The sequence below is a fragment of the Oncorhynchus gorbuscha genome, linkage group LG10, assembly GCF_021184085.1.
Source record: "Oncorhynchus gorbuscha isolate QuinsamMale2020 ecotype Even-year linkage group LG10, OgorEven_v1.0, whole genome shotgun sequence".
NCBI classification, from domain to species: Eukaryota; Metazoa; Chordata; class Actinopteri; order Salmoniformes; family Salmonidae; genus Oncorhynchus; species Oncorhynchus gorbuscha.
This window is the reverse complement of record NC_060182.1, coordinates 39,159,527-39,421,716: the sequence shown is the minus strand read 5'-3', so window position 1 is coordinate 39,421,716 and position 262,190 is coordinate 39,159,527. Positions and strand designations below refer to the sequence as shown.

At 43.2% G+C, this 262,190-nt stretch overlaps 9 protein-coding genes across 18 annotated transcripts; 5 read left to right on the top strand and 4 right to left on the bottom strand.

The window, feature by feature from the left end:
- Positions 1-24,732: 24,732 nt before the first annotated feature.
- On the bottom strand, positions 24,733-31,784 carry LOC124046066 (chromobox protein homolog 5-like). Its single transcript, XM_046366040.1, has 6 exons — positions 31,460-31,784; positions 30,646-30,863; positions 28,774-28,996; positions 27,866-27,966; positions 27,553-27,690; positions 24,733-27,164 (listed from the first exon to the last, which is right to left on the bottom strand). Exons 2-6 carry the CDS (start codon positions 30,786-30,788, stop codon positions 27,140-27,142), a joined length of 630 nt encoding a protein of 209 aa, XP_046221996.1. The 5' UTR covers positions 30,789-30,863; positions 31,460-31,784; the 3' UTR covers positions 24,733-27,139.
- Positions 31,785-31,899: 115 nt separating this feature from the next.
- Positions 31,900-35,752, top strand: LOC124046065 (heterogeneous nuclear ribonucleoprotein A1-like). The gene is given in 11 exon segments (XM_046366039.1): positions 31,900-32,056; positions 32,585-32,701; positions 32,845-33,202; positions 33,300-33,395; positions 33,599-33,685; positions 33,788-33,853; positions 34,220-34,271; positions 34,273-34,370; positions 34,747-34,947; positions 35,121-35,203; positions 35,454-35,752. Coding segments are annotated over 10 exon segments (1,161 nt in total). The 5' UTR covers positions 31,900-32,044; the 3' UTR covers positions 35,195-35,203; positions 35,454-35,752.
- Positions 35,753-36,113: 361 nt separating this feature from the next.
- nfe2 (nuclear factor, erythroid 2) lies at positions 36,114-44,169 on the bottom strand. 3 transcript variants are annotated; one of them, XM_046366037.1, is made up of 5 exons: positions 44,107-44,169; positions 43,925-44,002; positions 41,265-41,343; positions 40,805-40,948; positions 36,114-40,573 (listed from the first exon to the last, which is right to left on the bottom strand). In XM_046366037.1, exons 3-5 carry the CDS (start codon positions 41,310-41,312, stop codon positions 39,260-39,262), a joined length of 1,506 nt encoding a protein of 501 aa, XP_046221993.1. In that variant the 5' UTR covers positions 41,313-41,343; positions 43,925-44,002; positions 44,107-44,169; the 3' UTR covers positions 36,114-39,259. The 3 variants fall into 3 exon arrangements, with proteins under 3 accessions (XP_046221993.1, XP_046221992.1, XP_046221994.1); XM_046366036.1 differs by having other exon boundaries at positions 43,925-44,165; XM_046366038.1 differs by lacking the exons at positions 43,925-44,002; positions 44,107-44,169 and adding an exon at positions 41,570-42,090.
- A 7,687-nt stretch (positions 44,170-51,856) lies between these two features.
- On the top strand, positions 51,857-61,468 carry LOC124046063 (coatomer subunit zeta-1-like). Of its 2 annotated transcripts, none has more exons than XM_046366034.1 (9): positions 51,857-51,956; positions 53,511-53,579; positions 55,125-55,206; positions 56,091-56,182; positions 56,321-56,376; positions 56,468-56,545; positions 57,788-57,839; positions 58,726-58,764; positions 60,884-61,468. In XM_046366034.1, exons 1-9 carry the CDS (start codon positions 51,939-51,941, stop codon positions 60,929-60,931), a joined length of 534 nt encoding a protein of 177 aa, XP_046221990.1. In that variant the 5' UTR covers positions 51,857-51,938; the 3' UTR covers positions 60,932-61,468. The 2 variants fall into 2 exon arrangements, with proteins under 2 accessions (XP_046221990.1, XP_046221991.1); XM_046366035.1 differs by lacking the exon at positions 51,857-51,956 and adding an exon at positions 52,166-52,432.
- Positions 61,469-89,039: 27,571 nt separating this feature from the next.
- zgc:174906 (uncharacterized protein LOC571548 homolog) lies at positions 89,040-108,445 on the bottom strand. 2 transcript variants are annotated; one of them, XM_046366032.1, is made up of 4 exons: positions 108,424-108,445; positions 91,223-91,579; positions 91,014-91,094; positions 89,040-90,891 (listed from the first exon to the last, which is right to left on the bottom strand). In XM_046366032.1, exons 2-4 carry the CDS (start codon positions 91,545-91,547, stop codon positions 90,599-90,601), a joined length of 699 nt encoding a protein of 232 aa, XP_046221988.1. In that variant the 5' UTR covers positions 91,548-91,579; positions 108,424-108,445; the 3' UTR covers positions 89,040-90,598. The 2 variants fall into 2 exon arrangements, with proteins under 2 accessions (XP_046221988.1, XP_046221987.1); XM_046366031.1 differs by lacking the exon at positions 108,424-108,445 and adding an exon at positions 93,169-93,593.
- LOC124046061 (LIM domain and actin-binding protein 1-like) lies at positions 105,834-120,562 on the top strand. 4 transcript variants are annotated; one of them, XM_046366030.1, is made up of 12 exons: positions 107,750-107,808; positions 108,794-108,839; positions 109,068-109,259; positions 109,673-109,797; positions 110,411-110,788; positions 116,737-116,806; positions 117,370-117,464; positions 117,973-118,041; positions 118,127-118,178; positions 118,349-118,422; positions 118,527-118,660; positions 118,862-120,562. In XM_046366030.1, the coding sequence occupies exons 5-12, from the start codon at positions 110,645-110,647 to the stop codon at positions 119,979-119,981; spliced, it is 1,758 nt and encodes a 585-aa protein (XP_046221986.1). In that variant the 5' UTR covers positions 107,750-107,808; positions 108,794-108,839; positions 109,068-109,259; positions 109,673-109,797; positions 110,411-110,644; the 3' UTR covers positions 119,982-120,562. The 4 variants fall into 4 exon arrangements, with proteins under 4 accessions (XP_046221984.1, XP_046221983.1, XP_046221986.1 ...); XM_046366028.1 differs by lacking the exons at positions 109,068-109,259; positions 109,673-109,797 and adding an exon at positions 105,834-106,092 and having other exon boundaries at positions 107,652-107,808; positions 118,352-118,422; XM_046366027.1 differs by lacking the exons at positions 109,068-109,259; positions 109,673-109,797 and adding an exon at positions 105,834-106,092 and having other exon boundaries at positions 107,652-107,808.
- A 2,883-nt stretch (positions 120,563-123,445) lies between these two features.
- spryd3 (SPRY domain containing 3) lies at positions 123,446-222,342 on the bottom strand. Of its 2 annotated transcripts, none has more exons than XM_046366022.1 (11): positions 222,229-222,342; positions 218,847-219,066; positions 203,470-203,545; positions 187,937-188,061; positions 187,499-187,634; positions 181,397-181,585; positions 157,598-157,750; positions 136,427-136,484; positions 132,464-132,583; positions 126,589-126,737; positions 123,446-125,303 (listed from the first exon to the last, which is right to left on the bottom strand). In XM_046366022.1, exons 2-11 carry the CDS (start codon positions 218,963-218,965, stop codon positions 125,169-125,171), a joined length of 1,260 nt encoding a protein of 419 aa, XP_046221978.1. In that variant the 5' UTR covers positions 218,966-219,066; positions 222,229-222,342; the 3' UTR covers positions 123,446-125,168. The 2 variants fall into 2 exon arrangements, with proteins under 2 accessions (XP_046221978.1, XP_046221979.1); XM_046366023.1 differs by having other exon boundaries at positions 157,598-157,747.
- Positions 139,086-228,319, top strand: igfbp6b (insulin-like growth factor binding protein 6b). Of its 2 annotated transcripts, XM_046366026.1 has the most exons (5): positions 139,086-139,425; positions 225,098-225,629; positions 226,713-226,747; positions 227,535-227,654; positions 228,145-228,319. In XM_046366026.1, exons 2-5 carry the CDS (start codon positions 225,290-225,292, stop codon positions 228,256-228,258), a joined length of 609 nt encoding a protein of 202 aa, XP_046221982.1. In that variant the 5' UTR covers positions 139,086-139,425; positions 225,098-225,289; the 3' UTR covers positions 228,259-228,319. The 2 variants fall into 2 exon arrangements, with proteins under 2 accessions (XP_046221982.1, XP_046221980.1); XM_046366024.1 differs by lacking the exon at positions 139,086-139,425 and having other exon boundaries at positions 224,997-225,629.
- A 3,466-nt stretch (positions 228,320-231,785) lies between these two features.
- On the top strand, positions 231,786-244,838 carry pip4k2ca (phosphatidylinositol-5-phosphate 4-kinase, type II, gamma a). The gene is made up of 10 exons (XM_046366021.1): positions 231,786-232,215; positions 232,789-232,886; positions 233,196-233,292; positions 233,530-233,679; positions 236,866-237,012; positions 237,365-237,403; positions 242,169-242,282; positions 242,470-242,734; positions 242,925-243,028; positions 243,414-244,838. Exons 1-10 carry the CDS (start codon positions 232,063-232,065, stop codon positions 243,492-243,494), a joined length of 1,248 nt encoding a protein of 415 aa, XP_046221977.1. The 5' UTR covers positions 231,786-232,062; the 3' UTR covers positions 243,495-244,838.
- Positions 244,839-262,190: the final 17,352 nt, after the last annotated feature.

Genomic DNA, 262,190 nt, shown 5'->3' with positions numbered 1-262,190 from the left:
TGTGCCTGCCTCCATGCTTGCGTTTTGTATGTGTGTGTGTCTGCCACGTGAATGCGTTCTACGTGTATGTGTTCCATGTGTTTACTTCCTTGCGTGCGCCCAGGTGTCGGTTTGTGTGTTTTGCGAGAGTGAAGTGAAACGCAGTGTGGACATTGACAGATCACACAGGGTTGCACTATTGCAGGTTGCTGCGCCCTGCTGTCACTGGGCTCATCTGTCACTGGGCTCATCTGTCACCGAGGCAGGCCTAACTGGGAGGAAGGAGCCTACTCCTCCTCTTCTCCTCCTCCCCTTGTCTGTCTGTCTGTGTGTGTGTGTGTATGTCTGTGTGTGTGTGTGTGTGTGTGTGTGTGTGTGTGTGTGTGTGTGTGTGTGTGTGTGTGTGTGTGTGTGTGTGTGTGTGTGTGTGTGTGTGTGTGTGTGTGTGTGTGTGTGTGTGTGTGTGTGTGTGTGTGTGTGTGTGTGTGTGTGTGTGTGTGTGTGCGTGTGTGCGTGCGTGTGTGCGTGTGTGCGTGTGTGCGTGTGCGCCATTGCCAGGGACCAGGCCTGGTCTTGCTCCCATGGTACCTTTGAATTGTGATCTTTCTCAGTCACTTCTTCAGGGGAATAACACTGTTTCATTGATGAAAGGGAATAGAGAATAATTGGCAGATGTGTAAGAGGAAGGAGACAATATATGTTATTGTCTTGGCCATGGTGTTGTACTGACTGGGGGATCTTTCTGGAGCTGAACTTGGCACACAGGAGACTGACAGACAGTGAGCTGGATCATCTTCAGACAACTGCTTCATCCACCAGCACGTCCTCACAGACACACACACACACACACACACACACACACACACACACACACACACACACACACACACACACACACACACACACACACACACACACACACACACACACACACACACACAGACATCACAACAGACCCTCTTTAGAAACACAACAGTCCCCTCCTCTCCTTCCTCCTCCGTCCTCTCTCCCTCTCCATTTATCTCTCCCTCGCTCTGCACCCCACCCCCCCTCTCTCAACCCCTCTGAGAACGATTTGACACTTGGCCAAGCTACTTTAGCAACGTCGCCCTCTGCAGGTAGCTCCAGGTTTTGTTGATCAGCTGAGGACAGAAACAGGAAAAGTCAATTACACCAGACATAGTAATTCATCTCTCACAGTCTGACAGCAACACAGCACCAGAGAATGAATATATGACAATATCATCAATTAAAATGTCTCACTATAACTAGGCCGCCACCTGTTATGATAAATCAGAAGTATAAATGGAAAGTATTTGAACATCTGTAAAGAATTAGATAATTTAGCACTTAATTGATCTATTTAAAAAAAAGTTTTACTTTATTGACTCTCTAGTTTAAAGAACAAAAATATGACAAAACTTGAAACGTGAAAAATAATCTGTATGTAATTTGACTTAAGTGTCAAACACAATTTAACAAAATTGAACAAAAAAATGAACGCAAAATGTAAAGTATTGGTCCCATGTTTCATGTCCTGAAGATCCCAGAAATGGTCCATACGCACAAAAAGCTTATTTATCTCAAATGTATTTACATCCCTGTTAGTGAGCATTTCTCCTTTGCAAAGATAGTGCATAATCCATAATCTGTGGTGTATCAAGAATCTGATTAAACAGCATGATCATTACACAGGTGTACCTTGTGCTGGGGACAATAAAAGGCCACTCTAAAATGTGCAGTTTTGTCACACAACACAATGCCTCAGATGTCTCAAGTTTTGAGGGGGCGTGCAATTGGCATGCTGACTGTAGGAATGTCCACCAGAGCTGTTACCAGAGAATTTTATGTTCATTTCTTTACCATAAACCGCCTACAACATTGTTTTAGAGAAGTTGGCAGTACATCCAACCGGCCTCACAAACCGCAGACAATGTGGATGGCGTCATGCGGGCGAGCAGTTTCCGATGTCAACGTTGTGAACAGAGGGCCCCATGGTGGCGGTGGGGTTATGGTATGGTGTTTGCCGATGTCAACGTTGTGAACAGAGGGCCCCATGGTGGCGGTGGGGTTATGGTATGGTGTTTGCCGATGTCAACGTTGTGAACAGAGGGCCCCATGGTGGCGCTGGGGTTATGGTATGGTGTTTGCCGATGTCAACGTTGTGAACAGAGGGCCCCATGGTGGCGCTGGGGTTATGGTATGGTGTTTACTGATGTCAATGTTGTGAACAGAGGGCCCCATGGTGGCGCTGGGGTTATGGTATGGGCAGGCATGAGCTACGGACATCGAACACAATTGCATTTTACCGGGAAGGAAATACCATGACGAGATCCTGAGACCCATTGAAAGGCCCATTTTTAAAAAGGTATCTGTGACCAACCCGATGCATATCTGTATTCCCAGTCACGTGAAATCCATAGATTATAGGGCCTGATTCATTTCTTTCAATTGACTGATTTCCTCATATGAACTGTGACTCGCATGTTGCGTTTATATTTATCCATTATAAATCAATGCTCTACAATGAAAAATATTAGTTGATAAACCTTTGTATACCAGCTCAACAACATCTCTACAAGACTCTACAATGACGACAACTCCTTGCTCCCTATAGGTTAGCAGCAGCTGTCTCACCCTGAGGGCTCCATTGCTATTGCAGATGCTTTATGACCGGCAATTTAGCCTCAGCTGCTATCTGAGCCATCTCTGGAATGGACACGCTAGAATCAAATGCAATAAAGCACAGAGTGCCACAGACTGCAGAGAAAGAAGGGGGGGGGGCAAGCTTGTCTGGACAGCCATTGACAAAAGGAGGGAGCTTGAAGGGGGGGCGGGGTTCCCCCTATTGACCTTTACACTGACCACTGACAGAAATTCTCTCACTCACACACACACACACAGAGAGAGAGAGATGGAGAGAGAGAGAGAGAGAGAGAGAGAGGAGAGAGAGAGAGAGAGAGAGAGAGAGAGAGAGAGAGAGAGAGAGAGAGAGAGAGAGAGAGAGAGAGAGAAAGAAATGAAAACAGACAAACACACCACCCTTGCCCCCCAGCCAATTTTCTCAGGCTCCAGGCAAGACAGGCGCCCCGGTTCCAGTATCGCAGAAACGTCCGGCCTCCTGGGCTTTTTACGCATGACAGTGTCTAGGGTTAACAGAGAATGGGGAGACAAAAAAACATCCAGTCAGCGGCAGTCCTGTGGGGGAAAACGGCTCGTTGATGAGAGGTTGAAGGAGAATGGCAAGAATTGTGCAAGCTAACAGGCGGGGCCACAAACAGGCAAATAATGGCGCAGTACGACAGTGGTGTGCAGAACGGCATCTCTTGAAAGCACAACTTGTCGGTCCTTGTCTCGGATGAGCGAATGCAGCAGACGACCACACCGGGTTCCACTCCTATCAGCTAAAAACAAGAAGAGTCTCCAAACGGGCACGTGATCACCAACACTGGACAACTGAGGAGTGGGAAAATCATTGCCTGGACCGACGAATCCCGCTTCCTGTTGCATCATGCTGAAGTCCGTGTCAGGATTTGGCTTAGCAGCAAGAATCTATGGCCCTATCCTGCCTAGTGTCAACGCTATGGGCTGGTGGCGGTGGTGTAAGGGTGTGGGGAATGTTTTTCTGGCCTCTTGATACCAATTGAGCAATGTTTGAACGCCACACCTTGCAGAATGCATGCCACGGAGAATTCAAGCTGTTCTGGAGGCAAAGGTGTGTCTGACCCCGTACTAGATTGGCGTACTTAATAAACTGGCCACTGAGTGTATATACAGTGCCTTCGGGAAAGTATTATTTTTACACATTTTGTTACGTTACGGCCTTATTCTAAAATGGATTACATCGCTTTTTCCCCTCGTCAGTCTACACAATGACAAAGGAGAAAATGTTTTTTTTAATTTTGGCACATTTATTCAAAATAAAAAAACGGAGATATTACAATTACATAAGTATTCAGACCCTTTACTCAGTAGTACGCTGAAGCCCCTTTGGCAGCGATTACAGCATTGAGTCTTCTTGGGTATGACGCTGCAAGCTTGGAACACATGTATTTGGGGAGTTTCTCACATTCTTCACTGCAGATCCTCTCAAGCAGATCCTGTCAGCTTGGATGGGGAGCGTTGCTGCACAGGTATTTCTGGGTCTCTCCAGAGATGTTTGATCGGGTTCAAGTCCGGGCTCTCGCTGAGCCACTCAAGGACATTCAGAGACTTGTCCTGAAGCCAATTCTATGTTGTCTTGGCTCTGTGCATCGTTGTCCTGTTTGAAGTTGAACCTTCGCCCCAGTCTGAGGTCCTGAGCGATCTGGAGCAGGTTTTCATCAAGGATCTCTCTATACTTTTCTCTGTTCATCTTTACCTTGATACTGACTAGACTCCCAGTCACTGGCACTGAAAATCATCCCCACAGCATGATGCTGCCACCACCATGCTTCACCGTAGGGATGGTGCCAGACGTGACGCTTGGCATTCAGGCCAAATAGTTCAATCTTGGTTTCACCAGACCAGAGAAACTTGTTTCTCATGATTGGTGAAGTGCTGCAGATTGGTTGTACTTCTGGAAGGTTCTCCCATCTCCACAGAGGAACTCTAAAGCTCTGTCAGAGTGACCATCGGGTTCTTGGTCACCTCCCTGACCAAGGCCCTTCTCCCCCAATTGCTCAGTTTGGCCAGGTGGTCAGCTCTAGGAAGAGTCTTGGTGGTTCCAAATTTCTTCCATTTAAGAATGATGGAGGCCACTGTGTTCTTGTGGACCTAGTGGCAACTGTAAAGTTTGGTGGAGGAGGAATAATGGTCTAGGGCTGTTTTTCATGGTTCAGGTTAGGCCCCTTAGTTCCAGTGAAGGGACATCTTAATGCTACAGCATACAATGACATTCTAGACGATTATGTGCTTCCAACTTCGTGGCAACAGTTTGGGGAAGCCCTTTCCTGTTTCAGCATGACAATACCCCATTGCACAAAGCAAGGTCCATACAGAAACGATTTGTCGAGATCGGTGTGGAAGAACTTGACAAGCCTGCACATAGCCTTGACCTCAATCCCATCGAACACCTTTAGGGTGAATTGGAACGCCGACTGCGAGCCAGTCCTAATCGCCTAACGTCAGTGCCAACCTCACAAATGCTTGTGGTTGAATGGAAGCAAGTCCCCGCAGAAATGTTTCAACATCTAGTCGAAAGCCTTCCCAGATAAGTGGAGGCTGTTAAAGCAGCATAATGGGGACCAGCTTCATGTTAATGTCATGATTTTGGTAATGTAGTGTATATTTATATTCCCGAAATCTGACATCGCTCCTTCTGATATTTCTTAAATGATTTATTTTTTACTTTTTGGATTATGTGTGTATTGTTTGTATTGCTATGCATTACTGCTCTTTTGGAGCTAGAAACACAAGCATTTCACTACACTTGCGATAATATCTGCAAATCTGTATACGCGACTAATTAACGTTGATTTGATTTGACATGATATGGTTGCATCGTTCTCCCCCTTGTCTCCGCGCCCCTCTCCCATCTCTCCTTTTCTCCCCCTTCTCTCTGCCCCCTCTCTCTCATCTCTCTCTTGCTCCCCCTGTCTCTGCCCCCTCTCCCATCTCTCTCTTTCTCTCTCCCCCTTCTCTCTGCCCCCTCTCCCATCTCTCTCTTTCTCTCTCCCCCTTCTCTCTGCCCCCTCTCCCATCTCTCTCTTTCTCTCTCCCCCTTCTCTCTGCCCCCTCTCCCATCTCTATCTTTCTCTCTCCCCCTTCTCTCTGCCCCCTCTCCCATGTCTCTTTTTCTCCCCCTTCTCTTTGCCCATCTCTCTTTTTCTCCCCCTTCTCTCTGCCCATCTCTCTTTCTCTCCCCCTTCTCTCTGCCCATCTCTCTTTTTCTCCCCCTTCTCTCTGCCCATCTCTCTTTTTCTCCCCCTTCTCTATGCCCATCTCTCTTTTTCTCCCCCTTCTCTCTGCCCATCTCTCTTTTTCTCCCCCTTCTCTCTGCCCATCTCTCTCTTTATCTCCCCCTTCTCTCTGCCCATCTCTCTTTTTCTCCCCCTTCTCTCTGCCCATCTCTCTTTTTCCCCCTTCTCTCTGCCCATCTCTCTCTTTCTCTCCCCCTTCTCTCTGCCCATCTCTCTTTTTCTCCCCCCTTCTCCCTGCCCATCTCTCTCTTTCTCTCCCCCTTTTCTCTGCCCATCTCTCTTTTTCTCCCCCTTCTCTCTGCCCATCTCTCTTTTTCTCCCCCTTCTCTCTGCCCATCTCTCTTTTTCTCCCCCTTCTCTCTGCCCATCTCTCTTTTTCTCCCCCTTCTCCCTGCCCATCTCTCTCTTTCTCTCCCCCTTCTCCCTGCCCATCTCTCTCTTTCTCTCCCCCTTTTCTCTGCCCCCCCCATGTCTTTCTCTTCATATACACAAAATCATAGTATCTCTGCCAGTGGTAGGTAGCTGCTGGGACAGAAACACATCAGACCCCAGACAGACAGCCCAGAGCTCTGCTGTGTTTGGAGACAGAGCAGATGTACCACTACCTGCCTCCAGCACAACAGATAAGGGCCAAGATTCCCCCTCTCGCTCTTTCCTTCTCTCTCTCTTTTTTCCGTGTCCCTTTTACCTCCCACTCTACCTCTCTTCTCTTTCCCTCTCCCTCTCCCTCCTTTTTTTGACTTCACTTCTGCTCTCTCTCTATCTTCCCTCCTGCTCTCCTCTCTCTCACCAAGGCCCTGCAACTCACCCACTTAAGGGAACAAAACAATACACCAGAGACACACTCATTGTTGAGCAGGACAGAGACAGCTAGGGGGAGAAAGAACAGACAAGGGTAGATAGAGAAAAAGAAGACAACACACACTACAGACGGGGAAAACAGTAGTAACAAATACAGGGAGTATGTAACCTTTTTGCAATCAATCACACCATGACAGGTCTGAAAGCCTGCCAACTCATACCTGAAGACCTGTCTTGAAGCGGCCTCGATGCAGTACAAGTCTCTGTATAACTCAATTGCAAAGCTTGCCTGAAGTGTCAGATAGGTGGGTTTGCACTTATGTGACAGTTGTATTGGTTCCATTGTACCAGGCAAGCTCAATCAAGTCCAGATGAAGTATTCGGGTACGGTGTTGCAAGTCGGTTTCCTGTCGACTTCCTAGGCTCTGTTTACACAGACAGACCAATTCTGATCTTTTTCCCACTAATGGGTCTTTTGACCAATCACATCAGATCTTTTCGCATCAGATCTTTACCAGAGCTAATTTGATTGGTCAAATGGCCAAATAGTGAAAAAACATCACAACTGGGCTTCCTGTGTAAACACAGACCTAGAGAGGCAGCTGTAAATATAGCTTTTAAGTGGGGCGTATTGAAACATGTTTATGATTCTATTGTTATGTCTGTAGCAATGGACTAGACTCAACCATGCTGTCTCTAGATCTGTGTTGGTGGCCTCACCCCGGACCCTCAGTGTTAGCCTGCACACACACACACACACACACACACACACACACACACACACACACACACACACACACACACACACACACACACACACACACACACACACACACTCACTCGCACGCACGCACACACACACACACTCACACACACACACACACACACACACTCACACACACACACTCACTCACTCACTCACACACACACACACACACACACACACACACACACACACACACACACACACACACACACACACACACACACACACACACACACACACACTCATATCTTATATCTTGCATTCACTTTTGTGTGTTTTATTTTGATCAGACCTACTATTGATTCTGTGCTTTTTGTAAAATATCTATACTGGACCTTCTTGATATTGAACACTGCATTGTTGACGTTGAGCTTGTAAGTAAGCATTTCACTCCTCTTCCTGGGGTCCACACAGGTTGTGTCCTGTGAACGTGACTAATAAACGTTGATTTGACTTGCCGCGCGCACCACATGCCACACCACTTAGCCAAACAAGCTCGCACACATTACACAACAGTCGCACGCACATGCAAACACACACTCTACCCGCCACCTTTCTCAGAGTGGCTCTGCGTACTTCTGATTTACTGCAGAGTAAAGGGCTTTAGTTGCTCGTGTCGCTCCAACACCTAAACAACTGACAGGCTACTCATAAATAAAGCTTAGCCTGAGTCTGCTGCATGGGTTATCTACACCTGCACTATCTCTTAAACTAACATGTTACATGTCTCCACTCTATGTTTCATCACTCAGGAGAGAGGAGGGAAGATGAAGGAGCCAGATGGGGGAGAGGGGATGGGGGTTGGAGCGGGGACTTCAAAGTTCCAAGGCCCAGAGAGAGGGTTGAGGGTCTTGGGAGTGATTTTGGGGCCCGCAGGGGAGTTGGCTCGTCACGGACGGGGCCCACAGAGGGGCGGGGCAGGCCTGGGTTGTTCTCTTCGGGACTGTGGGAGCCAGTGGTGTGGTCCTGGCCTGGGGCTGGGAGCGTCCCTAGCCTTTGGCCACAGTCATGTACAGACACAAACCTGGCCACAGAACCAGGCAGCAGTAAACCAAGCAGCTGGAAAAAATCAAGGGAGGAACCCAGCCTCAAGCTCTTCTCCCCCACTTCTCCCCTCCATCATAAATCGCGCTTCTTTGTCTCTTATCTCTTTCACTGGGTGAAAACTTATCCTCTTCCATTAAGAATGATGGATCTCAGGCTCTCAGTGCTGTAAGAGCCTCTGGGGTTACTGGTCGTTCAGTTAGATATCCTTTCTATGGAAAGCAAGAGTTAAATAGCCTCCAAAAATGTTGCCTCCAAAATCCTACAGAGCCCAGGCATCTATTTCTGTCCACTTCAAGCACTGCCTTCACAGAGAGCAGGAGGGAAAATGGCCTACACTTGACCTTTTAATTTTTTTTATTTAACCTTTATTTAACTAGGTTAGTCAGTTACGAACTAATTCTTATTTACAATGACAGCCTACCGGGGAACAGTGGGTTAACTGCCTTGTTCAGGGGCAGAAGGCAGATTTATTCACATTCAAGCAAAAAAACGAGAAAAAAATGAATAATTGCAATGATTTGGCTTGGACTATTTGTAAAGTTTGCATAGCTTGTTGTTGCATATAAAAACGAATTTACATAACCTTGGCTTCGTGTTTCCAACTGTAAGTAAACATGATGCCGAATACAGGAGATATATCTCAATCTAACAAGATTTGATAGCATCTTGCTCCCTCTGGTGGTCTTTTTTAGAATATTTCTAAATATGATTTATTAGCTCTTCTAACAAGTCTATCCAGTAGCCTACAGTTGCACTGCATGAAGAAGAAAAAATAATTTTGAAGACACAGCTGTGAACACAAACACATCATTCAACATTATGTCTGAATACTCGTTTTAAATGCTAAGAAGAGTGAAGTACTGCAGTTAACTGGCTCTCGTCTGTTTGAAATGAATGGGAGAAGAACAAAGTCTGGTGGAAGATGTTAAGAGTTCCTTTGCACATGTTACAACAGCTACCTGAGTGGGCTACAACACATGTGACTAGGAGTGCCTGTGTGTTGTAATGGGGCGGTGCAGCTGAAGGAGATGGGTGGCTTTGCTTGTAGCGTGACACTCAAAAGGTAACGTCAGTGCGTTGCGTTCTGGCACTAATTTCACCAATCAAGGCTGAGGAATCTCGAGGAATCTAGCCCAAACATTGGTGCGCCAACCTCCAAAACAGTCCACTGAGGGTTGACGCCCTCTAGTGGTGATATCGTGATATAACAATGGCCAGAGCCCTCGTGCAGCAGCCTTGCAGGGTGAGCCAATCCTTTGAATTATTTGAAAAGTGACACAATCCGCATTGTGTTAATACCCACTTCAACCTGAACCAGTTTGAATAAATTATAAATGTGCGTGTGTGTGTGCGCAGGTATGAGTGCATGCAAGTTTAGACCATACATGCATGGTTTCAGTCAGTGTTGGGGATGCTTATCTGAAAATATAGTTTACCAAACTACCAATTAGTTCAAACTGGAAGAAATTAAGCTAAACTAAAGCTACCAGTGAAAACCTTTTAGATATAAAGTCCCCTGTTTTGGGGACCTACGTGTTTGTGGACCCCTTAGATCGAAATGCCTTGTTGTTGATCGGTAGCCCTGATTCCCACGGACACATGACAATGTCTCTTCTGCCTGTGTGACGCAGATGTCAAATCAAATCAAATGGAATTAGTCATATGCACAACAGGTGTTACAGTGAAACGCTTACTTACGAGCCCCTAACCAACAATGCAGTTGGGAAAAAAGTATAAATAAGAATAAGACACTAAAGTAACAAGTAATTAAAGAGCAGCAGTAAAATAACAATAGCGAGACTATATACAAGGGGGTGCCTGGTAATATGTACATGTACAAGTAGGTAGAGTTATTAAAGTGACAATGCATAGATGATAACAACAGAGAATAGCAGCTGTGTAAATGGGGGGGGGGGCAATGCAAATAGTCCGGGAAGCCATTTGATTAGATGTTCAGGAGTCTTATGGCTTGGGGGTAGAAGCTGTTTAGAAGCCTTTGTTCCTCTGACACCACTTGAAGCTGGGACATCGCTCCTACCATTTATTTTTCTCTTCTGGCTGTCCATCAACTCCTACGTCACAGCCACTAACAGCGCATATGCCTGGATTACTACAACTCAGCAATTTATTTAAAAAAATTTAACCAAAAGGTGAGATTGGAACCTTTCTTGGAGTATACAGCATTACTAGTTGTTGTTCATGGCCCTCATGATAAATAATTACTTTTGGGGATTACATAGATTACATTTACGATTACATTTAGTTACATTTAAGAGGTTAAAGAGGCAATCTATAGTTGCTACATCCACTTATAAATGAATTATATATGCCCATTGATTCTTGAAGAATATAACTTATAAATGCCTCATGAGCTTAGTTCAACTGTTGTACCCCATCAGAACACAAAAGATTTGCTTGTTTTACGTCAAAGTTTGAAAGGAAAGTAAAGTAAACAAATGCCATACAGCCTCAAAACATGGCTAAAACTATACTTTTGGTATCATGGATGGTACCATGATTCAATCCATAGTCCCGTTTATGATTTTGAAAGTGGTTACATTTTTCGCAGCCCGTTCCCTCAGCTTTTTACCGGTGGGGAGTCCTCTTTTGTTATTGTTTCAACTACTTATTGTCCCTTTAAAAAACATATTGTTTACTTAACTTTACTTTGAAAGTAGTTTGCTACATCCTACATCCATTGAAAAATGATATGTAAATCCAAAATGGCGGACTACAAATCGCAAGTACAGATCACGTTGAGGTCACATTTTAAGAGTGTGTAAATTAGCCTATAAAACACAAAACATGATATTTCAGTGAGAATTAAGGCAGGTCTGGTGCTAAAAAAAGAAAGGAAATGATTGCCTACTTCACCTATATTTTATTTTAGCAAAAAAAAGAAGTGGGGTGTAGATCCAGCAGTTGGCTGCACAGCTATATGGCAATAACAACAACACAAACTACTGAAAACACTACCTAGATTCCAATTGATTTCAAATACCACTGGGAAATGTGGCGAAATTACTAGTTGAACAGCATGTAGTTCACTACACACCAATACTGGTTACAGTGCACTTCTGCTGTGGGCACACCTATAGCTCCAATGCGCTCGTGCTGTGCTCCACCCACTCGGCAGTAAAGGCACAGAAAGCCTAGTAAATTGCAGGAGGGTGATAAAACAGCCATAAAACGCCAAACATAGTACATTAATCAATCAGCAAAGAGCGCCGGGTGTACTGTGTTGAGCTGGAGGAGCTGCTGAGAGGGAAATCATTTCTAGGGTTTAGCAGCTCAGTAGTTGCAAATCCCATACTAAGGGCCAGGGGGCAGTGTGGGGCCAAGAGGTTAGGGCTGTTCCCACCTCACCACACCCGAACCTCAGCAGGCAGGATGTGATCAGCCCCACCGCCACTGTTATATTTTTAACGCTATGAAACAAATGGGTTGATACACCCATTTTCAGTGTACACTCTAATCTCACAATTTACAGTTAAACAAGCAAATAAAGTGATTGAGTGGTAAGGCTATAGGCCTACTCTCAGTGGTGGGAATAGGGATCCCCAGCTTTCAAAACGTAGGCTTTTTCTCCCTGCAGAACGCTAACTGGGGCATTTTAAGAACTCATAGCATGTTGATTAAGGGGGTTGGGTTAAATGCGGAAGACACATTTCAGTTGAATGCATTCAGTTGTAGAACTGACTAGGTTTCCCCCTTTCCTTTCTTAGCCTTTGCCTTCTAGCCCGTCCCTCTCCTCCTGCCTCCTTCCCTCCCTCTTCCATCCTTCAGCCTCCCTGTGGTGGCTGCAGAAAGAGACGCCTGCTCAGTAGCACCTGGATTTATGTAGGGGAACCAGGCACAGCAGGTGTTGTAAACTCAAGGCCCAGTGGGTCGGCAGTCAGTAGAATGGAGCAGCTTCAGGAGGGCTGTAAGTGTACCCAGTGGTCAGACTTTATTACAGACAGAAATACACCTCAGCCCCCCCTTCAGTCTTTCACATCTCTCTCCCTCTCTCTTTCACTTCTCTCTCATTCCCCCTCTTTCTCACTCTCTCCTACTCTCTCTCCCCCTCTCTCAATATCTCTCTCTCCTAGTCTCCCTTTCTCCTCTCTCACAATCTCTCCCTCTTTCTCTCGCTACCTTTCTCCCCCCCTCCCCCAGCCAATAGGAAACAGATGAGACACTTAGTCCGAGGCGGCCCTCCTTTGCCCTTCCTGTTGTCAAGGCAACACATCTGACATACATTTTCACATAGTTTGGAGTAAAGTCTCCTTTTTTTCTTTTCGAGCCGATCGTTTGAAAGTAACAACACACTCAGGAGAGGAAGTCTTTTCCAAGTTGAAAGTAACACGTTTATTTAATACAGTTGGGATTAGGATAACGTTCTTGAACCTAGATATACTGTCCAGTAGCTCTGAGATGTGAAAGAGGTCAATACTTCATCTCAGGGAAATAAAGACTATACCCTCCATGTAGTTTCCCTGACCAGATAAAAGATGACACCTTAGTCTAGCGCCATCATGGAGGAAATGTAGTCAGGGTCATTATGAGGTGACAATAACGCGTTATAAGAGGGTAATAGGCCTGCATGCTTATGACAAGCGTTACATTATAACAGCATCATAATGCACCGTGCCGGCAAGCTTCAAGTGTTACAGATCAATTCAATTTCCCTTCCTACTCTAGTTCAAACTGATCCCTTCCAAAAGTGCATGATATACTGTACCTTTCCGACACGGCGTCAGACTTTTCTTTTTACAACAGCTCACTGAAGCAAACCAGGTGGAGGCATGCCATCGTGGAGAGGCCAGTAGTGGAAACACAGGAAACACGTGATGCTGTCTCTCCTCTCTCTGCTCTCATCGTGTCTAGTAAATGGTCAAATGCTACGTGGTAAAACAGACCATTAAACCTTTGCCGTATCAATATTGTAACATGTATGTCAGGCTGAGTCAGGAAACCAGGGCAGGGTGCCACGCTGGTTCAAAGGACTAGATACAGAGGGTAGTGAGAGAGAAGGGGAGAGGGAGATTTCATTTTGTATTATATCCGAATTATTTTGTGTCTTGTATTGCTTTGGCAACATTTGATCATTCCTGTCATGCCAATAAAGTATATTTGAATTTGAGAGAGAGGAGGTAAAGTTGGTGAGGAAAGATGAGGGGAGGGTAGTGGAGGGGGAGGAGGTGTCTGGTGGTGGAGAGCCCATCTGTTCTGTCTGCTCCCCAAATTCACTGACATTTCCTGGATACCTGCAACGCGAATCTGGGCTACTTTGAGAGATTGGCTTTATTTCTGGCCAACAGAGTTGAGACGAGATGGACTTGATGTGAAATGTTAGTATGGTGGCCTGTGTGGTCCAGCGGTGAGAGCCACTGACTCTGGCATACATGTCTGAGTCGGCATGTTTCAAATCCATCCCACTGCCCTTTGACTCACACTTCCCCGTTTTGTCCGAACACAATCTCTTCAATAAAGAAAAAAAAAAGTACAAGAAAATACCGTCAACATTTTTGTTGATGTATTATGGTCATGTGGCTCTTCTCAACCACTAGAAATGAAGGATCTGATGATGACACTGTCTATTATCAAATACATTCTCAACATAATCAAAGAAACTTCCTACTTCTATCCTCTTCTGATATAAAGGGCTTGGGGCTGTTGTGAATGCATTACGCATGCGGGTCATTCTATGAGAATGGTGGCTTTTTGAACAGCCAACTTTTAAACATTTGAAATCTATATTTTTAATCAAAACGTATAGTCAGATAATAGATAACCCCTTAACATTATAAATCAACTTAAATGACAGCTTAACATATTTTTACTACATTACATGAAAAATAAATGCTGGTGCTGCCTTTTTGTCACTGGTGTTACCTATATTTTAGATGACAATTCAGGCTTTCCAGAATGTAATTTCAGTCTTTAATTTGCATATATAATCAAAGACAGAAAAGGTTCATGATAATACTAAGAAATTGGCACCAAATAGGGAATATAGGGTGCCATTTGAGGCTCAAGCGAGGTGTTAAAAGAAAATGGAGGTCGCCAGCCGGGAATTGTGGGATCTTGGCTTGGATTAGTCGGTTGGATTAGTAATAATTGACTTTAAACATGTAACGTTCTATTGTCTGACATTTTTCCATTTGTACTATAGTTTTTCTTTTTTGTAACATTAGAAATAATTGAGGTCGAGTCGTCAAAATTGAATGATCACATCCTTAAAACGTTTACTAATGAATGTAGCAACAGTTAGGTAGATACAAAAAACGTATTCAATTCAATTGGGCAACTCTGTTGCCAGAACACCAATATCCCATACAGTATTACCAGTGGAACCAATGACAAACACAAGATCATTTCAAACACACTTTGTCAATTTATTAGCAATATTTTTATTTACAAATCATTTCAGATTTCATGAGATGGATTGATTTAATATGAACAACAAAAGGAGGGTTATTGGTCAAAGATTAAGACCGAAAGAAGAAGCCTATTGACTAAAAATGTGTCTTTCATAACACAACATTGTCCACTAGAACATAAGACGCACTAACATTGAACATAAACTGAAACTGGTCTCCTAAACCACACTGACACCAACATTTAGTTTGCAGTACAACATGTTCATGGAATTTCTCCTGTATTGTTCTTCACTTTTACTTCAGATATGTCTGTCTTTGCCATGTTATTGTGTCGCGTCAGATCACTTATCATCTCGGAGCCAATCTCCATTGCTTTCTAGCTACTGACGGCGTCTTCACCAGTAGCCAGTTCACGTCTGCCACCTGTCATGCAGTCAGGAGCTCCTCCAAGTACTTCCAGATACTGTGGCAAATTTGATCTGATATTTTGTTCACTGGCAACGGCTCTGGCATCAGACAAACAATCTGGTCATCCCCATACCAGATATCATCTCTTGGGCTCAGCCAGTAGAACTTGTCGACACCATTCCTGTGCTTGCACTTAACTTTGACATTATGTTCTTCAACCTCCAGTATAATGCCAGGGTTGTTGGTCGTAGGTCACGATACACCACTGTCCACTGTGGTGAGACTCGATGACATCTGGACGAAGTGGAGCTGAGGTATCCAGGTCGATGACATCTGGTTGTTGTGGAGGTGAGAGATCACGGCCATTAGCCGGCATTGTCGGGAGGGTGACTTCTTGGGAGCCCATAACATGGGCAATCCCACATGCCTTCCGTTGCTTGGCAGAGACAACTTCTCTCTATATTTTAGGATGCCCGGTGTGATACTTACAACCTGGTGCATTCGCATGGTTCCTTTTATGGTAACCAGAGATACCTCAGACATCCTCTGTGCCTTTCTTTCCACCTCGGGCCGACCTCTTTAATGACCCCCTTCCCCCACTTCCCCCCACTCCATCCGGAGCACCTTTTCCTTGACTGGCCGTTAAAAGGTTCCACGTAGTCCCCTGGAAGCCCTTCTTGTAAGGTTCTGTGCAAACCATGTAGAAGTTGCCCTTCTATTTATATTGTGTGGCAGGGACAACACTAAAGAAATGAAGGTGTTGCACGGCAGGGTGCTGGTGTTTTATCATGTCCAGGGTGGGGTCCAGGTGAGCCCATATGGCTGCTGGATCCAGCCTTCTGCTGGGTGAGATGGTGCAGAAGGAGATAGGGGGCTCCTCTGCCACATAGAGGACACCAGTGTGGAAATTCAAATTGTTAACATATGAAGAAGGAGTGCACACTCACCGTGTTCTTTTCAAAATAGTCCCATCTCCAATGAACCTTTGACCCAGGAAGAATTTGGCAAGGATGTTGCATTTTTTTTCAAAGTGGTGTTTTTGATACATTTTCATGCACGCGAGTGACATGAAATTGAGGGACATCTATTACTCGTAAATGATTTGTCATATTTATTTGATGTTTTTTAAGTAGTCCACTAAATAACTGTAATACTTTCCTTTGTATTATGGCATTTAAAGAGGGAGACAAATATATTTTTTAACTTCTAAATATGTCACTAAACCATGACTCCTGATCCGAGGCACATGCAAATTTCATGGTACTGACCGTGCTCTACAATGTACACAAAAAATAGTTTGCAATATAACTCTTACATATGTTTTGTTAAAACAAAAAAAAAATAGTTTTGTGGTCATTATCTCACATTTTTAAGTGTTTTTCCTGGTGAATAAGGCCGGGACAGGAAAGCCACCATTTTCGTAGAATTACCCAGGCATACAATCCGGTGCATGCAAATATCCAGAGTAAGAAGGATTGATCATCTACACCACACTTAAACTACGTAAAACTAATCCTATGAACATCAAAAGTCCACTGTGCTTCGTAAACCTGTTTCCTCTTGTGGAAAGGATTATTTTCTGAGTCAAAGGCACTTAAACATTTTTGCCAGATCCGACTCCTTGCTGAATCAATGAATATGAGAACCACATTTTGTGATGAAAGAAATATCACAGTTGGAAATCCAGAGGATTCCATAGGCTCTTAGAATACTAAGCCCCCATGAAAAGAGTGCGTTTCCTTCTAATGGCCAGGGTTCAAATAGTATTTGAAATCTTTACACATTCGATTGAGCCTGCCTGGTGTGCAAGATGAGCATTGTTTGCACTTTTGGAACTTCTCCACTTTTCCAGCTGAGTCAAGCACAGTTAAATTATTTGAAAGTAAAATCAAATCCTATTTGAACCCAAGTCTGGTGCATAGGTTAACATTAGACAGATTAGACAGTGGCCATTTCTTTTTTCTCTCCATTGCCAAATGTGGCTTCAAAGTTCTATAGTCACAGCTGTTTAAAAAAAAAACTTGATCCCCCATATTGAAACCTCAAGTGTATAACACCATTCATTGAGAGGGTGTAACGTTAGATACTTCATGGCGAAGCATTATGCTCGGATAGAGGGCAAGCAGAAACGGTTCTTCGGCTTGGCTCAAGGACGCCTTGATCAGTGGTGGGCGGTGGACATGCAGCACCCAGTCAGGTTTGGGCAGGGCTAAGAGCCAGAGACCAGAACGTGTCTAGGCTAAATGTGAGCGGATTAGTGCTCACCACACATTCGACCTCTTTAGGAAATACAAGCCGATTTTTCAACGTAAAAGGGCGCCATTAAGTCTCTGTAGTAAAATGCAGGGTCACATGATGTCTGAAACAGCCCAATAGTCAGGCAGCCGTGATTCCTTTGGGCCAAGGGAGGACAGGGGGCACAAAGCTGAGGGGAGAGGCAGGGGGCCTGAGGCTGGGTGATGGAGGATTGGCAGCCGTGATTATTTTGGGCCAAGGGAGGACAGGGGGCGCAAAGGGGCTAGGTGGTGATGAAGAAGAAGATAGGGCCGAGGAGGAGGTGAGTACTCTTGACTGTCCTTCCGCTTATCTTTTAAGCCTCAGAATATCTACACTGGGCATCTGTGTGTGTGTGTGTGTGTGTGTGTGTGTGTGTGTGTGTGTGTGTGTGTGTGTGTGTGTGTGTGTGTGTGTGTGTGTGTGTGTGTGTGTGTGTGTGTGTGTGTGTGTGTGTGTGTGTGTGTGTGTGTGTGTGTGTGTGTGTGTGTGTGTGTGTGTGTGTGTGTGTGTGTGTGTCCTCCCCGGTGAGGACATCATGGGATGCAGGTATCTGTTGAGTTTTTCCACCGAGATCTAATGGTGACTGCCTGCATATCATTATCCTCCCTGTAAGCATATCTGTATCTTCACTCTGGCTGAGGCTCTGTTCCAACATCCATCCTAGCACACAACTTAGAACGTAGCTATGTATTGGCCATGTATTCTAACTGCTGTTCTAGGGTAGATATTAGACAATGACAACCTCCAAAAGGATCCCGTTTAAATGGCTGATCTACATAGCCTGTTTGTGGTACTTCAAAGTCAATCCCTGCTGAGAATGCATTTTCCAACACAAGAGAAGCTCATTATATTCCTTAATGAGCCTCTGAATCACATTGTGCAGCTGCCTGGTAACTTAGGCTTGTCTAATAGGATTTTACACATGGCATCCCATAAAAAAAAAACTTCTTTGAACTGTTGTTAAAATGTTCAGGAAATGCATTGCGACAGTCCCTATCTCCATGTGTAATTTAGCAACATGGACGATAAAATGAATCAGGATTCATTTGGGTTTTAGAGCTCTCCTCTTAGCTGCTGCACTGTAAATAAGGAGGACCTGGATCGTATTCATTAGTGCACAATGGAATACGAAAGCGTCTTATTGGACAAGGTCGGGTAAATCTAGTTGTCTCTCCCTCTCTGTTTTAGTCCATTTTCTTCCATTTGGAGCCTGATGAATACTATCCATTGTTCAGTCGCTGCACGGTGGTCAAGAAGAAAAACGAATTGGTTAATACATAGTAGTGGTTACAGTCCAAAGAGTCACACTATTTAATTGGATGGACCCCATACTTTTGCTTCTAGCAACGTATTACGTTCTTATAATGTATTGCTACGGAGAAACACTTTTAGTTTATAACAACGTAATAACAATTGTTAGAACTATGAGCTAATTCCAGCTATTTGTGCCTCTTATTTAACTACTCACCAAATTACTAATGTAATAATCTCAAAATTGCAGGAATATAAACTTCTGTTGTATTGGAATATATTCAGCAGAATATTCTATTATACAATTACTAAAACATTGGAACCGTTGTGTATGTGACTGCATTGCATATTAATTAATCCCCCCCCCCCACCAATCATGAATGGCATACTTAATGCTTTCAATCTTCTTTCTCTCCCTTTCTTAGGTGCAAATGAATTGATGATGTCATTACAGGACAAGCCAGATCACCATCCTCAACAGATGGCAGAGAAACAGAGCTGGGTCGTTGAAATCTAGAAGGAGATCAATATTCAGAAGCCCATGGTAACACTGAGTATGACACCGGCTGTATTAACATGGAAATATCATGCAGTATCACCAGTAACTCGGCTTTCCTTCTTTGTTGGTTTCATTTGGTGAGGAGAACTCGAATGACCCCTGTCCCACCACATGGCGGTTCCTCAACAACAACATAACAAAGACATGCCCATAAGAATCTGGCGCTGCTATCAATTTAATCTCCCCCTCTCCCCTTTCCTCCCCTTCCCTCCCCCTCTCCCCTTTCCTCCCCTTCCCTCCCCCTCTCCCCTTCCCTCCCCCTCTCCCCTTTCCTCCCCTTCCCTCCCCCTCTCCCCTTTCCTCCCCTTCCCTCCCCCTCTCCCCTTCCCTCCCCCTCTCCCCTTTCCTCCCCTTCCCTCCCCTTCTCCCCTTTCCTCCCCCTCTCTCCTTTCCTCCTCTTCTCCCCTTTCCTCTCCTTCTCCCCTTTCCTCCCCCTCTCCCCTTTCCTCCCCCTCTCCCCTTTCCTCCTCTTTCCTCCCCCTCTCTCCTTTCCTCCTCTTCTCCCCTTTCCTCCCCCTCTCCCCTTTCCTCCCCTTCCCTCCCCCTCTCCCCTTTCCTCCCCTTCCCTCCCCCTCTCCCCTTTCCTCCCCCTCTCTCCTTTCCTCCTCTTCTCCCCTTTCCTCTCCTTCTCCCCTTTCCTCCCCCTCTCCCCTTTCCTCCCCCTCTCCCCTTTCCTCCTCTTTCCTCCCCCTCTCTCCTTTCCTCCTCTTCTCCCCTTTCCTCCCCCTCTCCCCTTTCCTCCCCCTCTCTCCTTTCCTCCTCTTCTCCCCTTTCCTCTCCTTCTCCCCTTTCCTCCCCCTTTCCTCCCCCTCTCCCCTTTCCTCCCTCTCTCCCCTTTCCTCCCCTTCTCCCCTTTCCTCCCTCTCTCCCCTTTCCTCCCCTTCTCCCCTTTCCTCCCCCTCTCCCCTTTCCTCCCCCTCTCCCCTTTCCTCCTCATCTCTCCTTTACTGGATTCTTCCTCTTCTCTCAGGGCTAGTCAGTCGGTTCACACTCTTGCCTCCGGCATGTAACTCTAGCTCGCCTGTTTAAATTATATCTGCTCGTAGGGGCCAAGAATTAGCATTTACATTTTATTGGAAGCACTGAGATTTAGAGCGAGGGGTATATCAGCTCTGAGCAGACAGAATTAGTTAACAATGCATTACCTGCCTTTTATGGCAGCTATAACTCTCTGCCCTGGTCAGCGGAAGAGATGAAGGGAGGAAAAGAAGGAAGGGAGTCGGCGGACCGGGTTGGTCCCAATCCCGCCAGGGGAGGGGGAGACAACGGGAGTGTCCTAATTGGAACACTATTCTCTATACAGTGCAAAAACACTACACACTGAGATTGGAGAAGCTCTCTCTGTGGCCTTCTCACTGCACATTAACCAATGATGGTGAGTCAAATTAGCCGCATCACTCTGCAATCACCACATGGATCAGTGATACTGCACTGTGCTGTGAGAAGCTGATGCCAGAGAATAGGTTCAAATACTATTCAAAGTCTTTCAAATACTAAGTGCTTGCTCTAGCCTGCCTGGAGTGCCAGATGGGTGGGGTTTGCCATTTTGGAACTATTTATTTGGTCCATTTAAGCCCGGGAAAGAACAATCAAACACAGATAAGGTATTTGAAATTATTTCAAATAGTAATTGAACCCAGGTCTGGTTCTGTGCTGTGAGAGGCTGAAGCAGAAGCCGTCACTCACCCACAGAACAACAGCTGGAGGACAGCTATGCAGACCTGATCAGAATACCAGAAGGACCACATGACATGGCATTGGTCTCAGAGATATTCCGACACACAGCCCCCTATTGAAATACAGTATCGTTATTACTCAACATTTAACAGCAAAATACAATAATAGATGCTGTATAAATTCAGTGGCCATGTGTGTGTGTGCTGTTGTTGAACAGGCCATGTAATATTGATCAAGCCCACTGCAGCCATCCTTCCCTTCCCGACTAACAACCCCAGCTGCACAGTAGCCCCCTCAACACTCATTTGTGATGATGTGCAGCAAGACAACCAACCGCTTCCACAGGCAATGCCCTCTGGAACTCATTTACACTGAAAGTTACACAAACACACGATATACGGCACGGGCTGTGCTTGGGGAGGCTGGCGCGCACGCTTTTAATGACAGAAAGCAACCCACACACGCTTAATGGTACATGTGCTCAGTCAATTTGTCATGTCTGCTTACACTCCATGACATCACTGCAACAATCCTCACCTGAAATCCATGTACTGTATTTTAACAGTACACAACAGATACACACAATACCGGGGTGTAATATTAGTGCCTGATCTAGCTAGACAGCAGATTCTCGTCCGTAGTCCCTGGCTGGTTTGATTCAACCTTCTCTGTAAGACTGCTCATATCTTTCCAGAGATGCCTCAGCCTTATTCACCACACACATCATGGACAGAGAAAGCGGCCCTGGTCCTGACTAAGGATGCATTATGATTCTGTACCCTTCTCCAGAAGTGTGTACTTCCTTCACCCCCCCCCCCCCCCCCATGCATTGGATTGGCGCAAGCACGGTTGGAGTGAGTTTCCACTTTATTCCTTACACCAGACAGTCCAGTCCTTTTAAATCCATAAAGGCAGGTGTACAAGTGCACACTTTGGGAGAATAGTCCATCTGACCATGGGGAGTACTACAGCTCTCCTCTCCCACTGCACCACTCCAAGTTCTTCAGCAGAGTGAGCAGACAACTCCAGGTTCCATAAAACCCCCCTTCTGGACTTAATGGTCCCACAGGCTGGATCATTTACTGGTGACCTTTGCATTCCATTTGGAGTGGAAGAACTTTTTCATGTTTTTTTTATTTTTAATTCTACCGCCATAAATGTAGCTAGCTAGCGATATATATATACAATATGGAGAGAGAGAGAGAGACAGACAGACAGAGAGAGAGAGACAGTGAGACCATTGCATCAACGGATTGGCCGTCTGGCAATTACTTAGAACGATAATCTTTTATTGGGGTGGGATGGGCCAAAAATGGACACGGCCGGCGGCCCATGAGCCTGTTTTTTTCTGCCCTTTGCTCTATTTCTCTGTTGTCATTTTGATTCCATATTGAGGATTTGGCTGACCATCAAACGCACCAAAGGGAGTGAGACGTGCTCTGACTCTCAGTAAAAACAGAAAAACGGAAGGATGGTGCAGGAAAAAGTTCAACCAAAAAATGGTTTGAGGCTGACGCTGCCGAACGTGTGAAATTAGCCTATTTATTTTCTAAAAGTTCTGGTTCTGCTGGTCCGAGTGCTGTGTCTGTGATGTCATGACAGATCACATGCTGTGGGTGCAGTCGAGGTGGGAAGAAAACAGAACGACACAAATCACTCAGAAATTCATCTGCATTCACATAAACTAGTCCCGGCATCATTCTTCTACAAACACAGGTTTTATATTGAATTTTAAAAAACAGAGAAAGGGAGAGACCAACAGTTCCTTAATGTATCCATTGGCTACAGCCAAAACATGAAGGACCTGGCAGTCACCCTCTCCCCTTCTATTGAATTACATGTTGCCTAATATTTAAACACTTCTAAAGTGGACGGACGGTGGGGGGCACTTGAAATATGTAGTTACGTTGTTATATGGTAGTACATGAGCCAATGGTTATCTAGTAGGTGTTCAGTGATTTTCTTTGTCGAATATACAGTATGTGCTTAAAATAAAGTGTTACCCATTCTGGTAGTGAATGAATAAAGGTCTTTAATAAACCATTTAGAAAAGGCATTAATAAATTGTGTTCACCATTTATTTATAATTACGCCCACATTTAACCATTTGCTAATCATTAGTAAAGTATTTTTGCAGTCCCTAAAGGGAGTGCTATTTTACACTATATAAATACTTGGAGCGACCAGTGTAATTTCTCACAAAAAGATAGACACACCCTTGATAGACATTCCTGCAGTACCTGGTAAAAGAACGAGCACAACACAGGACGTTAAAAGCACTATATAGACGTGTGAATAACTAGCTTACTAACGTTTACAAATGTGGGAGTAATTATTATTAAATGGTGAACAAATGGTTTGCAAATATCAAACTGGCAGTACATGTCAATGTCTCTCCCCACATCCATTACGACTGCAGCAGCAGAGACGCCTGTGCTGCTCGGCATGACTGGGACCAGAAGACCACACTGCCTGTGCTGCTCGGCATCACTGGGACCAGAAGACCACACTGCCTGTGCTGCTCGGCATCACTGGGACCAGAAGACCACACTGCCTGTGCTGCTCGGCATGACTGGGACCAGAAGACCACACTGCCTGTGCTGCTCGGCATCACTGGGACCAGAAGACCACACTGCCTGTGCTGCTCGACATCACTGGGACCAGAAGACCACACTGCCTGTGCTGCTCGGCATGACTGGGACCAGAAGACCACACTGCCTGTGCTGCTCGGCATCACTGGGACCAGAAGACCACACTGCCTGTGCTGCTCGGCATCACTGGGACCAGAAGACCACACTGCCTGTGCTGCTCGGCATCACTGGGACCAGAAGACCACACTGCCTGTGCTGCTCGGGCATCACTGGGACCAGAAGACCACACTGCCTGTGCTGGGCCAAGCAACATCCTAGTACCTATACCTGTAATTAAAGCTTAGGATGGCGGGGGACATATGACAGCCAGGCACTTATAGTTGCAATAAGAAGTTTTTAAAGGCTTTTAAAGGTATGAGCCAATGGTCATCTATTAGGCATTTATTCAGTAGTCATTATCTAAAAAGTGTTTATTTATTCACAACTTGGATGTTGCTGGGCCCAGCACAGAAAGACAGATGTACTGCCTGTTCCTTAATGTTGGCACTATATGTAACAGCAATCAACCTATAGTTGTGAGTTGTATCTCCAGTGGTGCGTTTACATTTCGTCTCAAATACGAGCTGGTTAAAAAGAGGACTAAATGTCACAGGTAGTGATAAACGCTGTACTATAGTTGCCTATGTATACGTGTGTCTGTGTGAGGGTGTTTTCCTGACCACCATGTGATCAAAGCAGGAATTACTCTAGGGCCTGGTTGTAGCCTCTTCATACAGACCAGGTGGAAGAGAATATTCCATTGAATTAGCTCAATATTCAGAGTTGGACTAATGGAGGCAATATTCCCATCTGTCATCTAGATGGTACTCTTGAATTCAAGTTTTTTGAATGTCTAAAATAGTCTAGGCGATGTATAAATCAACTATAAGTATATCAATCATTGACTGATATAAATGCATATTCTCTGTAATGTGGGGAAATGAGATTAGTTTATGAGCAATAAATACTCAATTTGGTCCATTTCAGGATTTCCTTTGACATGTCAAATGGCTCCATCTGGTGGTTAAATATGACTAGTGCACGGCAGTCTAGCAGAAACGTCACAAGTCCGTTGAATGTTGAAAACAGTTTACTACAATACATATAAAACCCAAATTTCAGAGCATTAAAAAAATAAAATAAAAATTGGTGAGATACACCAAAACGTGAAACACTTTGAAAAAAAGAAAAGGGTCAAAAATGGACTACAAATGAAAATCTTTTGAGTAATTATAAATAAAAATGAATAACAGACAACCGTTACATTTGTCCTAAACAGAGATGGTTCTGAAGAGAGAAGGATATCCAAGTTATCTTCCACTTGTTTCTATTACTACAGTGACAAGACAACTCAGGACTCAGTTGCTCCTTAAATTGTAATTTTTTTTGAGTGGGAAAACATCACAAATTGAATACGAGAATATTTGATCACAATACATAGCAATAGCACTCTGTCCATCATCAACTCAATGGTATAGGCTACAAATATACTGGAATACTTTGCCTCTATTCTGTGACTAAACAACCTTGCTCTTTTACCACACATTTGGATATATCATTGAACACAAACTCAATGCTCTCATTACTACATTCAACACAAGGGGTGGAAAGCCAAAATGGACAGAATAGGTAGTTAAAACAAACCTGTAATATGAAGTCAATGATGTGGATAACATCATCCCAACATTCAGTATTTAGCATTAACAGGGATGATAAAACTAGATATCCAGGTCAGGACAAATGATCTTTCTACAAGTGGAACAAATACTCAGTAGGTGGTGTGGATTTAACCACTTAATACTCAAAATAAATCAAAAATCATTGACGGGGGATTTTAAAAATGTTCAAATAGATAAGCATTCCCAAGAAGGAACACTGTCTGGAGGTAAGCCCCGATCTGCCTTATCCTATTCTCTCATGCAGGGGACTGGGCAGGACACGTCGGCCCGAGCCATTTAGCCCCAGGGTGGCATACCTTGATCAAATCAATCAGTATGCTTGTATGGTGTCACTTTCTACTGCAGAGCATGTGGCATGCTGATTGTCAACTGACTTCTGATCTAAGGGCCGGGTTCCAATTCAGCACTGCTGTGATAATATCATTCACATTTACAAATAAAGATGGCTTGAAACATTTGGGTACAACTTTTGAAGTGGCCCGTCTGTGCATCTGTAATATTTGCTCCATTGTGCTTGTTGTGGTGATAAAATTGTCTGATAAAAAAAAAAAAAGGGTAATCGGAAGAATCCAATTTCAAGTTAGGAAAAAGCAGCTACTCCGACTAAATATGTTCATGATCTTAGCAATGGAATCAGAGCTACATGATTACTTGACCTACAGAACAGCTACATAACAGAAGCCGATGGACAAAAGAGTTCAAATTTTAAAATGTAGGTCATTCAAAAAAAACTTATTCCAGCCACAGTACTAGTGATGAATTGGAGAAATAAAACATGTCATGAAGTACTTGGAGGGGACAATATTGACCTTAAAACATCAAGAAGGTGGACTAAAACTACTGAACAAAAAAATAAGCAGATTTTCTACCAAGGTGATCAGAGTACGATAAAACTATTTTATCTACGGCATAACTACTGTTATTGTCGAGGTTTGATAAGACTTGGAAGACTGTCATCTTCCCAGGGCAAACATGTCGAGGGCTCGTATTCAAAGTTTCCACCAGAGTGCCCGATCTAGGATCATTTTATTTTTTGGACCTTTTAGATAACAATGAATAAGAATATACGGACAGGTGGATCAACTCTCCTACTCTGAGATGCTCGATTTGTGAATGCTCTATGAAAGTCCCCCCTACTTCCGCTATGGATCATGTCCCATGCCGTTTTTGAATGGGATTCCCGAGTACATCAAATACATGAAAAAGGGCTTAAAGATACATGTAAAATCATATTAGTAGATTCATTTACGCCGAACTGATGGCTTTCATGAAGGTAGAAGTAAATTAATCCACGTAAACAAATATATGCGTAGGATGGCGGCGCACAATTGGCCCAACGTCGTCCGTGTTAGGGTTTGGCCGGGGTAGGCCGTCATTGTAAATAAGAATTTGTTCGTAACAGACTTGCCTCGTAAAATAAAAATATACCTTTCTTTTTTTTAACCTTTTCATGATTTACTCTTGAATCGCATTCAAAAACTGCAAGTACATGATTCAGGAAGTAGGCGGGAATTTCATACAGGGCACTGGACCATGCTTTGATAGATGTGGCCACATTAACGTTACCTATTAGTTAAGACGGCTACCTTCAAGTCACCTTAAGATGGCTGCCAGTACCTAGACAGGGTACCACAGAATCAAGAATCGTACTTAAAAAAATATAGAAAGGGAATAAAGCAAGAGGAAAGACAAGCCGTCCCCAGAAGCGAGCGCAGCCAGCCTGTTTCACCACCTCCAAAACCCGCAGTCTTCCCTCATCCTTCTCAGTTTGTGTGTAAAATGGCTAGATTGGGCTCTTTGTTATTCAGGGACATTAACCTGTACACTGGGGCACAGAGGGAGGTATCATGAAGAAGTGGGCAGTGTCGTCCATCGTTGGTTTGTGTGGTTTTTGTTATGGTCATTAGCAGGGGGGGGGGGGGGGGGGGGGGCTTTCAGTCCCAAATCGCACTCAAATCCTCCATGTTGCCTTAACTCTTCACTGTTGTCAGAGCTGTAAAGGTAGAAGAAATGTGGTGGAAAATATACCACTACACTACTTACACCTCCCCAAGCCATAGAAGAGAGAGAGAGAAAAAAAAGGCTATCATAAAAAAAGTGTTAAGGCCAAGGAGAGGAATAGGGTGCGATTAGGTACTGGCTATACGAGTGTCTCCAGGTCATCCCTGCGGGGGGGGTAGGTGACCATTCCTGTGACAACACTTCCTGCTTACATGCTCACAGCGCCCTTCTCCTTCTTATCCCCGTCTTCATGCCAGGTGAGGCGCTCTTCGTAGAAAGCTATGACGATCTGCGGGCACTTGTGATTGGCCTCCTTGGCCAGCACCAGATCTGCCTCATCAGAGTCCTTCCTGTAGCGAGAGGAAATAAAAAGCTCTTAGACCCACTGTCTTGAAGAGGAATAGTTGACAAAAATCAACTTTAAGTGAGCAGCCACTTCAGTTAATCAGTTTCCGGCCACACGTTTGAAGACATTCTTAGTGGCGTAATCTAGTGGACGACATTGTCTAAGTACTCAACGCTCACCACTTCATGAGGAACATGAGGTCTCCACAGGAGTCTGTGGCTCCAATAATCTTCTCTGGTTCCAGACCTCTCTCAAAGCCTCTCGCAATCAGGACGTCATCCTGGAAGAGAGGAGAAATTACCAATTATACTGCTGATCATCATGTTTTACATTAGAAGTGAAATTTAGGCACCACCGCAGGAAACAAGCACAGACAGTTGTATTTCACAAAGCCTTTGTCATTCTAGTGACGGTAAGCAACACCCAAAAGCTAAACTATTTCAGTTTGAAATGAGGCATCTTCAGTTGGTTATAAATATGCAAATGGTAGTTCTCCAGGAAGATCAAGCTTTTGTTCTAGCCAACAATAACAATGCTGCAGCACTTGGTTGGACACTTAAAGAGGTCATTTAAAAATAAAAGTTGAATGTCCTATCAGTGAGCTGCAAAAGCTGGAGGTAATGAATCTCAATAAAGTCACCCCCTTTCATAAAGTGATGATCTGTTTTGTAGATTTGCATGTGGCAGGCAAATCACATAGCTCTTATCTAGTGTTAAGAACCAAGCCTGGTCTATGTCTCTACCCCCCCCCTATTTTTGCACTCACACACGCTGCTTCTACTGTTTATTATCCTGTTTGCCTCTTTTACCCCACCTACATATTTCCGCAACTACCTCGTACCGGTACTCCTCGTATATAATCTCATTATTGTTATAGTGTGTTACCGTTTCCCATTCTCAAATGTCTTAATTTCTAACTCCACATTGTTGGGAAAAGTCTTGTAAGTATGCATTTCACAGTAAAGTCGTTGTAGTCGGCACACGTGACAAATACATTTCTATTGGATTACAAACAACTCATTCTTGCAGGTTTTTTTTTGGCGGGGAGAGACTTTGTCCACACCAATTCACGAGGTAGGTTACGCACCTCTTTTTTCCGTTTGGGCTTATTGCTGCTCCCCTCCTCATCATCGTCAGAGTTTCTCCTCTTGCTGCTGCCTTCCTTGCTACGGCCTGATGATCCCGCACTGGACTTGGCTCCTCCGCCGCTGGGGGTGGCACCGCCGCTAGGCTTCTTGTAAGTCTTCATAAACTCAGCAATGAGCTCGGGGCAACCGAGATTCTTCTCTGGCTCCCATGTGTTGTGTTTTCTGCAAACAATAAATGCATGGTCATAGCAAGAACAAAATATATTCAATTGGTGAAACCATTCCCATCACCTAAGCCCCATGTAGAGTCAGAAAAACACCTGCACTGGCCGTCTCACATGGTCCCCAATTCATTTCGTTACACCCAACCCTCGGTGTGCACGAGTTAAAGCATTGTGCAGAGCATGGAGGTAACTAAAACATTTCAGCACTGGAAGCCACGAAAAATCAATACCAATATGAATGGTTAGGGGTAGAAATTAGCTAGCTACTGGAAACATCGTAAAATAATAAAGATTTTTCTTCTGGGGATTTTCATCTAAATGTTATCAATGGAAGGGTCCTTTAAAGTTCTGTTGACATTTGTTTCTTAAAGCACCATTTTTGCCGTACCCAGGCCTCCATTAAGACGCCATAATGTTTTGTCTGCAGGTGCTACAAAGCAAAAGTTAGTGTCATTTGAAGTTTTATGGCTTGTAAACGTGAATATTGAAAATATACTATTTTTGATATATCAATACAGCTGCATTCCCAACATGTAAAAGACCCAACCTCCTCTGCATCAGCCCTTGGGGAATAACCATGGCCATCTTTGCCGTTGGTCCAAACAATTAGCCAAGCAAGGGAAGTTGGCAACGTAAGCACGTCAGCCCCTGTTTGTGATAAGTGTGCAATTCTGTTCACGCCGGGGCCTGAAATGTCCCATAAAAAAATTTGGGATGATTGTACATCCGCTAAGAAAGGCCTACCAAAATGTAAAAACCAACATCAATATGGAGAAGTCAGCATACAAGTGTAAGCAAAAATGAATGAAGACAGCCCAAACATCTCGGAAGTGTTTAGTTGGCTTAGGAAACCTTAGCTAACGCATACAACTTTCCCTGACATCACACTTACCCATCATTTTTGATTGACCTGATACCATCAGATGCCTAGTATCTGACATCTACAGATGAGTGGTCTCCTAGCCAAGACAATAGTCACAATCATAGTCGACTGTAGCTCTTACAAAGCACACCATGATGACTAAAAACAACCATAGGATGTGTGTGGCGATTTCCAGACAAGGGCGGTCCAATTAAGTGTACACTTAATTTGAGGGTCTGTCCTTGACATGTTTGGAATGCAGCTATTGACATAATATACAAGTTCCAGGGTGGGATCTCTGATAGTTTTAAAGTTATGGCCCATAACTTCTGAGGGTGTCTCAGGGGGAGTTGGATATGTAAAAAAAAAAAAACATTTCCCACCCACACATGCGTAGGTAAACACTTTTCAGGGCTCTGCAGCGTGACCATTTTACTCACATATGCACCTAAATATTTTGCTTTGTGACCTGAAATTGTGGATTCTGGCTTTATTGCTTCAAATGTTTCTCTTTGTGCGCATTTCTAGTTTGGCGCACACATGCTCCTTGTGTACAGTCCTGCTTGTACATGTGTGAAATCGTACACACGCAAAGTTATTTTATGTTCAACAATATTGAAAAGCGAGCCAAATCAAAATACTACACACATTACAGAGCAAGCAGTAATGATTTATATGACAACAAATGCTTTGTAGCACCTACTGAAGTCCAACATTTTTACAAATACTTGAACTTAAATATTTTTTTATTCTAGTTTGGTGAAGAACCACCCAGATGGACTTACTCTGAATAACCTTTCCACTTAAGGAAGAATTCAACCCGGCCCTTCACCGTCCTTCTGTCCAGCACCTTCTCCACAATAAATTCTTCCTCTTCTGAAGATGAGCCCGAGGCGTCATCATCATTTTCACGAGTCTTCTTTCCCATGATTTGGTAGCGGTACCTCAAATGAGTTAACAAGGGGCACGTCCCAACTTGGAAATGGAAAGTTTGAAATAAAACCTAGAAAACGTAGAAACAAAGTTAAGAAATGCGTGCAATGGAATACATTGGTCAGCTGTTCATTGCTACTAGCTAGCTACAGCAGATAACTAAACCTAACTAGTATAAAACCATGATACACCTGATCGTCCGTTTAAAGGGAATCAATCGAATTAAAAAACCACGCTAACGCTAGTAGGTTAACGTTTGCTATAAATTAGCCAACACGGCTAGCTGGCAAGCAGATGTTTTGCTTCCTTGATACAACACATGGCCTGTTCCCTAAAATAAAAAGGGTGCATTACCTAGTTAACCAATTGTCGTTTTAATCCGTTCCAGTTTGCCAACGATAATGTAACATTTACAGTACATAGAGTCAATGCAATCTAGCTAAATAGCCCTAAGCGCATGTAGACTTGTGTTTGTCCCAACCCCCGCCTGGCTAGCATGAGAATGAGCTAGCTAGCTGTTCGCCACCGGCTAACGTTAACAATGTATCAAGCGTTATCCTCAATACTTTTTGCTTGAGATGGATTGAAATGGGGGAAGGGGGGGGTTGTAAAAACTAGCGAATTATTAGATAAGTAGCTAAGAAATTGCTATATGTATTTACTCACCCGTGCTAGCTTTAGCGGTTTACTGATTCGTTTTCTTGACGCTGTTGCTGGGCTTTTCGCTTCCCCTCCCCAAACGACTTGCTTGTTTGCCTCGCCGTACGAGAAAGCGAGCGCCAAAATGCACAATGGCAGACCGTGCACGATCACGAAGCCGTCAAAGCCAAATAACTAGGAGTTAATCAGTAAATGTTGTAGCTATGTTCACTTAGGAAATATGCGGACGTATTTTTGGTATTACTTCTATCAAATAGCCTATTTGCTTAAATTTACACAGACTAGCCTGGGAATGGAATGGAATTGAAGTGACGTCTACATAACGTTTTGATAAAACGTAAGCCCACACCCACCACCGGCTGGTATCGTTTTGTTATTGGACATTCCTGATAATTGACTGTAAAATACCCAATCGGAGGTGCAGCGGAAGTGAGAAATCGAATGCAGCGGCAATAGATAACCAATCGCTGAATCCAAGAGGCGTAACCTCCCTACATATTGTACTCTTTGTTCCATTTGCAGGATCGTTGCATTCTGTCGCAGATCGTCTTTCTTCGAATAAGGCAAAGGAATCGTAAGCTACCATCCACAATGTCGAAGGAGGTAAGTTTCTCTAACGAATATCTACATACAATTTTGTTATGTGTGTGTAATTTAACATGTACGTTGACCAATTTAACCAAAAGAGTTTCCCACTCGCGCGTATCTATTAATACAGCCATAGCTCATGTGGGGACGCCGCCATCTTAAAGGCCTCATGGCCTTATTGTTCGTGCGTTTAGCTCAGCCATTTTGCAAGAAAGGACGTACCGTTTTTTTCCCATTGCGTTTAATGTTAGTCCGATCATTTAATCCATGTTTCACCCATCGCGCATTTCATAGTTTTGGTTCACATTTGTCAAACATTTGCCTCGCCATGTTGACGCCATCTTTGCCAAACATTTGCCTCGCCATCTTGACGCCATCTGATATAATTGTTTGACCCCCCCCTCCCAAAGTGTTTGTTTTTTGAGAAACTCATCTGCAGGAATATTGACGAACTGTTGGTAATGAACATTTCGAGTTCGCTAGAGTGTAGCGCTTGCTTGCTGATCTGCGTCTTTTGTTCTAAATTCATTGTTTTTTGCCCAGGCCCCACGTGAACCCGAGCAGCTCCGCAAACTGTTCATCGGAGGTCTGAGCTTCGAAACCACGGATGAGAGTTTGCGGGAACACTTCGAACAATGGGGATCTCTTACAGATTGTGTGGTGAGTGTAATGTAAAAAATATAGCAAGCAACATTATCAGCTGCAGAGAGAACTGTACCCAAATTGACTACAGCGGCACACGTGTTTAATTTCATTGTTAATGTTTGATTAGTAATCCTAAATATCGGTGAATCTGTCAACAGGTCATGAGAGATCCAGCCAACAAACGCTCTAGAGGTTTTGGGTTTGTCACCTACTCCGGTGTGAACGAGGTCGATGCTGCCATGGAAGCACGCCCCCATAAGGTTGATGGTAGGCTGGTAGAGCCCAAGAGGGCTGTTTCCAGAGAGGACTCTAGCCGTCCAGGTGCTCATGTCACAGTGAAAAAGATATTTGTTGGAGGTATCAAGGAAGACACTGAAGACTCCCACCTACGAGACTACTTTGAGCAATTTGGCAAGATTGAAGTAATAGACATTATGACCGACCGCACCAGTGGCAAGAAGAGGGGCTTTGCCTTTGTCACGTTTGATGACCATGATGCAGTGGACAGGATTGTCAGTAAGTAGTTGTCTGAACACAATCTCTTTGTATTCATGAAAAGGGCTGACTTTAATGAGTTGTCTGTTGTATTTTAACACCACCATTGTATTTTCAGTCCAGAAATACCACACTTTGAACGGTCACAATTGCGAAGTGAGGAAAGCATTGTCCAGACAGGAGATGCAGACAACAGGAGTGGGTATGAGGGGTGGTAAGTACATTTGCACATGTTATGGTCTGGGAAGGAGTCCACATCCTTGCTATAAGCAGTATCCCTGTGTAACACACAATCATATGTTTTATTTGAGTACTGATCAGTCACTTTTTATAATTGCCGAGATTGACTCATAGTTCAATCATGGGTTGCTTCTTTTATGTTGCGTTGGTACTAATAGTTTGCGTTTTCTTTTCCAGGCCGCGGAGGTGGCGGTAACTATGGCAGAGGTGGGGGATATGGAGGTAATGATTTTGACCGTGATGGTGGATGCTTCGATGGCCGTGGTATGTTGTGGTCCTGCACCACTCTCTCCGCTTAAACCTGTATGCTTAACCTCTTGTGATTGTTTCAATATACTTTAGGTGACGCTGACTCGTCTGTTTCAGGAGGCAGGGGGGGTGGATACGGAGGAGGAGATGGCGGTTACAACAATGGTTATGGGGGAGGTGACGGTAAGATTTGGATTCTAGAAAAGTGGCAATTTTAGCTGCTATACAAGTAAATATGTCATTACAGTAGGAAGAACTTAACACAACATGCATTATTTATATGGGGTGGCAGGGTAGCCTAGTGGTTAGAGCGGTTACTAGTCCAACGCAAGGTTGCAAGTTCAAACCCCTGAGCTGACAAGGTACAAATCTGTCGTTCTGCCCCTGAACAGGCAGTTAACCCACTTCCTAGGCCGTCAATGAAAATAAGAATTTGTTCTTAACTGACTTGCCTAGTTTAAAAAAAAAAAAAAAACGAGAAGCCACACGGATATTACGTTTTTTTTATTGGATGGTCGTGTATTTAGATTCAGACTTACCTTTTTATAGGTGGCTATGGTGGAGGCCCTGGTGGTTATGGCGGCGGTAACCGCGGCTATGGCGGGGGGGCAAGGTTATGGCGGAGGACAGGGTGGCGGCTACGGTGGTGGAAATGGCTATAACGACTACAACAATGGCAATGGTGGAAACTTTGGCGGCGGTAAGTCCATGGCTTCCCCACAAGAAGCAGCCCCAGTTGGTGGTAAGTGGATGGCATCATAGGCTGTGACTTAATTCTCACACTACATTCTGTTTGGTGAAAAGTATTCATCTACTAAATACTGTTTACAAAAATTAGGCAACAAATGTTACCATACTACACCTGAGATTTCATGTGCTACAAAATCATATTGTAAACTCAAATAGCCTACTAAATGGGAAGTAGTATGAGAACTATGTCATGGCTGACTACGTGAATGTGACGTACAAAATTCTGTTATCGCAGCTGTTTTAAACATTCTAAATATCCTTGGGCCGGTGTAAAATGTACAGAACCAATTTCATCAAGTAATGTGGCTGTTCAAATTGTGTTGCAGGGAACTTTGGCGGTGGTGGTGGCGGCGGCGGCGGCAACAACTACAATGACTTTGGCAACTACAACAACCAGGCTTCCAACTACGGCCCAATGAAGGGTAACAACTTTGGAGGCAGCGGTGGAGGTGGTGGGGGTAGCGGTGGTGGCAGCAGTGGTGGAAGCGGTGGTGGCGGTGGTGGCAGGAGTAGCGGTCCATATGGAGGTAGGTGGCACGGACTAGCTTTAGACCAGGCACCGGTTGAGCTGTTAACTCACGTTGGTTTGGCACGCCTTCAGGTGACTTCGGTTGTGTAAGAATTATTTGGCTGACTTGAAACACAGTGTGCTTCCTGGTTTTGTTCAACCTTTTGACTTTTTTCTTGTTTTTCATTTCAGGTGGATATGGCGGTAACTCTGGAGGTGGCGGCGGCGGTGGATATGGCGGGGGCTCCGGTGGACGACGATTCTAAATGTTTGAGGTATGCCTTTTTGTTACGTGACAGTTTGAAACCATAACCGAAGTGTGTAGATGAGACGGGCATATTGTCAGGATTTGTCTTTAAAATGTAGTGTTCAGAAACTAGCTCCATTCTTGTACCCTTTGATACATACAATCCTAGTAGTTGTTTGATCCAAGTGTTACTAATGCTGGATCTCATGTAGTAGGTTCTGGTTAATCCAACAGTCAGTGCACAGTTTAACTTAACGTTGTTCCGTATTGTTCAACAGGACTCAGTACTTAGGAGAGGAGAGCGAGACAAATGACAGGGCAGCTGCAGGTTTACACCCTAGATCTGCTCAGCCAAACAGTTGTGGCAGGTTACAGCTGCTACAAGAAGAGATGTGTACAATAGAGAAATCATGGAGGGGCTTCATACATTTTTCTGTACTGTCAAACAGGTTTCTTATGTTTCTGGAAAGCAAGCATTCCGATGAGGTTTTATGTAGATTTTGCATCTATGGTTTTTATTTGTGTAACTGCAACAATCAAGTTGAAATAAACCACCTTTCAGTTTTTTAAAACTGTCGTTCAGTCTTGTTAGCCTCTCTTTTAGGGGATTGGGTGGGAGGGGGAGGTTCTCTTCTGGTTTGTTTTAATGCATTTGCCTGTATACAAATCCACACTTGGATGATGGATGCTGTCAATGGCCATTCTTTAGAAGATAAGCACCACCTGTCAATGGAGACTTTTTGCCTAGTCCAATATGCTTTATTCCTTTCTTACACGAGACATTCCAATGCACATGCTACAGAATGTAGACAATCTCATATCCCAGCACATCAATGGAAGGTTTGACAATGTAGTGTTACAATAGCGTTGACGTCCTTGATGAACTCCAATGGGTGAAGCTATGGTAGTACAAATACTCGGTCCACGCAGAGAGCCCATCTCTTTGAGAACTGCTCCAGAGACGTGAGTTGGATGGCTAGATCAGACCCGCCTGTAAGACAGTACAGCTGCCAGCAGAAGGCTAGCTTACATGATGCAGTCTTGAGGCTAGCCAGCCATGGAAGCCAGCTGAGCTGAGGGAGAGACGTAGCAAACAAACCCATCGCCTGGCAGGAAGGAGCAGTGTGAAGCAGGAGAGTGAGTAGCAAGAAGGCATGTGAGACTAGCAGACAGCAGCTACCAAAGCACTTAGATGACGCCTGTAGGTAAGAAGACTTTTCCAACTACTGTCAGTTTGAATAACATGTTCTGTAGTTGGTATGAGCAAACACTAGTTTTGTTGTAGAAATTCATAGTATAGAATTAATGACCGTGTACATTTTATTTGGATGTGCAGTGTTTTATTAGAAACCAATGCCCCCATCTAATAGAACGGTCTGGACCTTTTGCGTAACATTGTCTTTACCAGCGTGCCAATCTCATAATGCATGCTGGCGTTTGCAGTCAAATCATGGAATATCACTAACGCCTTTCATTGGTTTATCTTCTGATATTCATTTGTCTCCTTTTCCTCTGGTGCTTTCTAGGAAAAACACTGAGTCGAAAGGACAGCTATCCAAAAGCATGATTTTTAAGCGGAACATTGTTGCATTGCATATAGTAAGCGACAACCTTTTGATAACTTGGACATATTAAGAGATTATGTGAGGCTGTCCTGATTTTAAACAATGGTCTGTTCTCTTTTAGGGTGCCTGGAAAGATGCAATTGGCTATTTTATACTGCGAAGACTGCTGTGCAGGATTTTAACTTGTTTTTACCCACTTCCTGTTTATCAATAAAATATTTTTTTAAACTCACTTTTACTCATAATTACTCTTCAACTACCATGGTACACAATTTTCATATACATGGACTGTAAAAATAGACGTTCTTATAATATAATTCCCAAATGTACATTTTAGATTTATCATTGTATCCAGAATGAGCATAGGCATATGACTGTTAACTCGGGTAAATAAAGGGCCTTAAGTATTCTCCCCCCTGACTTTCTCAATTTTCCTAGCCTGAATTTAAATTGAGCCTGTCACTGGCCTACATACAATACCCCATACCAAGGTGGATTATTGTTGTAGTTCAGCAAAAAAAAAGGAGAAAATGTACATAAATTGCACTAACTACTGATTATTTGTTTATTCTGTAAGTCAAACGGCATTTCAACCGATTTGACCTCAAGGAACAGGGGTTTTCCAATGCTTTGCAAAGGGCACCTATTGGTATATATTAAAAATCCCAGAGCATTTGAAAGTTAATAATTACTCTTGATGTATCAATACACCAAGTCACTACAAAGATGCATGCAGCCTTCCTATCTGTTGCCAGAGCGGAAGGAAAACACTGATTCCACTGTGGCCAATGCTGATTTTAACAGTTTAATGGCTGTGATAGAACTGAGGGGTCAACAGTTAAGTTACGCCACAATACTAACCTAAATGCCAGTGAAAAGGAAGCCTGTATAGACATTTTCCAAAACATGCATCCTATTTGCAGTAAGGCACAAAAGTAATGTGACAGAAATTAACTGCCCTGAATACAAAGTGTTACGTTAGAGGGAAATCCAATACCATATTTTCAAGCGTGGTGGTGCCTGCATGTTATGGGTATGCTTGTCATCAGCAAGGACTAGGTCATTTTTCAGGATTTAAAAAACTGAATAGAGCTACGCACCAGCGAAATCCTAAAGGAAAACCTGGTCTGCTTTCCAGGCAACACATTCACCTTTCAGCAGGACAACTTAAAACACAGGGCCAAATATACACTGTAATGATATACCAAGATGTCATTGAATGTTGCAGTGTGGCATAGTTTTGAATTAAATCTGGCAAGACTGGGAAATAGCTGTCACGCAATGCTCAATAACCAACTTGACAGAGCTTGAAGAATTTAAAGTATAATGTGCAAATATTGTACAATCCAGGTGTGCAAAGCTCTTAGACTTACCCAGAAAGACTCGGCTGTAATTTCTGCCAAAGGGGACATCACGTGTTGACTGGTGTGAACACTAATGCAAATGAGATTTCTTTATTTTAATTTTCAATGCATTTGCAAACATTTCTTGAAACATGTTTTCACTGTCATTATTAGGGTATTTCGTGTAGCTGAACTAAAATATAAACGCAACATGCAAAGTGTTGGTCCCATTTTTCCTGAGGTGAAATAAAATATCCCATTAATGTCCCATACACACAAACAGCTTATTTCTCTCGTTGTGCACAAATTTGTTTCTGTCCCTGTTCGTGAGAATTTTCCCTCTGCCAAGATAATTCATCCACCTGACAGGTGTGGCATATCAAGAAACTGATTAAACGGCATGATCAATACATTGCAGAATTGTACACAGATGCACCTTGTGCTGGGGACAAAAGGCCACTCTAAAATGTGCAGTTTTGTCACAACACAATGCCACAGATGTCTCAAGTTTTGAGGGAGCGTGCAATGTGGTATGCTGACTGCAGGAATGTCTACCATAGCTGTTGCTAGAGAATTTAAATGTGAATTTCTATACCATAAGCCGCTTCCCCAACGGTTTAGAGAATTTGGCAACCGGCCTCACAACCACCGACCTCGTGTATGGTGGGGTTATGGTATGGGCAAGCATAATCTACGGCCAACGAACACAATTGCATTTTATCGATGGCAATTTGAATGCACAGAAATACCGTGACGAGATCCTGAGGCCTATTTTTATTGAAGGTAGCTGTTACCAACAGATGCATATCTATTCCCAGTCATGTGAAATCCATAGATTTGGGCCTAATGCATTTAATTCAATTGACTGACTTCTTTATATGAACTGTAGCGTTTATATTTTTGTGCAGTATATTTGATCCATTTTTAATTCAGGCTATAACAACAAAATGTGGAATAATTCAAGGGGTATGAATACTGTCTAAAGGCCCTAAATATTGATTAGTTTAACATGGTGGCCTTTTAGCTGCCATTTTATCCGATCTCTACATACACTGTTCCATGGTTTTGTATGTAAATATCCTTAATGGCACTTATTGTACTGTAGATTTAGCAACAATTTCATATTGGTATATAAACTGAGGCAGTATACAATAACTGTCCAATAGATTTCATACATTATTCTCCATCCGACACTTTACTACGAGGCACCAGGTATACGTTCCCATCAGGGGTCTGCTGTAGAGAGTAGTCCTCTATAGAGTAGGGATGTCCATCCTCATCCCGGAGCTGAGAAAAGACTTCAGCATACAAGTCTGTGAGGCGGTGTTTAACAATAGTCAGGTTGCGTTGGAACTCCAACCTCTCCCTGGCCAGATGTTCCCTCTGGGCCTGCAGCTGACCCAACTCCCCCTCCAGGTAAACAATGTTCTCCAGCTTCCTCTTCCTGCAGTTCTGGGCTGCCACCTTGTTCTTACCCCGCCGGCGGATGTCCCTGACGAGGGCGAGCTGGGAGTCCGTGAGGGTGTACTGTGTCAGGAGCTCGTTGAAGTCGTCCACAGGTAGGTTGATGATCTTCTCTAGAGGGAAAGGGATCTTGAGGGCGAGGGCTCGGCGTTCGTCCCGGCTCAGAGGGACAGGAAGAGGGTTACCTCTGGGTTTTTCATAGAACGCCTGGGGAGAGCTCTCTCTGATGGCAGAGCTGTTAAGATGCCGGTCGTTCAAGGCACTGGGTAAACCATGATGATGTTTCATTGATATGGGAGGCAGGAAGTGAGGCTGTGGTTGCATTTGGGATGGTTGTGTTACAGGGAAGTAAGAGGAGTGCATCCCTGAGTAGTGGTAGGGGTTATTGGGATGCTGCTGATAGTCCACAGAGTAAAAGAGGCTAGCTCCCCTACCTTGCTCACCCATATTCTCCATCTCCCCGTGACTATAGTTCAGACCAACCTCTGTGCTTGAATAAGCAATGACACCAGTCATGGCATCATCTGGTGAGGCTAGTGGTGGGCTGGAACCCAGAGATAGGCCAGAGTCAGATTCCAGATCATCCACAGTGCATGGTGGGTGTTTGCTCTGCCCATGACATGTCCCTAGCACGTACCGCCCCGGGCCCTGAGAGGGGCCAGCATTGTCGTTTCCAACAAGCCCCTCACCACAGACGCTCGGGAGACTCATATGCTCTAGAAGGCTCATCAGCGGTGGCTGTATAGGGTTCAAAACTCTGGGGTTCAGTTGGGCTCCAGAATGGTTTCCAGAATGTCCGTACAGTGCCTCTGCTGCTGCTTCCCCGGTGGCCTGATGTTGGCAAGCTGGCATTACTTTAGAGTAGGATCCCTCATAAGCAGCATCAGGATTTGTCGCACCACCACAGGGGAGGGGCTCTGTATGAGAGTGAGACTGAGCCATGCCATAACCTCCCAGAGAGATGGGCAGCTCCATGGGATGGTACTGAATATTTTCATCTGGGCTGTCATGTGGGACCTCAAACTCCTGAAATAAAAAAAGGTAAGGATCATTGGCGGATGCTTTGTCTATGGAAAACGATGCATCATTACAGTTTATCATTACTATATGCATTGATGATAAATAAAACAATTCTACAAGTTTGTCATTGAGTTTTAAACAGCTGTGTGTATTTGTGAACACGCAAAAGTACATATCACAGGATATGTGTGATCTGGGCTATATGGTGATGTAATTATTGAATACTCTTCTTCCTACCTGAAGCTCAGTGATGGCCATCAGTTCCTGCCAGGCCAAGTCCATCTCTTCGTCGTGTGGGTGGGGGGCTCCATGTGACCGGGCTCTAGGGGCATGGGTGGGCATCGAAACCCCCCCACACAGCCTGCCAGGATTCGCCAAGCCCTGGAGAATAAAAATATACTTATAGCAAATCACCTTAGATTTTGATAGTAGCTCATAGCAATTTGTTGGTAATGCTTTATTTTATAGCCCTGTTTTGTCCAATTTACATGGCATTAACAGGTACTTGCTTCAAATAATTAAACACAATCAGTAACAACCCGTCATCAAATCATATGTAGTTTTGCTTGTTTTAATGAATAAAGTGTATGTCTATGGTCTATTACACTACATGATGCCACAGTCCTCCAAAAGAGGAAATATCCGAGCCAGCACAGTTGAGCTCAGCATGATATTTTGAAAAGAGTATCCGACTCACCTCACTGTGCCTCCTCAATGGGAGCACATAGTTGGCTGCTGCACACATTCAAGACAGGCTGTGGTTGCAGCGCCCCCTCCTGGAAGAAACAGACATTGACAAATATTACTATCAGATATTCAGCCATTAGAATATGCTGAAATCTACGGATTCAATACATAGCTGCGAACAAACAAGGAAAACACTCATCTAGACGAAGTCTCCTCAAAGCAAAAACACGTCATCTTAAAATATAGAAAGTCATGTTATACTATTGTTATACTACTTGCCCTGCAGAAAGATGTGTATACAAAAACTATACCCACTGTGATATGTAACCTTCTATATGAGTGTTCGGGTGCTATTCGGTGTTGAACTCTTTGGGACATGCGAAAGCAGAGTTCCGTTGGGCTGAATCCATCCTATCAGCTGAGCTGAGCTGTGGTGCTGCTATGCCAGACACCGATAAGGCAATCTTCTGGGAGACAGCACAGCACAGCGTTCCCTCCACAGCAGCAGCAAACAGAGGCTGGAGCTGGGGCCTAACCGCAGTCGTGTTCCTTATAGTAAAGTGAAAGTCAGAGAGGGCTTTATAACCTTTATAAAGGGTTTAACCTTACGTCTGGGACAGCACATAAATAAGTCCTCAATTGAGAAGAGCAGAACCATTGTCGTGGTTTTATAGTCATTATACCATGCATTAATTCCATATTTAGTTATGTGTATTGTAGTTGGCACTATAGAATGCAAGGTATTGACTAAGATACTTCGGATGAAGCGAGTTCATGGCCTGACTTTTGAACAATGCTAAAACTAAGTTATGCATCGTCCAGCATTTGCTCTCATTCCTCGCTGGCTTTGGATCTCAACAAATACTCAGGAAAAGAGCAAGAATTCTAAGCAACAACACAATTATGACCATTCCCTCTTCCATGACCACAATTGTTTATATACTTGAGGTGATCTTCATTTTTTATTTACTTTCCATCTCCTCGGCAACACAAAATATTTTCACACACTCTGGATATGCCAAGTTTCCCATGATTAAAAATCTCGGTGATAAAGCACGTCATTTACAACATAGGGTACATGGCCGCTTCAGAGTAGAACACTTGATGTATCACTTTGGCCCTCACACTTCCTTGAACTCCAGTCTACGTGTGCATCTCACACAACTAACAGGTGATGGCGCTCGCCTGAACACTGTTGCAAAGATTGTACCGTGCATTAATTGTATATTTAGTTTTGTGTATTGTACTTATACTATAGAACGCAAGGTATTGACTAAGATACTTTGGATGAAGAGAGTTCATGGTCTAACTTTTGAACAATGCTAAAACTAAGTTATGCATCGTCCAGCATTTGCTCTCATTCCTCGCTGGCTTTGTTTGGATCTGAACAAATACTCAGGAGAAGAGCAGGAATTCTCTGCAACAGCACAATTAGGACCATTCCATCTTCCATGGCCCCAATTGTTTATTTACTTAAGGGGGATCTTTCTTTTTTGTTTACTTTCCATCTCCTCGGCAACACAAAGTATTTTCACGCACTCTGGATATGCTTCTTCAGAGAAGAACATTTGATGAGGAATCATTTTGTCTCTCACACTTGCACTCCGCTCTACACATATCTCTCACAACTGGCAGGTGATGGCTCTCACCTGAACACTGTTGCAAAGATGTGACCTTATCCCAACAAAATACCCACTCGCCTAATTCATCACACCAACTACAGGTTCATCCGTCGTTGTATCTCTACTATGTGATCTGTAGCTACAGGTTCCTCATGCATAGAGTAACCAACATGGATGGGCTTGTAACTCTCACCATATCTTGCCACAGCCACTGTTATGTTTGTGGTCATGCTTCCTAAGGCTGTTTCCTCTAGTACTGGAGGGGACCAGGTTGCTTGGCCTGTCTAACCAGAACTCTTCTTACATCAGGTGTTGCATAAACAAGAATATCAGTTGTGAGCACACTGGTAGGGGAACAGAGATCCAGCAGACTACATTTTCATATTTTAAATAGTCTTTCAAATTGTGTCGCGTGTCATTATCTGAAGAGATGCAATTCAATTTGGCAGGGAAAACTTACTCACATAACTAAGAGCAAAATACATGTAATATATTTGTATGCAAAACCCATAGACAGTAATGTGGATAAGATTAAAGGATATAATATGCTATTTGTGTGGATAATCCTTCTTAGCAATGGTCAATGTGGTACATTTGACATTAATTACTGAAGAGGGAAAAAAAGGCTTGTGAGTCAATACTTCACCAAGTAAATGACTACAATAAGTGCTCTGGCCTAAATGCTTTCTACTCTTGAAGATGACAGTTTGATTCAAATTCTATAATATGCCTGTCCTTCAGCTTGAGCATATGATCGTAATATTAGTTTATGACTCATTTTGAATGAGATACATTTGACCGTTTTTTTGGCCATTTATATGTTTTCAATGAAGTTACATTTGTTCTTTGAATAACCGCTTCTTAAGTTATTAGAACCTGTTTTGCACATTAATGTGACAAAGTAGCAACGAGTTCATTAAAAACGGATTATATTTGACACTGGAAAGAGACCTGAAAGAGGCAGCGAATCAACCTTATCTAGCAATGAAAAAAAAGATATACAGCTAAAAAGCTGTAGAGAAGGCGGTTGTGAAAGAACATACTGTACCTGAGCAACATGTCTCTGTGTCTTCAACAGGTGTTCAGGAGAAAAGAATCTTCAGACTGACACGTAAGAAACATAATCCTGGTTAAAAAAAAAAAAAAAATGTTTTAAGTAGAAACAGAACAAAAAAGTGTTTCTATTCAGTTTAGTGAGGACGTCTGTTAATATGTCTGCTTTTAACCAACCATTATAGGGAGTGCATGTGATTTCACTCTCTCTCACTCTGTCTCCCTGTCGCTCTCTCTCTAGCTCTCTGCTCTGCTTCACAGACAACCCCCAGCATAAATGGGATGTCTCTGCCTGCGATGTAAGCAACCTTCCTGTAAAGCAGAAAACCACAAACCAAGGGCCCGACAGACCAACAAGCATCCCGTTGAATCACCTTTTAAACCAAGGCAAATAGCTTAGCTATGATGAACAGGTGTTTAAATGTTAACTACGTTCTGTGACAAATTAACCATTCAATGATGCAACACGATGCACAAATCCTTACACAAATCTAGCAGATCAGGACTCATCTTCCTATAACTAACCAATACAATAAAATGTCCCAAAAGAAGTCCCCTGAAAGGAGAGGTTTATGGAGTGTGATCTGAAGCACCTGGAGTTAAACCAACCTGGTATTGTTGTTAGAGAGGGCCCTGTGCAGGCGGGGGCAGTGGTGGGTTGGAGACAGGCTGGATTGCAACTTAGTTTAGTAGGGATGGAATGTACACCTCCACCAGGTAAGAAAGGACACATTGTTCCTTTATCTGGCAGCGCAACCACTAAGGGGGGGGGGGGGGGGGGGGCAGGGGGAGAATGGAGGGAAGCGTGTCTTACATAGCAGGTGACCAGTAGAGTCCTACCCCCCCCAAAAACTCCCCACACCACTGCCCCAATCCAACACATGCTGTATGCATAAAGACAACCCGAACAAGCCTAAAACTAACGTTAGCACTTATTAATACACAACCAGGAGTTGGTAATAAGCCAATTTAACTATTAGAAATCATTTGATGAACTTGGTGCAACAATGGACTTAGTGTCAAAAGGGCTGGTGTGATATTCTCATATTTCAAATCTATATTCATAGCAACGACATGCAACATTTATGTTTTATCACAAAAACAACACGAAAGGGGAATTCTATGATGGATTTTTAGAGGTGGGGTTGGGTTCACATTTCAGAAACGTTGATTAAACAACAAAATACATCAAATGACTTTTAATCGTAGGGGAGAGTGGGGTAAGATGAGCCACCATTGTTTCTAAGAGACCATATACAAAATGAATCATTTCCCCAAATATTTAGGAAGAGTCTGTGAAGGAAGAAACCATATGGGAAGTGGTAAGTAAAGCAAGTTAGGTTAAAAAATTTAATTTAAAAAATTCACCAAGTCAAATGAAAGTATTGTGTTAGATGTTTCAATAATGCTTGTATCTAAACCAAAATAGATCATTTTAAGATTGATGTTCTAGACATCATTTGAGGCTTCTATAAGCTTCAATATGAGGTCCTAAACCTAGTATGAAAGTGTATCATTGTAGCTGTGTGGGCTAATACAGTAAGTTGGGTTAAGCCAATGGCAAGTTGAGCAAATTGAAGTGTTTTCCTCCCAGGTGTCAATGCGAGGCATTATCGCTGGGATATGAGATAACAACAGGGCCTGGTGTTTGTTAGGTGTTAAGCCTGTGTTAAAAGATGCTTACAATTATGAAAAGACAGACAAGTAATTGAAGGTTTCTAATGGGTAGTGGTAATATTTCATTCAGTACAGAAGTGTGTAGGCGGCCAAACTTACCATATCCCGCATTGAAATTTACCACATATGCTATGTTTCGTAATGTTTACAATGATTTCTGATTATTTCCAGGGATACACAACATCTTGACGTAGTTACTGTATCTTTGGTAGAAAGAATACTATATTTCGCTTGACAGTGGTGCTGAATGTAAAAATACCTCAACGTACCCCATTCACCCCTACACATAAAAGAACAAGCCAGAAGTTTGAAAAAGTCCTATGACAAAGACAGACCCAGATCTCCAAGCCACAGTTTATGATGTTTTCGTGTCATTGTTCTCAAAACATGGGAAGAGTAGGTGGCTGACAGTCAACAGAGGTGGGTGTTTACCAGGAATCAGAGAGAGAAGGGACTTCCCAACTTCCTAGCACCCAGCGCCCTACTCACCCACCTCCCAAGGATGCTAGAGAGCAGGCTGTTATTACCCCGACCACAGTGGTTTTCACTCTGGCTGCAGTTACCAGCTCAACGCCCCCTGTCTATGGTTGTGTTTGTTTGCTGCAATTGGTCTTTGACATCTTGGGCAAGTACTTTTCAATTTGTTCCCTTAAAGTATCTCATCCATCCTCCTGATTTTTACCACATCTCTGAGAATAATCCCCCAAAGTCACTATTCTAGTCCTTCCTTTGTCCCTGTCCCCCAAAGACCTACCTACGTAGTTCCATGTAAGTGTAGGTGTAAAGACACCGATGTGCGCCCTCTGCCTTTTTTGCATGGCACCCTGCCCACACCTAACCCTGAATTCTCTTGACCAACAGAATATGGGCTAGAAACCATAGCCATTTATATACATATATGGATACACACAAATAATGGTGTTTCTAGCACAGCCATATCCATATACACTGAGTGTACAAAACATTAGGAACACCCTCCTAATATTGAGTTGCACACACTTTTAGCATCAGAACAGCCTCAATTCGTCGGGGCATGGACTCCACAAGGTGTCGAAAGTGGTCCACGGGGATGCAGGCCCATGTTGACTCCAATGTTGACTCCAATGCTGGATGTAGTTTAGGTGGTGGGCCAGTCTTGATGCACACGGTAAACTGTTGAGCGTGAAAAACCCAGTGGCGATGCAGTTCTCGACACACTCAAACAAGTGCACCTTGCACCTTCTACCATACCCTTAAATATTTTGTCTTGCCCATTCACCCTCTGAATGGCACACATCCATGTCTCAAGGCTTAAAAATCCTTCTCGAATCCGTCTCCCCCCTTCATCTACACTGATTGAAGTGGATTTTCAGGTGACATCAATAAGGGATCTTAGGTTTCACCTGGATTCACCTGGTCAGTCTGTGTCATGGAAAGAACAGATGTTTCCAAATGTTTTGTACACCCAGTGTATATGGATACGGCAATGTCAGAATTTTTTTCCACATATAATTTTAGAATTTGAACTAGGTGCATGTTCTACTAGTTCTACTCCATGATTAATACATTGCTTCTTTCTCGACAAGTATTTTTTATTATTGTCACCATTTTGTCATTGAAGAGGTGTGGTATTGGAAGTCTTGCCCTAACAACCTAAAACAGGATTTCTATGATTTGAGCGGAAAAAATACCTCACCACAAATTTGTTTCCCCTGGTTGCGGTCTGGAGAAGGGAAATTCTCTGAGCCAGTAGGCCCACAGCTGTTGGGACGAGAGGAAGAGAGACTGCATGGACAGAGGGTAAAGTAGAAATAGTTCTTTATTGATTTAACTACGCAAGTCAGTTAAGATCAAACTCTTACTTACAATGACGTCCTAGGAACAGTGGGTTATAACTGCCTTGTTCAGGGGCAGAACGACAGATTTTTACCTTTCAGCTTGGGGATTCAATCTAGCAACCTTTCGGTTCCTGGCCCAACGCTCTAACCACTAGAATACTGAACAAACATATACTGAAGAAAGATATAAACGCATCATGCAACAATTTCTATGTTTTTAATGAGTTACAGTTCATATAAGGAAATTAGTCGATTGAAATAAATACATTAGACCCTAATCTATGGAGTTCAACTGACTGAGAATACAGATATGCATCTGTTGGTCAAAGATACCTTTAAAAAAAGATATGGGCATGGATGAGAAAACCGGTCAGTATCTGGTGTGACCGCCATTTGCCTCATGCAGCGCGACACATCTCATTTGCATAGAGTTGATCGGGCTGTTGATTGTGGCCTGTGGAATGTTGTCCCACTCCTCTTCAATGGCTGGGTGAAGTTGCTGGATATTGGCCGGAACTGGAACACACTGTCATACACGGTAATCCAGAGCATACCAAACATGCTCAATGGTTGACATGTCTGGTGAGTAGGCAGGTCAAGGAATAACTATGACATTTTCAGCTTCCAGGAATTGTAGATCTTTGCGACATGGGGCCGTGCTTTATCATGCTGAAACATGAGGTGATGGTGGCACCATGGGGTGCTCTGTTCACAACGTTGACATCAGCAAACCGCTCGCCCACACGGCACATGTGGTCTGCGGTTGTGAGGCCGATTGGACATACTGCCAAATTCTCTAAAACAACATTGGAGGTGGCTTATGGTAGAGAAATCAACATTCAATTCTCTGGTAACAGCTCTGTCGGACATTCCTGCAGTCAGCATGCCAATTGCACGATCCCTCAAAACTTGAGACATCTCTGGCTTTGTGTTGTGAGACAAAACTGCACATTTTAGAGTGGCCTTTTATTGTCCCCAGCACAAGGTACACCTGTGTAATGATCATGCTGTTTATTAATCAGGTTCTTGATATGACACACCTGCCAGGTGGATGGATTATCTTGGCAAAGGAGAAATGCTCACTAACAGGGATGAAATCCAAATTTGTGCACAACATTTGAGAAAAATAAGCTTTTTGTGCATATGGAACATTTCTGGGATATTTTATTTCAGCTCATGAAACATGGGATCAACACTTTACATGTTGCGTTCATATTTTTGTTCAGTGTAATTATCACCACAAGCATTGCCAATAGATAATGCTCAGAGACAATAACAAACAGACATGGAAAAGGAAAATGTGTTTTTGTATGCTTCATCAAGCATCACCTATCTCTATATGATGATGTTGTTCAAAATATAACCCATTCCCATTCCTAAGTTAATATCCATGTGTTTTCACATTGCATGACAAATGCAACTTTGTGGTGACGGTAGACAGTGGACAACGCCCAGTGTGTTAGTTCAGCATTGTGCAACGGACGGTACAAGGCAGGGAGGATGGAGGGACAATGCGATAGCATGGGCTGCTCCCTTCTCCCCATCTCATGGCAAAAACCACAGCAGTTAGCAGCTCCCTTCATAAGCACCCAATGCTGCTTTTATCAGCACCCAGCAGAGTTTCCTCTACCCAACATCCTCCCTTCCCTCCTGTCTTCCCTATCTCTCTCTCTCTCTTTCTTTCTCTCTATGCATTACACACACACACACACACACCACACTGCAACAACAATACACATTCCTGTTGCACTTCATTGAAAAAGTCCAGGTGATAAATGTAATCTTATTATTGTTATAAGATAGTAGTAATAGGCCATAGTCATAGAATAACAACTTTTCAAAATGTGAGGTTTAAAAAGGTGAAATACTCTGTATTGTGAAAGATCACAAGTAGGTTAATCTGAACATCTTATCATTGGTCATATTGAGACATTAGCAATGAATGCAATGATAGTGCAGGTTCATGTTCCTCATTTGCTGTTATTCCGATGTAACAATTGGTCAATGGCGAACATTTTACTCAACCTCAACAGACCGTCTTCGGACTATTCTGCAGAATCTCCATGGGCATCAGGTTTGCTGTAATGATGAACATGATAGAACTACCGGATAAAGAGGTTATTTGTTACACCGGTAAATGCTGTTGTTCAATTTAGTCATATTGATTAAGCTGTTAAAAGTGTCTTGAGCATACTTCAGAAAGGGGCATAATGGCAAAGTGTTGCCTTTAGACTTTACAGTGTCCACGTCTTGTGATTTTCCATCAGTTACATGAAAAATGTTATCCTTTAGCTCAGGGTTTCCTAAACTTGGTCTTGGGGCACCCAATGGGTGTACGTTTTGTTTCTTGCCCATGCATTACACAACTGATTCAAATAACCAACTCATCAACTAGCTTTGGTTCTTTTAATCAGGTGTGTATTGTGGTGCTAGGGTAAAAACCAAAACGTGCCCCCATGGCCCCAGCACAGAGTTTGGGAAATCCTGCTTTAGCTCCCAATACAAAAAGTGTTTTATTTATTATTATTAAACACATAAATATGTTACATCAGGCAACAGATACATATACCAAATTTGCTGAGTATTATATATACAAAAAGTCAAAAGACTTATTTCCATTGTGGTCCTCTATTGGTAGGTAAGGGATGTTGATTGCATATGTCACGCCCTGGCCAGAGAGGCTTTTATTCTAAATTTTGGTTAGGCCAGGGTGTGACTAGGGTGGGCATTCTAGTTTCTTTATTTGTATGTTTTGGCCGGGTATGGTTCTCAATCAGAGACAGCTGTCTATCGTTGTCTCTGATTGGGAATCATATTTAGGCAGCCTTTTTTCCCACCTGTGCTTTGTGGGTAGTTGTTTTCTGTATAGTTTATTCACCTTTAAGAAATGTTTTTAAATATTTTTCTTCTTCACGTTGTTATTTTGTTCAAGTGTTTTGGGTAATAAAGAATCATGAACACATACCACGCTGCGTTTTGGTCCGATCCTCATTACAACGAGAGCCATGACAATATACTTTATAAATCTAGTATTTTGCTACACCTGCAATAACATCTGCTAAACACATGTATGTGACCATTAACATTTGATTTGGTTATGGAGGGAGGTCCTCTTTCCTCTCTATTGAATGGAAAGGAAAAACCATTTGCCCATATTGTGTAGAAGTAAATGATGAATACATTTAGGAAGTAAACATGTTAAGTACTAACAGTCAATATTGTCATGGTTATATTAAGAATAGGCTATACTGTACAAACACAGGCATCAAGGTTGAGAACAGAGGAATCTGTTAGTAACAAATGTTCTCATACTGCTATACTAAGTACAAGCAATGCCAACATGTGGCATGCCAACATTCTTCTGAGAAGCATTCAGGCTTTTGACTGTACAGTCAGGGCTGCATATTGTGTTTCCTCTCAGACATTAAGGGTAATTTCGAAATCTTTAGTGGTAAAATTGTGAAAACCCATTGCTGCATTGCAAAATGTGTTGGTTAGCCACAAAACAGTTGCAAGTGAATTTTTAGATAATATGATCATTTAATGCAGGCTATATAATATATAATACACATTTAAATTTAGATTTGGAAAAAAAACATTCTATGACAAAAGCAAAGAACTTCAATGGCAATGTGTCTTTCCCATCAAAACAATATTACACTCACAATACTCCTTGCAATAACAGAGAGAAATTGATGTTCAAAACCAAAATGGAGGTTGACACGTAAACACTGATGCCATTCTGAATAGAGGGGAAACCCCATCACTAGTATGAGTTTCCAGATTGATACTTCCCAGAAGAAACAACCAGGGTAATTAGGATGGTTTAATGTAGGATGATTCTTTAAAAAAAACTTTTCCATTATAACATGACTGGCTATATTCAGACACACAATAGGAATCAAAGGGGGGAACAGATGTGCTGAAGCCGGGGAGGAATACAGTTGGCCTACCTTCATTACTGTAGGCCTATCATGTAGGTTATACTGTATTATGCTGTAATGTAAATACCTAAGGGTTGCAGTGGTGGAGTTGAAGCTCATGTCCTTTGGTCAAAGAAATCTAACTGACTTAAAAAAAAATAATACCCACAGAGCAAGCTAGTGGTATACCACCACCACTGCTTGCTGGAAATGTTACTGCCCAACTGCACAGTCCCTCCCTAAATTTGTTTTAATTAGTACTGTCAGCTCCTCCAACGACAAATGTTGGCCCCTGGCCCTCACAATTAAATCCTGCATAATGAATGATATGAGCAGGTAACCCAATTGTATAATTTATAGTAACAGAAACTTTACATTCAAAGTGTATTCACTCAAGTATTTGCACTTTAATGGTCTGGACTGGTTGGCAAATGTCTTATACCTTTGTACTCGGTACTCAGTACAGAATGGGCGGTGTCATATCGGAGTGTTATGACTGACGCGGAATATCATCCAATGGGAGATCGCATAAATATTTAGCTAGGTTGCTAGCAAGCTAAGAAGGTTGCTAGCTAGGACCTATTGGAAGAAGATGGATACTGTAACGCTGGTGACGGGTTTTTTCTTTAATTCCTGATGTGACTAATTAAAGTCTAGTAACTTTGCCGACGTCACGAGAGATAATGTGTTTGCTGCCTGTCGATAAATTGGACGATATTAGCTAGCTAACTCGCCGGATGTTTTAGCAAACTAGCTGATGTAGCATTTACAACAGTGTAACTAGCTAAATCATAGACGTACAGTATGTAAGTTTATAAACTGTGGCTAAATTCTCTATCTGGTCACAATGCTTAGTAATGTAAAATGTTTCCGTTAGTGAATGTCCTTATTTCTTGCGTCCTTGCCTGCTATCATAGCTAGTTAGCTAACTAGTTGCTAATTAGCTAGCTAACGATTGATGATGTGTAACATAGACAGAGCGAAAGAGGCGAAGGGAGAGCCCAACTCGGCCAAAAATGTGTCTTCCCCAGCAGGGGGACATGTTTCGTTTTTTTTCGCTTCCAAGCGATGAGTTTTTGTCTGGAGGTCAGTGTCCACTTTGGTCAACAAAAAATGTAATGGTTTATTTGTTCGAACATAAGTTTTGTAATGGTTCGGTTGTTACGAGTGTACTGATAAGTAGGACGTAACATCCCACAACTTTGTGAAAAACATCGAGGTGGCTATTCTGACATGAGGCTGTTAGCATAGCATCTCTATCCATTGACGTCAACAACCCTATATTAAAATAATTAGATGTTTCCACCAATCCAAAGAGGAATAAACGGGTGTTTGACAGCCCGCTGTGCTGCTTTGTGGACAACTACTCCATTGTTTGAAAGGAGAGACAACGATATTGTCAGTATATCCATAATCTTTGCCTTAAAACAGGGATGGGAAACTCCAGTCCTCAGAGGCCGGCGTGGTGCGCACTCTCCTTCCCAGCAAACACAGCTGATTTAAACGAATTGCATTCTAACCTGGAGATTATGATTATTAGAGTGAAGTGTGTTAGCGAAAGTGTGACTGACACAAATCAGGCCCATAGGACCCCATAGAGAATGATAAGAGGCCTCTAGTGGCCAAAAGGATGTTTTAGCATTTAGCATGAGGCTGTGTATGTTTTGGTCCTACAAAGCTGTTTCCATCCTAACATTCAATAATCAATTAATTGCAGTCATTCTTGCACAATGCATGACATATCAGTTCTAAACTTGTCTATTTTCCTGCGCGCATATGACAGACTGTTGGTGAATTGAGCACGTCTCTGAAGCCGCTGAGCCGAAGGAGCGTTTATTAATCCTGCTGTAGTACTCATTGCAGCCAGCACAAGCAGGTCAAACAAACGACTAAAATGAACACGTCACTCAGAAAAACGAAATATGACTCGAGTCAGTAAAATAGTTGTTAAAAAATAAATAATAGTTTTCAAACTAAACATCACTAATTCCTATGGGTTGTAAGCCTCATTGGCGCTGCCCATGCTGTCACAGATGTTATAATGGCACAGATAGTGGACTCCTCTTTATATCTATCGCTGTGTGTAATTTATTTCGCCACAGAGGAAGTGTACGCCCATATTCCCCCTCACTACTACTCATGTCTGTGTATATCTGTTTAACAGGAACCATCTTTGTACACTGTGAAAGCAGTCCTCATTCTGGATAATGATGGAGAGAGGCTTTATGCAAAAGTAAGACTTTGATGATCAGGTGTGTTATACTGGACTTGAACAAAAGCCTGCACACTCAGTAATTCAGGACTGAGGTTGGCAAGCTCTGCTATGTAACTAATTTTGTCGTTATGCAATACCCAGCTGCATTAGCCTACCATTGGAAATGTACGAACATGGTCGATCCATATGTGTTCAATCACTTTTTTGACAGCATCCTTTTTGATTTAAACAACTTTCCATACATCTTTGCCCATGGATGTAGTGGTCAGAAAGTGACTTGTTGGACATGAATACCAAAACATTCAGGAGATGGAGGTGTTCAAAGTTGACCAATTTTGCATACCCCATCCTACCATGAGACATCCATGTCCATCACTGGAGAAGATAAATATTTAAGTCTGATATAATTTATAACCTTACAAAACAGGGTCTTACATTTAAAAAAAAAAAAAGTAATATATTTTTGTTGTTGTTGAATATATATATATATATTAACCTTTTTTAATGTAAATGATCTAATAATGTGTAAACTGTTTAAAAAATGATTTAAAAAAAAATTCTTATTCGCATCAGAGGTTTTTGTGATGTGCCAGCCATCGGTTGAGACACAACATGCTCTTGGGTACAATAATTATATTTCTATCTCTTCAAATCAATGTCAACTTAAATGGTCATGTCTATTATTTATATTTCTATGATTTCAATAGGTTTCCTATGGAGGATTGACAGAATAATTTTAAACTAATAAAAAGCATGAGATGGCACACACCCAGCGAAAAGTATTTAGTGTAGAGGTGCTGACTAATGGTGAATAAACTAAGCTATAAAAACCAGAAGAATCGCACACTCCGTATATAACCTCCCAGTAATTCATTGGGTAAAAAAAAAACATTTTGGCATCACTGTGCCTTCTTCAGTGTGGCACAGTGATGCCCAATAAATTACTGGGAGATTTTTATATATGTATGGGACTTTAAAAAACATTTTTTATAGCTTTCAGTATAATTTAAAACCGGTATTCCCATTCAAGTCAACATTCTCTGATGTACCGCCGGTACCATTTTGAAAGTCTAAATTTTTATTATTTTAGGACACCCACCCTGTATTCGAGCATGTTGTGCCTCAACCGATGGCGGCCACAAAAACCTCCGATGACGTAAAGTAGGGTCTAAGCTACAACATTTGTGAATGTGATTTATTTTATTTATTTTGAGTTTACATGTTTTTAGATCATTTATAAAGAAAAAAAACAGTTTTACAACCCTATTTTGTAAGCTTTTAAATGATATCAATCTCAACCGTTGTATCTTTTCAAGACATGGATGTCTCATGGTATGGTAGGGTATGCACCTTTTATCTCTTGACTGTTTCGGTATTCAGGTCCAAAAAGTCACGTTCTCCGCATTTTCTACAATGGGCAAATAATGTATGGAAGGTTTCATTCAAATCAAAAGGGGTGCTGTCAAACAGTGATTGCATAAAAGTGGATTTACCCAACAACCAACAATATTTGTGGTATCGACCCCCTCATTCTCTTAATGCATTTTAATGCTTTATTGACAGTATTATGATGGCACCTACCCTTCAGTGAAGGAACAGAAAGCTTTCGAGAAGAACATCTTCAGCAAGACACACAGGACTGACAGTAAGAAATGCATTTGAATACGCACGCACGCACGCACGCACGCACGCAGACTAGTTATGTGCAGGTCAGCTTTGTTCACCTGCCCATGCAATTGCTAATAACCCATCTGCAACCCCCGACTATATGTGAAAATCCGTGGCCCGCACCAGACCCTAAACAACAAAAATATAGACAATTGACAGTGGGTACAGGATTTAAAAAAAATAAAAAATTATGCCTAATTTAGATCGCCTACAAAATGTAGTAAATTATAAGCGTAAAAATGGTTGCTATTTGTTAGTCTATACTTATATACGCATCTCTTCCGTCATTACTTGTTTCCCTAGAAGACTAAATGACTCCTTGGTCACCAGAAAATGTCATACAACGATTGAAGCATTCATTCTATCTAGTTGACTATGATTCTGTACATTTTTAGGGACCAGGAATGTTTTAAGAAGTTTAGGGACCAGGGAGAAAGTGCAATAACTCCCTTATTGAATTAAACTCCGACTTGATCCTTTTTGCCTCAGTTGATCGCCGTTAACTTTTTCTGCCCAAATTCCGAAAAGCATTTGGAGCGTGAACGGTTAGTGCGTAAGCCTAAGCTTTACGGCCTAACACCAGATCAAAAAAAACATTACAGAAAAACCTCAATGTAGACTTTAGATATGAATTGCACAATAATTGTACATTTATGGATTTTTAATGCAAAGTTTCTATTTTTTTCAACCCACACTCCACCCACATGCCCTTCATCCACACAATATTTCATGACCCTAAACACCAGCCCCGCGGATATAACTGCGGGTTATGAGTCAACTCGCACTTCACTAACACATGCACAGGTCATTGAATCGTGTTTTACCTCTTTGTCTCATTGTCATGTTTCTGTGCCTACTCAGGTGAGATCGCTCTGCTAGAGGGCCTCACAGTCGTCTACAAGAGCAACATTGATCTCTTCTTCTATGTCATTGGAAGCTCGCATGAAAATGAGGTCATCATATTGGAAGGACGTGATTGGAAACAATGAATGCATTTATTGTATGTTTCATTTCAGTTCACTCTGACATTCTTTAAATAACCTTTTTTGGTGTGTGTTTTTGGTGTGTGTGTTTTTGTTTCCCTCCAACAGTTGATGCTAATGGCTGTTCTGAACTGTCTGTTTGACTCACTTAGCCAAATGTTGAGGTGAGATCTAAAGCTTATTAATTACAGCACAGTCATCGATCATCAAAAGGCAAGCCTTGGAAAATGATTTCTCTGTTGTCTGTCTCTGTAGGAAGAATGTTGAGAGGAGAGCTCTACTTGAGAACATGGAAGGTCTCTTTCTAGCTGTGGATGAAATTGTGGATGGAGGGTGAGTTCTATATCTTATACATTAATAGTTGAACCATCCTCTTGTCCAGAATGACTTCCAGTTAGTGCTTTCATCTTACGGTAGCTAGGTAAGATGACAACATGTCCTGGTAAATACAACTTTTTCTCAGTAAAGCAGCTGTCAGTAAAATCAGTGGTAGTAAGACCAGTGTGGGCAGTGGTATGTATTGATGGATGACAAGGGTAGCCAGGATTCCCCCAAAAATTGAGAGGAGAAAAAAAAGCATCTGAGCAAACGAAACGGCGCCCTTCTTTCTCTCTGTGGGGCATCTATCTGACACTGTCTGTTCCAAAAGAGTATGACGTTGTTGCTGCCCATAGCATTGAATGCAAGGGATGCCAGCGAACATTTGGCATCCCTTCATTAATTTTTTTTTATTTAATTTTTTAAAGTTGTAAATAATAGCCAATCAGTGAGATCAACTGTGAATGGTCCTGGCGCACCAAAAAAAGTGTCAATGGAAGCCAGTTTGGATTTGGCGTCACTCCTATCAAATCGCGTCGAGAGCAAAACGTCATTGACAGAAAAAACGGAATTGTTGCATCTCGTTGCGTTGTCCTGCAGTAGCTAGCTAGCTAGGTAAAATTGTCCCTTTCCTAAATTGGCCATAGATGGACATTTGGACTTGTGGTTTTACTTTATTCTCTGTACTGGCCAATGATTGTAATGGTGATTCTGACCCAACCATTCATTCATACATTGTACCCCTGGCCTTTTAGCTGTCACTGTATTAGACTAAGCATAGGTGATTTGATGTTGAAATGGTGCTGGAATAGTGGAGGCAGCTCCTGTTTTCTTTGCGACTTGCGGTAACTCTCCGTGGAGTAGTTGTTTAGTGGTGCGAGGTATGTTGGAAACATTAACTTGCTTGACCATGCTGTAGGTCATGTAACTGTTTGTTACATGCAATATGCTTCGTGGACTCCACCGGACAGACGTTGCTCTCCGGTTTTGTGATGAAACAAAGGTGTGGTTGAAATTATTCTGCTGCTGTGTCTTCTTATTGTCTCTGCCTTTACAACAAACACAATGGCAAGACATATGAACTAACAGGTTACGCAATTATCACAACACAGGTTGTAATGTGCCTTTATTTCTGGCTTCCCCAGTGATTTAAAAAATAAAATAAAATACATTTTAACCACCCACTGCTACTGAGTGTGGCCCTCTGTCCTTGCAGTATGTGAGCGATAACAAGCTTTTCCCTGCTGTCTCCTACAGAGTGATTCTGGAGAGTGATCCTCAGCAAGTGGTCCACCGCGTAGCTCTAAGGGTAAGTAAAGGTCTCTCTCCTCCCATCCTCTGTAGCTCAGTTCGTAGAGCATGGCGCTTGTAACGCCAGGGTAGTGGGTTCGATCCCCGGGACCACCCATACGTAGAATGTATGCACACATGACTGTAAGTCGCTTTGGATAAAAGCGTCTGCTAAAATGGCATATATTATTATTATATTATATATTAGAAAGTACTCTTCACTCAACCTAGTGGACCTTAATGGAAAGTGTTCTGAGTATTGGTGCTGTTGTGTGACCAGGAGCTAAAACCTGCCAAATACAGGTAGATTTTGTCATTGGTGGAAAATGTGTCTATTTCACCAGCCACTGTTGATGGGTGGTCACAGCTCTACAGTGTGAGCATTTCACTAGCATTAGTGAATAAAAAGTCAAGTATGATCACATTTATAGTCAAATAAATGCTGCAGTAGCTGTTTTAAAAGTATTTCTGCCATTTTTGTATCATAGCTGGTAATTTATCAAAGAACTACAAATCCTATATAGCCTATTAGACCTTGCGCTGAAACACTGCCTGGCTGGGGGTTGTGCGCAGGTGAAACGAAAGTTTACTAAAGTTAGACTTTATGCTTGTGTTTCTTGGCTGTTTACATTGTTTTGTTCCCAAGCTAGGTTGTTTTTCTGTTTTGAGTTTCAACTGTTTTGAGTGTTCAACTGAAGAGAAGATGACACGGCTACTAGTCAGATAAAATCTCACGGGCACAAACATTACTCCAGTTGCGCAACCACGGCAACCTCCTGCCCTAAAAGGGGCAGGTGGCATTTTTGTCTCCTTTGTGATATTTTGGTTAAAAGACTGTCGTTTTGGCTGGTGGACCAAAATGTTATTGTTATGCCCTGAAGGCCACTATGTGTTCTCTCCTACAGGGGGAAGATGTGCCTTACTCAGAGCAGACTGTCACCCAGGTGAGAAAAACAGCCCTAATTACCTCGTTCATCTCAACATACTACACTGCTCAGTGTGGAATATGCTCCATTGCATTATTGACTTTCCACTCTCCTGAGACTTAGGCTGTGTCCCAAATGGCACCCTATTCCCTATGTAGTCCACTACGTTTGACCAGGGCCCATAGGATTCTGGTTGAAGTTAGTGCACTATATAGGGAATAGAGTGCCATTTTGGACAAAACCTTAGAGCTGTGCCAAATGTCCTAGCTTGGGAATCCAGACTGAATCATGCTACACTTCACCTCTCTCTTGTTTTGCTTCACTAATTTAGTGACAGTGGAGTGAAACAAGAACTGAAACGGAGCTGAATTGAGTCTAGATTTCCAGGCTACCAATGTCCCTCTCTCCTCTACATGGTGGTGATCCGCATACTTCACCATCTCCGATCCTACCGTGTTGCTTTCACACTTCCTTAGTCCTTTTGGATGTGAATCACACACTTGGAAATGATTGGCTGATGGTATGGTAGCCAGTGGTGGTTTCCATTGTGTGTGCACACGCCTGTGTGCGTCTGCGCTTAGCTCCTCTCCTGATTAATGTCCTCATTTAAGAGGCCTGTGACAGGCTGCCATCCTGCTATCCCTTCCCTCTCTCTCCATCCCTTCTCTCTTTCTCTCTGTCTACTGATTAATGGCTGGCTGTCTTCCTCATGCTTTATGGTTCTGGTTCTCCTTTCCTTCAACGAATTAAGATGATTAATTAATTCCTGCATATTTTCCTTTACTGGCATTACTCATCTTCCTCCATCTAGCCTTTTTGTTAAACTTTTTGTTGAGGTCAATTTAATGATTGCATTTTTATGTGAATCATATGGTCTCCCTCCATTTCCTTAAAATGGTCCATTGGTCTTCTAAACCAAGGTGGATTAGATTCATTCGGTTGATTACATTCATTTGTTTCGATAGGGAAAGTCTTTCGTTTTGAAGTGCAATTTAAAATATATGGAAGTCAAAATTTTAGGGATGTAACGATTCCCCGATACACGTCGGTCCCCAGTTTAAAAGTTTAAGATACGAGTGCATCGGTCCGCGGGAGCCCAAACTGATCCAAATGAAGCATGCATCGGTAAGAAAACCGAATGAAACATTACGAGTAGCCAGTTTACTTATAATTTATTTCTGCCTTATTGGGAAAATACCTATAATCTATTGTGACTGAATTGCTGCATCCTCTCCTTCAGCCTATTTAAACTTTTTGTTGTTGTATGTAATTGCGATTTGAAATTGATCAACAAGTCACCAACGAGGGGTAGGTCTACCCTATCCCTGTTCTAATATTCGTTGGCTACATCTGCGTGATACTTTACACATTCAGATGTTTGTAAAATGGCTTTCGCAATATTAAATCATAGGCTTTATTCATTGAGGAACAACAAATGTAATTGGCTGGGTCATTGTTACCAAATGCGCTGTAGAAAATGGTGTTTTACTGGTGGAGCTGTGTATGCTAAGGATTGAACACTCATATCTTGCTGATTGCACATCCTAACTGCTGATTGGGGCTTTTCGATTGCCAGGTTCACCGTACCAAATATTTTTGGTAGTTGTGCTTTCAACAGTCAGTGCGTTTACATGGACAGGGTAATGGTGTGATCTCGTAACAAGACCAGCGATCAGTTTTGTTGGACCTCACTGGTCTGAACTCGAGACGAGAGCAGCCTTCCTCCGTAAGGTTCCAACTGTCAAAACCATTTAGCTTTTGAGATGAGGGTGAATTCCAAAACTGTGTTCTATTCATTTCTACAGAGTAACATGTCTATTTATATCTCAACATATGAATCTGCTATATGACAATAAGTGGGTGATGAGGATTTAAGATCAAAAACATAAATTGCCCCCCCACCTCAGCTCAAACACTACACCTCTCTCTCTCTCTCTCTCTCTCTCTCTCTCTCTCTCTCACACACACACACACAATCAATATCTAGATGCATATCGTGCTTGTAAGGAGAGATGCATGCCCTCATAAATTGGATGTCGTTAACGAAAGCTGGGTGGCTGATTACACAGACAGGTTTGTTTGTATGTTTACTTGTGTTGGTATGATCTGTTTTATGAGGCCAGTTTTTCATCCACAGGTGCTGCAGTCTGCCAAGGAACAGATCAAATGGTCTCTGCTACGATAGAACCTGTCGACTCCCCTCATCTAACACTGTACCGCCATTACCCATGGCTCCCTCTCTCTGATGTCATCTCTTCCCCTGTGCTCGTTACTCACCATTCCTCCAATCAGGACTGATGAGCGGATGATCGCTCAGCCAATCAGACACTGCCAGGGCAAGGGATATCTGAGTTTTGTCTGTCTGAATCAATCATTTCTATCATGTGTGTGTCTTTACTGTGAAGGTGTATTCTTCTGATATCTAGTTCTAACGCTAGCTATGAGAGAGATTGGATGCTAGCGTGTCCATACATTCCAGTGGTTTGATTTGCGTTTTCTTCCACAGTCCCTTACCACTTCCGTTGACCGCTTCATGCCCCTCATCTCTGATAACATTACATGGGTTTAGTACAGACCATAGAAATGACTCCTTTCAAATTCTATGGTCCAGACATATGGTCCGATCAGGCAACATCGTTGTTAGGCGCTATGTGCTCTTCGGAAATACTTTATGAACTCGGTCATTTAAATCTTTTGAATAAAAAACATTTCTAGACACTGACGCTTCGACTATTATGATATTTTGTGGTTGGTTATGTTCTTGGTCGCCCTATTGAGCTTGTCACACATTGAAATATGTTAATGTAAGGTTTTTATAAATGAAAACTCTGGTAGACTATGCTCCATTACTCTCTCTCATATATATATATATATATCACACACACCATGGCTGTCAGCCAATCAGCATTCGGGGCTCGAACCCCCCCCCAGTTTATAATGCCCTGTAGATTACGTGGAATTTCAGTCCACTTGAATCATTTACTGTCTCCTCAGTGGCAACATTCCCATGTCAGACAATGTATTTCCAGAGAACTTGGCTGGCCAAACAGGGAGAGACTCACAGCTAAAGCAAGGGCTCCATCTCCTGGTTGATGCATCAAAACCCATTCCCGAGGTAAATTATTTTGATGTAATAACTAAGTGAGTCTTTATTGAGACACTTTCAGTTAACGTTATGTGTTTAGGTGCTGATGAATCATGTCTTACATGTTTTTACCTTGAGTTACCTTGATTTCCCTTGGTAATCTCACTACACATTCAATCCAAATTGAGCAGTAGAGAGATGAATTGAAGCATGCAATTCATCTTTTTTTTTTTTGTAGAGCCCTCACCACCACCACATTAATTTTAAATCAATTGAAAGATGCCCTCCAGAGAAATGGGTACGGAATCAGGCACTATATCACATTCTTTTAGAGTCTGCATTCCTCCAGCACTGCTGGGTTGTATTTATAAGGGCACGCAAATGAAAATGTTTAACTTTTCGGAATGGAAATGGATATTAAGAAGTTCAGATGGTCCCTTCCTGTTTGTCTGTTTGGTGCCTATTGCCCCTAGTGTAGTTACACACATTCTCAATCTGACTTCTATAAGGTGTTTGATGCAAACTGAGATGTGTACCATGTTTCATAACTGGTCTACCATTTATTAATGTGAACTGTATTGGATCAGTAGAGCATCAGTATGATAATACAATGACTTTAGTATTTTAATATCTATATTTTTTTTAAACGTTACAGATTTTCCCTAGGTGTTTTTAATGTACAACAGGCAGTGTGAGTGAGTAAGTTTACAACCCCAGTGTGTACAGACTCATCTCTAGGACAGAGAGCATGTACTGCTCATGGACAATGGATGGATGAGGTTGCTGTTCACCTTGGGCTCCCTTCTCTTTTCTATTCTCTCTATCCTTAATGAGAATTTGTCTCGGATATCGAAGGCGGAAAGAGATGAAGGGAGTGTTCAATTAATGTCCAGTCAGATCAGAGGAGTTTGATAACACTGACCCTCGGTCTTATTAAAGTAGAAGTAAAAATGGGGAATGGGCATGAAAATCCAAACCGACGCACCCTTAGCAAGTTTGTGTTTCAAAGAACAACCGGCCTGAAACCTGTTAGTGAGGGCTTATAAGCCTTGACCTAGACATGATTGTCCATTTTCTTAAGATGTTTGCTTATTCGACCTGCTCAGACACAATGCCGCTGTTTTTGTCCCATCAATTACAAGGCTCGAGCCCACCACACATCCCTGGCTCTTTTACAGCGTGTTATGTACAGCGTGTCAACCGTGGCGTTTCAGACTATTATACTCATTCCTGTATAATTAATATAAATTACCTCTATGGCGTTTTACGATGAAAGATAATTATCTGATGAAAGATAGCCGTTGACTGCCCCAAGGTGCTGCCAGCCCTCCCGCCAGTGGAATATCTGGTTGGTATTGAAGGGACGGCAGGACACACACACAGTGACTGGGACATATAGAACATCTAGATGACGACTACGTGCGTGAATGGCAATGCAGTACCAATGTGTGTTTTTGTGCGTGCGGGATCCATTTGAGCTGTTTCCCTCCCCCCTCTGCTGGGTGAGGACACGGCGAGATGAATCGAAGCACCTACGGCAGTGCTGCTGTCTAGATCTGCTGCTGTCTCTAACCTTGTCCTCTTTAACCTTCACACCTCCTGATTTCCCTCCTGTGAAACCACACACTGACTGGGACATGTGCTATAGGTTGAGCTTCAGTATCAGCGAACTGGTTTGATATTGGGAGTGGTGAAATGGCATGGTACCGGTGATGGTAACACACCTGTCAGTCATGGCATCTCTGTATTCACTTCAACACAGTAAAGAGTGGTGGACTTGCTAGCAACACAATAGAGGATCTGACTAGAGGCCTGACAGTGGGTCCGTAGGTTAAAGCCCATAACTGTTTCATTACCCACACTTCCTCTTCCTCGATCACTGGAATACACCAACGCTCAAACATCCACTCCGCTGCTACTGCAGCATCCACAATGTGATCATTCAGAAGACGTTGTTGTTGTTTTTATCATAGGATAGACTGACGCATCACACAAACCAAACATTTGCACCCCTATTTGTCTGCCTTCAACAGAATAATGTAGAAAAATAGAGTCATGAGCAACATTTCCTCAATATAAACCAATCAGAAAATAATTTATAGGCACAGAGACTGTGTGAACGAGAGCTATAAAGGTGTGTGTGTATGGAGGGGAGCTGGGACTGAAAGCATGGATGGAGGAGGGGTAGTAAAGGGGTCTTGGGCTGGTCTCTTCTCAACAGCATCACTACAGTATGACATGCTTTATGGCTCTGGTCGCCATGGTGGCCCTCACAGGGGCTGTTTATGGATTCCCATAGAATAGAAAATCATTGCTGTTTTGCTCTGTGGAGTAGCCGGCCAAAAACAACACTACCATCAGAGCACAGACCACAGCACTTTCTCTCTGCCCCGTCCCCTCAGCCATAACTCAGCACACAGTCTGTTTTTGCGAGAGAAAACAATTATTGTATTCAAATCAATGCCATAAGATGACGATAAATCACTGGTGCAACTGTTTAATTCCGTGTTGATGAATGATTTTTTTTTTTTAAATGTCACAAGGACCGTAGCTGGTTTGTTAGCTGCTGTTGATCCTTTCGGTGGGAAAGTTAGAGGTTTGTTAGGATAACGCTTTTTTTTTTCTCCTCCCATCATTGAATAACTTTGCTTTTACACTAAGCTATTTATCCATCCTTCATCATGTTTCATTTGCTTCTCTAACTTGGTCATTATAAATATTCCAGCACCTTGATAGGTTAATGACATGCATTATCCAGGGTGTAGTAAATGGGGGGGGGGGGGGAAATACTCCAACTTGGCTTGTCTTCTCTCCGTCTTTTGTCCTACCATTCCTCTATGCCTTTTGCAGTTTTACTTTTGGCAAAATGTTTTTCCTTGTTCCTCACTGAAAGTCTGCTCTCAATTTGTTTTAATAGTATGTTATGTCCGAACACATGTGAAACGTGTCATACGTGACGTGAACCCTCAGATGTCATTCCTCACAAGGCTGTTGTGGGAAGAGGAGCTGCTAGTTTATCTCTGTCTGTCGCGCTCTCTCTCTCTTTGTGATTTAGAAGCATAATGAAATCCCTTCAGATCCAGGCCTCTGTCTTGCTGTGCTGTAGTACCCAGACGACAACCGCTCTTCCTTTGGATCCGCTGACTGCTGCAGAGAGCTGGAGGAGGGACCACATCTGGTCAGCCAGAGGCCTCTGAGCAGAGTGTGCAGCTCACAGCCCCTGACCCCTAGACCCGGGGCAGTCTGCCTCCAGCCATTCAGTCCCACTGTCTGCCCTCATGCCTCCAGCTTATCCCAGCTTGTCTGCCCACTGATATTGCTGTTTCATGGCTATCAGAGCCAGAGGTTGAGTGTTATTATGAAACAGTCAACCTACAGTTTGGACTGGAGGAGTTGGCTAGTGATGCAAAGAGAGGGTGAAAAAAGAATTCCCATAACTCATTTTCACTGCAGACATCAGACATACAGCCGTCTGTGGTGGCAGTAAAGGTTTATGGGTGTTTTTCCTGGTGTTATCCAACTCCAGTACCATCCCTCGGGGGTGGGGGGACGACGACATATGTTTCTCCTCCTTTGTGGCCGTGTTTAGTCTTGTTTTTGTCACATTCCTCTGTCTGCCCTCTCTATGTTCTTTACGTTTTTTAAACAGTATGTTTTGGATGTGACTTTGAACATGGCGTGGCTAAAGAATGGGAGGGAGAAAACAAGCGTTTTATTCTGTGGCATACTACTGTAGCCTTCAATTCACCCACCCCTTCTCCCTCCCCTCCTTCCTCTGTCATCTATTCTTTCTCTCTCTCACTTTCTCCCCTCGCTTCCTCCCTCCCCACGGATTCCCCAACCACACCACAACCCCGTTAACAGACATACGCTTGACAGATTTACCGCCGCGGTCTTTCCATTGGCCGCCAGCGCGACGTGTGATTTAGTGCCTTGTCCTGATTGGCCCAGGCGTGACAGGGCAATTTATGGCCGTGCTGTGATTCGATGCCAGCTGCCTTTGAAGTGAGTTACAGCTCTGTCGCTTATAGGACACAGAAACGGTGTCAGGTTTCAGTCATAAACTCTTATCCCTGAAGGGAGGTGGTGCTGCCTGCTGGATAACGCTGCTGGACTGACGTCACCATAGGGGAGGAGAGACCCAAGCACTAGCCTACTAGTAGAGAGTCGCAGAGAGAAAGGCGGATAATAGGAGAGACCCACTCCTACTAGAAAGAGTCACACGGAGAAAGAGGTCAATATGAGAGACAGCCCGAGTTACACGCACACACAACTGCTCCACTCCGCCATCATCATTGAATTGTGTGTGTCCTGTCTGTCTGTAGCGACTTCATCAGATATTTATTCCTCCAGCAGTAGACCGGTATCATAAGGATCAGTAACTGCCTCCTCAACCATCCACCTTTCTGACCCCGTCTATCCCCGGCCCATACATCCTTTAATCAACGAGGCAGAATTATATCACTTTATTATATATCAACACCTATAATAAGACTTAAAGTGGCAAACTAAATCACTATCGCATCGCTGATCAACAGACGCAAAATGCCAGTCATTTTCAATCCCTGTCTATAAGCGATAAATACAGTTTGCGCGCTACACATTATCTATCTACTGCCTAGCTATGTTTCCATCAGCCAGACATAAGATGACAATAAATCACTAATGCAAATGTTTAATTCCGTGTTGATGAATGATTTTTTTTTTATGTCACAAGGACCGTAGCTGGTTTATTAGCTGCTGTTGATCCTTTCGGTGGGAAAGTTAGAGGTTTGTTAGGATAACGCTTTTTATTCCATCTTTGAATAACTTTTTCTTTTACACTAAGCTATTCATCCATCCTTCATCATGTTTCATTTGCTTCTCTAACTTGGTCATTATAAATATTCCAGCACCTTGATAGGTTAATGACATGCATTATCCAGGGTGTAGTAAATGGAAAAAAGACTCCAACTTGGCTTGTCTTCTCTCCGTCTTTTGTCCTACCATTCCTCTATGCCTTTTGCAGTTCCTTATGCCTTCATTCTATCCCGTGGAGGTCCAAAGGAACCCATGGCCTGTATTCATAAAGCGCCTCACAGTAGGAGTGCTGATCTAGGATCAGGTCCCACCCATCTCTCCGACTCTAATCTTTTTTTTTGTATCTTAAATTTTTTTTTTTAAAGATACAATCTACCTGCAGTGAAACCACTCAACATTTACATTACATTCAGTTCTCCACTCGTCTCGCGACCCACAGGAGCAACCAGGGTCAAGTGCCCCGCCCAAGGGCACGTCGCCAGATCTCGCACCAAGCCAAAACGGGGTCCAGAACCAGTGGCTTCATCTAATTCATTATGATCCAAAAGACAAAACTGATCCTGGATCAGCACTCACTACTCTGAGACACTTTATAATATTAATAATAAATAAAGTTATTCTAATTTATGAATATGAGCCCAGAGTGCACTTTTGTACCGGCAGTGACCCGTGAATATCTCTAAGGGTAAATGGTAAGGCCGCCCCTGTCTATCAAACCCCAGGGATTCATGCATCATTCACCTGATATCAGATCCCTCCTCACTCCTTCACCTGACACTTACAGGTTAGGTTGGTCTGCTCAAGTGGAAAATTGCTGGAAAATAGAGAGCGAGAGAGAGCGTGAGAGAGAAAGAAGACCTGGACAACTGCAATGTAAATGCATAATTCCTTGAGAGAGAGAGACCGGGATATGAACTTGCTTAGCTCGAGGTTAGTACATGGCAGACGCAGACTCACTGTTGCTGTGCTGTGTTAAAAGAGAGAGAACCGGTTCTGCACCTAAACAGCATAGCTCCTCGCTTCTGTGTACTCATGACTGACATTTTGGCTTTTGCAAGCAAAGTATTGTATCTACATAAAATATATTGTTTCTATTTTCATTCAAAATATATACAAGTAGACGCCTTAACTACAACAACATTCTCAGTAATGGTAACAGTTTTTTATTTATTATTATTGCTATGACTGTGATGTTTTTTTGATCGACCTTAGTTGAATGCACTGACTGTAAGTCGATATGGATAAGAGTGTCTTCTAAACGACCAAAATGTAAAAATGGACCATTGCAAAGCACACTGGGTATTATTATTGGCCTTGTTTCGCAGGCAGAGTTCATTAGAATTAATACCCAGCATACTTGCAAGTGTTTTTGACACTCATCCCTCCATAGTGCCATCAGACTTCTGATTTCAATGCAGGGTGAGCTGCTACACATTTGTTTTAAATACAGGTCTCGAAAAAGTATCTTGATACAAATTAAATTGGATTGTATTTCAGGCCGGTGAAATAAAAATGACTCAAAAGTAATTGAAATACGTATTTCAAATACACGTAACAGAAATACTGCCCATCTCTGATTATGACAGGACAGCCTAATCATATCAAAAGCTTATAATAGTTATCAAGTGAGCATTAAAAAAAAGATATGTTGCCACAATGTGTAAGGTAAAGCGCTAAACCTTTTTAATGTTCTGTTTTTGATCGCTCCCATCCGCCTCGTTGGGTTAATATGCCATGATTGTATCATATCTCCATGCGCATCGATTTCAGAAATGACTAAGTATGTCATACAGGTTGATTACAAACAGGGCTGGAATATTGCTTCAATAAATCCTCCGCATGACTTCAGCGTGTCAGAGCAGAGCAGTCAAGTGATCAGACAGTCTCTCATACCAGGGCTTGTGTCTCAAATGGCCCTCTATTCCATATATAGAACCTGGTCAAAGGTAGTGCACTAAAAAGGGAACAGGGTGTCTTTTGGGATCCGCCCCCAGAAGTCACACTGCTACAGCTGAGCCTAGAAGTTGAGCCTGGAAGAAGCCTTGTTAAAATTCTCCTCTATGGTGAGCACAGATTAAGGAGACTCGTATTTCATGTGCAGCATATCTATGACCTGTACTATATATATATAAATATTTTTAAAACTTTATCTAACCTACTTCTCGGTCCTGACTCCTGACATACTGTTGCTGTAACAGATTTAGAGAGGCCCTTGGTGAACTCAGAGTGACTAAATATGTGAAGGGCCTCTTTAGACAAGCAAAATATGTGAAGGTTTTTTTTTTATACCAGCAAAATATGTGAAATGACTTTTTAGACCAGAACAATATGTATTTAACTAGTCTTCCTGACTTGTGACATACTGCACTGTAGCTAACAGGTTTAGGGCTGTATCCTGACTTGAGAGCCGGTGATTACTTTTTGCCCACGTCTCCAAATGAATGATTTACACACAAGTCTGAGTATTGCCTGCTTATCTCAACTCTGATTTGGGCCCTTGAGAGACTTTTTGGAGATCTCAGAGTGTCTTACGTAAATAGAGACTAGTAGTGCAGACTACAGCATGCTGACTGGGTGGCAGTGACGCCCACCCATGATGTCTTGGCTCGATATTCCCTGAAGAGGGACCAGCCCCGCCTCTCCGGCCTTGACGGGTCCCAACGAGCTGCAGATTAATGGGGTGGTGGTGGCGTGGGGCCACAGTGGGTTAATGTAGCTGTCTGTCCCAGCTAAACGCCTATGACTCTCTCCAGCCTCCTCCTGTCTGCAGGGGGCTGGGGTGGCAAACCACTCACTGAGGCACCCACCCATGTTGTCTTGGTTTGGAAAGAAAGGAGGGCTGGACTGGGCGCCGGTCTGGAAGTGGTGTCAATCCTATGCAGGGAATGTGAATGACTATTGAACCAATACAACACCAGATCTCCACTCTCTCAGCATGGGGGTGGACAGAAGGGGAAAACATGAAACTTTGTTCTAGTCTGTGAGTCTAAAGGGTTAACACATGAATATGCATGATTTGGTGTGATAAACATGTAAGTAGGCCAATCGCGTGACTGTTTCATCGTTCAAATCCCTAGTCACTCATCATATGCTCTGATGGTGACAACTTCTCTTCCAGACTTGATCAGATGGGACAGGAGTGTTGAGGAATGGGAATAATATGCTTCAGCTAATTAATCTTGAGTGTTACAAAAATGTCAAAAAGCAGCTTATCTGGTGGTAAACGAACTGTAAATTGAAACTTTTTTTTCAGCTTTTGCTTATCGTCCCATATAAAATAAATTCTATAGTATCACAGCCAGGGGACTTTTTAGTATGCTTTTTAAAAAAATGATAAAGTGATTGCCTGTGCAATATAGAGCTGCTTTCTATCTGTTTTTAGTAGGCAAAAGATGCATCTAAAACAGTGGAGGCTGCTAAGGGGAGGACGGCTCATAGTAATGTCTGGAAAGGAGCGAATGCAATGGCATCAGACACATGGAACCCACGTGTCGGATGTGTTTGATACCATTCCACTAACTCCGCTCCAGCCATTACCACGAGCCTGTTCTCCCCAATTACGGTGCCACCAACCTCCTGTGATCGAAGTCTTGTGACATTTTGGTAATTTTGCTGACACTCTCATCACATCATAGTGCCATCAAAAGTCTGATAGCAATGCAGGGTGAAAGTTGGCAACAAATTGTGAACTGCTGTAAAAAATAAATAAAAAACGTTAAGAAAATGGCATACAAATGTGTCTTGTTACAAAAAACCATTGGATTCAGGCCAGCAGTGAAATACAAATGACAAAATATTCCAAACTAATTGAAATACATATTTTATAGGATTATTGCCCATCTCTGCATTTACCCATTAAACCAAATGAATACAACTATTTGGAAGCCATTTTGTCTATCACCCTTATGCAGTAAGTCATAAGATGGCTGCCATTTTAAGGGTCCATTCTTGCTTTCCTGTCCCAAGAGAGTACTTCATGCTCACTGATGTCTTGGGTCCTCTGAACAGCTCTTTTATGGGTCTATTATGCCTCTGTGTTATATTCTGTATAAGGATTCAGACTCATATATAATTAATTTCAGAATAATTGCATTCAGTATTTCAGAATATAATATTATTTTGGTGTTCATGAAAAAAAAAGATTGTTTTCACAATTTCTTTATGCAGCGCTGTTGGGATTTCAGAATTTATGGAAAATGCCACCTGGTAATGGAAGTGTTTCTGTATCTGTTTACTAATAGGCTGTCACTTGAGAAGCTTTGGAAGGTTGTGGTTTACCTTTAGAAGCACATCATGATATAAACCATGCTTTATGACTTGGTCCTCATTTATAAACCAATTGATCTAACACACTTTTAAGTACCTAAGCCTGAACTCTAGGTTTCAAGGGTCAAGGCCATTTCTGTATTAATATTTTGTCACTGGGTGGCTACACCGCCGGTATGTACTAGGTAGTAGTACCTGTGTGTGTAGAGGTGGTGTACAACGGGCGGTGGGGTTTGGAGTAACGAGCATGTGAATATTTAATGAAGTGTGCACACACATTTAAAAGGTACACCTCGCTTTGTCTGTATGCTGGCTTAAATACCAGAGCTAATTAACACAGAGGTGGGCTGTCATGATGAATAGCAGGGAGGGCGCGCGCACACACACACTCTTCCACGGCATTCACACAGAGTGGCTGTACCATTTATTAATCAAACATGAAATGAGGAGAGAGGAGGAAAGGTTCTTTGGTCGTGCACCTTGGGGAGAGGGAGATATTGTTGGGACAGAGGGTTTCAATCATATTGGCTGTGTGTGTGTGTGAGAGAGAGAGCTATTTGACCATAGACAGGAACCAAACAGGGGTAAGTAAAGAGACCAAACCCTGGAAAAATACAAAATAACCACAGATATTTTTGTAACCTGAAAACCTCTTAAAATAATAGAGATATTGACAGATTTACATTTGGTTATAATTGTTCATTTGTCTTCGGACTATCCTTAGTGTGTAGGGCCCTAACAGAGTAGCAGTAGAAGAGGGGCCTCTGTCAGGTCAGCCACGCCTCACTCGTCTTGCTGACTGGGTGATAACGGGTAACAAAGAAGGCCACGGTCTCGCAGGCCTCGGTCCTGCGTCCCAAACGGCGCCCTATTTCCAACATAGTGCACTACTTTTGACCAGACCCCATAGTGCTGTCTGTAGAATGATTTCAACACTTTCTGAGATTATGGAGTGGTATCACCCCCTCTCTCACCTCACTTAAGGCAGTACAGTGTTAAGTGCTCTGGCCTGTGGGGACTGTAAATCAGGGGTGGAGAGGGAGCCGATGTCTCCCCAGGGGCAGAGCACACGCTCCCTGGCCTGCAGTCTCCAGTGTAGGCTGATCTAATCCAGCTCATCTTCCTGGAGGTTTAATTACAACGCCTGGTCAATTAGAGGGAGGATAGCTCCAATACAAAGGGGAGAGAGGTTTGGAGACGAAGGGATGGCCCAAAACAAGAGAGGGGGAGAGGGATAGAAGGGACAGCCCCACTATGTAGCCTAGTGGTTAGAGCATTAGGTCAGTAACCAGAAGGTTGCAGGATCGAATCCCAGAGCAGACAAGGTAAAAAACATGTCGTTCTGCCTGAGCAAGGCAGTTAACCCACTGTTCCCCGGGCACAGAAGACGTGGAAGTCGATTATGGCAGCCCCCTGCATCTCCCTCATTCAGAGGAGTTAGGTTAAATGCAGAAGATGCATTCAGTTGTACAACTGACTAGGTATCCCCCCTTTCTCAACTAGATCAAGTTGCAAATAAGATCAAAACCTGACTGCTGTTGGGTTGCAATCAGACATAATGGCTGTGGATAGAGCCTCCTCTAGTGGCATCTCACAGTCACAGCTATGCAATATCGTTGTCCAGATATGATTTGGAGTCCCAATTCAGATGAACCAGTATGGCAAGATGGGTGAAACTACAATTCTCTAAATCATTTGAGAAAGCATTGACAGTACCAAATGTTTAAAAAGAGAAACACGTTTATTAAAGCTTGAGGCCCTAGTTTTTCCATTCACTACAATGTTACAGAGTCAACTTTATTTTATCACAACTTTACTAGGATTGTGATAATGACAAAGTTATTTTACTTTTAAAAAACTAATTTTATTTTTAAACAATTTGTACTAAAAACATTTATACAATATCCCTTCATTTTGACAATCACAGATGCATGCAAAACTACTAGTAATAAAAAGTTAATTATGACTGCTACAGTAGACAGGCACTAGTGGCAGTTCTGCCTCTACTCCTAATTGAATTTTAAAATATATATTAACTTAAATTCAGCAGTAGAAAACTAACTGGCTTTAGTCTTTGTAAAGGGCCACAAACTCCTTTGACACGACTTACAATCTGACCGTGATGCAATAGTAACTACTTGTCCTCTCTAGAAAAGATTCTCGGTCTATACAGATAACGGTTGTATCTCCTATATTTTGGGCTTCCTCAATCCAGTGTTTAAAGATATAGAATGTCAATGATAGCTTGGTCCCAGATCTGTTTGCGCTGTATTGCTAACTCCTATGGTCATTGGTATGGCAATGACCACAGGAGTTGGCAAGCCAGTACAAACTGATGTGGGACCAGGCTCCCATAATGGAACCGGAGATGCTCCAATAAAAATGTGAGAGAACCCCCCCCCCCCCCCCCGTGGAACATCTGTTACCATGGATATCCACCGAGTGGAAATATACTGAACTCTAAACCGACCCCTAGCACCTACTGTTTAGCCATTTCCTGTAGATCTGAGAGGATTAGACAAGATGGTATTACCATAATACCATATTAGAATTTCTCTCAGATATACAGGAGTGCCTAGGTTGTAGGGGTCGATTTGGATTTCAGAAATGGTCATCTTCACTTTAGATGCTAGAGGTGAATAAAGTGAGCTCAAATTATTGAGAGTGACATTTGTTCTTTTCGCTCTTCACTCCAGCACATTGGATTTGAAATTATACAATGACTATAAGGTTATAGTGCAGACTAGGCTATCAGCTTTATTTGAGGGTTTTTTCATCAATATCGGGTGAACCATTTTGAAATTACAACACGTTTTGTAAATAGTCTCCCCATTTTAGGGGGCCAAAAGTATTGGGACAAATTCACTAGTGTATTAAAAGTAGTAAAATGTTTAGTGTTTGGTCCCATATTCCTAGCACGCAATGACTACGTTAAACTTGTCACTCTACAAACGTGTGTTTCAGATTTTGTGCACAATAGAAATGAATGGTAAATAATGTAGTGTCATTTTAGATTGTGCCTCAAACTTTCTCACTCATCATTATTCACGATTCATTCAGGATTATCTGTAATCATGGTAGCATCCACATCAATGTAGGTGTTTCAAAACATTATTTTCTTATTTACAATAACTGACTCCAAAATGACACGAGTTATTTACCACTAATTTCTATTACAAAATCATCTGAAACAATCAAAACAAACAGCAAATGCATCCAAGAAATGTGTAGAGTCACAAGCTTGATGCAGTCATTACATGCTATGAATATTGGACCAAATACTTAACTTTAATACACATACTGTATAAGTGAATTCGTCCCAATACTTTGGAACCCCTAAAACAGGGAGACTATGACCAGAAAATGCTGTAATTATTTAACGGCTCACCCGATTTGGATGAAACTGAAGCTGACAGTCTGCACTTTCACCTCGTATCATTCCAATCCAACGTGCTAGAGTACAGAGCGAAAACAACAAAAACTGTCATCAACTGAGCTCACTGTAGAAACATCAACATGGTATGATATTATAGAGGAAGCGTTTGTTCACAAACTGGGTCAGAGCAGGTCAACTGTCCTGCTTCATGAGATGACCTCTTCTTTAAAATAACACCAGAAATATAACAAGATGGATCGACATACTCAGGACATTTGATAACGAAAGACAAAAAAAATACCTATCGATACTCTTCATGGAGTCTGAATGAATATAGAATAGGCTTACATGCACAGATGTCCTTTGAGATAAGACACCTGATTATTCACAACAACAAAAAAACACGAGATCACTTTGAATACTAGAATGGACATGAGTAATTTCATTTCCATGGTCGCTATCCCCAAAACGGTAGCTATGAGAGGTTCTAGAGTTAAACGTCTGACCAGTGTAGCAAATTAGAAAGTTAGATATCTTTAGACAGAATTGAGTCAAACATAACAAGAACTGGATGTATGTAAATGACACTAACAATGGAGAACAAGAAATGTGTCAACTACCCAATGATCTCAATATCAAGGTCGGGTCAGCTAGTTACACAGGTCTATTAGGCTACGGCCATTCACTAACAAGTCAAACCAGGAACTGTTAAGCTAGTAGTAGTAACAGAACCAACTTGAATGAATCTGAGTGGTTCAAGGCCACAAGGATTTGTGTGTTCAACATTTTCCTTCAAATATTTAATAATGTCCATAGTATGATGTGCTTGGCCACTGAGGCTGCTAGTGGATCAGGAAGAGTGTCCTAGGTTACTGATCAGTATTGTCCAATGGTAAGCGTACACATACAATCAAATGGTTAAAAAAAAATAAAAGAAGAAGCAAAGCCAGTTGTTCATATTGGTATGACCAGACCAACCTCACATTAAAGGGCTTTCCAGGCAGGAAGTGGCGGTGGAGTTTCCCATTCAATGGAGCTAGGTGGGGGGGTGGGGGGCGGGGCGAATTCTATCCAGGCGGAGCGGTCAGCAGTGCACGTGAAAGCTGCCTAGCGGAGATAATAGGAATCTGCTCGATTTCGCCGAACTCCACTCTGAATTTTCTCTTACTGTCTGGAAAGAGCTTAAGTCTCCAGTCAAAAAAACAAACACTTTTGAGGCTAAAACATGTCAGTTAATGAATTCATTATTGCCGTAGCAATATGACAGCTTGCCCAAACTCCTCCCACCCCACCCGAGGTCTCGTCTTCCCCTTCTGTTAAGTACCATGTACGTAACAATACAACATTCATTTAAAAAGTTATTACAAAAGTAGAAAATAATCCACTATCCCATCAACAGGATATGAGCTAGTTGGTGAGAACAACTTAAGGTTTGGTGTCTTTGTCTTAGCCAGGTTTATCTGGGCTGAGGGAGGATGCAGCACTGCTGTCTTGCTGTCTGTGAGAGGGTCAGCGTTTAAAGGTCAGACAGCCAGACGGCTGCTCTGCTGCTGTAGGGGGCTCCAGGCAGCAGTGTGCCCAGGTGCATCCTGGGAGTAGGCTCCTCCTCTGCCCTCACAGGAGAATGACTGGTTCTCCTCCTTGGGAATGCTCCTTCCCGCCCCACACAGACGGCGATGACGTAGCAGACGGTCCGTCCGTGAGAAACTCTGGAACCGGGGCAGAGGGAAAGCATACAAGTAACCACAAATGATGGGAGTCAGTGTAATGTACGTATTGAGCCCAAACCCTGGACCATGTTCAGTAGGCAAATGTTGCAGATAGAAATGTCATGAATAGAGCCGACATGATTCCATATTCTACATAACATATTTCCATCTGAACGTTCCACAAAGTTGTGCCTTGCTGAGAGTGCCCCAGGTGTGTGTATGTATAAATCCCATAAGATTTGTTCGATACGAACAAAAATGGTATTTCTCTCAAACGACGTGCACAAATTTGATTATATCCCTGTTAGTGAGCATTTCTCCATTGCCAAGATAAACCATTCACCTGACAAGGCATATCAAGAAGCTGATGAAACAGCACGATCATTACACAGGTGCACTTTGTGCTGGGAACAAAAGGTCACTAAAATGTACACAACATAATGCCACAGATGTCTCAAGTTGAGGGAGCGTGCAATTGGCATGTTGGCTGCAGGAATGTCCACCAGAGCTGACGAAAGTTAATTTCTCTACCATAAGCTGCCTCCAGTGTCATTTTAGAGAATTTGGCAGTATGTCCAAACGGCCTCACAACACAGACATGACTCAATGGCCACCTGCACGTTGGAGAAGTGTGCTCTTCACGGATTAGTCCCAGTTTCAACTGTACCGGGCAGATGGCAGACAACGTGTATGGCTTCTTGTGGGCGAGTGGTTTGCTGATTACAATTTTAACATTTCAAATTTGATGTCAACGTTGTGAACGGAGTACCCCACGGTGGCGATGGGGTTATGGTATGGGCAGGCATAAGCTACAGACAACGAACACAATTGCATTTTATCGATGGCAATTTGAATGCATTGAGACACCTTGACGGGATCCTGAGGCCCATAGTCCTGCCATTCATCCACCTGATCAACTCTATGTGAAGGAGATGTGTCGTGCGGCATGAGGCAAATGGAGGTCACACCAGATACGGACTGGTTCTGGTCCACAGCCCCAGCTTTTTTTTTTTAAGGTATCTGTGACCAACCAATACATCTCTGTATTCCCAGTCATGTGAAATCAATAGATTAGGGCCTAATTCAATTATTTAAAATTGACTGATGTTCTTATATGAAATCAGTCAAATCTTTGAAATGGTTGCATGTTGCATTTATATTTTTGTTCAGTGTAGATCTCGCTTACCTGATTGCAGCGATCACACTGGTAGGGCTTCTCTCCACTGTGAACTCTCTTGTGTCTGTCCAGGTGGTATCGCTGAATAAACCGCATGTCACACACGTCACACGCAAACGGCTTCTCCCCCCTAAACAACACAAAAGCACTGTTCAAAACTTAATGCTATAGATTGCATTTGATAGATGTGTACCTTTTGGGGGTGGGGGGGGGGGGGTTCTTTTATCATAGCTTTTTATTTTTTGTTACATTCTACACACAGCACCTTTTTTTACACAGTAGTTACATAGCAACATATATATAGTTATTTGATATACATTATTACATCTGGATAAATAGTACTTAAACACATCCAGTATACATTATACACTCAGTGGCTAGTTTATTAGTTACACCCTGTTCACAAAAATGGTTCACTCCTACAGACAGTGAGTCACGTGGCCGTGGCTTTCTACATAAAGCCATCAGACAGACAGAGGCATTCATCTACTGTTCGATTGAACGTAAGAATGGGCAAAACGAGTGACCCAAGCGACTTTGAGCGTGATATGATCGTCTGTGCCAGGCGCGACGGTTCCAGTATCTCAGAGACGGCCAGCCTCCTGAGGTTCACACACGACAGTGTCTAGGGTTGGCCAAAAAATGGTGTGACAAAACATCCAGTCAGCAGCATTCCTGTGGGCAGAAACAGCTTGTTGATGAGAGGTCGAAGGGGAATGGCAAGAATCGTGCAAGCTAACAGGCGGGCCACAGACAAATAACAGAGCAGTACAACAGTGGGGTGCAGAACAGCATCTCGGAACTCATCAGTCCTTGTTACGGATGAGCGAATGCAGCAGACGACCACACCGGGTTCCACTCCTATCAGCTAAAAACAAAAAGCAGCTCTAGTGAGCATGCAATCACCAACACTGGACAATTGAAGAGTGGAAAAACATTGCCTCGCCTGACAAATCCCAGTTTCTGTTGCTTCATGCTGATGGCAGAATGAGACCATGGCACAATCCATGCTGGTGTCTACTAGAAGTCAACAGATTAATCGGAATGGCCGATTATTTAGGGCCGATTTCAAGTTTTCATAGCAGGCGCCGATTTTGCCGATGTTTTATTTTTACACCTATATTTAATCTTTATTTAACTAGGCAAGTCAGTTAAGAACACATTCTTATTTTCAATGACTGCCTAGGAACGAGGCAGAATGACAGATCTTTACCTTGTCATTTCGGGGAATCCAATCTTGCAACCTTACAGTTAACTAGTTCAACGTTCTAACCCCCTGCCTCACAAGGAGCCTGCCTGTTATGCGAATGCAGTAAGCCAAGGTAAGTTGCTAGCTATAAAAATTAATGCCTTTCTTAAAATCAATACACAAGTATATATTTTTAAACCTGCATATTTAGCTAAAAGAAATCCAGGTTAGCAGGCAATATTAACCAGATGAAATTGTGTCACTTCTCTTGCGTTCATTGCACGCAGAGTCAGGGTATATGCAACAGTTTGGGCCGTATGGCTCTTTGCGAACTAATTTGCCAGAATTTTATGTAATTATGACATAACATTGAAGGTTGTGCAATGTAACAGGAATATTTAGACTCATGGATGCCACCCGTTAGATAAAATACGGAACGGAATAAACGTTTTGTTTTTGAGGTGATAGTTTCCGGATTTGACCTAAGGCTCATATTTCTGTGTGTTTATTATAGTTAAGTCTATGATTTGATATTTGATAGAGCAGTCTGACTGAGGGGTGGTAGGCAGCAGCTGCCTCATAATAGTCAAAGGTATATGGTTTAGAGAGAAATAGTCGATGCGTTAAAATTCCTGTAATAACTTGCGGCTGAACTTGAAAGGGGTTCCTTCGTTATTTTACCATCCATGTCCTCCGTAGACAATGTCTTGATCGACTTCAAATCAGGTCTGTGTTTCGTGCAGGCCTAAACCTCCTCGCCATTTTGAAACCCGTGTAAATCTCACTAGGCTAATGTAACGTTTGTCAAAATATTTTCATAAATCCACTCTACAAAAAAAAGTGTATCTTCGCATATATTTAGCCAATATTGATCAGAGTTACCTTGTCCTTTGGATATCTACATAGTTATAAAATTGTCAAGGTGGTGTGAGCCTACACAAAACACAGACCTTATTTGATGTGAATCTAAAAAATATCCTATGGAATAAATGAATGAATTTTGCTAGAAGGTGTCATGGGAATTATGACTCGCACTTTGGTAGTCAATTCTTACCATGTCCATTATTAAAATAGGATTTCCTGCATATAGAAATTACAGTTTTGTTTTCAACATTCAGCACAGGTAACTTAAACTCTATTTTTATTCAAACAGTTGAGAGTATTTGTCTCCTAAGAAGACTCTCCAGTATCATTGTCACTTCAGAGCTGTGTGTGTGTGTGTGTTTTTGTTTTACAGATGGCAGAGAAAAGCAGAGCACCAGTGTGGGGACTATTACATGGAATTGGCACCAGGGAAAGCAAGGTGTCTTATTTGTGATAAAGATGTAAGCATGGGGTCAGCAACGGCTAAATCAAACAATACCACCAACCTGTGGAATCACCTTAATAAGAACACCCATCCAAAAGCCCATATGTATTATATTAAGTTAAAATAAAAGTGTTCATTGGTCATTCAGTATTGTTGCAATTGTCATAATTACAAAAATGTGTGTGTATATATATATATATATATATATATATATATATATATATATATATATATAGGACCAAGGACCATATCACCTCCACCCTACCTGACACCCTAGACCCACTCCAATTTGCTTACCGCCCAAATAGGTCCACAGACGATGCAATCTCAACCACACTGCACACTGCCCTAACCCATCTGGACAAGAGGAATACCTATGTGAGAATGCTGTTCATCGACTACAGCTCGGCATTCAACACCATAGTACCCTCCAAGCTCGTCATCAAGCTCGAGACCCTGGGTCTCGACCCCGCCCTGTGCAACTGGGTACTGGACTTCCTGACGGGCCGCCCCCAGGTGGTGAGGGTAGGCAACAACATCTCCTCCCCGCTGATCCTCAACACGGGGGCCCCACAAGGGTGCGTTCTGAGCCCTCTCCTGTACTCCCTGTTCACCCACGACTGCGTGGCCACGCACGCCTCCAACTCAATCATCAAGTTTGCGGACGACACAACAGTGGTAGGCGTGATTACCAACAACGACGAGACGGCCTACAGGGAGGAGGTTAGGGCCCTCGGAGTGTGGTGTCAGGAAAATAACCTCACACTCAACGTCAACAAAACTAAGGAGATGATTGTGGACTTCAGGAAACAGCAGAGGGAACACCCCCCTATCCACATCGATGGAACAGTAGTGGAGAGGGTAGCAAGTTATGTTCCTCGGCATACACATCACAGACAAACTGAATTGGTCCACTCACACAGACAGCGTCGTGAAGAAGGAGGCTGAAGAAATTCGGCTTGTCACCAAAAGCACTCACAAACTTCTACAGATGCACAATCGAGAGCATCCTGGCGGGCTGTATCACCGCCTGGTACGGCAACTGCTCTGCCCTCAACCGTAAGGCTCTCCAGAGGGTAGTGAGGTCTGCACAACGCATCACCGGGGGCAAACTACCTGCCCTCCAGGACACCTACACCACCCAATGTTACAGGAAGGCCATAAAGATCATCAAGGACATCAACCACCCGAGCCACTGCCTGTTCACCCCGCTATCATCCAGAAGGCGAGGTCAGTACAGGTGCATCAAAGCTGGGACCGAGAGACTGAAAAACAGCTTCTATCTCAAGGCCATCAGACTGTTAAACAGCCACCACTAACATTGAGTGGCTGCTGCCAACACACTGACATTGACACTGACCCAACTCCAGCCACTTTAATAATGGGAATTGATGGGAAATGATGTAAATATATCACTAGCCACTTTAAACAATGCTATCTTATATAATGTTACTTACCCTACATTATTCATCTCATATGCATACGTATATACTGTACTCTATATCATCGACTGCATCCTTATGTAATACATGTATCACTAGCCACTTTAACTATGCCACCTTGTTTACTTTGTCTACATACTCATCTCATATGTATATACTGTACTCGATACCATCTACTGTATGCTGCCCCGTACCATCACTCATTCATATATCCTTATGTACATATTCTTTATACCCTTACACTGTGTATAAGACAGTAGTTTTGGAATTGTTAGTTAGATTACTTGTTGGTTATTACTGCATTGTCGGAACTAGAAGCACAAGCATTTCGCTACACTCGCATTAACATCTGCTAACCATGTGTATGTGACAAATAAAATTTGATTTATTTATACAATTTTTTTTTAAATCACCGGAATAATCGGTATCGGCGTTGAAAAATCATAAATCGGTCGACCTCTAGTGTCTACGGTACAGGCTGGTGGTGTAATTGTGTGGGGAATGTTTTCCTGGCACACGTTTGGTCCCTTGATACCAATTAAGCAAAGTTTCCATGCCCCAAAGAATTCAGGCTTTCCTGGAGGCAAAGGGCGGTCCGACCCGGTACTAGATGGGTGTACCTAATAAATTGGTCACTGAGTGTATATCGTTTTTCCAGTCATAACTATTATAGATCGTGGGCTTTTAAAAACCACCCCTTCGCGGTTCTCAGCCCACCCATCTCCCTAAAGCACCCTCTTGTGATTTCCATGTGCCATATATTTGTTTCAACTGTGCTGTGATGATTCACATAAGTTCTGAACCTTTCTAATCACATAGTATCCACAGATTACAAAATTAAAGATAAATAGTTTTACTGTTTCCACTAGCACTTAAAATTAGGGCCAAATTCGAGCTGGGTCGAGGGAACCCCGGGCCAGAGCAGCTCAGTTTCACGACTGGTCGGGCTGGTGACGCCGTTACTATGCAACCACTAAGCGGATCCCTGCGGGATGCTGACAACGTTTAGCTAACTCGTCTGGGCTTGTTGCTGTTAGCTAGTACATGGACAAGCAGTACTGTAGTTGTCAGAAATGACAGGAATTACCACCATAGCTGGATCCTTCATTTTTTTTTTAAAGGAAAAATAAAACATGTGCTTTTAATTGTGAGTCGTGCATGTTTCTCTACTTTTCTATGACTAGTGTTATAATTTAACACATTTTATGAGTATTCCTGAGCAAGGAAGGGGAAACGTAATGCGAAACAAACCTGTATGAGTGAGAATGTGCCGCTTCAGGTGGTAGCTACTTCGGGAATGCTCCATAGCAGTGCTCACAGATAAAGTTCTTCTGTACTTGTGAATTGTGATCATCACCGTTAATATCCATCTCCACCTGCTGAAAAAACACAATGAGTTCAAAATATTACAACTTGTCATATTATATACACACACAATTAGTGTAACGCCACAGCACACGCACACACTTCTGTCCTGCAATTGTATCCATCGTTGTAAATTCCATTTCCCCCACTCTCACATAAACACAACTTACCTCCACTTTCTCTCTCAGCTTGTTGGGTGTGGCTGATTTTCTGTGCTTCTTTTTTGTCGGTTGTGTATTCTGGCTGGCCTGCATATCTTTCTCATCCAGCAGCCTGGGTGCGTGACACGAGTGTCCATCCTTTCTAATAAACTATCGAGAGGAGAGACGGTTGATAATTCATATGTTTCTAATGTACCAGCCAAATTAGAGCTACTGCTTAGACGTGTGTTCTTTTTTTGTTGTTGTTGATAGATTTACTATAATTACATTCATATAATTTTAGATTAATTGCCAGATTAACCCCGCAATGTAAAGAGTCAAATAGCTTTCAAATATGCACATCCTTATATTCACTGCATTCCATTTTCTCTTATTTTTTCCCGTTCAGTTTTTCTATTTTTATCAAAATGACAATTATTTATAGAGAATCAACTAAATTGAATGTTCTGAGTCCATGGCAATGCATAGATCACAACGGAAGACAATTCTTTAGGTCTGGGAAAAAAATGAACATTTAGAGTTTTGGTGTAATTCCCCTTTACTTCAAGTGTGTACTTAGTGAGAGGGGAATGCTTTTTGGTAGCAATGTGTCTGTACTGCACATGCGAGTTTGCAAAACAAATGCCCACCAATTGATACAAATAATCAGTATAATATTGTCAGTTAGGCCTACTTTGCAGTTAACATTTAATTGAGAAAACATTTCTGTCTACCCACAAGACGGTTATCATAAGCATTGCTAACTGGCTATACAACGCGCGCATACACAAACAGGCAATGTTGCTGGAAATTAATCGCCAGATATTGTGTTATATTTGGAATTTTAAGCCAATTGTGGCTAACCAAGGGTGGGATGATGAAAATGTGGCTGTGATTGGATAGAATCTGGGAGCTTGCAGTGTTTGATACAGTATTTGTGAGATTTGTTTATGGCAGTTTGTGGTTGAACACATGAAAAATGTACTTTCAGCATTACATGTGTCTATTTCTCACCAGGGGTGGGCAGCTGACTCCCAAGGGCAGGACCATGTGGCTGTGGTGGGACTGGTGATTGTTGTGGTGTGATTGGTGAGACTGCTGCTGGTGGCTCTCAGGGTTGTTGATGTCCCTCTGGCCCTGGTCGTGCTGTGACATCTTCTTTTGTCCCCCAGACATGTTGTTGGCCTGCATCAGGGCCATGCTGGACAGCACCGCCTCACAGCCCAGCAACCCAGCCTGGAGGAACAACACAAACAGCAGTTCAGTTTGCCAGTAGTATGGTGGCCGAGGATTGTCATCAACTCAGACTGCAGGAACTACACAGGGCAAGCCGCAGCTCAGAGTCAGCATCAGGGTCAATGTCAGGGCCACAGTCTCACGCATAAAGGCTGACACGCAGGGATTGCAGATGGTCATCCACTGACCGTTTTCAGACTATTTTTGGCCTGGTCTGTCAGGTCTCTAATGGAAAGACTCAGAGAAAAAGTGAGGATGAGAGAAAGGCTTCAAGCCATTAATGTAATGGAATTGTGGCACAAAGACGAAAAACAAGAGACAAAATAAATAAAAACAAAAATGGAAAGAAGAAAGGAGAATTCAACTGACCCATTTCATGTGGTCTCGAACTGAGTTGTTGGGATGGTGTGTCATCGCCGGTGCGTGGATTGAATGCGTGTGTGTTTGGGTGTACAGGGGCGCATCAAGGGGGTTCACTCAGGATGAGGGGTGTGAGAAGACTACACCCACCCAAATCATCAGGTGGCAAAGCCTGGAAATAGAGGGTTATTGTGAGGCCAAATTATTTGACCATGACTACTGGTATTCAAATTCAGGCCTAATATACCTAATAGAGTGTAATTTGTTTAATTATTAGGGGTGCTCGGTAATTTCTCATCCATATATTTATATGTACATATTATTTTTCCATCCCTTTACTTAGATGTGTGTATTAGGTAGTTGTGGAATTGTTAGGTTAGATATTGCTGCAGTCAGAACTAGAAACACATGCATTTCGCCACACTCACATTATCTGCTAACCATGTGTGTGACCAATAAAATGTGATTTTATACATTTGGCATGGTCAACAAAGAAAGTCGATATCAGGCTTGGAGACAGCAGCCCCAATGGTTTAGTGTATGCCTCTTCTTCCCATGGAAAACAAACGATTATTGTCAAATATTGTTGCAATGATGACAGAAATAAAGCTGGTGGAGGACGATAAAACACATTCTGTTCATGAATATGATCTGGAAAAGGGGTTATGATTCATGCATGTGCAAGTTACTCAAGATACCGTTCAATATTGACCCAAGTATAGGCTAAATGATATGCAATCACATGTTAAGAGTCAAGTACAAAAACAAACAGGAAAGCATAGTTTACCCTATACACACAGTTGATCGATCATCGTGTGTTCCCTCTACTCTACAAACATGTACTCTAGTCTCCATACAAAGTGCCCGCTAAAGTTGCCTAGAAGTGAAGGGCTAAAGCTGCCTGGAAGTTGAATGGCTATCTACCTAGCTTGTTAGAGCTCACTTCAAATGCAGTATTATTCAGTGCCCTTAGACTGCACTGCTCTAGTTAACTACAATAATGTATGAATACTGAGCGAGCTCAACGTTACAGAAGGAGCTAGCTACCTAATTAGCAAGCTAAGTTAGCTGGCTAACGTTAGCTATTTAACCGTAGCGAGACATCTTCACTGAGTTTTCGAGGCCAAACACCAACACATAGCTATGGGGTAACGTTAGCTAAGACCATGAGTGAAAATATTGTTTGGTTAAATATTTTAAGAATTAGCGATCAATGCGGTAACTTATGGGGTAAAGCAAGGGTCTGCTTAGGTGAAGCTAGCGCAAGATGACTCACTGGTTGGGTACCCCCCTCAGACAACACAACAACAGCCATGCAGGGCGTGCGGGTTGAGCGCCGACTACAAACTGTCATAACTCTCATTGCCTTACAATTCGGGGAAATAACTTATGCATTGCAACTCTATGGTGGCTTTGTTGGGAATTACATTTTATAATGGGTTTACCTTAGGTTTGTTTGAGTTTTGCAGATTAATATTTCTTGTCGGAGTTCCAATTTTCTCAGTTTACAAACACAGGAAACTACACCGGAAGTGTTCCCCGGGGAGACCGTCCACATTATGAGTTTAATGACGCATGATATCGGCCATGATGGTAAGGGAAATATAGGGGGCTTGCTGTTTCGGCGGATTGTTGGAAGACCAGAGTCAGTCTGGTGGAAGTCCTCCAATCACCCACAGGGCTGGCTGCGTTTAGCTACCAGCGGACACTTCATAGGGATTACCTATGAGCTATCTAGCTAGTTACAGAAACTTAATGTTCATAACATATGTTATGGTATATACTACAGGTATATTGCTGGAATGTAGAGACAAATTAAAAGTTATCTTCACTGTCCAACTAAATACGTATTTAGTGAAGTGAAAACGTTTAATTTGTCTCTAAACTCCAGCATGTTTTACAGAACGTCACCTTTTATTTGAGGGTATTTTCTTACATATCTGTTTACCATTTAGAAATTAAAGCAATTATGTATCTGCCCCCCCCCCCCCAAGTTCACTTGTAGTATATTGCATTTAGTCAAAAGTTACTATTTGGTCCCATGTTCCTACTGCACTACATCAAGCTTGTGACTCTACAACCTTGTTGGATGCATTTGCAGTTTGTTTTGCTTGTGTTTCGGATTATGTTGTGTGAGAAAGTTACAGAGGCACAATGATAATAATAATAATATAATAATATTATTATTATATTATTATTATTTTGCTTGTGTTTCGGATTATGTTGTGTGAGAAAGTTACAGAGGCACAATGATCATATCCCCAAAACATGCTAACAGGGGAGGTTCAGAAACATGTTCTATTCTTGTTTACAATAAAAGTGACTCCAAAATGACTCAATACATTATTTACCATTAATTTCTATTGGGCACAAAATTGTCCGAAACACGACCAAAACAGACTGCAAATGCATCCAACAAGTTTGTAGAGTCACAAGCTCATCACTAAGCTAAGGTCCCTGGGACTGAAGACCACCTTCTGCAATCGTATCCTGGACTTCCTGACGGGCCACCCCCATGTGGTGAGGAAAGGCAATAACACTTCCGCCACGCTGACACTCAACACGGGAGCCCCTCAGGGGTGCGTGCTTAGGTCCCTCCTGTACTCCCTGTTTTTTTAAGTTTTTTTTAACCTTTATTTAACCAGGCAAGTCAGTTAAGAACAAATTCTTATTTTCAATGATGGCCTGGGAACTGCCTGTTCAGGGGCAGAACGACAGATTTGTACCTTGTCAGCTCGGGGGTTTGAACTCGCAACCTTCCGCAACCTTCCGGTTACTAGTCCAACGCTCTAACCACTAGGCTACGCTGCCGCCCCTGTTCACTCACGACTGCATATTTTCTACTCACTATATATAGTCATGTTATTTTCTATTCGCTATATATAGTCATGTTATTTTCTACTCGCCATATATAGTCATGTTAAGGAAGCATTTCACTGTTAGTCTACGAAGCATGTGACGAATCAAATGAAATTGTATTTGACAAGCTTGATGTAGTCATTGCGTGGTAGGAATATGTAACAGAATACTAAAAACGTTTTAACGAATTTAAAACACTATAAGTGAATTTGTCCAAATACTTATGACATCTTCAAATGGGGGGACCAGATGCAAAAAGTGCTTTCATTTCTAAACGGTAAAACAGACATGAATGAAAATGCCCTCAAATCTAAAATGCTGCAGTATAGTTTTAGCTTCACTGTCCAAATAAATACATAGGCAAGTGTACATGGTATGTATGGTGTATATGCATATATTGCTCTCTCCTACTGGCTAGTGTAGAGAGCCTGCGTGAGGAATCGTCCTGTTAAGGCATGGTAATCCACCCCTGCAAAGAGCTGATTGAAGAAACGCGGATGATCTGGAGAGAGAGATGCTCTTTACCTTATTTAGTGCGTGCATTCAGGACAGTTCTAAGTGATTGCCTACCAAAAATCAACTGTAACCAGAATCACACTCATCTCCTTCTGTCTATGTTTCCCTGTGGGGTTGGGGTAGCTCTGGTCTAGGGCGTTTGTGCGGCTTGCTTATTAGTGAAGGAAAGCTCAGCGATAGCAAACCGCCCTAACACCCTGGACCAGAGCTTGGGCTGGGGGGGGACTTACTGGTCTTGACGCTGTATTTGGCTACGTCCCATACTCTCTGCAGCAGCTGGTGCTGGGACTCCCCGTTCTCTCTCAGAGCAGCCAACTCCTCCGGTTCCCGACACTCACACACCTGTAGCCCGGGTATAACAAGCACAAGAAACCCCTGAAAATACAGCACTGGGTAGTGTGTAACTCCCGAGGTTTGATTGTAATGCAAACAATCAGGTGGGAAGATATCAATTAACTTACCGGTACTAGCCCAATGGCCAGTGGTTCCTAATTATTTTTTCTAAACTATTTTATAATTTCTGGGAAAAAGTTTAATAGAAACTTTAACCTTTAATGTCAATCACCTAAAAACGTGTAAACTCAAGAACCTATTTTACATAATCTAAGGTGTTTGTGTTGTGTCCCGCCATCAGTTGAGACACAACATGCTCTTGAATACAAGGTGGGTGTAATTGAAATAATATAAATATAGTTCATAGAATAGACCTGTAATTCAGACCACTGTAATTTAGCTGGTACACCATTGAAATGAAATCATGTTTTTATTCAAAAACAAAATATTTGAAGAAATACTACAATTGTTTGACAACACAGTAAGCTTTTAAATGATCTCAAACTCAACCATTTCTCTTTTCCAGTGATGAAGACATGGATGTCTCATGGTATGGTGGGGTATGCAAATTCGGTCAACTTTGATCATCTTTATGTTTTGGGATTCAGGTCCAAAAAGTCACTTTCTGACCACTTCACCCAAGGGCAAAAATGTATGGAAAGTTATTTTTAAATCAGAAAGGATGCTGTCAAAAAGGGATTGATTTCAAATGGACACAATGCAGGGAGGTTACAGTTTAGACAGAATCAGCTTTCAACAGACGGAGTCATTCTAAAGTGACTGCGTTGCCATGAACTATCAGTGCAGATGGTCGTTGTTAGACAGATAACCATATAAGGTGAAGATAGGATGTGAGACCTTCTCATTGATGTCTGTGCCCTTACACAGCACCTCCTCCATGAGGACTTTAAAAGCCCGGGTTAGGAAGTGCTGGCCCTCTCTGTGGTCCAGAAGTGGTTCATTCAGGCACAGCCGATCATTGGGGGAAGGTTATGTTAGTTATCCCATAGTCTAATGAAGGAAGATGATGAGAGTTGAATAGTGACGTGGCAATCAGATGACAGTATGACGCTAAAATACACACGCACACACAAATTGAAACCAAACACTCAATAATTGAAATCAAAAAGGTTTTTGCACTACTGGTCATTATTTTTATTTTACATCAAAATGTTCCGAAGGAAACATCAGTGTATCGTTGATATCGAGTCACAGGTTGAAAATCCTGCACAATACGGATGTACACCCTCGCCCCCATCAAACACAAACATTCCATATCACCTCGCTCCCAAACACTCAGATTCCTCCAGCTATTGCGAGAGGAACGCCATGCCAGGTTCCAGAATCTCACTAGTTGACGCATGGCTTAAAAAGCCTGTCTGTAAATGTGCATACCATAAAATATTGGTAAACAATTGAGCAAATGCATCCCATGACAATTGAATATGCAAATAGCACTTGATTTATACATCTGTACTCTGTAGTAATGTACTCGAAGAAAACGATTTCCAGAGAGCAACAGGATTCATTTGAATAAATCTCCTATGGCAATAAACATCTTAGACTGTGGCTGTTAAAATGGTTACAGAACAAACCATAAGATTAAGTTGTACAAAACATTTCAAACATACCTTGGAACTGGATATACAACACAGTAGGTCTATGTCGTAAATGGTCATCTGTGCAAATCTCAAAAACTTAAATTTTGTTCACAATGAACACCACATAGATAGCACCAGACCCTTAAGAATGAAGTCTACAGTACAAAGTCCATATTCTTACCATGCATGAAAATTCAGTGTTGAGCTTGACCATTTCATTACTAGGTTTATGGTTCAAGGGTGAGTAAAATTACCTGACCAGAGTGAAACAATAACTACATGAAATCACAAAGGTAATCAGTACACACAGTGGAATATATCATGTAATCTATTTTGAACATGGAAATAACACATGCAATCAGCAAAAAAGTATTAAACTGATGCTCCAGATACTCAACTAGTCTAAAGGACAGTTTTATTGCTTCTTTAATCAGAACAACAGTTTCCAGCTGTGCTAACAATTGCAAAAGGGTTTTCTAATGATCAATTAGCCTTTTAAAATGATAAACATGGATTAGCTAACAAAAAGTGCCATTGGACCACAGGAGTGATGGTTGCTGATAAAGGGCGTCTGTACGCCTATGTAGATATTCCATAAAGAAATCTGCCGTTTCCAGCTACAATAGTAATTTACAACCTTAACAATGTCTACACTGTATTTCTGGACAAATGGACAAAAGAATTGCGTTTCTATCAAAAACAAGGACATTTCTGAGTGACCCCAAACTTTTGAATGGTAGTGTATATATATATATTTTTACAAAGAAATAAGCAACAAAACAAGAGATGATGCAAAACAAAAGTATAAAAGATATTTGTAAAAAAGAAAAGAAAAAGAAGCTGACCTGGTAAAAAAATAAAAGTAAGACGAATTGTCACCCAGTCTGACCATGAGGATTTCCTCCTGGTATAATGGTAAAGACGTTGCGTTACCATGCAGAAGACCTGGGTTTTACATCCCACCGATAACAACCGTTTCCCACTAAACCTCAACCATGGAACACTAAAGTCTGAAGCCAAGCACCGTGGTAAATCCCTGCAGTGGAAATTATGCAATAGTAGCTAAGGGTTAGTAGTAAGGCCAGACTGCTACGGGTCTAAGATGGGGTCCAGGAGAAAGTCTATGCTGTCTGGCGGCAGGGCCCAGTCGTCCTGGCTGAGCAGGGAGTGGAGATTGGCCGCCGTGGCCTCCTGCCGTTTCAGTGTGCTCCAGTAGCGCAGCATGGCGAACACACGGTCCACATGGCTGTGTGGATAGTCCTCCAGGATCTGATCCAGCTTGACAGAGGGGATGTCTAGGGCCCCTGTACCAATTGCCCTCCAGGAGCGACCGATATTTCGCGCCACACGCATCAGATCCTTCTCCACCACCATCTTAGAGCCTGTTCAGCAACAGAAGGGTCCAAAACGAAACACCAGACAGACTGTCACTAGACAGTCAACATTATAACGTTTTGAGTTCAATTATACCCTATATTCCCTTGTTTCAAGAGGGTCAACTCACCATCCTTGCATGTCTGTTTAGCGGGTAGGTTCTCTTCGGACTCAAATGTTTGTCCTCTCTTTCTGCTAACTTCATTTCCCCCTAGAAAAAAAAAAAAACATTATTTAAAAATGGCATCATTTTTCAGTACAGTAAATATGGTAATATAGAGGGGCGACACCATTTGTTTTTCGCCAGACAGGGTGAGAGAAAAGAGATCTGTTCTTCACCTGCAGCTCTTTGATCATTCACTGGCAGTTCCTTGAGGAACAGAAGGTTGGGAAACGTATCCTGCATTTCTTTGCCCGTCAGGAGCTGCAGAAGCTGCTCTGCAGCAGTGGGTCCTTTGTTGATCACATGGTCCAGAAGGTCCTGGGCCTGTTTTGATGGGTCAGTGAGGGCTTTGACCTGCTTGTACTCATGCCGGGCCAGTAGGCTGAGGGAGTCTGCATGCTGCAGCACAAAGGCAGGGTCTGCACTTAGAGTATCGATCAACTTGGGCTTCAGACGACGCAGTACCTGCTGGGCGCCACCTAGGGGTTCTTCTTCAGCCATGATCAGCTAGCTATCCCCTTCTATCGCTGGACCTGACAAAATGGTGCATTACAGGATCTGTCATTAAATCTGCAAATGAAAGCTGTTATGCAAACTGGCATTCATTCTCATCGAATGTAGGCCTGTAGTTTGATTGAATTAAATTGGAAACTTATAGTCAAAGTTAAATACTTAGAGATTGTGTCTTCATTACTTGTGTTATTATACTGAACAAAAATATAAACCCAACATGTTTCATGAACTGAAATAAAAGCGGACAGAAATGACACGTGTTTACATCCCTGTGAGGGAGCATTTCTCCATGACCAAAATAATTCATCCACATAACAGGTGTGGCATATCAAGAAGCTGATTAAACAGCATGAGCATCACACAGGTGCTGGGGACAATAAAAGGCCACTAAAATGTGCAGTTGTGTCACAACACAATGTCTGAAGTTGAGGTCGCGTGCAATTGGCATACTGACTACAGGAATGTCCACCAGAACTGCTGCCAGAGAATTGAATGTTCAATTCTCTACCATAAACCTCCTGCCTTGTTTTAGAGAATTAGGCAGTACGTCCAACCGGCCTCGCAACCACAGACCACATGTAATCACGCCAGCCCAGGACCTCCACATCCAGCTTCTTGACATGCGGGATCATCTTAGACCAGCCACACGAACAGCTGACAAAATTGAGGAGTATTTCTGTCTGTAATAAATACCTTGTGTTGTGAAAAAGACATTCTAATTGGCTGGGCCTGGTTCCCCACTCGGAGGCCCTGGCTCCCAAGTGGGTGGGCCTATGCCCTCCCAGGCCCACATCCATGCTGTCATGTGTAATACATAGATTAAGGCAGAACATATTTAAATTGACTGATTTCTTTATATGAACTCAGTAAAATCGTTTTAATTGTTTATATTTCTGTTCAGTATATTTATTCCTGTGTTATCATTTTTCTACTTTCACTTTGTCCTCTGCATTGTTGGGAAGGGAAGTACGCGTTTCATTGTGTGTCTACACCTGTTGTTTACGAAGCATGTGACAATTAAAATGTTATTTGAAGTTGTCGACTATGGTGCGTTTGGTTGCCTGATTTGCATACTGCTAATTTGGCCAGGTAAACATTTGAACGTGACGATATGATAATGGTAGCCTACTTTTTTTGGCTTTAAATTAAGATGACACTTTTTTCATGGATCGAGTTAGATTTTCAAGCATTTACTGATTTCAGCTCCCAAATTACTTCCGCGCCCAAAAATTAGCCTGCAATTACACACATTGTTCTGTGTAATTGTGGGCTATTATTTGGGTGCAGGTGCTAGTCAGAACTAGGAAACTCGGAAATATCCAACTTGGTAACTGCTTGAACAGGGCACTTGTATAACTACAACCAGCTGGCAAGTCAGAAATGTCCATGTTCTGAGTAACATTTGAATGCGTCTAGTCGGCTAACGTTACTCATCGAAAAGACTCGAAATGCCCATATCTAAATAATGAAGAGTTTTGTTGATGTCTGTAAGCAGGAAGTCGCCCCACTATCTTTAACTCGAGCTAAATGCATTTTTAACGCACAGAACCAAAACATCATGAGCTGAACGTTTTATTTTATCATGATAAAATTGTATGCAACTTCTTACCAGAAACGTTTGTAAACACCAGAAGCCTCTTCTTCTTCTGTGGGTTTGATGGCGGGCAACAACCCAAAAGGGTCTATTGTCGCCACCAACTGGACGGGTTGAAACCAAAATAAGGTAAAAAGAAAACCCATACGTGATAGGGAAACTAACCTCATCCACCCAAATAAAAATAGTACATTAACAAAACAAAACTCCTACTTCTTCCTTCAATTCTCCATATCTCCCTTCTCAGGCTCTAGGGCCGTGTGACAATATTCCATGTAACTTTCAGCCCCTGCAACCGCTCTGCCGCTTCCACAATGATTTCTATCTTCCTGGACCTTCTCGCCACCTTTGCAGTACCATTTATCACCATAGCTATAAAGGCCACAAAATCCACCTTCACTTTTTAAATGTCAAGGATCCTGCTGGTGAAAGGAAACCCCTGCAGTGAAGGGCTATCTACCACCATGAACTCATCAAGTGCCCCATTCACACCATCAACCCTTTTAACAGCATACGATATGCTCTGAATAGCCCTGACTTTGGCCACCTCATTCTCTTTCATTTTTATTTTTATTTTTTTATTTCACCTTTATTTAACCAGGTAGGCTAGTGGAGAACAAGTTCTCATTTGCAACTGCGACCTGGCCAAGATAAAGCATAGCAGTGTGAACAGACAACACAGAGTTACACATGGAGTAAACAATTAACAAGTCAATAACACAGTAGAAAAAAAGGGGAGTCTATATACATTGTGTGCAAAAGGCATGAGGAGGTAGGCGAATAATTACAATTTTGCAGATTAACACTGGAGTGATAAATGATCAGATGGTCATGTGCAGGTAGAGATATTGGTGTGCAAAAGAGCAGAAAAGTAAATAAATAAAAACAGTATGGGGATGAGGTAGGTAAAAATGGGTGGGCAATTTACCGATAGACTATGTACAGCTGCAGCGATCGGTTAGCTGCTCAGATAGCAGATGTTTGAAGTTGGTGAAGGAGATAAAAGTCTCCAACTTCAGCGATTTTTGCAATTCGTTCCAGTCACAGGCAGCAGAGAACTGGAAAGAAAGGCGGCCAAATGAGGTGTTGGCTTTAGGGATGATCAGTGAGATACACCTGCTGGAGCGCGTGCTACGGATGGGTGCTGCCATCGTGACCAGTGAACTGAGATAAGGCGGAGCTTTACCTAGCATGGACTTGTAGATGACCTGGAGCCAGTGGGTCTGGCGACGGATATGTAGCGAGGGCCAGCTGACTTGAGCATACAGGTCGCAGTCTTGGGTGGTATAAGGTGCTTTAGTGACAAAACGGATGCCACTGTGATAAACTGCATCCAGTTTGCTGAGTAGAGTATTGGAAGCTATTTTGTAGATGACATCGCCGAAGTCGAGGATTGGTAGGATAGTCAGTTTTACTAGGGTAAGTTTGGCGGCGTGAGTGAAGGAGGCTTTGTTGCGGAATAGAAAGCCGACTCTAGATTTGATTTTCGATTGGAGATGTTTGATATGAGTCTGGAAGGAGAATTTACAGTCTAGCCAGACACCTAGGTACTTATAGATGTCCACATATTCAAGGTCGGAACCATCCAGGGTGGTGATGCTGGTCAGGCGTGCGGGTGCAGGCAGCGAACGTTTGAAAAGCATGCATTTGGTTTTACTAGCGTTTAAGAGCAGTTGGAGGCCACGGAAGGAGTGTCATTGAGTGTCAGGAGTGTCACACAACATCATTGATTTATACAGAGAAAAGAGTCGGCCCGAGGATTGAACCCTGTGGCACCCCCATAGAGACTGCCAGAGGACTGGACAGCATGCCCTCCGATTTGACACACTGAACTCGGTCTGCAAAGTAGTTGGTGAACCAGGCAAGGCCATCATCCGAAAAAGAATATGGTGATTGACAGAGTCGAAAGCATTGGCAAGGTCGATGAAGACGGCTGCACAGTACTGTCTTTTATCGATGGCGGTTATGATATTGTTTAGTACCTTGAGCGTGGCGGAGGTGCACCCGTGACCGGCTCGGAAAACAGATTGCACAGCGGAGAAGGTACTGTGGGATTCAAGATGGTCAGTGACCTGTTTGTTGACTTTTCTTTCGAAGACCTTAGATAGGCAGGGCAGGATGGATATAGGTTTGTAACAGTTTGGGTCCAGGGTGTCTCTCCCTTTGAAGACGGGGATGACTGCGGCAGCTTTCCAATCCTTGGGGATCTCAGACGATATGAAAGAGAGGTTGAACAGGCTGGTAATAGGTGTTGCGACAATGGCAGCGGATAGTTTCAGAAATAGCGGGTCCAGATTGTCAAGCCCAGCTGATTTGTAAGGGTCCAGGGTTTGCAGCTCTTTCAGAACATCTGCTATCTGGATTTGGGTAAAGGAGAACCTGGAGAGGCTTGGGCGAGTAGCTGCGGGGGGGGGGGGGGGAGCTGTGCAGTGGGCAGCTGGGAGGAGGTGCTCTTGTTCTCCATGGACTTCACAGTGTCCCAGAACTTTTTGGAGTTGGAGCAACAGGATGCAAATTTCTCCCTGAAGAAGCTGGCCTTAGCATTGACTGCGTGTATTGGTTCCTGACATCCCTGAACAGTTGTAGGCATTTGAAAGATGTGGCTTCATGGTTCCCACCACAATTGCAACACGTCACATTTTAATCACTTTAAATAACACATAATATGATATTTTCCACAACTTGGATATCTCAGCTTCTCCCTTTGCAAACACTTGACACATGACCAAAAGCTTTACAATGATCACACTGCATTGGTCTTGGGACTAATGCTCGGACACTGTAGTTAATATACCCTAACTGCACTTGATTAGGGAGAGACTACATATCAAAAAACAAAAGAACAGACAACTTTTTATTTTCTTCATTCACCACACAATTAATCCGACGTGAATCAATCACTCCAATAATATTTTTAATCTCTTCAACATCTACTTCCCACGAGACGCCAGATATAACCCCCTTGAGGGCTGCTCTGTTCCTAAGAGATACACACAACACTTCAAACATCAAAACGGGTGAGACGCAACACACATTTCTTCTGATCCTCAGGAGCACAAAAAAACCTAAGCCAGCCTGCCTCTTGTGATCCTAACAGACTTCACTCTACCCAGCCGACTAAAAACGAGGGCTGAGGGGCTTACGTTGCAAACTTCCCTTGCTTGGCTCATCATTTGGACCGCCCTCCAAGATGGCAACAGGGATTCCCTGTAAGTGGATGAGGGTGTGTCTTTTAAGTGTTTGGACCACCAGAAGACCCCTGTAGTGACTACTATAATCTTCTTATTCTATGATATAATGGCGGTCTGCAAACAAACGTTAAAGAAGCATGCCGCCACCTACTGTGCTGGAGTGTGTGGTCAATCACGGTTTATAACATTTTTAAATCCTCCTACCTAACTCAGTACTTCTGAAAAAGTTTTTTTTTAAAGAGCCCTACTGACCTCTAATTGACCCTCCCCTATCCCTCAAATCACTTCCACCCCCCCCCACCCCGTCCAACCCCAATGACCCTAAACTTCAATCTTTCCCTCTCTTCAACATACTTACAACAATATAGCGACACATTCTCCACCGTTTCATCGACCATACACTCCAGACACAAACCATTCACATGCTGCCAACCAGATGTAATGACGAGTTCAATGTCCCAAGCACAGTCTCATCTCTTCTGCCACACATCTATCAAAATGTCTCTGATCTTACATTTGGACTCACCTCAACCCAGTGGAACATTAATATCAATTGTATCTTGTTTCAAAGCTCTTTTGGCTAACTGGTCTACAATTTCATTCCATGTAAACGCCTGCTCCTGTGTGTCCACTATCGGGGTTATTGGATCCATCTGTGAAAAGTGGGGAAAAAAGCATAAAACTTCGACCAGTTTCCCTACATCACTAACGTCTGACCAATCTTTCCTTATACCTACCAAGGTTAGATGAACAACAGGATCTGGGAGTAACCATGGAGGAATATCCCCTATCAACACAGAAGGGCCAATCTCCAACTCCCTCAAACCCCTCTCATCATCAAGCTTCCTACTGTCCAACCAAAACCACGGCCTTGCCTACTAGTATATTCCCAACAGTCGTCTAGAGTAGTAGCAGTGGGATTCTCAACCTCACAGCCTTTCAACCTAACCCAATAAGCGGATGACAATTTGTTACGCCGTATATCCAAAAGCACCTCACCTGCCTTCACTTGTAAGAAATGTACAGATGTTAATTTAAATGCACCAATACACATCCTTAAAGCTGTATACTGGATTCTGTCCAGCCTCTGAAGCCAAGTTGTCACCGCTGTTCCATAAACTATACACCCGTAATCAATTGTCATCCTGATCAGAGCTCTATAAATATCCATCAACGATTGTCTGTCAGCACCCCCTTCATAACCAGAGACCGAGCGCATAAGATTCACCACCTTCTTACACTTGGTTTCAACATTTATGACATGATCTTTCCATGTATATCTCTCATTGAATCATAGACCCAGACATTTATACTTAGAAACCCTCCTCATAGGCTGTCCATACGGAAACGACTGTATATTATCACAATCAGCAACTTTCTTCTTTGAGAAGAACATACAACAAGACTTCGCCACCGACAATTTAAAACCCCCAGTCAATCGACCATCTTTCAGCATCCATTATAGCTTGTTGAATAGATTTGATCACACGAGAGACATTCCTTCCCCTCTTCCAAATGTACGATGCTCGTCTTCGTCTTCTTTGAGTTTTTATTGATGGATCACAACCAACTGACAAGTGCATACACCGCCACCTACTGTACTGGAGTGTGAGGCCGGTCACCAACTGTCTATACCACAATATTCTCTTAATTAACCCTGAATTTCGAACACAGGAGGTTGATGACAAATACAACAATTTGATGCCATTCCATTCCCTCCATTCCAGCTATTATTATGAGCCGTCCTCCCCCCAGTAGCTTCCTGTGATTTCGAACAAAATGCAAAAATTCCCTACAAACCTCACTATTCCCAAAATACCACCCAATCCCCATTCCCTTCCAACTTCTCTGACCCTATCAAACAGCCTCTCCCTTTCTGCATTCAAACATTTCACAGAATAATAATACATGTTCAAACGTTCCTCTACCATACAGCCATTACACATTTCAGTACCATGGTATCCTATCAATTTCAAAGAGGAATTCAATCCCATTCCCGTATGCCCTAATCCCATCCTACACAACATAACTTCCTCCCTTCTGTTTCCATTTCATGACACTCTATCCGATTCAGATTTCCTTGTACTATCAAAATGTCTGCCCTTACTACTTTTATCCCATTGTCTCTGCCAACAATCTAACCCATTTTTCAGAATCTGTTTTCATTTCCCCTCTACCCAACTGCACCTGTATAGAGTGCCACACCGTGAGTCATAATACCCATAAAACTTAGCTGTCCAAAAAATTCCAATCGTTTTTCTACAATACATTTTTTCCAATGGGGGATTTTTAGAAACACTTCAAATAAGGGCTGTGTTTCATGTAGGATTACCCTGGTGTGACGTTTTGATTACCACGTAAATCTCTCTAAGACAAGGTGACTTATCAATATATTCAGGCTCTATATCCACAATATTATTTTCCACTGCTTTTTGTTGTTGTTGCTATTATAACTACCATATTATTTCCATTAACTTCTGTATGAACAGGAATCCAATAGAATAATATATATGCTGAAAGATAATGATAAAATAATTCCACTCTGAAACCTTATAACTGTATGAAATTGATTAGAATCATAAAATTATAATCTGATGACGTGTGTAGTTTTAGTTGGAATTAGGTTTAAACAAGGTATCTGTATAGTGGAAAAACACAGACTGTCTGAGCAAGGCGTAGCTTAGGATTTGAACTTGTGTGTGCCTCGTAAAATACTGAAGAATAATTAAAACTGTGTTTGAGCCAACCTGGCTAGGTCTCTGAGAGACTTGGGAGAGGACAGGAAGTACTTCTCAAGGTCTCCCTAATCTCGGGGGAATGGAACTGTCGGCTGGGTAGTGATACACAGTGGTGAGAACTATGGAGAAGGATCAATCTCACCTACTGTTTGTGTGTATATGTGTGCAGCTATAAAATGGATGTTTTTGTATTCTTCACCTTCTCTGAATAAACTGTGCTATCGTTTTGCATAAGCTGAGTCTTTGACTAATTATTATTAAACCCATGGTCTTACAAACCTCGGGGATTGGTCAAAGCTTGATTGATTGATAGTTATTATCATTGGGATTGAAAATTCTCATGACACTTCTTCGCCCTTGCTGACATGCATGGCTAGATACGTAGCGCTGCCTGCAGGGTGGAGGGTGGTTGCTGCACACACTGGACTGTTGACAGCCAGCACGTGTCAAGTGAGTGCTGCTTGGTTGACATTCATGAAGCCAGCTAGCTAACTAGTAAATGATTAGGTCACTCCTGTATACTTTTTGTAAGTTAACAAAATTGCATCCAATTGCAAAAGAGTAGAAGAGAAGTCATATTTTGAGGAGCAACTTGAACATGTATTTGAGCAAATTCAGTGATGAGTTCTGTTACTGTTGTTGTTTACTGTTTGGCTATGGAGGATGATGATGATTGTTCATGGCCTAGGCTGTCACCCAGTTGGTCACCAGTCTGAGTTGTTGTTGATGAGAATTGACTGGCAGTTCCAGTCGAGCATACCCTACCCAAAAGTATGCGGACACATGCTCATCGAACATTTCATCCCAAAATCATGGGCATTAATATAGAGCTGGTCCCTCCTTTGCTGCTCTAACACCCTCATCTCTTCTGGGACGGCTTCCCGCTAGATGTTGGAACATTGCTGTGGGGACTTGCTTCCATTAAGCCACAGGAGCATTAGTGAGGTCGGGCACTGATGTTTGGCGATTAGGCCTGGCTCGCAGTTGGCGTTCCAATTCATCCCAAAGGTTTTCGATGGGGTTGAGGTCAAATCAAAGCAAATTTGTATTGGTCACATACACATGGTTAGCAGATGTTAATGAGAGTGTAGTGAAATGCTTGTAATAGGCTGGGAGCAACAAAATTGAGTCCTGGTCAGATTTGCCGAAGGGAGGGTAGGGGAGGACTTTGTATGCATCGTGGAAGTTAAGAGTAGCAATGGTCCAGAATGCTAGCATTCAATATGCTGATAGAATTTAGGAAGCCTTGTTCTCAGATTAGTTTTGTTAAAATCCCCAGCTACAATAAATGCAGCCTCAGGATGTATGGTTTCCAGTTTACATAGAGTCCAGTGAAGTTCTTCCAGGGCCATCGAGGTGTCTGCTTGGGTGGGATATACACGGCTGTGACTATAATCGAAGAGAATTATCTTGGTAGATAATGTGGTCAGCATTTGATTGTAAGGAATTCTAGGTCAGGTGAACAGAAGGACTTAAGTTCCTGTATGTTGTTATGATCACAACATGAGTCGTTAATCATAAGGCATACACCCCCGCCCTTCTTCTTACCAGAGAGTTGTTTGTTTCTGTCGGCGCGATGCGTGAAGAAACCGGGTGGCTGTACCGACTCTGACAACATATCCCAAGTGAGCCATGTTTCTGTGAAACAGAGAATGTTACAATCTCTGATGTCTCTCTGGAAGGCAACTTGTGCCCTAATTTCATCCACCTTGTTGTCTAGAGATTGGACATTGGCGAGTAATATGCTCGGAAGCGGTGTTTGGTGTGCTCGCCTTCTCAGTAGGCAGCTACATCTGCCTCTCCTGCGGCGACCACGTTGTTTTGGATCAGCCTCTGGGATAAGATCCCATGTCCAGGGTAAAGGTCTGAACAAAGAATCCACTTCGGGAAAGTTGTATTCCTGGTCATAATGTTGGTAAGTTGACATCGCTTTTATATCCAATAGTTCTTCCCAGCTGTATGTAATAACACTTGAGATTTTCAGTCAAGTTCTTCAACACGGATCTCGACAAACCACTTCTGTATGGACTTCGCTTTGTGCACAGGGGCGTTGTCATGCTGAAACAGGAAAGGGCCTTCCCCAAACTATTGCCAAAAATGGCCTAGAATGTAATTGTATGCTGTAGCATTAAGATTTCCCTTCACTGGAACGAAGGGGCCTAGCCCAAACCATGAAAAACAGTCCCAGACCATTATTCCTCCCCCACCAAACTTTGCAGTTGGCACTATGCATTCAGGAAATCCATAATTTTGGCCATATAGTGTAAGTATGCACACCCCACTGCTATGACACTCCAAACTGAGCTCAGGTGCATCCAATTTCCTTTGATCATCCTTGATGTCGCTACAACTTGATTAGAGTTCTCCTTTGGCCAATTACATAGTTTGGAAATAATTTAGAAAGAAACACACCTGTCTATATAAAGTCCCATAGTTGACAGTGCATGTCAGAGCAGAAACTATACAATCAAGTCCAAGGAATTGTCCGTAGATCTCCATGATAGTCATATATCTGGGTATATATCTGGGAAGGGTATAAAACTATTTCTAGGGTGATGGAAGTTTCCAAGAATACAATGGGAAATTGCAAAAATATGGAAAAACCCAGACTCTGCCTAGAACTGGTCGTCCGACAAAACTGAGCAATTGGGCAAGAAAGACCTTGGTTATGGAGGTGATCAAGAATCCACTGACCACTCTGACAGAACTACAGAGTTCCTTGGCTGAGATAGGAGAACCTGCCAGAAGGACAACAGTCTCTACAGCACTTCACTAATCTGGGCTTTATGGGAGAGTGGCCAGATGAAAGCCAGTCCTGAGAAAAAGGCACATGACAGCACCCCTGGAGTTTAAAAAAAGGGGATGTAGAAGACAAAGGCAAAATATTCTGTGGTCTGATGAAACAACATTTTTACTATTTGGCCTGAATGAAAATCAGGCACAGCTATTCACCCATCTAACATCATCCCTACCGTGAAGCATGGTGGTGGCAGCAGGTTTTCAGCAGCATGGTCTGGGAAACCTTTATTTAACTAGGCAAGTCAGTTAAGAACAAATTCTTATTTACAATGACGGTCTACCAAAAGGCCTCCTGCGGGGACGGGGGCTGGGATAAAAACTAATTTAAAAATAGGACAACACACACACATCAAGACAAGAGAGACACCACAACACTACATAAAGAGAGACCTAAGACAACAACATAGCATGGCAGCAACATATGACAACACAGCATGGTAGCAACACATGACAGCACCACAACATAGTAGCAGCACAAAACATGCTACAAACATTATTGGGCACAGACAACAGCACAAAGGCCAGAAGGTAGAGACAACAATACATCAGGCGAAGCAGCCACAACTGTCAGTAAGAGTGTCCATGATTGAGTCTTTGAATGAAGAGATGGAGATAAAACCGTCCAGTTTGACTGTTTGCTGCAGCGAACTGAAAAGAGGAGCGACCCAGGGATGTGTGCGCTTTGGGGACATTTAGCAGAATGTGACTGGCAGAATGGATAGAGGGAGAAATGAATGGTGCCAAATACAGGCAGATCCTTGATGAGAACCTGCTTCAGAGTGCGAACGACCTTAGACTGGGTGGAGATTTATGTTCCAACAGGACAATGACCCCAAGCATACAGCCAAAGCAACGCTGGAGTGACTTCATAACAAGAATGTCAAAGTCCTTGAGTGGTCCAGACTTAAATCTCATTGAATATCTGTGGAAGGACTTGAAGATTGCTGTTTACCGCTGCTCCCCATCTAGCTTAGCAGAGCTTGAGAAAATCTTCAAGGAAGAATGGGAGAAAATCCCCAAAACCAGATGTGCAAAGCTGATATAGACATACCCAAGACGACTCAAAGCTGTAATCGCTGCCAAAGGCGCTTCTACAAAGTATTGACTCAGGGGTGTAAGGGGTAAAGGAGATATTTCTGTATTTCATTTTCAATACATTTGCAATGTCTTAACATGTTTGCACTTTGTCATTATGTGGTATTGTGTGTAGATGGGTGAGAAAAACATATTTAATCAACTTTTAATTCAGTCTTTTTTCCTAAACTTTGGGCAAAAATCAAATTAATAAAAAAACACACAGTGGTTTTCAAGCTTTTTTTTCAAATGTAATGAAAGGGTAATGAAAGGGTAATGAAAGTGCGTTTGATTTTTTTTCTACTCCGTATTTTAATCATGTGACCTCGAGACCAATATAGCGTCTTCTCACATCATGTGTGAAGTAATTGCCACTTGTGCATACCATGATCATCGAACATAATTATCCAATTAGTTCAAAATAAATGTTCAACCATGTGGATTGACTTCAAATGAAATGCTTATCTTAAGGACATTATCAACAAACATTTTAACTTATTGTCTGTTATCAACATTATATGGGAATAATAACCATTTTGTCTAAGAAAATGTAGCCTCTTTCCGTACAAAGTTACAATTTTCATTCACTATCCATGGAAAAACGTAAATGAAGTGCATTCATTAATACACATGTGAAGAACGGAGGCGCAGTCTGGTCAAAAACCCCCAGAAAGCATCTCCATAATAACAGACGAATCCACTGACACAAAATACCAAAATGTTCCAAAAAATAAAAAAATAAAAAAAAAATATATATACATCATTTTGAGTACCTGCTCTTTTACGCTCACTTTGTGGAGGCAGAGAAGCACATCTCTCCAAATAATGTAGTCTAACAGAGTGGGAGAAATTGCTGGGTTGTTATTTCTATAGCGAATGAAAATAGGCTAGCAATTTGTTCTGAGAATAGTCTACATTTCCCGCTCTACATTTTCTTATATAAAAAGGCTTATCATCATGCATGTTGTGTTGCTACCATGTTTTGTTATGTTGCGTTGCTACCCGGCTGTATCGTCATGTGTTGCTGCCATACTATGTTGTTGTCTTTGGGACTCTCTTGTCGTGATGTGTGTTTTGTCCTATATTTTTTAGGTTTATTTTTAATCCCAGCCCTTGTCCCCGCAGAAGGCCTTTTGCAATTTGTTAGGCCGTCGTTATGAAATAAAAGTTTAATAAATAAATCGTACCCATATGTTAATAAGAACAGAAAAAAATAATGCGTTGTGAAATATTTTTGTTGATTGATACTGTCTTGTTATGTAAGGATGAGACTGTTTCGTCATATCCTCCACAACCTTCTAAGGCAGAAGCATTATGAGACAGCATTATGTTTTAGTTTTTTTCTTCCGATGACTGTCTATCAAATCTTTCCGTTTATAATCTGATGCTAAATTGCAGGTCTTTCAGAATATATTGTTGTCTGCAAAGAGTGTCCCAGTGGGGTTTTGACATGCTCTTTTGTTCACAAGATTTTTTTCTCTGGTTGAATTCATAGTCTCTCCCCTTTAACTGTCACAATTGCCCCATTTTTATAGCCTCAGATGATCAGGGATTGAGTCTGTTGGAGAGGATCAGCTTGAGCAAAGTGAGGTGTAGAATCACTGATCTACAAATAGTAGAATTGCAGGAAATGAGATTTAAAACGGCTACATTTTCTGCTAGCTCATGGAATAACGTAGAATTGCAGAAAAGGAGATTTGAAACTGCACATTTTTCTCTGTGCCAACAAGAAGTGTGAACAGTTTGGTGTCACATAGGTTGCGAGGTGTTTGTTTGTTTGTTACTATGCCGATAAATGCCAACATCCATCCAGACATTTGCCAACTAGGACATTTGTGTGACAGACCATCTCAAATAGTACTGGAGTACTCCTGCTATAGGCCTACACCACATAAATGGCTCCTAGCCTCCCATGCATAACCCTACTTTCATTCCCTAACACTAAGACTAAAACTAAATCATATAAAAACTCAATAGAAATGTTTTTATCAAACCGAAACTGAATAAAAACAAGTAAATCAAGTCTGAAAAATAAATTCAACTAAATTGAATTTCAAATCAAAATGTAAAAACAAATAGAAAATCCAAAAATGGTATTAACTTTGCTCCAAAGACAGACCACACAAAGTAAAGACAGAGTGATTAATCCTGAATCTGATCCACACTGGGTTTTTAGCTGTTACACAACTTTGTATTCTCAAAATACTGTATGCCATAGACATAGTTGTGTCAGGTTACGTTAAATTCTATGGACACAGAGCCCTTCCCTACACACGCAGGGAAATCATGTGGTTTGGATTAGACTGTAGTGATGTGTCACTGATGTAGACTAGACCCTGGTGCCACACCAATCTGAAGCTCAGCAGTCCTGTTTAACCACATGGTAAATTAGATGGCACAATAACAGTGTCTTAAACATCTTAGACTAGGTACAACAAGGTATAGAGGATTGTTTTGGTATGGGTTAATTGATAGACAGAATGGCCCGGAATACAGATAAACATACAGACCTTTTAAGGAGTTGAAGAGGGATGATAACATGGGTTTGATATAGTGATAAGAAGTAAGTCTCGTCTTTTGATCACACACACACACACACACACACACACACACACACACACACACACACACACACACACACACACACACACACACACACACACACACACACACACACACACACACACACACACACACACACACACACTGGAGTTTGTCTGGATTGTGAATGACTCACATCCTCTCAGCCTTTGACCTCATGAGAAGGGAGGTAGAGTTTGCTTCACTTCCAGGAATTGAGTGGGATGCTTCCTCATGTGTCATACTGCAAGGAGGTGTAGTCTATACTGTATGTACCCACCTTTTTTTGCTTTCAGATTCACTCTGGGGAACACAGTGGTTTGGATGGGAAGGGCAGCTTGTACTGTACCTGCCAGGTGGAAGTAAATGCTGCTATGTTATTGGTTGGAAAGAGTCTCATGGTGTTGATTTGCCCACTCCCATTTTCCTAAGCACACATACTTCCATGAGCACAGCACACAGCAGTGCCAGACAGCAAAGTGTTACTGAGGAGAAGGAAAAGAGGGAGGTTGAAACAAGCATCAAGAAATAAGAGGAGTGATAAGAAAAACTTGAAGGTATGTAACATGCCTGAGCTTTCTATGGGGGTAGAGGTGATGATTAAAATAAATGTTTTGTGTAGAAAGGCTTATCCTAGTACTTCGACATCTTTCTGGAAATAGTGATTTGAAGGTTAAGTTGGATGCCTAATTTGGCATCCAACTTGGTATTTTGCTCTCTGTGCTCAAGTAATTTCCTATTAGTTAAATATTTGATTGTAGTCAGTCATATGCTGCTGGCAATTTCCAAAATGTGTTGTCTGAGGTGATATTTTGATTTGATGTGTGTGGTGTTTGATCAGTGGACAAAGAAATAGAGAAGTGTTAAAGGTCCAATGCAGCTGTTTTTTTCTAAATATCAAATAATTTATGGGTAATAATTAAGTACCTTACTGTGATTATTTTCAATTAAAATGGTCTAAAAGAAACAAATAGCGTATTAGCAAATAATTTGTCTAGGACTGTCTGGAAGTGGTTTGAGTGGGAGGGGAAAACTGAAAACTAGCTGTTATTGGCAGAGAGGTTTGAAACTTTTTCTTTCTTATTGGTCTATTAACTAATTTACTGCCTGGTGATGACATCAAGCAGGCCAAAACTCCATCCCACCAAAACAGGCTGAAATTTCAGGGTCTTTTCAAACAGCTCGTACACTAAAAGGGCATTAATTATAATTTTCACCATATCATTCCAACTTCAGAGTTTGGAAATATACTGTATATAAAACACAGGAAACCATGTTTTTTTGACTGCTCTGGGCCTTTAAGGCTTGCCTATATTCCAGAGCAGCATATTTGGATTAATGCCAACCTGCTAAATGGAGACTTCACTATGTTATTCATAATAACGGTGGTGTATCTGCTGTTGGTGGATGTGTGCAAGGTGTTTCATTACCAAGGAAAAGTATAGTCTAGGTCTACTTGTCCTGACTTACCATATCTCTTAAAAAAGGACATCTAAACCAATAGGCTAGTTTGACAGTACAGTACATGTTAGCTCGGAACCCCAGAGGCTATTTCCTAACTAGAATCCTCAACATCCTCCACATTGGCTAATTGTTTTTTGTACTGTGAACCATGTGTAATTCTGAAATGACAGTTGAAATGAACGTGCATACTGTAGAACAGTAAGGCTGAGAGTGAATGCATGTAATCTGCTTGCCCTGGTTTCCAGACAGAAAGTCTGTGTGACGTCCCAGGAAACAAGTGGACACTTCACTGTCTCTGTATGACACTGAGAAAGATGACCAGGCAAGGCCTGTGTATGCAGTGAGTAGTAGCTTGGGGTCTTCAACTTCATGAGTTCAGTGACTCAATGAGAGGCCTGAGTTGGATGAGTAGCTGCTGTGTGCTGGCTGGTGCCTTACTCCTTGCTGATTTATTCATCCACAGGAACCATGGACCATTTTACACAACAGTGGCCTACTGTCGCTCACTGCAGACTACTCATACCATAGACCTATGGCTTACACACCGCATACGCTGAGATAGAGGAGTATGATTGTCTAGGGTAGAATCTTATTTTTGTTCCGTTATTTGTGAGGTAAATGTAATATACTATATATTTTTCTTCCTATTCAGCCAGCCAGAGCAGTCTTTTCCCGAGAACAACCGAGATGACCGTTGCTCCGTTCAGTCGCAGACAGTGGGCCTCCCAGTCCCTCAGAGTCACAGCTGCGGAATTGTCCATAGTTGGCACCAGAGGAAAGAACAATGCCATCGCTGAGCGCTTCTCGAAGTAAGTGGGGTACAGTAGTATTAAATCTATTTATAAATAACTCAAGATAGTTCATATGTGTCGTTTACAGTGGGAGCAAATTACGGATAGTGGGCAGAATAAACAAGAAGTCGGACCAAGCCATGCGCGAGCGAGATCCTATCCGCGCGTTGTAGTATGTCTTTGCATATTTCTGTTAGGGTACGCCTCCTTTCTGAAATGTGCACAAACTCAGTTGAACCTTGCACTCCTTCTAAACAACGCAATTTACCCCCAAAACGTTGGCAAAGCGTCAAGTCTATAAAACGTAGGGCACCGTGTTCTAAACAGATTCTAGTTTTGGGAAAAGAAAGCAAAAAAAAAGAGAGCATAATTTCGACCCAGTTTCACCTAGTTCCATTCTCTTCCACTACCAGAGACCGGACTTCCTCTCACTACCATTATGCTTCAGCTTTGTAGCCCTAGTCACGTGTCTGGGTTACCCCTTCGGTCTGTGGTCCCATCACTCTCATTCACCTTAACTGTTACTCACTTTCTCTTCTTGCTTCACATGTACAGACCCCCAGTTGTATCTATTGCTCTCACTCTCTTCCTATACCCTCATACTTGTTCCAAGGTAGAAACGCAAATACTCACTTCAGTGTTAAGTTGATCTTTCCCTCTCCCACTGACCACTGATAGCTTTCCCATCCCAGTCCGTTCTGCTGCTTGGAACCATAGCATTAGATCACACACTCCCTCCCACTCTCTGTCCTCTCCGTGTCTGCTGAGCAATATTTTGAAACTGGATTGAATAGTGCCAGTCTGCTTGTGCTATCATGCCAACTCGTTGTCATGGAGTAGGCAAGAGCACAAACAGATCTGGGACCAGGCTAGAGTTGTACCAGTTTGTCTAGCCAAATGTGGAAACAGCACTGGCTAAGCAATGATACAGCCAGACATTTCTGAGATCCAATTGATCCGTTCTGCAACCCTATCCTCACAACCCCCTCCATCCTCTTCCAAGGTACCAACTGGCTGCAGAGGAAGCCAACCTGGAGAGGAAGAAAGCCGTAAGTACCCAGTCAGGGTTGAAGAGACTAATATCTAACAAAGCTAGAGACATTGGGATGAACCTATTTCTCTCTCAGGCCTAAACACGCACAGTCATGCCTGTCCACATATAGGACTTGGAGGATACAGTAGTAAAGCTTTAATCCGTCTTCAGAGACGTTTAATCTGAAGGTAGATAACCTCTGTTGCTCCCAGTACCTCGCATCACTTCCTCGCTTCTGTTACAGACCTGATCAATTAACACTGGGTGGTCACGCACTTCACAGGCATGAAGGACTACAATGTAATGCCAGATCCCACCTGGGCAATACAGACACACTTCCTGGAGGTCTGTTGGCTGGGCCCGGGAATGTCACCTGAGGGGATATAAACAGACAGCAGGGAATTGAGTTATTTTCATTAAGCTTTTTCAATCCCAGGTATGTGTCCGAGTCTGGAATAAGTCGACTGTCAGCTGTTGTATTGTATTGTGAGCAAGGCTTTCAAGGCATTTAGTGGGATTTGTTGTTGTTGTTGCTACAATTATGTACATAATCACTGTTAGCAGGAGAACTTAACATAAGAAAATCTGTTCGTCTTCACAGTTTGTGTGTGTGTGTGTGCTGCTGGTCTCTATCCTCAAATGGTTCATTTCTCCAAAAAAATGACAATTTCCTGCTCTCTCATTTTTGGGATTTTCCCCTTCTTTCAATTGACCTTTTCTGTTTTTTTCACTCTCTCTTACTCATCCTCCTTCTTTCCTTTCTATGTTCCCCCCTCTCTCTTCCACTGTTACTCGATTTCTCTCCCTCCTTCCCTCTCTGTGTTTCTCTCACACTCTCTCCTGGCATAGAGGGGTGGGCAAGCTAGCTCCTTCATGCAGATCTTTTCTCAAAGCTCACATCTGGGAGAGCTTTTATCATTTCCACCCAACAGACACAGAGCCAACTGGATCTCCAGGTTACCGGGCTTTCCAAGGTTTTTACTATTTTTCTTTGACAAAAGGAGACAGACGGTAGTGAAAGGAAAACTATGAATTGTTAAGGTCCTTATTTCTCATTCATTTAAATGGCTGTGAAACTTTTAGCTCCACTTATCTTACTGTTATGGTTGTCTAAACAGAGGACAATGCGTCCATTGTTTACTTGAAAGTAAGCATTGAAGCTTGTGTTAAAAACCCCTTAGAGTGTTCTCGTCATATGGTCCTAGTCATTTGATGAGCATGAGAAACTGTGTCGTCATAACCAGGTTGGGTTAACCAGGGAGAGGTCTGGTAGGAAGATGCTACTCAGGTTGAAAGCTAACGGTAGCTGTATTAGTAGCTATGGAAGAAATCGGAGACAGACTCGTCTCCTGAAACAATTGATGTGGGTGTAACACTGGTATCTGATCTGTATCCCCCCTCATCCTGTAATTACTACCGCATATCATTCCTCAGCGTTTCTCTTTTACACAACACAAAACCAAAAAACTAATCCTGGTCTCTTAAGTATCTAAGTTATGGATTCAGCCAGTTGGGATGCTTCTGGAATGTGTCAGTGATTATGATCCGTTAGTCAGACAGACTGTCGGTCTTTACCCCCTCCTCCAGGCTGCGGAGCCGTCGCCACAGACTTCCCGCAGTTGCAACCTGAGTGTGTTGAAGAAGCTTTGGGAGCAGCCTGTCCAGTCAGCCACACCTTGTGCCACGCTACCCCACACTCGCCGCTTACTCCCCTCAGATCCTAACGCCAAGCACCAGACCCAGGCAACTCAGGCCCAGCCACCTCTCTCACCAGACCCCAACACCAGTCCCACAGCCGCAGAGGACCAGGCAGGACCAGGTATGGAGAGGAGAGGGCAGCAGAGAGAGCGAGAGAGGCAGGAGGGAGGAGCAGCAGAAGTGCCTTGCATCCCCAGTGAGAAGCCCGACATACCCCTCAACAACCTCAAGATGATGTTCCAGAAAGGAGAGAACCTTCAGAACAAAGTAAGTCCAAACTTACTGATTTACAAGCTACACGCCCCTAAATATTTTAATAGGATATATGTCATCTTTCTGCCATTTTACACCACATAAATGATAAGAAATGAGAATGGCTAAACAGGAACAAAGCTGATGAACTACTGCAAAATACATTGTTTGTTTAATCTTTTATTTTTATCAAAGTCGTTTGTTTCTTCAAATCTGTGGTTTCCACATGTATTTTGGAGAAACACTTGTATATTGTTTAAGTATTATAAGTCCAGCGTGGTCATGTTGATCAGGTGTTGTGAGGCCTTCTACTCTGACGGTGACTTAAAAATGTGCCTTTCTTTAAAAAACAAGGACATTTCTAAGTGACCCCAAACTTTTGAACAGTAGTGTACATGCATACATACTAACATACATACAGTGCATTCGGAAGTTTGCTACATTACAGCCTTATTCTAAAATGGATTAGATACAATTCAAATCTCAATCTACACACAATACCCCATAATAACAAAGTGAAAACAGGTTTTTAGAAATGCATGCACGTTTTTATATAAAACTGAAAAACCTTATTTACATAAGTAGACCCTTTGCAACAAGACTCGATGTGCATCCTGTTTCCAATGATCCTCCTGATGTTTCTACAATATCTGGGGAAGGGTACCAACACATTTCTGCAGCATCGAACTCTTTGGCCTGAGTGCCAAGCGTTACATCTTGAGCAAACCGGGCACCATCCCCTACGTTGAAGCATGGTGGTGGCAGCATCATGCTGTGGAGAACTTTTTTCAGCAGCAGGGACTGGGAGACTAGTCAGGATTGAGGGAAAGATGAATGGAGCAAAGTACAGAGAGATCCTTGATTTAAAAAAAACTGCTCCAGAGCACTCAGAACCTCAGACTGGGAGTGAAGGTTTACCTTCCAACAGGATAACGACCCTAAGAACACAGCCGAGACAATGCAGGTGTGGCTTCGGGACCAGTCTCTGAATGTCCTTGAGCCGCCCAGCCAGAGCCCAGACTTCAACCTGATAAACATTCCTGGAGAGACCTGAAAATATCTGTGCGTCAACGCTCCCCATCCAATCTGACAGAGCTTGAGAGGATCTGCAGAGAAGAATGGAAGAAACTCTCCAAATAGAGGTGTGCCAAGCTTGTAGCGTCATACCCAAGACTCGAGGCTGTAATCGCTGCCAAAGGTGCTTCAACAAAGTACTGAGTAAAGGGTCTGAATACTTATGTAAATTATATTTACACCCCTCCACTAATTGGAGTAAACTAAGGGAAAACAACACTTAGGCTTCTGCTTCCAGCAGAACTATACTATATAGATTTTACGAACATACCTAGTTGAATAAACAATGTATTTTACAATAGTTATCTCTGGTTTGTTTTTAATCCCATCCTTCAGCTCCCCTCAACCCTCCCATCTGTCTCTGAACACCATCCATTTTGGATTTCTAACTGCCATTTCACAAAAGTTCTGAACCTATATACATTTTACCTTAGTTATCTTGTTTGTTTTTTGTTGTCTCACCCTTCAGCTCCACTAAACCCCTCCCATCTCTCTTTGAACATCATCCAGTCCCATCCTTCAGCTCCACTAAACCCCTCCCATCTCTCTCTGATCACCATCCAGTCTCACCCTTCAGCTCCACTAAACCCCTCCCAAACATCAACACCATCCAGTCTCACCCTTCAGCTCCACTAAACCCCTCCCATCTCTCTCTGAACACCATCCAGTCTCACCCTTCAGCTCCACTAAACCCCTCCCATCTCTCTCTGAACACCATCCAGTCTCACCCTTCAGCTCCACTAAACCCCTCCCATCTCTCTCTGAACACCATCCAGTCTCACCCTTCAGCTCCACTAAACCCCTCCCATCTCTCTCTCCCATCTCTACCCAGTCTCACCCTTCATCCAGTCTCACCCTTCAGCTCCACTAAACCCCTCCCATCTCTCTCTGAACACCATCCAGTCTCACCCTTCAGCTCCACTAAACCCCTCCCATCTCAACACCATCCAGTCTCACCCTTCAGCTCCACTAATCTCTCTCTGAACATCATCCAGTCTCACCCTTCATCCACTCTCTCTCTCTGAACACCATCCAGTCTCACCCTTCAGCTCCACTAAACCCCTCCCATCCAGTCTCTCTCCACTAAACCCCTCCCATCTCTCTCTGAACATCATCCAGTCTCACCCTTCAGCTCCACAAACCCCTCCCATCTCTCTCTGAACATCATCCAGTCTCACCCTTCAGCTCCACTAAACCCCTCCCATCACCAGTCTCACCCTTCAGCTCCACTAAACCCCTCCCATCTCTCTCTGAACACCATCCAGTCTCACCCTTCAGCTCCACTAAACCCCTCCCATCTCTCTCTGATCACCATCCAGTTTTCAGCTCCACTTCCCATCTCTCTCTGAACACCATCCAGTCTCACCCTTCAGCTCCACTAAACCCCTCCCATCTCTCTCTGAACATCATCCAGTTTTGATTTCTGTTTGCCATATATTTTTCAACTGTGCTGTGATTCACAAAGGTTCATAACATTTCTATTCTCATAGTCTCTACAGATAGCAAAGGTGTTTATCGTTGGTTTGCAAAAAGTATGATATTATTGATCGATTGACTAGGACTTGTCAAATCACCCGGCAGAGACCGTGACTTAGATGTGTTTGCTAAGGAAAGGCCCTGTGAAGCAGCCCTATGAATTGTAGAGTTTTGAAAGATTTTTTTTCTTCTGAAGATGAAGCAGACAACAGGTCTGTGTGTCGTCAATGTTCCTGTTCCAGAAGTAAAGAATGTTGTGCTGTGTGTTCTCCAGGGGTCAGAGCCCTCCTGGGGTTAGTCATGCTGCCAGTCACATGCATCGCTCTGAGTGTTCTCATCTCACAGTACATTCCTACAGATGGGCTAGATATAAACAAGCCCTTAGGCAGATAGGAGGGTAGGATGGGGGTTTCAAAACAAACTGTCCTCCTCCTCACACTCACTTTGGGAGGTTAACAGCCATTTTGATAATAGAAAAGTGGGTAAACTCGTTTTAGAAGCAAAGGATCCTTTTTATTCTAGGCTAATCGTCTATATCTTGTTTATTTTCCCTGGCTTGTATGAAATATTAGGCGTTGGAAATGAAAGGCCAGACTTTCAACGGAACTTCCTTACGAGGTAGCGTTTTTGGTTGATTGTTGATCAAGATTCAGACCTTCATATTCTGTTACTAAAGCTAGTTTACTAGTCTGTTTTTGAACATGGCCTGGACAACAGATCAGAGGATTGTTTTGTAGAGGCTTAATGAGTTGCCTCGCCACACCCCAGCTGGTTGAACCTTCCTTCCTTCCTCCCTTAAGCACATTAGCAGCTTTCTCTCTCCCAGCTGAAAGCCAGGAAGTGACCTGGGCTCTCCCCACACACCCCCACACCCTGGCCTCGACCCACACCTCCACGTCCAGCCCTGACTGGCTCCCTGCTCCTTGGCCTGTAGGCCGAGCCCCTCTCCCCGCTTCTCTTCCAGGGGCGGTGATGTCATGGGGCGGTGATGTCATGGGGCAGGCATTGCACGTGACTGCAGTAGAAATGAGCAAACTGAGCCTCCTCAGATAGCTCTTCCTCCCCGGGTCCTCTCTGATTTATCAAAGAAAAGGCCTTCTCTCCCCCCTCCTCTCCCTGGAGGAGACGATCATGAGGGAGAGGCACTTAATTGACCCAACTTCACCCCCCCTCCCTCTTTAGCCCCCCCCACTCCCCTCCATATGCCCCCATGAAGGCCTCCCCTCCCCTCTGCTCCTCTCTCTCTGTGTGTGTGACTGTGACGAGACAGAAAGGAAGGAAGCACCAGTCCAGTCGTGGTCCCTGCTCTGCTCTGTCAGGCAGCCCAGTCCAGTGGAGCCACAGTCTAATGAACACAATTGAGTTAGCTGCTGTTGATGTTCCAAACTCCTCCAGGACAGGTATGAGTGCTCCAGCGTAACAGTCTTCTCCTCTCCTCAACTCGTGCTTTGGTTTGCTTCTCCCTGTAGCTCCTTGCGTTGCTTTGCGAGAGGTAAATATATATATATATTTTTCTTTGTTTGGTCTCAAACCCCTCGACCTCGGACCTCCTTGAGCTCACTATTCATCATTGCGGCCTTGAAACATAAAGCGGAGACTATCTGGGGTTTGATTTCATTGCTTGTTGTTGGATTAGTATGTTTGTATTAGGTTATAGCGCATTATGCTGTGAATTGAATCTTTTGATGGGAGTGCTAGCATATACACAGACTACACTATGGTTGATGAAACTACTGATCTGTCAGTGAATAGGGCTTTTTAAGGACTTTGTTTTTGTCAATGGTGGTTTTGTGCTATATGTAGCCTAGCCTACAACTCACTGATTTGAATTGGCCTTGTTTCTTGTCATTGTTCTGGGGCCCAGGCAGCCAGCCGGCAGGCGGTAGGCTTTAGGGAGGAACCCCAGTCTGTCTACGGGGGTTTTAATTGTCAGTGGGATTAGTGTCAGAGCTCTTTGTCTGCGCCGCTGATCAGTTCCTCCCTGTCGAGGCTCAGCTGCCTTCTGGCTGTTCGTTTGTTTACATCCACCGCCTGCCCCCCCCATATTGTTGAGGCACCACCCGTGACCACCGTCTGGAGAGGGGTTGAGAGGAGAGGGACCAGGCTGAAGAGTGGTCACGCTTGGGAAGGGGCCTCCGGCTGCGTTAGAGAGAGGTCTCTCGGCCTGGGGTCCGTCTGGGGTCTGGCTTCCTCTGCCTGGCTCTGTCTGGAGTTTCATGCCTAGATGAATCCACTCTGGAGGATGGAACAGCACATCACCCCCTTCTGCGAATGCAAATCTAAAATCCAGACGGCCACGAATGCACAACTCTATATAGACTTTCCCCCCGGAACAGCACTGATCTATCTCGTCCTTGTATTTCAGGATTTTATCCACCCTTTGCCTCCCAATCTCTCTCGGTCTGTCTGTGTATTATAAGGTTGTGCCCGGCGCAGTCCCAGCCGACCAGGGCTTTGTGGCACTAATCTCTGATACCGATCACACCCGTGGCTTACAGACACAAGCGGTACAGACGGATAGGAGGCAGGAGACCGGGCGCGTTCCAAATGGCACCCTATTCCCTACACAGAGCACTACTTTTGACCAGAGCCCTCTTTGCCCTGGTCAAAAGTAGTGCCCTATATTATAGGCAATACGTCAACATTTGGGGCTCAACCATAGGCTGTTCTGGCATTGAGCGGGTAGAGGCCAGGTGAAGCCAGGCTTAACTTGAGTCTCTGCTATTACAGGTGTGCCAAGAACAGCATGTCTTCTCCTCTCGGCTTTTACCACTGACCTTTTGGCTCTACGAAATCCCTCTCTCACCGATGGCCTGATCACTGAAACGAGAGTTGAAAAGTAGGCAGCCACTCGGTCTCGTCTTCAGCTGTGTTCAGAATGCGCTGTGCTGTGTGTCAGGCAGGAGGGTGACTGGTGAGTCTCCTGGCGGGTGCTGGTGTTGACTGGGGATGTGGGACTGTGGACAGGAAGACAGACTGGGGTGTCCGTCTCGCCTTTTCCCCCTAAGGTTCTAGCTCACAAGGGGATTAGAGTAGAGGAGGGCTGGGCTGAGCACGAGAGGCAGACAGCTGGGACGGAGGCTGGACAACAAGCCAGGCTGATACTGCAGCGGACTCCCTGACCGGCTGCCACACCACCTACTCGCCTCTCTCACCCATTTCCTTCTCATCTCCGCACCACTCTTCTCACTGTCAGAGCACTGGGCTCAGAGCTGTCTGATGGATGGCCCTGGTTCTCCCCTGCCTTAAATTTAGTTTCAGCGACGTGAGCATCATATGGTTCTGTATGCAAAGCACGAGGCAAGTGCTGCTGGCCTTATTCCGTATGTTCAGAGCCTGCTCAATCTACAATGTAAAGGCTACTCTAATGGAATATACCGTCCTGATAGCGTGGCTTGGTTCTGTGTTTCCAGGTGTCCAGAGAGCCTGTGAGGATTGGAGGGACCGGAGGCATCACTGACAACATGGATCAGCTACTTGGAGGTACTATTACGCTGACAGAGCGCTCTCTCGCTCACTCACGAGTTAAAAGCAAATGTACTGTTCTCCATGAGGATGCACATATTGTTTCACTAGGCTAGAGAGGCGTACAGACAGACTAAGCATACGTAAGTTGTCCAGACTACCTCTTTCCTGTAAATGTACTGGGTCAGTGACTGTAGATGGCGCCTTCCTAAAGTGCAGTGATCAGCAGAATGTCTGATTACAGGAAGAATGATAGTTATGGGAAGAGGGCTTTTCCCTTCTATTCCCCCTGTGACCCTGTGTTCCTGTCGCAGCCTGACGAACACCATGGGCATATCCCAAATAGCATCCTATTCCCTATATAGTGCACTGCTGTTGACCAAATACCATAGGTTCTGGTAAAAAATAAAAAAAATAAAGGAGTACACTATTTAGGGAATATGGGTGCCACTTGGGACGCATCCCATGACCCAGACAGTCTGCATTGTGCTGAATGGATCACCTGTACTGTCGTCGCCATAGCTTATGAGAGGTGTGTGTGTGTGTGTGTAACCTGTGCTTCTCTCTGTCGGGTCTCCTAGATTCAGGGAGCATAGAGTCCATGCCCCTGAGGGACAGGATGGCCATGTACCAGGCTGCTGTGTCTAAAACAGAGGTGTTATCCTCCTCAGTCAGCGTGAGTACCTGTCCTTTACTCTGCTTCACTGCCTGCCTGCCATGGAAGATCATGTAAGAAGTCCATGGTTCTTAAACCTGACGGAACTTGACTAGCCTCGTAAGGTATAACGATCCTGAAGTCGTGCGAGCTTACATTCTGTTCGAGAAACGAGAGCGCAGCGGTGGTCTTGGATCAGGCTGGAACTTGACCCCAAAGTGAGAACTTCAGGCCCATCCCGACCAGAAGCTGTCAGTTACGGGTTACTATTATTTGATTTATTCATTTAACCAGGCAAATCAGTTAACAAATTCTTATTTACAATGACGGCCTACCCCGGCCTAACTCTAAAGACGCTGGGCCAATTGTGCACCGCCTTATGGGACTCCCAATCACGGTCGGTTGTGATACAACCTGGAATCAAACCAGGGTCTGTAGTGACGCCTCTAGCACTGAGATGCAGTGCCTTAGACCGCTGCGCCACTTGTCCCAACTCTAAAACACGTCCCTGTTTTTCTCTCTCTGGCAGAGTGATCAGCTGGACTCTGACCTCTGCAGCAAACAGAAGGAGAACATACCCCCAGGCAGTGTGGACACGGTGAGGGATTGTGTTCTCGTGTGTGTGTGTGTGTGTGTGTGTGTGAGAAACACCTCTAAATCACCACCTCTCCCTCTCCTCTCAGGGTCCGGACTCAGAGCCCAACAGTAGGAAAGCATCTTCCACAGAGAGCAATGGTAACTGATTTGGTGCTCCACTGCATTTCACCAGATCTACAGTATATTCTTGTCTGTCATTATTTATGTCTCCTCTATAGATTTCAGCTCGTGAACCTTAGGTCAGTATTTTCACAACAGCTCCCTCTGGTGTCCAATGTGTGCCATTACTGATTTTAGTCTCATCACAGCAGGCTCCAGTACCGGCACCTTCTCTGCATCCCCCCCGACTCAGAAGGACCAAGCTCAGCCCAAGACCTCCAGGGTTAATTCAACAGTCCCTTTTCTGTATTTGTCTCAGAGCAATTGCCAAACCAACCATTCACTCTCCCAACGTGCCTTGAATGCCTCTATTTTGTGTGTGTACAGAGCTTCTGCTTGCCTGCAAGAGAGAGTTGTGTGTCATGTCAGAAGACAGTCTACCCTTTAGAGCGTCTGGTAGCCAACCAAAAGGTCTACCACAACACCTGTTTCAGATGCTCCCACTGCAACACCAAACTCAGGTGAGGGGATAGGATGGGACAGACACCATGCAGCAAGGAATTGTTTATTTGTTAAAACATCTGTTAATCTCACTATTAGTGGAATTGATATCGTCTTTAGGTCCACAGTGTTGTTCCTCTTGAGTTAAGGATCAGGGTTTATGCGGCAAGATTAGAAAAATATATTTCAATATGTTGTCTTTGTCTCCCTCTGCTGGCCAGCCTGGGGACCTACGCCTCTCTGCACAGCCACGTCTACTGCAAGCCTCACTTCTGCCAGCTGTTCAAGGCCAAGGGCAACTACGACGAGGGCTTCGGCTTGCGCCCTCACAAGGAGCTGTGGGAGACCAAAGGAGAGAGTGGGGCTGGGGAGGAACCCAGGACAGAGCTGACTACCAAGGCCACCTCCTTTTCCAAAGACAAGCTGAAGAAGTGCGCCTCTACTGGCACGCTGTTGGTCAGCCCAGCAGTAGAGGAGTCTCCACTGGCCAAGGTCAACGTGGTGACGGCCTCCCTGGAGACCCGCGCCCAGAGCTCAGCAGAGAAGGACAAGCCAGTGGAAACACGTCGGCTGAAGATCTCCTGGCCCCCCCGCACTGAAGGAGACGGAGAGGGGGGTAACACTGGGGACAGTCCCACCTCAGACGGGAGCTCCGCTGGGAAACAATCCCGTGCTAAGTGGCCCCCAGAGGATGACTCAGCCTCCACCGACCAGAGCCCAGAGCCCACCATACGCTCCACCCTCTGCAGGAGCGCCTCCCTCAAGGAGCGTAGCCGACCCTTCTCATTGGCCATGGCCTCCCATGCTCCCGCTCCTGCTGCCAGTCAGACAGCCAATCCTGAGCCACTGGAGAGAAGCTCATTCGAGGACAGGGAGCCTGAACTGGCCTGTAGCCCTGAGGAACAAGGCATGGAGGACCAGGAACAACCAAACAGCCTGTCACCCGACTACCACACGCCTTCTAACGACAGCTACGTGGACATCCACACCAGCTCTGAGGACGAGGGGATGGAGGGGAGAGTGGCACGTCTGAAAGACCACCACGAATTACTAGAAGCAAACCATGAACAGGGAGCAAAGAATGACGGGGAGGAAGAGGAAAAGCTGGAGGGAGAAGAAGAGGGAGCAGGAAAAGAGGGGGAACGGTTACCTTCTCAAAACTGCCAGACTGCCTCGTCAGAGATGGCCGCACCCCCCTCGTCTCTGGAGACTGAGCAGAGGTCCAAGACCAACCGCACGTCTCAGGATGTGGGCTTCTGGAACGGCGAGGAGGCAGTGTCTGTAGAGGAGATGATTAAGAGGAACCGCTACTATGAGGAAGATGAGGACGAGGAGGACTGAAAGAGACTGGACTGGCGTTTATCATGCCATGAAAACGATCAGCCATTATCACCACACTGACTGTTAACTTCTTCCCCCTTTTCATTTCCCTGTTACTAAGGAACAGTGTCTGGCTGCGTTTGGTGCCATGTCAGGTGTTATACTCTCTGAGCTCTATTTGTGCCTCTGAACTATCACCTCAATTGGAGTGATCAAGTCCTCAGAATATCTACATTGTTAGTTTTCCATAATATAGATTTATTGAAGCACAGATCAGTCTTATGATTGTGTATCATTCAACGCTAATTTTAAGATATTCCATGATCTGAAACAACCTATTGTGGGTCATTTATTTCTGTCCGTTCTACCTTAGTCTGGATGATGGCACAGTAAAAAACAAACGAATGCTGATGATACCAACTGAACCCAGTGAATGAGACATATGAGTCTGTTTTTAGAGAGTCCGATGAATGTTTATAAGGTGGATTGTTTGATCAGAACCGCAGGAGAGCTCAGCTGAAAGGACAGGATCGGTTTTCACCATATTCTTTCTGCTTGTTATCATTGTTTGTATGAATTTTAAAAAGGATGCACACAAAATATTCTGTGACCTCTATAGTCTCATTCTAGTTTGGACACCGACTCATTCAAGGGTTTTTCTTTATTTTGACTTAACTACATTGTAGATTAACAGGAGACAAACTATGAAATTACACATATGGAATTATGTAGTAACCCAAAAAGTGTTAAATCAAAATATATTTTATATTTCAGAGTCTTCAAAGTAGCCACCCTTTACCTTGATGACAGCTTTGCACACTCTTGGCCTTCTCTCAACCAGCTTTACTTGGAATGCTTTTCCAACAGTCTTGAAGGAGTTCCCACATACTGAGCACTTGCAGGCTGCTTTTCCTTCACTCGGGGGTCCAACTCATCCCAAACCATCTCAATTGGGTTGAGGTCGAGTGATAGCGGAGGCCAGGTGATGATGCATCCCTCTCCTTTTTGGTCAAATAGCCCTTACACAGACTGGAGGCGTGTTGGTTCATTGTCCTGTTGAAAAACAAATGATAGTCCCACTAAGCACAGACCAGATGGGATGGTGTATTGCTGCAGAATGCTGTGGTAGCCATGCTGCTTAAGTGTGCATTGAATTCTAAATAAATCAGTGTCAGCAGCAAAGCACCTCCTCCATGCTTCACGTGGGAACCACATGTGCGGAGATCATCCGTTGACCTGCGTCTCAAGGACTTATCAGACCAAGGACAGATTTCTACCAGTCTAAATGTCCATGGCTTGTGTTTCTTGGCCCAAGCAAGTCTCTTCTTCTGATTGGTGTCCTTTAATAGTGGTTTCTTTGCAGAAATTCGACCTTGAAGGCCTGATTCACAGTCTCCTCTGAACAGTTGATGTTGAGATGCGTCTGTTACTTGAACTCTGTGAAGCATTTACTTGGGCTGCAATTTGAGGATGGTAATTGATGAACTTATCCTCTGCAGCAGAGGTAACTCTGGGTCTTCCATTCCTGTGGCGGTCCTCATGAGAGCCAGTTTCATCATAGGGCTTGATGGTTTTTGCAACTGCACTTGAAGAAACTGTAATTTCGCTTTGCTTATTTGTTCTGTTTTTGCCATAATATGGACTTGTTTTTTTAACCAAATAGGGCTATCTTCTGTATACCAGTCCTACCACTCACAACACAACCGATTGGCTCAAATGCATTAAGAAGGAAAGAAATTCCACAAATGAACTTTTATCAAGGCACACCTGTTAATTGAAATGCATTCCAGATGACTGCCTCATGAAGCTGGTTGAGAGAATGCCAAGAGTGGCTACTTTGAAGAACCTCAAATATAAAATATATTTTGATTTGTTTAACATTTTTTTTGGTTATTACATGATTTTTGCATATGTGTTATTTCATAGTTAAGTCTTTATTCTTCAATATAGAAAATAGTCGAAATAAAGAAAAACCCTGGAATGAGTAGGTGTCAACTTTTGACTGGTACTGTATATCAAACAATGAAAGTCAAACAATTGTAGTATGGAAATAACTACCTTTTAATGCATATATTAATTAGTAAGACAGCCTTCCTGGAAGTAGGCAAGGTGCTAACATTTACATTGAGATCATGGTTGCCAAATTCTGATCATTTCCCCAAAATTCCCAGGTTTCCCATCAATCCTGTCTGGAAGGTTCAGGAGGGAATACGCAGGAAATCCAGAATCCTCCAACCACGATTTCTGGAAAACCTGAGAATTATTGGAAAGTTACAAATTTGCAACCCAAATTGAGATACAAGTACAGCCTTCTTTCTCGTGCTTGTATGTCATCTATGAATAAGCATGTCTATGGTCTTCATGATGCCTGAACCGTGACTACAGAGGTGCTGCTGTGTGTGATTGTGTCAATATCAAGGGAATGAGGCACGTCCAGGTGACAGACAATGTCCCAAATGGCACCTTATTCCCTTTATAGTGCACTACTTTTGACCAGGGACTATAGTGCTCTGGTTGAAAATAGTGCGCTATATAGGGAATACGGTGCCATTTGGGATGTACACAGAAGCATCTCATGGCGAGTTAAATCATACAAATAGAAATGCAATATGGCGGATTGATCTGAATCCTTAAACATTTGGCATAGATCGGAACAAGTCTCTTAAACCTTATGAACAAATGACAAGCGCGCCGTCTCTTCCTCTGTATACATTTAGACAGACTCAGTCCCAAATGGCACCCTATTCCCTACATAGCGCACTACTTTTGACCAGTGGGCCCTGGTAAAAATAAATAAATTGTGCACTATGTAGGGAATAGGGTCCTTGTGACAAAAGTATACTGCTGCAGAAGACATTGTCGACATATTGATGATCTCGTGTGCAGTTGATCTATTATCCTCAACCAAAATATGTTCATGAAAAATGAATCGGAACATATAATTAGGCAAAAAGTAACCGCTTGTAAATTACACTGGGAGTGGAGAGAGTACACTTAAAAAGTGCTTGGGATTTTTAACTAAACCCTCACCACCCATCCCCCCTATTACAAAAAGCCAACAATCTCTCTCCCACGTCTTCAGTTATAGAATTCCATGTAGAGAGAAATCTAGGAAAATATATAGGAGATTATGAATCTATACAGTCAAACATATATGACATAGAATATATACATACGCTACATGGCCAAAAGTATATGGACACCTGCTCGTCGAACACCTCATTCTAAAATCATTGGCATTAATATGGAGTTGGTCCCCCCTTTGCTGCTATAACGGCCTCCACTCTTCTGGGAACTTTGCTGAGGGGGCTTGCTTCCATTCAGCCACAAGAGCATTAGTGAGGTCGGGTACTGATGTTGTGCAATTAGGCCTGGCTCGCAGTATGTGTTCCAATTCATCCCAAAGGCGTTCGATGGGATTGAGGTCAGGGCTCTGTGCAGGCCAGTCATGTTCTTCCACACAGATCTCGACAAACCATTTCTGTATGGACCTTGCTTTGTGCACGGGGGCATTGACATGCTGAAACAGGAAAAGGGCCTTCCCTAAACTGTTGCCACAAAGTTGGAAGCAGGCTCGATTGTGTGCTCGATTGTATACACCTGTCAGCAAAGGTTCTGGCTGAAATGGTCAAATCCACTCATTCAACGGCTGTCCATATACTTTTGTCCACATACCATGTCATGTATATTCACACATTAACATAATTTCCAGTATTTGATAAGGGGTTACTTGATACCAGGATGCCATCCATCTGATATGGAGAATATCGTTTTTACTCCCACCTAGCCCAGCTCAAGCCTGGTCCCAAATCTGTGTTTGGCATGACAATGACCATAAGAGTTGGCTATAAAGTACTAACAGATCAGGAGGCAAGTTAGTGAGCACTCACGGGAGGGTACTACTCACTCAATCACACACAGAATCTACCGGCGTCCCAAATGTCACCCTATTCCCTATATAGTGCATTATTTTATGTCCAGGGCAAATTGGGCACTTGTCAAAAGTAGTGCACTATATAAGGGATAGGGTGCCATTTGGGATGTAGAAACTTCCAGTGCTCACAGGAGAGCACTACTCACGGACTAGTGCCTATAACATGAACTGCCAGCAGGCTCTCGGACTCTGTTGGACATGCATTGCTATGTTTGGGGCCATGACAAATGAAATCAACAAAGTGTGCCAGTAGACCTCATGAGAGACATTTTAGGGGCTCCACTGTTTCAGAGCCCAGGACCAGGCAGGGCTGACTATTTGCTTTGACAGGGGGGAAAAATGTGGCTTGATGAAAAATGATAAAACAACAAATTGCACAGAATTATCCAACAACTCGGTCTCAGGCTAAGCCTTTAGTTTAGCCACAGTGAATCCTGATGGTAGTGTTGCCACAGTGAATCCTGATGGTAGTGTTGCCACAGTGAATCCTGATGGTATTGTTGCCACAGTGAATCCTGATGGTATTGTTGCCACAGTGAATCCTGATGGTATTGTTGCCACAGTGAATCCTGATGGTATTGTTGCCACAGTGAATCCTGATGGTATTGTTGCCACAGTGAATCCTGATGGTATTGTTGCCACAGTGAATCCTGATGGTATTGTTGCCACAGTGAATCCTGATGGTATTGTTGCCACAGTGAATCCTGATGGTATTGTTGCCACAGTGAATCCTGATGGTATTGTTGCCACAGTCAGTCCTGATGGTATTGTTGCCACAGTCAGTCCTGATGGAAGTTTTAGGAGTCGCTGGCTCGAATACCCGAGACAACAATGTGAGAAAAAAAATATCTATGTTCCCTTGAGCAAGGCACTTTACCCTAATTTGCCAAACTACTATTGCTGACGCTGTAAAACAACACATTTCACTGCATCAGTGTATATATATATTTTTGACACAGTGAGTCCTGATGGTTGTGACTAAGGCTGGGATTCTATTCAAGTTGTGTTACAGGGTAGCATTTTATACAGCCCACAATATGCCTTTTAACAGCATTTTCCCAGGCGTTTGCAGAGATCAAATAAATGGTAAACGCTCAAGCATAAAATACCTTTTAAAAGTCAGTTATAGAACGCCATGGAATGAATCCCTGCCCTAGTTTCACTACGTTGATCCCCAGTAAGGCTTGATGTGGTCACTGGTCAGGCGATGACAGGGTGCAGTGTTCGGTTTCTGGACTCATCGTATCCACTAAGAGGATGCAGGCTGGTCAGGTTCATCCACTGAGGGGGTGCAGGTCTACCTTGACCTTTTCTCCGCTGCTCAGCATCCCCACGGTGGGGTAGAACCCCCCTGGTGGCACCACCACCTCACGGCGACCCATCAGCTTCCCGTTCCGTGTGAAGAACACCTGCCACACAGCCACAGGGGGGCGCCAAAAAGACACAGATTCACCACTGTTTACATTCACATTTGAGTAATTCAGCAGACCCTCTTATCCACAAAGACTTAGGTCAGGATTCAATCAGAGGAGCATTGTGGACTACAGGCAATGAACCTTTTTAAGGCAATTTCACGGTACTCGGAGATTGCTGCAAATGTCGGCTCAGGTGTAAATTGCCTTTAAAAAGTCAAGTTCAATGTGATTGGCTAAAACGTGCCTTTGATTGAATCCCGGCCTTCAACTGAGGTAGGCAAAACCACCACATCATAAATGAAGAACACCTGCATAGCCACAACGTGACACCCAAATACATTCCCTACAGTTACTAACACTCACTCGCTTAAATCACACATCAAATATTTACCCCATCATTCTAAAAGCAGCTCTTTATATGAAGGCCTGTAGAGTTTCATGTCTTTGATGAATGGTGTTTAAAAAATGGCAGAGCTGCCATTTTGTCAATATCGCTTTTCTCATGTAGCTGTGAAATTACTACACCCTTAGTGACTCCAGTGTGTGTGTGTGTGTGTGTGTGTGTGTGTGTGTGTGTGTGTGTGTGTGTGTGTGTGTGTGTGTGTGTGTGAGTGAGTGAGTGAGTGAGTGAGTGAGTGAGTGAGTGAGTGAGTGAGTGAGTGAGTGAGTGAGAGAGTGAGAGTGAGAGAGAGAGAGAGAGAGAGAGAGAGAGAGAGAGAGAGTGAGAGAGAGTGAGTGGTGCGGTACATGCAATGTGGTTCCAGAGTGTTCTGTAATGTCAAAGCAGGCTTTGTTGGTAATGTGTCCCCACTGAATAAATATGAACAAATCCCTGGATTACAGCTTGGCCAACTCTATTCTCACTCTCTAAGGTTGCAACAGCAGCACAGATGGCACCCTATTTCCTACATAGTGCACAACTTCTTTTTTTTTAACCAGATCCCTGGTCAAAAGTAGCGCACTGTGTGTGGAATAGGGTGCCATCTGGGACAGATCCTACAGTCTTGCTGACCCCTCGTTGCACAATGCAGCAGTGAGACTAGGGCCAAGGCCTGGCAGCCATATGAGACATATGATCTCTGTAAAGAATGCTGCTTCACCATTCCAGCAGCTACAGTCAATCAAAATAACAACAAACAAACCCGATCAAACCACAACGCAGATTCAGTTCATGAATTTACGTCAAAGGATTTGCATGTGAGAAGGTAAGTGACAAGTGACTGAGTCTAGAGTATTGTGTTGTGTGTTTGTGTGTGTGCGCCCAATGACATGTGCTCACCATGACCTTCCTGCCGTCATGCTCCTGGTCCAGTTCGCCCCCCTCTTCCTCCTCCTCCTCCTCCTCATCATTCAGGTACAGAATGTTCTGGATGCGCCCCTCGCCCTGCCTTGGCAGCACCTCCAACGGGTCCCACTCATCTATGTCATCTGAGGACAAAAAACAAAAAGGGGAAAATCTTAACTTTCATTATTTCCATCAGGGACACAACTTTCACTAGGGACATGTCCCCCCACATTCTGATTTTTTATCATTGCACTGTGATACAAAAACACTTTAGGACCATGCATACGCCTCGGAGCTGTCAAGTAGGCTGTTTTCTGGTTTCAGTCGGCTGGATTTAGGACCTGACAGACACCACAGAACAGAGTGTGCAGACCGGCTGTGTGAAGGCAAAGCTTCTGAAGCGCTGCAGTGTAGGACCATTAAGTGAGAGATGGACAGAGCCAGCTGCTGTCTGTGTTGCGCTTTTTTTCCGAGTTTGAAAAGCAAGCAGAGCCAAAACTGGCTACTCTTTAGTTGACTAATCTAGCTGGCAACGGCAACTGCAACTGCAACTGCAACTGCTGTTTGACAGAAGAAAAAACAAATATTCCCAATGCTGAGCTAGAAGTGTAACTGACATGTTACGTTAGCTAATGTTTCATCCCCTCTGGACTTAAGTTAATGAACTACTAGCAGGTAGTTAGCTAGCTAATACACACAGTTCAGCTCTAGCTAGTCTCTAGCTATCTGTCAGGTAGCGGTATCTAATAGCTGTTGTGTGTATGGAAATGTTTTGTAGCCTCTGTTTTGTCCAACTTCAACAAAGTAAATTTGATGATTTACCATTCGCTAGAGCTAGTCAAAAGTTGGCTAACATTAGCTATAATTTTGGCCTCAATCACACTAGATCTAAATCAAATGATGAAACCAGCAGCCAAATGATTGAAGACCGATATTCTGACATTTCTTCAGCGCAATTTTAGTTTTTATTAATCAGTATAGCAATTTAACGTTATCTGTCAGTTTACATAGCAAACTCCCTACTTATCACACTGACACAGTATGAACAGCTCTACAGGCTTTCACTGTCATGATGCACAGTCAGTACACAACACTATTGTCATCATGTCTTAGCAGGATCAGATGGTGACAGGCCAGGTGAATTTTACAGTAAGTTACAACAATCAGTGAATGGAAACAAAGTTTCATCTTGAGTTGATGGTGACAGGGGATCTCATCAGGGTCAGACAGTGACAGGGGATCTCATCAGGGTCAGACAGTGACAGGGGATCTCATCAGGGTCAGACAGTGACAGGGGATCTCATCAGGGTCAGACAGTGACAGGGGATCTCATCAGGGTCAGACAGTGACAGGGGATCTCATCAGGGTCAGACAGTGACAGGGGATCTCATCAGGGTCAGACAGTGACAGGGGATCTCATCAGGGTCAAACGGTGACAGGGGATCTCATCAGGGTCAGACAGTGACAGGGGATCTCATCAGGGTCAAACGGTGACAGGGGATCTCATCAGGGTCAGACAGTGACAGGGGATCTCATCAGGGTCAAACGGTGACAGGGGATCTCATCAGGGTCAAACGGTGACAGGGGATCTCATCAGGGTCAGACAGTGACAGGGGATCTCATCAGGGTCAAACAGTGACAGGGGATCTCATCAGGGTCAAACAGTGACAGGGGATCTCATCAGGGTCAAACAGTGACAGGGGTCTCATCAGGGTCAAACGGTGACAGGGGATCTCATCAGGGTCAGACAGTGACAGGGGATCTCATCAGGGTCAAACGGTGACAGGGGATCTCATCAGGGTCAGACAGTGACAGGGGATCTCATCAGGGTCAAACGGTGACAGGGGATCTCATCAGGGTCAAACGGTGACAGGGGATCTCATCAGGGTCACACGGTGACAGGGGATCTCATCAGGGTCAGACAGTGACAGGGGATCTCATCAGGGTCAAACAGTGACAGGGGATCTCATCAGGGTCAGACAGTGACAGGGGATCTCATCAGGGTCAGACAGTGACAGGGGTCTCATCAGGGTCAAACGGTGACAGGGGGTCTCATCAGGGTCAAATCGGTGACAGGGGGGATCTCATCAGGGTCAAATCAGGGTCAGGTGACAGGGGATCTCATCAGGGTCAGACAGTGACAGGGGATCTCATCAGGGTCAGACAGTGACAGGGGATCTCATCAGGGTCAGACAGTGACAGGGGATCTCATCAGGGTCAGACAGTGACAGGGGATCTCATCAGGGTCAGACAGTGACAGGGGATCTCATCAGGGTCAGACAGTGACAGGGGATCTCATCAGGGTCAGACAGTGACAGGGGTCTCATCAGGGTCAAACGGTGACAGGGGGTCTCATCAGGGTCAAACGGTGACAGGGGGTCTCATCAGGGTCAAACGGTGATAGGGGATCTCATCAGGGTCAGACAGTGACAGGGGATCTCATCAGGGTCAGACAGTGACAGGGGATCTCATCAGGGTCAGACAGTGACAGGGGATCTCATCAGGGTCAGACAGTGACAGGGGATCTCATCAGGGTCAGACAGTGACAGGGGTCTCATCAGGGTCAAACGGTGACAGGGGGTCTCATCAGGGTCAAACGGTGACAGGGGGACTCATCAGGGTCAAACGGTGACAGGGGGTCTCATCAGGGTCAAACGGTGACAGGGGGTCTCATCAGGGTCAAACGGTGACAGGGGGTCTCATCAGGGTCAAACGGTGACAGGGGGTCTCATCAGGGTCAAACGGTGACAGGGGGTCTCATCAGGGTCAGATGGTGACAGGGGTCTCATCAGGGTCAAACGGTGACAGGGGGTCTCATCAGGGTCAAACGGTGACAGGGGGTCTCATCAGGGTCAGATGGTGACAGGGGGACTCATCAGGGTCAAACGGTGACAGGGGGTCTCATCAGGGTCAGGATCAGATGGTGACAGGGGGACTCATCAGGGTCAGATGGTGACAGGGGGTCTCATCAGGGTCAGACCGTGACAGGGGGTCTCATCAGGGTCAAACGGTGACAGGGGGTCTCATCAGGGTCAGGATCAGATGGTGACAGGGGGACTCATCAGGGTCAGACGGTGACAGGGGGTCTCATCAGGGTCAGGATCAGATGGTGACAGGGGTCTCATCAGGGTCAAACGGTGACAGGGGGTCTCATGAGGGTCAGACGGTGACAGGGGGTCTCATCAGGGTCAAACGGTGACAGGGGGTCTCATCAGGGTCAGGATCAGATGGTGACAGGGGGTCTCATCAGGGTCAGGATCAGATGGTGACAGGGGTCTCATCAGGGTCAAACGGTGACAGGGGGTCTCATGAGGGTCAGACGGTGACAGGGGGTCTCATCAGGGTCAAACGGTGACAGGGGGTCTCATCAGGGTCAGGATCAGATGGTGACAGGGGGACTCATCAAGATCAGGGTCAGATGGTGACAGGGGTCTCATCAGGGTCAAACGGTGACAGGGGGTCTCATGAGGGTCAGACGGTGACAGGGGGTCTCATCAGGGTCAAACGGTGACAGGGGGTCTCATCAGGGTCAGGATCAGATGGTGACAGGGGGACTCATCAAGATCAGGGTCAGATGGTGACAGGGGGTCTCATCAGGGTCAGGATCAGATGATGACAGGGGTCTCATCAGGGTCAGACAGCCAGGGAAGACCAGTCTGTCAGCACAGAGGTGAACTTTTGCAGATGCACTTTATTTTCTCTTTGCAGCAAACACTGGACAAGCAAGAAGCTTCAAAGATGTAGACTATTTTAACGCAGTCGGACAAACCTCTAAAGTTGATTTCCAAACTGTATCAAGGGTTGATCGAGGTTTTCTCGATGACACAAAACAAAAATGTGAGGAAGACCTGGGAGACGCTATTGATGATGAATGGACACATGTTAGAATGCCCAGTCATGTTCATATAATCTCAGACACAAATGACTGCAGTTTAAGACCCTCCATAGAAAATTCTATATGCCAGTGAAACTGAATAACATGCACTCAGAAATGTCATTCGTCCGCTGGAGGCGTAAAACACAAATTGGGACAATATGTGCAAATGTTATGGTCTTGTGTGAATTCTGGTAAAGAAGTATGTTATTTTATCTCAGCATGTCTACAGATTCTCAGTTCACCCTGTTTTTGTTTGATTGGAAATGATGATACTGGAGACTGTTATTAGAAAAAAACTGTGTAACCTAGCATTTATAGTGGCTATGAACTGCATTGCCATTAATCTGAAGGTTGGTTATCCTCCCACAATGGATGGAAGAAATGTCAAGTTATGTATCAGCAGATTTGATTTATTCCCAGATTAAGGGCATAGTGTGCAACTTTCATAAGGTCTGGATTCCTTATATGGAATACTGTACGACAAAAGGAGTCTGTATTGAAAACATGCCCACGTCAGGAGAGACCTATTTAGGCCATCCCTAGCTGCTGGGCTGCTCAGTCTTGACCCTGGGGTTCTGTTGGACGGTTGTTCGTCACTCTGGTCTTGGCCTAACACACCGGAAACCAATAATGAATGTTTCACTAAGATCCTAAAGCTGAGTGGGGTGTGTTGGGTTGGGGCGCTACAAGGCCGTGGACCCCTCGGGGCAGGACTGGGTGACCCAGCTAGATTGTGTGCAAGTAAAAAGATCTCCACAGTACTATTAGCCCTACGATATGAATTATATGGAGGATGGACTGTTTGTGTGTTCATGTGTAGGTGTGTTTTTAGTCAAACTTTTGTTTTTCAAACCTTTCCCTTGAGACAAAAAAAGATGTGAAGGCAGTTGTGCTGGGGAGAGTTGAGGTCCTGACTCGACTGGTGGGGGTCGGGCGGGCGGATCGGACTGACGTCTTAATAAAGACAATCGAAAGAATTGATACTTTATTTCTAAGAGTTGTTCATTTGTTAGGTTATTGGTTAAAGGTGAAACACAATATTGATTAGTGAATTATCATGGATCTAGTTCAGTCTTACCAATCACTTAAAACAATATTTGATAATGATCTCTTTCTTAGCTTGACTGGGGGCATTTTTGCTTACTTTTTGTTGTTCTAAACAGAAACGGTTAGAAGGGCCATGGGTCATATTAGATTGTGTAGAATTGCAGGAAATGAGCTTTAGATAACTCAAAAAATGGGAGAACCCCCCCCCCCCACCAAGTTATGTACCCCCCACTTCTAAAGCCAAAGTTGTGCCCCAGATTTCCTTTGAAATTTCCATCAATGTATGACTAAGTGAAAATTGGGCGGAAGTGAAGATTTGCCCCCCCCGACAGCTGAATTCATCTAACATTCACTCTCAACTCAGGCAAGTGTCACTACTTCCTCATTATTCTACAACACATCTGTAGGTTGCAGGGAGGAACGGTCATGTCATTAATGGGAACAGGTGACATTGAAAACTCGTTTAAAGGGATTCTCCGGTACTTTTGTAGACTTTTGAGCCAGTAGTTCTGAAAGTAGCCCTCACGAGCAAAAAGTGTTTACATCACATATGTGCAGAAAACTGTACGTGCACAACTGCCATTTGTTTCGCTCTCTCTTTCTCTCTCACTCCGCTGTGTGTGCATCTTGCTAGCTGTCAGTCATACGGCGAGGGGTCGAAGCTCATTGGTTGAACTCGAATTGCAAGGGGAAAAATGAAGGGGCAATGGCAAAGCTTCCAGAAAAACAGTTGCTTTCAAACTAGGAATTTCATCAGACAGTAATTCTCCTCATAGATTATGCATGTATGAACTACACACTGACACGTCCAGCCCAAAAATAATACTAGCCAGTCACCAAAGTTCCGGAGCATGTCTTTAACTTCCGCTACTGTAAACAAATTGCCATTCGGGAACAATAAAGATATATTGAACTGAAAATGTGGCCCCATCTTATTGTCCTTACCTTCACCATCCAATATGTAGTCCCGTGGGAACATGATGCCACAGCCCATGATGTCACCCTCGATACAGCGAGGACCAAACGGCTCCCCAACCCCACTACCATGGAAGATCTTCCCATCATCTGAGAAAGAGCGGGAGAGAAAGAGAGGGAGAGATAGAGAGAGGCACAGAAAGAGAGAGGGAGAGAGACATCTTGTCACTCTGTGAGGACTGTTGATGTAAAAAAAAGGGCTAAATGGGATTTATTTGTTTATTGATAGCTAGATAATTCTACTGTATAATGCTACAATATTTTTGAACTTTCACCAAGAGGGCAACATTCGCAAAAAACAACATGTTACTAGAAACACCTCCAGTGGGATTTGACATAAAACTCTTTTTAGGATGTCCATAAGAAAGCAAGGATCATCTAGGTAAACAGCTAGGTAAACAGCTAGGTAAATGTGTTGTACACGATGCTCTAATATTTCCAATCTCATTCTGGATTTCATGCCGTGCCATCTATTCAAAATGACACGGTCTACATGGCACACCGTGTACATTGATTACCAAGGGTAAATGTTCCTCCGTCCGAATGTTCCAGGGACATGATCACTGGAACAAACAGGCCTCTACACCTACATAACACTACTTCAGTATTCTTTCAGTAAAACAAATCCAATCTCTGGTGGAAAAACAACAAAACAAGAAAGAAGTAAAGCACACACACACACACACACACACACACACACACACACACACACACACACACACACACACACACACACACACACACACACACACACACACACACACACACACACACACACACACACACACACACACACACACACACACACACACACACACACACACGTGTGCATACACGAGAGAAAGAGAACAATAAAAAAAGATTGAAAAACACTAAAAAGGTAGCCTGCAGACATGATCCTCCACGGTGCGCTGCGGCTGGTTTCTGGTAAATATTTGTGGAGTTGTCATGGGAGCCGTCCTCGGCTCAGGATACTGTTTAAACAATCTTTATCTGAGATTGTGTGTGTGTGTGTGTGTGTGTGTGTGTGTGTGTGTGTGTGTGTGTGTGTGTGTGTGTGTGTGTGTGTGTATGTGTGTGTGTATGTGTGTGTCGGACGGGGAGGGAGATGGAGACACTATCATTAGGGCTCCCATGTGGGCCCCTGTCACAACACACACAGCAAACACTGGTTCCACGACGGGGAAAGAGAGGAGGAGGGGGAAGAGAGGAGCAGGAGGAGGAGAGGAGGGTGGCTAAAAATAGCAGTGTGGAGCGTGGATAAAGAAATGGCTCAGGCTAGAGAAGGCAAGGCTTCTGGCACCTGAGACACCAGCTCGCCAGGCCAGGAAATCTGGCTGACACCTGGCTGGAAGACAGCTGAAGACCGGAGGGATGGAGGAAAAGAGGTGTGAACGAGAGAACAGGGCCCCTTGGCGTTCATAATAGGAGGGTATGTATGTCTGGAAAACACAGGGGCTTCCCTGAATCCCTCCCTGGCCTGGCCCAGGGAACTTTGACTCAACAACAACATCTAGAATATGTGCATGGACTTTAACACCACAGCCACTGACCTAGAAGATACATACAGTAGGTCTTCATTGTTCAAATGTGGCTATGGTGGTTGTAGGGTGTTGTAGGGTGTGGCCTGTTCGGCAAGGCCGTGGTGGTAGGGTAAGGTGGGGCCTGTGCCAGTGACAAAGAGGCAAGGCTGTGGTGGTAAGGTAGGGCGTATGCCAGGTCTGGCTCTGTGGTAGGCCAGTGCCAGCCAGGTTAGGTAGTGTTGGTTGTTGTAGGGCAGGGCATCGTGCTGGTGTTGAGTCAGAGCGTGAGTCACTGATGAGGAGTGGCGATAGGGTCGTGCTCTGAAAGCGTAGCGCCTGCCAAGGTGACAGGGTTAATGAGGCTTGGTGAGCTGCTGCCTCACAGGCTGCTACTAACAGGGCACCACAACACGCCACACACACACACACACACACACACACACACACACACACACACAACAGGGTGCTACGCCTTGGTCCGCTCAGAGCAGAGAAAATGGACCACGGCCCATCGACACAGTCAGCAACATCACACTGTGGCAACACACGGAATGGAGGTTCTCACTGTCTGTGCCAATATCGCAACAGTCACACTTTTGATTGATGTGAGTGAAATGATACGCTGGCAGTCACGTGCCCTCTGGAACGTGAGGAGAACCTAAAAACAGATATGGCTGATTCCCAAATGGCTGACTATTCCCTTTATATGGGCCTCTGGTCAAAGGTAGTGCACTATATAGGGAATAGGGTGCGATTCGGGACGCACACATGATCATGAGCTAAACAGACGACTGAGTTGATAAACCAAACAGATGTACCTTTTCACAGTGTTCCATCTTGGCCCGCCACTGTTTTTGTGTCTGTAAAAAAAGCTAAACAGCAAGAAGTAACCTCTCTCAAAACTCAGTAAGGCAAAAGACACACATTGAACAATCAGCCTTCCCTATTATTATTGCGTACATAGATACTAGTTTGTCTTGTGTGTGCATATTGTGAAGTCCTGAGCTATTGCGCTGCTGACTGTGCTGAAGGCTTGCTTGGATGAATGGATGGCTGGCTGGCTGGCTGGCGAGGATATAACTAAGAGGTTCTAAGAGGGCTCTTGTTCCCTACGTAGTGCACTACTTTTGACCAGATGTAAGGAATAGGGTCACGTTTGGGACACAGCCTATGAGGTACTAGGAGTCATGTTGATGTAGACTGAAGGAGCTGGACGGAGCCTGTACGTGAACCCAAGCATGGGAAGGCAAACCTCAGAAACAGTGTGGAAAACCACATATATCATTTTTGTCTCTAACAAATAAGATTAATGGGGAACTGTGCTTGGGCATGCAAATTCTTGTGGAGTCTTCCACACGCCAGCCAAACCAGAGCGGGAGCCCACATACAGAACCCAACGGGACTGACTGTGGTCCCCCAATCCAATCCAATCCCCCAGTCAGCACTGACTGTATCATCTCCAGCCCTCCTAGGGTTGCATCCCAAATAGCACCCCATTTCCTTTGTAGGGCCCATGAGGGTTCCGGTCAAAAGTAGTGCACTAGGAAATAGGGTGCCATTTGGGAGGCAGACTAGGACAGCTAGCAGATTACTCTAGTCAAACGTCATGCACTACACTGTATAGTCATTTGGGAATAGGATGCAGGCTACCTTTGAACCATTTCAGACACACCATCTGGCTGATACCTTCAAGCCCATCAACGATGATGGATTTAACAACGAGGTCCTTGCGACTGGCCTCTCTGTAGACAACCCTCAGTGCCCCCATTATACATTCCCTCTAGCGCTGATACAGCAGCAGACCGTGGTAGCTAATCAACAGTGATAAGTCTTCAGTGATCGATAGCGGCGGGATGCCGGAGGCTTTGGGATGGCAGATCCCTAGAGACCGAGCGACAGCAGCAGTCGGCAACAGGGCCTGTCTTCACAAAGGGCCACACTGAGCAGTTATACAACCGTAGCAAGATAACTGCAACTGATTCCTTGATTGGAGAAGGAGAGATCTCTCCCCGAGGAATGAGATATCACCCCCCTTTCTAACCTCAGACGTTTCGCCGTTCTCTTCTTTATCGCCCTGCGTGATCCTACTCTATCTGCCCTGGCCCCCTCCAGCTTAGATGGTGCCCAGAGATGCTGGGTTTGGAACTGTGTGTGTCAGAGAGATGCAAAGGAAACAGTTGTGATCCATCAGAACCCACATACTCAGGGAATGAGCTAACCGGTAAGCAAGACAGGCCAGGAGAGGAGAGAAAAAGGCAAGACAGAAAACAAGTTAGGAAGAGCACAGAGAAATGTTGACGAAGAGCACAGGGTAATGTTGACGAAGAGCACAGGGTAATGTTGACGAAGAGCACAGGGTAATGTTGACGAAGAGCACAGAGAGAATGTGATGAAGAGCACCAAGTCTCACCTGCGTGATAAGCCACTGAGCCTTGGCTCCAGCCCGGGTGTCTGTTCTTGGGGTAGTCCTAAAGACAGACACACAAGTTACAATCGCAGCTCACTACACACATTCAAGTCCTCTCTAAAAGACATAACTTTTCCCCACAGGCCTGCAAAACAAACACTTGTATTGGCTTTTGTGTGTTCCCACATATTTCTTTGTCCAGTGTACTCCCCTGGTTAGTCTGTCAGCTGGTTAGTGTTCGTTAAGAGTACTTTTTATATTCTTGCTGATTGTAATATATAATTGTATTGCTTTGTTATTAATCTGGCTGATTTATTATGTAAAGTGATGGTGTCTGATACCTACACTCATTAAACATTTTCTCCCTCAAATCAAACCAGTGTTTTTTGCCACAGTGGTGCACACTAAAAGTACACATAGAGGATACATATTTTCTATACAGGTTCTCCATGCCAACAGAAACAATAAAAGAGGGCCAAGTAAGGTTTGGATTAGATCAGAGTCAGTGTGACTCACGACTCAGCGAGTTAATCACCAGAGATGTTTTTTGCTCTACGGGTTTACTCAATCTCCATAAGTAGAGAGCCAACTGTCCACAGCCCAAAGAGGAACACAACTCCTTTTCATTCTGCATTAAAAAAAAAAAAACATTTCTGCTGATCATCATCCATGTAGCAGAATTGCTAATAAATAAACCCCAGAAACATGTAACAGGTGTCACGCTCTGATTCTTCGTTTTCTTTATATATTTTGGTTAGGTCAGGGTGTGACATGGGTGATGTATGTGTTTTTGTACTGTCTAGGGGTTTTGTAGGTTTATGGGGTTGTTTACCATCTAGGTGTTTATGTATGTCTATGGTTGCCTAAATTGGTTCTCAATTAGAGGCAGCTGTTTATCGTTGTCTCTGATTGGGAACCAGCCATCTTCTTTGGGTATTTCGTGGCTTATTGTGGCTTATGTGATGTTGCATGTTTGCACGCAGTATTTATAGCGGTCATGTTCATTTTGATATTTTGTTTGTTTATTTAGTGTACTTTGTGTTTGTTTTTATCTATCATTAAAGGGATGTATTCACATCACGCTGCGCTTTGGTCTCCTCAATACGACGATCGTGACAACAGGTCATTATTGATTGTAGAAGCGGTTAAGAAAACTAATACAACCCTTTACTTAAATGGACCACACTTCAGTGGAGATGAGTGTACCTACAGACACAGGCCGTGTCTGAAATCTGGCTTGCCTACTACTTCCTGAAACTGCATACTGCGTACTAATCGCGCTACACACTATTTAGAAAGTACTGTTTAGTAAAAACTAACGCAGTAAGCCACAAGTATCAGCATACTAGACTCATAGAACGCGCAATTGCATTGATTCCCGCCGTTCGTTCATTTTGGTACAGCGCGTCCCCTCAGATGATTATCAGCTGTTGTCAAACACACAAGTCTCAGGAGACGATTCTCTTCCTCAATAATGTGCAGCGAATTCTACTAGATGAAAAGCTGCAAAGAGTTTGACATCCGGGCATTTAAAGCATACAAAATGTGTGTCACATAATATTGTTCAATATTATGTGTTGTTACACCCAAAATGCGTAATACTGTATTTAGAATGCAAGTACGGGTATTCGGACAAAGCCACTGTCTAGTGATCTCTACACAGGTGAGAAAGATGCCATGATGGGCCTTCAGCTCTTCCACCTCTCCTCCACCCTCAGTGAGGCTGTCGGATAGACTGACCCCGCCATGGCTTCCTCTCGCTGTCTCATCTGACTCGATGAAGCAGCTGTCTGTGGCCTCTCCATTAGGTCAGATGAGACAGTGAGAGGAAGCCATGGCGGGGTCAGTCTATCCGACAGCCTCACTGAGGGTGGAGGAGAGGTGAAGAGCAGGAGAAGGAAGCGAGCGAGAGAGCAGAGGAAAGACACGGAGGACCAGCAGGATTGCAGCTCCTGCTCCAAGCCATATCTACTCTCTTTCTTTTCCCGTTTTCAACCACAAGCCCTGGAATCTCTCTGGCTGGCCCCGTCTCCAGGATGACAACGCTAAGCTCGGATTGTTTGGGGTTTTGTTCCAGTAGAGGCTATGGACCCTTGTCAAAAGTAGTACACAATATTAGGGAATAGGATGCCATGTAGGACGGAGACTGAGGGTGAAAGCCAAAAGGAGCGCTGGGCTCACTGAATCTGTTCATCTAATTCATATGGATTGTAAAGTGATGGATTTACAGTCAAGTCACAGTGAAACCACAGACCTGTGTCTTAGCACAGTTTAATTCCCAAACCAGTGGATCTCTGCCAGCTACTTGATCATGTTGTTTTCTGACTGGCATGTTTTCTGACATATTATGGTACTCAGTTGAGCAATCATTTTTATTGATTTAAAAAACATTTTAAATTAAAATTTAACTAGGCAAGTCAGTTAAGAACCAATTCTTGTTTACAATGACTGCCTATCGGGGAACAGTGGGTTAATAACTGCCTTGTTCAGGGGCAGAATGACAGATTTGTACTTTTTCAGCTCTGGGATTCAATCCAGCAACCTTTCGGTTACTGACCCAACGCTCTAACCACTAGGCTACCTGCCGCCCCCATTAAAGCAGCAGTAACTTAATTTGAAGCGTATCGTTTGTTCACACACAACATATCGTGGACGGTATAAATCTGTTAACCCCCGGAACCTCGGTCTACTACTTCACCATGAACTTTGGATCGCAATGTTCTGCAGAAGCCATTAGTCTAAAACTAAGCTGCTTCCAAGAACAACAAAGAGTAGCGTTCTGTCTGTCCATAGCAGACCTCTATCTGATCCTCAGGGGCTTTATCAGTGGCATTGGAGCTAGCCTGCATTTCCACACTGTGACAGAGTCAACAAGCTGGAGCTGCAGAGATGCTGGCCTTCCCTGGCCGGGCCCCTGTTGGATTCATGGAGGCAGATACTCATCTCTCTTCTGAGTCCCCGGCTATAAATATCACCACAGGGATTACTGCAGGAGAAGCCAGGTGAGCGTGTGTTTGTGTGTGTGCCCACAACCCCTCAGAGAGAGAGAGAGAGAGAGAGAGAGAGAGAGAGAGAGAGGAGAGAGAGAGAGAGAGAGAGGTAAGGATAAGGAGTGGTGGTGATGCAGGTTTGTTTGTGTAACCCCTTGTCATCGTGTAAAAACCAACATCGTGAAATACCAGGGCAAAGAGATGGAGATCAGAGATCAGCACTTGATGGGAATGAATAGAACAACAGCCTGTGTGTGTGTGTGTGTGTGTGTGCCCTGTCTATTATATTGCTGCTACAGTAAACCAGATAGACAGAGGCCTTGGCTTTCGCTATCAGCTCCTTTGTTCAGCCAGATAGAGTCAACATGTTAAAAGGCTCTGGTTCTGCATCAGGGAGCATTGCAAAGGCAGTGAGGACACAGAGACACAGCCACAGGGATAGGTCAGGCCATAGTAAACACACACACATTAACCTGACCTGGCTGGACCTACAGTATGTGGTACACCAACGATAACCATGCCAAACAAAGAAGAGGACAGTGTCTAGCTTGCGCATGTCTTTTAAAGCAACAAAAATACTGCTACAAGGAGCTGTTAAAACTGCAGAAGAGCTTCAAAAGTTTCACATACGGGAAAAAAATAAACATTGGCTCGCAGTCGGAGCTCCAATTCATCCCAAAGGTGTTTGATGGGGTTGAGGTCAGGGCTCTGTGCGGGCCAGTCCAGTTCTTCCACACTGATCTCGACAAACAATTTTTGTATGGACCTCGCTTTGTGCATGGGGGCATTGTCATGCTGAAACAGGAAAGGGCCTTCCCCAAACTGTTGCCACAAAGTTGGAAGCAAAGAATTGTCTAGAAAATCATTGTATGCTGTAGCATTAAGATTTCCCTTCACTGGAACTAAGGGGTCTAGCCCGAACCATGAAAAACAGACCCAGATCCTTATTCCTCCTCCACCAAACTTTACTATGCATTGGGGCAGGTGGCGTTCTCCTGGCATCCGCAAAACCCATATTCATCCATAGGACTGTCAGATGATGTACAGTTCTTGTGTTGACGTTGAATCCAGAAGCAGTCTGGAACTCGGGTTGGGAGTGTTGCAACTGACAGACAGACAATTTTTATGCGCTACGTGCTTCAGCTCTCGGCAGTCTCATTCTGTGAGCTTGTGTGGCTGAGTCATTGTTGCTCCTAGACGTTTCCACTTCGCAATAACAGCACACAATACAGTTGACGGGGGCAGCTCTAGCAGGACAGAAAGTTGATGAACTGACTTGTTGGAAAGATGCCATCTTATGGCAGTGGCACAAACATTGAAAGTCACTGAGCTCTTCAGTAAGGTCATTTTACTGTCAATGTTTGTCTATGAAGATTGCATGGCGGTGTGCTCAATTTTATAAACCGGTCAGCAACAGGTGTGGCTGAAATAGCTAAATCCACTATTTTAAAAAGGGGTGTCCACATACCTCTGCATACATACTGTATGCGTGAAATGCTTGTGTGAGGTAAACAGAGAAGTCTACTTTCTTGGGGACCTGAATATTGACTGTCCACTCAAGAGGAAGCTTCTCAATGCCTGTAATCTGGTTCAGTTTTTATTTATTTTATTTTATTTTTACCCCCTTTTCTCCCTAATTTCGTGGTATCCAATTGTTAGTAGTTACAATCTTGTCTCATCGCTACAACTCCCGTATAGGCTCGGGAGAGACGAAGGTCAAAAGCCATGCATCCTCCGAAACACAACCAAACCAAGCCGCACTGCTTCTTAAAACAGTGCGCATCCAACCCGGAAGCCAGCCGCACCAATGTGTCAGAGGAAACACTTTACTGTCAATGTTTGTCTATGGAGATTGCATTGCAGTGCACGCTAACCTGGCGACCTGGTTAGCGTGCACTGCGTCCGGCCCGCCACAGGTGTCGCTAATGCGCAATGAGACAAGGATATCCCTACCGGCCAAACCCTCCCTCACCCGGACGACACTAGGCCAATTTTGTGCGTCGCCCCATGGACCTCCCTGTCGCGGCCGGCTGCAACAGAGCCTGGGCTCGAACCCAGAGTCTCTGGTGGCACAGCTAGCACTGCGATGCAGTGCCCTAGACCACTGCGCCACCCGGGAGGCCCTGGTCCAGGTTTTTAAATCAACCTACTAGGGTGTTTACAAACATTACAGGAACAAGATCATCCACATGTATTGACCACATTTGAACTAATACTGTAGAACTTTGTTCTAAAGCTGTATCCGTACCCATTGGATGCAGTGATCACAATATAGTGGCTACATCCAGGAAAGTTCCAAAAGCTGGGCCTAAAATAGTATATAAGAGATCATACAAAAGATTTTGCTGTGACTTATGTGGACGACATTATAAATGTGTTGGTCTGATGTGATTAATAACGAGCATCCAGATGCTGCACTTCATGAATTTATGAAATAGCTTTTTCCAATTATTGATAATGTTATGAAATGGACTGTTAAGGCTCCATGGATGATGAGGAATTGAAAAACTGTATGGTTGAAAGAGATGGGGCAAAAGGAGTGGCTAATAAGTCTGGCTGCACATCTGACTGGAGGACTTACTGCAAATTGAGAAATGATGTGACTAAACTCAACAAAAACAACAAAAAAACTGTATTATGAAACCAATGACATGAAGAATAGTGGAACAACTTTTGATTACTTTAAATCAAGTTGTCAGAAATACAAATTCAACTCCATCTTTCATTGAATCAGATGGCTTATACATCACAAAACAATTTGATGTTGCCAATTATTTTAATGATTACTTCATTGGCAAAGTGGGAAAACATGGGCAGGAAATGTTAACAACGAACAGTAGGCAATCGTACTCAAGCATAAAAAAGAATAATGAAATGAAAACATTGTAAGTTTGAATTTTGAAAACTTGATTAGAGTCCACCTGTGGTAAAATCAAATGACTGGACACGATTTGGTAAGGCACACACCTGCCTATATAGGGTCCCACAGTTGACAGTGAATGTCAGAGCAAAAACCATGCCATGAGGTCAAAGGAGTTGCCCGTAGAGCTCCGAGACTCGATTGTGTGGGAAGGATACAAAAACATTTCTGCAGCATTGAAGGTCCCCAATAACACAGTAGCCTCCATCATTCTTCGATGGAAGAAGTTTGGAACCACCAAGACTCTCCCTAGAGCTGGTTGCCTGGCCAAACTGAGCAATCTGAGGAGAAGGGCCTTGGTCAGGGAGGTGACCAAGAACCCGATGGTCACTCTGACAGAGCTCCAGACTTCCTCTGTGGAGATGGGAGATCCTTCCAGAAGGACAACCATCTCTGCATTGCTCCACCAATCAGGTCTTTATGGTAGTTGCACAAGATAGAAGCCTCTCCTCCGTAAAATTAACATGACAGCCCGCTTGGAGTTTGCCAAAAGGCACCTAAAGGACTCTCAGACCATGAGAAACCAGATTCTCTGGTCTGATGAAACCAAGACTGAACTCTTTGGCATGAATGCCAAGCATCACATCTGGAGGAAACCTGGCACCATCCATATGGTGAAACATGGTGGTGACAGCATCATGCTGTGGGGATGATTTTCAGGGGCAGGGACTGCGAGACGAGTCAGGATCGAGGCAAAGATGAACAGAGCAAAGTACAGAACGATCCTTGATGAAAAACTGCTCCAGAGCGCTCAGGACCTCAAACCGGGGCAAAGGTTCACCTTCCAACAGGACAACGACCCAAAGCACACAGTCAAGACAATGCAGGAGAGACAAGTCTCTGAATGTCCTTGTTTTTTATAAATTTGCAAACATTTCTAAAAGCCTGTTTTTGCTTTGTAATGGGATATGCAAAGCTGTCATCAAGGCAAAGGGTGGCTACTTTGAAGATTCTCAAACATAATATAAATATTTTGATTTGTTTAACACTTGTTTGGTTACTACATGATTCCATACGTGTTATTTCATAACTATTATTCTACAATGTAGAAAATAGTAAAAATAAAGACAAACTCTGGAAAGAGTAGGTGTGTCCAAACGTTTGACTGGTACTGTACACGGAGGGTACAAAACATTTGGAACATCTTCCTAATATTGAGTTGCACCCCACCTTTTGCCACCAGAACAGCCTCAATTCGTCAGGGCATGGACTCTACAAGATGTCGAAAGCGTTCCACAGCGATGCTGGCCCATGTTGTCTCCAATGCTTCCTAGAGTTGTGTCAAGTTGGCTGGATATCCTTCGGGTGGTGGATCATTCTTGATATACATGGGGAACTGTTGAGTGTGAAAACCCCAGCAGCGTTGCTGTTCTTGACACACTCAAACCGGTGCATCTACTACCATACCCTGTTCAAAAGGCACTTCAATCTTTTGTCAAATATTCAAATGAGCCGTGTTGAAGAATACATTATTGAAATACACAATACAAAACCCCACGGCAAAATTGTATATAAAATAAATATATACAGTCCATTCGGAAAGTAATCAGACCCCTTGACTTTTTCCACATTTTACATTACAGCCCTATTCTAAAATGGATTGAATATAGTTTTTTTTCTCATCAATCTAAACAAAGTAAAACCAGGTACTCTTTTAAAACTGAACTATATTATATTTACATAAGTATTCAAACCCTTTACTCAGTACTTTGTTGAAGCACCTTTGGCAGCAATTACAGCCTCGATTATGACACTACAATCTTGACACACTTGTATTCGGGGAATTTCTCCCATTCTTCTCTGCATATCCATTCAAGTTCTGTCTGGTTGGATGGGGAGCATTGCTGAACTCAATTGGGATCAAGTCCAGTGAACCTTCACCCCAGTCTGAGGGCCTGAGCGATCTGGAGCAGGTTCTTTTTTTTTTTTTTAAAGTACTTTTCTCCGTTCATCTTTCCCCTTGATCCTGACTAGTCTCCCAGTCCCTGGTGCTGAAATACATCCCCACAGCATGATGCTGCCACCACCATGCTTCACCGTAGGGATGGTGCCAGGTTTCCTCCAGATGTGAATCTTGTTTCTCATGGTCAGAGTCCTTTAGGTGCCTTTTGGCAAACTCCAAGTGTGCTGTAGTGTGCTTTTTACTGAGGAGTAGCTTCCGTCTGTAAAGGCCTAATTGGTGGAGTGCTGCAGAGATGGTTGTACTTCTGAAAGGTTCTCCCATCTCCACAGAAGAATTCTGGAGCTCTGTCAGACTAACCATCGGGTTCTTGGTCACCTCCCTGTCCAAGGCCCTTCTCCCCCGATTGCTCAGTTTGGCCAGGCAGCCAGCTCTAGGAAGAGCCTTGGTGATTCCAACTTCTTTAATTTAAGAATGATGGAGGCCACTGTGTTCTTGGGGACCTTCAATGCTGCAGACATTTTTTGGTACCTTTCCACAGATCTGTGCCTTGACACAATCCTGTCTCGGAGCTCGCCGGACAATTCCTTCGATCTCATGGCTTGGTTTTTGCTCTGACATGCACTATCAACTGTAGGACCTTGTATAGACATGTGTGTGTGCCTTTCCAAATCATGTCCAATCAATTGATTTGACCACAGATGGACTCCAATCAAGTTGTAGAAACACTTCAAGGATGATCAATGGAAAAAGGATACACCTGAGCTCAATTTCAAGTCTCATAGCACATGGTCTGAATACTTAGCTATTTCGGTTTTTTGCTTTTTTATAAATTAGCTAAATATTTCCAAAAATCTATTTTCACTTTCTCATTATGGGGTATTATGTGTAGATTGATGAGCAAAAAAATATCATTTAATCCATTTTAGAATAAAGCTGTAACATAACAAAATGTGGAAAAAGTCAAGAGGTCTGAATAATTTCCGAATGCACTGTATGTAAATGGTGTGTATAGAGAGTATGGTAATAGAAAATGTGTGTACAGCAGTAGTAGGTATACAGGATAAGCCCTGACTCGAATACAGTACATAACACAGGAGGCTGCTGAGGGGAGGATGGCTCATAATAATTGCAGAAATGGAGCAAATGGAATGGCATCAAACACATGGAAACTGTGTGTTTGATGTACACTGAACAAATATATTAACTCAAGATGTAAAAACATGTTTCATCAGCTGCAATAAAAGGATCTGGGGCGGCAGCGTAGCCTAGTGGTTAGAGCGTTGGACTAGTAACCGGAAGGTTGAGAGTTCAAACCCCCGAGCTGACAAGGTACAAATCTGTTGTTCTGCCCCTGAACAGGCAGTTAACCCACTGTTCCCAGGCAGTCATTGAAAATAAGAATATGTTCTTAATTGACTTGCCTGGTTAAATAAAGGTAAAATAAATAAAAAAATCTGTACACAATTCCTGGAAGCTGAAAATGTCCCAGTTCTTCCATGGCCTTCATAATCACCAGACATGTCACCCATTGAGCAGTTTTGGGGTACTTTGCATCGTACGACAGCGCGTTCCAGTTCCCACCAATATCCAGCAACTTCTCACAGCTCACAAAGAGAGGTGGGACAACATTCCACAGGCCAAAATCAACAGCCTGATCAAATCTATGTGAAGGAGATGTGTCACACTGCATGAGGCAAATGGTGGTCACACTAGATACTGACTGCTATTCTGATCCACCCCCTACAGGTCTGTGACCAACAGAAGCGCATATTTGTATTCCCAGTCATGTGAAATCCATAGATTAGGACCTAATGAATTTATTTCAATGGACCGATTTCCTTGTAACTCAGTAAAATCTTTGAAATTGTTTCCTGCTGAGTTCGTATTTTTGTTCAGTGCATTTGATACCATTCTACTTATTCTGCTCCATTACCACAAGCCCATCCTCCCCAATTATGGTGCCACCAACCTCCTGTGGTAAATGGATATAAAGTAGTTAAAGCAGTATGTAAACATTATTAAAGTTACCAATGTTCAATGACTCTGTAAAGTGCCTTCGGAAAGTATTCATACTCCTTGACTTATTCCACATTGTGTTGTGTTACAGTCTGAATAATAAAAAATAAAAAATAACATTTCTTTCTCTAACACATCTACACACAATACCCCATAATGACAAAGTTGTTGTGAGGTATTTACAGAACAACTGGTGCTGTGAGATTAGGATATCAGGACCTGCTTAGACAAAGCAACTGTAACAGTAGAGCAAGGGATCACAATATATGGGAAAATGAATGGCTGCGGTGTTGCTGTTATAATGAGAACATGATGCATGGAATGCCAAGGCATAAATGTATGAAACGATCATTTGAAATATATGTAGTTCTGTCCTTGTCTATTAATATTATGTACTGTATATGTAATGTTTTATGTGGACCCCAGGAAGAGTAGCTGTTGCTTTGGCAGTAGCTAATGGGGATCCTAATAAATACACACACAGTGGGGGGGGGCTGAAACAGCCCGCGGGGACGGAAGGAAAAGGGCAGAGGAAAGGGCCGACGGGGAACGGATGGGAACGGAAGGCCAGCCAGCAAGATAACGGCACGCACACACACGCACGCCATGGCTGCTCAGGCAGGCACCACTGATTGCACCTCGCCACCCCACTCAGGGCAAGAGCTCTCTCCTTGTCCTGCACCTTAGCAACCAACCAGTGTGTATCTCCGGATGAAAGCTGAAGTGCTTCCAAGCAGCACACATACATCTAAACTCTTATCTGCAGAGAGAGGAAGGAGAGCGAGAGTAGAGGTAGCGCCACGTCTAGGAAGGGGAGATCATAGATTACATCTCCCCCCAACACACAAATACATACATAAACAAACATATTAACAATGTGTGCCTTTACCTGGTATCTAAAATCATATTGCTGCGGAGCTAAAGCTTCAGTGATTCGATACTTCCCAAACTAGTCATCCGCCTTCTGGCAGGGTTCTAGAACCAACTTTTTCCACTGGTGGCAATAACCTGACCTCTGACCCATAATGTACCTGCATTCCATACAGAACCAGGCTAATAACATCTATCCATCTTTTAAATTAGCACGCCTTTGCAGTGTTTGACATTCAAGTTAATTTGCCAGGGGCACACTGGGCCAGTGCCAATTGAAAGCTACTGGCCCGAATGAAAGGAATACTGGCCCGCAAAAGCGGATGACCTACAGTACCCTCCACACACAAAGTTACATTTGAACTTGACAGTATCAGATTTACATTGATTGTATGGCGGGAGAGATTAAGTGGTTGCGCAATCTCAAAGGCTGTGTAACCATGGTAAATGTAATAACTTTTCATGTAATAAACCCAGTAAATGCAATAACTTGCCGGTAAACACAATAAAATGTTGAACAGTAAACGTAACTTACTACATTAACCCGCTGGTGAGTAACAACCTTTTCATAAACAATGTTAGCAATTCAACCAATCATGCAATAACATAAAGTTTAAAAAAAATAGTATGTACTACTTCACTCAATTCGATGTGCATACCACCACCTACTGCCAATCACAACAGAGACAAACTCATGCACATCCTACAGGAATAGTCATACATAGACACTCATTGAAATGCACACACACACTTTATTATTAATCAAGCTTATTATTGTGTTATGCGGTTGTTGTTATGTTATCAGGTCAGCAGCAGCATACCACAATCAGTGCCTATGTTTAATTTCCTTTATTTTATCCTCTACTTTGATGGACATGTGCAAAACCCTTCCATCTACCACTCCGTGCAGGCTCGAGTAAATCCTCAGGGTATTTGAACGATTTCAAATCTGGATGGCAGATCTGGTTGGCACCAGGGCAATTGGTGTCAAATTAATATGTTGAGTAAACTTGCCTGAAACACGAAGACTTGCATTAGCTCCACAAGCTAACCAAGTAGAGGCACACAGATTGTTTATATCAACTCAAAAATGTAAATAAATTGTGTCACATGCGCCAAATACAACAGTGAACTGCTTACTTACAAGCCCTTAAACAACAATGCAGTTAAGAAAATACCCCAAAAAAAAGGTAAGAGAAAAAAAATCGAATAATTAAAGGGCAGCAGTAAATAACAATAGCGGGGCTATATACAGGGGGTTCCGGTACAGAGTCAATGTGGAGGCTATATACAGGGGGTTCCGGTACAGAGTCAATGTGGAGGCTATATACAGGGGGTTCCGGTACAGAGTCAATGTGGAGGCTATATACAGGGGGTTCCAGTACAGAGTCAATGTGGAGGCTATATACAGGGGGTTCCGGTACAGAGTCAATGTGGAGGCTATATACAGGGGGTTCCGGTACAGAATCAATGTGGAGGCTATATACAGGGGTTCCGGTACAGAGTCAATGTGGAGGCTATATACAGGGGGTTCCGGTACAGAGTCAATGTGGAGGCTATATACAGGGGGTTCCGGTACAGAATCAATGTGGAGGCTATATACAGGGGGTTCGGGTACAGAATCAATGTGGAGGCTATATACAGGGGGTTCCGGTACAGAGTCAATGTGGAGGCTATATACAGGGGGTTCCGGTACAGAGTCAATGTGCGGGGCAGCGGTGTCGATGTAATTAAGGTAATTAAGTTATTAAACTGATAATAAAAGAGAGTAGCAGCAGCATAGAATGGGGAGGGGGGGGCAATGCAAATAGGCTGGGTAGCCATTTGATTAGATGTTCAGGAGTCTTATGGCTTGGGGGTAGAAGCTGTTAAGAAGCCTCTTAGGTCTAGACTTGGCGCTCCGGTACTGCTTGCGCTACAGTAGCAGAGAAAACAGTCGATGACTAGGGTGGCTGGAGTCTGACAATTTTTAGGGCCTTCCTCTGACACCGCCTGCTTTTGAGGTCCTGGATGGCAGGAAGCATGGCCCCGGTGATGTACTGGGCCGTACGCACTACCCTCTGTAGTGCCTTGCGGTTGGAGGCTGAGCAGTTGCCATACCAGGCAATGATGCAACCTGTCAGAATGCTCTCGATGGTTCAGCTGTAAAACCTTTTGAGGATCTCAGGACCCATGCCAAAAAATGTCAGATTCCTGAGGGTGAATATGTTTTGCTGTGCCCTCTTTACGACTGTCTTTGTGTGCTTGAACCATGTTAGTTTGTTGGTGATGTGGACACCAAGGTACTTGAAGCTCTCAGCCCTGTAGATGAGAATGGGGGTGTGCTCAGTCCTCCTTTTCCTGTAGTCCACAATCATCTCCTGTCTTGAACACATTGAGGGAGAGGTTGTCCTTGCACCACACGGTCAGGTCTCTTACCTCCTCCCTATAGGCTGTCTCGTCATTGTCGGTGATCAGGCCTACCACTGCTGTGTCATCGCCAAACTTAATGATGGTGTTGGAGTCATGACTGCACGGCCAGGCACGAGTGAACAGGGAGTACAGGTGGGGACTGAGCACGTACCCCGGAGGGTGGATGTGTTGTTACCTACTCTTACCACCTGGGGGTGGCCCGTCAGGAAGTCCAAATCAAATCAAATCAAATCAAATTTTATTTGTCACATACACATGGTTAGCAGATGTTAATGCGAGTGTAGCGAAATGCTTGTGCTTCTAGTTCCGACAATGCAGTGATAACCAACAAGTAATCTAACTAACAATTCCAAAACTACTGTCTTATACACAGTGTAAGGGGATAAGGAACATGTACATAAGGATATATGAATGAGTGATGGTACAGAGCAGCATACAGTAGATGGTATCGAGTACAGTATATACATATGAGATGAGTGTGTAGACAAAGTAAACAAAGTGGCATAGTTAAAGTGGCTAGTGATACATGTGTTACATAAGGATGCAGTCGATGATGTAGAGTACAGTATATACATATGCATATGAGATGAATAATGTAGGGTAAGTAACATTATATAAGGTAGCATTGTTTAAAGTGGCTAGTGATATATTTACATCATTTCCCATCAATTCCCATTATTAAAATGGCTGGAGTTGGGTCAGTGTCAATGACAGTGTGTTGGCAGCAGCCACTCAGTGTTAGTGGTGGCTGTTTAACAGTCTGATGGCCTTGAGATAGAAGCTGTTTTTCAGTCTCTCGGTCCCAGCTTTGATGCACCTGTACTGACCTCGCCTTCTGGATGATAGCGGGGTGAACAGGCAGTGGTTCGGGTGGTTGATGTCCTTGATGATCTTTATGGCCTTCCTGTAACAACGGGTGGTGTAGGTGTCCTGGAGGGCAGGTAGTTTGCCCCCGGTGATGCGTTGTGCAGTCCTCACTACCCTCTGGAGAGCCTTACGGTTGAGGGCGGAGCAGTTGCCGTACCAGGCGGTGATACAGCCCGCCAGGATGCTCTCGATTGTGCATCTGTAGAAGTTTGTGAGTGCTTTTGGTGACAAGCCGAATTTCTTCAGCCTCCTGAGGTTGAATAGGCGCTGCTGCGCCTTCTTCACGACGCTGTCAGTGTGAGTGGACCAATTCAGTTTGTCTGTGATGTGTATGCCGAGGAACTTAAAACTAGCTACCCTCTCCACTACTGTTCCATCGATGTGGATAGGGGGTGTTCCCTCTGCTGTTTCCTGAAGTCCACAATCATCTCCTTAGTTTTGTTGACGTTGAGTGTGAGGTTATTTTCCTGACACCACACTCCGAGGGCCCTCACCTCCTCCCTGTAGGCCGTCTCGTCGTTGTTGGTAATCAAGCCTACCACTGTTGTGTCGTCCGCAAACTTGATGATTGAGTTGGAGGCGTGCGTGGCCACGCAGTCGTGGGTGAACAGGGAGTACAGGAGAGGGCTCAGAACGCACCCTTGTGGGGCCCCCGTGTTGAGGATCAGCGGGGAGGAGATGTTGTTGCCTACCCTCACCACCTGGGGGCGGCCCGTCAGGAAGTCCAGTACCCAGTTGCACAGGGCGGGGTCGAGACCCAGAGTCTCGAGCTTGATGACGAGCTTGGAGGGTACTATGGTGTTGAATGCCGAGCTGTAGTCGATGAACAGCATTCTCACATAGGTATTCCTCTTGTCCAGGTGGGTTAGGGCAGTGTGCAGTGTGGTTGAGATTGCATCGTCTGTGGACCTATTTGGGCGGTAAGCAAATTGGAGTGGGTCTAGGGTGTCAGGTAGGGTGGAGGTGATATGGTCCTTGACTAGTCTCTCAAAGCACTTCATGATGACGGAAGTGAGTGCTACGGGGCGGTAGTCGTTTAGCTCAGTTACCTTAGATTTCTTGGGAACAGGAACAATGGTGGCCCTCTTGAAGCATGTGGGAACAGCAGACTGGTATAGGGATTGATTGAATATGTCCGTAAACACACAGGCCAGCTGGTCTGCGCATGCTCTGAGGGCGCGGCTGGGGATGCCGTATGGGCCTGCAGCCTTGCGAGGGTTAACACGTTTAAATGTCTTACTCACCTCGGCTGCAGTGAAGGAGAGACCGCATGTTTCCGTTGCAGGCCGTGTCAGTGGCACTGTATTGTCCTCAAAGCGGGCAAAAAAGTTATTTAGTCTGCCTGGGAGCAAGACATCCTGGTCCGTGACTGGGCTGGATTTCATCTTGTAGTCCGTGATTGACTGTAGACCCTGCCACATGCCTCTTGTGTCTGAGCCATTGAATTGAGATTCCACTTTGTCTCTGTACTGACGCTTAGCTTGTTTAATAGCCTTACGAAGGGAATAGCTGCACTGTTTGTATTCAGTCATGTTGCCAGACACCTTGCCCTGATTAAAAGCAGTGGTTCGCGCTTTCAGTTTCACGCGAATGCTGCCATCAATCCACGGTTTCTGGTTAGGGAATGTTTTTATCGTTGCTATGGGAACGACATCTTCGACGCACGTTCTAATGAACTCGCACACCGAATCAGCGTATTCGTCAAAATTCCCATCTGACGCAATACGAAACATGTCCCAGTCCACGTGATGGAAGCAGTCTTGGAGTGTAGAGTCAGCTTGGTCTGACCAGCGTTGGACAGACCTCAGCGTGGGAGCCTCGTTTTAATTTCTGCCTGTAGGCAGGGATCAGCAAAATGGAGTCATGGTCAGCTTTTCCGAAAGGGGGGCGGGGCAGGGCCTTATATGCGTCGCGGAAGTTAGAGTAACAATGATCCAAGGTTTTACCACCCCTGGTTGCGCAATCGATATGCTGATAAAATTTAGGGAGTCTTGTTTTCAGATTGGCTTTGTTAAAATCCCCAGCTACAATGAATGCAGCCTCCGGATAAATGTTTTCCAGTTTGCAAAGAGTTAAATAAAGTTCGTTCAGAGCCATCGATGTGTCTGCTTGGGGGGGGATATATACGGCTGTGATTATAATCGAAGAGAATTCTCTTGGAAGATAATGCGGTCTACATTTGATTGTGAGGAATTCTAAATCAGGTGAACAGAAGGATTTGAGTTCCTGTATGTTTCCTTCATCACACCATGTCCCGTTAGTCATGAGGCATACGCCCCCGCCACTCTTCTTACCAGAGAGATGTCCAGGATCCAGTTGCAGGGGGAGGTGTTTAGTCCCAGGGTCCTTAGCTTAGTGATGAGCTTTGAGGGCACTATGGTGTTGAACGCTGAGCTGTAGTCAATGAACAGCATTCTCACATAGGTGTTCCTTTTGTCCAGCTGTGAAAGGGCAGTGTGGAGTGCAATAGAGATTGCATCATCTGTGGATCTGTTGGGGCGGTATGCAAATTGGAGTGGGTCTAGGGTTTCTGGGATAATGGTTTTGATGTGAGCCATGACCAGCCTTTCAAAGCATTTCATGGCTACAGATGTGAGCGCTACAGGCCGGTAGTCATTTAAGCAGGTTACCTTAGTGTTCTTGGGCACAGGGCCTATGGTGGTCTGCTTGAAACATGTTGGTATTATAGACTCAGACATGGAGAGGTTGAAAATGTCAGTGAAGACACTTGCCAGTTGGTCAGCATATGCTCGGAGTACATGTCCTGGTAATCCGCTTGGCCCTGCGGCTTTGTGAATGTTGATCTGTTTAAAAGGTTTTACTCACATCGGCTGCGGCGAGCGTGATTACAGTTTCAGTGTTACTTGCCACGAAGCGAGCATAGAAGTTATTTAACTTGTCTGGTACGCTCATGTCAATGGGCAGATCTCGGCTGTGCTTCTCTTTGTGGTCTGTAATAGTTTGCAAGCCCTGCCACATACGATGAGCGTTGGAGCCGTGTAAGTACGATTTGATCTTAGTCCTGTATTGATGTCTTGCCTATTTGATGGTTCGTCTGAGGGCATAGCAGGATTTCTTATAAGCTTCCAGGTTAGAGTCCTGCTCCTTGAAAATGGCAGCTCTACCCTCTAGCTTAGTGCGAATGTTGCCTGTAATCCATGGCTTCTGGTTGGGGTATGTACGTACAATCACTGTGGGGACGACATCATCGATGCACTTATTGATGAAGCCAGTGACTGATGTGGTGTACTCCTCAATGCCATCGGAAGAATCCCGGAACATATTCCAGTCTGTGCTAACAAAACAGTCCTGTATTTTAGCATCTGCTTTATCTGACCACTTTTTTGTGCTGCTTCTTGCTTTAATTTTTGCTTGTGAGCAGGAATCAGGAGGATATAATTATGGTCAGATTTGCCAAATGGAGGGCGAGGGAGAGCTTTGTATGAGTCTCTGTGTGTGGAGTAAAGGTGGTCTACAATTTTTTCCCCTCCAGTTGCACATTTAACATGCTGATATGAGGTAAAAACTGATTTAAGTTTCCCTGCATTAAAGTCCCTGGCCACTAGGAGCACTGCCTCTGGATGAGCGTTCTCCTGTTTGCTTATGGCAGGATACAGCTCATTGAGTGCGGTTTTAGTGCCAGCATCGGTCTGTGGTGGTATGTAGACAGCTACGAAAACTCTTGGTAAATAGAGTATCTCATGATAAGCTGTAGACCACACCATCTCAGGCGTGCAAAACCTTGAGACTTCCTTAGATATTGTGCACCAGCTTTTGTTTACAAGGATATACATGCTTTCACTACGTCCCATTTATTTTCAAGCAATGGAATGTTGGCTAACAGTACGGATTGCAAAGGCAGTTTAGTCACTCGGCACCTGATCCCCACAAGGCACCCCAATCTCTTTCCGCAAAATCTGTTTCTTTCTCCAGCGAATGACGGGGATGAGGGCCTGTTTAGGTGTTTGGAGTATATCCTTCCTGTCAGACTCATCCAATTCGAGGTGAGTAATCGCTGTTCTTATGTCCAGAAGCTCTTTTCGGTCATAAGAGATGATATCAGCAACATTATGTACAGAATAAGGTACAACAAAATTGAAAAACCGAACAAAATGGCACTGTTGGTAAAACAGTGCCATCCGCTCCGGCGCCATCTTATGTTTGTTTATGTGTTTATGTAAGTAAAAACATTGATTTTGGTATGTTATTCCATGACTGGTTGAAGTTATTACATTATTACTCAAAATTGTTGTTACTCACCGGTTAATGTAATACGCACTGGTTAATGTAATAACTTATTACATTTAGCAGGAAAAGTTGTGTTTACCATTCAACATTTCATTACGTTTACCAGCAAGTTATTACATTTACCTGGTTGATTACATAAAAAATGTAAATGTTATTACAAATAGAAAATGTATTACATTTACCATTGTTACAAGGTGTAATTCAAGGTTTTCCAAACTTGGACCTCATTTTAACAGTCACACCCCTATTTTGCACCAAACAATGTACAGTTTAGGCTACATGTGATGGCTGAGTTTACTAAACAAATGCCCCACGATTGATAGAAATCATCATGATATCATTCTGCCAGCTAAGCCTAAGTGAACATTTAATTCAGAAGGTTTTTGGGGAAAGCCTTTAGAAATGTTGATTCAAACATCGCATTATGACTGAATGGCGCATCGCAAAGATTCAACCAAGACACATGGTTGTCGACGTCTTAATTTAAAGGGAAAAAACAAAAACCAGCAGACACTAGGCCGTCCATGGAATGAGTTTGACATCCTTGCTCTACTGGGTTAGAGTAACTGTACGGTGCCACCAGTCAGTCAAACTGGCCAGTCAGTCAACCGGGCCAGGTAGGCAGTCAGTCAACCGGGCCAGGCAGTCAGTCAACAGGGAAGTCAGTCAGTCAACAGGGAAGTCAGTCAGTCAGACAGAGTGTGTGTGTGTGTGTGTGTGTGTGTGTGTTGGGAATCCACTCTTGAGACATCTAGCAAGATGCTGTCTGAGTGAAGTAACTGAACCCAACAACATGTAATATTCTGGTGAGTAAACAGAGATTAACCAGCCCTTTAATTATCTGCTTTATCACCTCAGTTGTCCTTTGGAGAAGAGAGGCCATAATGTCTCTGTAAACAAACACAGATGCAGAGAGACTGAGGGGGACAAAGTCTTAAGGGGAGGAAATGTTATGGAGTTAGTTATCACTAACAAAAAGTCTTCATTTTTTCAGAGTGGAAGGGAGGAGGAGCAGGTCGGTCTGGTTGGCAGACCTGGATTCAATACTATTTGAAATCATTTCAAATACAGTAGCTATGATTGACTGAGCTTGCCTGTTGCAATGGAACCGATAGACAAGTACCAAAAGTACTCCCTTTCACTCTCTCACTCTCCATCTTTATTTTTTTTTAAATGTATTGAACCCAAGTCTGGTTGGTCGGACCCAGTGACCTTGGCCTTAAATCAACCTTCCCTTTCACAAGACAAGACTAGTTTCAATCTGTCTTCGCCGGTCGGTTCGAGACCTGAGAGTAATTAGTCTCTGTCTACAGTGAGCCATGCCCATGGCCACAGAGAGATCAGAGCGAGCATGACAGGACAGGGCAACTCCACGTAGACCATGCCTTGGGTTGTGGCTGGCGTTCATTACACCTCATGACTGATGTTCCTAGGTCAGACCTACGTAGTCAGTCCCAGCCCTTTTCATCCTCTACTGACAGTATGAGCAATGCAAATGGGTGATATAACTCGGTCATTGAGCATCTCTCAGTCTTGGCCTTCCATTGATACCTATGTATATTATGGATACGTCCAAAAGGGTATACTATTCCCTATACTATGCACTACTTTTGGCCATAGGGGCAACCTGTATTATTTTTGCTCTGTTCCAGTCTACAATGGTGTAAGACCAGATGTTGCTCGTTGTTTTGATCAGTTCCCGTACAACTGTTTGTTGTGTTAGACTTCAAGGCACACAGGTTATTATGGAAAGTCCAGCAGCTCCTGTTCTGTGCTAACATTAGATGGGAACCGCATGTGCATTCTTTGGAAAATGAGATGAGGGGTTTGAATTAGTCGTGCTAAAATGTCTTGAATGGTTTTTTCCCCTCTTCATCACGCACACTGTGTTCTATTCCTACAACAAAGGTGTTGAATAACGAGGGATGTATGTATTTACGGTGCATTCGAAAGTATTCAGACCCCTTCCCTTTTCAGTACTGACTTACCACTCATGTATTTTGCAAATACGTAGAAGACGTATTATTGAGTAGAACTTGTAAGGTAGTTATGAATAGTAAGTTATTTTTCCCATGAGGCTGTGGCAAAATACTGCCATCTGATGACGACTAGAATCAATTGAATAATAGGAACTACTTAAAATTGATGGTCCTTGAAAATAAATATTAGGACTTGAAAAAGTCATTGAAAGTCCTTGAATTTGACTTGCCACTGTCTGTGCGAACCCTGTACTGTACTTAAATGTGTTATACGGTTGTACTATTACTTCCTCAACTTCAAAACAAGCAGAATCTGATTAAATAAATGCCACCTATACTTCTCTGTAGTGCTGATGGTTAAAAACTGCATACAGAGTTATAAATGCTTACCCTTAGGCTATGGCCAGACAGAGATTTTGTCTCAGAAAATTACAGATTGAGCAAATGTTATTTTTTGTTGTTGTAATTTTTACCCACTTTCTCGATTATGATCTTGTATCATTGCTGCAACTCCCCAATGGGCTCAGGAGAGGCTAAGGTCGAGTCATGCGTCCTCCGAAACATGACCAGCCAAGCCGTGCTTCTAACACCCGCTTGATTAACCCGGAAGCCAGCTGCACCAATGTGTCTGAGGAAACACTGTTCAACTGGCGACCATTGTCAGCCTGCAGGCGCCCGGCACCGCCACAAGGAGTCGCTAGAGCGTGAGGAGCCAAGTAAAGCCCCAGCCTGTAGTGATGCTGCAACACTGCCTTAGACTGCTGCGTCACTCGGGAGGCCAGAACCAAATGGTTTTTCAATGGAAGTCATTTGTTGACAGATGGACAACGGAGATCATTGCCAAACACACACACAACTCTTTCGGAAATAGTTGGCTAACTTTTGACATTGACAATTGATGAACGCATGTGATTTCATCTGTCTCTGTGTGGCCGAAAGTTTACTGATGTGCAATTGTACAGTGCTTACCCTTCTGGCCAGGCCCAGGGCGATGTAGCACTTCTCTCCAGCGTCCACTATCTCCACCTCAAAGTAGTGGCAGCGTGTGCTGAGGGGCTGCCTGGCCTGGGCCAGACCCACGTCCAGGATGCTCTTCCCCTTCCCAACGTACTCCAGGAGCTGCTAAAGTGTGTGTGTGGGGGAGGGGAAATAGGGTCAGTATTCAAATACAACATACTGTAGTTTTGAGTAAGTTGACCTTTCCGAACATGTTGGAGTACTCAAAAGACAGATACACCTAAAGTCGGGCGTACTCTACATGATTTTGGCCCCGATTTAGTTGTCCCAGACGGTAGACAAAATCCACGTTGTTGCCTACTCGGGGTCCGCTGCAGTCACCGACGTTCATTTAACGTGAGTGTGTCAGAGACGCAGTCTAAGGTCTACCGATCTCATCTTTGAGCCGTCCCAGAGGTCCCGATATTTTCAAACATGTTTGATTTTAAAATCGGCACAAAAATCTGCTATGCGTGAGTGTGAGATGTGCAATGACAAGTTTTGAGAAAGGTGATCAGCAATAGCCAATGAGAGTTCGCCAGAGAAGATGCCGGTGAGATGATGTTGTATCGCATCGCCCAGAATGTGTAGACTCTCGAAGCAGGAGCCATGACTACTACTGGTAGCCTATGCATTTGTACTTGCAACCAGTGTCAAATTGTCACAGCTTTGTAGTTCACAAGCAATGCTGTTCAATTAAAAATGTATTGGCTAGATATTTCAACTCTGCATGGCAAGCATGAATGTTCGAGGCTGGTTTGAGCTACAGCTTGTTCTAGCTACGTTAACAATCTAATCACATCACCTTGTTTTCGCGAGACAGCGTGATATCGAGAACCCTCACGACCAAGTGTTAGGATTTTGGAAGTCGTGTAGTGTACGCCCGACATAAAGAGGAACTCACCAAGTACAGACTAGCAAATGTACTAAATAGGGAATTGGGTTCCATTTTGGGACACAGCCATGCAGTCATACTCCCACTGTAACAGGCACGCCCAGGGTGATCATGCGTAAATAGTCTCGCCAAATATTCCACTGATTGAACATTATAATAACTTCTCCATGGAAGGCTTAACAGATCCTATAGGAAAAACACATTACTAAGCCTCAGAAGAACAGGTTTCTATGGGAAGGGCAAGTAGGTGGGCAGCTAGGCAACCAAGTGCTGCTCCTATTTTTCCATCCAGTGTGTAATAGAGAATAGAGAGACCGAAGGAACGCCTTCAGTTTGAAGTGGAAGAGAAAAGATGATAGACAAAGTGAGGGGTGGACTCCTCTAATAAGCCTGTGACAACACCTGGGTGCGTTACGGTAATGGGCCTACAGCGGTTTAGAGTTATACATCAAAATGAAAGGTTTCCCTCAATTAAATGATGATGAACGTTGCCTGGTTATCCATCCAGTGGAAATAAATAACTTCCTAACTAGGTCTCAGTCAAGAAAATAGAGTTCTCTTTCAATTATTCTGTGACAGATTGAATGAAGGACCAATCGAGGTACAGTGTTCCTTACAGTACCTGGGCATACTACCTCACACCCAAAATTCATACTCCTTACACCAGCAATATCAAGTGAGAAAGGACAAACACAGGCCAGGACCAACTTTGTCAAACTCCACTCTCAACGTGAAAACTGTCAACAATATATTCTGGAGTGGCCCCTTGAGACAGCGTTTTCCATCACCATCAACAAAAACACCAAATGATGGAATTTCTTGTAGAAGAATGGTGTCGCATCCCTCCAATAAAGTTCCAGACACTTGTAGAATCAACGCCAAGGTGCATTGAAGCTGTTCTGGCTCGTGGTGGCCCAACGCCTTACGACACTGTCGGTGTTACCTTTATTTTGGCAGTTAACTGTATAATACTGCTGACGACCCAGATGCTACAGTCTGGAAGGGAATCTGCACATGAAAGCTATATTTAAAGTGGACAGGGATCGTGAAAGTTGATCTGAAAAATGTGAATTTATTGGCAAATACCTTTAATCTTCCAAGTCACAATCTGGTTATTGCACGTCCTAAAACTCAGACATGAAAGACATGTAGTCAGGCATCTGACAAAAAAAAAAAATCTTCCCTTTAAAAGAACACAATTCATTCCATTACTGTCTCTGTCTGGCCAATTGCAAAAAAAAATGAGTGCCCTGTCTTGTCTTGTGTCCTCAACTCACAGGCCTGCCCTACATTAATGGGTACCCACTTCTTTACAATCTTGTTTTTTTAGACTGTCCTTTCTTGTTCTCTCGCTGCCATCTTATCCTTCTCCTCAACCTCTTCAACTTTCATGCCTGGACAGTAGCTGTTATTTTGAGGGGGAGAGGGAGTTGCAGCGAGTGTGTTGTCACACCTTCCCGCCTCTGTGATGCTGAGTAATGGAGAGAGAGAAAGGGAGGTAGAGAGAGCGAGAGAGAGGTTTTTAATCAGCTCTCCCTCCCAGCAGCTTGGAACATGCTTCAGTGAGAGTGCTGACAGATGCCTGCAGTCATTCTCTCTGCTCTCCCTTTCACTCTCTCTCACTCTCCATCTCTTGCCTTTCTCTCTCTCTCTCTCTCTCTCTCTGATCATGGCACCATCCGGGGTGGTGGTGTCAGGGCTGGTGGTAGGGGTAGGTTGTGTGTGTGTGTGTGGTTGGGGGAGGGGGGATATTTCCTGTCACTCCTGGAGGCATTTGGAAGAAACATAGGAGATTAGAGGGCCTCTCCCTCCCAACCAGCCCGCTTGGGCTTGGTACCTGTTTGGCTGCCACTGTGTGCTGCCTGTGTAAAATGTTCTACTGCACCCCAAAATGGCACCATATTCCCTATTTAATGCACAACTTTGACAACGGTCCAGGGCTCTGGTCAAAAGTAGTAACTACACTAAATAGGGAATAGGGTGCAATTCATGAATCAGACGATTACTCACCAGTTGCCTACCAAATTACCTATCCATCAATCATACAGCCAATTTATCCCAAATAAACTAGAAGAGGATCATGGACTATTTACATTGACAAGGCCCACCCTCCCTTTTGTTTTTACACTGCTGCTATTTTTGTACTATTTCTACTTTATTTAGTAAATATCTTCTAACCTCTTTCTTTAACTACATTGTTAGTTAAGGGCATTTCACGGTAAGGTTTACACCCGTTTTATTCAGAGCAAGTGACAAATAAAAATGGATTTGACTGACCAAAACACAACCATCATGTTGACACAGACCATTGATAGCCTTCTATCAGTAGTGTTGGGTACGGCCAAAAAGCTGGCACGCAGGCCGCGCCGTCTGTGCTGAAGCAATACAGCAGCACCTGAAAGTGTGTAATTGAAACTGAGTCAACATACCGCAAAATCAAAACACTCCAAAAATAGAAATAATCAATCAATCACTCATTCCCTCACTATCACTTGGTAAATAAACTCACCACATGTCAAATTCAGAGGAATGTTTTGAACACACTGGGGTGAGGCTGTGAAGGTCTGAGAGAGCGGGAGACAGAGAAGAGAGAGGGAGTGTGAGATTATTTTTTCTACTGCACCCAATTAAATCAATCATTCACTCAGGACAACGACTCCAAAGTCTGTTTGCATTGACTGTGTGTCAGGTGAACTGTAGGTCTACATGGCAGGTGGTGTGGAACATAGAAATATAATAATATATGCCATTTAGCAGACGCTTTTATCCAAAGCGACTTACAGTCATGTGTGCATACATTCTACGTATGGGTGGTCCCGGGGATTGAACCCACTACCCTGGCGTTACAAGCGCCATGCTCTACCAACTGAGCTACAGAGCTACTGAGCTATAATGAAGTAGAGCATAGAACGAACGCTGGTCCTCCCATCACAGAGCGTTGACTTGAAAGGAATGACCATTCTGGTCCTATGTCTATGGCGTGTGAAGATATTGAAGTGATGTGGACAGTGGAGTAGGCCTAGATAAAAGGAGAACCTGCAAGAGGACAGGGATCAAAACACAGGCTTTGCTTGCCACAGTATAGAAAGCAACACTAGCTTCGTAGCCTAGGGTGTGGTCTCTTACATCCATCACCTTCCTGTGGTTGACGAGCCAAAGAAAGGCCCACAGAGGGATACTTCTTATTTGAAAAGTTGAAGTAGTGACTTTTAAAGAGTTTTAAAACATCTTATAAGCAGTCTTCCGGATGTACTCAACACAACAACACCAGACAGTCACAGCCCCACTGCAGATGTAGAGAAACCTTTCATTTGGCTTTGGCTGTACATTTACATTTTAGCAGACACTTACCCAGAACAACTTAAGAGTTTAGTGCATTCATCTTAAGATAGCTAGGTGGGACAACCAAATTTCACAGTCATAGTAAGTACATTTCTCCTCAATAAAATAGCTCAGCGAAGTCAGTAAGTGTTCTGTGTCATCGACTCCCATCCCTTTCTGTGTCATCGACTCCCATCCCTTTCCGTGTCATCGACTCCCATCCCTTTCCGTGTCATCGACTCCCATCCCTTTCCGTGTCATCGACTCCCATCCCTTTCCGTGTCATCGACTCCCATCCCTTTCCGTGTCATCGACTCCCATCCCTTTCTGTGTCCCATCCCTTTCTGTGTCATCGACTCCCATCCCTTTCTGTGTCATCGACTCCCATCCCTTTCTGTGTCATCCACTCCCATCCCTTTCTGTGTCATCGACTCCCATCCCTTTCATGCATGACTCCTGCATGGTTTCCACTTTCCACCTTTAATCTCTTCCTTCTACTTCTGAGTGGAAGTTGAGCCGAGTAACTTTCTTTCAAAAGAAAAGAAGCAGCTGTTACCTATAAGGTGTTTAGAAAGTCATTATTACACATTGTGACATAAGTGAGTCAGTGTAAAAAATAAATTAAAAAATAAATCCTCCCGTAGCAAAAATCTCCCAGTTGGGGCCAGGAATGACCTTGATATAATTTTTCAACTGCACGCACGCACACACACACACACACACACACACACACACACACACACACACACACACACACACACACACACACACACACACACACACACACACACACACACACACACACACACACACACACACGATGTGATATTAAGACCATAATTGCCTGCAGCAGAAGCTTCTTGCTGCCCCCCCCACTGATAATCTCTGGTTAGTTAGCTCCAGGGAGGGGGTAGGGGGCGAGAGAAAGAGAAGAGAGAATGTTAGCTACCTCCAATGAAAGAGAGGAGCATCTAATAGTTTTGTGGTGATAGCTGGGAAACAAATTAACGCAGACCGTTTTATTTCCTCTGCAGAAAAACAGAGCGATGAGACGTCCCTGCTGTTGTTTATCTGGTCACCAGCGTACCAGCATCAAGTCACATTATGCTGGCTTGCAAAGTGATGTCTAATTCCTATTGGAATCCAGCACCAAGTGGGGATTCAGTGCCTTTGGAAAGTACTCAGACACCTAGACTTTTTCAACATTTTCTTACGTTACAACCTGATTCTAAAATTGATTAAATAAATAAATACTCAGCAATCTACATAAAATATACCATAATGACAGTGAAAAGTTATTTATTTTTGCAAATGTATTACAAATAAAAAACTAAAATACCTTATTTGCAATAGTATTCAGATCCTTTGCTATGAGACTCGAAATTGAGCTCAGGCAAACACCTGTCTATTTAAGGTCCCACACTTGTCAGAGCACAAACCAAGCCATGAGTTTGAAGGAATCGTCCGTAGAGCTCAGAGACAGGATTGTGTCGAGACACAGATCTGGGATAGGGTACCAAAAATGTTGTGCAACATTGAAGGTCCCCAAGAACAGATGCCTCCATCATTCTTAAATGGATAAAGTTTGGAACCACCAAGACTCTCCCTAGAGCTGGCCACCCAGCCAAACTGAGCAATCAGGGGAGAAGGGACTTGACCAAGAACCCAATGGTCACTCTGACAGAGCTCCAGAGTTCCTATGTGGAGAAGGTCGTCTTTCTGGAAGTTTCTCCCATCTCTGCAGCACTCCACCAAATCAGGCCTTTATGGTAGAGACGGAAGCCACTCCTTAGTAAAAGGCAAATGACAGCCCGCTTGGAGTCAAAAACACAGTAGAAAAAAAAGAGAGTATATACATTGTGTGCAAAAGGCATGAGGAGGTAGACAAATAATAAAAAATTTGCAGATTAACACTGGAGTGATAAATGATCAGATGGTCATGTACAGGTAGAGATATTGGTGTGCAAAAGAGCAGAAAAGTAAATGAATATAAACAGTATGGGGATGAGGTAGGTAAAATTGGTTGGGCTATTTACCGATAGACTTTGTACAGCTGCAGCGATCGGTTAGCTGCTCAGATAGCAGATGTTTGAAGTTGGTGAGGGAGATAAGTCTCCAACTTCAGCGATTTTTGCAATTCATGAGTGAAGGAGGCTTTGTTGCGGAATAGAAAGCCGACTCTAGATTTGATTTTCGATTGGAAATGTTTGATATGAGTCTGGAAGGAGAGTTTACAGTCTAGCCAGACACCTCGGTACTTATAGATGTCCACATATTCAAGGTCGGAACCATCCAGGGTGGTGATGCTGGTCAGGCGTGCGGGTGCAGGCAGCGAACGGTTGAAAAGCATGCATTTGGTTTTACTAGCGTTTAAGAGCAGTTGGAGGCCACGGAAGGAGTGTTGTATGGCATTGAAGCTCGTTTGGAGGTTAGATAGTACAGTGTCCAAGGACGGGCCGGATGTATATAGAATGGTGTGGTCTGCGTAGAAGTGGATCAGGGAATCGCCCGCAGCAAGAGCAACATCATTGATATATACAGAGAAAAGAGTCGGCCCGAGAATCAAATCAAATCTTATTTGTCACATACACATGGTTAGCAGATGTTAATGCGAGTGTAGCGAAATGCTTGTGCTTCTAGTTCCGACAATGCAGTGATAACCAAAAAGTAATCTAACTAACAATTCCAAAACTACTGTCTTATACACAGTGTAAGGGGATAAATAATATGTACATAAGGATATATGAATGAGTCATGGTACAGAGCAGCATACAGTAGATGGTATCGAGTACAGTATATACATATGAGATGAGTATGTAGACAAAGTAAACAAGGTGGCATAGTTAAAGTGGCTAGTGATACACGTATTACATAAGGATGCATTCGATGATGTAGAGTACAGTATATACGTATGCATATGAGATTAATAATGTAGGGTAAGTAACATTATATAAGGTAGCATTGTTTAAAGTGGCTAGTAATATATTTACATCATTTCCCATCAATTCCCATTATTAAAGTGGCTGGAGTTGGGTCAGTGTCAATGACAGTGTGTTGGCAGCAGCCACTCAATGTTAGTGGTGGCTGTTTAACAGTCTAATGGCCTTGAGATAGAAGCTGTTTTTCAGTCTCTCGGTCCCAGCTTTGATGCACCTGTACTGACCTCGCCTTCTGGATGATAGCGGGGTGAACAGGCAGTGGCTCGGGTGGTTGATGTCCTTGATGATCTTTATGGCCTTCCTGTAACATCGGGTGGTGTAGGTGTCCTGGAGGGCAGGTAGTTTGCCCCCGGTGATGCGTTGTGCAGACCTCACTACCCTCTGGAGAGCCTTACGGTTGAGGGCGGAGCAGTTGCCGTACCAGGCGGTGATACAGCCCGCCAGGATGCTCTCGATTGTGCATCTGTAGAAGTTTGTGAGTGCTTTTGGTGACAAGCCAAATTTCTTCAGCCTCCTGAGGCTGCTGCGCCTTCTTCACGACACTGTCAGTGTGAGTGGACCAATTCAGTTTGTTTGTGATGTGTATGCCGAGGAACTTAAAACTTGCTACCCTCTCCACTACTGTTCCATCGATGTGGATAGGCGGGTGTTCCCTCTGCTGTTTCCTGAAGTCCACAATCATCTCCTTAGTTTTGTTGATGTTGAGTGTGAGGTTATTTTCCTGACACCACACTCCGAGGGCCCTCACCTCCTCCCTGTAGGCCGTCTCGTCGTTGTTGGTAATCAAGCCTACCACTGTTGTGTCGTCCGCAAACTTGATGATTGAGTTGGAGGCGTGCGTGGCCACGCAGTCGTGGGTGAACAGGGAGTACAGGAGAGGGCTCAGAACGCACCCTTGTGGGGCCCCCGTGTTGAGGATCAGCGGGGAGATGTTGTTGCCTACCCTCACCACCTGGGGGCGGCCCGTCAGGAAGTCCAGTACCCAGTTGCACAGGGCGGGGTCGAGACCCAGGGTCTCGATCTTGATGACGAGCTTGGAGGGTACTATGGTGTTGAATGCCGAGCTGTAGTCGATGAACAGCATTCTCACATAGGTATTCCTCTTGTCCAGGTGGGTTAGGGCAGTGTGCAGTGTGGTTGAGATTGCATCGTCTGTGGACCTATTTGGGCGGTAAGCAAATTGGAGTGGGTCTAGGGTGTCAGGTTGGGTGGAGGTGATATGGTCCTTGACTAGTCTCTCAAAGCACTTCATGATGACGGAAGTGAGTGCTACGGGGCGGTAGTCGTTTAGCTCAGTTACCTTAGCTTTCTTGGGAACAGGAACAATGGTGGCCCTCTTGAAGCCTAGGGATCGATTGAATATGTCCGTAAACACACCGGCCAGCTGGTCTGCGCATGCTCTGAGGGCGCGGCTGGGGATGCCGTCTGGGCCTGCAGCCTTGCGAGGGTTAACACGTTTAAATGTCTTACTCACCTCGGCTGCAGTGAAGGAGAGACCGCATGTTTTTGTTGCAGGCCGTGTCAGTGGCACTGTATTGTCCTCAAAGCGGGCAAAAAAGTTATTTAGTCTGCCTGGGAGCAAGACATCCTGGTCCGTGACTGGGCTGGGTTTCTTCTTGTAGTCCGTGATTAACTGTAGACCCTGCCACATGACTCTTGTGTCTGAGCCGTTGAATTGAGATTCTACTTTGTCTCTGTACTGACACTTAGCTTGTTTAATAGCCTTGCGGAGGGAATAGCTGCACTGTTTGTATTCGGTCATGTTGCCAGACACCTTGCCCTGATTAAAAGCAGTGGTTCGCGCTTTCAGTTTCACGCGAATGCGGCCATCAATCCACAGTTTCTGGTTAGGGAATGTTTTTATCGTTGCTATGGGAACGACATCTTCAACGCATGTTCTAATGAACTCGCACACCGAATCAGCGTATTCGTCAATATTTTTATCTGACGCAATACGAAACATGTCACCGTCCACGTGATGGAAGCAGTCTTGGAGTGTGGAATCAGCTTGGTCGGACCAGCGTTGGACAGAAGTTTCTGCCTGTAGGCAGGGATCAACAAAATGGAGTCGTGGTCAGCTTTTCCGAAAGGGGGGCGGGGCAGGGTCTTATATGCGTCGCGGAAGTTAGAGTAACAATGATCCAAGGTTTTACCACCCCTGGTTGCGCAATCGATATGCTGATAAAATTTAGGGAGTCTTGTTTTCAGATTAGCTTTGTTAAAATCCCCAGGTACAGAATTGAACCGTGGCACCCCCATAGACTGCCAGAGGACTGGACAGCATGCCCTCCGATTTGACACACTGAACTCTGTCTGCAAAGTAGTTGGTGAACCAGGCAAGGCAGTCATTAGAAAAACCGAGGCTACTGAGTTTGCAGATAAGAATATGGTGATTGACAGAGTCGAAAGCCTTGGCAAGGTCGATGAAGACGGTTGCACAGTACTGTCTTTTATCGATGGCGGTTATGATATCGTTTAGTACCTTGAGCGTGGCTGAGGTGCACCCGTGACCGGCTCGAAAACCAGATTGCACAGCGGAGAAGGTACGGTGGGATTCGAGATGGTCAGTGACCTGTTTGTTGACTTGGCTTTCGAAGACCTTAGATAGTCAGGGCCGGATGGATATAGGTCTGTAACAGTTTGGGTCCAGGGTGTCTCCCTCTTTGAAGAGGGGGATGACTGCGGCAGCTTTCCATTCCTTGGGGATCTCAGACGATATGAAAGAGAGGTTGAACAGGCTGGTAATAGGGGTTGCGACAATGGCGGCGGATAGTTTCAGAAATAGAGGGTCCAGATTGTCAAGCCCAGCTGATTTGTACGGGTCCAGGTTTTGCAGCTCTTTCAGAACATCTGCTATCTGGATTTGGGTAAAGGAGAACCTGGAGAGGCTTGGGCGAGTAGCTGCGGGAGGGGGGGGCGGAGCTGTTGGCCGAGGTTGGAGTAGCCAGGAGGAAGGCATGGCCAGCCGTTGAGAAATGCTTGTTGAAGTTTTCGATAATCATGGATTTATCGGTGGTGACCGTGTTACCTAGCCTCAGTGCAGTGGGCAGCTGGGAGGAGGTGCTGTTGACGTTGAGACTGGTGTTTTGCGGGTACTATTTAATGAAGCTGCCAGTTGAGTACTTGTGAGGCGTCTGCTTCTCAAACTAGATACTCTAATGTACTTGTGCTCTTGCACAGTTGTGCACCGGGGCCTCCCACTCCTCTTTCTATTCTTGTTAGTGCCAGTTTGCGCTGATCTGTGAAGGGAGTAATACACAGCGTTGTACGAGATCTTCAGTTTCTTGGCAATTTCTCTCATGGAATAGCCTTCATTTCTCAGAACAAGAATAGACTGACGAGTTTCAGAAGAAAGTCCTTTGTTTCTGGCCATTTTGAGCCTGTAATCAAACCCACAAATGCTGATGCTCCAGATACTCAACTAGTCTAACGTACAGTTTTATTGCTTTTTAAATCAGAACAACAGTTTTCAGCTGTGCTAACATAATTGCAAAGGGGTTTTCTAATGATCAATTCACCTTTTAAAATGATAAACTTGGATTAGCTAACACAATATGCCATTGGAACACAGGATTGACGGTTGCTGATAATGGGCCTCTGTACACCTATGTAGATATTCCATAAAAATTAATTGGAAATCAGCAATAGTAATTTGCAACATTAACCATGTCTACACTGTATTTCTGATCAAGTTGATGGTATTTTAAAAATGGACAACAACAAAAAATTGCTTTTTTTTCAAAAACAATGACATTTCTAACTGATCCCAAAATCGTGAATGGTAGTGTATATTTTGAAAAAGAGCATCGGTAAAATTTCCCTTTAAGTCAAGTAAATGTATTGCAGTTACTTTTTTAAAAATTGTTTGTCACAAAATCTTATTCTGCATTTACATTGATTGATTAAATCAATACATTTATCTTATGCTTCACAAAGATAAAAAAACGAATCCTATCCGTTACTGAAATGGTTGTTCCAGTTTAAATGGTTTAGGTCAGGGATGGGCAACTTGTATGGTGTCGGGGCCCCAAAAATTCTGGGGGGGCGCAGTTGCTCGAGGGTCTGCGTAAGCACATCCATGTCCACACATGCAGTCATAGCCGGCCCTAGCCTTCTGAGGGTCCTAAGCAAAATTTGGTTCGGGCCCCCCCACCTTGCAAGCACAAACATTTTGTAGTTTTAAAGCAAGTTTTCTGCAAATCTAAACATTTTGCCATAGGGTGGAGATAAATGTTGGCAGTTTGTAATGTAATATCTGAGTGAGTGACTTGGTGGCCCCCCGGTCGGTTATTCAACCATAATTCCTACAAGTTTAGATATCTGGACTAGAGGACGACCGATTATTAGAGGACCAAAAAAAGACGACACCGACTAATCGGACAATTTTATTTATAATAATGACAATTACAACAATACTGAATTGTTAATATCATACATCAATAAAATCAATTTAGCCTCCAAGAAATAATGAAACATGTTCAATTTGAATTAAATAATGCAAAAACAAAGTGTTGGAGAAGTAAAATTGCAATATGTGCCATGTAAAAAAAAGCTAACGTTTTGAGTTCCTTGCTCAGAACATGAGAACATATGAAAGTTGGTGGTTCCTTTTAACATGAGACTTCAATATTCCAAGGTAAGACGTTTTAGGTTGTAGATATAGTATTTATAGGACTATTTCTCTCTTTATCATTTGTATTTCATATACCTTTGGACTATTGGATGTTCTTATAAGCACTATAGTATTGCCAGTGTAACAGTATAACTTCCTCGCCGCTACCTGGGCTGGAACTAGGAACACATCGACAACAGCCACCCTCGAAGCCTGCGTTACCCATGCAGAGCAAGGGGAACAACTACTCCAAGTCTCAGAGCAAGTGACATTTGAAACGCTATTAGTGCGCACCCCGCTAACTAGCTAGCCATTTCACATTGGTTACACCAGCCATAAGGCTGATAGGCTTGAAGTCATAAACAGCGCTGTGCTTGCGAAGAGCTGCTGGCAAAACGCAGAAAAATGCTATTTGAATGAATGCTTACGAGCCTGCTGCTGCCTACCATCGCTCAGTCAGACTGCTCTATCAAATCATAGACTTAATTATACGAGCCTTTGGTCATTAATATAGTAGAATCCGGAAACTATAATTTAGAAAACAAAACGTTTATTATTTCAGTGAAATACAGAACCATTCGGTATTTTATCTAACGGGTGGCATCCCTAAGTCTAAATATTCTTGTTACATTGCACAACCTTCAATGTTATGTAATAATTACGTAAAATTCTGGCAAATTAGTTTGCAATGAGCCAGGCTGCCCAAACTGTTCCATTTACCCTGACTCGTGCAAGAGAAGTGACACAATTTCACCTGGTTAATATTGCCTGTTAACCTGCATTTCTTTTAGCTAAATATGCAGGTTTAAAAATATATACTTCTGTGTATTGATTTTAATAAAGGCATTGGTGTTTATGGTTAGGTACAGTCGTCCAACGATTGTGCTTTTTTTGCAAATGCGCTTTTGTTAAATCATCCTCCAGCGTTGCATCGATCATATGCAACGCAGGACACGCTAGATAAACTAGTAATATCACCAACCATGTGTAGTTATAACTAGTGATTATGATTGTTTTTTTATAAGTTTAATGCTAACTAGCAACTTACCTTGGCTTACTGCATTCGCGTAACAGGCGGTCTCCTCGTGGAGTGCAACGAGAGGCAGGTGGTTATAGAGTTGGAATAGTTAACTAAGTTTGCAAGATTGGATCCCCCGAGCTGACAAGGTGAAAATCTGTCGTTCTGCCCCTGAACGAGGCAATTAACCCACCATTCCTAGGCCGTCATTGAAAATAAGAATGTGTTCTTAACTGGCTTGCCTAGTTAAATAAAGGTATAAAAAATACATTTTCTGCAAAATCGGCGCTCAAAAATACCGATTTCCGATTGTTATAAAAACTTGAAATCAGCCCTAATTAAAATCGGCCATTCTGATTAATCGGTCGACCTCTAATTTGGACACTAGACTAACTTCATGAGAAAAACTACTGATGCACAAACAAATTTTTAAAAAAGCACTTCGTTCAATCTACTACTCTAACTCTCAACAGTAAGTTGAAAACACAATGAATGCTGGTCAGCCAACACAACCAGTTAGACCATGCTGGTTGGCTTGCAGAACCAGCGAGACCATGCTGGTCAGACCAGCACTGACCAGCTTAAAATTCATGGTGGTCTATGCTGTTTTTTTCCAAAAGGGCTAAAGAGAATAAATGGAACATACGAGAGAAGAAACATCTCTATTGTCTGTGGTTTCACCCCAAATGGCACTCTATTCCCTATATAGTGCATTACTTTTGATCAGAACCCTGATGACCATCAAAAGTAGTGCACTATATAGGAAAAAGTGTGTAGAACAGCTCAACTAACTAATAACTCGGCTAAACTATGATAAACCAGAACCAATATTTTGAATTTCATCAAGAGTCTCACAGTCTTACTTTCAACTGTAGCTGGCTAGTTAAATCAACAAAATTCTTAATCTGTCTCACTGTCGTTCGTGTGAGATATCTCTCGCCATCTAGAAATGATGCAGACTTAAGCGGCAGTTTTCAATGAGACGTCTAGTTAAAGAAGCAGGTTGGCCTGGCCTCGCCTAAACCCCCCCACATACAGTATTCATCAGAGCTTCCTTTCAATCTCACAAACACACACTTTCTCACGCTGTTCTGTTCCCATCGTGGAGACAGTCAGAGGACACTCCGGTCGGTGCCACTGCCTGCAGTGTCTGCCTGCCTAGTGGTTCTCAACAGGGGAATTACACAGTTTATGGGAAACTGATGAACTTCAGCAGATCAAACAGTATCATGATGGGATGCATGACAACTGTTCCTCCAAGGAAGGAACCAGGCAACCTTAGAAGGGTGTTAGCTCCTCTAGCAAATGGAAATAACATGACTGGTGATTCAGATAGAACTCTATGGAGAGGTGCATGTGTTGACTGGAGACCAGCACAGATGATAGAATATATTCTATGTGCTGCTCAAGTTTAGGTGGGGGAACCTGGAAGGGGCAAGAAGACATGATGATTTTATCTTTCTTAGAATAATTGACACACTAAGAAGAAGAATTTGGAATTTAATACTAGTCAGCCCATTTAAAACTTCAGGAGTATGTGCGTGGGTGGGTGTTTTTTTGTTTTTACTATCCTTGTGGGGACCAGAAGTCCTCACAAGGTTAGTAAAGCAAAAGAACATTCTGACAAGGAGAAATTATATTTTAGGCTTAGGGGTTAGGGTTATGGTTACAATTAGGGTTAAGGTTAGAGAAAATAGGATTTTGAATGGGAATAAATTGTTTACAGATAGATAGCCTAACAGTTAAGATGGTTCAAATCCCAGAGCTGGCAAGGTGGGAAGAAAATCTGCCATTCTGCCCTAGAGCAAGGCAGCTAACCCACGACAACAACAACTGCTCCCTGGGTGCCGATGACGTCCGATTAAGGCAGCCCCCGGCACCGCTCTGATTCAGAGGGTTTTGGTTAAATGCGGAAGACATATTTCAGTTGAATGCATTCAGTTGTGCAATTGACTAGGTATCCCCAATGCAGCCCACGGACAGTAAGTGTAAAAGTGTCTAGCCAGAACATTATGGGGATGGGAGGGTACAAACTCAATATATTTTGAAATGAATAAAACCAAATCGAAAACTAAGTAGAAATGAACCTACATTCATATAGTTACTTGACTGTGTCCAGCTCGCTGATAATCACCAAAATGAAAGCTAGAGTCAGGGAGCATAGAAAATGGTGTTATGTTGGTGACAACAGCAAGACGGTGGCAGCCATGCAGGTGTATGTGCATGCGTGCATGTAAGCGAGGTGTGTGTGTGGGAGAGCTCAGTCATTCCAGCAGCAGACTGAGGTGCTGCCCAGCCCTCTGCAGCACTATGCTGGGGGGGGGGGGGGGTAGCTTAGTGGGGACAACCGCTGCTGTGGCAACAGGGAGAGAGGGATTTGGCTGTTTGCATTTGTATCAAGCAGCACGTACACAGCACAGCCAGCCAAATGCCTCCTCACAAGACCAAACATACAGGAGCAAGAGCATAGGGATGGACAATGCAACTTATAACATTACCTAAGTCTTATTTCAATTGGGAGTTTTAGTCTATTAGTCAAAACTGATTTATATGGATTACACAATACGTGTTCTGTCTGTTTTGTGTACCTTCCATTAAAAACCATGACAAAAGGTGTTCAATAAATCAGTAATGATGTAATATTATGACATTAAGGGAATTGAGCAATCCCCTATTGCCCCAAGAATAACAGACAGACAGAGACAGACCAGTCAAAAATGTAGACGCACCTACTCATTCAAGGGTTTTTCTTTATTTTTACCATTTTCTACATTGTAGAATAATAGTGAAGACATCAAAACTATGAAATAACCTGATTGTTCAGATTAGAGCTGTCTGCCTGGCCAGGAAGAGTCTTGGTGGTTCCAAACTTCTTCCATTTAAGAATGACGGAGGCCTCTGCTCTTGGGGACCGACAATCCAGCAAAACATTTTTGGTACCCTATCCCATATCTGTGTCTTGACACAATCCTGTCTCTGAGCTCTACGGACAATTCCTTCGACCTCAAAGTAGAAAATAGTAAAAATATTTTTTTTAACCCTTGAATGAGTAGGTGTGTCCAAACTTTTGACTGGTACAAACAAACAAACACACACACACACGCACTAGAGGTCGACCGATTAATTGGAATGGCCGATTAATTAGGGCCGATTTCAAGTTTTCGTAACAAATCGGAAATCTGTATTTTTTGTACCCCGATTTTGCTGATTCTATATTTATTTTTTTACAACTTTATTTAACGAGGAAAGTCAGTTAAGAACACATTCTTATTTTCAATGGCCTAGGAACGGTGGGTTAACTGCCTTGTTCAGGGGCAGAACGACAGATTTTTACCTTGTCAGCTCGGGGGATCCAATCTTGCAACCTTACGGTTAACTAGTCCAACGCTCTAACCACCTGCCTCACGAGGAGCCTGCCTGTTACGCGAATGCAGTAAGAAGCCAAGGTAAGTTGCTAGCGAGCATTAAACTTATCTTATAAAAAACAATCAATCATAATCACTAGTTATAACTACACATGGTTGATGATATTACTAGTTTATCTAGCGTGTCCTGCGTTGCATATAATCGATGCGGTGCACATTTGCAAAAAAGGACTGTCGTTGCTCCAATGTGTACCTAACCATAAACATCAATGCCTTTCTTAAAATCAATACACAGAACTAAATATTTTAAACCTGCATATTTAGCTAAAAGAAAGGTTAGCAAGCAATATTAACCAGGTGAAATTGTGTCACTTCTCGTGTTCATTACACGCAGAGTCAGGATATATGCAACAGTTTGGGCCGCCTGGCTCATTGCGAACTAATTTGCCAGAATTTTACGTAACTATGACATAACATTGAAGGTTGTGCAATGTAAGAGTACAATTTGGACGTAGGTATGCCATCCGTTATATAAAATATGGAACGGTTACGTATTTCACTGAAAGAATAAACATTTTGTTTTCGAAATGATAGTTTCTGGATTTGACCATATTAATGACCTAAGGCTCGTATTTCTGTGTGTTATGTTATAATTAAGTCTGATTTGATAGAGCAGTCTGAGTGAGCGATGGTAGTCACCAGCAGGCTCGTAAGCATTTATTCAAACAGCATTTTCGTGCATTTTGCCAGCAGCTCTTCACAATGCATCAAACATTGCGCTGTTTATGACTTCAAGCCTATCAACTCCAGAGATTAGGCTGGTGTAACCGATGTGAAATGGCTAGCTCGTTAGCAGGATGCGCGCTAATAGTGTTTCAAACATCACTCGCTCTGAGACTTGGAGTAGTTGTTCCCCTTGCTCTGCATGGGTAACGCTGCTTCGAGGGTGGCTGTTGTCGATGTGTTCCTGGTTCGAGCCCAGGTAGCGGCGAGGAGACGGATGGAAGATATACTGTTACACTGGCAATACTAAAGTGCCTATAAGAACATCCAATAGTCAAAGGTATATGAAATACAAATCGTAGAGAGAGAAATAGTCCTATAATTCCTATAATAACTACAACCTAAAACTTCTAACCTGGGAATATTGAAGACTCATGTAAAAAGGAACCACCAGCTTTCATATGTTCTCATGTTCTGAGCAACGAACTTAAACGTTAGCTTTCTTACATGGCACATATTGCACTTTTACTTTCTTCTCCAACACTTTGTTTTTGCATTATTTAAACTAAATTGAACATGTTTCATTATTTATTTGAGGCTAAATTGATTTTATTGATGTATTATATTAAGTTAAAATAAGTGTTAATTCAGTATTGTTGTAATTGTCATTATTACAAATAAATAAATAAAATTGGCCGATTAAATCGGTATCGGTGTTGAAAAATAATAATCGGTCGACCTCTAATACATACGTAGGTAGGCATCCACACACACACACACACACACACACACACACACACACACACACACACACACACACACACACACACACACACACACACACACACACACACACACACACACAGTGTCGGAAGTCTACATACACTTAGGTTGGAGTCATTAAAACTCATTTTTCAAACACTCCACAAATTTCTTGATAAACAAACTATATTTTTGGCAAGTCGGTTAGGACATCTACTTTGTGCATGACACAAGTAATTCTTCCAACAATTGTTTACAGACAGATTATTTCACTATCACAATTCCAGTGGGTCAGATATTTACATACACTAAGTTGACTGTGCCTTTAAACAGCTAAATGTCATGGATTTAGAAGTCTCTGATAGGCTAATTGATATAATTTGAGTCAATTGGAGGTGTACCTGTGAATGCATTTCAAGGCCTACCTTCAAACTCAGTGCCTCAGTTTCCTATGAAATCATGGGAAAATCAAAAGAAATCAGTCAAAACTTCTGGGGGAAAAATGTAGAAATCCAAGTCTGGTTCATCCTTTGGATCAATTTCCAAACGCCTGAAGGTACCACGTGCATCTGTACAAACAATAGTACGCAACTATAAACACCATGGGAGCACGCAGCCGTCATACAACTCAGGAAGGAGACACGTTCTGTCTCCTAGAGACTAACATACTTTGGTGCGAAAATTGCAAATCAATCCCAGAACAACAGCAAAGGACCTTGTGAAGACGCTGGAGGTAACAGGTACAAAAGTATCTATATCCACAGTAAAACGAGTCCTATATCGACATAACCTGAAAGGCCGCTCAGCAAGGAAGAAGCCACTGCTCCAAAACCGCCATAAAAAGGCCAAACTAAATTTTATTTTGCAACTGCACATGGAGACAAAGATCCTACTTTTTGTAGAAATGTCCTCTGGTCTGATGAAACAAAAATAGCTCTGTTTGTCCATAATGTCCATCGTTATGTTTGGAGGATAAAGGGGAGGCTTGCAAACCGAAGAACACCACCTCAACCGTGAAGCACGGGGGTGGCAGCATCATGTTGTGGGGGTGCTTTGCTGCAGGAGGGACTGGTGCACTTCACAAAATAGATGGCATCATGAGGTAGGAAAATTATGTGGATATATTGAAGCAACATCTCAAGACATCAGTCAGGAAGTTAAAGCTTAGTCGCAAAAGGGTCTTCCAAATAGACAATGACCCCAAGCATACTTCCAAAGTTGTGGCAAAATGGCTTAAGGACAACAAAGTCAAGGTATTGGAGAGGCCATCACAGAGCAGAACTGAAAAAGCGCGTGGGCCAAAATTCACCCAACTTATTGTGGGAAGCTTGTGGAAGGCTACCCTATTTAAAAGCAATGATACCAAATTCTAATTGAGTGCATGTAAACTTCTGACCCACTAGGAATGTGATGAAAGAAATAAAAGCTGAAATAAATCATTCTCTCTACTATTATTCTGACATTTCACATTCTTAAAATAAAGTGGTGATCCTAACTGACCTAAGACAGGGAATGTTACTAGGATTAAATGTCAGGAATTGTGAAAAACTGAGTTTAAATGTATTTTGCTAAGGTGTATGTAATCTCCCGACTTCAACTGTACACACACACACACACACACACACACACACACACACACACACACACACACACACACACACACACACACACACACACACACACACACACACACACACACACACACACACACACACACACACACACACACACACACACACACACACACACACACACACAGCATCGGAAAAGAAGTTGGGGAGAATGGGACCACCCTATAATATAATATATGTATGATAACTTTTCTATTACATTGATTCTATGAGTTTATCTCAAGAACATAAACTATAACAGCAATGTACATTTGAAAATGGAGGACATAGCCTATGTTATTATAGAGATGAAAACTTGTGGTGGATGGGTTTAGGGTTTTGCTCGACAGGCCTGATGCTGACGGTTGGTAAACAGCTGGGATCTGATACCCACTTATCTAAACAGGGGCGCCCATCCCGCCAACTGCAATGTAAACAGTGTTCAAAGACAAGGACTCCATGGTAGGCAAGTCAGTGCCATCACCATTGTACTACTCTGCATTCTGTGGCTTTGCACTTCTCAATTCAAGCCCCATAATAATCACATCATTGGGAATTTGAAAAAATATGGAACAACCCAGACTCTGCCTAGAGGTGGTCGTCCGACCAAACTGAGCAATCGGGCAAGAAAGACCGTGGTTAGGGAGGTGATCGAGAACCCATTGGCCACTCTGACAGAACTACAGAGTTTCTTGGCTGAGATGGGAGAACCTGCCAGAAGGACAAATGTCTCTACAGAACTTCACAAATCTGGGCTTTATGGGACAGTGGCCAGACAGAGGTCACTCCTGAGAAAGAGGCACGACACCACGCCTGGAGTTTGCAAAAAGGCATGTGAAAGACTGATATCATAAGCCAAAAAATGGTGGTCTGATCAGACAAAAATGTAACTCTTCGGCCTAAATGCAAAGAGCAATGTCTGGAGAAAACCAGGCATAGCTCATCATCAATTAACACGGTCCCTACCGTGAAGCATGGTTGTGTCAGCAACTTTTCAGCAGCAGGGAATGAGAGACTGGTAAGGATAGAGGGAACAATGAATTGTGCCACATACAGGCAAGTCCTTGATGAGAACCTGCTTCAGAGTGCAAACAACCTTAGACAAGGGTGAAGATTTACATTCCAACAGGACAATGACCCCAAGCATACAGCCAAAGCAATGCTGGTAATGGCTTCAGAACAAGAATGTTAAAGTCGTTGAGCGGCCCAGCCAAAGCCCAGAGTTGAATCCCATTGAAAATCTGTGGAATGACTTGAAGATTGATACTCACTGCTGCTCCCCATCTAACTTAGCAAAGCTTGAGAAAATTCCCAAATCCAGAAGTGCAAAGCTGATACATACATACATACATACATACATACATACATACATACATACATACATACATACATACATACATACATACATACATACATACATACATACATACATACATACATACATACATACATACATACATACATACATACATACATACATACATACATACATACATACATACATACATACATACATACATACATACATACATACATACATACATACATACATACATACATACATACATACATACATACATACATACATACATACATACATACCCTAGACAACTCAAAGCTGATACATACATACATACCCTAGACAACTCAAAGCTGATACATACATACATGCATACATACCCTAGACAACTCAAAGCTGATACATACATACATGCATACATACCCTAGACAACTCAAAGCTGATACATACATACATACATACATACCCTAGACAACTCAAAGCTGATACATACATACATACATACCCTAGACAACTCAAAGCTGATACATACATACATACCCTAGACAACTCAAAGCTGATACATACATACATACCCTAGACAACTCAAAGCTGATACATACATACCCTAGACAACTCAAAGCTGATACATACATACCCTAGACAACTCAAAGCTGATACATACATACCCTAGACAACTCAAAGCTGATACATACATACCCTAGACAACTCAAAGCTGATACATACATACCCTAGACAACTCAAAGCTGATAGAGACATACCCTAGACAACTCAAAGCTGATAGAGACATACCCTAGACAACTCAAAGCTGATACAGACATACCCTAGACAACTCAAAGCTGATACAGACATACCCTAAACAACTCAAAGCTGATACAGACATACCCTAGACAACTCAAAGCTGTAATCACCACCAAAGGTGCTTCTACAAAGTGTTGACTCGGGGGTGTAAATACTTACGTAAATTACATATCTGTACTTCATTTTTAAAACATTTGCAAAAATGTCTAAAAATATGTTTTCAGTTTTTCATGATGGGGTATTGTGTATAGATGGGTGAGAATTTTTTTAAATCCATTTTGAATTCAGGCTGTAACAACAAAATATGGAATAAGTCAAGGAGTAGGAATACATTCTGAAGGCATCATAATTCTTTGTCCCTTTTCCACCATCTGTTAGGACAGTTATCATTCAGAATCAGAACAGTTTTTATAGTTTTGAATAACAACACATAGAAGTATTCCATTCTGTGGGAAAGTTTACAAATGGTGATAAAGACAAAGTAAACAATGCCAGGAAAGAATAAGGTACAATAACGTAGGCCTAAGTGGTATAAAATGATAAGACGCCCATCCGCGATACAAACTGTATAGCTATGTCATCGGAAACTTTCACTGGAAAGCTCTGTTGCATAGCTACAGTACATACGAAAGAGGGATAATATTTGCATGGCTTCTAATTACTATACATCAGATTAATACTCTCAATCAACGGAGGGACTAACATGACATGTGGGGGAGGGGGAGGGGAGGGAACCCCCCCCACACACACACACACGTCTGACGCACGCACACACACTGTTTAGAAAACTATGAGACTAGCCAGGTGTTTTTTACAGAACAATTGTTAACACATCATGAGAGAGAGGTTTGCTTCTCACCAAAAGAGATACAAGTTTGAAGTATTGGTTTTCATTTGCTGAATGTTGAAACTAAAAACCCACAGAGATCCACCCAGGGCTATTAAAGTGCAACTATCGCCCTGATATTCCAAGTAGGTTATTTAGAGAGCCAGGCAAGCTCTGTCAAGTGCAGCTCAAAGTATTTGAAATGAAACAAATATTAGTTGAGCCCGGGTCTGTTCAGATTCAGAAACAACTGTTGTACTAGTCTTCGTGTGAAGAGGATGGTTGTAATGTCATGTTAAAAGACCTAAGAGACCAGTCTCAGATCTCCACCCGAAAAGACCTTGAGCTTGTCAAAACTCGCCCTTATCTGTTTCCAGCATCAACAGAACCACCATCAACACCCTCTCCTCATGTTGATGAGGGCTACTTTACTCACTTGCTCCTAAAGTAAGACACAAAAAAAGGAACTAAACAAAATGGTCGCCTGCAGGACACACACAAACACAGCTGAGCACCCCAGCTGTGAAAACCTCCGACCACATGAGACGGAGTAAAAGATTCCTTGGAGTCCCGCTACTCCCCTTATTGAATTTTTACAGCCTGGTGAGCTGCCAGGCCTTGGCTCGTACCATCCCGTTCCGTGCCACTGCCAAGCATTAGTCCAGGAAAGCAGAGCTCAGAAATAGTTTGTCTTAACCCGCAGACCCTCTTTTATGACCTCAGTCTACCCTTACCACTTACAGATGATGGTCTCTCTCAGTGATTTCAACTGGAGGTGTCACGACCTGTGGATAAACAAATCTGTCACGTCAACCCGTGTGCGCGAACATGCCCGCATGCCTCTAGTATAAACATATATAACCTGGATTCTTTGAATCTTTCCGTATTAGAGATGAGGGGGGGTCTAATCTACAACACAAACATAATCCAGGATGTTACCGTTTTTCTTAACTTCCCTAAACACTGCTGGGAAACTAACAGAAACAGCAGCCAAATCCATCTTGACACCCACTACTGGCTGTCGCAATCAACGGCACCGTGGCACACACATGCACAAAGGCAAGTGTGAAGGTGCCAGCTCACAACATCACTAATTGACACAGTTTTACTGTTTGCCAAGGGCTTGTGGAGTCAAGAAGCTAGGGCAGGGAGGGGGAGTCATAATTGGGGCAAAACCTCTCTTCAAATCCCCATTCCTGCAACCACTTCCAGTAACAGCTACCAGATACCTACATGTCTAAAACAATTGTCAATCGTCTGGAAAAAAAAGGCTTGTTGGCCAAAACTTGTCCATTGTGCCTGCTGATAATAAAACTATATAAAACCTAATACTTCATTTGCAAGTGTTGTTAGTCTTTTTCATACATGTCAGTCATCTGTTGGCCATGCATGTTCCTCCAAAACTGGCCATTCAGTAGCTTGTGCCCTTGTGGTCTGTTGGTTGTGTTACGTTGAAGTGGTTACAGAAAGACGAGGGCAGTAATGCAGGTGTGTGTGCGCGCATGCGTACGTGTGCGTGTGTGTGAGAGAGCGCAGTCATTCCAGCAGCATAGAAAGGGAGTGGCCGAATGGGAGGACGCTGTTCTGTATTACTCCTTACCGTGCCAGTGACCCTGATGTCGTAGAGACGTCCCCAGTCGTCCTCGTGGCTGTCCACCATCATGATGCTGTCGGCCTCCTCCATGTCCCACTCTGCCTGGAGGTCCAGCCTCACTTCCTCTCCCAGAGAGTGCATCCCGATTGCTGGGAACAGGCCCTCCGCCGCTGCAGGGAACACCAACGAGCCCACCTGGAACAAAACACACGGAGGTTGAGCGTACACAGACGCGCGCGCACACACAGACATACAGGCGTAGACACAAACAGGATGTATTAGGTCTTCTTCTCAAGGATGTTAGGCTTAAGGTTGGAACAGAAGCATTAGGTTCTAGAACGCCAGCTAACTGTAAATTACCTTTCTTCATATTATTACCTCACGGAGTCGTCAAACATTTTAGAATGTTGATTTACGGTGGCCTGCCATGCTTGTTTCTCAAGACGTTTTCAGATCAATTCTATTTGACTAATGGTTGTAAACTCTTAGATCTTATTATTATACTGGTCTCTGCCTGTCCATCGCGTCCTACAAATGAGATCACATCATTAACCTCTCCCACCTTTCAAACTTTTCCCCACCAGTCAATTTGGCCAATGCTGTATTTTAAATTAAGCAAGCAAGAGCAAGGTTGGTTCTGTCCTCGAATAGGCTAACAGTAAAACAATCTTCAAAATACAGTGACCGTACGTACATATCATCCAACCAGAAGCCATTGATGACAGGCAACATCCGCCCCGAGTTTAAGGCTAGTCCGGACGCTTAAAATAAATCCTGCTACGACATCAGACAAACCATCAAACAGGCAAAGCTTCAATACAGGACTAAGAATAAATCCTACTACACCGGCTCTGACACTTGTCGAATGTGGCAGGACTTGAAAGCTATTATGGAGTACAACAGGAAACCCAGCCACAAGCTGCCCAGTGGCGCGAGCCAAACAGACGAACTAAATGCCTTTTATGCTCACTTCGAGGCAAGCAACACTGAAGCATGCATGAGAGCACCAGCTGTTCCGGACGACAGTGTGATCACGCTCTCCATAGCCGATGTGAGCAAGATCTTTAAACAGGTCAACATTCACAAAGACATGGGGCCAGACAGAATACCAGGACTAGTACTCCGTGTATGCACGGACCAACTGGCAAGTGTCTTCACTGACATTTTCAAGCTCTCCTTGACAGAGTCTGTAATACCAACATGTTTCAAACAGACCACCATAGTCCCTGTGCCCAAGAAAGCGAAGGAAACGTGCCTAAATGATGACCGCCCTGTAGCACTCATGTTGGGAGCCATGAAGTGCTTTGAAAGGCTGGTCATGGCTCACATCAGCACCATCATTCCGGAAACCCTAGACCCACTCCAACTCGCATACCGCCCCAACAGAGCCACAGATGACACAATCTCAATCTCACTCCACACTGCCCTTTCTCACCAGGACAAAAGGAACACCTATGTGAAAATGCAGTTCATTGACTACAGCTCAGGGTTCAACACCATAGTACCCACAAAGTGCATCACTAAGCTAAGGACCCTGGGACTAAACACATCCCTCTGCAACTGGATTCTGGACATGCTGACGGGCCGCCCTTAGGTGGTAAGGGTAGGTAACAACACAACGCTACGCTGATCCTCAACACTGGAGCCCCTCAGGGATGTAATCCCTGTTCACCCACAACTGCGTGGCCAAACATGACTCCGAAACCATTATTAAGTTTGCTGACACACAACAGTGGTAGGCCTTATAACCGACAATGATGAGACAATGTATAGGGAGGTCAGAGACCTGGCAGTGTGGTACCAGGAAAACAACCTCTCCCTCAATGTGAGCAAGACAAAGGAGCCGATTGTGGACTATAGGAAAAGGAGGGCTGAACAGGCCCCCATTATTTTATTTTATTTATTTTACCTTTATTTAACCAGGCAAGTCAGTTAAGAACATATTCTTATTTTCAATGACGGCCTGGGAACAGTGGGTTAACTGCCTGTTCAGGGGCAGAACGACAGATTTGTACCTTGTCAGCTCGGGGGTTTGAACTCGCAACCTTCCGGTTACTAGTCCAACGCTCTAACCACTAGGCTACGCTGCCGCCCCATTGACGGGGCTGAAGTAGAGCAGTTAGAGAGTGTCAAGTTCCTTGATGTCCACATCAACAAATTATCATGGTCCAAAAACACCAAGACAGTTGTGAAGAGGGCACGACAACTTTTCCCCCTCAGGGGACTGAAAAGACATGGCATGGGACCTCAGATCCTCAAAAAGTTCTACAGCTGCATCATTGAGACCATCCTGACCGATTGCATCACTGCTTGGTATGGCAACTGCTCGGCATCTGACGCTACAGAGGGTAGTGCGTACGGCCCAGTACATCACTGGGGCCAAGCTTTCTGACAAGACCTATATACTAGGCGGTGTCAGAGGAAGGCCCAAAAATGTGTCAAAGACTCCAGTCAAGGGCCTCCCAGGTGGGGCAGTGGTCTAGGGCACTGCATCGTTGTGCTAGTTGAGACTCTGGGTTTGCGCCCAGGCTCTGTCGCAGCCGGCCGTGACCGGGAGGTCCGTGGGGCGACGCACAATTGGCCTAGCGTCGTCCGGGTTAGGGAGGGTTTGGTCGGTAGGGATATCCTTGTCTCATCGCGCACTAGTGACTCCTGTGGCGGTCCGGGCACAGTACACGCTAACCAGGTCGCCAGGTGCACAGTGTTTCCTCCGACACGTTGGTGCTGCTGGCTTCCGGGTTGGATGTGTGCTGTGTTAAGAAGCAGTGCGGCTTGGTTGGGTTTCGGAAGACGCCTGGCTTTCGACCTTCGTCTCTCACGGGCCCGTACGGGAGTTTGTAGCGATGAGACAAGATAGTAACTATTAACAATTGGATACCACGAAATTGGGGAGAAAAGTGGGTAAAATTCAACAACAAAAAAGAGAGGGAAAAAAAGACTCCAGTCATACTGCTACTGCTTGGCAAGCAGTACTGGAGTGTCAAGTCTAGGACCAAAAGGCTCCTTAACAGCTTCTACCCCTGTATGCTCTCATTGGCTGGCCCTCACTACATATTTGTCGCCAAACCCACTGGCTCCAGGTCATCTATAAGTCGTTGCTAGGTAAAGCCTCACCTTATCTCAGCTCACTGGTCACCATAGCAACACACACCTGTAGCATGCGCTCCAGCAGGTATATTTCACTGATCATCCCCAAAGCCAACACCTACTTTGGCTGCCTTTCCTTACTGTTCTCTGCTGCCAATGACTGGAACGAATTGCAAAAATCACTGAAGCTGGAGACTTATCTAGCAGTCACTAACTTCAAGCATCAGCTGTTAGAGCAGATTACCGATCACTGTACCTGTACACAGCCCATCTGTAAATAGCACACCCAACTACCTCATATTGTTATTTTTTATGCTCTTTTGCACCCCAGTATCTCTACTTGCACATCATCATCTACACATCTATCACTATCACACTCTATCACACTCTATGCTAAATTGTAATTATTTCACCGCTATTGTCTTACCTCCCTAATCTTACTACATCTGCACACACTGTACATAGATTTTTCTATTGTGTTATTGACTGTACGTCTGTTCATCCCATGTGGAACTCTGTTGTTTTTTGTCGCACTGCTTTGCTTTATCTTGCAGTTGTAAATGAGAACTTGTTCTCAACTGGCCTACCTGGTTAAATAAAGGTGAAATAAATAATTTGTTTTTATAGAAATACCCCCAAGCCAAAAGACTTCTGCACAATTAATAAAATGACCAACCGGACTATTGACATTGACCCCCCCCCCCCCCTTCCGTTTTTACACTGCTGCTACTTGCTGTTTATTATCTATGCATAGTCACTTTACAAATGACCTTAACAAACCTGTACCCTGCACATTTACTCAGTATTGTTATGGAATTTTCTTGTTTTACTTTTTGATTTTATATATTTTTTTGTATCAGAAAAAAAAATATGCCTACCAGATTACCTATCCATCAATCACACTTAGCCAATTGATCCGAAATAACCTAGATAAAATAATATATTTAAAAAAGTAAAACAAGAAAATTCCATAACAATACTGAGTCAATGTGCAGGGTACAGGTTTGTTAAGGTGATTTGTAAAGTGACTATGCATATATAATAAACAGCGAGTAGCAGCAGTGTATTTTAAAAAAAATCAGACGATTACTCACCCTTTGCCTACCACTTTACCTATCCACCAATCATACTTAGCCAATTGATCAGAAATAACCTAGAATAAGTTCCTGGACTATTTACATTGACAAGGCCCACCCTACCTTTTGTTTTTACACTGCTGCTAGTTTGTACTATATATAATGTATTTAGTAAATATCTTCTTAACTAATGCATTGTTGGTTAAGGGCTTGTAAGTAAGCATTTCACGGTAAGGTCTGTTGTATTCGGCACGTGACAAATAACATTTTACTTGACCAAAGTATATGTTCACCTGCTCATTGAACATCTTATTCTAAAATCATGGGCATTAATATGGAGTTGATACCCCTTTGCCGCTACAACGGTCTCCACTCTTCTGGGAAGGCTTTCCACTAGATGAGGGAACATTGCTGCAGGGACTTGCATCCATTCAGCCACAACCGCATTAGTGAGGTCAGGCACAAATGTTGGAAGATTAGGCCTGGCTTGCAGTCGGCGTTCCAATTCATCCAAAAGGTGTTCGATGGGGTTGAGGTTAGGCCAGTCAAATTCTTCCATAACGATCTCGACAAACCATTTTGTATGGACCTCGTCTTGTGCATGGGGGCATTGTCATGCCGAAACAGGAAAGGGCTTCCCCAAACTGTGGCCACAAGGTTGGTAGCACAGAATCATCTAGAATGTAATTGTATGCGGTAACATTAAGATTTCGCATCACTGGAACTAAGGGGCCTAGCCCGAACCATGAAAAACAGCCCCAGACCATTATTCCTCCTCCACCAAATTTTACAGTTGGCACTATGCATTCGGGGAGGTAGTGTTCTCCTGGCATCCGCCAAACCCAGATTCATCCATCGCACTGCCAGATGGTAACGTGTGATTCATCACTCACAAGAACACGTTTCCACTGATCCAGAGTCCAATGGCTGTGAGCTTTAAACTGCGCATGGTGATCTTAAGCTTGTGAGAGGCAGCTCAGTGTTGTGTGCGGTCTTGTGCTGACAAACAGTTCTTGTACTGACGTTGCTTCCAGAGGCAGTTTGGAACTCGGTTGCAAGTGTTGCAGAGGACAGACGATTTTTCACTCTATGCGCTACAGCACCCGGCGGTCATGTTCTGTGAGCTTGTGTGGCCTACCACTTTGCGGCTGTGACGTTATTGTTCCTAGACTTTTCCACTTCACAATCACAGCACTTACAGTTGACCAGGGCAGCTCTAGCAAAGCAGAAATTTGACGAAATGACGGAATGTCATGTTGACAGTCACGGAGGTCTTCAGTAAGTCCATTCTACTGCCGATGTTTGTCTATGGAGACTGCATGGCTGTGTGCTTGATTTTATACACCTGTCAGAAACAGGTGTAGGAAGGAGGTGTCCACATACCTTTGTATATATAGTGTGTGTGACCAACAAGTTGTAGCCTAGTTTTTCCTGGGACTCAACAAGGAATAGCTGGAAGGCCTGCTGAGAGGCAAGCGGAGGTATGTACTTGCGCAGGAGAACAGTGAAGATAGATAGGCTAAAGATCATCAACCTATTTAGAAGCTCATTCATAAGCATAATTCGTAGGCTAAATATAAGGCCTAATACTGCAGTGAATTAACCACCCATGTTTTGCAAGACAGAACAAATCTCTGCCGGTTTAAAGAGTGTACTCAGAATTCAAACATGGTGTCAGCATTGACCACCTGCTTCACTAAAATCGATCAACGGTTAATCATTATGTACAGGTAACTGACAAAATAACAAAGAAAATTAGGGATACAAAGTATCAAAATTATTGCCTCTGCCCTTCTTGGGTATTAACAAGGCTTAGCGACATTTGACCTAGCTTGTAAAACACATTCATTCCCCTTCAAGCAGCGGTCAACAGCACTGGAGTTAAGCCCCCATTATTTGATGGTCTCTCATTGTGGAACTTGGGCAAAAGCAAGGAGCAACTCACCTCTTTGCCATTCTTGGTGAAAAAGACAGTGGTCAACCCAGCCTCGATGGTATCACAGTATATTCCACAGCCAATCCTGTCACCACGGTTGCATTTGGGCCCAAACTGCTGGCCCACAGGGTTCCCATCGTACAGCCTATACATAAGAAAAAGGATAACAGTGACTCATTGAGTCTTATTCACACTGGACAATGCCGTAGGACATTATCATGCCTGTGGTGTAAATATTTTTGTGGTGGTAAAAAAATAGACATTGGTCTTAAAAATGGGACTTCCTGCTAAAATAAAGGTGAAATAAATAAATAAAAATAAGGTCCATAGCATCTCTGAAAGTCCCTGCAATTAGCCTACATCTATAACAAAACATCTTAGAAGTCAACCTGAGGAGCTGGTATGACCGAGGCCTACTTGCGGTCATCTGCATGGTGTGAGACTTACTTGCCATCATCAGCGTGGTAGGCTACAGACTGTGGCAGCCAGCCTGGCTGATGGTCCAGCTTGTAGAACTGTGGCACCAGGCCTACTGCTATCGTCCCTCTCACCCCTGTGTCCATTATGGTCACCTAGGTCAAAAAATAAAGAAAGCGCGCCCTTAGGTAATGTGCTGACTAACAGAAGATAAGCGGAACGATTGAAAAAGATATTCGCACTCTCATCTCTCCTTGAAGTGGATTTAGGCTATTTGAACATAACACACAGTCCACTGTAACAGCCAGAAACAATACCTACATGATTCATAACAATTCACCTATGTAAGAAGACACAAGCATGATAAATAATAAGTAGTCTATTCAAGAAAGTAAAGATGTGGCACACACACATTTTCATATGGGAAAGAATATTGATGCATGTGTGACCAATGTTCACTCAAAAATATTTTTGGCATTGAGCAAATTTCTGACTGAACATTTTGTGATGTTTGATGCAAGAAACCATTTGACTAAATAAAATTCCTTATTTCCATACCATTATTATAGAAAATCTGACAAATTGTGCTACCCTCTGCCTATTGGCCTCATAGCTTATTCAAGCCCATCTCAAAATACAAGACTGCCCCTTACAGACAAAAAGCTCTTTACCAGACTTGAAATGCACACATTTTCTGCTTTTTAGGAAGCAATCACTCCCCCATTGCGGACTAGAAATGATCTATAACTGGACTAATAACTCACTAACAAAGAATATGAGAAAATGTACACACCTGGCTACATGCAGCTCTTGCTTTGATCTCAAAACAAGTACATCTACTCACGACCACTCATGCTGTAAACACAGTGCAGGTCAAATTGAATGGCACAGATCCATATGGCAATGGTCCATTTGCATATTGGGATACTGCAGCTCTGATTGGTTATGGCGCACAGATCTGTGTAGAGTTTGGGCCAGAGTCGTGCCTGTGAATGCAATAGAATCCTACTCCAATGCACTCTGCCTACAAGAAAATCACTTGCATACTTCATTTTGTTTCGGTATGTTGCATTGAAAGTGGCTAATATTGTGTTGATTCGATCACAATTCGAACAATAGATGGAAACTTTGATAGAGTTAACTAAAGGGGAAAACTAGAAAGCTGAGTGAAGTTCAATGTGCTTCTCTGCGGAAGCTGATATTTCTTCTGCGCGCCAGTCCCGGGGAGCTGCGCACCAACAGCTTAGAGGGAACATTGTATGTGACACATACCCAGGTGTTTACCACAATGCTGGTGTTTCACAATTAGATCAGGGAGGAGCGAGACATTTAGGCCTAACAGAAAATCGAACAGTCAACAGTTACTGTGAGAACTTCACTGAGTCACAACTTTAAATGGAAAACTGCTGTCAGGGGCTGCTATTAAATCATTGACTTTTCAACCCCAGCCTCTCCCCTCTCTCACATACGCACACACCCGGCCTGACTGGCCGACTCCATACCAGTCTACAGCTGGATGGCCCACCGCCTCCCCAGGCTCCCCACTTCCCTGGGCAACCACCCCTCTCTGCCTTCTCAGCGAGCCAGGCAGGGAGAGAGAGATACGGTCACAGCCAGCGGCTGGCAGTAGAGCCAAGCATAAGTAGGTGAAAGGTGATTCAGCCCATACAGGAGAGGGTAGTCCTCCTGTGCCTCTGGCTGCAAACCTGTCCAACACTCACTCTCTCTGAAAACACAGTGGAAGTCTCTCTAGCTCAGTGGAAGTCTTGACCCATTGTTCACCAGTCTTGGGATAGCCGGTTCAAATACAGACCCTGTATATAATCCACCTGAGAACAAGAAAAACAACAAGTTGGCACTTAAACTGTATGAGGCTATAAACAAGCAGGAAATCTTGTACCCGGAGGCTGCGTTTCTTGTTGCCTGTGATTTTAATTCTGCGTCATTAAGACACGTGATTCCCAACTTCCATCAACAAGTCCCCTTCGCCTAGACAACTGTTACTCTACCCACAAGCAAGCATACAAGGCCCTCGTTCGTAGCAGAAGTCCCTAGCAGAAGCTCAGACAGGAAGTACCCATGATGCACAGAGGCTATGCTACAGGACTGATGTGCTAGCACTGACTAGAATAAGTTCGGGGACTACGGCGATAGCGCCAACGACCTAACCACCTCAATCACTGGCTCCGCCGCCCAATACATGTGGCAGGGGCTACAGTCAATTACAGATTAAAAAAGGAAGACCCAGCCATGATCTGCCCAACGATGCCTCTGTACCAGAGGACCCCAACGCATTTTACACTTCGACAAAAAACAACAGCGGGCCATGCATGAGGGCCCCCGCCTACCCAGAGGACTGGGGATTTCACTCTCCGAGGCCGACGTGAGTAAGGTTTTTAAATCAGGTCAACACCCGTGGGCTGTGTTCTCAGAGCATGCGCAGAACACCTGGCAGGTATATTCAGTCATTTTCAACCTCCCCTTGTCCCAATCTGTAATCCCAAATGTCTCAAGCTGACCATCATTCTCGTTCCCAAGAACTCTAAGGCTACCGCCCTGTATCACTTATCTGTAATCATTGAGTGCTTTGAAAGGCTGTTTATAGCACACAACTCAAATCCTCCCAGACACCCTACACCAGGGATCATCAACTAGATTCAGACAGGGGACAATTTTGTTACTGAGCGGATGGTCAAAGAAGCTGGAACATAATTACAAATCATTTGTAGACTTTACATGTAAATGTAAATTCACTGCAAGAAGCCCCAGGGGTCGCGTTAATAGTCAATAAATCTGCATTTTCAAGAACGCAGAACGTCAAAACAATGCACTTTAAACTATTTCACCTACGTTTTATATTGAAAATGAATAGTTTTCTTTGCTTCAACAGACTGATCAGGGGCGTGCAACTATAGTTTCCATTCAAAGAAAATGCATTAGTGCAACACATTCAGCAGAAAATAGCTTAAATTACATCAGATTACAACAGAAGTGCAATGCTATTTAGCTAGCAGCCACAGAAGTAAATAAGCTAAAAGTGAAAAAGCATGTTCTTTTTTTGCAAAAATTATCCATTGCCATCATATTTCTAATGTTTATCATAGAAAGATTGCAGCCTGCAACATTGACTGAGTATTTTGCTATACAGTACCTTCGGAATGTATTCAGACCCTTTGACTTTTTCCACATTTTGTTAGGTTACCGCCTTATTCTACACACAATACCCCATAATGACAAAGACAAACAGTTTTTCTTTTTTAATTGTTGCTAAATATCACATACGTAAGTATTCAGACCGTTTACTCAGTACTTTGTTGAAGAACCTTTGGCAGAGATTACAGCCTCAAGTGTTCTTGGGTATGACGCTACAAGCGCAGCCCATTCTTCTCTGTAGATCATCTCAAGCTATGTCAAGTTGGATGCTACACAGTTATTTTCAGGTCTCTCCAGAGATGTTTGATCGGGTTCATGGCTGGGCTCTGGCTGGGCCACTCAGGGACTTCTCTTGAAGCCACTCCTGCATTGTCTTGGCTGTGTGCTTAAGATTGTTGTCCTGTTGGAAGGTGAACCTACAACCCAATCTGAGGTCCTGACCTCTGGAGCAGGTTTTCATCAAGGATTTTGCTGTACTTTGTTCCATTCATCTTTGCATTGATCCTGACTAGTTTCCCATTCCCTGCCGCTGAAAATACATCCCCACAGCATGATGCCGCCACCACCATGCTTCTCCGTAGGGATGGTGCCAGGTTTCCTCCAAATGTGACAAGTTCAATCTTGGTTTCATCTGACCAGAGAATCTTGTTTCTCATGGTCTGAGAATCCTTTATGTGCCTTTTGGCAAACTCCAAGCAGGCTGTCATGTGCCTTTTACTGAGGAGTGGCTCCCATCTGGCCACTCTACCATAAATGCCTAATTGGTGGAGTACTGCAGAGTTGGCTGTCCTTCTGGAAGTTTCTCCCATCTCCACAGAGGGACTCTGGAGCTCTGTCAGAGTGACCATCGGGTTCTTGGTCACATCCCTGACCAAGGCCCTTCTCCCCTGATTGCTCAGTTTGGCCGGGCAGCCAGTTCTAGGAAGAGTCTTGGTGGTTCCAAACTTCTTTAATTTAAGAATGACAGAGGCATCTGTTCTTGGGGACCTTCAATGCTGCAGAATATTTTGGGTTACCCTTCCCTAGATTTGTGCTTCGATACAATCCTGTCTCGGAGCTCTACAGACAATTACTACGACCTCATGGCTTTGTTTGTGCTCTGACATGCACTGTCAACTGTGGGACCTTATATAGACAGGTGTGTGCCTTTCCAAATCATTCCCACCAAATCATTCCCAATCAATTGAATTTAGCACAGGTGGACTACAATCAAGTTGTATAAACACCTCAAGGATAATCAATGGAAACAAGATAGACCAGAGCTCAATTTTGAGTCTCATATCAAAGGGTCTGAATACTTATGTCAATAAGGTATCTGTTTTTTGTTTAATACATTTGCAAACATATCTAAAAACATGTTTAGTCTTTTTCATTACGGGGTATCGTGCACATTGCTGGGATTGAAAAAATAAAAAATAATGTTTAAATCCATTTTAGAATAAGGCTGTAACTTCACAAAATGTGGAAAATATCAAGGGGTCTGAATACTTTCCGAAGGCAATAAGTTAATCTTGCATATTACCGAGAAAAGTACGAGAAAAAATGGCAAGCATCAGGAGTAAAAATGTGCATTGACTCACTCTGCGTGCAATGATGGTGTTTAAAATGATCTGAGTTACTACCTCATCTCTGTACCTCACACATACATGTACAATTATCTTTAAGGTCCCTCAGTCGAGCAGTGCATTTCAAACACAGATTCAACCACAAAGACCAGGGAGATTTCCCAATGCCTCGCATAGAAGGGTACCTATTGGTAGATGGGTAAAAAAAAAGATTTTAAAAAAGCAGACATTGAATATCCCTTTGAGCATGGTGAAGTTATTAATTACACTTCGGATGGTATATCGATACACCCAGTCACGACAAAGCTCCCGAGTGGCGCAGCTGTCTAAGGCACCGCATCTCAGCGCAAGTGGCGTCACTACAGTCCCTGGCTCAAATACAGGCTGTATCACATTCGGCCGTGATTGGGAGTCCCATAGGGTGGCGCACAATAGGCCCAGCGTTGTCCGGGTTTGGCCGGGGTAGGCCATTGTTGTAAATAAGAATTTGTTCTTGACTTGCCAAGTTAAATAAAGGTTAAATAAATGTAAAAGATACAGGCATCCTTCTTAACTCAGATACGGGAGAGGAACAAAACTGCTCAGGGATTTCACAATGAGGCCAATGGCAACTATAAAACAGTTAGTGTTTAATGGCTGGGATAGGAGAAGACCGGATGGATCAACTACTAGTGAAAAGAAGGAAGCCTGTACAGAATAAAAATATTCCAAAACATGCATCCTGTTTTTAACAAGGTACGAAAGTAAAACTGCAAAAAATGTGGCAAGGAAATTAACTTTATGTCCTGAATACAAAGCATTATGTTTTGGGCAAATCCAACGCATCACTGAGTACCACTTCATATTTTCAAGCATTGTGGTGGCTGAATCATATTATGGGTATGCTTGTAATTGGAAAGGATTAGGGAGTTTTTGCGGGGGATAAAAATAAACAGAATAGAGCTAAGCACAGGCAAAATCCTAAAGGTGAACCTGGTTGTCTGCTTTCCATCAGACACTGGGAGATACATTTGCCTAAAACAAAGCAAAATATATCCTTGAGTTGCTTACCAAGACGTCGTTGAATGTTCCCTAAGTGGCCTAGTTACAGTTTTGACTTAAAAATCGACTTGAACATTTTTTAGATTTGAAAATGGTTGTCTAGAAATAAATCAACTTGACAGAGCTTGAAGAATAAAACAAATAATGTGCAAATATTGTACAATCCAAGTCTTAGAGACTTGAATTGACTAAGGGGTGTGAATACTTATGTAAATTAGACATTTATGTATTCCATTTAAAAATATAATTGCTAAAATTTTAAAAACATGTTTTCACTTTTTCATTATGGGGTGTCGATTGGTGAGAAAACTTTAATCCATTTAGAATTTAGGCTGCAACAACAAAATGTGGAATAAGTGAAGGGGTATGAACACTTTCTTTTTTATTTTATCCCCTTTTCTTCCCAAGTTCGTGGTATCCAATTGTTAGTAGTTACTATCTTGTCTCATCGCTACAACTCCCGTACGGGCTCGGGAGAGAGGAAGGTCGAGAGTCATGCGTCCTCTGAAACACAACCCAACCAAGCCGCACTTGGTACTAGTTACCAAAGCTCTAACCACCTGCCTTACATTGCACTTCACGAGGAGCCTGCCTGTTATGCGAATGCAGTAAGAAGCCAGGGTAAGTTGCTAGCTAGCATTAAACTTATCTTATAAAAAACAATCAATCATAATCACTAGTTATAACTACACATGGTTGATGATATTACTAGTTTATCTAGCGCGTCCTGCGTTGCATATAATCGATGAGGTGAGCATTCGCGAAAAAGGACTGTCGTTGCGCCAACATGTACCTAACCATAAACATCAATGCCTTTCTTAAAATCAATACACAAATATTTATTTTTAAACTTGCATATTTAGTTAATATTGCCTGCTAACATGAATTTATTTTAACTAGGGAAATTGTGTCACTTCTCTTGCAACAGAGTCAGGGTATATGCAGCAGTTTGGACCGCCTGGCTCATTGCGAACTGTGTGAAGACTATTTCTTCCTAACAAAAACAGCCAACTTCGCCAAACGGGGGACGATTTAACAAAAGCGCACAATCGTTGCACGACTGTACCTAACCATAAACATCAATGCCTTTCTTAAAATCAACACACAGAAGTATATATTTTTAAACCTGCATTTTTAGCAAAAATAAATCCAGGTTAGCAGGTAATATTAACCAGGTTAAATTGTGTCACTTCTCTTGCGTTCATTGCACGCAGAGTCAGGGTATATGCAAGAGTTTGGGCCACCTGGCTCGTGGTGAACTAATTTGCCAGAATGTTACGTAATTATGACATAACATTGTACAACCTTCAATGCAACAGCAATATTTAGACTTAGGGATGCCACCAGTTAGATAAAATACGGAACGGTTCCGTATTTCACAGAAAGAATAAACGTTTTGTTTTTGAAATGATAGTTTCCGGATTCAACCATATTAATGACCAAAGGCTCGTATTTCTGTGTGTTATTATGTTATAATTAAGTATGATTTGATATTTGACAGAGCAGTCTGACTGAGCGATGGTAGGCAGCAGCAGCTCTTCAAGCATTGAGCTGTTTATGACTTCAAGCCTATCAACTCCCGAGATTAGGCTGGTGTAACCGATGTGAAATGGCTAGCTAGTTAGCGGGGTGCACGCTAATAGCGTTTCAAACGTCACTCGCTCTGGGACTTGGAGTAGTTGTTCCCCTTGTGGAGCGATGGGTAATGATGCTTCGAGGGTGGCTGTTGTCGATGTGTTCCTGGTTCGAGCCCAGGTAGGGGCGAGGAGAGGGACGGAAGCTATACTGTTACACTGGCAATACTAAAGTGCCTATAATTTACTCCACTACTTGAGTCATCTCACTCTTTTCACACAATCCTAGCCCTGCCCAGTCACTCAAGGAGCGCATTTCTTGTTGCTCACCAAAAGACAGTTGTGTTCAGTCAATGCAGCACAACAATGTTGATGACAACGATGCCGCTTCCACTTTGCGTCTTAATATAAATCCACTAGCATTCCATAATTTCACTATTAGTTTGTGTCTCTTGCATCTGTAAACATCTAGTTTTCTTAGTAAGCTGTGGCTACATCGTGTTAACCACTAACGCTAAATCATTAGCTAATAAATGTACTGAGTCAGAGCAAATGTAGATAGCTATACAGCCTGATACCAGTGATGGTGTAGGCCTAAATCAGCATGTTGTTTGTGCGACAGTATCTTCTAAACGAAAGAGGATTTGGTGAAGCATGAATATGTTAGCTAAAAGAAAGCATTTCATGTAGCCAAAGACTATAGGGTCCCCTAGGAAAAACACAGACCAACACTTTGGTTCCTACCCTGTTACAATAACTCCTCCCTGGCATTTTTATTCGTTGTCATGTGAAACACTGTATTCAAAGTGCCTACTATTATGTTCCAACTATAGAATTATACATCATTCAATTTCCATGACAAGTTTTTAAAAATCTAAATCACAAGTCAAATCGCAATTGCAACATTTGGTAAAAATAAGGCAAAGATATTTTGCCAATATCATGCAGCCCTACGTGGCAGTGTGGAAACAATCTCAAATGAGTGTAGGAAATGCAGTAATTGATTAAAATGTAGAAAATAAGTTTAACTGAACAGAATAAAGCAAATCAGAATGAAGAAAGACCCATTGGAATCACTTAGAATGTATGTGTTGCCACCCTAGTGTCACTCACTACTTATAAAGCAATATTGAATTTTCATTAATCTAAACCATAAAATACTGTCAAATTATATTTTGGCCATATCGCCAAGCCCTAATAAAGAATGATAGTAAAAAGCAAACTCACTCCATCCTTCATTGAATCAGATGACTCATTCATCACAAAACCAACTGATATTGCCATCTACTTTCATTTGCAAGATTAGCAAACTTAGGCAATGCCAACAACAAACTCTGAACCTACACAGCCATTCATAACTCAAATTATGACAGACAAGCATTGTAAAAAAAAAATCCATTAAGAGAGTGTGTAAGCATTGAAAAAATGATTGTTGTCAATCAACAATGACAAGCCATCTGGGGCTGGATGGAAATTTACTGAGAATGATAGCGGACTATATTGCCACTCCTATTTGCCATCTCTTTAATCTAAGCCTGCAGAACAGTAAATGCCCTCAGGCCTGGAAGGAAGCAAAAGTCATTCCACTACAGAAGAAAAGCAAAGCAGGGAGGGGCACTCAACATGTACAGCACTTACACAAATGACTGATGATTGGCTGAAATAAATGTATGAGAAGCTAGTAGTTGTTTTTTCAAAAAATGCTTTATTGTCAATTGAGAGTTCCCTATTTAACACAACACAGAAGGTGTGCTTTAATGGAAGCCTCTACAACATAATCCAGGTAGAGTCGGGCATTCCCCAGGACAGTTGTCTAGGCCCCTTACTTTTTTCAATCTTTACTAATGACCTGCCACTGTTACTGAGTAAAGCCTGTGTGTCTATGTACGCTGATGACTAAACAGTATACACATAAGCTACCACAGCAAGTTAAATCACTGCAATACCTAAAGAACTGCAGTCCGTTTTAGAATGGGTGGAAAGTAATAAGATAGTACTAAATATTTCAAAAACGAAATACATTTTATTTGGGACAAACCATTCAACTAAATCTTGAAATGAATGTGAAAATTGAGCAACTCAAGGAGACTAAACTGCTTTGAGTAACCCTGGATTGTAAACTGGCATGGTCAAAACATATTGATGCAACAGTAGCTAAGATGGGGAGAGGTCTGTTTGTATAAAGCGCTTCTCTGCTTTCTTGACATTGCTCAGCAAAACAAGTTCTACAGGCCCTAGTTTTGTTCACACCAGGACTACTCCCCAGTCAAATGGTCAAGTGCCACCAAGAGAAACATAGGCAAATTACAGTTGGCCCAGAACAGAGCAGCACAGCTGACTCTTAAATATACCCAGAGAGCTAACATCAATGACATACATGTCAATCTCTCCTGGCTCAAAGTAGAAGAGAGATTGACTGCATCAATACTTGTCTTTGTGAGGGATTTTAACATGTTGAAAGCACCAAGCTGTCTGTTCAAAGGACTAGCACAAAGCTCAGAGACCCATGCATACACCACAAGACATGTCACCAGGGGTCTCTTGCCCCAGGACACTCCCCATATCCAGAAGAGACTCCGGAAAACACACACTACTGCACAGAGCCATGACTTCATGGAACTATATTCCACATCAAGTAACTCTTGCGAGCAGTAAAATCAAATCTAAAGAACAGAAAACTACACCTTATGGAATAACACAGACTGTAAAGAGACACAGGCACACACACACACACACACACACATTAATATTGTTTTATGGCATTATTATTAGAGGTCGACCGATTAGGATTTTTCAACGCCGATACAGATTATTGGAGGACCAAAAAAAGACGATACCGATTAAAAATCGGCCGATATTTATTTATTTATTTGTAATAATGACAATTACAACAATACTGAATGAACACTTATTTTAACTTAATATAATACATCAATACAATCAATTTAGCCTCAAATAAATAATGAAACATGTTCAATTTGGTTTAAATAATGCAAAAACAAAGTGTTGGAGAAGAAAGTAAAAGTGCAATATGTGCCATGTAAGAAAGCTAACGTTTCAGTTCCTTGCTCAGAACATGAGAACATATGAAGGCTGGTGGTTCCATTTAACATGAGTCTTCAATATTCCCAGGTAAGAAGTTTTAGGTTGTAGTTATTATAGGAATTATAGGACTATTTCCCTCTATACCATTTGTATTTCATTAACCTTTGACTATTGGATGTTCTTATAGGCACTTTAGTATTGCCAGTGTTACAGTATAGCTTCTGTACCTCTCCTCGCTCCTCCCTGGGCTCGAACCAGCAACACAATGAAAACAGCCACCATCGAAGCAGCGTTAACCATGCAGAGCAAGGGGAACAACTACTAGAAGGCTAAGAGCGAGTGACGTTTGAAATGCTATTAGCGCATGCTAACTAGCTAGCCATTTCACTTTGGTTACACCAGCCTCATCTTCGGAGTTGATAGTCTTGAAGTCATAAACAACGCAATGCTTGACGCACAATGAAGAGCTGCTGGCAAAACGCACAAAAGTGCTGTTTGAATTCATGTTTACGCGCCTGCTTATGCCTACCACCACTCAGTCAGATACTTAGATACTTGTATGCTCAGTCAGATTATATGTAATGCAGGACACGCTAGATAATATCTAGTAATATCGTCAACCATGTGTCGTTAACTAGTGATTATGATTGATTGTTTTTTATAAGATAAGTTTAATGCTAGCTAGCAACTTACCTTGGCTTACTGCATTCGCGTAACAGGCAGTCTCCTTGTGGAGTGCAACGAGAGAGAGAGGCAGATCGTTATTGCATTGGACGAGTTAACTGTAGGGTTGCAAGATTGGATCCCCCGAGCTGACAAGGTGAAAATCTGTCGTTCTGCCCCTGAACAAGGAAGTTAATCCACCGTTCTTAGGCCGTCATTGAAAATAAGAAAGTGTTCTTAACTGACTTGCCTAGTTAAATGAAAAGTACAAAAAAAATAAAAAATACAATTTTAAAATTTATTTTACAAAAAAATACATACAAAAAATATATATATATTTGGTGCCCAAAAATACAATTCCGATTGTTATGAAAACTTGAAATAGGCCATTCCGATTAAATCGGTAGACCTCTAGTTATTATACACTTTGTGTTGTGGCGTAATGATGTTGTATGATGTATATTTTTTGTGGTTGGTATATTTTTTGTGTGATGTGCCTTAATGTGCTTGGAACCCAGGAAGAGTGGCAGAGGAACCAATGGGATAGTCCTAAAAGTGCAAATTCTGCCTATCTGGCAATTTAGCAAGCTCAATCACATTAAGTTTTTGAAAGAAAACACTATTTGAACCCAGATTCTGGGCTGGATCCCACGTGATTATTCACAGTCTGAAACTGAACGCCTTGGGTTTTTGAGTGAAAGTCCAGGTCTCACTCACCTGTTCTCCTCCGCACTCATTCGAGGAAACTTTTTGTTCAGTTCAGTTCAATCTCTAGGCTTTTACATTACTGGCTGTACTGCACTTGACACTTGACAGGTTCAAATACATTAGTAGAAGGTACTTAAAAGCTTATAAATGTCTGAATGAAAGATTCACAGACGCAGCTGTGCTTAGATAGGCTGATGAAATTGGAATGGACTTTGAATGGATTGAAATGGAATTCAAATAAAAATGTTGAAATAAGTGGAATGCCACAAATCCCAGATGTTCTTCTGCTGGATTCACAGAAGACAGATCGGCCTAGATTTGAGTGCACAGGGGCAGTGTCTGACGAAGGTGAAATTATTTCCTTGTGAAAGCATAATGAGGAAACATGAGGATACTAGTGACGCATACTCTGAAAGGCAAATGACCTTTATGGGAAAGAATGCCCCCAAACTTTCAATATCTGGGGGAATTTCACAGGATGTGCGTCACGCCGAATGAGAATTGAGAACCGGATCACATAAAGTATGGATGTGGAGTTCTTTAAAGATCACTTCTCAACTTCTAACTGTAAATGTCAAACTCATTTAATCTAACTTGCAGATAGCCATCAGACTCCAACTGTGACTAGCATTTGAGAATGATTTTGGTTACCCTTTTCTTTGATAAAAAGGGATCCGGTTCTGAGAAACTCTGGTATCTTGCTTGGAAAATGGCCTCTAGCTTGCGCACATACACATCTCATGTAGGTCAGGAGCATGAGGAACATCACTTTCAACAACATGTCAGCACTGACGCTACTAAGAAAAGCGTTCTGCATGAAATTACACTGAACTGTTATAATATTCTCATATTAGGCCAAGTTTACAACCTAAGTTTAGTATGGTAACATGTTACCTACTTAAAAGGATTTGTAAAGGGGTTATACAGTAAGTAGGCCTAGCATTTAAACAATTATCAACTACTTATAAACCCTTTACCCTTAATCTATACCTCAAGGCTCATGGATTTGATCGCATATTTGCTTGAATTTGAAGAGAAAAAAATCTGGGAAATTTGGATAACTAGAGCCACTATCAACTTGCTGTGGAGTCATGGAGACAAGCTGTTAAAGAGGCAAATCCTAGATGCTGGCCTTCTAGGCAGAATACTCTGTCCAGTGTCTGTGTTCTTTTGCAAATCTTAATAATGTATTTTTAGTGGTCAGTCCGAGATATGGATTTTTCTTTGCAACTCTGTCTAGAAGGCAAGCAAGTAGCCTCTTTACTGTTGACGTTCAGACTGGTGTTTTGCGGGTACTTTTTAATGAAGCTGCCAGTTGAGGACTTGTGAGTCGTCTTTTTCTCAAACTAGACACTCTAATATACTTGTCCTCTTGCTCAGTTGTGCACCGGGCCCTCCCACTCATCTTTCTATTTTGGTTAGAGCCAGTTTTTGCTGTTCTGTGAAGGGAGTAGTACACAAGGTTCAAATCAAATCAAATTGTATTTGTCACATACACATGGTTAGCAGATGTTAATGAGAGTGTAGCGAAATGCTTGTGCTTCTAGTTCCGACAATGCAGTAATAACCAACAAGTAATCTAACTAACAATTCCAAAACTACTGTCTTATACACAGTGTAAGGGGATAAAGAATATGTACATAAAGATATATGAATGAGTGATGGTACAGAGCAGCATAGGCAAGATACAGTAGATGGTATCGAGTACAGTATATACATATGAGATGAGTATGTAAACAAAGTGGCATAGTTAAAGTGGCTAGTGATACATGTATTACATAAGGATGCAGTAGATGATATAGAGTACAGTATATACGTATGCATATGAGATGAATAATGTAGGGTATGTAACATTATATAAGGTAGCATTGTTTAAAGTGGCTAGTGATATATTTACATCATTTCCCATCAATTCCCATTATTAAAGTGGCTGGAGTTGAGTCAATGTCAGTGTGTTGGCAGCAGCCACTCAATGTTAGTGGTGGCTGTTTAACAGTCTGATGACCTTGAGATAGAAGCTGTTTTTCAGTCTCTCGGTCCCAGATCTTCAGTTTATTGGCAATTTTTCACATGGAATATCCTTCATTTCTCAGAACAAGAATAGACTGACGAGTTTCAGAAGAAAGTCCTTTGTTTCTGGCCATTTTGAGCCTCTATTCGAACCCACAAATGCTGATGCTCCAGATACTCAACAAGTCTAAAGAAGGTCAGTTTTATTGCTTCTTATCAGAACAACCGTTTTCAGCTGTGCTAACATAATTGCAAAAGGGTTTCTAATGATCAATTAGCCTTTTAAAATGATAAACTTGGATTAGCAAACAACTTGCCATTGGAACACAGGAGTGATGGTTGCTGATAAATGGGCCCCTGTACGCCTATGTGGATATTCCATAAAACATTTTTTTTTTTTATCAGCCGTTTCCAGCAATAGTCATTTACAACATTAACAATGTCTACATTGTATTTCTGATCAATTTGATGTTATTTTAAATTGACAAAGTGTTTTTCTTTCAAAAACAAAAAAACTTTTGAACGGTAGTGTATCCTCCAAACACCGGCTTCGAGGGCATTATCACGTTTATACAACGGGTTACCAATATATTCAAATAATGATATACATATTTTCATGGAAAGAAAATATTTTGATGAATTTATTCATACTATTTCATCCTTCATACTCCCGACACAAATCTAGGGTTGCTACCCAAGCCAGCAGGTCGTTCGTTCTATCGGTTCGGTTGACAGTCATCGAGTCTTTTTGTTCTGTATATATGGACAGTCATTTGTTCTATTGCCATACATACAGCACCAGTCAAATGTTTGGACACACCTACGCATTGCAGGGTTTTTATTTATTTATACATTGTAGAATAATAGTGAAGACACGAAAACTCTGAAATAACATGTGGTCCTTCTGTAGCTCAGTTGGTAGAGCATGGCGCTTGTAACGCCAGGGTAGTGGGTTCGATTCCCGGGACCACCCATACGTAGAATGTATGCACACATGACTGTAAGTCACTTTGGATAAAAGCGTCTGCTAAATGGCATATATTATTATTATTATTATTATTATTATTGAATCATGTAGTAACCCAAAAGGTGTTAAACAACTCAAAATATATTTTACATTTGAGATTCTTCAAAGTAGCCACCCTTTGCCTTGATGACACCTTTGCACACGCTTGGCATTCTCTAAACCAACTTCACCTGAAGGAGTTCCCGCATATGCTCTACAATTGTTGGCTGCTTTTCCTTCACTCTGTGCTCCAACTCATCCCGAACCATCTCAATTAGGTTTGGATAATGTCTAGATGTTTTTTATAGTGGAGATCAAGTTTATAAATTGCCTGGCTGGACTGATGAGACAGTGGATTGCACAGTCAAATGGAACAGAGTAAATAGGCATTTTAACGTCATAGCTTTAGCCGTTGATAACTTGTGGAATAGACAGCGGCTGGAATCCGATTTTAACCAATCAGCATTCAGGATTTTTATTTAACTAGGCAAGTCAGTTAAGAACAAATTCTTATTTACAATGATGCCTAGGAACAGTGGGTTAACTGCCTTGTTCAGGGGCAGAATGACAAGTTTTACCAGGGATTCGATCTAGCAACCTTTCGGTTACTGGCCTGGCCCAATGCTCTAACCACTAGGCTACCTGCTGCCCCTATTAGCATTAGACCCACCCATTGTACAATTGAAAATAATAACTGCTTAGAAGCGTGCAAGGCACACACATTTCAAAAGATAAGGCTATCATCATCATCTAAGGATACTAATCATTGGTGAAAATAAAACGGGTGTTAACACTTACCTCAAAGTAGCAGTTTCCCTTTGATAAGGGACGGGGAGCCACATAGCAGCCAACCTCATCAGAGTTCCCTTGATAGCTGAAGAGAAATAACAAGGAAACACTTTCACTCAGACATCTGCAAATTGCAAAACTAAGCTGAATTTAGTTGTCGTATAATAATAGTCATAATTGTTTTAATATATTCAGTTTTAGGAGAAGGGGTATTCAATGTTATATTCAAGTAGAAACACTTAACCAAAAGCAGTTTTTCCATTTTCACATTATTTTACAAGCAGAACGGCACGGTTGGGAGAAGCTTAAATTTCCAACATTTCTAAACAATCTAAACCATTATTTTTTGAGACAGAGGTGTCACCAAAGCTGTGTTGTATTAAGTACTGTATGTCGTAGTTGTATTCATTAGGTACAGTGCCTTCGGAAACTATTCAGATCCCTTTCCTTTTTTCCAGTTATGTTACAGCATTACTCAAAAAAAATATATATATATATATAATTTCTTTATTTTTATTGCAAAAAAATCTAAAAACCTGTTTCTGGAAAATTTGCGAATGTATTGAAAATACATAAGTATTCAGACCTTTTGCTAGGGGGAAATTCCGCTCAAGGGCATCCTGTTTCCAGTCCACCTGTGGTAAATGTTGTTTATATGTTGTTTATACTGTGGTAAAGATGTTTATACAACTTGATTGGAGTCCATCTGTGCTAAATTCAATTGAAAGGACATGATTTGGAAAGGAACACACCCGGTCTATATAAAGGTCCCACAATTGACAGTGCATGTCAGAGCAAAAACCAAGCCATGATGTCGAAGGAATTCTCCGTAGAGCTCCGAGACAGGATTGTGTCGAGGCACAGATCTAGGGAAGGGAACCAAAACATTTCTGCAGCATTGAAGGTCCCCAACAACACAGTGGCCTCCATCCTCCTTAAAAGGAAGAAGATTGGAACCACCAAGACTCTTCCTAGGGCTGGCCGCCGGGGCAAACTGAGCAATCGGGGGAGAAGGGCCGCCCGGGCAAACTGAGCAATCGGGGGAGAAGGGCCTTGGACAGGGAGGGGACCAAGAACCCGGTGGTCACTCTGACAGAACTCCAGAGTTCCTCTGTGGAGATGGGAGAAACTTTCATACGGACAACCATCTCCGCAGCACCAAATCAGGTCTTCGTGTTAGTGGCCAGACGGCAGTCACTCCTCAGTAAAAGGCACATGACAGCCACTTGGAGTTTGCCAAAAGGCACCTAAAGACTAGACCATGATACATTATATCATCTGGTCTGATGAAACCAAGATTGAACTCTTTGGCCTGAATGCCAAGCATTACCTTTGGAAGAAACCTGGCACCATACCTAAAGTGAAGCATGTTGGTGACAGCATCATGCAGTGGGGACGTTTTTCAGCGGCAGGGACTGGGAGACTTGTCAGGATCGAGCAAAAGACGAATGGAGCAAAGTACAGATAATTCCTTGATGAAAGGATCTCAGGACCTCAGACTGGGTCGAAGGTTCACCTTCCAGCAGGACAACAAACCTTAGCACACAGCCATGACAAGTGTCTTCAGGACAAGTCTCTGAATTTCCTTGAGTGGCCCAGCTTGACCCCGGACTTGAACCCCATCGAACATCTCTGGAGAGACCTGAAAATAGCTGTGTAGCAACACTCCACATCCAACCTGATAGCTTGAGAGGATCTGTAGATGAAAGAAACTCCCCAAATTACAGGTGTGCCAAGCTTGTCACGTCATTTCATAAATTAGCAAACATTTCTAAAAACCTGTTTTGCATTGTCATTATTGGGTTGTGTGTGTAGATGGATGAGGGGAAAAAAGTATTTAATCAATTTTAGAGTAAGGCTGTAAGGTAACAAAATGTGGAAAAGGTCAAGGGGTCTGAATACTTTCCAAAGGCACTGTATGTCTTTCAAAGTGGCATTACAAGCACAAAACATTAACAAAAAATGACAATTATGACAACTGTGCCCATTTGAATGCCAATTAATCGTTACCCCAAAATCTATTACTGTCAGGGCCCTAGTTTGGAGTTAACTTTCTAGCTAATTGGCTGTTATACTTCATCCAATTATGTGGGGAGGTCAAAATAATGAAAATCGATCTACCAAATCAATTCATTTTAAAATGTTGATCACTTGTCCTTGCCATTATAATTCAGTGGATAGGACATATGGAAAAAACTTGTTTTGCTAACATGGGGGTCCCTGGGTCACCGGATTCTCTGGGCGGGGTCCCTGAGCAATAGGTTGAATACCCCTGGTTTAGATAGCTGGCTAGACCAACTTCCCAATCTAAAAAGAAATTGCTGACATGGGCTAATTGAGTGACTTTCAGTGACTGACACTAAAACAGAAAAAACACATTTCAAAATTTCACCTTGTGTATTCTACTACTCTAACTCAACAGCAAGTTGAGAACATGACGGAGTTTCAAAAAAAGTACAAATATATATTTGGGGGGGCACCAGTTGCCCAGCCCTGTTATAGATGCACCATATTTTAATGAAAGACTATCAGATAGGCCTACATGCAAAAGAGTTTCATAAAGCTTAAACACATTCAATAAACAATCACAAGTCTTTAAAGCCCCCATACAGTACATCAAACAAAGTGATCATAAACATTGACACTGTATATGACATGAGCTTTATGAAATCAACTAAAATTGTATTGGTCGCATACACATATTTAGCAGATGTTTTTGCAGGTGCAGCGAAATGCTTGTCTTCCTAGCTCCAACTGTGCAGTAATAAAAAATATTTAGAAAATACTCCAAAGTTTCTTAGGAGCTAGGAACCAGGTGACCACGTCTATCGGCGCCATCTTGTCTATGATATGGAAATGTGAAGTTTCCATTTGGACTCACGGGTGTAAGGCTTGCTTGTACGACATCAAAGTGGTATTTACTATAATCCTCAACGTCTCATCTTTCAAAATACATAGTCCTCTTAAATTTACAGCCTTTCCCTCAGACAACAAAACATTTTCAAAAGTTGCCCAATTAGCAGGAGTGATGGGGGCGACTTACTGTCGCACAAGGTGCTCAAATTCAGAACAGCTTTCAGTCAAAGCCCATACAGCGCAGAGCCAGAGCTCTGACATCATGTATAGCATGTTACTGTACATGCACTGCGTTCCAATTTAGGCATTTTTAATGATATATTCAGTATTGTTCTCAAAGCTCAACATAGTAAACAATAAAAATGAAATTACAATATAAAACATTATACATTTAGAATCAAGGCAGGAAATAGCAATACATCCTAAAGGGACTTTCCAGATTAGGACTATAGGAAAGAGTCTGTAGAAATGTGTTTTAAGGGCCCTTAAAAGTTCTGATTGATGGAGCGGCTCTCAGATGATCAGGGAGAACATTCCATAGGCGAGGGGCAAGGGAGCAGAAGGCTCGGTCCCCCATAGTACGGAGATGTGTCTTGGGGAATTGAATAAGTAGGGAGTTGCTCGAGAAACTCCCTTCTAACATTGATAGAAATGTGGTCCCTGATGTAAGTAGGACCCAATCCATTTGAGGTTATAAACACTAGGAAGATTAAAGTCAACCCTATTGTTGACCGGTAGCCAGTGGAGTTCAGCAAGGACGGGGAGATGTGGGCTGACTTCTTGGTCCTGATCAGTACTCTGGCAGAGTTGTAGCCTCTGAAGTGATTTGGCTGGAAGGGTCCCCAAACAGAGTGTTGCCGTAATCAAGCCAGGAGAAGTTGAAGACGTGGACAAGTTTCTCTGCAATCTGGCTGGGAGGGCAAATGTTTGAGCTGGGCATTGTTTCTCAGATGGAAAAATTATGTTTTGCAGATGTTTTATATGGGCATCAAAGACAGAAGTATCAATCTTGAGTCCCAGGTTGGAGAGATGACAAAGGACAGATGGATGTCTTGGCCATCAACTGTAGGGCAGCATTGGGGACCTACTTGGGTGTCCCAATAAGCATAGCTTTGGGATTTCTGCTGTTCAGCTGAAGGAAGTTCTCTATATCCATGCCCTGATGTCATCTATGCAGCTGCTACATTTTGCTAGGGCTGAGATGGTGTCCGGTTTGGTGTTAATATATACTTGGGCATCATCAGCGTAGCAGTGGAAGTTGATGTTTGGCCGAGAGGGAGCATGTAGATAAGGAACAGAATAGGGCCCCAAAACAGACCACTGTGGGACACCACGTGAATGAAGAATTCTCAGATCTGGACTCTCCAATCGTGATGTATTAATTCCCATTGGAGCGGTAGGAGGATAACCAATTCAGAGTAGTTCTAAGAGGAGGAGAAGGCTAGCTGATCCAGAATCTGCAGCCATCAGTAGGTACAGTGCCTTACAAAAGTATTCGGCCCCCTTGAACTTTTCGACCTTTTGCCACATTTCAGGCTTCAAACATAAAGACATAAAACTGTATTTTTTTGTGAAGAATCAACAACAAGTGGGACACAATCATGACGTGGAACAACATTTATTGGATATTTCAAACTTTTTTAACAAATCAAAAACTGAAGAATTGGGCGTGCAAAATTATTCAGCCCCTTTACTTTCAGTGCAGCAAACTCTCCAGAAGTTCAGTGAGGATCTCTGAATGATCCAATGTTGACCTAAATTACTAATGATGATAAATACAATCCACTTGTGTGTAATCAAGTCTCTGTATAAATGCACCTGCACTGTGATAGTCTCAGAGGTCCGTTAAAAGCGCAGAGAGCATCATGAAGAACAAGGAACACACCAGGCAGGTCCGAGATACTGTTGTGAAGAAGTTTAAAGCCGGATTTGGATACAAAAAGATTTCCCAAGCTTTAAACATCCCAAGGAGCACTGTGCAAGCGATAATATCGAAATGGAAGGAGTATCAGACCACTGCAAATCTACCAAGACCTGGCCGTCCCTCTAAACTTTCAGCTCATACAAGGAGAAGACTGATCAGAGATGCAGCCAAGAGGCCCATGATCACTCTGGATGAACTGCAGAGATCTACAGCTGAGGTGGGAGACTCTGTCCATAGGACAACAATCAGTCGTATATTGCACAAATCTGGCCTTTATGGAAGAGTGGCAAGAAGAAAGCCATTTCTTAAAGATATCCATAAAAAGTGTCGTTTAAAGTCCCCACTGTCAAACATGGTGGTGGCAGCATCATGGTTTGGGCCTGCTTTTCTTCAGCAGGGAAAGGGAAGATGGTTAAAATTTATGGGAAGATGAATGGAGCCAAATACAGGACCATTCTGGAAGAAAACCTGATGGAGTCTGCAAAAGACCTGAGACTGGGACGGAGATTTGTCTTCCAACAAGACAATGATCCAAAACATAAAGCAAAATCTACAATGGAATGGTTTAAAAATAAACATATCCAGGCGTTAGAATGGCCAAGTCAAAGTCCAGATCTGAATCCAATCGAGAATCTGTGGAAAGAACTGAAAACTGCTGTTCACAAATGCTCTCCATCCAACCTCACTGAGCTCGAGCTGTTTTGCAAGGAGGAATGGGAAAAAATTTCAGTCTCTCGATGTGCAAAACTGATAGAGACATACCCAAAGCGACTTACAGCTGTAATCGCAGCAAAAAGGTGGCGCTACAAAGTATTAACTTAAGGGGGCTGAATAATTTTGCACGCCCAATTTTCAGTTTTTGATTTGTTAAAAAAGTTTGAAATATCCAATAAATGTCGTTCAACTTCATTATTGTGTCCCACTTGTTGTTGATTCTTCACAAAAAAATACAGTTTTATATCTTTATGTTTGAAGCCTGAAATGTGGCAAAAGGTCGCAAAGTTCAAGGGGGCCGAATACTTTCGCAAGGCACTGTAATTGGTAACTTTCACCAGAGCTTTTTCGGTGCAAGGGCCAGAAGAGAGACTGGAAAACTTTGTACAGCAGATTGGAAGACAGATGGGATTGAAGCTGGTTTGCAACTACTTTTTCCAGTCTTTTGATAGGAAGGGGAGGTTGGCTATATGCAGGGGACGTTGGCGATAGGCCTGTAGTTGGATAGGATGTAATGGTCAAGGTTGAGTTTCTTCAATAAGGGGGTGACTGCAGCGGTTTTGAAGAGTGATGGTATCTCCCCGGTCAGCAGGGACTTGTTGAGGAGGGTGGTATCAAACTGAAGCAGGCTAGATGAGCAGGTTTGAAGTAGGGATAGGGTCAAGGGAGCAAGTGGTGACCTTCATTTTAAAGATGATTGACTGCATAGTGGTTTATGTTGCTGAGGGGAGGGGCAGACTGCGTTGGGGGCTCAGGAGGTGGGGTGCAGGTCATTTTGGAAGCCATGATGTTTGTTCTAATGTCAACCTTACTCTGAGAAGCGATTGCACTGCTCAGATGAGTCTGCAGGAGGGCATGAGTTTGCAGGGTTGAGAAGGTGGTTGATGGTTGAGAACAGGGTTCTGGGGTTAGTTTTGTTTGTGTCAATCATGGTAGAAGGCAGCAGTAGAAGACTGATCCTGCTGCTTTTAGGGCAGCAGAGTAGCTTGTTTGGTGGTCTTTGTAGGCCAGTAATGGGACAGTGAGGCCATCCTTCCACCAGCGCTTCTCAAGCTTACGGCCATGACTCTTTATTCCGCACAGTTCATCAGTGAACCAGGGTGAAGAGCATTGGACGGTTAATTTGCGTTTTTTTCAGGAGCAAAGATGTTCAGGGTAGTACTTGTGCTGTTATACAGGTTGACCATGTCGCTGAGTGCCAGCTCACTGCAGTCAGACTCAAAGGTGGGCTGGATGTGTTCCAGGAAGAGGGATTCATTGTTTTTCAAATGAATGGTCCTCTTTGGGCGGTGGAGCGGAGTGGGTGCCATCAGAGATAATGTCACAGCCTTGTGGTCAGATACAGGGACAGCTCCAGTAATAATGACCTCTAATGTGTGTCCACGGTTGTGGTTGGTAACATTCATATGTTGCACAAGGTTTAGACAGTCCAGCAAGTTGAGGAAATCAGCAGCAATACATCACTTTGGTGAGTCAATATGGATGTTAAAGTCACCCAAAATCACACTGGAGAAGGTGGGGCATGCAGAGGTTAATATTTCAGAAAACGTACGCATAAATTGGGTGCTTGTCTAAAAAGCAAGGCACTCAAAAGACTGAAAATCAGCAGCAGTCAATAGGTTTCAAATAAAGCAGTCTCTGTATAAAACAGCATGGCCTCCAATACGTCTGATGGAGGCCTTGTGTGCCTTTTCAATGTATTTATATCCAGGCGAGCTGCCTCAGTTGGTAAAAGTCCTCCTCTTGCTTCAGTGAAACAGGTCATGTAAAATTCGTTGTCTAAGATGAACTCATACAAAAGAGAATTGTTTGTTAAAGACTAGACATATTAGAATGCAAAACGCTGGAAACCGTTTCATTACATGTTGGTTGATCAACTGCGCTCTGTGTGGACTGTATGGACTTGGGGTGGGTGACGTCATTTGCCTGAGGGTCAGCCTGCAGAAATAGCTGTCCATTACCAACCCAACTCCGGTGCTGTATTGCTCTCAATACGAATGTGCACAATATACTTTTGTTTCTTAATTCGTCTCCTACCACCTAGTCATCTGCATGTTTCCCATAAGAGCCTGTATTGAAAGAGGCTGTTCTTAAACCCTTTACACAGGGATGTTTTAATCTGTGCTATACTTGCTATCTGTGTAATCCTTGTGTGTGTAGTGAATGAAGGTTGCTGCCATTTCTGAATATTTTGGTCCAGTAGATGAGGATCTAGAAAGATCTAGCTAGGCTGGTATTTGAATCTAAACTATTTGCTAGTTGATTGAAAAGGTTGGAGAAATAACAAAATATGTTAACAAATATAACATTGATGATAAAAACACAGATTCCTGTGTGCTATACTTGATAAGCTATCAAATAAACTAAAATGTTGATAAAAACAATGTGCATTAAAAAAATGTAAAACTTTTAAGACTAATAATTATGGACATATTTGCAGGTATAGACTACCAAGGTGCCATGAAATCCCATATTTGTCATCTTGATTATCAGTGCCCAAATCTGCAATTTTCAACCCGTATACATACGGTTACAAGCGTAAAGAACTAATGAAAATAACTCCCTGAGCCTCCTTTGGCCATTGAAATGCTCAGTCTGATCGTATTGGCTGTAGGAAACTAATTTGAAGAGATTTAGATACACAGCCCTGATTGGCTGATAGGATGTTCTAGAGCCCACCCTCTTACCCAGATGAACAGTTGGAAAGAAATGAAGGGGCTGCTTTTTCCACTTGGAACCGCTTGGACCTTATGGTTTCCTCTCGCATAAAGGGGGTGGAATTATGAGGGAATTAAGTCACGGTCAGAATACAGTGTATCTGTAGACACACCACCGCCACACCTTGATTCATCTTCACCCCCAAACGAATAGCAGGTGAATAGCATGCTATTCTCATGCTTAAGTTCAAGGTCAGAATACGAGAAAAGAAAAGTGCATAGAAAGAGAATCATATTTAATTTACACACGCTGAACTCGAGTCGGAATGGCCCCGTATAGCCTATCTGTACCATATTTTCATAGGACAACCCTGTTTTTACTGAGTTGGCATATTGAGTTACAGAACTGTCCCTTTTCAGTGTTTTGTGTCTCACAGTTTGGGGAGGAACCCGTTTTCCGCCGAGACAGTATAATGATACATTAGCCTAACACTTTGATGAACTGCATTATGGGCCAGGTGGTCCCAGCTCAGTTTGGGCTCTTGCTAACTCTGTTGCTGTCATCTTGTTTTGTTCAAATACCAGAGCATGACTACATCAATATTACTATGCTTGGGTCAGTAGGACGTTCATTGTTTTTGGGGTGGGTGAGTCAAATGTTCAGATCATGTGCTAGAAATTAGTTAGTGGTGTACCGAGTATCCCCTAAAATGTTTTCAATGATTTCAATCACTGTGTATCATAACAGACCTCATGACATGAATGAGTATGAACAGAAGGGACACTGAAACTACGGTAACACTATATTGACACCCAGTACGTTCATAACCATGTCATAACAGCTGACATAACCTGTCATAATATGGTAATAACACTATGACCCATATACATGGATCTTACAAACAGTGACAAGTCAAATTCAAGGACTTAAGTACTTTTTCCAGCACTAATATTTTCTGTATTCTATATCAATTTGAAGAGAAACCATCTATTAATGTGTTTGATCAAATGAAAGATTCTCTAACTCACGGAACCCTATTTACATTTTAGGGGACCCTACATGGGTCCCAGACCCCAAGTTCGGGAACCACTGTACTATTAACCATTCTCCCTGCTTGCTTCAATGTTTCCACTCTCTGTGTATCTCCTTTATTGAAGCCAGAAGGCCAAACGGAACGCGAACAAGCGTGTACACACTGGAATTAGAATGCACGATAGTAAATTACAGAAAACGTCATCAAAAGCTTCATGTTCTTCAAACTAGAAAGCAAGTCAACTTCTTTGCCTACCCAAAGCAATGCTCTTTCGCGATTAATTTGATTTAGCCTTCACTCACCACTCTGTCTCGCTACTCACTGTAAAGAAACCGTATTTTGTTGTGATAACTTATGGTAGTCCATGTTTTGATTATACCTAGCTTCATTTCTGTCGACTGCTCCTGTTGAGATCAGGCTCCGTTCAACGTTAGATTCTAACTTAATCCGTCTAACCAGCTAGCTACCTGTCTAACCAGCCAGAGCCTTTGAGCTACCTATCTAGTTTATCTGTCTGACTGAAATATCCGCGCCTATTTACCAGTTGTACACTAAGTCTTCAAAAAACAGTTGGGTTTTTTTGGTGGCAAGAGTCAAGGGGTGTTAAAAAAATCCCACTGTGAGCGGCGTCTCTCTGCCACTGTAGGTCTGGGCTGAGGTAGTTCGTTTCACCTCTCGGCCTATGTCGTGGACAGAGTGGAGAGTGAATGTGCCGCTAACAAGGCAAAGGTGGAAGAGCAGGAGGATATAACGAGCATACATGACTCCACTTGTTCGCAAATGTAAGCGCAATTAGCCTTTGAGCATTGATCAACGCTGGGAACGCAATAATATGCGGGTAAACGATAACTACATTTTTAAAAAGGTGAGTAAACACTATTTCACAAATAAAAAGGTGCATGAACAGCGTTTACCCTCTACATCCCTGGATGGGTCTGGCAAAACCATTCATAAACATCAATATCCTACCAGGCAGGCTGGAATTTACATCTGCCCGGAATTTTAGCTATCGATGGGATGTTCGCCTAATCAGTCAGTTATGTACCTGCCTGGCTGAGTGGCAGTGTGGATGGAATGAGCAGGATTGCCTGGCAACCAGAGTGCGTAACACGTGGGGAAATAAAATTCGGTAGTCTGCCTGGAAATTAATTTGCAAGACCAATATATTTTTCTAATCTTTTTCATATTAACATATTTGATCATTTATCTGTACTTTTTAAATACAGTCTTGCCAAAACATCAGATTTTCAAGGTATTCCAGTACTTGGATTTCAGAGTGTCAAATTCAAGTTAAGCACCTTGCACCTGCATATATTTACACCTGTTGTGACATATATTGCATTCTTTTATGTGGCTGGTTATGACACCTATATAAGAGTGTCAACAACCACATTAATTAAAATTCCGTTTTTTTCCCTGCCAAGAAGTTTCCTTTTGCTTGTTTTTTTCTTAATCATATATTAAATAACTTAAAGAAAATACACTTTATGACACTGTCATGAAGCATTATGACCATTCTGTGTCACTTCACTTGGACTAAGAAAATACACTATGATCATCATAATTATATAAGCCAGATAGGCCTCAAATATATCGGGGCGGCAGGGTAGCCTAGTGGCTAGTGTTGGACTAGTAACCGGAAGATTGCAAGTTCAAACCCCCGAGCTGACAAGGTACAAATCTGTTGTTCTTCCCCTGAACAGGCAGTTAACCCACCGTTCCTAGGCCATCATTGAAAATAAGAATTTGTTCTTAACTGACTTGGCTAGTTAAATAAAGGTTTAAAAAAATATGCCCCTATATCAGTCATCAGTCAAAAAGAAGGTGTCTTGTCCCGCTCCCGAAACACACTAAGCAAATCGTGAAGAGGACACGACAAAGCCTATTCCCCTCAGGAAACTGAAAAGATTTGGCATGGGTCCTCAGATCTTCAAAAGGTTCTACAGCTGCACCATCTAGAGCAGACTGGTTGCATCACTGCCTGGTATGGCAACTGCTCGGCCTCCGACCGCAAGGCACTACAGCGGGGAGTGCGAATGGCCCAGTAAATCACCGGGGCCAAGCTTCCTGCCACCCAGGACCTATATACCAGGCAGTGTCAGAGGAAGGCCCGAAAAAATTGAAAAATACTCCAGCCACCCTAGTCATAGACTGTTCGCTCTGCTACGCGGTACCGGAGCGCCAAGGTGCGAGAGGCTTCTAAACAGCTTCTACCACCAAGCCATAAGACTCCTGAACATCTAGTCAAATGGCTCCCCAGACTATTTGCCCCCCCACACACACACACCACTGCCACTCCCTATGCGGGGCTGCAGGTAGCCTAGTAGTTGGACTAGTAACCGAAAGGTTGCAAGATCGAATCCCCAAGCTGACAAGGTAAAAATCTGTCGTTCTGCTCCTGAACAAGGAGTTAACCCACTGTTCCTAGGCCGTCATTGAAAATAAGAATTTGTTCTTAACTGACTTGCCTAGTTAAAAAGTTTTTTTTATTTTATTTTTAAAAATATGAATAAGACACCATACATGTGGTCTGTGGTTGTGGGCCGGCTGGATGTACTGCCAAATTTGGAGGCAGCTTATGGTAGAGAAATGAACATTCAATTCTCTGGCAACAGTTCTAGTGGACATTCCTGCAGTCAGCATGCCAATTGCAGACTCCCTCAAAACTTAAGACATCTGTGCGTTACAGAGAAGACATCCTCCTCCCTCATGTGGTACCCTTCTTGCAGGCTCATCCTGACATGACCCTCCAGCATGACAATGCCACCAGCCATAATGCTTGATCTGTGTGTGATTTCCTGCAAGACAGGAATGTCATTGTTCTGCCATGGCCACCAAAGAGCCCGGATCTCAATCCCATTGAGCATGTCTGGGACCTGTTGGATCGGAGAGGGCTCGGGCCATTCCCCCCAGAAATGTCAGGGAACTTGCAGGTGCCTTGGTGGAAGAGTGGGGTAACATCTCACAGCAAGAACTAGCTGGTGCATCTGGTGCAGTCCATGAGGAGATGCACTGCAGTACTTAATGCAACGGGTGGCCACACCAGATACTGACTGCTACTTTGATTTTAACACCCTCCCCCTTTGTTCAGGGACACATTATACCAATTCTGCTAGACAGAATTCCTGAGGACGGCTCACCTCTCACAGTTCTCACAGTTCTGGGCGACTTTAACCTCCCCACGTCTACCTTTGACTCTTTCCTCTCTGCCTCCTTCTTTCCACTCCTCTCCTCTTTTGACCTCACCCTCTCACCTTCCCCCCCTACTCACAAGGCAGGCAATACGCTCGACCTCATCTTTACTAGATGCTGTTCTTCCACTAACCTCATTGCAACTCCCCTCCAAGTCTCCGACCACTACCTTGTATCCTTTTCCCTCTCATCCAACACCTCCCACACTGCCCCTACTCGGATGGTATCGCGCCGTCCCAACCTTCGCTCTCTCTCCCCCGCTACTCTCTCCTCTTCCATCCTATCATCTCTTCCCTCCGCTCAAACCTTCTCCAACCTATCTCCTGATTCTGCCTCCTCAACCCTCCTCTCCTCCCTCTCTGCATCCTTTGACTCTCTATGTCCCCTATCCTCCAGGCCGGCTCGGTCCTCCCTCCCGCTCCGTGACTCGATGACTCATTGCGAGCTCACAGAACAGGGCTCCGGGCAGCCGAGCAGAAATGGAGGAAAACTCGCCTCCCTGCGGACCTGGCATCCTTTCACTCCCTCCTCTCTACATTTTCCTCCTCTGTCTCTGCTGCTAAAGCCACTTTCTACCACGCTAAATTCCAAGCATCTGCCTCTAACCCTAGGAAGCTCTTTGCCACCTTCTCCTCCCTCCTGAATCCTCCCCCCCCTCCTCCCTCTCTGCAGATGACTTCGTCAACCATTTTGAAAAGAAGGTCGACGACATCCGATCCTCGTTTGCTAAGTCAAACGACACCGCTGGTTCTGCTCACACTGCCCTACCCTGTGCTCTGACCTCTTTCTCCCTCTCTCTCCAGATGAAATCTCGCGTCTTGTGACGGCCGGCCGCCCAACAACCTGCCCGCTTGACCCTATCCCCTCCTCTCTTCTCCAGACCATTTCCGGAGACCTTCTCCCTTACCTCACCTCGCTCATCAACTCATCCCTGACCGCTGGCTACGTCCCTTCCATCTTCAAGAGAGCGAGAGTTGCACCCCTTCTGAAAAAACCTACACTCGATCCCTCCGATGTCAACAATTACAGACCAGTATCCCTTCTTTCTTTTCTCTCCAAAACTCTTGAACGTGCCGTCCTTGGCCAGCTCTCCCGCTATCTCTCTCTGAATGACCTTCTTGATCCAAATCAGTCAGGGTTCAAGACTAGTCATTCAACTGAGACTGCTCTCCTCTGTATCACGGAGGCGCTCCGCACTGCTAAAGCTAACTCTCTCTCCTCTGCTCTCATCCTTCTAGATCTATCGGCTGCCTTCGATACTGTGAACCATCAGATCCTCCTCTCCACCCTCTCCGAGTTGGGCATCTCCGGCGCGGCCCACGCTTGGATTGCGTCCTACCTGACAGGTCGCTCCTACCAGGTGGCGTGGCGAGAATCTGTCTCCTCACCACGCGCTCTCACCACTGGTGTCCCCCAGGGCTCTGTTCTTGGCCCTCTCCTATTCTCGCTATACACCAAGTCACTTGGCTCTGTCATAACCTCACATGGTCTCTCTTATCATTGCTATGCAGACGACACACAATTAATCTTCTCCTTTCCCCCTTCTGATGACCAGGTGGCAAATCGCATCTCTGCATGTCTGGCAGACATATCAGTGTGGATGACGGATCACCACCTCAAGCTGAACCTCGGCAAGACGGAGCTGCTCTTCCTCCCGGGGAAGGACTGCCCGTTCCATGATCTAGCCATCACGGTTGACAACTCCATTGTGTCCTCCTCCCAGAGCGCTAAGAACCTTGGCGTGATCCTGGACAACACCCTGTCGTTCTCAACCAACATCAAGGCGGTGGCCCGTTCCTGTAGGTTCATGCTCTACAACATCCGCAGAGTACGACCCTGCCTCACACAGGAAGCGGCGCAGGTCCTAATCCAGGCACTTGTCATCTCCCGTCTGGATTACTGCAACTCGCTGTTGGCTGGGCTCCCTGCCTGTGCCATTAAACCCCTTCAACTCATCCAGAACGCCGCAGCCCGTCTGGTGTTCAACCTTCCCAAGTTCTCTCACGTCACCCCGCTCCTCCGTTGTCTCCACTGGCTTCCAGTTGAAGCTTGCATCCGCTACAAGACCATGGTGCTTGCCTACGGAGCTGTGAGGGGAACGGCACCTCAGTACCTCCAGGCTCTGATCAGGCCCTACACCCAAACAAGGGCACTGCGTTCATCCACCTCTGGCCTGCTCGCCTCCCTACCACTGAGGAAGTACAGCTCCCGCTCAGCCCAGTCAAAACTGTTCGCTGCTCTGGCCCCCCAATGGTGGAACAAACTCCCTCACGACAACGGAGTCAATCACCACCTTCCGGAGACACCTGAAACCCCACCTCTTTAAGGAATACCTAGGATAGGATAAGTAATCCCTCTCAACCCCCCCCTTAAGATTTAGATGCACTATTGTAAAGTGACTGTTCCACTGGATGTCATAAGGTGAATGCACCAATTTGTAAGTCGCTCTGGATAAGAGCGTCTGCTAAATGACTTAAATGTAAATGTTAAATGTACACATGTTAAGTTTGCTGAAAATAAACGCAGTTGACAGTGGGAGGACGTTTCTTTTTTTGCTGAGTTTACATGTTGGGTACAGAGATGAGGTAGCCATTAAAAAATCATGTTAAACACTACTAAGTTGCATGAATCCATGCAACTTATGTGACTTGTTAAGCAAATTTAAACTTATTTAGGCTTGCCATAACAAAGGCGTTGAAATACTTACGACATTTAATTTTGAATTCATACATAATTCCACTTTGACATTATGGAGTATTGGTGTGTAGGCCAGTGAAAAAATCTAAATTGAATCCATTTTAAATTCAGGCTGTAACACAACAAAATGTCAAAGTCAAGGTGTGTGAATACTTTTTGAAGGCACTGTCAATGTGTAGCCTAATACATGGGCATGGGGAGAGTTATAATCTTCAACCAGTTTACAACCAGAATTAATTGCAATCTCGTTGTGATGACATTTCAAACTAGTGGATCCGCTGGGAACCCTCTTGCCACTCATAACAGGCTCACCTGAGTGTGTCTCCATTCTTCAGCATTCTTTTGTAGCGCTCCTGAAAGCGTACAGCACGCACGTCTCTGATCCTCCTCCTCCAGTTCAGGAACCTGTAGTGTAAGTTGATGTCATCCATCTTGACTTGAGGTCAGGATTGGCTAAATCCAGTGAGTTCAGGTAGGGCTAGTGTAAAAACCAGCACACTCAGTAGCTTTCCAGAAGATGGGTTGGTTACCCCTGTATTTGAGGGAGGGGTGAAAGGGTGAGTCAAATTCTCTACTTGGAAGCGAATTGGTAGAAACCTAGGTGAGCAAGGTGCAAATTACAGGGGAACCAGGAGGGGCTCAGATCCCCTGAATGAGACTAGCTCCCTTAAACGCAACAAAAGTCTAACTTTGGGGTGTCTCTAAATAATGCTAATTTAACCATTCTCCTATTTGTTTAAAATGTAGTGGTAAATACAGTGGGGCAAAAAAGTATTTAGTCAGCCACCAATTGTGCAAGTTCTCCTACTTAAAACAATGAGGCCTGTAATTTTCATCATAGGTACACTTCAACTATGACAGACAAAATGAGGGAAAAAAATCCATTAAACCACATTGTAGGATTTTTAATGAATTTGTTCGCAAATTATGGTGGAAAATAAGTATTTGGTCACCTACAAACAAGCAAGATTTCTGGCTCTCACAGACCTGTAACAACTTCTTTAAGAGGCTCCTCTGTCCTCCACTCGTTACCTGTATTAATGGCACCTGTTTGAACTTGTTATCAGTATAAAGACACCTGTCCACAACCTCAAAAAGTCACACTCCAAACGCCACTATGGCCAAGACCAAAGAGCTGTCAAAGGACACCAGAAACAAAATTGTAGACCTGCACCAGGCTAAGGAAGACTGAATCTGCAATAGGTAAGCAGCTTGGTTTGAAGAAATCAACTGTGGGAGCAATTATTAGGAAATGGAAGATATACAAGACCACTGATAATCTCCCTCGATCTGGGGCTCCACACAAGATATCACCCCGTGGGGTCAAAATGATCACAAGAATGGTGAGCAAAAGTCCCAGAACCACACGGGGGGACCAGCAGAGAGCTGGGACCAAAGTAACAAAGACTACCATCAGTAACACACTACGCCGCCAGGGACTCAAATCCTGCAGTGCCAGACGTGTCCCCCTGCTTAAGCCATTACATATCCAGGCCCGTCTGAAGTTTGCTAGAGAGCATTTGGATGATCCAGAAGAAGATTGGGAGAATGTCATATGGTCAGATGAAACCAAAATATAACTTTTTGGTAAAAACTTGACTCGTCGTGTTTGGAGGACAAAGAATGCTGAGTTGCATCCAAAGAACACCATACCTACTGTGAAGCATGGGGGTGGAAACATCATGCTTTGGGGCTGTTTATCTGCAAAGGGACCAGGACGACTGATCTGTGTAAAGGAAAGAATGAATGGGGCCATGTATCGTGAGATTTTGAGTGAAAACCTCCTTCCATCAGCAAGGGCATTGAAGATGAAACGTGGCTGGGTCTTTCAGCATGACAATGATCCCAAACACACCGCCCGGGCAGCGAAGGAGTGGCTTCGTAAGAAGCATTTCAAGGTCCTGGAGTGGCCTAGCCAGTCTCCAGATCTCAACCCCATAGAAAATCTTTGGAGGGAGTTGAAAGTCTGTGTTGCCCAGCAACAGCCCCAAAACATCACTGCTCTAGAGGAGATCTGCATGGAGGAATGGACCAAAATACCAGCAACCGTGTGTGAAAACCTTGTGAAGACTTACAGAAAACATTTGACCTCTGTCATTGCCAACAAAGGGTATATAACAAAGTATTGAGATAAACTGTTGTTATTGACCAAATACTTATTTTCCACCATAATTTGCAAATAAATTCATTAAAAATCCTACAATGTGATTTTCTGGATTGTTTTCTTCTAATTTTGTCTGTCATAGTTGAAGTGTACCTTTGTTGAAAATGACAGGCCTCTCATCTTTTTAAGTGGGAGAACTTGCACAATTGGTGTCTGACTAAATACTTCTGACCCACTGTATATATCTCCCTCACTAACTTTAAACGTCAGCTGTCAGAGCAGCTTACCAAATCGCTGCAGCTGTACACAGCCCACCTGTAAATAGCCCATCCAATCAACTACCTACCTCATCCCCATATTTAAAAATAATAATAATAATTGCACTATTTCTACTTGCACATCCTTATCTGCACATATATCACTCCAGTGTAAATTTCTAAATTGTAATAACTTCGCCCCTATTGGCCTATTTATTACCTTCAGTTGAGCACACTGCATACATATTTTTCTATTGTGTTATTGACTGTACATTTGTTTATCCCATGTGTAAATCCCATAAAGCACTGCTTTGCTTTATCTTGGCCAGGTCGCAGTTGTAAATGAGAACTTGTTCTCAACTGGCCTATCTCTTTAAAGGTGAAAAAAAAATATATATATATATATATACACACTTTTTTAAAAGCCTAGTGGAGGGTAAACACAAGTAAATGATGATGACACACCTACAATACGCATCATTTAATGTAGGCCTAATTAATGTCAATCACTGAATGACATTAGGCACACTTGGCGCGAGTATAGGCTACATGCAGTTTGGATGCTGTAATTATTTTGGAGTGGACTAACATGCACTTCTTTAAATGGTTTGTTTGACAATCAGAATACAATATAATGACTTGTGTTCATGCTAAGCGCGTGCACTCTATAGAGAATGTCATGGTATAATTCGCACCGAGTTTGGGAAACCCTTAGCTATTGAAAACTCTATCAAACATTCTGCCTTCTCCCTAGTTTTCAGGCATTAGCGTCGCCCACGACAAAGCTGTAAACTTCAATCTCTACGCTTTGTTCAACTTGTAGGAACGTCAATAATCATCCCTTGCGATATGGCTTTCGAAACATATGGCCCTTATCTTTCATCAGCGAGAAAGAATCCTTTAAATAAATTAGGCACTTACTCTAGTAGTTTTGCACAGGTCCATACAGCTATGGGTGCCCCCAGCCAACGAAACTTCCCAAGTCAAACTTGCACACGGGTGTTTGGAGCCTGCTAGATAGCTAATTAGCAGAGGTGGTCGCATCATATTTTCCGTAAACAAGCGCAACATGGAGATATGGCTGTGTGGGAACACTAACCCCATAAAGGTGTATATCAATTTAACCTAAGTTATTTAGCTAGTGGCTAACGTTACCGGTATTAGTAAAACAATTTGAGCAACGCTTCAGTAGCTAACGTTACCTACGTAGCATACTAGCTAGCTAGCTCACATCGGACAAATAGATTCCCTAGCTTCTAACGTTACTGGCTTGTGAACACACTTGCTAGAGCGGTGGCTACACAGCATACCACTATTCTTGTGAACTGCTTACCATTTGTCCAGTATGTGTTTAAATAATTAATTCAAAGGTACTTGTATTCATTTGGTAAGACTCCAAAAGTTTACAGTAGAAAAACGTTGCAAATGTATGGCGCTTCCTACTGACATCAGACACCGGTAACTTCAGTGAGCCAATCAAAGCTAGCCATGAGAAAGACTGACAAGCTGTGAAACCAATTCCACATCAGAATCATAAAATAATATTTTGTGATATCGAATAGGTCTGTCTGTGTACAGAGACGTGTTTCAAGAGGCAGTGGTACTCCCTGATAAAAGGAACCAATGAGATATTGTAAATAGTTGTTCCCACAATATGAATTGTCCTGGACACAGTATCTCACTATCTGAGCTAGTGACGACTTGTGCCCTTGATTTACCCTATGGGAAAACTGTTTGCTACCATAGGCCTTGGACACAAATGGAGTTTCCCAGATACTGTAGCATTAGGTGGTTGAAAAGTGTGGAGGGCATGCAGTCATTGTAGTCTATATTTTGTGAGAGGAGGAAATAATAGGAGTAGTCTACATCTGACTCAACAGACACCTGAGAGGGGTGGGGGTAGGTGGGAGGAAAAATGAGTAATCCAGGGAGTGTGGAAAAAAGAGCCCCCATTTGTCTGGCGTGTCTCTTGGAACGTTCTCCTGACAGAACATGTGGAAACAAACTAGCTAGGGCTGTAGCTCCTGTAGCTAGCCTTGATGGGAACACAAGACGGCAGGTGATTTCTGTTCTTAGTGCCAAGATTAATCCTTCCTAATAATAACACCAGGCGGCTGACGACCAAGAAGGTTTTCACCAAGAACTATTGCGATGTAGTCCAGTTTGTGAATGTCTATGGGTTCCGGAGCTTTGGGAAGTATTGACCTGCCGCTGTGTTCTAGATAGAATTTTGCCCTAAGATACAGCAGATGGTCCAGCAGGTTGGTCAAGAGCCAATCATGTATATATGTGCCCTTATTTTAGTGGTGCATTGCCATTACGATTTCAATGTTGTTAGATCAACATCTTTTTAATTCCTGGTTAATGTTCTCTGAAATGCTCATTTGTCTTTTGATATCGTTTTGTTGATGTTGCCTCATGACAACAGTTTATTGTCCTTACAGGAACCTCCTTCATGGTAGTGACCTCAGACAAACTATAGCACCCAACACTATGAGATAGGTGGCCTGGATAAGAGTGGATTTCTAACCTATGGGGCTCTAACACTTAGAAATAGAATTAGCCATTGTAATTCTATTGGTTCATTAGAGTCATTCTAATTCTAATGCGTCAATCTAAATCTCTGCTCTATGATCCTCCAGCTAAGGCTGGCTTATCAAATTAACTGTAATCTACATTATAGCCCCATATCAATTGTTATTCTATGCCTACTTTAATCACAACTCTAAAAACACATAGATCATCTTTTTTACTACATACAATGGAACTGTAAGTGGTATGAAGAGGTTTGAGGCTCAGGATGGGTGAGAGTGAGTGATCTCTTGAAGATGGCGCCCGTGAAGCAAATCTTAAACGGTTGAGTGCATAGATGGATTGCATTATTAGTAGCTGCATGCCTGACACAGCCTTTCCCTCTTACAGTCAGTATGTACATTCCAGCTCAAGCAAGTCCTCCTTAATTATCCAGTGGATGCCTCTTCCAATACAAACAATGGCAGCATGGGCAAGAAAATCAGAATCTACCATCTACTGTCCCCTCAAGACTGAATAACTTCTTTATATGATTTAGTCCACACATATTGAGTTTGTAAAAAGACTGCTGAGAAATCAAGACAACCTCTTATGAAGCTTCACTAAACTACATTCTACGAAACGGTTACAATGTGTTAAATACCCAGTCCTGCCATTATCAAGATCTGTCATCCCTGGTCTCAATTCACGTTCACTACAGTTTGGCAGGAGGTGGGATAATCCCCCTAGTGGAACGATACCAATTCATCCAACATTGTTTGATCTGGAAAAGATCCAGCACACTCCAATGGGTTATAGTTATGCACATGTATTACACAAAGTGGTACATGATATGCCAGCTTCTGAAACATTGTGTTTTTCATGGCAATCAGTTTACATTAAAACACTTCTACTTCTGGAACCCTTTCTTAATTAACATTTGGCACACATCTGTGTAGATCCTTATTACATTGTACTTAGGAGGTAAAATAAGGTATTGTTTGGTTATTTTAACTTTCACAATTCTTATGTACACGGACAGTTCAATATCTATTTAATTATCTGCAATTGGATCAGTGGTTGTAGTTTTTCATGTAGTACCTCTTTTGTGAGATCCAAGCAGTATTCTGTATTCTTCTGTGGTCAGGGTTGACAAGAGTATTAGAACAACTCCCATAAAGCTAGACATTGCAGTCAGTATAGCTGAATGCAATTCTATACCTTGCCGTAATTGTTACCATGGCAAATATCAGAATGGTCTGACTGACATAAATGCATAATGGGGAGAAAGTGTATATTTTGTCATGTATACTGTTTGTACATGTAAAATGTTTAACATTACTATGGAAAGGGGTCAGTCTATGGGGGTGTGCTGATAAACAGTAGAAAAAGAAGGGGTGGGGGAGATTTAGCTAATTTCCAAAAGGAAAATAATCCACCCCCCACCTCTCTCTACTCCCTCTCTGCCTTCCTCCCTCTCTCTCTCTCTCTCTCTCTCTCCCTCCCTCTCTCTCTCTCTCTCTCTCTCTCTCTCTCTCTCTCTCTCTCTCTCTCTCTCTCTGAGTCCCAGCCCCTGAAGGTGTCATAACTGTGCTCTCTCTCTCCCTCTCTATCACCGCCTTTCAGATCTTTAAAAGCTGCTGCTTTGCTGTGTCTCTCTCGATCTCAATTTGTCTCCTCTGGCACTGCAGGGGACTCCTGGCTGCCTAACGATTGAACCGGCTAAGCACCAAGCAAAGCTGAAGAGACGGAGAGAGGACAGAGAGAAAGAGGAGAAAGAGATAAATATACATCCAGAAATAGCATCAGCCACAGTTGACTGACAGAGAGAGAAAGAGAGAGAGAGTGTGTGTGTGGAGCTTAACCTGAGACCTGGACAGAAAATGCCTCTCCTTTCTAACTTAACGACTATTGTCTTGTTGCTGATTGCCCACTGCGGATCTTGGATTCTGGCTAACCGCTTGGGCCCCTACAAGGGTTGTCCCTCTTGTAGAGAATCTTTGGGGGCAGGTCGGGCCCCCCGGGACCATATTGGACAAGCAGGCAGCACATCCATGTTGGCCCAGGGAGAGCCCTGTGGTGTGTACACCATGAGCTGTGCCAAGGGGCTGCGCTGCGTGCCCCCTCCTCAGGAACACAGCCCACTCCAGGCGCTGCTGCAGGGCAGGGGCTTCTGCACCAAGCACAGCAGGACCAGTCCCACGGAGAGGCCCCACCCCACAGGTAAGACTGAGACACACACCACTGGAACATCTAATATTATTAAATTCAGCTCTGTGTTGTGTGTGTTAGGGCAATTATACTACAGCTTAGCTTATCAGGTAAGACTGATAAGTAAGAAACACATTCTCTTATCATCAGTGTGATGATTGTATGCTATGTTGGTGTGCACCAAAAATAAATGCTAGTATTGTTTTATTATAAGAGTATGACATTTAGTGTTAGATACACGACAGGCACCAAAGATGAATTTGAAAAGGCTGCATGGTCTTGATTTCTATGCTGCAGTGCCACTGCATGGTGTCTTGTGACAAAAATCTAATTTGAGAGACTGTTGGACTAGAAGTCTCAAATGTTGGATTGAACAGCCTATCATCAGTCATGTAATAAAAAGATGTAGTCAACACTATGATGCACAGACACTTGAGGAACGCTTTAGGTGTTTCAGTACGTTGGAGCTTGTGTAAGTATGTGTGTGCAAGTATGTGTATGTATATGGTGTGTATGTATATGGATGTGTACGGTGATGGTACTGTACATGCATGCATTTCAAGGGTGTGATCTGTGCATTTTATTGACAGCACAGAATGAGTGTTATACTGTCACCAAGAGTCAGATAATGATGCTTTTCATTGCTAGGGGTCTCCATCTACTGTTCAGACTAAGCCACTGCGATTCCTTAGGAAGGACATACTACAGGAAATATCAATTCAGAGCCGAATCACTGTGTCCAGTAAAGATGCAGGGTCTTGATTTGAGCCAGTTTGCTACAGCAGGAAAATACTCCTGCAGCAGCAGGAAATGTGATTTTATATGTGGATTATAATTAATGGACATTTTCTGTAGTGGTTGATCTTTTTTTTAAATGTAAGGGAAATTACAATCTTCAGACGCCTTTTTAAACCTCAAATACAATACAGGTGTTACATTTCCTGCCTTGCACTTGTATATGATTGATGCTTCGTGTCTAGCAACAGCTTGAAGCAAAACACTTCTAACTTATATTTTGATATCAGAGATGGTTTAATGTTCTTGGTAATGCCCTGGTTGAATGTATTCATGGTAATGTGCTGCTCTCTCCTTTAGGTCCACATCCTTCACAAAGTGGTGAAATAGAAAAGGTAAGTGTTATCCAAGTACGGTACCTGCTTAAGCCACTTGATGCAGTAAGCTAATAATGACTTCTACTTACATTTACCCACACCTGTTTAAATCTGAGAAATATGTAGAGCTGCTTACATAATGCATTCATATTCATACAGATAGATACTGTATGATGGAAGGAGTCGGGTAGAGAGAGTTATTACTGAAGCTGCTGTGCTGTCTGGGTGATACAGCGACAGCAGTACCACATATAGTGTTCTAAAGACATACATTATGGCGCATGATGTGTATGCTGCTATGCGGCAGAACTAATAGACCATGATGTGAATCAGTAAAGTTTAGACTCGACTGTGGCGGCCTTGGGTTTTTCACTTTACGAGGAGAGGAGAGGAGGTGGATCTGCAATGAAACACAAACCCAACATAGAATTTATTTCTACAATTTGACAGATACTGCATACATAGTCACACAGTTGCTTCAAACCACTGTCTAAGTGACTTGGAAAGAGACCGTCCTTGTTTAACAATATCATTATATAATGACATGATATTATGTGACATATAATATGTTTTGCTTCTGGCTTCATGCTGCATCAGTGACCTCAATCTTCTATGATATCCACACGTGTTGTAGCTACTCTAATAGGCTAGAAAGGGTCTTCTAACATCAACCATGGGCTTCTCTTACTGCCATTTAATATGTAGGCTCTCTCCTTGTATACAGTAGTTACTGTATTTATCAATGTATAGTTGCTGTATTTATGACTGTATAGTTTCTGTATTCATCAATGTATCCTCTTTTTAGGCACCCTGCCGCAAGCTGCTCAATGGTGTTCTGCGGGGTATTGAGCTCACTATCTTTCAGTCTGATCGTGACATCTATATCCCCAACTGTGACACTCGGGGCTTCTACAGGAAAAAGCAGGTAGTTATAGCGCAGCGCGGCTGTTGACGTGAATATTTGCCTGTGTATGAATAGTATATGTGTTTTTTGAGATCAAGAGAGTGGCATGCTATTTGGGCTCCCGAGTGGCGCAGCGGTCTAAGGCACTGCATCTCAGCGCTAGAGGCGTCACCTCAGTCCCTGGTTCAATTCCAGGCTGTATCACGACCAGCCGTGATTGGGAGTCCCATAGGCAGGCGCACAATTGGCCCAGCGTCGTTAGGGTTTGGCTGGGGTAGGCCGTCGTTGTAAATAAGAATTTGTTCTTAACTGATTTGCCCAGTTAAATAAAGGTTAATCAATATTTTTTTATTCCTTTTTTCAATTGCATGCTCTCTCTCTATTCAATTCAGCCCAAAAATGGCTTTGGATAATGGACATTGCTTCCAGGCCCTCTAGGCTGTGGGCATGCAGACAATAGTTATGTGGTATGATGACATATTATCTTTCTCTATCCTGTCACACAACACAGTGTCGCTCCTCCAAGGGTATGCAGCGTGGCCACTGTTGGTGTGTGGATGAGCTGGGTACTGCCTTGCCCTCACGTGCCAGCGAAGACGGCACTTTACCATGCGATGGAGAGTGAGAGAGGTCCTTGTCCCAAAATGTTGAGCCTAGAGGAGGGGGAGTAAGGGGAGGAGGAGGTGGTGGAGGCAGAGGAGAAGGAGGAGGGGGAGGAGGAGGAGGACGAGGAGGAGGGGGAGGAGGAGGAGGCAGAGGAGGAAGAAGGGGAGTAAGGGGAGGAGGAGGTGGAAGAGGAGGAGGGGGAGTAAGGGGGGGAGGAGGAGGAGGAGGAGGAGAGGGGGTGACTTTAGCTTGTGCTAGACACTGCCTGGACAGGAGACACCAGGGATTAAACCACTTCCTATGGAAATTACCCCAAATTAGTTTACTGTCCTCTAGTCAAGAAACAGCCTAACAAAGACACATACCTACAGTACAGTACTATAGTGGCAACATCCAGCTGAATGTTCAACAGTTTGCAGCAGCAGTACCAGTCCTCTGAATCATTCAGTGTGACAACGTGCAGTAGCTTATCTATCTCACATTACTGCTTTGTTACTCACTGTCTCAACTAACTGATATCAAAGCTGTATTTCTCAATATTGAATTCCCTGGCTCTTGTCCTGGCTTCGTCTGTTTGTATGTTCGTTGTAGATTTTCTGTTTTATAGGATAGCTCACACTGCCTGTGTTTGTTATTAAAGGCCCAATGCAGCTGTTTTTATCTCAATATCAAATCATTTCTGGGTAACAATTACTGTGATTGTTTTCAATTGCTTTCAATTGCAATTTCTCAAGCAGAACTAGCTAGGACTGTCTGGGAGTGGTCTGAGTGTGGAGGGAAAAACTGAAACCTAGTTATTTGAACTCTCTTATTGGCCTATTAAGTAATTTACCACCAGGCAGGCTAAAACTCTATCCCACCAAAACAATCTGAAATTTCAGGCGGTCTGGTCAACCAGCTCTTACACTAAAAGGGCATTATCATAATTTTCATAATTTTACAGTATAATTCCAAACTCATAGTGTGGAAATATATTTTTTTAAACACAGTTAAATCCCATTTTTGACTGCACTGGGCCTTTATCTAAGTGGGCTGAAATACTGTTATGCTGGTGTTGGTGTGACACAATGTTTGAAAACGTGTCTCCGTCACCATCCTCTCTCCCTTTCTCCAAAGATACACTGACATTATGATACTTAATTCAATTGATGAAAATTCCTTTTCTATTTAATTTATTTTGGAGTATGAATTTCCATGCAGCACTGCTTGAATTTTACACTTATCCTATAATCGTGTCAGAAAAATAGTTAGGCTATGTGAAACAGTCCATTGTTGTTGAAATGACGTTCTGACTGCTCTAATAGTTGATTGTTTGTACATATGTTGGATTTTTGTGGTTGACAGTGTGTGTTCTGAAGTGGCAGACAAAAAAAAAGCTTATGGCTGTTACCCTTTTCAAGAAGTTGTTAAGCATATTTTTATACACGTCAATATAATATTTTATATATAAATTGTTGGTTTATGTAATGAACTACAATGCCATGTATTTTTATATTGTCAGCAGTTTTTTTTATTTAAAAACAGAGGTTATTTTATTTATTTGCTAGGGAGAGCATTGTGCTTTGGACGCGGTAGCACCCTCATGGAGAATCTCACCACACACATCTGAGCTATTCAACTGCTGTACATGTTATGATTTTTGTTCATTTTCTTTCAATTTTATTTATACTTTGACCATTTAATATTGGAATGTATCATGATAATGTTTTGCTTATGGCATACCCTACTACAATGCTAATTTTGGTCAATTAAGTTTGAATACGTTACAGTTACTTACTTGTCTTTGAATTGTGTGATAAACTGTGTGATTAGATCATTTCTATTTCTCACCCATCTTGTTGTGCCAATGTATGTGCTGTGATGGTAGGGCCATGCACAGGGGGCCTATATTTACAAAGCCTAAAATTTAAAAAATGATATCAAAATGAATAACAATAAATACATATATTAATATAAAAAGAGTACTGTGTGTTTTATTTGTGAGCTTCGCCAGTGCAGTAGCTGTAGTGGTATCGGATCTCATTCATTTTACAAAGCTGCTTAGTCATAGTCACTATCTGAAGCACTGCACAGGTGTAGCACAGCTACTCTGCTAGCCACTGTTCTCTTATGTCAGCTGAGCTGATTTAAAATGAATGTTAATAAGATGTAATAACTGTCTCTGTCCATATCACGTTAAGATAAACCAACAAGTTAAAGATGAACCAACACGTTATTAACATGTATGTAGTAGGAATGAATAGGCATTAGTATGACTTAGGTTTTCTCCCATGCCTAGGGGATGCAAAGGACAATTTGTTCCAGCATCTACAGTATACAAGGACACATGCCTGTTTCCAAGGAAACAGCATAGAATATCCTATTTGTCAATGCATACGAATTTGAAATGCAGGTCTCGCAGTGGATGATGCAGGAAAGTAAGCAGTGTCCTTTGTTAAATCACACCACATGTCCTACTTCTGTATCTAGGGTGGTTACATTTGCTATTCTTAGGAAAGTGAATATACGAGACATCCTATAGCTACCCTCTCTGTGCACAGAATTAACCATCTAAATGTGCTCAGATGGAAGACATCAAAATGCTATGTAATTAACATTGCTTGTAATATATCCTATATAAGAGCATGGTTTATATGCAGACATAAAGACAAGATATATTCAACTAAAGCCCAATGTGATGATGATCAGTATGGGTTAATAATGTCGATTCCACCAAATGTATGCATTTAAACATGCAGAATGTAATCTATTTATGTTGCAATGCTGTAGTTATTAGTGGCCCGAAGCATATGAGAGATGACATGTCAGAAGTAATGACAGAGTGGAGGGTGTGTGTCCCAAATGGCACCCTATTCCCTGTAGTACACTATATGGTGCCCTGGTCAAAAGCCATGCACTGGTGCACTATAGGGGTCCTGTTCAAAAGTAGTAAACTAAATAGGGAATAGTGTCATCTGCGATGCACACACCTCATGACATTGGAGCTGCTCTAAGGCCAGTGATGGTGAAAATAAGGGGAGAACACCAGGCAAGGGTAACAACGCTAATACAATTATGCAAAATTGGGAAACTAACCTTAATCTTATGGATCCCTTGTCATGTTTCAGTTTGAGTAGGTCTGCACAGTTAATAAGCAAAGAGAGATGAGAGTGTATCATGTGAATCATTCGGACAACACACTTGTTTCAGTCAAATTTAGTCATAGGCACTGCTGTGGCTGAGATAGGTAGATGAGGGCTGCAACTTTTCTAGTGAGAAAATCCCTCTATGATCAATTCATCAAAAAGTGTAATGTTTGTCTTCTATGGAATTTATCTTTGGAAAGCTGCACATATGCAGGATTTAGCTCCTTTACTTTCATAGTCGAACTTTATTCTCCTTATAGGAAAGCTCTGCATTGCAACAGTGTAGCAGAACTGTGAGGAAAGCTCTAGTATCCCATTACGGTTAGTCACTAGTCAGTAACATTTTATATGAAAGAAATGGACAAGTTTCCGCCTATAAGATCACATGACATGATTGTAACATCTCTTTGGCTTTTCACAACTGTCCATCACCTGAACACACAGGTGGACCAACACAACCCGGGTCAGCAGTTCAGTTCCTCAATATTTTTTTTTGAGACTACCTGGACTGGAATATATCTGAAGAAGACTAGTTTGGAATCTAAAATTAGTGTTAAAACAAGCACAAATGTAGGCTAATACTGATCTGAATTCAGACGGGATTGCTCCGGTAACATTACGCAGTGACACCGGGAAGTCAGTTTGCGAAAGATCAGAATCGGTAGAAGAAAAAACAAAGTTCACACGCAAGCGCTACGATGGCGTCCAGCGGCAATGCTGTTTCCAGTCCTATGGTGATATTGGCTCCAAAAACTAAAACCAAAAAGAAACATTTTGTGCAGCAAAAGGTGAAGGTCTTTCGTGCCAGTGGCCCAGTCTTGAGCGTATTTATGTGGGGTGTAAATCATTCGGTGAGTATGAAACGTAATGTTTTCAATGTTCGCTAGTTAGGTCATCTAGAATAACTGTCTACACTAGCTAGATACTTCAGTTAGCTGTAGTTAGTTAGCTAGGTAGCTAGCTAGTTATCAAACCTAGCTGTCAGTGTAGCTAACTGACTAATTTATGCGCATTCAGTAGAAATGTAACATGAACTAAACAAACCGTTCCGATAACAAGTTAAATGGGTTAATGTCTGGTTGATTGCTAAACGCGTTGGCTAGAGTTGTTTGTGTCAGTAACACTAGCAGCAGGCTAACTAACCAACTTGCTGCTGGCTACTAGCTAACTATCAGCTGACACTGAAGTGTGTCGCGTCATGGACTGTGTGTTGTATGGGTTTTGCTGATAGAAAAGTTAGCCAGTGTGGTCCCTAATGACCGGGCTACAGGGCAGGCTGTCATAAAAATCATTTCCATCTTGTTTGCTATCTATTAACTGCATCTTTAACCCTAATGATGATCACATATTATGTGTTTTCCCATTATGAAAGCCTAGTAACATTAGCTAATGGGAGTACCGTACTTATTTCTGTTTGTCTGCAGATTAATGACCTAAACCAAGTGCCTGTTCCTGTCATGCTGCTGCCTGACGACTTCAGAGCAAACACTAAGATCAAAGTCAACAATCACCTCTTCAACAAGTAATGTTTGAGCACTCTTGTCAATACTGTTTCTCTCATATATATGTGTGTGTGTGTGTGTGTGTGTGTGTGTGTGTGTGTGTGTGTGTGTGTGTGTGTGTGTGTGTGTGTGTGTGTGTGTGTGTGTGTGTGTGTGTGTGTGTGTGTGTGTGTGTGTGTGTGTGTGTGTGTGTGTGTGTATACATACATACATAATTAGCCTATGTCAAAAAGTAAGAAATTATTTTGGTATGTTACACCGGGAAGGAATGGCAAGAGGGAGAGTAAACACTGCAAGTCACTGAGAATTTGTTCAACATTCCCTTGCAGAGAGAATCTACCTGGACATTTTAAGTTTAAAGAATACTGTCCCCAAGTATTCCGCAATCTTCGGGAGCGCTTCGGAATTGAGGATCTCGACTACCAGGTATGAGTGTTGCTATGTTTGACACAACTTTGGAAACTCCCACTAGCCCATACCTTCACCCATCCAATGCTTTTAGATGTGTGTGTGAAGTAGTGACCAGTGCAGACTTCAGAAGAAAGGAGATGTTATTGTGACACACCGATGGACAAGGCGAATGACTATTAAAACAATAAATATTAAGTTTATCATCATGCAGTTGATTTTCAAGCACACCTGTTTTCTCTCTCATCCCTGTAGGTGTCGTTGACCCGCAGCCCTCCTGTAAGAGGTGGGGACACCCAGGGGGAGGGGATCCTCCTGACCTCCTACGACCGCACGCTGGTCATAAAGCAGATCTCTAGTGAGGACGTGGCAGACATGCACAGCATCCTGTCTGAATACCACCAGGTAATGTAATGACATCCAGGCTGTGGGCAGCTGAATTAACCTCTGTTCGAAGCCTGTGGATGGCATCATATTCCCGTTATAGTTCGCTACTGTTGACCAGAGCCCTATGGGTGACATTTGTGATACAGTCCAAGTGAGGGTAAAGGTTGCGCTTTATCTTGGTGAAGTTTTGCAATGCTTTACTGGTTCAAATGAACAGTGCATTTGATAAACAAAAACTTTGGTTGGATGCGTCAAAAGCATTACAACCTTGTGGGCTTCCTAGAATTACAAATTAGAATCTTATACTTTGTCTCATGGTCTGTACTCTGGTGATACTGCAGTATGTTATTGTAATAGGGTGTTATTATGACTGTTCATCCATGCCTCATGTTTTGCACGACTAGGCGAGGAGAGACAATATTTGGAGATGCATTGGTCAGTATGCTTTTTCACATCAGTTTCGCAGCTATTCTAATTGAACTTGGCATTAATCAATTCGGGCTAAAGAGAGGGAAAATATTTTGGCATACATTTCATTTGAAAGCCTTGGACTCGCTATTCCATTCACCGGATGTGGATTTCTGGTTAGCAGAGGAATGAGTTGCCTTGCTCGTGTTCAAAATGGTGTCTCGAATTAGGCCATCCTTGTCCATAATCATATTCATTATACTTTTTTTTTAAAGGCTAAACTGATCCTACATCAGCACTATGACCTTGAGGCCCTGGTTATTTAAACAGCTGTATTAGGCTAGAGTGTATTTGCTTGCGTGGGTCATTTTTCACTGAATGAACAGATTATTATAATTATTATCATCGGAGCAGCAGAGCTCTTGAGTCTGCAGTGCTACTGCAATTTAAAAATTGTACGTCTCTATTGTTGGATCCCAAATGGCCCATCGGGCTCTGGTCAAAAGCAGACCTGCCAACCTGAACACATTTTGCATACCATGCACTCAATTCGAGGTCAAAGTATGCTGGTACAAAAAACTACCCTAAAATACGCAAAAATAGTCTTCTATTTGGCACATTTAGTATTTTTTGACTCAACCGTCTGAAGTTTGAGTTGAGCTAATCCGAGGATTTGGGCGAGGACAAATTATCTCTGCCGCATTGTCAGTTGGTAAATTCAGAGCATTTCACTCTCGGAGCGTTCAGAACGCACACTGGACTCTCTGGCCAAGGAGTAGGGTTGATCCGAGCGTTCTGACTTCACAACAGCGGTCAAGCACCCAAGATAACTTGCTAATGTTGGCTAGCTTGTTGGCTACTTCTAGACGCAAATGAGAGCACACCTCACTCTGGCCATTTTACTCACACTTGCAGAGCTGGTTAGGCTGTTTTCATGTTATCCAGAGCGTTGGAAATTGCAACTGTGCTGCTGGTAACAATTTCATGCTGCTTTTTTTGCAAAAGTTTACCGACACCGTCCGTATTCAACGGGTGGTGAGCGTTCGTAAATTCATCAGTTATTCTGCGCTCTGGCAGTCAGATTAGAGTGCTCTGAAATCAGAGTAGATGGCCAGAGTGAATTTACGAACGCACCCAAAGCAAGAACACTTTCTGGCCTTGTTGGATTAGCTCAGGCACGGAGGTCTGTAACAAGCTCCTATAGGCCTAGTTCAGTTGTTTCATATTCTAAATAGCCTACAGTAAACTGGACTTGTACATTGCATCCAGTAATTGAATTATTCAAAATGTTCTCCCCAAACTAAATTAAGCCAGTTTAAATGTTCACCGGTATCCACATAAGGAAAACTATTAATTAGAATAATCATTATCCCCTAAATTTAAGGTTTTCAAGGTTTAACCTTGAATATCTTGAGTGTCAACAGCTAGGTTTCCATCCAATTGGGGACAGATCTTCCTGCAAATATTCTATAATCCGCATGAAGAAAATGTTAATGTGCCGAATAAAAATCTAAAGTACAATGTGTTTTCCATCGGATCTTCAACTGTTGCGTTGAATAGAAAATGTGCCTATTCTGGTCTTAGTACGTCGGTTCTAGCCAACAGCTTGCAGATACAGTGCAGGTAGGGTGGTCTACCTGATGCGATTATTACGAATCTTCTCTGGTCTTCTCATCCACGCCCCTACTTTTTTTGTTTAAAGGTACAGTATCTGTGACCAACAGATGCAGATCTGTATTCCCAGTCATGTGAAATCCATAGATTAGGGCCTAATTCATTTATTTCAAGTGACTGATTTCCTCATATGAACTGTAACTCAGTAAAATCTTTGAAATTGTTTCATGTTGCATTTTATATTTTCGTTCAGTGTAATTTAAGACTCTAGGTTTCAGGAAATGGCAGTCACAGGTTTTTCAAAAATGCTAAATGCTCCAACTTCCTGTGGGGGAAGTTGATTGACAGGACCTCCACCTTACCAAACCTTATGCCTACATCTGCACCACCTTGTCAGAAAATCCTAAGGAGAGCCCTGATTGTACATGTATTTCTAGTGAGCTACTGAAGAGCCGCCAATAATTACAAAGTACCCATAAGTCTATAACCTACCATTTATACTGAGCCAGTCTCCTGTCAACATCATTATTAGGCAAAAAAAAAGCCATTTGCCTATGATTTGAGCAGTGTGTGTGGCATGCTCGCTGTTGTGGGGTCTGCAGAGCAGGGGGTGCCGCTGCCTCAATGAATTGGTACTCATTCTTCAAGGTCGTTAGGTCAGCAAAAGTAGTGCACAATGTAGGGTGCCAATTGGGACCTGGCTTATGTGTCCTGGGGGCATTGTTTATCTTGCATCCCATCCACATTGCCACTGCCGCTCACTTTGGCTCCATGCAGACCCCAAAGAATAGAAGCAGAGAATATAAATAGTACAGTAGTCTCTTCAAAGCATCATATATTTTGTTACATTGTGTTTCAGTCAGGAGACTCTGAATGAGGTCAGTTTAAAGTGTGTCCCTTTTTTAATAGATCAGTCTGCGTGGGGACACGTTTGTAACCTGGATAGAGAGACTGAGAAAGAGGGACAGGATGTAAGACGGGGAGATGGAGAGAGCAGCTTGGTTGAAAAACAGTATGAAAAACATTTCAATTTCATCTTCAACCAGGGGTGAAAGGAGTCATGTGAATGTACTTTGGACAGTACTGGTGCATGTTTTTTGACCACGACCCTATGGGTGCCATTTCAGACACAACCATAGTCTATTTGCCGTTCATTCTTTCCTGTCTTCTCCCTGGCTGCAGCACATAGTGAAGTGCCACGGCAGCACTCTGCTGCCCCAGTTCTTGGGGATGTACCGCGTGGGTGTGGAGAATGAGGAGACCTACCTGATCGTCATGAGGAACATGTTCAGTCACAGACTGGTGGTGCACAGGAAGTATGACCTTAAGGTGAGAGGGAGAGACTCACGCAAAAACACACACACACACACACACACACACACACACACACACACACACACACACACACACACACACACACACACACACACACACACACACACACACACACACTTCCAGGTTTTCCAGAATTCTTGATTTGATAATATATGCCATTTGATGGTTTTTGCTTATTCCGGGAATCTTCCAACCGGGATTTCTGTGAAACCTGGGCATTTAGGTAAACTTACCCTAGACTCACCTGTTGTAAAATTCTTGTTTCATTAGCCACTTCATGATTTCCACTCAGAGGTCATGTAATCCCTGATCTTGCCTATTAACCTGTTATTTTATTGATACTCAGGGCTCTCTGGTGTCTCGTGAAGCAAGTGACAAAGAGCGGGTAAGGAGACTAACAATGTGTATTTTACCCAAATGCACTACTGTTCAAAAGTTTGGGGTCACTTAGAAATGTCCTTGTTTTTTGAAAGAAAATCACATTTTTATGTCCATTAAAATAACATCAAATTTATCAGAAATACCGTGTAGACATTGTTAATGTTGTAAATGACTGTTGTAGCTGGAAACGGCTGATTTGTAATGGAATATCTACATAGGTGTACAGAGGCCCATTTATCAGCAACCGTCACTCCTGTGTTCCAATGGCACGTTGTGTTAGCTAATCCAAGTTTATCATTTTTAAAGGCTCATTAGAAAACCCTTTTGCAATTATGTTAGCACAGCTGGAAACTGTTGTTCTGATTAAAGAAGCAATAAAACTGTCCTTTAGACTAGTTGAGTATCTGGAGCATCAGCATTGCACTGCACCTCCGACAGCAACTCGCCCAAGCCTTCCCCATTTCTCCTTCCCCCAAATCCGTTCAGCTGATGTTCTGAAAGGGCTGCAAAATCTGGACCCCTACAAATCAGCCGGGCTAGACAATCTGGACCCTTTCTTTCTAAAATTATCTGCCGAAATTGTTGCCACCCCGATTACTAGCCTGTTCAACCTCTCTTTCGTGTCGTCTGAGATTCCCCTCTTCAAAGCGGGGGATACTCTTGACCCAAACTGCTACAGACCTATATCTATCCTACCATGCCTTTCTAAGGTCTTCGAAAGCCAAGTCAACAAACGGATTACCGACCATCTTGAATCTCACCATACCTTCTCTGCTATGCAATCTGGTTTCAGAGCTGGTCATGGGTGCACCTCAGCCACGCTCAAGGTCCTAAACGATATCTTAACCGCCATCGATAAGAACTACATCCTTATCGGCAGACTCGACAGCCTTGGTTTCTCAAATGATTGCCTCGCCTGGTTCACTAATTACTTCTCTGATAGAGTTCAGTGTGTCAAATCGGAGGGTCTGCTGTCCGGACCTCTGGCAGTCTCTATGGGGGTGCCACAGGGTTCAATTCTTGGACCGACTCTCTTCTCTGTATACATCAATGAGGTCGCTCTTGCTGCTGGTGAGTCTCTGATCCACCTCTACGCAGACGACACCATTCTGTATACTTCTGGCCCTTCTTTGGACACTGTGTTAACAACCCTCCAGGCAAGCTTCAATGCCATACAACTCTCCTTCCGTGGCCTCCAATTGCTCTTAAATACAAGTAAAACTAAATGCATGCTCTTCAACCGATCGCTATCTGCACCTGTCCAACATCACTACTCTGGACGGCTCTGACTTAGAATACGTGGACAACTACAAATACTTAGGTGTCTGTCTGGTTAGACTGTAAACTCTCCTTCCAGACCCATATCAAACATCTCCAATCCAAAGTTAAATCTAGAAATGGCTTCCTATTTCGCAACAAAGCATCCTTCACTCATGCTGCCAAACATACCCTTGTAAAACTGGCCATCCTACCAATCCTCGACTTTGTCGATGTCATTTACAAAATAGCCTCCAATACCCTACTCAACAAATTGGATGCAGTCTATCACAGTGCAATTCGTTTTGTCACCAAAGCCCCATATACTACCCACCATTGCGACCTGTACGCTCTCGTTGGCTGGTCCTCGCTTCATGCTCGTCGCCAAACCCACTGGCTGCATGTCATCTACAAGACCCTGCTAGGTAAAGTCCCCCCTTATCTCAGCTCGCTGGTCACCATAGCATCTCCCACCTGTAGCACACGCTCCAGCAGGTATATCTCTCTAGTCACCCCCAAAACCAATTCTTTCTTTGGCCGCCTCTCTTTCCAGTTCTCTGCTGCCAATGACTGGAACGAACTACAACAATCTCTGAAACTGGAAACACTTATCTCCCTCACTAGCTTTAAGCACCAACTGTCAGAGCAGCTCACAGATTACTGCACCTGTACATAGCCCACCTATAATTTAGCCCAAACAACTACCTCTTTCCCTACTGTATTTTATTTATTTATTTATTTTGCTCCTTTGCACCCCATTATTTATATTTCTACTTTGCACATTCTTCCATTGCAAATCTTACCATTCCAGTGTTTTACTTGCTATATTGTATTTACTTTGCCACATGGCCTTTTTTTTGCCTTTACTGCCCTTATCTCACCTCATTTGCTCACATCGTATATAGACTTGTTTATACTGTATTATTGTTTATACTGTATTATTGACTGTATGTTTGTTTTACTCCATGTGTAACTCTGTGTCATTGTATGTGTCGAACTGCTTTGCTTTATCTTGGCCAGGTCGCCATTGTAAATGAGAACTTGTTCTCAACTTGCCTACCTGGTTAAATAAATCAAATAAAAAATAAAACATTTGTGGGTTCGATTACAGGCTCAAAATGGCCAGAAACAAAGGACTTTCTCCTGAAAGTCGTCAGTCTATTCTTGTTCTGAGAAATGAAGGCTATTCCATGAGAGAAATTGCCAAGAAACTGAAGATCTGGTACAACGCTGTGTACTACTCCCTTCACAGAACAGGGCAAACTGGCACTAACATTGCGGGTACTATTTAATGAAGCTGCCAGTTGAGGACTTGTGAGGCGTCTGTTTCTCAAACTAGACACTAATGTAAGTGTCTTCTTGTTCAGTTGTGCACCGGGGCCTCCCACTCTTTCTATTCTGGTGAGCCTTTTTTTAAATGATAAATGATAAACCTGCCTTTTTTTTAAATGATAAACTTGGATTAGCTAACACAATGTGCCATTGGAACACAGGATTGATGGTTGCTGATAATGGGCCTCTGTACACCTATGTAGATATTCCATAAATAATCAGCCATTTCCAGCTACAATAGTCATTTGCAACATTAACAATGTCTACACGAGAGGTCTTCCAACGCCAATACTGATTATTGGAGGACCAAAAAAAGCCGATACTGGTTAATCGGAAAATTCTTTCTTTTTTTTTTACATTGTAATAATGACAATTACAACAATACTGAATGAACACTTAATATAATACATCAATCAAATCGATTTAGCCTCAAATAAATAATGAAACATGTTCAATTTGGTTAAAATAATGCAAAAACAAAGTGTTGGAGAAGAAAGTAAAAGTGCAACAATATGTGCCATGTCAGAAAGCTAACGTTTAAGTTCCTTGCTCAGAACATGAGAACATATGAAAGCTGGTGGTTCCTTTTAACATGAGTCGTCAATATTCCCAGGTAAGAAGTTTTAGGTTGTAGGTATTGTAAGACTATTTCTCTCTATACCATTTGTATTTCATTAACCTTTGACTATTGGATGTTCTTATAGGCACTTTAGTATTGCCAGTGTAACAGTATAGCTTCCATCCCTCTCCTCCCTGGGCTCGAACCAGGAACACAACGACAACAGCCACCCTTGAAGCAGCGTTACCCATGCAGAGCAAGGGGAACAACCACTCCAAGTCTCAGAGCGAGTGACGTTTGAAACGCTATTAGCGCGCACCCCGCTAACTAGCTAGCCATTTCACATCAGTTACACAAGCCTAATCACAGGAGTTGATAGGCTTGAAGAAATAAACAGCGCAATGCTTGACGCACAACGAAGAGCTGCTGGCAAAATGCACGAAAGTGCTGTTCAATGAATGTTACGAGCCTGCTGGTGCATACCATCGCTCAGTCAGACTGCTCTATCAAATCATAGACTTACTTATAACATAATAACACACAGAAATACGAGCCTTAGGTCATTAATATGGTCGAATCTGGAAACGTATCATCTTGAAAACAGGATGTTTATTCTTTCAGTGAAATACGTTCCGTATTTTATCTAAGGGTTGGCATCCATTAGTCAAAAGATTCCTGTAACATTGCACAACCTTGAATGTTATGTTATAATTACGTACACTTCTGGCAAATTAGACAGCCCAAATTGTTGCATATACACTGACTCTGCGTGCAATGAACGCAAGATATTGCCTGCTAACCTGGATTTCTTTTAGCTAAATATGCAGGTTTAAAAATATATACTTCTGTGTATTGATTTTAAGAAAGGCATTGATGTTCATGGTTAGGTACACTTTGGAGCAACGATACGCACCACTTTGAGTATATGCAACGCTAGATAAACTAGTAATATCATCAACCATGTGTAGTTAACTAGTGATTATGTTTTTTATAAGATAAGTTTAATGCTAGCTAGCAACTTACCTTGGCTTACTGCATTCGCTTAACAGGCAGTCTCCTTGTGGAGTGCAACGAGAGGCAGGGGGTTAGAATGTTGGACTAGTTAACTGTAAGGTTGCAAGATTGAATCCCCGAAGCTGACAAAGTGAAAATCTGTCGTTCTGCCCCTGAACGAGGCAATTAACCCACCGTTCCTAGGCCGTCATTGAAAATAAGAATGTGTTCTTAACTGACTTGACTAGTTAAATAAAGATTTAAATAAAGGAGTATATAAAAAAAAAATCTGCCAAATCTGTGTCCAAAAATACAGATTTCCGATTGTGAGAACTTGAAATGGGCCCTAATTAATCAGCCATTCCGACTAATCAGTCGACCTCTAGTCTACACTGTATTTCTGATCAACTTGATGTTATTTTAATCGGCAGAAAATGTGATTTTCTTTCAAAAACAAGGACATTTCTAACTGACCCCAATCTTTTGAATATGGTAGTGTACATGTGAAATTGCCTTTCTTAGGGACTAGTCTTATTACGCACCCACAGTACATTTTCGAAATTCATGTCATTACTTTCTTTGGAAAATTCACGTGCGTCTGTTTGAATGTTTCATAACTGTCCCTCAGGTAAAAGAGCTCCCCACCTACAAGGACATGGACTTCAGAAACAACATGCAGAAGGTGTATGTGAACGAGGAGCAGAAGGAGAAGGTCATGGAGAAACTCAACAGAGATGTGGAGGTAAGATGACCTCCAAGGAACTCGAAGGGGAACTAGAACTATAATTTGTGTTTTGATGTTTTCAGTTCTAGAACCTGCCTTCCTATTCTATTTTAAGAATCTACCACAAGGTGGTAGTATAAACATTGTTTGTTACCATGATATCATCATCTCCATCCATAGTAATTGTTTGGTGTGTCCACTGTAGTTTCTGGTCAAGCTAAAGATCATGGACTACAGCCTGCTGTTGGGTATTCACGACGTGGGGCGGGCTGAGAGGGAGGAGGAAGAAGGAGAGGAGCCGTCCAATGAGGAAGAGGGGGAGCCTGAGAACGGCCTGGCGCAGGCCCCTAACGTGGGCTCCTACGGTACGTCTCCTGAGGGCATCGCTGGCTACATGGCCTCCTGCAAGCCCCTGGAGCCCGGGGAATTTGACCCCTACGTGGATGTGTACGCCATGAGGAGTGCCCCTGGTGAGTTCCTGGCAAAGTGGTGAAATTACATGGTTGGGGTCAATTCATGCAATTGGATTCTCCATTTACCTACTGAATTGAATTCACTTACGATTTTACTCCTGTCATTGATTTACAGCTACACTGCAATTTGGGTAATTTGTGTTTTTGAGCAGTGACTAATTTGCATCTCTCTCTGTTTCCCCCTCAGGAGCCCCTCAGAGGGAGGTGTACTTCATGGGTCTGATAGACGTTCTGACACAGTACGACACCAAGAAGAAAGCCGCTCACGCAGCCAAAACTGTCAAGCATGGGGTGAGTGAAAAGGGAGAAGGAAGGGGGGTTAGTTAGGGTCTGTCCTATTAGATATCATTTAGATTCAGAATGCTAGGAATATATTGAGAAATGAGCTTTCATTCCACCTTATGGTATTAGATGCAATGTAATTCTCATTGCATACTGTGTCCATTACTGCTTTTCTAACGTCATTCTCTGTTCGTAAATAATTGAGTAACCTAATCCCAATTGTCTTCCTTACCCTTGTTTTCCAATGTTGGGCTGATCACATCTGAGATTAGTATCTCTGTTAGATACCTTAGTTGTTAAAATTCAACTGTAAAATGAGCATTTCATTGATATTTTTCATTCCTAATATGAGATGTTCAGTCTGACGTTATCCCTTCTCTATGCCTCTCTACAGGCTGGTGCTGAAATCTCCACTGTCCACCCAGAACAGTATGCCAAGCGATTTCGTGATTTCATCTCCAACATCTTTGCATAGCAGGACGTTTATAACCACCACTGCTACTTCCCATTTAGATTTGAATCTTTTTTTTAAAACTTTTGTTCTGCTACACATTTATATCATGAAACATTGCCCCCAAAAATGTACACACACAGATTATTTTAGTCTGATCTCACACCAGACTATTTCCATTGTTGTAATGTATTGCTGACTGATATTTATGAGAAGAATGTGATAAGCACTCGGACTGACTTTGGAGCCAAGGGTACTTAAGCTAATACTGCTGCTTGTCCTAGAGATGTTACACTGAAAAGGATTGATTAGACTTAATGGGACACCTGAGATTGATACATTGACTGCTTTTTGTTGTTGTTTGAATCCCCGATTGACCCTTTAACCCAGTCAGTTGAAATCCTGGGTCATGTCCATATTAAGCACCAGACCGGGGGAAAGGTTTGAAACAGAGCACTTTGTCTCAAAGGGAAAGCCTTGTGGGATTTGACATGAACGTCCCTCATCATCTCACTTTGGATCCTATACTGAGTCTGTGTTTCCCCTAGAATTTCAGCAGTGGGGGGGGGGGGGGGGGCAAGGGTAGCTGGGGTGACGGGACATTCTAGCTGTTCCCATAGACTTCTAGTTATTGAGCCAATGACTTCTCTATTTAAAAGTGCTTCTGCAGAAATTATATATAAATGTTGCAGCGGTGGTTCCCTGCTGCTGAATGAATATAGTGGAAACATTGAGCATTTCGCTATCATGATTGGACTTGGGACCAGAACCAATTGTTGGACTGAGTGTTATTTTGAACATATTGATTGCTGCACTTTTTTTTGCTCATCAAACAGCGTTTTGAAAAGAAGCACTTCTCAAGAATGATGGTGAATAAAAGTAGCTTGAGTGCCAGTCTGTCTGTGCTACCATACCGACTGCCTTTCACACATTGTCATGGCAAACATGTTTTGTCTTGACAGTGACAGCAATGGAGTTGGCAAGATCGCAAACAGATCTAGGACCAGACTAGAATTTAAGATCAGTAGAGATTGATGGTCTGTGCTTGTTCAAATTTGACTACTACTACTATTAGATACTCCATTGAAGAACCAGCTTGGTATTATGTGTTACTTGTAGAATATAGCACTACATTTCAGCTGCTTTATGCAATTCGATAGCCTTAAATGTGTGATCTCGAGTTTTCTACTATAGAAGTTGAATACACTGTTAGGGCTGAAGAGGTGCAGTAGGAATATGTGATGCATTGTGATTGCACAGCCTATATTTTTGCTAATCGTCTTTTGGACCAAAATATATTTTACAAAAGATTTTCTGAAACGTGTTGGAATATTTTTGTATATATTTTACATTAAAATGTAGACCTTGTGTAGACAAATCTCTCCTCATCTTCCTGTAGTGTAGGATACATAAAATCAGAGTTCAGGCGGCCAGGTCGGCTCAATGAAAACAGCTAACCAAGATGGAGGAAAGAGATTTCCTCTCTTGGGGAATTTATCCATACATGCATTACGTATGATGTGTGAATAGGGTGCCATTTGGGCCGGGACATGGAGAAGTTCAACCTTCCTGTTTACACTCAGGATGAAACTTCTAGTTTGGTTGGTACCTGTACATCGGGGTTATTAATTCCTAGTGCATGTCAGTTGATAGGGCTGTGAGTTTGGTTAGGGGTACAGTTGATAGGGCTGTGCGTTTGGTTAGGGGTACAGTTGATAGGGCTGTGCGTTTGGTTAGGGGTACAGTTGATAGGGCTGTGCGTTTGGTTATGGGTACAGTTGATAGGGCTGTGCGTTTGGTTAGGGGTACAGTTGATAGGGCTGTGCGTTTGGTTAGGGGTACAGTTGATAGGGCTGTGAGTTTGGTTATGGGTACAGTTGATAGGGCTGTGCGTTTGGTTAGGGGTACAGTTGATAGGGCTGTGCGTTTGGGTACAGTTGATAGGGCTGTGCGTTTGGTTAGGGGTACAGTTGATAGGGCTGTGCGTTTGGTTCGGGTCATTTTAGTTTTTATGCTGGCTAGAGATAACAGGCAGGGCCCAACAGACTGGAGGAGGTCAAGGACAGGTTTATCCCCTCTTTCCAGAAGCCATAATTCTGCTGACAAACCTCTTCCTGTTGCTTTAGAAAAAGAGAGGAATTGACTACTATTAACAAAGGGAAGCAAGCAGGATGGACAGAGGAATAGAAAAGATCACCCAAAAGCTGAGAAATGCTGACAACCTAGAGAGGGAAAGGAGAGGGGTGGCAGTTGAAACACTACGTTCCATTCACATCCCATTAATCTGCAATTAACATGAAGCTCAGCCAACACAAATGTTGTTCCTGTGCTTCTCAGTATCACAACGAGCCCTGGAAGGCTGTAGCCATTGAGCTCTTGAACAGAACATTGGTGCTGACTGCTCATTCATGTTTTGTGTATATTTAACCAGGATAGTCCACTTAGTTACAAAAGCCATTGCTTTACAGGGAGTCCTGAGTTCCATAAAATCAATAAAAACAAAAATATTATGTTAGAAATTAAATAGAACTGCTGCAGATGAGAATTAAAGTTATACCAACTAAGATGACAATGTGTTGTCAAAGGTATTTTGCAAGATTTTCCTCTCACCTAACCTGACAGGTGTTGACATCTTTATCTTAATCAGCAGTTTCAATCAGAAAACTGACCAGGGGTGGTTGATTTCCCTCCAAATTCATAGCACCAAGATCATAATTGTATATTTGCATATCAATGGCCTTAAGATGATCTTAGTGCCAGGAAGCTTTCAGGAAAATGACCCGTCTTAGGTAGATGAGACCACCCATTGAAATCTCAGTAAAAATCATTGCCTACAACTGGCTGCCAAGCTGCTGTTGAAGCAGTCCTTTCAAAGTGGGTGTTGAGACAAACCATCAGAGAGGGGGATAGGTTGGAAGGGGGTTTGGGTTAAAGGGCTTGCTTCCTCTGAGGTTTGATTTACCACAGGCTTCCTACGTCCCCCTACTCTCTCTTCCATTTACCACTCCTCTACGGCTAAGGGGGCTTCCTGGCATTGTCCTACCCTATTGACTTTTTTGTGTGTATCACACACCCTTCCATACCAACTAAACTGTTTTTGTGTTGTTCTTTTTGTACAGAAATGTAACCTTTACACTCGTGTATGGGCCTATATGGATAGGGCGACATTTAAATGTTGTTTTTACAGAAGAAATATGAAAAGCATCAGTCTTTGGTGTGCTTTGTTGTGCTTATCAATGCACATGCAAAACATGCAAAAAAATCCCCTATTCTTTATATAATAATTATTAGGTCATACAACAATTTTATTGTGGGTAAAGTTTCAAAAGCATTCTGTCATTACTTAATTGGATTGGTATGTTAATATAAAATAAATAAAAATGACACATTTGGTTAATCAAATATTTACTCAGTCTTTCTCAAATGAAGGGAATGATGACAATCTTTGCGAGAGGTAGGGAATCTGACTTCATTGGTGCTCAACTCGCTGCTCAGACACTTCATTCAGGATAAATGGAGTTATCCCGGAGTTAGCCTGCCACGGAGCAGGTTACATTTACATTTAAGTCATTTAGCAGACGCTCTTATCCAGAGCGACTTACAAACAATTGGAAACCACGAAATTGGGGAGGAAAAAGTGTAAAATTTAAAAAAATAAAACTTTATTATGATATATATGTCCCAAAGAGCACCCTATTCCCTATATAGTGCACTACCTCTAACCAGGGGCCATAGGGCTTTTGTGTTCCATTTGGGATGGCTAAAGTTGTCAAAGACAGTTTTTTCAGTGTGTGGAATATTGAACGGTCCCTGTCAAAGGTTTTATGTTTTTTAATGAATAGAGAAGTTCATTTTTTAGATTTTAACTCATGCAAACCATGTTTATGATGGATTCGTATGGCAACGAAAGCATCCTAATTTGAAGAGAAATTGGCAGAGAAACACGTTTGGCTTCGCTATGCCTATTTCTTTTTCTGGAGAAGACGCTGTGTTACCAGTTGCACTATATACCCTACATAGTGCACTACGTTACGGTTACTTTGAAGAATTTGTTGCCATATAAATTGAGATGAGATGAGCCATTTTCGTGCTACTGGTTTTCCCGATTTGAACTCCGTTGACCCAAGTTTCCTCGTTAACTCCTCAAACATGACTCACGTGGCCACACACCTCTCCAAAGTGCACAGTTCCTATGTAATTTCAATGCACTTTTATGACTCAATGAGTCTTCAACCAAGGTGTATATATATGTTTTTAACATCCTAGATGGTGCCGTTGAGGAACTGTGCCGTTGAGGAACTAGGGAAAGCACACCTGTTGTTTTGTTTGGAACACAGCCCTGCATCCTCGACATAACACAATTACTGATGTTTACTCAATCCAAGAACTGTACGTTACAAATTGCAATCGGAGTTAGGTGGGCATCATTTGAATGCTTGTTTTTTTGCCAACATGACTCGCTAAGTTATAAAATACAATCTTAGTGTTAGACTTTCACAAGGCGACTCAGAGAAACAGCTCATTTTGGTGCATATACAATACCGGTCAAGTTTTAGAACGCCTTCTCATTAAAGGGTTTTTCTTTATTTGTACTATTTTCTACATTGTAGAATAATAGTGAAGACATCTAAACTATGAAATAACATATGAAATCAACTAGTAACCCAAAAAAGTGTTAAACAAATCTAAATGTATTTTATATTTGAGATTTTTTGCACACTCTTGGCATTCTCTCAACTAGCTTAACCTGGAATGCTTTTCCAACAGTCTTGAAGGAGTTCCCACATATGCTGAGCACGTGGCTTCTTTTCCTTTACTCTACGGTTCGACTCATCCCAAACGTCTCAATTTGGCTGAGTTCGGGGGATTGTGGAGGCCAAGTCATCTGATGCAGCACTTCATCACTGTCCTTCTTGGTAAAATAGCCCCTACACAGCCTGGAAGTGTTTTGGGTCATTTGGTATTTGGTGTTTTATTAGGATCCCCGTTAGCTGTTGCAAAAGCAGCAGCTGCTCTTCCTGGGGTCCACATAAAACATGAAACATAACACAGAATGACATAATACAGAACATCAATAGACAAGAACATCTCAAAGACGGAACTACATAAAAACGTTTTAAAGGCACATGTAGCCTACATATTAATGTATACACACAAACTATCTAGGTCAAATAGGGGGAGAGGTGTTGCTTTATTTATTTTTTACACCAGGTTTGCTGTTTATTAAAGCAATATGAGATGGAAGGAAGTTCCATGCAATTAAGGCTCTATATAATATTGTACGCTTTCTTGAATTTGTTCTGGATTCGGGGACTGTGAAAAGACCCCTAGTGGCATGTCTGGTTTGATCAAATCAAATCAAAATCAAATTTTATAAGTGTGTGTGTCAGAGCTCTGTGTCAATTGACTGTGCAAGCAATTTGGAATTTAACACATTCATGTTTCTTATAAAAATTCTTATAAAAATAAGAAGTGATGCAGTCAGTCTCTCCTCAACTCTTATCCAACAGAGACTGGTATGTATAGTATTTATATCAGCCCTCTGATTACAATTAAGAGCAAAATGTGCCGCTCTGTTCTGGGTCAGCTGCAGCTTAACCTGGCCTTTCCTTGCAGCACTGAACCACACGACGGACAAAAATCAAGATTAGACAAAACTAGAGCCTGCAGAACTTGCTTTTTGGAGTGTGGTGTCAAAAAAGCAGAGCATCTCTTAATTTTTGCCAAACCTCTCCCCATCTTTACAACCATTGAATCTATATGTTTAAACCATGACAGTTTACAATCTAAAGTAACGGCAAGTAATTTAGTCTCCTCACCTTGTTCAACAGCCACACCATTCATTGCCTTATTCAGCTGAGGTTAAGAACTTAAGGAGTGATTTGTACCAAATACAATGCTCTTAGTTTTAGAGATGTTCAGGACCAGTTTATTACTGGCCACCCATTCCAAAACAGACTGCAACTCTTTGTAAAGGGTTTCAATGACTTCATTAGCTGTGGTTGCTGATGCGTATATGGTTGAATCAACAGCATACATGGACATATGCTTTGTTTAATGCCAGCGGCAGGTCATTGGTAAAAATAGAACAGAGGGCCTAGAGAGCTGCCCTGCGGTACACCACACTTTACATGTTTGACATTAGAGAAGCTTCCATTAATTAAAGAAATCCCTTTGAGTTCTATTAGATAGATAGCTCTGAATCCACAATATGGCAGAGGTTGAAAAGCTATAACACATGTTTTTTCAACGACAGGTTATGGTCAACAATATCAAAGGCTGCTCTGAAATCTGACAGTACTGCTCCCACAATCTTCTTATTATCAATTTCTTTCAACCAATCATAAGTCATTTGTGTCAATGCAGTACCTGTTGAGTGCCCTTCTCTATAAGCATGCTGAAAGTCTGTTGTTAATTTGTTAATTTGTTTACAGAGAAATAGCATTGTATTTGGTCAAAACATTTTTTTTTCCAACAGCTGGCAGAAAGCTTATAGGTCTGCTGTTAGAACCAGTAAAGGCCGATTTACCACTCTTGGGAAGTGGGTAGTGGAATTACTTTGGCTACCCTCCAGGCCTGAGGACAATGACAGATAGGAGTGGCTATAGAGTCAACTACCATCCTCAGTAGCTTTCCATCTAAGTTGTCAATGCCAGGAGGTTTGTCATTAATAATCGACAACAATCATTATTCCACCTCTCCCACACTAACTTTACACAATTCAAACTTGCAATGCTTTTCTTTCATTATTTGTTTTTTATGCATGAATACAATTGCTCAGTGTTGGTTATTGGCATTTCCTGCCTAAGTTTTCCCACTTTGCCAATGAAATAATCATTAAAATAATTGGCAACATCTAATGGTTTCGTGATGAATAAGCCATCTGATTCGATGAAAAATTGAGTTGAATTTGTCTTTCTGCCTATAATTTAATTTAAAGTACTCAAGCTTTTATATCATTGATCTTGGCTTCATTATACAGTTTCTTCTTCTTTTTGTTGAGTTTAGTCACATCATTTCTCAATTTGCAGTAAGTCCGCCAGTCAGATGTGCAGCCAGACTTATTAGCCACTCCTTTCGCCCCATCTCTTTCAACCATACAGTTTTCAATTCCTCATCAATCCATGGAGCCTTAACAGTTCTGACAGTCAGTTTCTTAACAGGTGCATGTTTATCAATAATTGAAGAAGCAATTTCATAATTTCATCAAGTGCAGCATCTGGGTGCTCCTCATTAATCACATCAGACCAACACATATTTTTAACATCATCCACATAAGAGTCACAGCTAAATATTTTGTATGATCTCTTATACACTATTTTAGGCCCAGCTGTTATAACTTTGGCTTTCCTGGATATAGCCACTATATTGTGATCACTGCATCCAATGGGGACAGATACAGCTTTAGAACAAAGTTCTACAGTACTAATACAAATGTGATCGATACATGTGGATGATCTTGTTCCTGAAGTGTTTGTAAACACCCTGGTAGGTTGATTAATAACCTGAACCAGATTACAGGCACTGGTTAGAGTGAGAAACCTCCTCTTGAGCGGACAGCTTGATGAAAACCAGTCAATATTCAGGTCCCCAGGAAAGTAGACCTCTCTGTTTACATCACATACACTATCAAGCATTTCACACATTATTTAGATACTGACTGTTAGCACTTGGTGTCCTACATCAACACCCCAAAAGAAAAGGCTTTAGATGTGCCAAGTGAACCTGCAGCCACAACACTTCAATATCACTTGACATAAGATCTTCTCTAAGCATTACAGGGATATGGCTCTGAATATATACAGCAACACCTTCCCCATAAGCATTTCTGTCTCTTCTATAGATGTTATATCGTTGTATTGCTACTGCTGTATCATCACATAAATTATCTAAACTTGACCACTATTGGCCTGGGCCTATCACCTGGGCAGGTGGTGGGTTTTCCAGTCCCGTGGGTGCGCTCCACCTCAATCTTCCTGTGGTCCATCTTCAGTTTTTCAGAGATCTTTTCCCTCACTTTGTCGTCTGACTCCATCCAGGTCTCATGTGGAGATTCTGCAATTCCGTCCACAACCATGTTGTTCTGTCTTGATTGTCCCTCGAGATCATCATGGATTCACACACAGAACTGATGTCCTCAATGACTTACAGGCTCCTGTCATCTTGCCAACTCATCGAGCTGACCCTGGGAGAACTGCAAACTGTTCTTCAGTTCCTGGACCTCTCAGTGTCCATTCTTTTATTAGTATAATCTACGAGTATTTGGACAAAACACTTGAAGCTATTTTCTTGTTGTTGTAACAACTGCTTGTAGGTCTCTTTGTTTTTTTAAAGATCCTTCACATGTGATAGACACCACTGTCCTCAACAGTACTCCTGCCGGTTTGGTCTTTGTCATAGTGGGTAGCAACGTAGGTTACTCTGTTACTCCTCGCAGTTCCAGACAAGGCAGGTCACGGGGAAGATTGAAAAGGGATCTAGACACTGGAAAGAGACAAGCAGTCCCAGCAACTGATGATAACTGCGTCACGGGATCCAAACTAAGAAGCTAGCTAGCTACCAAGAACTTTCCAATACACTGGAAAACAACAAACTTTCCAAACAAACAAAACCGAGCTCTTCCTCATTCCGCGTTCAACAGGAAGTGACGTGAGGCAGGTAAAATAAAAATCACGTTCACTTGATGACAGCTTTGCACACTCTTGGCATTTTCTCAACCAGCTTCAATTTGTTGAACAACAAATGATAGTCCCACTAATCCAAACCAGATGGGATGGCGTATCGCTGCATAATGCTGTAGTAGCCAAGCTGGTTAAGTGCGCCATGAATTCGAAATAAATCACAGACAATGTCACCAGTAAATCACCCCCACACCATAACACCTCCTCCTCCATGCTTTACGGTGGGAAATATACATGCGGAGATCATCCGTTCATCCACACCATGTCTCACAAGGACACGGCGGTTGGAACCAAAAATCTCCAATTTGGACTCCAGACCAAAGGATACACCAGTCTAATGTCTATTGCTTATGTTTCTTGGCCCAAGCAAGTCTATTCTTCTGATTGGTGTCTTTTAGTAGGGTTTTCGTTGCAGCAATTCAACCATGAAGGCCTGATTCACATAGTCTCCTCTGAACAGTTGATATTGACATGTTACTTGAACTCTGTGAAGCATTTATTTGGGCTGCAATTTCTGAGGCAGGTAACTCTAATAAACTTATCCTCTGCATCAGAGGTAACTCTGGGTCTTCCATTCCCGTGGCGGTCCTCATGAGAGCCAGTTTCATGAAAGCGCTTGATGGTTTTTGTGACTGCACTTAAAGAAACTTTAAAAGTTCACGAAATGTTCCATACTGTGACCTTCATGTCTTAAAGTATTACTTGAGATTTTCTTGCCATAATATCGACTTGGTCTTTTACCATATAGGGCTACCATGTCACAACACAACTGATTGGCTCAAAAGCATTAAGAAGGAAAGAAATTCCACAAATGAACTTTTAACAAGGTACACCTGTTAATTAAATGCATTCCAGGTGACTACCTCATGAAGCTGATTGAGAGAATGCCAAGCGTGTGCAAAGCTGTCATCAAGGCAAAGAAAGGGTGGCTATTTGAAGAATCTCAAATCTATTTTGATTTGTTTAACACTTTTTTTGGTTACTACATGATTCCATATGTGTCATTTCATAGTTTTGATGTCTTATTCTACAATGTAGAAAAAAATATAAAAAAATTAAGAAAAACCTTTGAATGAGTAGGTGTTCTTAAACATTTGACCGGTAGTGTACACTGAACAAAAATATAAATGCAACATGTAAAGTGTTGGTCCCATGTTTCATGAGCTGAAATAAAAGGTCCCAGAAATGTTCCACAAGCACAAAAACATATTTCTCTCAGATTTTGTGCTCAAATTTGTTTACATCCCTGTTAGTGAGCATTTCTCCTTTGCCAAAATAATCCATCCACCTGACAGGTGTGGTATATCAAAAAGCTGATTTAACAGCATGATCATTACCTTGTGCTGGGGACAATAAAATGCCACTCTAAAATGTGCAGTACTGTCACACAACACAATGCCACAGATGTCTCTGTCACATCATGATCTGTTTCACCTGTCTTTGTTACTTGTCTCCACCCCCCCTCCTGGTGTCACCCATCTTCCTCATTATCCCCAGTGTACTTATACCTGTGTTCTCTGTTTGTCTGTTGCCAGTTTGTTTTGTTTCATCAAGCCTACCAGCGGTTTTTTCCATGCGCCTGTCTGTCTCTAGTTCCTGTTTTCTAGCTTTTCCGGTTTTGACCATTCTGCCTGCCCTGACCCAGCCACCCGAACAGCCACCGAGTTCTGACAATCTGAATGGAAAATTACTCAGGATAATAGCGGACAATATTGCCTTTCCTATTTGCCATATCTTCAATTTAAGCCTACTTGAAAGAAAGTAATTTCGCTACCCAAGAATAGTAAACCCCATTTACTGGCACAAATAGCTGACCAATAAGCCTGTTACTAACCCTTGGTAAACTTTTGGGGGAAAATTGTGTTTGACCAGATAGAATGCTATTTTAGAGTAAACAAACTGACAACAGACTTTCAGCACGCTTAGGGAAGGACATTCAACAAGCACAGTGCTTACACAAATGACTGATGATTGGCTGAGAGAAATTCATGATAAAAATATTGGGAGGGCTGTTTTGTTAGACTTCAGTGCAGCTTTTGACATTATTGATCATAGTCTGATGCTGGAAAAATGTATGTATTATGGCTTTACACCCCCTGCTAAATTGTGGATAAAGAGTTACCTGTCTAACAAAACAGAGGGGATTCTTTAATGAAAGCTTTTCCAACAACAAGGCAGCTGTTTAGGCCCCTTACATTTTTCAATCTTTACTAACAACATGCCACTTGCTTTGGGTAAAGCAAGTGTGTCTATGTATGCGGATGACTCAACACTATACACGTCAGCTACTACAGCGAGTGAAATCACTGCAACACTTAACAAAGAGCTGCAGGTAGATTCAGAATGGGTGGCAAGGAATAAGTTAGTCCTAAATATTTCAAAAGCTAAAAGTAATGTATTTGAGACAAATCATGCACTAACCTCAACTAAATCTTGTAATGAATGTGGAATTTGAGCATGTTGAGGCGACTAAACTGCTTGAAGTAACCCTGGTTTGTAAACTGTCATGGTCAAAACATATTGATACAACAGAAGCTAAGATGGGGAGCAGTCTGTTCATAATAAAGTACTGCTCTTCCTTCTTGACAGCACTAACAACAAGGCAGGTCCTACAGGCCCTAGTTTTGTCACACCTGGACTACTGTTCACTAGTGTGGTCAGTTGCTAAAAAAGAGGGACTTTGAAAAATTACAATTGGCTCAGAACAGGGCAGCATGGCTGGCCCTTGAAAGTATACAGGGAGCTAACATCAATGACATGCATGTCAATCTCTCATGGCTCCAAGTGCAAGAGAGATTGACTTCAGCACTACTTATTTTTGGAAGAGGTGTTGACCAGCTGAATGTACTGAGCTGTCTGTTTAAACTACTAGCACACAGCTCGGACACCCATGCATACCACACAATGCCACCAGAGGTCTCTTCACAATCACCAAGTCCAGAACAGAGTATGGGAGGCACACAGTACTACATAGAGCCATGCATACATGAAACTCTATTCCACATCAGATAACTGATGCAAGCAGTAGAATTGGGTAAAAATACACTTTATGGAACAGCTGGGACTGTGAAGTAACACAAAGGTTCAGACACAGTCATAAGCACACAAGCGCTAGCACACTCACTCTACACACACGTATATTGTAATATTGTTGTATGGTGGTATTATACATGTTATATTGTAGATGTGTAGTGGTGTAATAATGTTATGATTTACTGTTTAATCTTTTGTTTTATGTGTAATGTAAGTACCTTAAGGTGTTTGGACCCCAGCAAATATTCTTCATAGTTGAGAAACGGGCTCATTCTGTTGATGATGCCATGTCATCTTGCAACTGTTTATCAAACATAGTGATCATAAACGTTGACACTGTATACAGGTGTTTAGTGCTGAGGGAGCATCCTTACTCTCTATTTTAGAATACATGGGCAATTACTTCTGATCAAATCAAATTTGATTTTATTGGTCACATACACATAATTAGCAGATGTTATTGCGGGTGTAGCGAAATGCTTCTGTTCCTGGCTCCAACAGTGCAGTAGTATCTAACAATTCACAACAATACACGGAAATCTAAAAGTAAAATAATGGAATTAAGAAATATATAAATATTAGGACGATCAATGTCTGAGTGGTGTTAACTAAAATCGAATATAGTTTATATGTAACGCTCATCGGAAGGATGACACCAAGGTGCAGCGTGGTACGTGTTCATGATTCTTTATTAAATCCGAACTCCAAACAAAACAACGTCACGTTTCGTAGGCTACGCAGAGCTAACAAAAAAAAAACATTCCACAAACTAAAGTGGCAAAACAGGCTGCCTAAGTATGATTGCCAATCAGAGACAACGACAGACAGCTGTCCCTGATTGAGAACCATACCCGGCCAAAACATAGAAACACAAAACCTAGATAAAAGAACATAGAATGCCCACCCAAATCACACCCTGAACAAATCAAATAGAGACATAAAAAGGGTCTCTAAGGTCAGGGCGTGACATTATACATATGAAATGAGTAAAGCAGTATGTAAACATGATTAAAGTGACTAGTGTTCCATTAAGTAGCCAGTGATTCCAAGTCTATGTATATAGGGTAGCAGCCTCTAACTTGCAGGGTTGAGTAACCGGTTGGTAGCCGGCTAGTGAGTGCTATTTAACAGTCTGATGGCCTTGAGATAGAAGCTGTTTTTTTTTTCCTGGCAACACTCCGCCAGGGCCCTCACCTCCTCCCTGTAGGCTGTCTTGTCAGTGTTGGTAATCAGGCCTACGATGGTTGTCGTCTGCAAACTTGATGATTGAGTTGGAGGCGTGTGTGGTCATGTGGTCATGGGTGAACAGGGAGTATAGGAGGGGGCTGAGCACACACCCTTGTGGGGCCCCTGTGTTTAGGATCAGTGAAGTGGAGGTGTTGTTTCCTACCTTCACCACCTTGGGGCAGCCCATCAGGAAGTCCAGGACCAAGTTTCACAGGGCGGGGTTCAGACCCAGGGCCCCGAGCTTGATGGTGAGCTTGTAGTCAATGAACAGCATACTTACATAGGTATTCCTTTTGTCCAGGCGGGAAAGGGCAGTATGCAGTGCAATGGCAATTGCATCGTCTGTGGATCTATTGGGGCAGTAAGCAAATTGAAGTGGGTCTAAGGTGTCAGGTAAGGTAGAGGTGATATGATCCTTAACTAGCCTCTCAAAGCACTTTCATGATGACAGAAGTGAGTGCTGCGGGGCAATAGTAATTTAGTTCAGTTACCTTTGCTTTCTTGGGTACAGGAACAATGGTGGACATTTTGAAGCAAGTGGGGACAATAGACTGGGATAGGGAGAGATTGAATATGTCTGTAAACACTCCAGCCAGCTGGTTTGCACATGCTCTGAGGACATGGCTAGGGATGCCGTCTGGGCCGGCAGCCTTGCGAGGGTCAAAACGCTTAAATGTCTTACTCAAGTCGGCCACGGAGAACGAGAGCCCACAGTCCTTGGGAGCGGGCCACGTTCGATCCTCAAAGCAGCTGAAGAAGGTGTTTTGCTTGTCTGGGAGCAAGATGTCAGTGTCCTGGTCCTGGTCCAGTGGCTGGTTTTCCCTTTGTAATCTGTGATTGTATACATTCCGTTGTCAACAAAACAATCTCTATCCTCTATCTTGTTAAGTGTGTTCAGGTGTGTTGGCCAAATAGGTGTGGCCAATTAGTGAATTACTGAACATAATTAACAAGATGGAGGGCTATGGAAGAAATTTTACTTTTACCTCTTTTTCTCCCCAATTTCAAATCAAATTGTATTTGTCACTTGCGCCTAGTACAACTGGTGTAGACCTTACAGTGAAATGCTTACTTACAAGCACTTAACCAACAATGCAGTTCAAGAAATAGAGTTAAGAAAATATTTACAAAATAAACAAAAGTAAAAAATAAAAAGTAACACAATAAATTAACAATAACGGGGCTATAAACAGGGGGTACCGTTACCGAGTCAACCGGGGTACAGGTTAGTCAAGGTGATTTGTACATGTAAGTAGGGGTAAAGTGACTATGCATAGATAATAAACACCGATTAACAGCAGTGTAAAAACAGAGGGGTGGAGGGGGGGCATTTGATTAATTGTTCAGCAGTCTTATGGCTTGGCGGTAGAAGCTGTTAAGGAGCCTTTTTGACCTAGACTTGGTGCTCTGGTGCCGTTTGTTGTGAGGTAGCAGAGAGAAAAGTATATGACTTGGGTGACTGGAGTCTAAACAAGTTTTGGGGCCTTCCTCTGTTCTTCGTGATATAATTGGTAGTTACAGTCTTGTCTCATCGCTGCAACTTCCGTACGGACTCGGGAGAGGCAAAGGTCGAGAGCCATGTGTCCTCCGAACACAACCCTGCCAAGCTGCTCTGCTTCTTGACACACTGCTCGCTTAACCCAGAAGTCAGCTGGACCAATGTGTGGGAGGAAACACTGTGCAACTGGCTACCGTAGGTCAGCTTGCAGGCTCCCGGCCCGCCACAAGGAGTCAATAGAGCGCGATGGGACAAGGAAATCCTGTCCGGCCAAACCCTCCCCTAACCTGGACGACGCTGGGCCAATTGTGCACCACCTTATGGGTCTGCCGGTCACAGCCATCTGTGACACAGCATGGGATAGAACACGGGCTGTAGTGACGGCTCAAGCACTGTGATGCAGTGCCTTAGCCCGCTGCGCCACTTGGGAATTGAATGTTTTCTAAATGTTCTGAGAACATGACTGTAAATCGAACCATGAGGAAACCTGTAGGAAGCGTTATGCTAAAGTACTGAAATTCCCACCTAAGAAACATATGTGCTCGCTGGGTATCCTGCACCAAGGTTGTATGCAAAAATCAGGGTTTCCCGAAGTTGGTCCTGGGGCCCACCCTGGGTACACGTTTTGGTTTTTGCTCTAGTACTACACAGCCGATTACAATTGTCATGTTTTGTCTTATATTGTCTTGTCATTTTGCTTTTCCCTCTGTTCGTTTTCCCCCTGCTGGTCTTTTTAGGTTCGTTCCCCTTTTTCTCTCTCCCTTCCTCTCTCTCTTCTCTCTATCGTTCCGTTCCTGCTCCCAGCTGTTCCTATTCCCCTAATCAATCATTTAGTCTTCCCACACCTGTTCCCTATCTTTTTCCCTGATTAGAGTCCCTATTTCTCCCCTTGTTTTCCGTTTCTGCCCTGTCGGATCCTTGTCTATTGTTCACCGTGCTGTGTCTGTGTATCGCCCTGTCGTGTCGTGTTTCCCTCAGATGCTGCGTGGTGAGCAGGTGTCTGAGTCTGCTACGTTCAAGTGCCTTCCCGAGGCAACCTGCAGTTCATGATCGAGTCTCCAGTCTGTTCTCGTCATTACGAGTGGAATTGTGCTTTATGATTGTATATTTACTTTACTGGATTAAAGACTCTGTTTTCGCCAAGTCGCTTTTGGGTCCTCATTCACCTGCATAACAGAAGGATCCGACCAAAGAATGGACCCAGCGACTACAGACGCTCGTAACACTGCCGTCGAGATCCAAGGAGAGCAGGAATTGTCTGCTGCTCGCCATGCCGTGGAGAACCTGGCCGCTCAGGTTTCCGACCTCTCTGGACAGTTCCAGAGTCTTCGTCTCGTGCCACCTGTTACTTCCTGGCCTGCCGAGCCTCCGGAACCTAGGGTTAATAACCCACCTTGCTACTCCGGGCAGCCCACGGAGTGCCGCTCCTTTCTCACCCAGTGTGATATTGTGTTCTCTCTCCAACCCAACACATACTCTAGAGAGAGAGCTCGGGTTGCTTACGTCATTTCACTCCTTACTGGCCGGGCTCGAGAGTGGGGCACAGCTATCTGGGAGGCAAGGGCTGATTGCTCTAACAATTACCAGAACTTTAAAGAGGAGATGATTCGGGTTTTTGACCGTTCAGTTTTTGGTAGGGAGGCTTCTAGGGCCCTGGCTTCCCTATGCCAAGGTGATCGATCCATAACGGATTACTCTATTGAGTTTCGCACTCTTGCTGCCTCTAGTGAGTGGAACGAGCCGGCGCTGCTCGCTCGTTTTCTGGAGGGACTCCACGCAGTGGTTAAAGATGAGATTCTCTCCCGGGAGGTTCCTTCAAGTGTGGACTCTTTGATTGCTCTCGCCATCCGCATAGAACGACGGGTAGATCTTCGTCACCAGGCTCGTGGTAGAGAGCTCGCGTCAACGGTGTTTCCCTGCTCCGCATCGCAACCATCTCCCTCCTCTGGCTCAGAGACTGAGCCCATGCAGCTGGGAGGTATTCGCATCTCAACTAAGGAGAGGGAACGGAGGATCACCAACCGCCTGTGCCTCTATTGCGGATTTGATGGACATTTTGTCAATTCATGTCCAGTAAAGGCCAGAGCTCATCAGTAAGCGGAGGGCTACTGGTGAGCGCTACTACTCAGGTCTCTCCATCTAGATCCTGTACTACTATGTCGGTCCATCTACGCTGGACCGGTTCGGGTGCTACATGCAGTGCCTTGATAGACTCTGGGGCTGAGGGTTGTTTCATGGACGAAGCATGGGCTCGGAAACATGACATTCCTTTCAGACAGTTAGACAAGCCTACGCCCATGTTCGCCTTAGATGGTAGTCATCTTCCCAGTATCAGATTTGAGACACTACCTTTAACCCTCACAGTATCTGGTAACCACAGTGAGACTATTTCTTTTTTGATTTTTCGTTCACCTTTTACACCTGTTGTTTTGGGTCATCCCTGGCTAGTATGTCATAATCCTTCTATTAATTGGTCTAGTAATTCTATCCTATCCTGGAACGTTTCTTGTCATGTGAAGTGTTTAATGTCTGCCATCCCTCCCATTTCTTCTGTCCCCACTTCTCAGGAGGAACCTGGCGATTTGACAGGAGTGCCGGAGGAATATCATGATCTGCGCACGGTCTTCAGTCGGTCCCGAGCCAACTCCCTTCCTCCTCACCGGTCGTATGATTGTAGTATTGATCTCCTTCCGGGGACCACTCCTCCTCGGGGTAGACTATACTCTCTGTCGGCTCCCGAACGTAAGGCTCTCGAGGATTATTTGTCTGTGTCTCTTGACGCCGGTACCATAGTGCCTTCTTCCTCTCCGGCCGGGGCGGGGTTTTTTTGTTAAGAAAAAGGACGGTACTCTGCGCCCCTGCGTGGATTATCGAGGGCTGAATGACATAACGGTTAAGAATCGTTATCCGCTTCCCCTTATGTCATCAGCCTTCGAGATTCTGCAGGGAGCCAGGTGCTTTACTAAGTTGGACCTTCGTAACGCTTACCATCTCGTGCGCATCAGAGAGGGGGACGAGTGGAAAACTGCGTTTAACACTCCGTTAGGGCATTTTGTGTACCGGGTTCTGCCGTTTGGTCTCGCCAATGCGCCAGCTGTTTTTCAGGCATTAGTTAATGATGTTCTGAGAGACATGCTGAACATCTTTGTTTTTGTCTACCTTGACGATATCCTGATTTTTTCACCGTCACTCGAGATTCATGTTCAGCACGTTCGACGTGTTCTCCAGCGCCTTTTAGAGAATTGTCTCTACGTGAAGGCTGAGAAGTGCTCTTTTCATGTCTCCTCCGTTACTTTTCTCGGTTCCGTTATTTCCGCTGAAGGCATTCAGATGGATTCCGCTAAGGTCCAAGCTGTCAGTGATTGGCCCGTTCCAAGGTCACGTGTCGAGTTGCAGCGCTTTCTAGGTTTCGCTAATTTCTATCGCGTTTCATTCGTAATTTCGGTCAAGTTGCTGCCCCTCTCACAGCTCTTACTTCTGTCAAGACGTGTTTTAAGTGGTCCGGTTCCGCCCAGGGAGCTTTTGATCTTCTAAAAGAACGTTTTACGTCCGCTCCTATCCTCGTTACTCCTGACGTCACTAGACAATTCATTGTCGAGGTTGACGCTTCAGAGGTAGGCGTGGGAGCCATTCTATCCCAGCGCTTCCAGTCTGACGATAAGGTTCATCCTTGCGCTTATTTTTCTCATCGCCTGTCGCCATCTGAACGCAACTATGATGTGGGTAACCGCGAACTGCTCGCCATCCGCTTAGCCCTAGGCGAATGGCGACAGTGGTTGGAGGGGGCGACCGTTCCTTTTGTTGTTTGGACAGACCATAAGAACCTTGAGTACATCCGTTCTGCCAAACGACTTAATGCTCGTCAAGCTCGTTGGGCGTTGTTTTTCGCTCGTTTCGAGTTTGTGATTTCTTACCGTCCGGGTAGCAAGAACACCAAGCCTGATGCCTTATCCCGTCTTTTTAGTTCTTCTGTGGCTTCTACTGATCCCGAGGGGATTCTTCCTTATGGGCGTGTTGTCGGGTTGACAGTCTGGGGAATTGAAAGACAGGTTAAGCAAGCACTCACGCACACTGCGTCGCCGCGCGCTTGTCCTAGTAACCTTCTTTTCGTTCCTGTTTCCACTCGTCTGGCTGTTCTTCAGTGGGCTCACTCTGCCAAGTTAGCTGGTCATCCCGGTGTTCGAGGCACTCTTGCTTCTATTCGCCAGCGCTTTTGGTGGCCGACTCAGGAGCGTGACACGCGCCGTTTCGTGGCTGCTTGTTCGGACTGCGCGCAGACTA

Bases quoted from the DNA above. Each gene is read 5' to 3' on its own strand.
- pip4k2ca (XM_046366021.1), top strand. From the start codon at position 232,063: ATGGCGTCCAGCGGCAATGCTGTTTCCAGTCCTATGGTGATATTGGCT. The intron at 233,293-233,529 runs GTATGAGTGTTG...TCATCCCTGTAG, and splicing joins TTGAGGATCTCGACTACCAG to GTGTCGTTGACCCGCAGCCC. The intron at 237,013-237,364 runs GTGAGAGGGAGA...ATTGATACTCAG, and splicing joins ACAGGAAGTATGACCTTAAG to GGCTCTCTGGTGTCTCGTGA.
- spryd3 (XM_046366022.1), bottom strand. From the start codon at position 218,965: ATGGATGACATCAACTTACACTACAGGTTCCTGAACTGGAGGAGGAGG. The intron at 188,062-203,469 runs GTAAGTGTTAAC...TTTTTGACCTAG, and splicing joins AGGGAAACTGCTACTTTGAG to GTGACCATAATGGACACAGG. The intron at 125,304-126,588 runs GTGAGCACATGT...GCTGTGTGGCAG, and splicing joins ATGACGGCAGGAAGGTCATG to GTGTTCTTCACACGGAACGG.
- LOC124046061 (XM_046366027.1), top strand. From the start codon at position 107,687: ATGACCGTTGCTCCGTTCAGTCGCAGACAGTGGGCCTCCCAGTCCCTC. The intron at 117,465-117,972 runs GTGAGTACCTGT...TCTCTCTGGCAG, and splicing joins TGTTATCCTCCTCAGTCAGC to AGTGATCAGCTGGACTCTGA. The intron at 118,179-118,348 runs GTAACTGATTTG...GTCTCATCACAG, and splicing joins ATCTTCCACAGAGAGCAATG to CAGGCTCCAGTACCGGCACC.
- igfbp6b (XM_046366026.1), top strand. From the start codon at position 225,290: ATGCCTCTCCTTTCTAACTTAACGACTATTGTCTTGTTGCTGATTGCC. The intron at 225,630-226,712 runs GTAAGACTGAGA...TCTCTCCTTTAG, and splicing joins GGAGAGGCCCCACCCCACAG to GTCCACATCCTTCACAAAGT. The intron at 226,748-227,534 runs GTAAGTGTTATC...TCCTCTTTTTAG, and splicing joins AAAGTGGTGAAATAGAAAAG to GCACCCTGCCGCAAGCTGCT.
- LOC124046066 (XM_046366040.1), bottom strand. From the start codon at position 30,788: ATGGGAAAGAAGACTCGTGAAAATGATGATGACGCCTCGGGCTCATCT. The intron at 27,967-28,773 runs GTGCGTAACCTA...CCTCTCTTCCAG, and splicing joins AGCCCAAACGGAAAAAAGAG to GATGACGTCCTGATTGCGAG. The intron at 27,691-27,865 runs GTGAGCGTTGAG...CTCTCGCTACAG, and splicing joins CTCATGTTCCTCATGAAGTG to GAAGGACTCTGATGAGGCAG.
- zgc:174906 (XM_046366032.1), bottom strand. From the start codon at position 91,547: ATGGCTGAAGAAGAACCCCTAGGTGGCGCCCAGCAGGTACTGCGTCGT. The intron at 91,095-91,222 runs GTGAAGAACAGA...TTTTTTTTCTAG, and splicing joins GAATGATCAAAGAGCTGCAG to GGGGAAATGAAGTTAGCAGA. The intron at 90,892-91,013 runs GTGAGTTGACCC...GTTGCTGAACAG, and splicing joins TAAACAGACATGCAAGGATG to GCTCTAAGATGGTGGTGGAG.
- LOC124046063 (XM_046366034.1), top strand. The intron at 53,580-55,124 runs GTAAGACTTTGA...CTTTATTGACAG, and splicing joins GAGAGAGGCTTTATGCAAAA to TATTATGATGGCACCTACCC. The intron at 56,183-56,320 runs GTCATCATATTG...TCCCTCCAACAG, and splicing joins GAAGCTCGCATGAAAATGAG to TTGATGCTAATGGCTGTTCT.
- nfe2 (XM_046366037.1), bottom strand. From the start codon at position 41,312: ATGTGTGCAGCAGCCAACTATGTGCTCCCATTGAGGAGGCACAGTGAG. The intron at 40,949-41,264 runs GTGAGTCGGATA...TTTATTCTCCAG, and splicing joins CATTGAGGAGGCACAGTGAG to GGCTTGGCGAATCCTGGCAG. The intron at 40,574-40,804 runs GTAGGAAGAAGA...TTTTTATTTCAG, and splicing joins TGGCCATCACTGAGCTTCAG to GAGTTTGAGGTCCCACATGA.